Here is a 288,358-nt window from a genome sequence, read left to right on the forward strand (position 1 = left end):
CACTGCTACAAGGTGACGATCCAGCGAGGATCTTAATTTTATTTTGTAATTTGTTTTATTAAATTTATATCCTGCCCTTCCGCCCAAAGGAGCCCAGGGCAACATACTTAAGTATATGAAAGGAGATAATTGCAATTTTTCTTATATATGCTGTATGCTGAGTTTAACAGTGACAGTTTCCATATTGTAAGACCCCAGAAAGAATAGGCAACCATCGTCCAAATGTGGCCACCAAGAATAGGTTGAGAAGCAACAGTTTGAAACAATGGGGAGAGGAACATAAGAATGAAGTTTTGAGTATTCCCCAACCTGGTAGACTCCAACTCCCATCATCATAAGAACATAAGAACATAAGAAGAGCCTGCTGGATCAGGCCAGTGGCCCATCTAGTCCAGCATCCTGTTCTCACAGTGGCCAACCAGGTGCCTGGGGGAAGCCCGCAAGCAGGACCCGAGTGCAAGAACACTCTCCCCTCCTGAGGCTTCCGGCAACTGGTTTTCAGAAGCATGCTGCCTCTGACTAGGGTGGCAGAGCACAGCCATCACAGCTAGTAGCCATTGATAGCCCTGTCTTCCATGAATTTGTCTAATCTTCTTTTAAAGCCATCCAAGCTGGTGGCCATTACTGCATCTTGTGGGAGCAAATTCCATAGTTTAACTATGCGCTGAGTAAAGAAGTACTTCCTTTTGTCTGTCCTGAATCTTCCAACATTCAGCTGCTTTGAATGTCCACGAATTCTAGTATTATGAGAGAGGGAGAAGAACTTTTCTCTATCCACTTTCTCAATGCCATGCATAATTTTATACACTTCTATCATGTCTCCTCTGACCCGCCTTTTCTCTAAACTAAAAAGCCCCAAATGCTGCAACCTTTCCTCGTAAGGGAGTCGCTCCATCCCCTTGATCATTCTGGTTGCCCTCTTCTGAACCTTTTCCAACTCTAGAATATCCTTTTTGAGATGAGGCGACCAGAACTGTACACAGTATTCTAAATGCGGCCGCACCATAGATTTATACAATGGCATTATGATATCAGCTGTTTTCTTTTCAATACCTTTCCTAATTATCGCTAGCATGGAATTTGCCTTTTTCACAGCTGCCGCACACTGGGTCGACATTTTCATCGTGCTGTCCACTACAACCCCGAGGTCTCTCTCCTGGTCGGTCACCGCCAGTTCAGACCCCATGAGCGTATATGTGAAATTCAGATTTTTTGCTCCAATATGCATAATTTTACACTTGTTTATATTGAATTGCATTTGCCATTTTTCTGCCCATTCACTCAGTTTGGAGAGGTCTTTTTGGAGCTCTTCGCAATCCCTTTTTGTTTTAACAACCCTGAACAATTTAGTGTCATCAGCAACCTTGGCCACTTCACTGCTCACTCCTAATTCTAGGTCATTAATGAACAAGTTGAAAAGTACAGGTCCCAATACCGATCCTTGAGGGACTCCACTTTCTACAGCCCTCCATTGGGAGAACTGTCTGTTTATTCCTACTCTCTGCTTTCTGCTTCTTAACCAATTCCTTATCCACAAGAGGACCTCTCCTCTTATTCCATGACTGCTAAGCTTCCTCAGAAGCCTTTGGTGAGGTACCTTGTCAAACGCTTTTTGAAAGTCTAAGTACACTATGTCCACTGGATCACCTCTATCTATATGCTTGTTGACACTCTCAAAGAATTCTAATAGGTTACTGAGACAGCACTTTCCCTTGCAGAAGCCATGCTGGCTCTGCTTCAGCAAGGCTTGTTCTTCTATGTGCTTAGTTAATCTAGCTTTAATAATACTTTCTACCCGTTTTCCAGGGACAGAAGTTAAGCTAACTGGCCTGTAATTTCCGGGATCCCCTCTGGATCCCTTTTTGAAGATTGGCGTTACATTTGCCACTTTCCAGTCCTCAGGCACGGAGGAGGACCCAAGGGACAAGTTACATATTTTAGTTAGCAGATCAGCAATTTCACCTTTGAGTTCTTTGAGAACTCTCGGGTGGATGCCATCCGGGCCCGGTGATTTGTCAGTTTTTATATTGTCCATTAAGCTTAGAACTTCCTCTCTCGTTACCACTATTTGTCTCAGTTCCTCAGAATCCCTTCCTGCAAATGTTAGTTCAGGTTCAGGGATCTGCCCTATATCTTCCACTGTGAAGACAGATGCAAAGAATTCATTTAGCTTCTCTGCAATCTCCTTATCGTTCTTTAGTACACCTTTGACTCCCTTGTCATCCAAGGGTCCAATCGTCTCCCTAGATGGTCTCCTGCTTTGAATGTATTTATAGATTTTGTTGTTGTTGGTTTTTATGTTCTTAGCAATGTGCTCCTCAAATTCTTTTTTAGCATCCCTTATTGTCTTCTTGCATTTCTTTTGCCAGAGTTTGTGTTCTTTTTTATTTTCTTCATTCGGACAAGACTTCCATTTTTTGAAGGAAGACTTTTTGCCTCTAAGAGCTTCCTTGACTTTGCTCGTTAACCATGCTGGCATCTTCTTGGCCCTGGCGGTACCTTTTCTGATCTGCGGTATGCACTCCAGTTGAGCTTCTAATATAGTGTTTTTAAACAACTTCCAAGCATTTTCGAGTGATGTGACCCTTTGGACTTTGTTTTTCAGCTTTCTTTTTACCAATCCCCTCATTTTTGTGAAGTTTCCTCTTTTGAAGTCAAATGTGACCGTGTTGGATTTTCTTGGCAATTGGCCAGTTACATGTATGTTTAATTTAATAGCACTGTGGTCACTGCTCCCAATCGGTTCAACAACACTTACATCTCGCACCAGGTCCCGGTCCCCACTGAGGATTAAGTCCAGGGTTGCCATCCCTCTGGTCGGTTCCATGACCAACTGGTCTAGGGAATAGTCATTTAGAATATCTAGAAACTTTGCTTCTTTGTCATGACTGGAACACATATGCAGCCAGTCTATGTCCGGGTAGTTGAAGTCACCCATTACTACCACATTTCCTAGTTTGGATGCTTCCTCAATTTCATATCTCATCTCAAGGTCTCCCTGAGCATTTTGATCAGGGGGACGATAGATCGTTCCCAGTATTAAGTCCCTCCTGGGGCATGGTATCACCACCCACAACGATTCTGTGGAGGAGTCCGCCTCTTTTGGGGTTTCGAGCTTGCTGGATTCAATGCCTTCTTTCACGTATAGAGCGACTCCGCCACCAATACGTCCTTCCCTGTCCCTGAATATTGGTCATGCTGGCTGGGGCTGATGGGAGTTGGATGTCCAACAACATCTGGAGGGCGCTACATTAGGGATGGGATCCATTGGCCAGTGCCGGTTCAAAAGCACTCTGTCAACCTAACAGGCTGGCATCAACACGAGTCTGTTCTTTATCTGCTAGCTGCTGCTTTTAATGATCCATTATTATTTTTGCTTAGAAAAAATATCAATATCGATATTTTAAAGGAAGTTTTGAAAGGAAGATCAATATTTTTAAAGGAAATATCAATAAATTATCATTCTCACAATCGATGTTTAAAGAGGCTGATTTTTTTTAAAAAGTGCATTTTCACAAATAGCTGTGGAAATTTGCAACATTAAAATCAGATCCTCAACAATTGAGAATAAGCAAACTAATGGAAAATTCGGTACCAAATCCAAACTGCGTAGAATTCTAGCGCATCCCTACATTAGAGACACTCCTACCCAGGTCTTTGCATGTCTTCCCTATTTGTGCAAAATAAATTTGGAACTGCCTCATATTCCCTAACAGAAGAGGGGTTATGTTAGGGGTTAGCTCTCAGCATTTTATTTTCAGCTGGATCTGATCGGACTCTAGAGCAGGCCTTGGCTTAAGCCTCAAGGGAGGTGAGAAGCCAGTTTGGGGTGCGTGGAATTCCCCCTCTTTCTCCCCCCTCTTTAGAATGTGATCTTTAAATCAATTGGTTACACGGAACTGAATAATTGGTTGTGGGGTTTATTTATATATACCGCTTAATCACTAGCATTTCTAAGCAATGTACATAAAAATAAACCATACCAAAAATAAAACAATTAAACATCATCATAAAACCAAGCATAAACTTGAACACTATCTTAAAATACCTATAGAAATAAGGAAGTCTTTGATATGCGCTTGAAGTTCAGCATGGAGAGTTGCCTGTTCATTCTCTTTTTTTCAGCTTCCAAACTCTTGTTTTAGCCAGATGCAAATTTATGCAGGTGTAATTGAAACTAATTTCTTTTAAAGACAAAAGAAATCCTGCCTGTCGGCTGGGGAATCTCAGGCTCAGGGGCAGAATGCAGCCCTCCAGACTGTTCTGTCTGGCCCTTGGGGCTCTCCTTAGGCTCCACCCCCTCCACAGGCCACACCTCTGTCTGGCCCTGCTACACTCCTTTCCCAAGTGCTTTTGCCTGGCTGGAATATGTCCTTGAAGTGAGACAGTGAGACGTGATTGCCTGGTTGGAATATGGAGGGGCATGTGTGTGTGTTTGTAGAAACCGCTGACTTTTGTATGGCTGGAATGTAATCTACTGCACAGAGCTATGGGTCACATCCATTGCTCCGCCCACTTTTGCTTCTGGTCCCTCCCACCAGTCGCATGCAGCCCCCAGAAGATTGCCCACAAGGGAATGCAACCCTCCGGCTGGAAAAGTCTCGCCATCCCTACTGACGTATTTTTTCTGCCGAGTCCCAATGTGTTCAGTGGGGCTTATTCCCAGGTAGGGTTGGAGGAGAAATTCAATTCAGTTCACATTTAAAGCCAAATCTACTAAATTTGCACTTTTCAGAACAACATGAGAAGCACAACACAGCCATCCTTTGAAACTTGCACTTATCCAAATTTTGCAATGCAGCTCTCCAGCCAACCAACCTTTCTGAGGGGAAAGTGTGCATAAAATCAATTGTGTAAGTGACAATAACGTACAAAACTGCATTACATTAGGAGAAATTACTTACAAAATTGTGCACATTAGTCAAAACCGATTCTGGCCCACTTGCATTGGCTGCCTGTATGTTTCCGAGCTCCATTCAAGGTGCTGGTTTTGACCTATAAAGCCTTACACGGCTTGGGACCACAATACCTGATGGAATGCCTCTCCCGATACCAACCCACCCGTACACTCCGTTCAAGATCAAAGGCCCTCCTCCAGGTTCCTACTCCAAGGGAAGCTCTCAGGGTGGCAACAAGGGAGAGGGCTTTCTCAGTGATGGCCCCCAAATTATGGAATGATCTCCTTGATGAGGTGTGCCTGGAGCCAACACTGTTATCTTTTCGGCGCCAGGTCAAGACATTCCTCTTCTCCCAGGCATTTTAGCATGTGTTTTAAATTGTTTTTATATTGTTTTAAATTTTTAAAATTGTGTTTTAAATTGTATATTTGTTTTAATGTTTCTGATTGCTGTAAACCGCCCAGAGAGCTTCAGCTATGGGGTGGTATAAAAGTACAATAAATAAATAAATAAATAAATAAAACTACACATAAAAATGGGTTTGGAATAAAGTGTTAAAGAATTTTCATGAGGATTTTAAAAAATTACAGAATCTGAGAGAATTAAAATGAACAGATCCTTTCCGTCCTTATTCCTAGGCAAGTCTGCAAAGGACTGCAGACAGATTTGGAGCGAACACATCTTGTAGCTTGGCCCTTAGTCAATTAAACTTCATCTTTGGCAGCTGCGGATATGGCAAGACTCCCAAATAGTGTGGACTGTTGTTAGGCCCTTGCTCCTAATGGGTTTCAAAGATCAAGAGCACTTGTAGAGATTGCTCACAACCTAACTGCTTCTCCTGAGGGTGTCATCATCCAACAACGTCGAGAGCCTTCCCGAATACAGAGTGTTCCTGAATGCACAAAACACCAGTAAAGAGTGATGTTCCATGCATTTAGTCAGTGCCTCCATTCCCAATGCTCTTGTTCCAAGCATTGGCATTTCAGACTACGTTACATTTCTTGAACGATTGGGTCACAGCAGATGCAACTACTGGAAACTGTGTCCGTGGTTGTTTCTCTTGTGAAACGAAGTCTCATCCCAGTCATTGTTTTTAAACTGTACTGATGCTTAACGCCCCAGCTGTGTGCACAACTGCACCTTAAGAACGTAGGAAGAGCCTGGCTGCTAAATCAAGCCAGTGGTCCATCTAGTCCAGCATCCTGTTTTCATAGCGGTCAACCAGATGCCCATGGGAAGCCTGAAACAGAACCTCTGTGGGGAATATTAAGATCCATGAATTTCAATGGGATGTCTCCTAGCAGGATGAAATCCTGGGTAGCCTTTATAGGAGAATCTCATGTAAAATCTGGGGGACTGTTCTGAGTAAACATAAGAACAACCCTACTGAGTCAGACCAAAGACCAGCCTAGTCTAGCCCGTTTCCCCCTAAAATACACATTTTTGTAATTATTATTTAGTTCCGAGAATTGCATCACAAAATTGTGAGAAGTGTGAATTTCAAAAGACAGCTGTGTTTCTCTGAGATGGAATTGATTGAGATGAAAGATGCACAGTAACACTTTTAATGCTTTAGTGGCTCTGACTTGGAGGAGGGGGTTGAAGCACTGTCCCGCAAATTACATTTTTGGTTTCATTGTTTATAGTTTGTACAAACAGCTATAGCAGGGAGTGAGACAACATATGGCTTACACTGGGCACAGTTATGGTAGTTAAAGCACTGATCTTCTCTCTCCTGAATGGTCCGTAGCAGCCACCAGACGTGGCCCGTGGCTGATTTAAGGATTGATCACAGCAAAAGAAGGTACCAACAAATAGTTCCTCTGGCAAGCTGTCAGAACCCTGTTTAGACTGTAACGTAAACCACGATGTGCAGGGTATTGCAAAGAGATGAATCACAGAGCTGCTGGAAGATGAGAAAGAACCGAAAACACTTACTTTTTCATCAACAATTTTTTTAAAAAACCCTCTGAGGGTTTTTTTTTTTAAAATATTCTTTTCAGTCATTCACTTGACATTCAGGAAATTGCTGCACCTTCTAGGGTATTAATCACAAACAGATTGGTTCTAGAGATTCATGGCAGGAACACTGAGCAAAACCACCAGGAATCTTGAATTCTGAGACAGGTTTGCAAGGGAAAGGGCAGATTAAACTCTTCTCTCAGACTCAGAGGTCACATCCACACCATACACTTAAAGCACACTTAGACTGGTTTAAGTGTCATGGCTTCCCGCAAAGAATCCTGGGAACTGTAGTTTGTTCAAGGTGCTGACCTCACTGAACTACAATTCCCAGCATCCTCAACAAACTACTCAGGATTCTCCATGACTGCTGAAGTGGTATGGTATAACAGTGCTTCAAATGTATGGCGTGGGTGTGACCAGAGAAGTGGACTGGCACAAGTCCTCTTCTCCAAGGGGATCCAACTTTCTTAACGCCATGAACCATGATGAATGGACGCTTCTCTCAGCCCTCCAATCTAGCAGTGATGGAGATATGACTGCTTTCACTTCCCCAGAAGTCTACAGGGCCACTCAGTTGCCACATAAAGATGTGCAGAGAGAATAATCTGCATGTCACCAGCCTGTTCCTCCACTTTTCAATGGATGTATTTAAAGCTTGTCAATATCACCCTCCAGCTGTCTACAGTCAGAGCCTCTCAATGGTCAGGAGGAGGTGATTATTGCAGGATTGGGAGACAGGCCCTTTTCGATCGGGGTGGTGCTTATGTGAATGAGGGGTGGAGCTTTCCAGAATAATGTGCTATTGGCCTTTGTTATTGTCCTTCTGGGGAAAATGTGGGGGGGAGAGAACTTGCTCTCTACAGCTGATTGTGCCGTAAGCACAGCATCATTTGAAAAAAAAAACACCGAATGGTAATTTCCTTTGAAAAGCCCCTTGCTACAAAGAAAGTTTGGGCTTATAAAGGCCATATCAAGAGCCGTGCAAGATAAGACCAAGCTGGATCCATTTAGTCTAGCATCCAATCTCTAACAGATAAGAAGAACGTAAGAACATCAGAACAGTCCTGCTGATCAGACCAAAGGCTCATCTGGTCTAGCATCCTGTTCTCGCAAGCAACAGACGAGGGCAACAACATGCTCCCCAGCAAGTGGCATTCAGGAGCAGCAGACAGACCCTTTCGAAGGTTACTAGTCAATGGCCCCCATGGATCCAACTGACACGCATCGCTCATTTGTGGTTTCAATCCAAACAGCAAATTCCTCACCGGCCTTCCCTTTTTGGCAGAGCCAAATGGTTTGCCTCTTATTCTTTGACAGCAAGCCCACTTCAGTAAATGATTAAGAAAAGAATGGATCTTTTTTTGGTTAAGTCCTCTTTTCCCCGGTCAAACAGCCCTATTCATCTAACTGCCGCTGTCTCTGCTGGTCTCCATCAGGCAAATAGACTGCGAAAAACTAACCCCCAGCGGCAGAGCTCTGGGGAAAAAGCAGCAGAGGATTTCTCAGAGGAGGAGACTGCCGCTTCATCAGTTAGCCAAAGAGTGCCATGTAGTTTGGGCACAGGCCGCAGCAGAATAAGACTGCGACAACGCAAGCCATTGCTCAGAGGCAGAATGCCAGCTTTGCACGCATAAACCCCAGATTCAATCCCAAACATCTCCAGGGTTATGCAATAACCATCTGAAATCCCAGAGAGCCACTGCCAGGAAGTGCAGAGACAATACTGAGCAATATGGACCAGCAACCTGACTTAGTACAAGGCAGCTCCCTATGTCATTTAATTCAGCCCTTTATTCGGAACCATGAGGACTAGAATCTCCACTTTAGTTTTAGGAGAAGGCCACAGCTCCATGGTGGAGCACACGCTTGGCATGCAAACGGTCAAGAGAGGCTGGGAAAGACCCTGCACTGAAATCCTGGAGACTAGAATGGCAACAGTGCTGAATGTGATGAATACGGGTCACAACAGAAATTGCTGCCTTCTTACATCCCTAGGTACAGGGCAGGTTTCGGGAGAAAACAGCCTCATTTTGGGGGGAAACACTGGGACCCATGCTGGGTCTAATTAGGCCAAAGGGCTCCAACTTGCCTTATGGATGGGGCCTGTGCACCCCTGCTCGATGACCATGGGTAAGGACTGCAGCTGCATTAGACACTGCGGCAGGCAAAAGGGGCTCAGCTTTCCCTGGCATCCAAGAGCTGCAGAATTACAGATGCAGCCGGTAGTTCTGCCCGCGGCTCTGGCCCATCGCTCAGGGGCAGCGCATCTGCCTTGCATGCAGGAGGTCCCCGGTTCAATCCACAGCATATCCAGATAGGGTTGGGAGAGACTCCTGCCTGAAACCCTGGAAAGCCGCTGCCAGTCAGTGTAGACAATACTGAGCTAGATGGACTAATGATCTGACTCAGTTTATATGTTCCAGACATGCACGTGTTTCCAACTTGAAGGACGATAGCCGAGTGGTGGAGCATCTGCCTTGCATGCAGGAGGTCCTAGGTTCAACCCCAACGGCATCTCTAGGTAGGGTTGGGAGAGTTCCCTACCTGAAACACCAGAGAGCCGCTGCCAGTCAGTGTAGACAGAACTGAGCTCTTAGTATAAGGCAGCCTCCTATTTTCTTATATTGCTAGATAGTGTTTTTTTTAAAAAGGAATTCATTCTCTTAAATCCCACACCCCCTGCCATTTCCGTCCTCCTTTTTGCTAGCAATTCCTGTCCTCTACTGCTGACATCCCAGTTGCTGTTTTACAGGGATTAGCCAAGCATTCAAAGCATTTTTACAGGGAAGTAATAAATTTGCAAACATTCTCTTAAAATACACACACCCTCCGACATCTTCGAGCCACTTTCCAAAATTGATAACACCAGATTCACTTGGGGTCAATTCAAGGAGGTTCTTGCAGGAAACCTTCTCGACGGGTTTTATTTATTTTGAGACGGTGTATGCAGCACTCGTAAAGGCACAACAACAAGAATGGTTTGCATAAATTCAATTTTTAAAAAAAAACAGCAAAAAACAAAAACCAGATTAAAACAAGATTAAAATGCAAAGAACAGGATGGACACAATAGCCCTAAGCCAACCACATAGCCCTAAGTCTTGCTCCTTGCTGTCTTTTCGTCGGCAGGTGAAGACTTTTTTAGTCCAACGGGCTTTTGGAACAGAAGGTGCTTAGGACAGGGCCTTAAGAGGTATGCTGTATTGTTCAGAGTTTTAATTGCACTATTTTTAAATTGTTTTTACGTATCTTGAGTGTATGTTAATGTTTTAATGTTGCAAATAGTTTAAAGGTAAAGGTGTCCCCGCACTTGTAGTGCGAGTCGTTTCCGACTCTTAGGGTGACGTCTTGCAACGTTTACAAGGCAGACCGTATATATGGGGTGGGATTGCCAGTTCCATCCCCGGCCTTTCTTTACCCCCCAGCATATGCCGGGTACTCATTTTACCGACCACGGATGGATGGAAGGCTGAGTGGACCTCGACCCCTTTTACCGGAGATTCGACTTCCTCCTTCCGTTGGCATCGAACTCCGGCCGTGAGCAGAGCTTCGGCTGCGTTACCAGACCCACGGAGGGTCAGAGTACACCCCTATTCCTGTCACAGAATTCCCAGAGTTCCGTGTGAAGAGAGATTGACTGACCAACCACTCTGGGAATTATAGTTCTGTGATGGGAATAAGGGTAAAGGTAAAGGTGTCCCCGCACTTGTAGTGCGAGTCCTTTCCGACTCTTAGGGTGACGTCTTGTGACGTTTACTAGGCAGACTTTATATATGGGATGGGTTTGCCAGTTCCATCCCCGGCCTTTCTTTACCCCCCAGCATATGCCGGGTACTCATTTTACCGACCACGGATGGATGGATGGAAGGCTGAGTGGACCTCGACCCCTTTTACCAGAGATTCAACTTCCTCCTTCCGTTGGCATCGAACTCCGGCCGTGAGCAGAGCTTCGGCTGCGTTACCAGACCCACGGAGGGTCAGAGTACACCCCTATTCCTGTCACAGAATTCCCAGAGTTCCGTGTGAAGAGAGATTGACTGACCAACCACTCTGGGAATTATAGTTCTGTGATGGGAATAAGGGTAAAGGTAAAGGTGTCCCTGCACTTGTAGTGCGAGTCGTTTCTGACTCTTAGGGTGACGTCTTGCAACGTTTACTAGGCAGACCGTATATATGGGGTGGGATTGCCAGTTCCTTTCTTTACCCCCCAGCATATGCCGGGTACTCATTTTACCGACCACGGATGGATGGAAGGCTGAGTGGACCTCGACCCCTTTTACCGGAGATTCGACTTCCTCCTTCCGTTGGAATCGAACTCCGGCCGTGAGCAGAGCTTCGACTGCTTTACTGCCGCCTACCACTCTGTGCCACGGAGGTTCGAAATAGTTTAATTTTAGCTGAATGCAGATTTTTGTATGTTTTTATTACATGTATCGACTTTTATCTGTAAGCCGCCTTGAGTTCCAATTTTGGAAAAAGGGCAGGGTAAAAATATAGACAATAACAATAAATAAGCCATTCCCCAACCTGAGGCCCTGCAGCTGTTTCGGACTACTACTCCCATCAGCTCCTTACCATCCTAGCCATGCTGGTTGGGGCTGATGGGAATTGTTGTCCAAAACAGCCGGAGGGCATCAAGTTAAGAGAGACTGACCTGAGCAAATAAAATGAAATCAAAGTTGTTTTCCTTCGGAAAATAAAATTTCAAAGTCAAGGTGCCACGATGGAGAAGGCCTCATCATAAGGATGACGGGAGAAATTCAATTCAGTTCACATTTAAAGGCAAATTTACCTGATTCACGCTTTCTGAAACAAGTGGCAAACTGAATCCTTCAAAAGCCACACTTCTTTAAATTTTGAAATGCGATTCTCCAGCCAAGTAATGTGTACAAAACTCCATATACTAGTGTATGCCTCTTATATATGGGGAAATTATTTGGGGGAAAGGTGTCATTAGACAAGATTGCAGATAAAAATGTGTATGCTGGGAGAAATTCACACTAAAACGCTGATGAATTTGCAAGAGCCCTTTTTTATTTTCAATGCAAACTGATGTAGAAATGTGGAGAACTGAAGTTTAGATTGAAAAAATGAGAAACTGAGAGGGACCGGAATGGACACGTTCACCCATCCCTAAGTCACAAGTCACATATACCCTTGCCTTGCTCAAACAACAAGGAGGACTACAGAAAGGCCTTGCAGGCAGATCTTAACCGGTGATGCTTCCTACATGGCAGACCCATCTGTTCCCCATTCTGCTGTCCTCAATGGCACCCCAAATTCGTCGCCTCAGGGGCCTGCCTCACCTTACCTCTTGGCAGAAAGAGTGCAGTTAGCGAAGAATCAGAACTGCTCAATTATCTTCCATTGCAGCTGAAAAATGGCTGCATAAATAACAAGAGCAAGTCAAATATTTTAACAACCCTTCACTAGATTAATGTACCATTGCCTTGAAATGACAACTTGGGTTTAAAATAATAGAGTGTGTTGGGGAAAAAATGCAGTTTACTTCGGCCAAGTCAAATACCATCTGGCTCAACAACTCCTAAATATTTGAAGCCACACCCCAGACTGTAAAAAAAAAAGGAGGGGTAAGGATAGCAAAAGCTTGTTTTCTGCCACAATATATAGCTTCTGATTAATTCTGATTCACAGAGGAACCTTGGATTCCTCTCCTCTCTCATGAAACGCAATCCCACAAACTATTTCATCCAACAGATTACAGATGGGCTCTAAAGAGCTTCTGGCTGTCAGAGTCAGGCCTAAGGGCTTCCACATGCCCAGTGGGATTTTGGACTTACAACACCTTGTCCAGTAGCACCCCCAGACCAAATTCAAAGTTGTTGTTCAGCTACTGAAAGGTAGGGATGAGAGACAGAGAAAGAGAGGAAAGAATCTCACAAGGGATGGACAAGCCCTTTTGGACACATCCTTGGCCAGGATGCAGTGGAATATTGGCTGAGGTATTTCTGATAAACAGACAACATATCACAAATGGCCATCACTGTTGCCACCATATATACCTAGGAAGCTGCCAGCTCACAACACTGGTCTACCTGCCCCAGTCACCAACCCTGGTGCCTTCCAGATGTTGTGAGCCACAGTCCTCTTTGGCCCCAGCCGGCACCACCATTTTGGACTACAGTTCCCATCACCCCCAGCCAGCATGGCCATATTGCAAGGGGCTTGAACCAGGACCTGCATGGGCTTATGCTGGGATTTAGACTGGCAGGGGGAGGCAGCCATGGATTGCTCGCTCCCGTAAACCACAGAGTTCTCTTCAGGTGCAAAATGGAATTGATGGTCAAATAAAGGCTCCTGTGACTGGCAGACAGCATGCAGCCTCTGGATTGGATGGGCCTGGTGTAAATGCAAGGAGACAGGCCTTCTGGCTTCACCTGGACAAGAGAGTGGAGTATTCGGATGATGGCATTCCAGCCTCCAGCTCAAATATCAGACAGTTCCAGTCCCCTCACCTCAAAAAGGATGTTGTCGAGCTGGAAAAGGTTCCGAAAAGGGGAGCCAAAATAATGGAGGGATTGGAGACTCTCCCCTATGAGGAAAGGTTACAATATTTGAGGCTTTTTAATTTAGAAAAAAGGTGAGTAATGGAAGCTATTATGGAGATGTACAGTATAAAATTATGCATGGCGTAAAGAAAGTGGACAGATAGTTATTTTCCCTCCCTCTCCTATAGTACTTGAAGCCAGGAACATCCAGCAAAGCTGAATATTGTATTTATGTATGTATCATCCCACCCTTTCTCTCAGAAGGAGCCCAGAGAAGCAAACAAAACCATTTTAAAAATCTTAAAAACAGAAGACTTTAAAACATATTAAAACAAAACAACTTTAAAAACATATTAAAAAGCAATTCCAGCACAGACGCAGACCAGGATAATGGTTCTACATAAAAGGCTTGTTGAAATATATTATTATAATTATTATTAATAATAAGTAATAATAAAAACTAAGACTTTTTAATCACTTGTTATCCAAAGGTCTCAAAGCGACTTACAACACTGTTAAAAACAAAAGTTAATATACCATACCGTAAAAACAGAACTATAGAACAACCACACAGCCACAAAAAGGTTTGGCAGCACACTAATACAAACAACATCATCCCAATTTATCAAGAACCGAGGAAAAAAAGACAAGTCTTTAACTGGCAATGAACAGATGTCAATGCTGGCGCCAGGTGGACCTCACTGGGGAGAGCATTCCACAGAAGAATGAGGGAAGAATCAGGACAGACAACTGAAAGTATCTCCTCACACAGCACACACAGCTAAACTATGGCATTTGCTTCCACAAGTTGTAGCGATGAGCGATAACTGGGATGGCTTTAAAAGGGGAATTAGACAAATTCACAGAGGATAAGGCTATCAACTGCTACTGACCACGATGGTATGTTCTCATTGTCAGACACAGTATGCCTCTAAATGCCTGTTGCTGGGAATCACACTTGGAGAAGAGATATTGCATTCAGGCCCTCCCTGTGGGCTTCCTATGGGCATCTGGTTGGCCTTTGTGAGATAAAAATGCTGAACTAGATGGCCACTGGCCACCTGGTTCTTTTAATGACTTGGAAAATACGGTCCCGGGCCTAAATCGGGCAACCGTCACCTCTGGCCGCAACACCCAGATGCAAACTCTCTTTTGCACCTATTTTTTCCAAGGTCACCATTTAGCCCCCGACAACACCCTCCTCCTGAAGAGTCCTTATCTAGCTCCTCCTGCACAGCCATGCTTGTTAACTTTGCACACCAAAATATTTATCAGCTCGCTACAGTCAAAGCACAAGGCGGCGGCGGCATCATCAACAAGCGAGCAATCCTCCAAAGAGAACCTGGCACCTTGCCTGCATCGTTGCTTTTAATTACAATTCTCTTTCTGGGAAGGAAAGCGTGCCAACACGTTTAAAGGCGTCCCAAGCTCATGACGGGACTAGCAGCCAGGAACTCCCGGCAGAAGTCTTGGGAGAATGCAAATGCAGCAACAGAAGCAGTGTTGTTCCGCTGAAGAAACAACAGAACAGACTGAGCCCTTGTCATATTGGGAAGGGCTGTAGCTCAGTGGTAGAGAATCAGTTTTGCACGCACGAGGTCCCAGGTTCAATCCCCGGCATCTCCAGGTAGGGCAGGGACAGACTTCTATCTGAAACTCTGGAGAGCTGCTGCCAGTCAGCGTAGACAATACTGAGCTAGATGGATCAACGGTCTGACTCGGTTCAGTTTCCTGTGTTCCCAATGCAGCAATACAATAAATGGCACTCTGAAAGACAACCTCGGAACCAGCTGCCATCGGCTGTGTTATCAGTTTCACCCGCTTGTCCAACTGAACCCAAGGAGTCACTGGAAGGGGCTGGTATCCTGGCCCTGCAGCTGTTGCGGGGTCATCAGGGTTTTGGGAAAGAGTTTTTTCATTCATTCCTACAAAACGTTATGCCCTGCTTTTTGAGGAAGTTCCCCTCAAAAGCGGCTTACGATCTCCAGTGAAAACCAGCTCCACCCAACAATAATATATAAAAATACAGCAGGATGTATCCAATAGCAGCCCTACTCAGAGAAGACCCGTTGGGATGTACTGAACTACCTCCTACTCACAGAAGACCCCTTGAAATTATGAATCTAAGTTAGTCAAGTCTATTAACTTCAGCGGGTCTGCTCTGAGAGGAATGGCATGGAATGCCACCCATTAAAACTGATGAATGTGATTAACTTGGGTTCCTTCATTTCAATGACCGGTAGGCAATGTTAGCCCAACTCGAAGGAGACCCTCTGAAATTGATGGACATGACTAACTTGGATCCATTAATTTCAGGGGATCTATTCTGATTAAGAGTTAGCTGGATACTACCCAGTATAACTAAAAGATAAGCCAGCATAAAAAATGGAGTCCAGAAACAGAATATAAAACATAATAAAGATAATTCAAGCAGTACTCATTCAACAGTGGGGGAGAAAACATTGGTCTGTTGACCTCTTGGCACAGGATGGGATCCGCTGGCCAGTGCTGGTTCAAAAGCACTCCATCGACCTAACAGGTCAGTATAAATTCAACTTTGTTCTTTGTCTGCTAGTCGCTGCTTTTACCAACCCATTTTCCCCTTCACAAAAAACATTGATTTTGATCATTTTGCTGGTTCACATCCCCTCACAAGGTACCATTGCTATAAGCATCTGAAAGCGGTCTTTTACACTATGTCCAGAGGGTTGGCTATATCAGTCCTCTGCAGTAAGAACAACAGTCTTGTGGAACCTTAAAGACTAATTCTTACCTAAAAAACTAACCATTTTCAGGAAACTAGGAAGCTGCCTTATACTGAGTTAGACCAATTGGTCCATCTTGTTCAGTATCGTCTACGCTAGCGGTTCCCAAACTTTTTAATTATTATTTATTAATTAAATTTATTTCCCGCCATTCAAAAGGAGCCCAGAGGGGCAAACAACAGACGATAAAACAATAAAAACATCCTAACACCACCTTTAAAAACATCTTTAAAACAATTCTGATGCAAACTGGGATAAAGGTATTGACTTACAAGGCTTCTTGAAAGAGGAAAGAACTTGTTTCCCACAGACCACCTGACACTTGCTGAGGTCTTAATGATCCTTCTGCCTCTTGCAGCAATTGTAATGCACCATGCTAGACACTAGAATTCAAATTCCAATACAATAAAATACAATACAAGGGGGGGAAAGAAGCCATAAAAATACAATGAGAAATAAATATGAATATTTCATGCGACCGATGCCGTTTCTCATCTTCATCCCAAATCCGCAGAGGACGTGGCCCACCTGAATGAAGCTCATGGACCACTGGTGGCCCGTGGGCCACAGTTTGGGAACCCCTGGTCTACGCTGACTGGCTCTCCAGGGTTCTAGGCAGTTCTCTCCCAACCCTACCTGGGGATGCCAGGGATTGAATATGGAACCTCCTGCATGCAAGGCAGAGGCTCTGCCACAGAGCTACGGCCCTTCCCCAAATTATTATGGTATAAGCATCTGTGGACTCAAGCCCACTCTGTCAGACACATGGAGCGAAACCTTACTTGGCAGGATCATAAAGGAGAAAAAAATGTGCGCCCATTTAGCATATATTTAAGAGCTAATAATCACTGACAGCAATTGTTGCATCTCATTGTCATTCAACACTCACCTAACCATTCCCCCTCCCTTTAGATACTGCCAACCAAGGCTTCACTTCATGCATCCGAAAGTGACCTCAAGTCCACAAAACTTACGCCATAATAAAGCTATCAGCATCCCACTAACGTTTACTCAGGGAAGTACCCAGTTAAAGTTTTACCCAGTGAAATTTATGGATCTAAATTAGTCATGTCCACTAATTTCAATGGGTCTACTGGATTAATGGATTAACTCTGGAGACAATCCTTAGTTTTTAAGGTTCCACACGGCTCTTTGTTGTATATAAGGGATGGGGAATCTCCAAACTGTTTGGGGCAAACCACGCCCACCTTTGCCACATCTGACATATGAAGCAATCACAGAGGCCCCAACTGCAGTATACATGCCACTTTAAACAGTCACAGTTTCCCCCAAAGAATCATAGAAGCTGTAGTTTGTGAAGGGTGCTGAGAGTTGTTAGGAGACCCCTGGTCCCTTCACAGAGCTACAATTTCCAGAGTTCCCTGGGAAGAGAGATTAATTGTTAAACCACTCTGGGAATTATAGTGTGCAGATACTATCGCATCAAGAGGTCCATTCCACACAATACAGGAATTGGGCCTTTAGTGTTGTGGCATCTACCCTTTGGAATTCCCTCCCGTTAAATATTAGAGAGGTGCCATCTCTGTTGTCTGTTTGGTGCCTACAGAAGCCCTTCCTCTTTCGACAAGGCATTTAAGTAGAGATATTTCCTGATCTACTGGCATTGTTTTAATTGTTTTATCATTGCTGCCTTGGGCTCCTTTGGGAAGAAGGGCAAGATATAAATTCAAACAATAGTGACAACCACTTCTATTACTAGGCAAGCCAGCAAACCTTTAGGTTTACCTTTTGTGTTTACAAACCCAGCCATCGGGATAAGATACTTTGCTTTAGCCAACAGCTCTGCTGCTAGTCTTGTTAACTTGGTTGGCCGTTGTGCCCATTTTACACATGCCCTCATCATGCCCTTTCTCAGCCCACATCATGTAACCAATGGCACAGGCTCTTTGTGCATGCAAGCTCACTTCCACCATGCACAAGTTCACGTCCCACGTGATGAAAAACGCTGGATGTTTTTGCTGGTCACAAAGAGCTGCAAAACCCTCCCCGTGGCAGAGGAACCTGGAAGGGTTGATGACATTTGCCTTGGTACAGCACAGAACAGCGATCTGGCCTCTCAAGACTTCCCTGGGGCATTTTGACACAAAAATCCAAATGGCCCCCACAACCTAATGAACATGAGGCATAAATCTGTGGGGGAACCACACAACTATGGAAGATAAGGCAACCCATGGCCACCAGTCTATCACTGAGCTACCACCCTTCTCCACTTTATACGGAGTCAGACTACGGGTCCATCTAGCTTAGCAATGTCTACACTGACTGGCAGCAACTCCCCAGAATTGCAGACAGGATTCTTTCCCAGCCCTACATGGGAGAAGAAGATCCCTAACATCTCCAGCGAAAGGGGTTTGGGTAGCTAGGCCTGTTTTCTGCTTCTGACTAAGCACATAAAAAGAACCCTGGACCGTCCGCATGCAAGCAGATGCTCTTCCACCAAGCTATAGCTAAGTTGCTGCGCACCACAGGAGGAAAAAGCGCTCTTGTGCTCAGCTTGTGGGCTTCCCATGGGCAGCTGGTTGGCCACTGTGAGAAGAGGATGGTGGACTATATGGGACCAGCAGGGCTCTTTCTATGTGCTTACAGAGAAGCTGAGAAAAGGCCTAACCACCCAAACCCCTTTCACTGGAGATGTTAGGGATCTTCTGTGTTTAAAACAGGAACAGGGAACCTGTGGCCCTCCAGATGTTGTTGGCCTGATCCAGCAGGCTCTTCTCACACACTTATGGTCCATGAGAGCCATCAGGAAAATTGAGCCTCCCAGGAATACATGAGCCACATCACTAAGAAACAATGGACGAGTAAGGCCAGCCTGCCTGAGCCCTCATACACAAACTGAGACCCGCTCAACAAGAAGCACATGTTTTTAAAGGCTCATCTGCTCCCCTCTCTGGTGAAATGCTTCACCCCACAACCGCTCCCCAGGAGGCTCAGACCGGCACTAAAAATGCATTCCTGGGATTTACAATGTACAAAACTTGTTGATCCACAGGTGGTCAGTCACACGTTCTGTCATATGAGCGCATACACACACAGAGGACTCACTCACTCTTCGGCAGGATGTAGACAGGGCTAAACATAAGAGAAAGGCAAACATGCTCAATAGGGTTTGTAAGTGGTTTCCACCACGCAGCCCCCGCCAGCTCCCGTCTTGAAGAAATCGGCCAGCCAGATCCAGCCGCACAGAAGAATACTGCAAGGGTAATAAGGATTTTTAGGGGCATTATGGTAGTGTAAAATAAGCACATCTGCCCCCAAAAGTCCCTCATTTTCCCTGCGTTGAAGAGCGATGGCAGGGGTGGGGGTGGGGAAGGCTGGATAATTGTGGGTGAATATATTAGGAACATTTTATACACATTTATATTTCACCTTTCCTACAAAGAGCTAAAGGTGGCATACACAGTTCCTCTCCTTTTCTCCTCACAACAACCCTGTGAGGTAGGTTAGGCTGAGAGACAGCGACTGGCCCAAAGTCATCCAGTGAGCGTCGTGGCTGAGTAGGGATTTGAACCCTGGTCTCCCAGGTCCTAGTCCAACACCCTAACCCATACACCACAAGCCACAAGGATCTTGACTGTCCATTCCAGCAGAAAATCAAGTTGCAGTTTTCTTATGAGCATACAAATTCCTTAATTTATAAATGCCAGTGCATTCCTTGGGAGATTTACAATGCAGACATGTACATATTCTTAGATGCTCAACTTTTCTGCAGGATCCATAATAAATTACTGGGCAATAGCCAGAAATTAAGGGCAAGATCAAATGTTAGTTGTACGCAGAATAGACACACTGAAATGAACAGACATGACTAACTTAGGTCCATTCATTTCAATGATCTACTCTGACACCGAATACAACTGTAAGCCACACAGTGGAAAGGTCAGGTAGCCCAAAACAATTCAGGATTACTACTCAAGGCTTATACCACAACATACAACCGTTGTCCCCTTTCTCAGGGTGTTGAGCAAGAGACCACTGACATACTGCTCAGCAATAAATGTAGGCTTGCACCAAACCAGTGCTGGCTCCAGGTTTTTTTGTGGGGGAGGGCTTGGGCACACCACCCTCACTGGGCCCCCTTTCTCACTTGCTACCAGACAGAATAATGAGCAAGCAGGCAACAGCAATTATTTGTCCACCTTTCTCACCACTGCTAGTATAGAACAGTAGAACTGGAAGGGGCCTAGAAGGCCAGTGAGTCCTTATCCCTTCCGCTTATCCCCTCTGGGCTGGAGTGAGAGGCAGGTAAACTAGCAAGTTGCAATTGTGAAGAGAAGCAGGTTCATTGTCACGGGGGGCCCCTCTAAGGGTGCAAGGCCTTGGCAGATGCCCGATCATGCCGACCTATGATGCTGGCCCTGCACTGAGTAATGTAGATGTTTCTATGCATTGTGCCTAATGTACAGTGTTTTGCAAAGCAATTTCTCTTACAATGCATTTTTGTACGTTATTCTATTTATGCACAGTTTCCCCTAGTAGATGTACCTTTTTGTACGCATTCCTTGGCTGGAGAACTGCCCTGCAAAATTCAAAGAAGTGTGCATTTCAAAGGATGGCTGTGCTTCAGTTTCCATATTGTTTCAGGAAGGGCAAATTAGGTGGGTTTGCCTTTAAATGCAAACTGAATCGAATTTCTCCCACATCCCTAGATAAGACCAAAAGATATGTAAATAAACTTGTAGTGTGCTTCAATGAACAAACACATGTGCTTCGAGCATATTTACATATATCTCTGGGCCTCATTGCTGGTGGTGTATGCACGATGCTTTGCCACATTCACACACAACATTGTTAGATGTATGCTTACAAAACCTGATGTAGGAAAAAGCTCCCAACAGAATCAGATTTCAGCCCCCAACTTCACACAGGATGACTCTGACTCTCCCAAAACATGAAATCCATATCAGGGCCTTTTTTAGGCCAACCAAACTATCACAAACCAGCAGGCAAGCTATTAAATACCTCCAAAACTCTTTATCAGGCTAGATCAGCCTTTCCCAACCAGTGTGCCTCTAGATGTTGTTGGACCACAACTCCCATCAGCCTCAGCCAGCATTGCCAATGTTCATGAAAAATGGGAGTTGTGGTCCAACAACATCTGGAGGCACACTGGTTGGGAAAGGCTGGGCTAGATGGTAAACGAAGTGAAGAGTGCTGCCGAACTTGAAAGCCTGCACACTCTTTTAGTTGGCCTAAGAAAGGTATGGCCCCAATACAATTTTTGGATTTTTTTTCTTATGGGCAGACACATCATCACTTTTGGGATTAAATTTGAGGAGAGAGCTATGCCTGCTTTTCCCTGACCCTGTTCATATATCTCTTGCTATTCACTAATTTGCTTCCATTCTGAACATCAGACCAAAAAAAACCAATCACCCAGGGGGCAATTTATTCCCACATTTTGTGTTGGACTAGGACCTGGGAGACCAGGGTTCAAATCCCCATTCAGCCATGAAGCACACTGGGTGACCCTGGGCCAGTCGCTGTCTCTCAGCCCAACCTACCTCACAGGGTTGTTGTGGGGATTAAATTAGGAGGGAGAGAACCATGTACGTCACTTTCAGCTCCTTGGAGGAAAAGTGGGATATAAAGGCAATAATAAAATAAATAAATAGAATACACCTTTAGAGCACTTCCAATGAGCAGCTAACAAAACGGCTTGAGCCACATTCACACCAGAAATTTATTCCACTATTATCCCACTTTAAGCAGTCATGGCTCCCCCCAAAGAATCCTGGGAACTGTCGTTTGTGGAGGGTGCCGAGAGTTGTTTGGAGAGCCCTGTTCTCTTCATAGTGCTGCAATTCTCAGAGTTCCCTGGAAAGAGGGGCTGACCATTAAACCGCTCCAAGGTCACCCAGTGAGCTTCATGACTGTGGAGATTTTAACCCCTGCCCAAATCCAACACACTCTAATCAATACACTACATTGCCTCACAGATAAGACCGCCAACCTAATGTTCTTTCTTCTGGTCTACCCATTCCTCTTCCCAAACTGTTTGGAGAGCTCCCTCTCAGTGCACTCTTGGACTGCAACACAGGACTCGCACACCAAGGGCTTATACCCTATCGTCAGGAACATCCCCCCCCCCTGCACAAAAAGAGAGAAAACTCCAGATTTCCTCTACTTTTTCTGCCTGAAAGTTGTGTTACCCAAGCGTTGCTACAACAAGTGTTGCTGTTTTTTAAATTTTCCCATTGTCCTTTATTGAGAAGCCAATCTGCATGTGTACTGCAAATTATTTTTAACTGTTTTTTAAATGTTTGGACAGCTTTCGTATATGAAATTGTTTTAATATGGAGCTGTTTTTAAATTGCTTTGACACTTTTCTTGTTTTATGGTTGTAAGTTTTTCATTTAGTTTATAAGCTTGTATTTGCATTGTTGTAAGAAATCAAGTAAATAAATAAATAAGAGTACTCAGGGCCAGTTTGTAGATTACACTAGAACTGCTCAAAAGTTACATTCAACAAGTATAGTCAGCGCACCCTGTGTACCCAAAGAGCTGAGCTGCACACTTGAACAGTTAGTTATTCAGGGGGAATCCTCAAGGCATGTACAGTATTCAGCACTGGTCAGGCCTCATCTGCATCCAGTTCTGGACACCACACTTTAAGAAGGATGCAGACAAACTGGAACAGGTTCAGAGGAAGGCAACGAGGATGATCAGGGGACTGGAAACAAAGCCCTATGAGGAGAGACTGAAAGAACTCGGCATATTTGGCTTTGAGAAGAGAAGACTGAGGGGAGATATGATAACGCTCTTTAAGTACTTGAAAGGTTGCCACACAGAGGAGGGCCGGGATCTCTTCTCGATCATCCCAGAGTGCAGGACACGGAATAATGGGCTCAAGTTGCAGGAAGCCAGATTTCAGCTGAACATCAGGAAAAACTTCCTAACTGTTAGAGCCATACAAAAATGGAACCAATTACCTAGAGAGGTAGTGGGCTCTCCGACACTGGAGGCCTTCAAGAGGCAGCTGGACAGGCACCTATCAGGTATGCTTTAATTTGGATTCCTGCATTGAGCAAGGGGATTGGCCTCAATGGCCTTATAGGCCTCTTCCTACTCTACAATTCTATGATTCTTTATGTATGTGTAAGCGCCGAGCTGTATAAATCAACAAGTTTAACAATTTGTACAGTTTTTAACAGTTTGTACCACTGTTCAGTGTAACATGAACAAGCTTATAGGAGAAGGGGAAAGTAGAATGCTCATGGATTGCTGCAATAAACAAGTTGGGAACTCACGGATATCGCTCTGGGAGAGATCAATGGATGCTCAAGGGCCCCCGAGTTCACATGTCACAATAGAACCCGGGGGGGGGGATTAGTGTGGATCATTGCCACTGCCTTTTCCCTTTTTTAACATTTTGTATTACAGGTATATGCAACAGTGTCTGCTTACACTCCACACATTTAAAAGCACACTCTTTCCCTCAGAGAATCCCAGAAACTGTAGTTTACCTCTCATGGAGCTACAATCCCTGGCACCCTTTACAAGTTACGGTTCCCAGGATTCTCTGGGGGAAATCATGTGCTTGAAATGTATGTATTGCGTAAGCCACAGTCTAGTCAGCATAAAACTACAGTTCACCTTACAAGATTTCTGAAATAAGTAAAAAGATAACACCAGATTAATACATGCCGCCTCAGCTTAATGGCTGATTTTCAATCATCAGGGAGCCCCTTTCTACACAGGTGTGGCTTCCAAAGACACCCTGTATACCTGTTACAGAAGCCTTGGATCAGGGTGACTAGCCTGCGGCCACTCAGACGTTGCTGAACTGCAACTCCCAGGCTTTTTGCTTTTAACGCTTTCTTTAAAAAATGATTTTTAATATGTTTTTAAGAATGCATTGTTGTAATATATTTTAAAGTCTGTTTTTATGATCTTTTAGAGTGTTTTTAGTGCTTCTGTTTGCTGCCCTGGGCTCCTACTGGGAGGAAGGGCGAGATATAAATCTAATAATAAATAAATAAATCATCCCTGACCACTAACCAAGCTTGCTGGGGCTGATGGGAGCTGGAGGCCAACAATATCTGGAGGGCCACAGGTGCCCCCTCCTTGACCTACCTGGACCCTGAGATAATCCTCAGCCAAAATTGGGGAAAAAGGACTCCTGGCTTCATGGACAGCGCAGATTCCGGGAACACTCGCAGACTCAGTACTAGGCCTTTAAGGAGAACATCAAAAAAGGGGTCAAAGATCAAGATGCTGGAAAATAGGAACTTTTATTATAGATAAAACCCAATGCGTTTCAGCCTGTTATATGCAGGCCTTCATCAGGGGATAATAGCTTATAAGATTATAAGACCAGCAAATCGCTTTCTGTACTGTGCCAGTATCAAATGTCTCCTATTTTCCAGCATCTTGGTCTTTGACCCCTTTTTTGATTTCTCTTTTGGATGCTAGCCACCCTCTGCTTATTCTTTAAGGAGAACAGCAAACTCATCCAGCACCAACTGCACAGCATCACCCAGCTCAACAGGATTTCCAACCCACAACTCTACCGTCTCACCTAGATATGGTTCAGCTTGTTCGCCCACATACATCTCAACACTGTCTCCAAAACACCACCTCTTCTTAAATTTGGCACCCAAAACGAACCCCCGTTTGCAGGCACTGGTGATCAGCTGGGCGCCAGCCCCTGAGCCTTTGCCTGGACAGTTTTATTTCAAAGGAAAAAGCTTCAGGTGGGTGGCCCCGTCCACCTGCCAGAATGGACTGCGGGGGTCGGGAGAGGTTAGGATTCGATCCGGCCAGATCCAGTTTGGCCCACCTGGATTAGAAAATGGAAACAACAGGGCAAAAGAGTGGAAGGCAGCTTTGGTGAAACCCTGACAAGCTTCTGATCTCTGAGTGCCCCCAGGACACAGTTTGCAAAGCACTGCCTTAAAGCCAGGCACAAAAACTGTTGGCATTCAGTTATTTCATTCAACACGCGGACCTCGGCTGCTGCTCAACCAGCCACAACATTATTCACCAATCCCTTCTCTCAAAACAGCAAGATCTACAGGTCATTTAACAGGTCGTTATGAAAGAGAGGAACATGAGCTATCAGTGGAAATAGGCACTATCTTACCATAGGCAGAGTCATAAATAGACTCAGGAAGAGGCGGGGGGGTGAGTTCCCAAAGGCCAACGCTCTGCCCAAGGGGTCACAGGCTCCTCCTTTGCCCATTCCCAAGCCAAGCACTCAAGGAATTCTTGCTTGCCAGAATGGGACACAATCCAACCACCCAGAACAATGACAGGATTTTATACTATTCCCTGGCAGAGCGTTGAAAAATTCTCGGGGGGGGGGGGAGGCAGTGAGGCCTGATAACCAGCAGGCAGAAAAGCAGGCTAACATGCAAATGGATCGTCGAAGGATGGGGGCATTAATACTGACTGTTTCAAGTCTAAAAGAAAAAAAAGGATCTGCAAAATATAATCCTGAACTGTACATGTCTGCTTATTCTCCATAATTTATCTCAGAAGCCTTAACCTCATCTCTGTACGCCCACAGAAAGTTTATCCAGCGTGCTTCGGTTGCTGAAGAGACTTCTCCAGTTCATTTTGAACAGATTCAGCAAAGTCAGCATTTCACCATCACGGGCTTCCTTAGCAAACTGTGAAATATTTTATTTAGGAGAATCAAAATGTGAAAAATGTGCAGTTATTGGAGGCAGCCGTGGGGAACATCTATACAAGCTTCCAAAAATGTTTTGCAATTAGAACACGCAGCCCTTTCAATGGCATCTACCTCCTAGACAACACCACTAAGGCCACCTTTGCCAGACTGGAACCTTCCAGGTGCAAATTCTGAACAGCACCAGGTTGGCGAAGACTGAACTAATGGATAGGCATACTGGGGAGGGGGGGAGAAGGGGAATTGCAAAGCTGATGTCTGTAATGAATGAAATTTTATATCATTAATGAGAAATACCCTAGAAGCATTTTGATGTGCTTTTCCTTGTAATCCTGTGGTGACTTGTTATTCTCAGATCTGTTTTTCTGCCCAAGAGGGTTGCTGGAATTCTCTGGGAATTCACTGAGTATTTTCCCAACAGTTCTTCATGTACAAACACAGTGACATTTCTCAGATCGTACAGCCAATTTAAAAACAAAAAATAAGGTCTTGTTCACACCCAAGTACAAGTAGAAACTAAAGGAGCTTTCAGGCTGTCGCTATTTTCCAGGTGGAATTGAAGCACGTGCCACCGGCAAATTCAGGCTGCACAACTGAATTTTTGGAGCTCTTAGTCTTGCACAAGTCAAACAGCTCCCCCTCCCCAAAACCCCCAACGCTGGCCTTTTTTGCTGTTCAGAACGTGCCTAGAAAACACAGCGAAAGTGTGGGGTAATTGTTTGATACATCACCTAACCGCCCCACAAACAAACCAGGATGATCATTCAATAAACAAGTTGTCTGGAACTGACCCAAGCCCAATTTGCAATGCCAGTTAAGATGCAGGTACTTGGTGAAGATGCATTGTTATTTTTGTAGCAAGTCCTTCAAAACTCAGTTTACTCTCCACTAGAAAAAAGAAGTTTCCTTTGCAGACAAACGTGATCTCCAGAAGAAGGACTTTGCGGGCCAGTTGGATAAAAGATAAGCTCATCTTGCCCCCAAAACCCCGACTCTGGAATCACAGCCTCCAAAAGTTCAAACCCCTCTAGATATTAATTTCTCCCTAGATTTCCCCCTAGACCAGGGGTTCCCAAATTGCGGTCCATGGAGCTTCGTTCAGGTGGCCTGCAGGATGCCTGTGAAGGACACTTACAATTTGAATTTTACAGAGTCCTTTGGAATTCAAAATTGTAATACAATAAAAATACAATATATAAAGAAGAAGCAATAAAAATGCCATTAAAAACCATACCGCATCTAGCACTGTGCTTCACCACTGCCCCAAGGAGGGAAAAGTTTGGGAACCACTGCCCTAGAGGATTCGCCAACCCTCCTGACAAGCTAAGATGAGATGGCAAAGTTCATATACTGTACAAACACACCAGATCCTCACTCCCCAAGCAGAGAAAGGGAAATGCAACACGATCTTACACAGGGTCTGCTGACTTTAATTCAGAATCAGATAGCAAAGTCTTTGAAGCAACAGATTTACACTTGTGATCATGGGCGGGGCTAAGCAGGTGGGAACAGGATGCCACAGAGCACGGTGAGAGCCACAATCGGATGGGAACTTTGGCCACACATTATTACCCCACAGAGTCTGTAGTATCACTAGACCACAATACGTGGCAGGGCTTGGCTTCACAGCTGTGGTTACAGAATATCCCTGGAAACGCCTCTGAATTCAATAGTCTTTTAAAAAACAATAATAAAACAACCACAACAAGAGGAAATGAAAAATATCTTAACTGTGTATTGAGAATCCACAAAACTATATTGAAAAATACATTTTTTCTGCGCCTAGATACAAAGAAAAAGGATATAGTACCAAAAAAAAAAAAAAAGAATTATTCACCTTTACCAAATCCACAAATTGTGGAAAACCTTGGAACCCTTGATATTGCTATCTGCCTCATTAGCGGAGGAAAGAAAACTCCACCATTCTGTGACAAATGAGTCCTTTTGTTTTCTGTCATTTGCAATGTTTATCTTTTGCTCAGGTTTTTCTATTAATGCTAACTGCCAAATTTTATTGGACCACAAGAGGATGGAGATGCCCTTCAAGTCCTTCCAAACCTGAGCAGTAAGAGACCAGGCTGGATTTGATTGTCTTTGAATTGACAAGAACCAGATCACATGGGAGATCAGTCTCCTCACTGTGTGGGCACCACACACTTTCAAACCAGTGGTGGCTGGTAACCCCTTTAGCTGGGGAAGGGGGGTAGGCAGGGCAGCTAATGGGAGGTAGAGCCCACGGAAGGGGGTGTCACTGGAGGCAGAGTCCACTTATTCTGGTTTTCCTGCCCTCCTCCTCCCTTGTAAAGATACAGTGGATGCTTCAGCAATTCTCAGGCAAAAGTAACCAGAAAGTTGGACACCCAGGAATTTCACAATTCTAGGAGCCGGCCTAGATATATCTATAATTTTTTCAGCTTCCACCAAGCAAGAAAAGATTCCAGGGACTTTCTGAATGTTAAGAAACTCTGAATATGACTTTGGGGGAGGGGTAGACATGGGACAGCTGGGCTACAGCTTTGGATTTTGGGATGCAGAAAAAATGATGGTAGAACTCTACCCCATCTTGCCTCAGTGACTAGCCTCCCGTTTCCAACAGGCCAACCCAATCTCTGCGGTTTTCCTTTCCATTACCTTAACCTACAGCAACATCACTCCAACTGTCTCCAAGAACACAGATTTATAAGTGCTTCACTGGATCAGACCAAGGAGTGATCTAACCAGCAGTGTCCCCCAAGCATCCAACACTCAGGGCTATACTGCCTCTAACCATGGAAGTTCCATAGAATTACTTTTCATTTACTGCTTTGCAGTGGCTAACGTCACCTTAGCCACCCCATTTTTGTACAAAGATTATTATTATATTAATATCATGCCTTTTCCCCAGAAATACACAAGGCAGCATACATACAAACACCGTAACACAAAAACATACCACCACCCTCCCAAAACAACAAAAAGAAAACTAAAAACCAATGGATTAAACCCAGCAGTTAAAAATGACAGCAGGAACCATGGTAAAAGTCAAGGAACTCAAAACACCACGGGCCGGAATGCAATGCTGGTCATATAAGCAGATTCTCAGATGCAGAAAGGATAGATATGCCCGAAAGTTGCAGCTATGAGGACAGGTGATGTGCTCCCCCCAAGAGCACCAGACAGGGGGGGGGGGTGAATTGAAGTGAGCAGGTTTGTTTTGCATTTATTGTTATTATTTGTATTTATAGCCCACCCTTCGACAAACGGTCTCAGGGCAAGGTTACAAATGCCGATTTAAGCTGAGCGCCCTCTTTAATTTTTAATTCAGGTTTGCCTGACTTGGGTTGTCTATCTCACAAGGGGATCTCAACGACTGGAAAGTCTCTGGCCATTCCCCACCACCACCAGTCTCCCTCTCAAACGGCTGCTTCACCGTCGCCAGAGACCCTCCTCCCCCTAGCCTACTTACACGGGGGGGGGAGAAGATTTCAGTGATGCCCCCCCCCAAGCCTGCAAGAGTGAGGGAAAAGCCATGAAGGGTGGACATATTGGCAGAGGCTCCCAAAATTATGCACCCTGTGGGGAAAGCAGACAAAAGGAAACTGCTGGGCAGGAGGAACTTCAGGACAGACAAGAGAGCGTTCTTACTTGCACAGTACATTATTATTGGTGTTCTTTCTGTTTATTATTGTTTATTATTGTTGTTGTTGTTTACTCAGGGCAGACAAGAGAGTTCTTGCATAGTGCATTATTATTGATGTTATTTCAGTTTACTATTATTATTACCATCATCATTATTAGAGTGGAACTCATTACCACAACATGCCATGGCTTTAAACTAGGAGAACAATTCATGCAGGAGAAGGAGGTGGAGAAGTCTATCAATGGCTGCTACTTCTTATGGATAAGGCGAACCTCTGTGTTCAGGGGCAATCTACCTGCAAATCCCCAGAAGGCGGGCCTATTAAACTTCGAGGCCCACTTGCGGACTTCCCACCAGGGCGTCTGTTTAGCTAGAAGGCGCCTGGCCTAGACAGACCCTGGGCCTGACCAAGCCAGCAGGGCTACTTTCGAGATGTCCTCGGGAAGCCCAAAGGGAACGGCCTGAGCACGTGCGGACCGGGCTGGGCGAGCAGAGACTGGGTGTGTACGTGTGCGTGCGTGCGTATTGCAAAGCACAGGGACGAGGGGGGGTGCGTGCGTGTTGCAAAGCAGACACGTGGAGACAGGCAAGCCGTTGCATTGGTAGGGGGTGGGGGGCACACTAAAGCCCGGGAGCTTCCACGTGGGTCATGGGGGGGGACTTGCTTTCTGCATCACTGTCGTTAAAAAAAATTCCCCCTCCCCGCAGAAGGAGCCACCTGCTTCTGGAGTTCAGCAAACAGGGCTGAGCGAAGATCGTTGCTCCAGACAGAGGGTGGTCGTGGCTGCGGAAGACAGAAAGCCGACCCCCGCCTCCAGCCAAGCAAGCAGGCGCCAGTGGCTGCGGCGCGGTCCCAGGGGAGCCCAGGTGCTCAGCTCTGCTCGCCCATCTGGCGGCTTCGCCTCCCTCCCCAGTCCGTCTGACAAGAGCCCACCTGGGGACAGAGACAGAGAGAAAGAGGTGTCGCGGCGACACTCCCCCCCCCCCGGCTTGGAAAAGGGGGCGGGGAGCTCCAAGGGGGTCTCTTTCTCCCCCCCTTGCCACCCCTCCCAGTCTGATTGCATAACTGCACCAGACAGGCGGGGGGGCGCGAGCAGGCAGGCGGACTGGGCCCCCTTCCCAATACACCTGCCGGATCGGACTCGAGGAGCGCGCGCGCGCACCGCCCTGGACGGGGCCCCCATTGGAGAGGAGGAAGGACATCCCCGAAGGGACTCCCGCGGCGGGACTTACCACGCGGCGTGGCCACTCGGGGTGGTGTCAGAAGAGACTCCGGCGGCGGCAAGCGGGGAAGGAATCCTTCCCGCGACCGAGGCAGGGGAGGGGAGCAGAGGGGAGCGGCGAGGCGGCCGGGCGCCTCCTGGCGTCGCCGCCGCCCCTCCCTCGCTCGCTCCTCGGCGAAAGCTTGACTCAGGCGGCTGACAGCGGCGGGGAGCTCTGCTTCCACGCCACCAGCTTGAGAGCCCGGGGAGAGAGAGAGGGGAAGAGATCCCCTCTCTCCCCACTGTCTGATGGAGGGGGCGAGGGTCGACCCGAGATGCCTACCCCGCGGGGTCGCGACTCTTGCGGCCGCTCCGTCGGCGGACCAGGCGGAGGCGTGTGGCCCAGGCAAGGAGAACTGGGGCGGGAGGCAGCTGGCCGCCACCCCCTTTTGGAAAGTACCTCCAAGATTAAAGCCTGCGATTGTGTGTGTTTGCCGGGGGGGCATTCTTTTAAATTGGGAAGCGGCCCCCTCCCCCGCGACCGGCCCCAACTGGCTTCCAAGCGCACCCGCCTCACCCCTGCAGAAGCGCCTTTTATTCGTCTCTCCCCCCCTTTTATTTTTTTTATTTTGGCCAGGCTGCTTTTTGCAGCAGTTGGACTGTTCGTGAACACCCCATGACCTTGCGCTCCTCCGAGCTGGGGTCGTTCCCCACATCAGGCAGACACATAACGAGGGCTGTGGCTCCAATACAATTTGAGGGGAGAAATCATTCTCTGTCTCAACCCCCTCAACTCATTTATTTGCAATATTTCTCTCTGCCACAAAAGAAAAGGGGGGAATTACCTAGGCCTGCAGAGAGCAAAATGTTAGGAACAATATATCACCCTGTAGATGTTTTGGACTGCCCCCCCCAGCCAACTAACTGGAGCACCAGCTTGGCGAAGGCTGCAGTTGTTTTTTTTTTTTAAAGTAACACAGCACCATGGCTCTGCAGAGTACTTGACCAAGCCCAAGAAGCCAGGTCCCTGCTCCTAGGAGCTTGCAATCTGAAAATTCAACACAGGGAAGCCAGTGGAAAAGGAGGGGAATGTAGAAATTGTGGAAGAGTTAACAAGCTCTTCCAGGCTTGGCAGTGGCTTAGGGAATAATTTTCACCAGCACTGATGGATAGATATGGCTCTTGGTCACTGCAGTGAATAACCAAGAAGCAAGCAGATTTTTTTTTTTAAGTACCACGCCCATCCATCCCCAGCTATCTGTGTGCTGAGCTAGAGGGGAAGACAAATGGTAAACATTTTGTACCAACAGCAGCTGGATTGTGCAGCCACAGGCACACACCCCTATTGTTTGCCGAATTTATTCGGCCTATGCTAGCAGACAAAAATGACTGGGTTCCTCCACCTCCTGTCCTCTGCACATGTTACTTACAAGCTTTCTGAGGCACTTTGAGCTGCTGCTGCTGCTGCTCTCAGGAGTCACCTGAACATATTTGTGCCTATCTTAAGGACTAGATGCTTAACTTTCAAAAAAGAAAATATTTATTTATTGAATTTGTTAGCTGTGTTTCTACACACATATGCGCACTCAAAGCGACTTACTGTTAATAAAAAAATAAAATTAAGATCAAGTAAAAGGTTAAAATAGATTAAAAGTTACATGCACAGAAAGCTGTATTTTGCATCTAGTTTTTGCACTTGTGTGGTGTGACTGCACTGCAGAATCACTGGTTATGAACACCATCTTGCCTACCGGCCTAATATATATTTACACTTGCCTGAGTATATATTCTACCTTAACTAAAATGCTTCATTTATAAAGGGGTGCTGCAGCCTCACAACACCTTGCTCAGAAGCTACATAGCACATCGCTGACATTCCTTCCCTATTATTATTGCTATTACTATTATTATTTATTCAATTTTCACACTTCAGTATTTTAGTATATTAGTATTTTGTAGTTTAGTACGTTTAATTTGTTTCTTTGTGGTTTATTGCATACTGATGTTTATTTATTGTTGTGAACCGCCCAGAGAGCTTCGGCTATGGGGCGGTATAGAAATTTAATAAATAAATAAAAATAAATAAATTTATTAGTTGTAATATGCCAAAGCATTTAGGTAATATGCCTTTAAGCATTAAAAGTCTAGAAATTTCAGGACTAGGTGCAATTTCACAGAAGGGAAGGAAGGAGAACATTGCTCACTGTACATGTTCAGAGGTATTCGTCTCTTCTTAAAATGTCACAACATGACCCTAAGAAAGCAAACACCAGGTCTGACCTCCACGGAGCCCTTTGCAGAAATTAAGCATTGCCTCCACAGCCATTAAATTCTGTAATGCCACAGTTGCTTCTGTGTATTGAAATGATACAGGTCATTGGCTGAGCAGCTGTATAGTCACGGAACGTGTCTCAACATTCCAACTGCTCAGGAGTAAGTAATGAGAGCCCAGGAAGGTCAGAGAATGTGTGCTGTTGTGGGGTGGGAAGTACATAGGACCCTGCCCTTTAACAAATCAGACCATTGGCCCATCTAGCTCTGTACTGTTCACACTGATTGGCAGCAGCTCTCCAGGAGAATCCAGGAGCTGAACCTGGGGCCTTCTGCATGCAAAGCATGCGCTCTGCCGCTGAGCTGCGGCCTTTCCCCTCAAGTTAGGAAAGCCGAACTTGATAAACAACAAAAACGAATAGGAGACATTAAATAAACCTTTCCATTTCTTGGGGTGTGGAGGGATCACAGTGTTGTGCTGAATATTCCCTGGTCTGCATATTAAGCCATTGCCTACAAACCACCAACTGTCTGGAAAACTCCCATAATTCCCCCCTCATACAGAAAGAGCTTGGATTTGTGACCCAGCATGTTTTAACATTTCACAAAAGCTAGCATTTAATAACATTTTACCCCTAAATAGCCTCTCAGCTGGAAAGCCCCAAAATACACTTGTTTTTTTACAACCCTTCACATTCCGCAAAATACATGCACGCACACACACAATTCTCTTTTGAGCCAACAATCACCTTCCCACTGGCATCCAGGCCATTTGAAAGAGCAGTCTCCCAGTTTAATCAGCAAAAGTTGCCTGCTTGGACCTGGTCACACTCTGAACAATCCCTGGGAATCCAAAAGCAGAGTGAAATTTGTTGCCCACCTTAGTTTGTCTGCAATTTTTGCTGTCACTCAAGTTTAATTTCCTGCACAGAATGTGCCTGGGATCCTTAAAATAAATAGGCAAACAAAATAGGATGGATTTGCTGCCCTCTCCTGGTCACACTTGCTGTATGATTGGCAAGCAAGAGGTCTGTTGCAAAAAGAGGGGTGCTGCCTGACATTCAACAGGTGCAGTTTATGCAGTAAAGCTGTGAAGAAAGATTCACCTGTTGACTGTCTGCCTGTTGTGCAGGTGCATTCAGGCACAAGAGGCTGATCAGAAGAATAGGGAGCACCCCCCTTCACTGAAAGAGAAGTAAGCAAATCATTCTCACATCTTATTAATTAAGGAATTGGGGGAGAGGAGGGGAAGGGGGGGGAGGACTGGGCACATTTGCACCACAGACTGAAACCAGTATGGACATTTGTACCTTGCCTTTCCAGAACTGTATTCAAGGCAGCATTCAGTCGCTGCTTCCCACAGCACCTCTCTCGCGCTCTGAACATTCCGTTTCCTTTCCTACAACCTGGAAGCACGTTAAGTCTGGTGCTGCAAGATCGCCCTCTAGTGCCTCTAAAAACCTCCTGGTTGTAGTTGGCAAATCTTGCAGATGAGTATGCACTGCAACCAGGCTTTTCAGAGGACTAGAACCTTGCCTTTTAAATTTAAAGAAAGCTGAGATGGCCAGGAATGTAAGAAGGATCTTGATCAGCCAGATAAAGAATCTAAGTGGGGGTCCTGGGGTTGAACTCAACTTAGTTCCACTCAAAGTAGACCCATTTAAATTAAGAAAAGTTAACCGCGCCTATTAACTTCAATGGGTCTACTCTTGAGTAGCAGTAGCAATTAATACTACCCTCTCCCTGCAGTGGTTACAATATGCACAAGTGGTGTAGTGGTACGGGATCTCAGGGGGGCCTAGACCCTTTACGTTTTTGGGAGCCAGGTCCCAGCAGGGTCCCTATGTCTCCAGTGTCCTATGAGCCAATCAGTATATGGGGGAGTGTGTTGGCCACTAAGAAGAGTCTTCTAACAAGGTTCCTTGTCCTTTCCTGCTGATTGGAGCGAATCAGACTGAAAGGCGGTGAGTCAGCTACTGAGAAGACTCTTCTCAGTAACTAACACACACCTCTTTCATGCTGATTGGCTCCTAGGGACATCTGTTGTTGTGGGAGAAGTTGCATGTGGGAAGAACTGGGGAGTGTGGAGATGACAAGGGGAGAGAGCGAGCAAGGGATGTGGCTATGAGGGGATGTGGCATGAAGGGACCTTGCACTTCTGAATCTGTCACTACACTACTGATATGCAGACTTTTGTTTTTAAAAAGCTAGATTTTGACCCCTGCTTACTCCAAGGGCAAATTAAATGCACTTTTACAGGTGTGGGATTTCCAGAAGCCACGACAGGGATTTTGAAATTATTATTAAAGTATTATACCATGGAGTTTACAATCTGCACACTTCATCAAATATTCAGTGGGGCTCACTCCCCAAGTAATTGTGCGTGGGTTCGTGGCCTTATCAGAGGCACAGAAAACGACATGCAGGAGGAGTTTGCTGTTTGCATTTTATCCTCAAAACGTCTTCCCAACTGGACTGCAGTGGAGAAGCCAATTCCCAAGAGGGAGCAGGACCAGACTGAAAACAAACATAGCAACAAGTAAGGTTGCCAACTTTTTTTGGCACAGCCCTGTGCCTGTGCCTTGCAGAGCAGCCTGCCATGCAGCAATCCAAGGCGTGAAGCCTTTCCTCCCATCCTCGCTTTGAGCCTGGGGAAAGCTGCAGCCACAGAACTGCCATGTGGTAGGTTGCTATTCAAAGGCACAGGAGCAGGGCTAAAAAAAGAAGTTGGCACGCCTAGCTGCAAGGCTCCAGAGCTTGGAAAAGTTACTTTTTTTGAACTACAACTCCCATCAGCCCAATGCATTGGCCATGCTCCCCTTCCCCACCGGCTGGCGAGTGAAGGGGGCGGGAGGAGAGGATATTGCGCTGTCGAGGCAGGGCTAACTTTTGCGCTATAAAATCCGACTCAGTCTCCTGTCTTTTGAAAGGCCCTTATAAAATGCGTCACCAGGAATCTTATCTGCGGGTCTTTGCATGGAACGACGATGAGGCTGGGGGAGGGATCCACCACACGCCTGGGGAAGACTCTTTCCGTGTTTGCTTGAACGTGGGAATCATATAGAGGCACTTTTTCAGCCTGTTCGAACTTTCGCTTTCAGGTACCAAATTGCCCTAAAAATGAGCCTCTTCCCATCTGTCTCTCCCGCGCGCGCCCACCAGGGCGAGGAAAGAACTCCTCAAATTTGCGAGGCACGGACGGGGTTCGAACCCGTGATCTTCGGTTTACGAGACCGACGCCTTACCACTTGGCCACCGCGCCTGCGTTGAAAGCGTCGCCTTACTCCCATCTAGGTTGGCGCCGCTCCCGAAACTCCGGCGCGCGCGCTCTCCCTGACGCGCGCGCTCTCCCTGACGCCCGCGCGAGCTGGTCTTCGACCAAGCGAGTTCCCTAGAAAAGGCAACGCCAGACAGGCTTCGGAATGCCCCACTGCGCAGGCGCCACTGCCAGCAGGCAATCTGGCTGGCCGGCTTCCTTAGATGTCAGTACGCATGCGCCTGAGTGTTTGCTTGCGGTGACGGCTCGTATAAAGCAAACGGAGGGTATTTACCCCATCCAGCAGCTCTTCACTGACCATATTTAGGGGCGGGGGCGGGGGCGGGGGCAGGCAGGCAGGCAGGCAGGCATCCATCCATCCATCCATCCATCCATCCAGGCATCCATCCATCCATCCATCCCGTTGCAGCTGTGTCTAAGCCCCCAATCACGAGCTACTCTTAGCATGCATGAGATTGAAATTAAAAAGAAAATAATGTTTTTAAAACGAACAATAATCACTTACTTCTTGACTTATTTTAGGGTACGTTGTAGCCATATTTCCTTAGAGCATGAGTGGCTAACCTGTGGCCCCCCAGATGTTGCTGGACTAAAACTCCCATCATGCCTGGCCCTTGGACCTAGGCTGCCACACAATACCTTTAATGTATGTTCAAAGCACATTCCCCCCCCCCAAAAAAAAGAATCCTGGGACCTGTAGTTTAACCCCTCACAGCTACAATTCCCAACACTCTCAACACTTTCTATTGTTTTAAATTTTTTAATTGTGTTTTTAAATTGTTTTTTTTTTAAAGATGTATTTTAAATTGTATTTGTTTTTAGTTACTGTAAACCGCCCACAGAGCTTCGGCTATGGGGCGGTATACAAGTATAATAAAATAAATAAATAAATAAACAAACTACAGTTCCCAGGATTCAGGGGGGATGTGCTCTGAATGTGTTTTAAAGGTACAATGTGTATGCAGCATTTGTATAGAGTTGATGGGAGTTGGAGTCCAACAATATCTGGGGAGCATGACTGTCTTTTAAAAAAAATATTATTATTATGTCGCCCTTCCTTCCAGGAGCCAGGGTGGCAAACCAATTATAAAACTCTAACAACACTTTAAAAATAAAACATGGTAAAAAAAACTTCTTTAAAAAAATTCCAGCACAGATGCAGACTGGGGTGAGGTATCTACTTAAAAGCCTTGCCTGATAAACTGATAGACAGATTGATAGACAAATGGTCAACTAATAGCAAATTACTTTGAATGAGTTTAAATCTCCAGGGCCAAATGAACTGCATCCTAGAGCAATGATAGAATTGGCTGAAGAACCCTCAGAACCACTGTTTATTATCTTTGCAAAATCATGGAGGATGGGTGAAGTGCCAGATGACTGGAGGAGGGCTAATGTTGTCCCTATCTTCAAAAAGGGCAAAAAGGAGGAACCTGGGAACTACAGACCAGTCAGCCTGACTGATCCCTGGGCAAATTCTGGAGCAGATTATGAAGCAGTCAGTCTGTAAACACCTTGGGAAACAATGCAATGATTTCTAGAAGAAGCCAGCATATATTTGTCAAGAACAAATACTGCCTGACTAATCTTATCTCATTGTTTGATCAGGTAACCTCCTGGTATACTGTAGGAATGTTGTGGACATAACATTCCTTGACTTCAGCAAAGCTTTTGACAAAGTGCCCCATGATATTCTGATTAGCAAACTACCTAAATGTGGGCTGGATGGACAATTATCAGATGGATCCACAGTTGGCTGTGCTTATCAGTGCTTATCAGTGGTTCCTTTTCAAGGTGGGGGGAGGTAACAAGTGGGGTACTGCAGGACTCGGTCCTGGGCCCAGTGCTCTTCAACATGTTTATTAATGACTTGGATGAGGAGGTGCAGGGAATGCTCATCAAATTTGCAGAAGACACAAAACTGAGAGGTATAGCTAATACTCTGGAAGACAGAAACAAAGTTCAAAGGGATCTTGATAGGCTGGAGCACTGGGTTGAAAACAACAAAATGAAATTTAACAGGGATAAGTGATAAGTTCTACACCTAGGAAAAAGAAGCCAAATGCACAGTTTTAAGATGGGGGATACTTGGCTCAGCAATACTACATGCCAGAAGGATCTTGGAATTGTTGTTGATCAAAAGCTGAATATGAGCCAACAGTGCAATGTGGCTGCAAAAAAGGCAAATGCTATATTAGGCTGCATTAACAGAAGTATAGTTTCCAAGTCACTTGAAATACTAGTTCCCCTCTATTCGGCACTGGTTAGTCCTCAAGTTGAGTACTGCATCCATTTCTGGATACTGCAATTTAAGGATGCAGACAAAGTGGAAGAGGTTCAGAGGAGGGCAACAAAGATGATCAGGAGACTGGAAACAAAGCCCTGTGAGGAGAGACTGAAAGAACTGGGCATGTTTAGCCTGGAGAAGAGAAGGCTGAGGAGGGCCCGGATTTCTTCTCGATCGTTTCAGAGTGCAGGACACGGAATAACGGGCTCAAGTTAGAGGAAGACAGATTTAGGCTGAACATCAGGAAAAACATGAGCAAGGGGTTGGACTGGATGGCCTTATAGGCCCCTTCCAACTCTGCCGTTCTATGATTCTGTGATTCTATGGTAGGGCAGTGCCCCATTCACCCAAACAGAGCATCCTCCTCTCAATGGTGGGTAAGGATGGGCAAATCTGTCAATTTCAGTTTCTCTTTCACATTTTTCCAGTCTTAAGTTTAGTTCTTCACATTTCCTGATTAGTTTGCAATTTTTTAAAAAAGGCCTCATGAAAATTCACCAGCATTTTAGTGCGAATTTCTCCTAATACATATTTTTGCATGCAATTTTTCCTAATATGCACATCTTTGCAAAGCATTTCCTTAATATTTATATTTTCCCTAATATAATGAATTCTTCTATGCTGTTTTCACTGATATTTGCATTTTTATGCACACTTTCCCCTAGAATACGCAATCACTTGGATGGAGAACTGCATTGCAAAATTCAGAGAAGTGCAAGTTTCAAAGGATGGGTGTGTTTCAGTTGGCCAAAGTGCAAATTAGGGAGGTTCGCCTTGAAAATGCAAACAGAATCATATTTCTCCCCTATCCCTGATGATGGGATGGCAAGAGTTTCCCTGTGCCCTTGATGGCACGTACTGTTCAGTGCTGAACTAACTGCTGAAAAACCACACGGGATGGCTAAAGTGGACTTTGCTTTCAGGCTAATATCTTTTAATAGTTTGTCCCCCATCCCCAATCTTAAGTTTAACTACTGAAGAAATCCCCCTTCTCTCTTTAAGTTTGCTGGATTGTCGCAGAAGGCTTTTTTGCACCCCTTTTCCCTCCTTCCCCAACCGAAAGAAGCAGAGCTACTTGGTGCAGCGTTGCTCGCTCCTGAGCTGGCCTCGTGCCTTGGGCTTGCTTTCAAACCACACAACCTGAGGGACCGGGTTCCCGTTCATTTCCAAGATCCGCTTTGAAAGGGCCCAGCCAACGGTTTTGACGGCTGCCCCATTTTCTTCCAGGGGCATGCAGATATAGCAGAAGGGCCGGCAAGGCTTTGACTGAGGGCCCTTCTCCGTCCCATCGGCCTTTGCCCCTTTCTCATCAATGGAAACTGGGGGAATCTTACGACGCTGAAGTTGTTTCCTAGTTCCCAGTTCCCAGTTCCTTATTTGTGTGAAATTTCAGTCACTAACAAAGAAGAAAAGTTGACAGCTACAGCAACGTCAAGCCAAATTTAACATGCCCCTGAACCCCAAAATAAATAATGGGGTACCTTGTATGATATATTGCTGTAATCAGGGGACTCTCCCTGTCAAGACTGACAATAAATTTATACAATCAAAATCATCAGGATTCTGATATTATCATAAATACATAATGATGTCATAAAATCATGAAAAATAAGTAACTGGGGGTACACACCCCAAAATCTGCTCTGGGCCAGGACAAATCATATATCCCAGGAAAGGGGAGGGTGTCCCCTACAAGATGCCACTGCGTCCTGCCTGGCCCAGAGCTTCTGCTGGGTGCAGGGCACATGGGAGGGCATCTATGCAAAATTGAACTGGACAAAAAACACACAGAAAAAAATAAGTAACTGGGGATACACGCCCCCAAATCTGCTCTGGGCCAGGACAAATCATATACCCCAGAAAAGGGGAGGGTGTCCCCTACAAGATGCCACTGCATCCCGCCCGGCCCAGAGCTTCTGCTGGGCGCAGGGTACTCACGAGGGCATCTATGCGAAATCGAACTGGACAAAAACACACAGAAAAAAATAAGTAACTGGGGGTACATGCCCCAAATCTGCTCTGGGCCAGGACAAATCATATACCCCAGGAAAGGGGAGGGTGTCCCCTACGAGATGCCACTGCGTCCCGCCTGGCCCAGAGCTTCTGCTGGGTGCAGGGAACATGGGAGGGCATCTATCCAAAACCAAAGCAGACAAAAACATACAGGAAAAATAAGTAACTGGGGGTACATGCCCCAAATCTGCTCTGGGCCAGGACAAATCATATACCCCAGGAAAGGGGAGGGTGTCCCCTACGAGATGCCACTGCGTCCCGCCCGGCCCAGAGCTTCTGCTGGGCACCAGGCACTCACAAGGGCATCTATGCAAAATCAAACTGGACAAAAACACGCAGAAAAAAATAAGTAACTGGGGGTACACGCCCCCAAATCTGCTCTGGGCCAGGACAAATCATATACCCCAGGAAAGGGGAGGGAGTTCCCTATGAGATGCCACTGTGTCCCACCTGGCCCAGAGCTTCTGCTGGACACAGGGCACATGGGAGGGCATCTATCCAAAACCAAAGCAGACAAAAACATACAGGAAAAAATAAGTAACTGGGGGTACATGCCCCAAAAACCGCTCTGGGCCAGGACAAATCATATACCCCAGGAAAAAAGATGGTGTACTCTATGACATGCATGTCTTTCCCAGCTAAAATAATGAAGAGTAAATATGGCAAAACTGGTACAGAACGGGGCGGCGCGCCTGATTAAAGGCAGCTGCTGGCGAGATCGTATCACTCCAGTGCTAAAAGAGCTGCACTGGTTACCAGTTGCTTACCAGGCCCAATTCAAGGTGTTAGTTTTGACCTTTAAAACCCTATACGGTTTCGGCCCAGTCTATCTAAAGGAGCACCTCCAGCAACATCAGCTATGCCGCCTAACAAGATCAGCCTCAAAAGACCTTCTCTCCATCCCATCAGTCAAAACAGCCAAACTGGTGAGAATGAGAGAGAGGGCTTTTTCAATTGTGGCCCCCACCCTGTGGAACTCCCTCCCAAATGATCTCCGCCATGCCCCTTCTATGATGAGTTTCCGCTGGGCCTTGAAGACCTGGCTCTTCAGGCAGGCTTTTGGGGTGGGCTAGATTTTATTATCATTGTTTTCAGATTTTCAATGTCTAGGTATTATATGCCTATGTTGTACATCACCCAGAGTGGCTGGACAGCCAGCCAGATGGGTGACTAATAAATTCTATAAATAAATAAATAAATAAATAATTTGTGGTGACCACTACAAAATCTTCTGTGGGCTATGAATTATTATTTATTTATTTAATTTAATTTATATACCGTCCATCATACCGAGAATGATGTTTTTGTTTCAAACAATACCTGTAATATCCTCTGATCTACCTTTTAAACAATGGCAAAAAGATATCTCTAAATTTGTATGGCAAGGAAAAAAACCAAGAGTTAAATTTAAACTACTACAAGATGCCAAAGAAAGAGGAGGACTGGGATTACCAAATCTGAGACTTTATTTTGCTGCCTGCTGTCTAGTCTGGATAAAGGAATGGATCTTATTGAGGAATAAAAGACTATTGGATTTGGAGGGCCATAATTTGAAGTGGGGATGGCATGGATATCTATGGTATGACAAAGTAAAAGTAAATGTAGACTTTAACAATCATTTTATAAGACGTCCTCTGTTGAAAATATGGAATAGATATAAACCAAGGCTTTATTCGAAAATACCATTATGTGTCTCAAGTCAAGAAGCGTTCTATAGAAGAGAAATGGCTGGAAAAGAGAAATGGTTAACTTATCAAGAACTATTAGAAAATGTACATGGAGAATATATAATGAAAGAGAGAGAACAACTGACAAAGGAAGGACATAGTTTTCAATGGTTTGCCTATTTACAATTGTTAGAAAGATATAAAATGGACAAGAAAATGTATGGGTTTGAAATAAGTAAATCTGATTTTGAAATAGGTTTGTGTACAAATGATGAAAATATAATTGCGAAAATGTATAAACTCTTACTGAAAATGGATATGGAGGAAGAACAAGTAAAAGAGTTTATGGTAAAGTGGGCAAAAAATTTTGGTTATAACATACAAATGGATCAATGGGAAAATATGTGGAAAAAAGGCTTGAAATTTACACTATGCTATAATCTTAAAGAAAATTTTTATAAAATGATGTACCGTTGGTACATGACTCCAGAAAAGTTGTCAAAAATGTATAGTAATGTTTCTAATGTTTGTTGGAAATGTAAACAACAAGAAGGATCATTTTATCATATGTGGTGGCTGTGTAAAAAGGCAAAATCATTTTGGGCACAGATAGGTAGGAAGATGCAAAAAATTCTAAAGATAAATATTCAGTCAAAACCAGAATTTTTTTTATTGGGTTTTATGGATAAACAAATAGAAAAGAAATATGGAAGAATAATATTATATATGATTACGGCAGCAAGATTATTATATGCACAAAAGTGGAAAATGGAATCAACACCAACAATGGAAGAATGGCTATTGAAATTAATGGACTTAGTAGAAATGGATAAATTGACATGTCTACTTAGAGAAAAATCGACAGATACATTTCTTAAGGAATGGAAGCCTCTCTTAGACTTTTTGTTGAAAGAACAAAATAAAATGATGATACTGGGATTTGACGATTAACTAAGACAGCTTATGGAGAAAAGGGATTCTGTATGTATATATTAAGGGACAGGTTTGATGTATATTATATACTTATAGCTGATCTGCGACAAATCGGAAGTCAACTATTTTATTTTTATTTTTTGTTGTATGTTTTTTTGACTTTGTTTTGTTTGTTTTTTTGAAAAATTTGAATAAAAATTATTAAAAAAAAAACAAATAAGGAACTGGGAACTAGGAACCAACTTCAGCATCGTCTTTTTGGCGGTGGGGAGAATATATTACATTTCGTTGCAGATCCCACGTGTCCAGTTTTCCTCTCTACCGTGTACTCCTGGGAAGCCTCTTCCAGAGGAATCACCTTGTGGCCTGTGTGCTCCTTGGATCTGTCACACACCACACAGATGGGGGCTTCATCGTCCTTGCAGAAGAGTTTCAGGGGCTCCTGGTGCTTCTCGCAGACTCTTCCTTCTACCCGTTTCTCCTCTTGGAGGCTGAGTTTCTTGACTATCTCTGCAACATTTGCCAGCCGCCGATTTGGGATGATGTTCCTGTGCGGAACCCTTTCCCTGCACTGAGGGCAGGAAGCCTCTGCCCCAGATTTCTCCCAGCACTGGCTCAGGCAGGCTCGGCAGAAGCTGTGCCCGCATTCCGGGATGATCACTGGATCCCGAAAATACTCCAGGCAGATTGGACAAGTGGCTTGCTTGCAGAGATCCTGGTTGGGGGCCCTGAGATCAGCCATAGCTGCCTCACCAGGAAGAGAAAATGAGTTTCGTTTTCTCTGTTTTCCGTCAGCAAACGGGCGTTTCAAAGGAAATTCAAACGAGGTGAGTCGGGATCTCTGGTGCCATGGAGATGTTGTGAGAAGTGTATATATTGTGTTGCTTTTTCAGAATATTCTAGGGATAAATAAAATATGTGATTTTATTGTTAAGAATAAGTGGTTAATAAATTGATAGATTTTTTGTAATAGATATGCTATAGAGGCTGAAGTTTAACTTAGATGAAGAAAAGGGACTTTTCTTAGAATAGGACATCTGTCTGAAGTTCAAATAAAAAGCAGCCAGAACAGACAGATTGCAGTCAAAGTTCCACTTTAAAATAGTAAGGGGATTTATGCTTAAATGATTAAAAGGTGTTTTTATGCTCAGATAATGAAGTAAGATGGCTATCTGGACAATCTGTGGTCAAAGTCTGTTTTAATATAGAAAGGGGGTTTTTGCTTGGCGGAGTCATAGGGAAATTTTACTTTGCTTGACATAATGAGAGTGTTCTGAGAATGTTCTGCTTAATTAATGTGCAAGGGAGGGGAGTAAAATACCATATATGGAAAATAATAAATAAGAGTATGGGGTAGCCTAAACTTGAGGAATGGGAGATGTAAACAGGGGAGGAGTTTCATGTGACATGATTAGGCGTCTCGGATAGGTTGTAAACCCTGTAGTACTCTGTTCAATGAGGAGGCAGGGGAGGGAACCATAGCGTCGGGCTAGGGGATAAAAGTTTGTACCGATGTCATGTTGGGTGTGTCCGCCTTCTGGTAGACACCCGCTCTTGCAAGAACGAAATAAAGCTTTGAAACTGCTTCACAATTGTCTCTGTCGTGGGTCTTCCACAGGGGACCATTTTGGGGTCTCATAGGGGGTTTTTCACTTAAGGAAAACCACGTTTCTTACAATGTGGAGCTGGCTGGAACAAAGAGCTTCTTCGATTTGGAAAAAATATTTTTTTAAAAAAGAAAATAATGGGCATAATTCCTGCCTGCAGTTTTAAAGAACTATTTTCTTCTCAGAGCTGGCGATAAGTCATATGTCAGCCCCAGACTCTCTTTTACAACTTTGAAAGCCAATGAATGAATCTGAACCTCGTAAGCCCCTCCCACCCAAATATTCCTTTCACGCGCCTCCGGTAAGTTGAGAGTAAAAACCGCAAAGCCCAACCCTCCACTGGCCGTTATTTTTCAAGGGCGGGTGTCGTTTTGCCAAAGTCCCATCCATTAAGAAGACTTCAGTGTGCAAAAAGATAAAAGGTGCAATTAATTACATGACATCTGATAAATTTGTGAACTGCCACACGCGCCCAGTCTCAACCCAGCCCCAGCCACCAATTTCATCTTCCATCTCCCCTCGTTGACGTAACCATTCACATTACAAATGAATAAATGATTTGCAATTTTGATGCTGGTACGATTTTCTTGCATGCACTTTTAACCTTTGTTGATGAGGAGAACTAAATTCTTTTCATGTTCTTCCCCGCAGGCTTCCTGTCAGGAAACAAGAATAAAATGAATGGTAACAGGAATGCTTTTTCACCACAGAAACCAGGAAACCAGTACAGATTAATTTAGGGAATGCTTGGAAATGAATTGGGTGGAGACATGCTCATCTCCTAAATTCAAGATCTGAATTTATATTATTATGTGCCAGAGCTTGGAAGATTACCTTTAAAAAGTAATAAATTACAGTTACAATTACTTGGCCCAAAAAAGTAGTAATTACTGTTACAATTACAATTGCTCTGAAAGTAACTGATTACTTTACTTTTTCTCAAAAGTAATCACTACAGTTACATTTCAGTTACTTTTAAAAAAAAAACTCCTACAAAGTGCTGGCCTTGACTGCTGCACATCTAAGTAGCCTAAAACAATATTAAAAATAAACACACACACACACACACACAGGGGATAGTAGAATAAAAAAAATTATCCATAAGATTAACAGAATGGCATAACAGAATCTTACATCCCCCCACCCCGACCTCACATTTCAGGGTAGTTGGGTTGATCCAGTGGGCTGTTACCCCAAAGAGGGAGAGAGCAGAGACAAAGGTGTCTCCTCTCACTCAGACAGTCGAAGAAGAGAAGGGTGGAAGGAGGAAGGACAGATAAGCTTCCCTAAGCATATCAGTCTGCAAGGGAAAGAAGTCAGGCAGAGCATCACAGGTAAAGGAAGGAAAGCCTAGCGAGGAGTTTTATCTAAGAATTATGACTTCAAGAGCTGGTTGTTGGGAGAGCAAGAAAAGTTATCTCTTGGAAGCAAGCTTTGTTGTTGTTATTATGTGCCTTCAAGTCAATTATGACTTATGGCAACCCTATGAATCAGTGACCTCCAAGAGCATCTGTCATGAACCACCCTGTTCAGATCTTGTAAGTTCAGGTCTGTGGCTTCCTTTATGGAATCAATCCATCTCTTGTTTGGCCTTCCTCTTTTTCTACTCCCTTCTGTTTTCCCCAGCATTATTGTCTTTTTTAGTGAAACATGTCTTCTCATGATGTGTCCAAAGTATGATAACCTCAGTTTCACCATTTTAGCTTCTAGTGACAGTTCTGGTTTAATTTATTCAAACACCCAATTAATTGTCTTTTTTTGCAGTCTGTGGTATGCAAAATGTGTGTGTTGTACCAATCTTTCAGTAACAGTTCCACAAAGAATTTTCTGAAGCTTGCTTGCTTTCTTTTGACAGATGCTCATTCACTTGAAGTGAATTTTTTTAGTCAATAGATTCCTACAAGTCTGAACAGAAGTGAGAAATCAATACATCTTATTGTCAAATTAACATTGTCACAAGGTCTTCAGCTGCAGTTTCCCATAATAAAACCTCCATATGAGGAGGGCGTGGAATGAGTTTCTCCTATAAAATACTAATTTTATTTAGCAGAGAATAGACTTAAGCTCAAAGTTCTCTTGCTGAATAGCATCTTAGATCCAGGCAGCAGTGTGGGGGTTTGTCTCTAGCTTCGCAAAAATGCTAGTCATCGTAGTTGAAGGGAAAGAGGTGCAGGTAAGGGTAGAAACAAAGCAGAACTAATCTTAATGATTTTAAGACAGCAGGTGCTAATGACTTACACCTCAGGGTGCTGAAGGCACAGGCAGTGAAAATATCTAAACTGTTAGCAACTATATTTGAACATCTGTGGAAGACAGTATAAATCTCCGATGACTGTGAAAGAATGAACAATATATTTTTTCAAGAACAAGATTTGGTGATTTACAAATCAATGCATATAACTCATTTGGAAAGTAGTTTGAAAAACTGTTTTAAGAAACCTAATCATTAATATCTTATAGAGGGAAAACAGACAATCACTAGAAACTCAGGGAGGTTCGAAATAGTTACAACTTGCTTTGGAAACATTGACACATCATGTACACACTGATCTTTCCCTATATTCTTTCCTTATGACTTACATATTTAAACATGTATTTCTGACCAGTCTCAGGGCATGGTCTGAGATCACATGATGCAACAACCTGAACTGAAAGTAAGCCTGGGGTCTGGTCACTGCCTGAATGGGAATCGTTTGTGAGATCACTGAAAATATTTTTAAAACTATTACAGGATAAGCTTGCTGTATATTTTAAAGACCTCTGGAACTGTTATCTAAAGTGGCACCCTTGCTTTTCCCATTTTGGTCCAGCCAAAACTCTCTGGAGATGGAGCCAGGAGCTATGCCCATGAACAAAATTCTAGTTTGGGACTGAAACAACCTATTGGGGATATTGAAGATGACTTTGTTGAGTGGGTGGGAGTTTGTTGATAGCTTGAGTCTTCAGACAGAGATTCTGGATTCACGTGGTGGTAATGAAATGCCTTGTGCTACCATTTTACTACAGTAAATGTGTTATTACTAGTTAACGTACATTTGCCATTTATGAAGGAGTCGGAGTTGGACAGTAGAAAAATAGAGGAGTCGGAGTCGAAAGGTCTGGCATACCGACTCCACAGCCCTGGACCGCAGCACTTATTCTTTGGAACTCCCTCCAACTAGACAGACACTGTCTTTATTGTCTTTTAGTGCTTATTGAAGACCTTCCTCTTCCAAATAGCTTTTTAAGTGGAGATTTTTGTCCCAGTCTTTATATGTTTGACCTAGAAAATATATTTGAACAGATTTTCATTGTTGGGTGTTTTTATTGTTAAATTGATTTGGAAAGGAATTCTTAAATGAAATAAACACATAAATACAATTTTGCCACGTGGCAAGCAGTTCTACATGAATGGGTGGATGCCACGCTGGCTGCATAGTGGTCATCTGATGGCTCCATTACCTGCTCAGGTGGATTGGGCCCCATCATGTTAATTAGTGGGAAGACTAAGCTGCATTATATGAAGGCAGGGATGGGGAACCTGTGGCCCTCCAGATGTTGTTGGATTAAACTCCCATCACCCCTGACCATTGGCCATGTGGGCTGGGGCTGATGGGGCTTGATGCCCACAACATCTGGAAGGCCATAGGTTCACCACTCCTGTATTAAGAAGACTGAGCTTGTTCACATTTCAGAGGTTGCGAGCAGCTGCAGATATTTTTTGCACTTACCTTGGGTGATGAATGAGATTAATTGCTCTTTGATGTACGTGCCTCTCTCCATACAGCACCCATGGTGGACCTCTACAACACACCCAAGGGAGAATCCTTTCAGCAGGCAGAAGTCTCTACGAATCAGCCTCCCAGTTCAGTGAGTGACCAAAACACACAATCTCTGATTTTCCCCTGGACATGTGATTCTCTTGGGGAGACTTTTAAAAGCCCAAACCCAGGTTCCAAGCAGTAACCTCCCACTATTTGTGGCTACTGGTACTGGGAGCAGCACCTGCCATGGCTTTAGGGGAGAAAGCTTTGTGATGTCATTGTGATGTCAGGGAACCCTCTTTGCAAAGGAACTTTCCACAGAGACCCATCACAAGAGAAGGCAGGGAGCATTGCTCTTTCATGCTTTATCGTCAAAGTCTGATGGGACCAAAGAAAGATTCTGCCCCTCAAGCACTGCCCCCACAGCCAGTCACTAAATCTGGATCCCTCCCCAAATATGGGCCCTTTCAAGGGATCTTTGCCCATGTCCTTGTCCCACAGGGACAGCAACATGCACACAGCCGCACTCTCCATGCCTTTCTCTCCCTTTCCAAGGGACCCTTTGGAAGACAGCAGTGGGTGAGGCAGGTGGGAAGTGCCCCAGAAGACAGTGAAGGCAGCCAGGCAGTAGAAAAGCAGTTGAAGGTTAATCTGCCATCACCACCTGCTGCTGTCCCTGGTGAAGAAGTGAGAGACTTTAAGCTGAACCTCTATAACTCCTCATGAAGATCAAATCTTGCCCTGGGCTCCTACTGGGAGGAAGGGCAGGATATAAATTAAAAAAATAAAATAAATTAATAAAATAATAAATGTTGAGATCATACTAGTCAGGAACTAATTAATGCCTAATCCTCTAGTGGGGAGAGGCAGGCAGTGAGAGTGGAAGATGGTAAATAGGGCTCAAAGCTATAATTCCATTAGGAACTGTGATATTAGTCCGGTTTAGCTTGGATCAAGGAGTCAGCAAGCGTTGCCGCTGAACTTTCTGAATGACAGGGCTGTCATAGTTCAGTCTACAGGAGAGCTCATCAGGGCAACTGGCCCTTACTCAGCACTCCAGGCTTTTGCTCCATCTCCAAGTGACTGTGTGTCAGGCCCAGGATGTGACTCAGGAACCAGACCAGCGGTGGTAGTTAATTCGTGTTTTATTAGGGTAATGTCCAAACAAAGACTGCGTTTTCTCATGAAGCAATACAGGGATACAGGTCCTGCGGCATTGGGAGAAAGTTGACAGAGCAAGGGACTTCTTCCCGCCTGTTCTTTAAGAAGGGGCCAAACGGGCGCGCAATCTTTCACTCCTCCTTAACTGCCCCTCAGGTACTGCCCGCCTTCCCCCCCTTCTCTCCTGTCTTTTCAGCTGTCTGCGTGTGCGCGGTGAGGGGGGAAGCATCACCCCCTCCTCTTCTGAAGTTTCCGATTCCAGGATGGGGGATAGGGGAGGGGCTGATGGTAAACTGCCTCCCCGCTTTTCGGCTGTGAGCAGCCCTCCCTCTTCCCCCTCTTGCTCTGAGCCTGAAAGAGGGGGAGGCGTGAGAATGTCCAGGGAGGGCTCAGGCTCCCCGTTGCTAAGCGACCTTATCACTGGCAGTTCCTCTGTTTCGTCTTCGCTCCAAAGGGGGGAAGTTCCTCCCCCTTCCCTCTGCCATCCATCCGAATACTCTTCTCCCAACTCTCCAGGATCCAGCTCCCCGGGATTGGGACCCCAGCTCTGTCTTCCAACACTGTGGCAATATCATGTACCTTCAAATACTTATTGCCATGCTTATTTTTAATCGTTCTCTTAAACTTATAATTAAAAAGGAAAATACTAACAGTCCTAGGAGGAAGCACAGCATAGCACTTTGTGGGATAGATCAAAAGGGCAGTATTGGTCATTCCAGAGTGCATTCTAAGATAGCTCAAGACAAGTATAATCCAGTGCATTGTTATATACCAAATGGGGACGCAGCATGAATCATGGCATTCTGGGATAGCCGATTACCACCTCTTTCTCTTATCGTCTTCCCACTCCATCCCTGTGGCAGGTGGAGTCCGGTAGGGTCCGCAGCGCCTCTGTTGCTTCCACCAGTTTCCAGTTAAGCAGCCGCAACCCGAAGGATGTTCTGCGCCACCGCATATTCCACTTATCTGAACAACTGCGGGTAGAGAAAGCCAATCGGGATGACAATACCTCATGCTATGTGGAGCTGGTGAGCAAGGCTGACCGAGAGAAAGCACCCTCCATCCGCCAGGCCTTTGAACGTATCAACCAGCGCTCCTCAGCCAATATTGCCCAACTAGAACAGCGCCTACAGGATTCCTTAACCCAGCTGAGGAAGTTAGAACAAAGAGTTCTGACAAGTCAGGAAAGCAGCAGCAGCAATGCCACCACTCCCCAGCAGCAGCTCGCCACTGACAGAAACAGCATATCCCATCAGGTTTTCTTCAGCATACCCAGGATCCGCACTACAGAAACTTGCACTGTTGAGGAAATTAACCTCCCTTCCATTTCAGAGAGCAAGGAAAACGGGGCTTTTCTGGAGGCTGTCCCAAAGCAAATCCTTGAGGAGGAGAGCAGTCAGAGAGTGCAGGAGGTGAAGTCCCAGCTGCTTGAGCTTCGAGAAGATCACAAGGCCTTGGAGGATCAGTGGCACAAGTGATGCATGGAAGGCTAACAAACAGCAGATGATGGAACTGCTGCAGGAGGAAAAGAGGTGGGCACCTGCATTCTTGAGAACAGTTGGCTCCTGTATCCCATCTCCTGACACCCCATCCCCAGGTTTGATGCTTCTTGGTATCCTGTCTCCTTCTCCCCTATGCCCTGTCTCCCAGGTTCAGAGCCTGTGGCCCAGGATCTTCAGTGCTGTGCCCTCAGTGCCAGAATCCAGTGTTCTGTTACTGGATACAGGGACTCTTTGTTGAACTGTGTGCCACATTCCCTCCTCCATCTGCGTTCATACAAGGAGCAGGCCTTGTTGTTCACCTGTTGAGGTCCACACCCCCGCAGGGGGCTACACTCTGGCCCTCACTCTCTGGAGCACCTGCTCCTGCTTGCTATTGCTGCTTGTGCATCTTGCCCCCTCCAAGCATGCTTTCAGTGACAAAAGCAAGGAGGTGGAGCATCTTCCTCTGGATGGTTGCACAGATTGGACACAGAGGGAGAGGGCAAGCGTGTGGGCCCTAGAGTTTTGTCAATGGGCTCCCCAAAACCTGGAGCCAGCACTGATTCACACAGAGAGGCAGAGGCAGAGACACAGAATCAAGTCCATTTCCCCCACAGCGCTAATCCTATACCTATACCTTGGTAGAGGATATAGCTAGCTACCCTGTTCCTTCTGATTTCCTCCATGTTTTTCATGCTACATTTACCATATATGGGAACCAAGCAGAGCTTGGAAAAGTTACTTTTTTGAACTACAACTCCCATCAGCCCAATCCAGTGGCCATGCTGGCTGGGGCTGATGGGAGTTGTAGTTCAAAAAAGTAACGTTTCCAAGCTCTGGAACCAAGATACTGCTTTTCTTGTCAGGAGAAAAAGGAACAGCTATCATGTTCTTAGCAATGAGAGAATTCTGAAAGTCAGAGAAGACAGACTCAGCCTCCATAGAAGAGCACACAGAATGACACATTTTAGAGCAATGGGCACTCTGAAAGCTCATTCACTGCAGTAAATGCAAACATACCTATTTTCTTCTAGGGTCAAGCTGGGGTGGGGGGCAGTTGGCAAGGTTGAAGCAGAAACACACTACTAATAGGTTGGTAACTGTGATGTCATTGGTAGCCCTTCTACCTTCACCAGTCCTCACAGCAGATTTGCATTTTTTTTAAATCAAGAAGGCAATGAATAAAAAGATAACTGTTCATGCAAACACTTTTAAAATAAAAAAGACTGCCCATCTGACTCATGGGATGAAGGGCAAGACTGATAGCTGAGCTACCATTTGGTCTGCTAGTATGCACATCTGACATTTCACTTATAAAGCCAGAAGGAAGCAAGGTTTGCAATGCTACAGAAGCATTTGTTTTGAGCTCTGTTTTTCTAATAACCCACCCCCACCCCATTCTCAGACAATTCCACTTCAGCAGTGAGCACAAACTGGCTGGTAACTGTTCAACGAATACATACCATAACAGTTAATTCAACACAGACAGGATCACATCTCCTCCAGTATCAATCCTTGGGGCTAAACTGGCCTGGTCACATGCCCTCCTAGGACCTGATCCTCATGAACACCCACAAGTATTATTTCTCACTATTCTTAGATCCCTCGGGGGGGGATTTGATTCAGTTCACATTTAAAGCCAAATTTATCAAATTTGCACTTTCCAAAACAATGAGAACCAAAACACAGCCATCCTTCCAAATTTCCACTTATCTGAATTTTGCGACGCAGCTCTCCAATTAAGCAACGTGTGCGCAAAATGAATATATTGGTGAAAATGACATGCAAAAATGCATATTAGGATAAATTGCTTGCAAAAATGTGTACATTAGTCAAAACAAAAATGTATTTATAAGGAGAAATTTGCACTAAAATGCTGAAGAATTTTCAAGACTTAAAGAAAACACAAATTTAAGATGAGAAAAGTGAGACTCTGAGAGAACTTAGATTAACAGATGATTCCACTCCTCGTTCAGTGCCCTGTTGTTTCCCTCGTGCTGTTTGGTGCCCTTCATGCTGTTAGGCACCCGTGGCCCTCTCTCTTCTCCTTCCTCAGGACGAACCTGCTTATCTATGTCTTGTCATTGGAAGTGCCAAATGAGGAAGCAGAGCCAGCTCAGCCATAACCCATTTACCAGCAGTGCTTGAATTTCAGTCTGTAATAAGATCAGCCAGTTGGCTTTGGGGACGGGAGGGGGAGGGAGAAGAAAAGGGGAAATGTGGGACACAGGATCAGACTGTAGAACCTCACTCAGCCCGACTTGACTGTGCCACTCTTCTTCAGGTATTTTATTTTATTTATTTATTTATTATATTTCTATATTTTCATCTGGAAGTGCAGGTAAATGACGTGATACAGATAAATCTCAACGAGATCACCAACCTCAAACATGACCTGGCCTGCACTAAGAAGATGGTCTACCAGTCTTACGAGATATCCCGGGACATCTGGGTAAGGGAACCCCCATATCTAGAAGCCCAAGATGCATGGTGTCATTACGAAGGGCAGGGGGTAGGGCAATGGAGTAGGCTTTATGTTACTGGCCATGACAGAATGTGTGGTTGTTGAGCCCATGAGGAATATGGCAAATATCAGTGCATTTCTGGGGGAATGTCATCTTATGGTGATTGTAGGATGTCAGAAAGCTTCAGAGGATTCAAGTTAATATTAATTAGTGTATATACCTTAGAATGCTCTGTTAGAGGGAGGGGCACTGCTATGAAGCTTTTTGTAGAGTGATACCCAAGGGATGTTAGATTGATTCAAGCTATAGCAATTGACCAGTGGATGGTTCCATGATTCGTATGCTGAAAAGCTCATTATTGACATGTATTTCTCTTGCACGGGTTGAAATGCCATTAGCAGATGAATTGTGGGGCCTGTAATAAAATGATTCAGTGTGGTATGCTCCTGTTCAGGATATTCCATTCCATTTCCCCTTCCAGCAGTTTTATATTTTCTACCCCAAAAAAACTCTTGAGTAAACATTTCATGGCTGCTGAGCATGCTTAGTTCCACTGGGCAATTTTGCAGGTTCCCCCACCCTTTGTTTTCACCAAACCTTTTTGTGTACTACTTCTGCAGACCTTGAGGTTCCCCTGAGCCTGTTGATACCTCTCCTTTGTGTGTGGATTATGCAGCTTGGTCTATATAAGGACTGGCTGATACTGACTTTGTACTTTCTCCTTGTCTCTTTGCCAGGAGGTACTGGACTCCTACCAGACCCGGCTGGCCAAACCGGAAATGCAGCAGCAGACCCAGCAACAGGAGGCAATGGAGCTGCCCCAGGCCAGTGTATATAAACTCTATGGGCAGCTCATCATCATCATCATCATCATCATTTTATTTTTATGCCGCCTTTCCACGTAAAATTGTGCTCAAGGCGGCTTACAACAAGGTGAACAAAAATACATGTTCCTGCTGCTGACCGTTGCCACTATTCTCTTGGTGTGTGTCTCCACTGTTTCAGCTTGTGCCCTTCCTCTACTGCGCACTCGCTGGCGTGCCCTAACCACTCTGTTTGTGATCATCTTCATAAGTGCTGCCTGGAACTACTTGCCTGTCATTACCCAACTGGAATGGAGAACATGGCTTCCCCCAGCTTGGTAGCCAGAGAACAAAATAGCACACAGATCTCCAAACCTCTGTCGGGAGAAAGACAGAGGGAATGTAACTCTGTTGGTTCTCCTTGATCTCTCAGCAGCTTTTGATACCATCGACCATGGTATCCTTCTGCGGCGACTTGCGGATTTGGGAGTTGGAGGCACTGCTTGGCAGTGGCTGTGCTCCTACCTCGAGAATCATCTCCAGAAGTTGGTGCTTGGGGAGCATTACTTGAATCCCTGGGTACTCCAATATGGGGTCCCGCAGCGTTCGGTTCTGTCCCCCATGCTTTTTAATATCTATATGAAGCCGCTGGGTGATGTCATAAGGAGATTTGGAGTGCGTTTCCAGCAATATGCTGATGATACGCAGCTCTACTTCTCCTTTTCATCTTCTTCAGGTGAGGCTGTTGATGTACTAAACCACTGCCTGGCCGCGATAATGGACTGGATGAGAGCTAATAAACTGAGACTCAATCCTGACAAGACTGAGATGCTGTTGGTGGGGGAGCTCTCTGCCCAGATAGTTGATGTCCGACCTGCCCTAGATGGGGTTACACTCCCCCTAAAGGAGCAGGTCCGTAGTTTGGGGGTCTTATTAGATCCGCTCCTGTCACTGGAGGCTCAGGTAGCCTCGGTGGCACGGAATGCGTTCTACCAGCTTCGGCTGGTAGCCCAACTACGACCCTATCTGGACAGGGAGAACCTCGCCACAGTTATCCATGCTCTGGTAACCTCTAGATTGGACTACTGTAATGCACTCTACGTTGGGTTACCTTTGAAGACAGTTCGGAAACTTCAGCTGGTGCAGAATGCTGCGGCCAGAGTTCTTACTTGGACTAAAAAATCTGACCATATAACACCTGTCCTGGCCCAACTGCACTGGCTACCAATATGTTTCCAGGCCAGATTCAAAGTGTTGGTTCTTACCTATAAAGCCCTTAATGGCATCGTACCGCAATACCTGGTGGAACGCCTCTCCCGCTATGTACCTACCCGTTCGCTACGCTCGACGTCGAAGGCCCTTCTCCGGGTTCCAACTCATAGGGAGGCCCGGAGAGCAATAACTAGATCTAGGGCCTTCTCAGTGGTGGCCCCCGAACTATGGAATGCCCTCCCTGACGAGATACGCCTGGCGCCTTCTTTGTTATCTTTTCGGCACCAGGTAAAGACCTACCTCTTTGCCCAGGCATTTTAATTTTAATTTTAATCTTAATTTAATCTTAATTGTAATCTTATTTTGATTTTTGTTTTCACCTTGCTTTTAAAATGTTTTTATTCTTGTATTGTGCCCACACTTACCTGTATTTTAGTGTGGTTTTATTCTGTTGTACACCGCCCTGAGAGCTCGTCGCTATAGGGCGGTCTAAAAGTACAATAAATAAATAAATAAAATAAATAAATCCATCCTAGTGCTTTCCAACACTCCCTACTGCTGATGCTTATTTACTTATTTATTTGTTTATTTATTCATTAAAAAACTAAGAGCCTATCCCTCTGTGCTTTCCCATTTGCCGGGTTCTCCCAATGGCTATGCCAAGCTACACATGTTAGTTAATTGAAAAGCCATTAGCCATGTGACAAGCCTCACTCTGGATACCAACACCCAAGATGGATAGAAAACCTACAAGGTGTTTGGGGCACGGGTGGGTGTCAGTGTCCATGCTAAGCTAGGAGATTCATCATAGGAGAGGGGGAGAGAGAGGGCACACAAAGGTTGTGTTAACTGAGTTAGATATGAAAGAAAAGAAATGGAACTTGACAGACCTGAGGTAGAAAATCCATTTTGTACCCTATTACACCCTAAATAACAAAAGGCACTCTCTATGGCAGTGTTTTTCATTTACAGCTCCTGTTCATGTCAATATGATTTGTACTGTAGAGCTTCCCACTGGATTGTGCCCCGTGGGTTAGATATGATTCTCTCCCATTCTTCCACTCCTAATAATTCCAAAAACCCTCCTGCCTGAGGTAAGCACTTCACCGTGCCTCATGTCTGTCAGTATGCATTTGCAAGCAATGAAAACTACACCTCTCTCTCCACCCAGTCTACAGTCATTACTCTGGCAACTAATGCACCCCCCAATGCATGGGGATGCACAGCAAACACTGATGAGCAAACAGCATTGTTTTGCTGTATGGTTTGTAGGATAAAAACTTTTATACAGAAGTTAAAAATTTATTCTCTAGCTCACTCTTGCTGCTGCAATTTTTTAAAAAAATTTCCTATTGCATTTCTAGCTGGATGTTCCTGGGACGCAATAGGTTTTAGTATCAAACACTATGTACAGAATGATTCCAGTGGAGCCATGCTGGGGAGAAGCACTAAGCCACTGTGATGTTCAAGGTGGCTCATGTAGATTCTCAGTGGTTCAGCCTCACAGCAGAATTACATCTGCTCCTAGACAGAGCTAGAATACATCCAATCTTGTTGAGGCACACCTTGGAGGACAAACTTTATTCACTTGCCTCCCCCTCCCCATGGACTAATCCTCCTAGGTACCAGTGAAAATGCTGTATGAGGGGCAAAGCATCAGAATAGACCCTGCATGGACAAAATGTTGGCTAACTTAGGACACATCTGTCAGTCCATCCCTCCACAGGAATGGGTGTGCTGGACTCTAGGGCAGTTTCAGTGCTGGAAGGGCCTTGAATAAATTTATTTTATTTATTTAATTAAGCTTATATACCGCCCGACTAGCAACAGCTCTCTGGGCGGTGAACATTAAAAATACAATAAAAATAACACAAAACTGTACACAAAACTGTACAGTCTAAAATCAAAATATAATAATTTACAATTAACAGGAATTAAAATGCCTCAGAGAAGAGAAAGGTTTTAACCTGGCGCCGAAAAGATGATAGTGTCGGCGCCAGGCTTTACTTGCTTTACAAAAGCTATATGCTCCCAAAAGGGAACCCCCTTTGTTCTGCCCCCTCCTGGAAGACAGGGTGACAAGCGGGAGACTAGTTAAGGATCACAGCTGAGGGGAAGGAGTGCCCAAGCAACTGCTGATGTCCCAGGAAAGGTACAGGAAGATAAGATATTTGAGCATGGAATTCTGCATCCTTCACTTCCATCCAAAAACAATTCTTAGAGAAAAGCAGAAACATTTCCCAAACCATAGGAGAAATAGCAGGGGCACAGTTCAAAGGAGAGGATCTGCAGAGATGACAGGTCAGTATTTCATATGCTCAAAGAGAATCCATACAGCACAGAAGGAAGAGGAGGCTCTCTCAGTCACTGAGGCTCTCCTGGGAGGCAGAGTCCTGTCTTGGTGTCCATCCAGGCAGGGCGCTCTTATGATGGTGATACAGAAGAGTTAGAGACAGAGGAGACCTCAGTACGGGAGGTGGAGGAGACTTCAGAGCCATCATCTACCTTCTTGCCAAAGAGTTGCAATATGCAGTTACGGAACTGCCAGGGACAAAAGAAGAGAGAGGGTGGGAAGTTAATCAGAACTGGTGGCTAGTTCTGCAGTCCTCCAGCATGTGCTTATACAACATAATACACAAGGCCATTCATCCCCCATGTGGTCTTCTGTCCATAAATCCCAACCCTTACAACTCTCTGGTTTTCAGTACTCAATATCTTTTGGCTAGCCTCTAATTGTCCATTTTGGAATATAGAAAATTACCTGTCTGTTCATGAAGACATAGATAATAGGATTGTACATGGTGGCGCTCTTTGCAAAATAGGCAGGTAGGGCAGCTGCAAGGGGGTGGAAGACATATCCTGGGTTGGCAGCAGCAAAACAGGCAAAGAATGTGTATGGTCCCCAGCAGAAGCAATAGGCAAGGATCATGACCACCACCATCCTTGACACTTCCCTCTCAGCTTTCTGTGTAGATTCTGACTCTTTCTGCTGGGCAGCAATCTGTGCAAGAGGGAGGTGGAGTTAAAGATGGTGTGTAGATTATTCCCACACATAGAACAGGGGAGAGAAGGCCTCAGCCTGCCTTGATTGTGGAATTCTGGCAACAAACCTGGGCTAGGTAAAACAAGGGGGGAGAGACCTCATGGGAGGCTATATCCATGCATGTTTAAATCAGGGTATCTTCTCACAAGCAAAGTAATGCAAGCTGAGGAAAAGGGAAGAAATCTGGGCATCCCCACTAGATCTGGCTAGTAGGGGGACACCAAGAAACTAAACAGGGTCAGGTGTGGTGGAGCCTGCTACACAAATTAAAACCCCACTGTATTTGTGGGATCTTGCTAGGCATGCAGCTACAGAGTGAATGCCCTACTTTGAGCTGCATTGTTACCAAGGGGTTTCCATTGTGGAAGAAGAGGCATCCAGGGTGCCAGTGGTAAAACGAGGGCATGACAGAGAATTAACAATTGTTAGTGGGATCCCACATAGTAATTCCAGAGGTATGATAGTTTCACTTTGGGAGAGATGCAGTTTCAGAAAGAAAGCGGACAGAATAGAGGGTGAAGATTTCTGTGTGAAATTATTTACTGAGCCTGAGGGAGAGTGAAGACATGCAGATTCAAACTAGGAGGTGGAATCATAGTGTAGTGTGGATGCTCACTGCATGGATAGCCAGCCACACTTGAAGGTAGCAGAGAATGATGACACTCAGTGGGATGAAGCAGCAGGTGATCATGAGCACAATCATGTAAGACTGAACACCAGGGTCATCACTGCCACTGAATACATCTGGACCACACGATGTCTTCAGACCATGCGGCCAGTACCTAGAGGATGGGGAGGGGAGAGAGGAAGATCATTTTCACACACAAGACTTAAATCACATTTGAACCTCTTCCATCACTATTTTTATTAACAACTGTCCTTTGTCAGGACAGTTCAAAAGAAAAAAGCAGAGCAGTAGCATTTGTGATATGAATGAACTTTCTGACCGATGTAGGTTTGACATTCACATGACAAAGTGATTGACACAAAACTGTTTTAAGCTTCATCCTTAAATGCTCAGTGTCTGAGGAAGAGCTTGAACTAAACACCCTGAGTTGATTTCTTACTCAACCTTCACAGCCCCATTAAAATAATCCTCTCCCCAGATGCCAAAACTACATCTAATGTTTTATGGATTGTAAAAGAGACAGTTTTTCTCACACAGTAAGGAGATCCATGACTTAAACCAGCCTTTCCCAACTAGTGGGCCACCAGATGTTGTTGGACCACAACTCCCATCTTTCCTGACCATTGGCAATGCTGGCTGAGGCTGATGGGAGTTGTGGTCCAACAACATCTGGTGGCCCACTAGTTGGGAAAGACTGACCTAAACTATTCTTCCCTTGTGATCACTGCCCAGCTTGAACAACAGTTCTGTGTTGCTTTGGCATAGCTTGTGAAGCTTGTCCTGCTAATACAGAACAGTTGAAAGAAACAGAATAGGGCCTAACTTCCCCCTCCCTATCATCAGCCCTTCCTTGCATGTCCATACACTTACATTACTCTCTTCTCTCCATTGCTGCTTCCTGTCCAAATCCCTCCTCACACTCACCTACTCCAGCCAAAGATGGGTGGTGCTGTCCAGGAACAAGACCACACCCAGGAGAAGACAATACCAACCATGGCCAATTTGGCATCAAACTTGACATTTCCAAAAGGCTTGCAGACAACAACCCAGCGCTCCCAGGAGATAATGGCCAAAGACCAGAGAGCTGTGATGCCTGTTGGGGGGGGAGGAGCAGAGGGAGCAGCTGTCACAAGGAGGGGAGCATGGATCCAAGAGAGACATCTAGATTGGGACTTTGGGACCTTCCCAATTAATCTCCCATTACCTGGCTTTTTCAGCCACTAAAATGGGAGTGTAAAATAGCAGTTGAGGATGTTGCAGACCAAACTGTTCTACTGAGACCCTTGCTAGACACTATAGCTAGTGAGTTCTAGAATGCATAAAAGTCAGATGAGGGAGACAGCCAGGGATGAGGGGGCTGACACTCCTTCCTCCCTATAAATTCCTGACAAGGAGAAACATGGTTGAAGGAAGGTGGTGATCTTGGAAGACAACAAGACTGTGGAATGCAATTACATGGGGGTAAATGTATAATCAAATCTAGGCGGAATGACATGGGGAAGGGAATGGAGGGAACATGGGTGAAGCAGAAAATATGGTACATAAGTAATTCAGCAGCCTCTTACCACAAGCAGACACTGTATATCCTTCCACCACACACATGGGATGGCCAAGGATGAAATAGCCAAAGATCTGGTTGATGACGCTGATGGTGCTGGCATTAACTGTCTCACCCAGATCAGCTACTGCCAAGTTCACCAGAATCCAGTTGAGTGGATGCCGTAGCTTCTTAAATTTGGCAGTGGCCACCAATACCAAACCATTGGTGAAGACTGAGGCAATGACCACAAAGATCATCCAGAGAGATGTGATGTTGTAGACCCATCGTGGTGCAATGTGATAGTTTGGACCTTCAAAAGGGCCTGACAAAGGAGGAAAAAGGTTAGGCGTTAGAGGGATCCCAGCCAGCTTCATGAGTGAATCCATCAGGAACCTACTCTACCAAAGCAAGAAAAGGCATCGTCCTATATTTCTTAATGACCCTTCCCTTCCACTTCAGTTCATCCACCAGGAAAACGGATGACTTTGCATCTCTCTCTGTTTTGCACACTAAGACCCACACTTGCACCATCTGAGGACCTTTCCCCGCCAATTCCCAAAGATCTTTCCAGAACCTTTTCCAGAAACCTCTGGAAAACCTCATTTCTCTCACACCTGCTCCCTAGACCTTTGTGATCAGAGTCGTAACCAACTGGAGTACTCATCCCTCTTGCTGCTTCCCCTGCTCTAGCAAGGTTCAACCTCACCCCAGTGAACCCCCATGTCCAATCCCCAACATTAGCTTGCTACCCTGATTTCTGATACCACAGCTGGGCTCACCACGAGTATTGTTGCTGTTGGTGTAAATAAACACACTGTCTCTAGTGGTTTCATCATCGTCATTGAGCCGGCGGGCAGCAAATGCAGCCACATCCCAGGCTTCTGTCATGGCCTTTGCTGCCTTTTTTCCCACCTTCCACCTGCCCTTGTTGTTTGCTGCCCTGTCCGACTACCTCACTTTGGCTTTTGCTTTCCCCCTAGATGCTTTCTTTTTGGCCCTCTTTCCCTTGCTACCACTCAGTCTCTCCCAACTGCCTGATTGTGCCAGCGTCCAAGGCTATACTCATTTATATACCCATCCCCCCAGGTGGATTAAGCCCCCGGCTTGGAGAACAAGATCCCCAAAGCCCCTAAACATTTTATCCCCTAATTGGGCTGTGATTTGGACCCTTCCCTATCTCATTTTCCTCCTTCCCCCTCCCCGTTTGCCATGGCATGAAAGACTCATGCGTATCCGGCGTCACCATGGGTGTATTTGCTGGACACTTCAGGTGAGGGATGAGCATGGAAGGGTGATTAGAGAGTCAAAAGAGCTCAGCCAATCCCTCTCAGAATGGTCCCTCCTTGCAATTTCCTAATGGCCCATTTTTTTAACTAGGCCAAATAATGTTTTGGCCCAATTTTCCTACAGCCAGAGATGGCTGTCTGTCATGAAGCCAGAGTTCCAGCCCACCATGGACTCACAGATCATTGTGCCACAAAACAATACACCTCAGAACAGCCTGTCCTGTGCCAAGGCCAAAAAACAACCCCTCCAAGCCTTCTTATATAGAATAACAAGCACATTTTTCGATGGACTTGATATGTTGACTTCATTCACATTGCCCTCCACCCTGTACCCATTCACATGATGCCCAAATAGTCATCATGCAACTGAATAAGCACACCCCTAGCAATTTAATGCTTGGCATAGGGCAAAACACACCATGGGCCAATAACTGTTGTGGGGTCCCAGGGCCAGCTTAAGGATTTCTGGGCTTCTGTGCCAGCAAGGTATAGAGGAGGGCAGGAGAACAAACTAAGAGTCCTCTGCCATCAAGCAAGCACAAGCCGCATGCCAAAATGTTTGTTTTTAAATGTCACCTTCCATCTCACAACTTTATCATTCTCTGTACTAGTATTGCTATTGAGTGACACACAGCTGATTGGAACTAAAGAGGAAATAAATACCTTTGTTCATCTTCCTCAGATCCTTCAGGGAACAACTTCAGAACTGAGTTCCAGGGTGCAACTGCAGAATGAGCAGAAAGGTCCCAAAACACAGCAGAGCTGGATTACCACAGTTTTAAATCAGTGACATAATATGCATTACTATCTAAACAAGGCCCCCCCTGTAAAACCATTTGAAGGTACATACAGTATAGCATCTGAAGAGCCCCCTCCCTGTAAGACCACTGAGTCCAGAGTCAAACGTACCTAACTGTACCACTGCTCAGGGCTCCTCAGTGGGGGCCCTGCCTACTTCTGGCCCTCAGCATCTCCCCATCTTGATATCCTCTGGTGCCAACAATGTATGGTGAACACCATTCTGCCTACTCACAGATGCAACCTAATCATATATGTGGTGCTACACTTTGAATATGTTGTACCCTGGTCCCTGGTCACATCAGAGTTCACATACCCTATAACAGGGGTTCTCAAACTGTGGTCCATGGACCACCAGTAGCCCGCGAGCTTCATTCAGGTGGTCCATGGCATGTCTGTGAAGACCGCTTTCAGTGTGAATTCTGTGGAATTCAAATTGTAATACAATAAAATACAATATATAAGAAATAAAAGAGGCAATCAAAATATAAGTAAAAATCATGCAACATCTAGTACAGCCCATTACATTTGCTACAACAGGCAGGAAAAAACATGAAGTGGTACACCAAGACTCTTGGAAATTTTAAAGTGGTCGGGGGGGGAGTTTGGAAACAATTACCCTGTAATATAGGGCCTACTTCCTGACTACCTGGTTTTGCACATGAAATAAGCCCAGTGTTCATTCTTCAGTGACACCCTCCTAACAATCAGATTGGTCAATACAAAGCCAACACCCACCATGGCCAGTGACAGGGTACTATTGGTAATCTGTTTTAGTCATACATTTTGCTTGCTTGTTTATTAGATGTATATGCCATCCTTTGGCTAGCAAGCTCTTGCAGTGGCTTACAAAGTCAAAAGACAACTCCCAAAAGGATGCAGATACAAATACTTACTAGAGATCCAGTGTGTGTAGTGCTTAGAGTGCTGGACTGGGACCTGGGAGACGAGGGTTCAGATTCCCACTTAGGCATGAAGCTCACTGGATATGACCTTCTGCCAGTCACTGCCTCTAAGTCTAACCTACCTCACAGGGTTATTATGAGAGTAAAATGGGAAGGGAGAGAAGCCCATTTTTGAGCTCCTTGAGGGAAAGGCAGGATAAATGTAGTAGTAATTTTAGTTTAGTTGCTCCACAGACCATAAACACCATATGCAGTATAGACTTAAGACACGCACAGCAGAGGGAAAAACACACAATACATATGTATATAAATGAAATAAATAAATAGAGCAGAGCAACAAGCCAGCAAAAAGGAATTAAAGTCACCAGATTAAGACTAATGTTGAGAATGATATGCTGGGAGGCCTGGACAAATAAAAACGCCTTTGCTTAACAATAGAAAGACACCAGATTTGCTGTTGGACGGGCATCCCTGGAAGGGTGTTCCACGTTTGGGGTTCACACCTGAGAAGGCCCTCTTTCCTGTCACTGCCTAACTTCAGAGGGGGGAGGGAGAGACTCAAAGAAGTGCCTCCGATCATAAACATAACAACCAGGTAGCCTTAGTGGTTTTTCAAGATACTCAGGTCTCAAACTATTTAGGTCTCTCTTAAAAAAAAAAAAGATCAGCACCAGCACTGGGAAAATCCAGTAAAATGCAGATTCTTGCCAAATTCTGGCCATAACCCAACAAATTCTACCATGGGTCCATCCACATCTATGAATAGCGCTGCACTTATAATTGTCCCCTATCACTTCCTTGTTCTCCTGTGGCCCTAACTTTTGCCACTTTTACAGTGGCTGCCATTTCATAGCACTTTGTATGCATGGGTACATCATATACATACCACGTTTAACTGGGCAGTATGTAAAACTACATGACAGCACCCTTTGCACAGTGAAGGGGAAGGGGCATGGGGGCTCTAGAGAAGCGACATAAGGCAGCAGATGTGTGTGTGGGATCTGAATTCCCAAATCTCTTTTGTAAACAGGCTAAAACTGGGAAGCTCGGAGGATGGCAACAAGGGAGAGGGCCTTCTCAGTGGTGGCCCCCAAATTATGGAATTATCTGTTTGTTGAGGTGCGCCTGGCGCCAACACTGTTATCTTTTCGGTGCCAGGTCAAGACTTTCCTCTTCTCTCAGGCATTTTAGCATGTGTTTAAATTTTTTTTAAATTTTATAATTGTGTTTTAAATCGTTTTTATAAGATGTGTTTTTAAATTTGTATGTTTGTTTTAATGTTTTTAGTTACTGTAAACCGCCCAGAGAGCTTCAGCTATGGGGCAATACATAAGTACAATAAATAAATAAATAAATAAATAAAACAGCACCTCACAGCACTGCACAGATTATTTCACGGTACATAAAATGCCATTGGGGCACTATGTGCTACAGCCTGAAAAATCATGGCTACAACACACACCCCCCATCAGATGGCTACATGGCCTTTAATAAGTGCCCCTTGAACCAACTGAATCCAGTTCTCTTGAAAGCATAGTAACCACAAGGCTCCAGTGTGATCTCCAGGGCACTACAATATCTGCTAAAACAAGGGCTCTCAAGCTTCCTACCCCCATGACCCACTTAAGTCACCCAAAAACTACTGAGGCCCACAAGTCACAGAATGGTGGTGCAGGGACAAAGCCAGCTGCAAAATGGTGGCAGGTGGAGGCAGAGTTTGGCATAATCAGCTGGCAATTACTGAGATAACTTTCTATGGATATCCAATCCATCTTCGGAAATTGCTAAATCCTTTCCTACAGCATTTTCCTTGTGGCAAGGAGTTCCATAGCTCAGCTTTCCTCAAGTTAAGTGCAGGAACTTTCTCTGGAGGCATTGTGACTCATCCTCCCCATTTTGGGCAGAATTTGCTGTTCCAGAGGCTCTAAGTGGAAAAGGCTTTTTCTTGTATATTTTCCCTTTCTATCCCCACATGCCTCTCAATGTATCTTTACCCATCTCCTGAAATGTCTTCTTCCATTCTCTTTTCACACTCAACTTGTACCTTATCCCCTTCCCCTCCCAAACTGCCAGTTTCTTTCATCCCGCTTCCTTGCTCCTTTTACATGCATATCTAACTATAACAGCTTTCCCCTCTTATCACCTTTCTTTTTATTTCCAGTCTGCTTTGCTTGTTTTAATATATTAACCTTTTTTTTCTCACTTTCTAATTTCCTTCAAGAGAGCCAGTGTGGTGTAGTGGTTAAGGTGTTGGACTGCGACCTGGGAGACCAGGGTTCAAATCCCCACATAGCCATGAAACTCACTGGGTGACCCTGGGCCAGTCACTGCTTCTCAGCCTCATGAAAACCCTATTCATAGGGTCGCCATAAGTCGGAATCGACTTGAAGGCAGTACATTTAACATTTTTAATTTCCTTCAACACTTCGTCCTGCACTTGCCCTTCAGAGAAGGGAGACAGACCGACGGGCCATCCTTCCTTCTCTTCCCGGCTACCTTTATTTCAGCATGCTGGTGCTAGCATTGGGCTTGATACACACCACACATTTAAAGCACACGGGGATCCTGGGGACAGTAGTTTTCCCCCTACAGAGCTACAATCCCCAGCACCCTTAACAAACTACAAGTCCCAGGATTCTTTGGGGGAAGTTGTGAGCTTTTAATGTATGGTGTGTACAACAGCCTTGTTCGAACCAAAAGGCTAAGGACTAGCTATGACTAGTGGAGGCTGGCCCATTAGGGCAAATGGGACACTGCCCCACCAACTTGAGTTTGCCCCCAACCAGCCCCCACCTGCCTGCCTTCTTACTTACAACCCATCCAGGAGGTGACGACACTGCCTGTCAGCTTCCTCTTCCTCAGTCTCACTTTCATCCTTGTAGAACTCAACAGGGAGGAAGATGGAGAGGAGAAAACTAGAATTAGCTGGTTCTGCTTGTCGTTGGCTCTGGCTCCACCTACTGTTGGTTTCCCTGCCTTCCTCCCTCCCAGTCCCAATGGGCACCAAGCACCACTGCCTAGGGCAGAGCAGGGCAAGCAGGGTAGGAGGCACCAGGAAGCCTGTGGCACTGAGGCCCACCTTCAAGTGGTCCAAGGTACTGAGAAACGCTACCCTACAACATACACTGCAACTCTCCATGTTTTCCAGCTGAGGACCTGAGCCATTTCTCCTGGTCATCATTTTTTAAAAAATCCTGAAAGTGGTCTGAGAGAAGCATTGCTCATGGTGAGCTCATGTGGTTCTTTTGTTGCAGCACCAATCGTGGTAAATACAGATCTCTGCAAAATCTGTAATCCAGGAATAAAAGTGAGAAGAGTGTATACATCATGAGCAGCAGTCCTTCTTTCAAATTCTCCTCAACTTAACAAAAAATCAAACTATTGCCTTAGGTTTGAAACCGGTTCAAGTTCCAAGGCTTTCCTCAAACAACCTGGGAATTGCAGATTTGCAGCTTACTGTGGAGACTCAGCTCCTGGACACTCACAGAGGCATTTTGTCCAGGGTCACCTTAAACCTGGTAACACCACAGCTAATATGCTATGTACACATTCTTCGAGAATTAGAATCGTAGAATAGTAGAATTGGAAGGGGCCTATAAGGCAACACCCCTGCTCAGTGATACCTGTGTGGCAAATAATAAATAATAATAATAAATTTAATTTTTGAGTCGCCTATCTGGCCGAAACCACTCTAGGCGACGTACAACATTAAATTCAACAATACATAATAATACAATACATAATAAAATACAGCGCAGTCAACAATAACCATTTTAAAAAGCGGCAGTACAGGGCCATCAATAGACAATTTTAAAACAATATAAAAAAAAATTAGCCCACCCCGGGGACCCCAAAGACCTGTCCAAAGAGCCATGTTTTTAAGGCTCGGTGAAATGTATCTAGGGAAGGGGCATGGCGAAGATCGAACGGGAGGGAGTTCCAGCGAGTGGGGGCCGCCACTGAGAATGCCCTCTCTCTAGTCCCCACCAACCTAGCTGTTTTCGTTGGTGGGACGGAGAGAAGGCCCTGTGTGGCTGATCTGGTCGGGCGGCTTAGTTGGTGGTACTGGAGGTGCTCCTTCAGGTAAACTGGGCCGAGACCGTATAGGGATTTAAAGGTTAAGACCAACACCTTGAATTGGGCCCGGAAAACAACTGGAAGCCAATGTAGATGAAATAACACCGGCGTGATGTGATCATGGCGGCAGCTGTTTGTAAGCAGGCGTGCCGCCGCATTCTGCACCAGTTGTAGTTTCCGGACCGTTTTCAAGGGTAACCCCACGTAGAGCGCATTGCAGTAGTCTAAACGAGAGGTAACCAGGGCATGTACCACCAGTGGGAGCTGATGAATAGGAAGGTAGGGTTTCAACCTCCGTATGAGGTGTAGTTGATACCAAGCTGCCCGGCTCACTGCCAAAATCTGAGCCTCCATGGACAGCTTGGAATCAAGAACAACCCCGAGGCTGCGGACCTGATCCTTCAGGGGCAATTTTACCCCATTAAGATTCAGGTCAGCAACACCCAACCTTCCCCTGTCACCCACAAGTAGCACCTTGGTCTTATCAGGATTGAGCTTCAGCCTGTTTCTTCCCATCCACCCACTCACGGATTCCAGGCACTTGGAGAGGTCTCTACAGCCAACTCCGGTGAAGATTTAAAGGAGAGATAGAGCTGCGTGTCATCAGCATATTGGTGACATCGCAGCCCAAAACCCCTGATGATAGCTCCCAGCGGTTTTACATAGATGTTAAATAGCATGGGAGAGAGGATAGAACCCTGTGGTACTCCACAAGTGAGGGGCCAAGGGTCTGAAACCTCATCTCCCAATGCTACCTGTTGATGCCTGTCAGAGAGAAAGGAACGGAACCACTGTAAAACAGTGCCTCCGATTCCTAATCCCTCCAGGCGATCTAACAGGATACCGTGGTCGACGGTATCAAAAGCCGCTGAGAGATCCAGGAGGACAAGAAAGGTGGATTCTCCCCTGTCTAGTGCCCTCCTCATATCATCTACCAGAGCGACCAAGGCTGTTTCAGTACCATGCCCAGTCCTGAAACCCGATTGGTATGGATCTAAATAATCCGTTTCATCCAAGTGTGCTGACAACTGGTTAGCCACCACTCGCTCAATGATCTTGCCCAAAAATGGCAAATTCGAAATGGGGCGAAACATCCACTCCCAAAAGGAAAGGTCATCCGGCTTGAAGGAATTCAAAGGTTTGTAGAAGTACAAAATATATTTAGGAGGCTGGGCCTGGCAACCAAGAGGACTTCTGTATCTTTAAAAGTTGTGCAGGGGGAAGGGAGAATTCCACCTTGTGGTTTTTTCCATTATAGTGTTGCAAGAACACCTGCACTTGGCTGACTTTCTCCTCTCCTAAAGATACAGGATCGGTGTCAGGCCCTGAATCTGGCAACCCTATCTATTGTAGGTAGAGTTTGATGGGAACTGGGAGATTTCCATTGTATCCTTACACAGAGCTTATTTTCTTTTTAGTCTGTGATAATAAACAGATTAACATGTACTGGACTCTTGAGTGGAATATCCTGTCTGTGGCTACCATATTTAAGACCCTCCAAAGGTGCCCCTCCCATGATTCAAGACATAACTGTTTCAGGATGTGAATCTGGAGCACCATTAAGAGCAGCAGAATAAGATACATAGTTTTCCTGTCACAGCCCCATTTAAATTAATGGGAGCTATGCAAGAGTAGCCTACAGAATTAATTTCAGTTAGATTGTGCCCCACGCTGGTGTGTGTACCATTTTGATTCTCTGCCTCAGGCATTAAAATGTCTTGGTCTGTCCTGACCCTCACTATAACCATGTGATCCCACTGGCTCTCCTTCTCTCCTCTTCTTGCCTGTAGGCTCATGCCTGCCCTAATTCCTCCCCCCCCCGCAAACTGCAGTGAGCCTCACTCACTCCAAGATGCTCAGCTGATGGGAGGTGACACCCACTCCCTTGGCCCCCACTAATCCAGGGGATTTTTTAGTCACTCCAGGGGAGTCCGATTAAGGGAAACTGGAAACTTTAATCTCCTAGCCACGGGAAAAGGGGCAGAGCCCTGGGAGGCTGAGGTGGAAACAGTCACTCAGCAAAGGTCCAGGAATCAGCACCAGGGGCACACCGTAGGGACCTGATCCCAACAGGTACCTTGGGTTGCTAAGCGGGTGTCAGGGTCAGTGGTGTTTAAGGAGAGGACCATTTAAGCTTGCATGTTTGTGTGATGCTTTTGGGTGTTCAGTTATATTTGCAAAACATATACTTATGTGCAGTGCATAGGACAAATTCCAGTCATTTGAGCAACTGTGCACACTGGGGTAGAAGGAACTTGGTTACTTGCTAGTATGTAATATGGCCCATGTGATGAAAGTGTTTTTCTTGCATATGCATTGGGTTTTTTGGGGGGAGGGTAAGATTCATAGCAAAATTTAAAGGCCTGCTCTAAGATATTTATTCATTCTATTTCTGTGCTGCCTTTTGGCCAAAAGGCCCTCAAGGCAGTGCACAAAAAAAACCACAACCACAAAATACAAAATACACATAAAAAAAGAATACAGTGCACAGGAATTTAAACCACAAAATATTAACATTGTTAAAAAAAAAAGGTTCTTTACAGGCCTAAAGATAATCTGTCCCAAAATGTAGTACTGCCACTTCAAGAATTTTAGTTCTCAAACACTGAGCAGCTGTTGCAAAGGATTCACTCCCCAACATCATCAGATTCTTCCCCAAAATCATCATCCATAGACTTGAAGTAGAACTTGTAGCTGGACCAGTTGAGGAGCGCCTTGAAGTCGCCCAGCATCACCCGCTCAGCCGGGATGGGCAGCTTCACCAGGTACAGTGTCTCCTGGTCATCCAGATGGTAGATGATCTTGGTCTCCGCCACCGCCATGGCCACCGCCGTTCCCCATGGAGGACTCCTCAGGCAAAAGGCTCTAGGCACCACCGGGTGAGCCCGGGGTTTGTACAGAAGCGGCCCGCCCCGCCAGCAGAGGCTGCGGGAACAAGGCAGGCAAGCTGCCTGCCTGCCTGCCTGCTTGTCTGCCTGTCTTGCTTTCTTTGCTAGCTCGGTCCGGCGGACTCCGGCCCCAATTGGTTATAGTGCAACATTAATTGTACAGACTTGTGAAGCAATGTCTCCTGGGGAGAGATAGTTAATTAGCAGGGGTGGTACAGCCCAAGATAACTTTAGGGAAGGGCATGACAGTTTTTAGAGCCCTAGCCTATACCAGAGAGGTACAGTGACATCCCCAGTGGTGAACAACAGGGATCTAGTTTTGGTTTTCAAACTTAAGAGAGCTCTTTCCACATCAACTAGTCTACCAAGGAACGCCTGCACATTACAGAAGATGACATATTTACCAGACCTGTTGGACCACACCGTAGCCCTTGTGAAATGAGAGTGCAACCTAGAACACACCTAACATTTCTTCTGTGACTGTACATTGCAGTGGTGGGCAAGCTGTCTTTCAGAGAAACTAGTCAACCATTACTGACTTACTTGGAACCCCTAGTAGGGAACCATAACGTGCTCCCCAAGTTCAGTGTGAAATATCACATAGCCATTTCCAAAACTGGAATATCGCCAAATAAATGTACTGCCATGCATGCTCAATAAGAGGTTCCAGAGGTATAGCTAACTTGAAAGAGTAGCACTGATTGCATGATCCTAGAGGCTTTCATAAAGTCAGGGAGAAATGCTGACATGTAAGCCAAATGTGGAGTTTTATACTCTTTGTGTGAAATCCTGGTCATAGGGAGCAAGAGTGAACATTCAGGACAGAGGGGAGGGAATGACAGAGCCCTAACTGACTCCAAGGAGATCCAGTGGAACATATCAGTAGTATATGTCTTTCACTCTTTCTTCTTGCCCAGACCAGCTTGATTTTAGCTGCTTCCCATCCATGCTAACCTGCTTGTTCATTAAGACGTAGATGATGGGGTGATAAACAGAGGAAGCCTTGGAGAAGACAGAAGGGATGGAGGCCAGATGAACATCAAAAGGTTCCCCACGGTGCATTACTACCCACAATGCAAAGGAAGCATATGGCAGCCAGCACACCAGGAAGCCCATTACCATCACCACTACCATCTTGGTCACCTCTCGCTCAACCTTCTGTGTTGTGGCTGACTGCTCCTGCTGCTTGGCAACCTGATGGGGTGGGGAGAAGATTGACCATGAGTGAGCATCACTGAAGCCCAGATTGCAGAGTGCAGATAGTACTGGGGCTGCCATATTGATGTGACTCACATAAACCTTAGTGGAGAAAGAAAATGGAAAACAACAGCATAGGGACCGATGTATGAATTAGGTCTACAATGAACAAATGAGCTGCATAAATGGGAGACGAGTTCAGTTTCTGCTGTTAAACAATCTGCTGCAATAAAACACTGGCTTTGCTTACAGCTCCTTCACTATGACCTCTGTCTCAAATGATAGAGCCTAATACCCGTGAAGCATATTTCTGAATGCAACATCCTAGAAGGAGTCGCTGAATTGGAAGGGGGGGGGGATATCTGGTCCCAATGAGGTTGTTCCTACATAGAGGGTCACCAACAGATGGCATTCACCCTTTCCTTGAAAATGTCCAAAATCAGAAATTCCATAGTTGATACAGAACATGATCCACTGGAAAGTTCTCCTTTACAAGCCCCACTGGAATGAATGGGTCTCCTCCCATTTTATTGTTCCCACAGTAAAAGTAAGTTCATCTTCTTCCCACTCCTTCCAGTTCCTTCGTGTTTTTTTATTGCACTTTCTGCAGTAGCCTGCAGAGGGTGAAACAACTCAATAGATGGTAGGATCTGCTTGCACAGATTTGTACACATTGAGATGCCCTCATATGTGTGCAATGCATGAAGGTATGCATATGTAATCTCAGCACACTGGCATAGCTGCCATTGTAGCCATGTCTGCTTCCTATGCTTGTAAAGTATTGCTGATTTGCACTCTTACTATTTGCACAGAACATAATCATTATTCAATGTATTCCCAACCCCATTATTGCATAGCACCACATATACACACACCTATTTATTGCTGGCCTTGGAATGGTACTCTCTTATGTCATAGGACAGTAAATGTGTGGATGCGTTTCACATGTCAGTTCCCTCCCCCAACCCCTGCAATGACAGCTGGTATAGCACAGTGGGGAGGAGAGCCTGGCTGGGAGTCCCGAGTCTGTGAGTTCAAATCCCTGCTTTTGTCTCCTGGGTGTCAAGGGCCAGCTAAAGATCACCCCACAGTGAGTGGCTCAGGGGTTACGTGCCCTGCCACCTGTGGGCAAGCTGCATAGTCCCAAAGAGCCCAGTTGCCCCCCAGCTGGCAGTTGCGGACAAGGAAGGGGCCGGCTGTGCAGCTGTGGCAATGGTAAACCCCCTCTGAATACTGCTTACCATGAAAACCCTATTCATAGGGTAGCCATAAGTCAGGATCGACTTGAAGGCAGCCCATTTCCATTTTTAACCCCTGCTATAACATCTGAGGAAGCCTATGATGGCGAGTGCCTCTAGACTGCCAGTATTTTGTGGAAGAGGTTTAGGTTTGTGCATTTAAAGTGGATTAAAGTGCTCTATTGCCCTAGTACAACAAATCCGCCCATTTTTTATTTATTTTTTTAAACTGCACTTCTTGTCATATGGCAAGAGATGAAGAAGTGCATTGAAAAGGGTCGGATGAACAAATAATCAATGGGAAGATATGTAACAGCCTGCAAGCAAATCAGAATGAATGTGGGATAAATGCTCATTGTCATATAACTGCCTGTAAACAAATTGGAATTAATGCTCAATAAAGACTGGACATAGGGCTCGTCCAGGTGACCTGTTAATTGGGAGTTCATCCTGATTTGCTTGCACAAAGCTTACATGGTGGTTAGACTATAACCTTATCCAGACTGGTATTTTTTGCCAGCGTTTTCTACAACATTCATTAGTGGTGGATTTACACTTGGCTGCTTGTACATCATTCTGCTTTATTAGTAGTTCTGTGATGCTTCCTCAATATTACCACATAATTGCCATTTGGAGAGGCACTCTTTCATTTCTCCTCCCCCAAATAGTTTGTGACATAAAAAGTTATAGGGTTTTAGCAGGAACCTAAGGGAGATGTATGTCCTCTCCAAAACTTTTGCAGGTGCAAACATTATTGAAAGTGGGATTGTGTACAGCTGCCCTAATACCATCAGGAACGCAAAACATAATGAATATGCAATAAAAGAGAAGGGGCTCTATGTCCACTCTTTATTGAGCATTAATCCTTTCCTGCCTAACAGTCCTGATGAACCTCATTCTCTTCCCCCCACCCCAGAGGTAATAGCATCTGGGGAACATTTTCATCAGGACTGCAGAAGGGGGTAATGGTTTACATTGCCTTCTTGCATGCTGTCCTTTGATTCTTTTTGAGCTCCCTAGCAAGAGCTATTTAGAAATAAAAACAAGATACAACCATTCATACATTTAAAATCACATCTAGTTTTAATAATAATAGTTTGGCCCTTGCACATGCAGTACCTAAATAATTTGCATTAACCAAAGTCTGTGTAGCATGGAGGTTGAGAGAATGTTGCCTCAGGAAACAACAGGCATGGGTACAAATCCAATTCCAGCAAGGGCTGCTAGCCCACTACAGCTTCCCCCTATGGGAAAGCCTCAAAAACACATGCTTTTCATATAGAAGGTTTTCTCTTAAATCCTTGGCTTCTCCCATAAAAAGGATGTCTGATAGTAGGGTTTGGAAAGAGCTAATGCTGGTTGGAACAAAGAGTCTTTTATAAGATGGACTGATGCACTTTAAGGCAACTTCATATATTCATATCATATCCATCCTACTAGCTTAGACACACCTCTTCAATTTGCACATTTACACATCTGCCAATTTTCACTATGGTGCCAGTGCTGTCTGCCACCTTTTCTTGCTGCTGTGTCTCATAAACCAAGGACGGGAGCAGAAGGGAGAAAAGAGGTAGTACTTGTGATGTTCCTGTATTAATGTATATATGGTAAGTGCTGTTTGTATAGAAGATATGTGGTAAGTGGAATGAAAGAGGAGGGGGGGAGTAAATGAGCAGTAGAATGCTGGATGATTGGCTGAGTGTTTGGATGGCTGAGAGTATAAATGGAAGGATGACAGTTGAATCTGGGTGGACGTGAATGGGTTGTTTTGGTGGAGTTTGGAGATGGGTGTGAGTTGGTGTATGTCAGGAGAGTGTGGAGAAAGAGGGAGGTGGAGTTCGGATTAGTAATAAGTCAAATATCACAGTAATAGATGAAACCATAAGCTTGTAGATCATTATCAAAGTTATCTTGTTATTAATGTTATTTAATAAATACTATTTTGGTTTACCGAAGGCCTGATCCTTGGCTGGGGTTTCACAGACCAGAAGGGAGGGTAAGGTAATAACCAAGGCTGAAGGGAAACAGTAACAAATGGTGGCAGCGGTGAAGAGGAGAACATAAGCATCCAGAGCAACCCCAAGTTATGAGTTATCTGCATTGATACAAGGGGGTTGGGAACAGCATAGGCACGCAGTCACGAATGTAACCGGATAGAGAGACTCAGGCAAGGTCTCTGGGAACATTGGTTGTAGAACGTGACTGGTGGTGCTGCGTAGCAGGGGGATCTAGTGAGATCTGTGCTAGAGCGGAGAGAGAAACCATAAAAAAGGACAGTCCGGACTGGTGGAGTCCCTGGTGGTGCCTAGTGAAAGACAGTAGCCACGAGCAGGTAGGAACCTGACAGGGAGAGCCAGGGAAGGGCGTCACAGTACTCACTGGCCGCAGAGTTAGAAGAAGACGACCATAAGAAAAGACTATGACAGACAGGGGTGCTCCAAAGCAGAAGGAGAAGAGGAACAGCACATAGGACTCATTGTTCCACTTGTTGTTTGTTGTATACCAGTCAGGACCACATGAACATTGCAGCCCCTCAGGAATATACCTAAGAAAGTTAAACACTTTTCAACAGTATGTTTCCACTGCAAATACTAAAAGCAAAGGGCAACATTCATCTTATCCTACATACATCAGGCATGGCCAAGAAAGGGTGAGGTGCCTTGGATAGAAGTGGGGGGAAATGCACAGAGCTCAATGATGCCAAATCCATATATGATATCAATTACATTTTCTTATTAGCTGAATCCTAACTGCTCCCTTTCTCATTATCCCAGCTTAGTATTCCCCTCCCCAACATAACCTTGCTCTCCAGCAGGTACCTGCTCCAGCCAAAGAGGGGTGGTACTGAAGCCACCAAGCCAAAGACCCATGTGATGATGCAACCGATGATGGCATGGGTGCCTCTGAAGGTGAAGTTTCCCAGAGGTTTGCAGATGACCAGGTATCGTTCAAAGGCCACAACCACCAGGGACCATAGGCTCACCAAACCTGGTTGGGAGTAAGAGGGAGAGGATAGGATTGGCTGATGGGTCCCATATGTACATGGGAATGCAGATGCAGAAGAAAACCATATACCCTTGCATGCTTTCTCCAAAGCTCAATCTCTCCTGTTGTCTCTTATTCACACTGTGCAATTTTCCTTAATCAAGCTCCCTTCTTGCCTGTTGACTATGTCACTTAATGATACTTGGTGTTTTCAGATATCCCCACATGCTCAACCCCCCAGTCTTGCTCCCCTGCATTTTTTTTCTCCTCATCCACCCATCTACCCATCCTCCTCAGTCTAGCCAGTGCTACTGAATTCTTTTTTGTTTTTGTTTTTGGCTTACCCCCCAATGTGGCAGCAAAGCCTTGTATTTTACAGTCAACAGTGCCCAAGGAGAAGTACATCTGGGAGAAGCTGTAGAATGCTGTGGTAGAGCCAACACAGACCACCATCAAGTTTGACACTGCAAAGTGGTGGCTGTTCAGCTTCAGATGCTCTTAGATTATACTAATTATCTAGGCCTATGCCAATCTGGGTTCAGATCTGGTAATGGAACCATATCACCCTTGGATGGATAACCATTATTGGGAGAGGAACGGGGAAGTGCAACACTGTTGATTCTCCTAGATCTCTCTGCAGCTTTTGATACCATTGACCATGATATCCTTCTGAAGCAGCACTGTGGGTTGGGGCACTGTACAATGGAGGTTCCACTCCTACTTTTAAGGCCATCTCCAGAGAATAGCATTGGGTGGCTGTATCTCAGTCCCATGGCAGTTATGCTGCAGAGTGCCACAGAGTTTCATTTTATCTCCCATGCTATTTAACATCTTATTAGGAGGTCTGTTCCACACAACATAGGAAATGGATCTTTAGTGTGTCAGGACCTACCCTGTGGAATTCCCTCACCTTAAATATTAGACATGCACCACCTGTGTTATCTTTTCGGCACCTATTGAAGACCTTCCTCTTTCAACAAGCCTTTTAAGTTGAGACCTTATCCCAGTCTGCGTCTGTGTTGGAATTGCTTTTTCATATGTATATAACCTTTTTTAAAAAAAGATGTCTTGAAAGCTTTTAAAAATGTTTTTAAAGATGTTTTGTTTTAATGTATTTTAAAGTCTGTTATGATGTTTTAAAGTGTTTTTAGTGCTTTTGTTTGCTGCCCTGGGCTTCTGCTGGGAGGAAGGGTGGGATATAAAAATAAATAAATAAAACAAGCATATGAAGCAACTGGGAGCAGTCATCAGAAGATTTGGAGTAAAGTGTCACCTGATGATACACAGCTCTGTTTCTCTGTTTCACCTGAGTCAGGCAAGGTTGCGCAGATTGTTGACCAGTGTCTTGGCAGACTGAATGAGGGCCAATAAACTGAGACTGAATCTTGGTAAGATGTGCACTGTGGATAGGGTGTTTCTGTCTCTGGGAACAGCACAGATTACCTGTTCTGGACAGGGTTACACTCTTCCTGAAGGGTCAGGTGAGTGGTCTGGGGGTACTCCTAGATTCAGCAATGCTGACAGAGGCACAAGTGACCTCCACAGGAAGGAGTGCTTTTTACAAGCTTTGTCTGGTATGTCAGTTATGGCTATTCCTAGACAGGGATAGTTTGGTCACCTGATTCCTGCACTGGTAACCTCACATGTGGATTATTTCATAATGTGCTCTGTGTGGGGCTGCCTTTGAACATGGATCAGAAGCTTCAGCTAGTGCAGAATACAACAGCCAGGCTATTAACCAGGACAGCCTGCCAAGAATATATTACACCAGTTCTGATAGAGCCAAACTGGCTGCTGGTTTGTTACCAAAATAACTTCAAGGTGCTTGTTCTTACTTGCAAAGCCATGCACAGCTTAGGATCTAGATACTTGAAGGATTGCTTGCTCCCATATATACCTGTTTGTTATGTTTGGTTGGGGTCACCCTCTTATCTATACCAAATATTTGTTATGCAGCAGCATATGAGAAGGCATTCTCAGTGCTGCCTCTCCAATGATGAAATGCCCTCCTCTCTCAGATTGGACTGGCGCTAACAATGATGGTTCAGCACCAGTTTAAAATGTATTTATTCATCCAGGCCTTTGGTTGGTTTGCTTCATTTGTTTATGGTAGAGATGGGCATGCCTGCCCTGCTGGATCTGTATGGCTTTTGTTTATGTTTTAATAGTTAATATAGTTTTGATTCTGTATTTTTTATATGAATATATATTGCATCCGTTATTTTAATGAAGAGCAGGCTAAAAAATCTCTTGATTAATTAATTAACAGTGTGATGTGGCTGCAAAAAAGGCAAATGCTATATTAGGCTGCATTAACAGAAGTATAGTTTCCAAATTGCATGAAGTACTAGTTCCCCTCTATTCAGCACTGGTTAGGCCTCATCTTGAGTGCTGAGTCCACTTCTGGTCTCCGCACTTCAAGAAGGATGCAGACAAACTGGAACAGGTTCAGAGGAGGGCAACAAGGATGATCAGGGGACTGGAAACAAAGCCCTATGAGGAGAGACTGAAAGAACTGGGCATGTTTAGCCTGGAGAAGACTGAGGAGAGATATGATAGCACTCTTCAAGTACATGAAAGGTTGTCACATAGAGGGCCGGGATCTCTTCTCAATCATCCCAGAGTGCAGGGCATGGAATAATAGGCTCAAGTTTCAGGAAGCCAGATTTCAACTGGACATCAGGAAAAACTTCCTAACTGTTAGAGCCATATGACAATGGAACCAATTACCTAGAGAGGTAGTGGGCTCTCCAACACTGGAGGCATTCAAGAGGCAGCTGGACAGCCATCTGTAGGGAATGCTTTGATTTGGATTCCTGCATTGAGCAGGGGGTTGGACTTGATGGCCTTATAGGACCCTTCCAACTCTACTATTCTATGATTCTATTATTTGTTGCATTGATATTCTGCCTTTCTCTAAGAAGCTCAAGATGGTGTACATTTATTGAAAGATACTATCCTCAGTATTGCACCTCATGGGTTAATTACACGACATGTATGTTTATTTCATTTATTTATTGTACAAATTTATAAACCACTTCACAGCCTGAAGCCACTGAAATGGTGTACAACAAATATGTGTATTAGAGCATGGGCGGACAGACTTCAGGTCTGCAAGATGTGCTTTTTTTTTTTTTTTTGGCTTCAATCCTCAGGCCCACTGGCTGGAGCAGGTATAAAAAATGCATAAAGCATTGCATAAAATAAAATAAAATAGAACAATGCATTACAATAAAAGGAATTCTCTTCCTTTGGATCTCCGACATGCCTCCTCCCTGTTGGGTTTTCGCCGAGCCTTAAAGACCTGGCTATTTAGGCAGGCCTACAGAATCCTCAGGGTGGATGAGTTTTTGTAATGAGTTTTTGTAATGTATTAATTGATGTTTTAGACTACCTTGTGCCTTTTTTGATTGTATACTGTATTTTATTATGTTTGTTGTAAGTCGCCTAGAGTGTCCGTTAATTCGGACAGATAGGCGACTAACAAATAAAATTTATTATTTATTTATTATATAATAACATATTAAACAAACCGACTAAAACAGCAAAATTACCCTAATCTGTCAAATACCTGGGAGGAGTTTTCAGCTAATGGTGAAAGGATATTAATCATAGTTCCAGGCGGACCTCACTGGGGGAAAAAATTCCACAAGTGGGGAGCCACAACTGAAAAGCCCCTCTCCCTTGTTGCAACCCTCTGAACCACCATTGGATGAAGATGGAAATATCTGTGTAATCTGTGTCCCTCTGTTTGTGAAGAAAGATCTCTGAGATGCAGCAGAATGGAGCCTTTTCAGTGGTGATACCTACGTTTTTAAGTCATTCATTCACCGAATTTGTATACCACTTAATTGTAAATAAAACCTTTAAGAGGTTATGGAACAACCTTCCCAGGTAAGCTCACTAAGCTGCTTCATTGTCTGCCTTCGCTTTGTTTCCCCAGACTTTTAATGTATTTTAAATTGCTGTTGCTGTTTTACTTATTTTATGTAATTCAAATATTTGTATTTCTCTATTCATTCATTTTATTTGTATTTGTGTTTTTATCATGATTGGCTTTTATCCTGACAATTCTCTTTGCAATTTCTCTTTGGAATAGCAGCGTATAAAAGCTGCAAATACATAAGTGTGAAACAGAGTTCCAAATGTCTATTGCTGTAGCATGAAGGACAATTTGTTGTTGTTATGTGCCTTCAAGTCGATTATGACGTGTGGCGACCCTATGAATCAGCGACCTCCAAGAGCATCTGTCATGAACCACCCTGTTCAGATCTTGTAAGTTCAGGTCTGTGGCTTCCTTCATGGAATCAATCCATCTCTTGTATGGCCTTCCTCTTTTTCTACTCCCTTCTGTTTTCCCCAGCATTATTGTCTTTTCTAGGGAATCATGTCTTCTCATGATGTGTCCAAAGTATGATAACCTCAGTTTCATCATTTTAGCTTCTAGTGATAGTTCTGGTTTAATTTGTTCTGAAACTCAATTATTTGTCTTTTTCGCAGTCCATGGTAAGCGCAAAGCTCTCCTCCAACACTACATTTCAAATGAGTTGATTTTTCTCTTATCCGCCTTTTTCACTGTCCAACTTTCACATCCATACATAGTGATCGGGAATACCATGGTCTGAATGATCCTGACTTTAGTGTTCAGTGATACATCTTTGCATTTGAGGACCTTTTCTAGTTCTCTCATAGCTGCCCTACCCAGTTCTAGCCTTCTTCTGATTTCTTGACTATTGTCTCCATTTTGGTTAATGACTGTGCTAGGTATTGATAATCCTTTATAAGTTCAATGTCTTCATTGTCAACTTTAAAGCTACATAAATCTTCTGTCATTACTTTAGTCTTTTTGATGTTCAGCTATAGTCCTGCTTTCATGCTTTCCTCTTTAACTTTCATCGGCATTCGTTTCAAATCATTACTGCTTTCTGCTAGTAGTATGGTATCGTCTGCATATCTTAAATTATTGATATTTCTCCCTCCAATTTTCACACCTCCTTCATCTTGGTCCAATCCCGCTTTCCGTATGATATGTTCTGCGTATAGATTAAACAAATAGGGTGATAAAATACACCCCTGTCTCACACCCTTTCCGATGGGGAGCCAGTCAGTTTCTCCATATTCTGTGAAGGGACAATATGCAAGGTCAAATTAAAAGAAGAAGAAGAAGATTGAAGTAGAGCCTATAATGGAATAGGATATGGAAATTGGCTGGTGCAGTCAGACTCTTGGATTGCTCTAACAACGGATTTTATTTCTCTCTCTCTTTACTGTACTAGGGGAGTGTAATGATAGGCTATAATTAGACTTGGGTTTTGTTGTTGGGGTAAGAGTTATGTTAAGGTGTGCTGACGGGTGTGCACGCATTTTTTGTAACAGACTGACAAACATGGTCCCTTGTTTTAGGTGTTTCATTAGCTACAGAATATAATACATACTCTTTATGTCTGAGCATACCTCACGTTCCATGTCTTTTCTGAACTGTCAATGTTTTTCTGGTCATCCTTACAATGCTGCTTGCTGTGGTGAACAATGATCAATGTTGTGTTCTGTAAGTTTCTGAAAGAAGACTCTATCCAGTTCCAGTACAATATTTTCCCATTCCTGAAGTGATTTTCGCAATTGTTGGTCGCCTCCAAACAGCTAGCTAAAATGAACCAGTCACTTCATTTGTTCAAAGCTAGTGTTGCAAGCTGGACAAAACCGTGAGATTCAGTTTACAAATTATGTTGTGCAGATCATCCTTATCTACTTGTCGGAAATTATATTCTGATATTCCGTACTAATAAAATGCCTGTCATTATGATGAGTGGTGTTTATATGTACTGGGGAGCTTATATACTGCAAGGACCCTCTACTCTCCCAAGGCATTTTGCACACAGAAACACACTGCATTCTCTCCTATGATATGAGGTGAGAGGTTTAACCCGCCCTTGCCAATGAGAATCAAACCTGCTTGTATTTTCATAGCTCTGTCACTTTGTCTGAATACTGCCATGCTGTTTCTTCATTTTGCTAAAAGTGTAATGGACTGGGGAACTGGTATAGAGGCATGTCATCCCAGGAGGGGCAGCAAAGTTCCTTCTTTTTGCCTACCTTACAGGACTGTTTATCCTACCTCTACCCCAGCCTGACCCTATCTCTGGAGAAAAAAGTGGTAGGAAGTACAGATGAGTACTGGGAAGGTAAGCGACAAAATAAATTAGCTGCTAAATCAGAATACCTTCTGCCTTGGATTAGTTCCAGGTTGGAACTGGGGTCAGCCCACCACAGAGAATGCAGTGGAGACCCTTTCATCCATCTCCATCAGTACCAATCCATGTAGACATCTCTCATATCAACCTACCCTCTCCCCCACCCTTCCATTATTCCATGGCTTATTTAATGTCCCACTGGCTCTATGCCAGAGGGATCAGGTATTAGGCTTAGCATCTTTCACAATATGATCCATCCCATCCCAACCTTTCCACACTTGGTGAAGAACAGGAAGGGTGCCAGTAGCAAAAAGTAGAGCAAGAGGATCTCAGGATTAAGGTCAGAGAATTGCCCAATCTCACTCTTAAACATACCCCAAGAAAGAAAATTGATGTAGGGATTAAAAATGTGCCAAGGGTGAAAAGACATTATAGGAAAAGCTATAATAAGGGATATCTGGTCAGGGGTAGTGAGGCAGGTTGTTGGACTAAGGCTGTGAACAGGAAAAGAAGTACATTGGACAGGTTTAAAGAAAACAATGACTGTGAGGAAACTAACAGGGCATTGCAAAGCCTAAAAACCTGTATAAGCGTTTAGGCCTCAAAACATTTGTTTTTAATCAGACAGAACGCAGAGAGACAACTGTTGTCTTGCATTGCATTACTGTCCTTTGTTCACCCACTTTTCCTGGGGAATTCACATGATGTCACTGTTAAATTGTTACATTCCAGTGATTTCTGTTTTACCCTCCTGTGTTTTTTTCAGACTTGATTTGTGTGTATTTTTGTTGTTGCTAAAAGCAATATTTCCTTTAAATATGAAAGTTCCTATTGCCAGATTCTGACTATTTTATTGCTTTATTGCTCAGTGTGCCTAGGGCAGCCTTTCCCAACCAGTGTGCCTCCAGATGTTGTTGGACCATGTGAGGCGTCCTTCCCTGGCTCTCCCTGTCAGGTTCCTACCTGCTCGTGGTTACTGCCTGTCTCTAGGCACCACCAGGGACTCCACCAGTCCGGACCGCTCTCTCTTATGATTTCTCTCCCCGCTCTAGCACAGATCTCAACAGATCCCCCTGCTAGGCAACCACCAGTAACGTCCCAATACTAGTATTCCCAGAGACTCTGAATACTGGTATTGTTATTCTCTTCACCGCTGCCACCATTTGTTACAGTTCCCCTTCAGCCTTGGTCATTACCTTACCCTCCCTTCTGGTCTGTGAAACCCCAGCCAAGGATCAGGCCTTTGGTAAACCAAATTAAGTATTTATTACAGATAACAAAGCTAACAAGATTAACAAGATTTCTTCTTAAGGCACAAGCATATGGTTTTACTCAATACTAATCCGAACTCCACCTCCCTCCTGGTAAACAACTCTCTAAACCCCACCAAGCAATCCACTCTTTCTCTTCTCCCCCCAGATTCCACAATTCACCACCTCACATTCACCCAGATTTACCTGTCATCCTTTCATTTATACTGTCAGCCATTTTAAACATTCAGCCAATCATCAAGCATTCTATTGCCCATTCACTCCCCCTCCTCTTTCACTACTTACCATGTATACTCTAAACAACCAGCACTTACCATATATACACTAATATATAGGAACATCACAGACCACAATTCCCATCTTTCCTGACCGTTGGCAATGCTGGCTGAGGCTGATGGGAGTTGTGGTCCAACAACATCTGGAGGCACACTGGTTGGGAAAGGCTGCCCTAGGGAATCAGTGAATATCCCTTAGTTTGCTTTTGCTCCCTGGAAAGGTGTGTGGTGGAGGCTGGTGGCTCCACGTCAGTGGGGCAGTGGAATCAGTGCTGGGTTTTCAAGGTGTTGTCCAAGGTGCTGAAACACAATACATTTCAGCACCATAGACAGCTCCTGAAAACCCCCAGGGTCAATTCCACTGCCCCACCAGCCTCTACTGAGGACATGTGTATTAAATTATTGGTTTCCTTCCATTTCCCCCCATTATAGCAAAGTTGTGTGATTTTGCTCTAATGGAAAGAAAAGGGATGGGGGGAGGAAAGAGACCAGCATTTTAATGAACACAGACCTCTGCACCCATGGAACAAAAACTAAGGAGCAATTAAAGGGTAATTATTAATGTCCAAGTTGCACTGAGCAGTAAAGCAATACCGCAAACAGGAAGCTTTCATTTAACATTAGAAAGGACCATTGCTGAATGAAACTTGCTTGTAAGTAGACATTATAGAAGGATCTTGGCCAAGGGAAGGGTATTGCTTGATAATATTATGCTATATTAAAATGCTTGTGTGGAACCCCCATTTTAATTCTGCTTCCAGCTGATTGTGACTTATATTGAAGTGACAATTAACAGCCTGGATTTCTTTGGCTGTGTATGTCTATCCAGTGACATATCTGTGGTATTTGAAAATGTTGCATAACTTGTAAACAATTAGCCCAATAAAAGGTAGTTTACCTATTTCCTATGGGAGATGCATATCCTATTTTGGATATGGTTGCACTTCCCTGGAAGCAGCAGGTTAAAAACTTGAAGGTATTCCTTGATGCTTCCCCTCCCAGGATGCTCAAGTGGGAGCAGTAGCCAGGTATGCCTTTTGTCAACTCCATCTGGTAAGCCAGCTATAACCTTATGTGGGGAAACCAGACCCAGTCATTCATGTGTTAGTCACCTCTAGGATGGACTAGTCTATTGGAAACTATATGATGCTACCCATGGAAATAGCTCAGAAATTTCAGCTGGTCCAGAATTTGGCTCCCAGAGCAGGGCCAGCACCAGGCATAACTGGCCCCTTGGGCCCCTTAGGGAAGCCTCAGCTGCCATCTTGGTTAATGGCAGGCATGCATATGTAGTGTGGCTGGCATTCACCACAATGGGAGAGGTAGGTGGGGTGTGCAGGTGGGCGTCATTGGCCTGCGGTTGTAAGGTGTGTGCCTGGGAGCTCCCTCTCTGCGATCCGCAGCAGGATCAGGAGCTCATGCTGCCGCACATCGTGGAAGTGGAGCACTACCCACCCACACTAAAGAGGGCCTTTCAGGGGGCCCTTGGCCTGGCCTGACCTGGCTGCCCTCTGGCGCCAGCCCTGTCCCAGAGTTTTGACAAGGACCAGAAAGTAAAAGCATATCTGATCCTTTACTAGTTACCAATCTATTTCCAGGTTCCACTTATGGGACTAAATTGAATTAAATGGCCTGGGACCAGGTTACCTGAATCACATTCTGCCATATAAGAAGAGCTTGTTGGATCAGGCCAGCGGCCTATCTAGTCCAGCATCCTGTTCTTGCAGTGGCCAACCAGATACCCGTGGGAAGGCCACAAGCAGGATCTGAGTGTAACAGCCCTATTCCCTCCTGTGGTTTCCAGCAACTGGTATTCAGAAGCATACTGTTTCTGATCTTGGAGGCAGAGCATAGCCTTCATGGCTAGTAGCCATTGATAGCCCTGTCCTCCATGGATTTGTCTAATCCTCTTTTAAAGCCATCCAAGTTGGTGGCCATCACAGACTCCTGTGTGAGTGAATTCCATAGTTTAATTAAGGGCTGTGCAAAGAAGTACTTATTTTTTTGTTTGTCCTGAATCTTCCCACATTCAGCTTCATTGGATACCCACAAGCTCTTGTTATGTGTGTGAGAGAAAAACCTTTCTCTATCAATTTTATCCATGTCATGCATAATTTTATACATTTCTGTCATGTCACCTCTTACTCAGCTTTTCTCTGAACAAAAAAGGCCCAAATGCAGCAACCTTTATTTATAGGGGAGCTGCTCTATCTCCTCGGTCATTCTGGTTGCCCTTTTCTGAACCTTTTCCAACTCTACAATATCTTTTTTGAAGTGAGACCACCAGAACTGTACATAGTATTCCAAATGCAGTCGCACCATAGATTTGTATAATGGCATGGTGATATCAGCAGTTTTATTTTCACTTCCTTTGTTAATGATCTTATGAACTTGCCCAAGAGCTCGATTACTCTACAGAGGCCTTCATCTGTTTCCTCTGCCATCTGAGGTGTGGCAAGTGGGCCTTCTTGTTTGTAGTGCCCAGACTGTGAAACTGTTTGCCTGGCTTCTTCACTGCCTGCATTTTCAGCAGGCCACAAGGACAGTTTTATTCCAGTATGCTTATTACAAATTTTGGCCCATGTTATGATTTTATTGCTATTAGTATTTTATTGCTATTAGTATTTTATTGGTTGCATGTTATTGTGTTTCTGTTGCCTTTACTACATTGAGAGCTGCCTTGAGTTCACTTGATGGAGAAACCAGAGTATACGTTTTTGCAACAAACAAATATTACTTTTATGTTAAAATTCATGGCTATACATCTTAGGACTGAAAGATAGTTGAAATTTAGGGTCAGGGGTGCTAGGCTAGAAGGGGCTGGGGTGCAAGGTTGATGGGGCATAGGCTGTGTTGGAAGGAGCAAGCTAGGATTAAAAACAGGATGACCACCTTTTCTTCCTATGAGGGATGCTGTGCTTTTAACAACGAGCAATAGGCATACATTCAACAGGTGAAAAAATTAGCATGAGTGCATCTCCATGTTGTTAAAAGTACCAGAGCCCTGCTAGGAAATAAAGGAGACAGCTCTTATTAAAAACTTTGGGTTTGCAGAAAGCTCTGCAGTAGCTGATGGACTCTAACCTGTTTGACTTGGAAGAGAGTAAAGGAGAGGCTGAGACCAAAGGAGGAGTGGGTTATCCTTTTCAATCCCAGAGTGGCAAAGAACATGGGAAGAAAATAAATTTGGGGGATTAGCACACAGCAGCTGTCCTGAGTCCAGTTAAAGCCTAGCTCATCCCTGCTTCACACTGCCAGGAAGGGGGGCCGAGATGGGCAAGGAGCAAGCTACCACTACACACATTTACAAAATAAAAAGGGCATTCAGTAGCTGAAGTTGTTTTCCAACATTACTCTTGAAAGACAAAAGTTATCAGGATATATTCTATTTCACACATTGAAATTAAACCAACTTTTTGCAATAAAAATAAAACATATTTTAAGTATAATTGCTTACTTTGCATTTTTTGCCATTTCCAATAACAAGGTTTACAAAATAAAGTTTTACTCCCGTAAGAGAGAAGACAAAAGAACTATAATAGATGTGTAGGTACTGAGACTGGGCAGGAGAGGCTCAATCACCTGTCTACTTTGCCTGATATGCACTCTTGGGATTTCCCTTTTATTAATTTATGTATTCATATTATATTTACATCCCACTTCCTGGCAATGAAAGGTCCTCGAAGTGGCTGTAGACACATTTTTCACTGTGTACAGATCTTAAAGCATATCAAAAGACCTATAAACTTGCTCCATGTCTATGCTCCAACAACAAATGCAGAAGAAGAGGAATTGGAAAGATTTTATGCAGAAGTACAGAACAAAATGGATCACACACGAAAACAAGATGTGCTCATAATCATGGAGAACTGGAATGCAAAAGTAAGGAACAGAGAAGAACTAGGAATTGTGGGGAAATAGGGCTTAGGACCCCCTTTAGGATGCACACCTTAATGTGGTGAGGGGGTTTGAGAGTGTTGAAGAAGCTGAGAGCAATACCATCAGGAGTCTAGTCCAAGAGGCTAGACTCCTAGTAGGGGCACCCATGGTGGAATGGTCAAAGCTGAGACACCAGACTAAGATGCATCCAAACTCAGAGGAAGGCAACGGTAAACCACCTCTTTGGCAACAGCATCCTGAGGGATAGCTGTACTTTGTTTATTATAAGAAAAGTCCTTAAGGTGCCACCAGATTCCTTGTTATTTTCAACTTCGAAATGTTGGAGGCTATGCATTCATTTTCTCTATATTCTCCATCTATATCTGTAGCACAGCTATTTTCTCAAGATCTGTGAGCAAAGCCACGCTATCTCTGCAGCACAACACACAAACATGACAAAGTCTCATAGACTTACCTGTGTTGAATTTGTTATTAGTCATGTTGACATTGCTGGTACTGGGTTTATCATGCTTAGGCCTGAGTGGCTGTTCAACTGTTTCTGTTCTTTACCAATATTGTTATGTGATATAATTCGCTTACAGATGCTTGGAACATATCAGGTATGTATGATTGTGTAACACTGTAGGATATAAGGAGGTTTCATGTGAAGGGGTGGAGTTTAACATGGCAAAGTTGGAATAGAAAAGACCCTTGGCAAGATCGTGTGGCTATTTTACTAGAAGACAGGTACAATTTTTTTTATTTGGGGGGGAGATTTAATATGACTGTGCTACCATTTCAATGTGATAGTTGGGCACTTTTCTCTGACTGCAGCAGGAACAGCAGAAAGATTAAACCACATTAGGGACCAGGGATGAAAGAAGGTGGCCTCAACGTGGGAATAGGGTGGGCAATTAAGGGTGGGCTTGACATAGTATAACCATGCAAAAAGCCTTTATGTTATAGGTTACACACAATCTGGCTGGCCAGGCGGTCCTCATGGGCAGGGCACATTGTGTAGCGGCCGTAGAAACATGACTTTGGTGTAACTGGATGGTTAAGGACCATGTAATAAGAATTGTATTGGCATAAATTATCAGTATTTTGAATGCTAGCAGCCAGCATGCCCACAGAGAAGGGGGAAGGACTCCTGAGACACTTTGAGAAAAAAGAAAGAGAAAAAAACCCGTTAGATACGTTATATCTCAAAACCCTCTTGGCTGCAACTCTGCACCGCCCTCTTCGTCAGCAAATGATGAACCAACAGGCCTATCATTAGGCATACAACATTCACGATCCAATCAGAAACAGCGCGGGCATCTGTCCCCCATCCACTTTTTATCGTTGTAACTGACAGCACTTCCCGCCAATTCTAACGGTCGCCGGGAGCAGAGCAGCCTCGCCCGTGTAGAAGAGCACCGGCCAATAGTTCTATGGAGGTGTCCTGAGTGATGGGGATCAGTATCCAATTGCAGCGAAGAGGGCGGGGCCTCGCTCTCCGGGTTTCCTCTCCGGCTTGGTTTCCCCCCCTCTCCCCCCGCGGGTTCTTCGCTGCAAAGAAAATGGCGGCGGTGCCGAGCGGAGATGAGGAGAGATTGTGAGTGACCTGAGGAAGAGGGGGTGGGGAAGAGCTGGGCTGGACCATCAAATCCCTTGCGTGGGGGTCCTGGACCGGACCATCACCAGCGGCGCGGAGGCCATTGGGGCTGCGCGGCAGGGTTGCAGCTGTTGGTTTCTTTCCGCTCGTGGGTTCTCCTCCCCTTTTCTCCTGCGCGCCCAGGGCCCATGAGTGCGTCACAGAGATCCCCTCTGCCCAGCAATAGGAGGGGCCGACCCTCATCCGAAGAGGAGAGGAGGAGGAGTGGGTGAGGAAGGCATGGGGCGTGCCCCCTGAGAGAAAAGGACGGGGGGGTGCCTTAAGGTCAGAGGTGACCTGTGCCAGCTCGCTGGTGCTCCCTTGCTGATGTCAGTTCTCATCCATTATACTAAAGCGCTGTTTATGGCTGTCTTGCTTCTCTAAGTGTTTATTCCTGTCCCTTCATGGAGCTGCTCATGCCGACCTCCTCAGGTTGCCCTTTTCCAGGATTGTTTTCAGGTGATGGGGACACTTGGCAATCTGCTTTAGGCCCTCCTCATCTTCATCCCCTACTTAGTGCAATCTCCTTGCAGAGAGAGCAACAAAGTGGGCAGCGGTGTTTGATTTTGCATGATTCTGTGGGCTGCATGGTTTGGTGATTTGGGCCTTGTGGCGCTGGCCAGAGAGAGCTCACAAGCTGCTGCCTCTGTTCATTTGCTCACCATCTCTTTCTGGGTGGTGCAACATGGAAGATTGGGCTCAATCCCTACTACCATGGTACCCACTTGGAATGTGTCTTACTTGACTCATTTGTGCTTTCCCTCTGGGCAAAGCAGTGGAAAGGATTGGGGTTATCTCCTTACTACATCATCCAGAAAGAGAGGGAGGATAAGGAAGTAGAGTAGGTGGCTACTTCCTTGCTTGCTTTGGGTTGGCTCTGCAGGGCCTAGTCCTCTGTGCCACACTGCCAAAAGAGCGAGGGTTAGTATTTGGGTAGAGCCTTCTAGATGGCAAGTGACTAACTGGAATCAAGAGTGACCTTTCTTTACAGTGATCACTTGCCTGAGTCCTCTGGCCACATTGCCTAGAAACAATAGATGTATGAGCAAGAGGAGGCAATGGCTGCTTCCCTACCTTCTGACTCAGGGTGGGGCAGAAGCGGCTGAGCTTTGTCTTCACTGCCCTGAGGGAGAGCATAGGCAAGCAAGAGGAAGCGACAGTTGCTTCTTGCAGGAGCAGCTGTTGTCTCCAGATGATTGCCATCACTGCTTTAGCTCACCTGCATGCTGTTGTTCATGCTGTTGCTCTAACTCAGGTCGGGAAACTTGTGGCCCTTCAAATCTACCTTGCTCGGGGTGGACCAGACAGCATGCCCAGTTACCAGGGATGATGTGAGTTGTAGTCCAGCAACATGGGGGGGGGGAAGTTTCCCTGTCCTTGGTCTATCTGCTTGTTCATTCCCCCCCCTCTCTGACAGGTGTGAAGGATTGGGTCCAGTGTGTCTACCTAGAGTGAATGAGCAAGCAGAAGCTGTGGTGGTTCTTCCAGGAGCAACCACCATCTCTGCTTGTTTTCCTTCTTTCTCTCTGGGTGGGAGAATAGGGAGGACTGGAGTGGCTGGGCTGAGCTGCACCATCCCAAGGAAGAGGTCTCATCATAGCTATGATCTGTTTGAATGCTGGGGTCTTGTCCTATCTCCTACACCACTGAGAGCATGAGCATGTTCATGTCTGGTCTTGAGGCAGCAGCTCACGCTCTCTGACTTGGCAATGCCACAATGCCCAACCTCTCCAGTATACTGCTCAAACGGGGAGTGTGGCAAGGAGTGTGTGAGGAGTTCCTGCCCTCTCTGGTTTTTGTACACCCTTGGCAGCCCTGCTGGCTCCAATTCTTCCTGCTGTGTAGCCCAGACAGAGACGGCAAGTGGGGTGGAGCAACGTCTTGCTCACCTAAGCTTTTTCACTGAGCAGCCCAGCAGACCCATTTCGCACATTCTAGGGTGAATGGGGAGGAAGTAGCTGAGGCAGTGGCAGCCGCTTAGGGTCAAACCAAATGTGCATCTGTTTCTTAAACTTGCACTTGCCAGTTCAGCTTTAAAATGGGATGAGGGAGTTAACTTTTAATATTAAAAGAATTTGGGTGATGAGAGTGAACTCTTTCCCTTCTTTTCTTCTCCTTGCCCCACATTGCAAGGCTTCTCCCCCCCCAGCTCAGCTCAGCTCCGAATCTCAAGTAAGTTGACCTAGGTCAGCCTTTCCCAACCAGTGTGCCTCCAGATGTTGTTGGACCACAACTCCCATCAGCCTCAGCCAGCATTGCCAATGGTCAGGAAAGATGGGAATTGTGGTCCAACAACATCTGGAGGCACACTGGTTTTGAAAGGCTGACCTAGAGAAAAAGTTAAATCAGTGAAGCCCAGGGAGGTAGAGCGGGGGAGTGGTGTGAGTTTTCCCATTTCCTCTGCACTCCTTTTAGTATTAAAAATGAACTTCCCCACACTTGCTTTATAGCCAAACTAGCAAACACATTGGTTAACACGGATTTGGTAAACAAATGTGCATCTGATTTGGTTCTTGGTAGCCCATGATTGTGACCTGACCTGTGCCACTTGTCCTCTGCGTCTGAGTGGGAGGGAGGAAAGAAGGTGTTACTCCATTTATGCTAATGTTCTCATTTCATTTGGGCTCAGGTATTGCCAATTTTCTAATGGCATGATACCATTCTTACCAGTTCTTTGATGTAGTCTTCACATGCCAACTCCCTTGTGTGATCATAACATTTTTTATAGAAAGAATAGCCTTATGTAGATTGAAGGGATATGGAGAGGGATAAAGACTGGTCTTCAGCCGTTTTTTCCACTTTCTCTACTTCTGCTGTTGGAGTAGGGAAAAATATCACTAACAATTTTATTCCAAATAGCTTCTAAAATGAGTTGTGTTGTTCACAGAAGTTCTTTGATGCTATTATCTGATTCCGATATGTATTGGCTTTGCATGTATATCTTATGCCTACTTATTTTGGCCACAAAACTGAAATATGTTTCAAAATTATAGGTGACAGCACCTATTAGTCAAATGTCAAAAAGGCGATTTATATGCGGCTGTTCCAGCCCTATCCATAATCACTACCTGCTCTTTGCAAACCAGGTTCCCAGTGCTATTGCGCTTTTGTTTGACAGTTCCTTGCTTCTCCAGTTATGTTCCTGCCTATCTCAAGCAAAGTCGGGGTGTTTATGTCAGCCGCTGGAGTGGTTCAGTCATACTGTTTGTTACCTTCAGTCTATGGTTATAGGTGGCATTTCCATCTCTATTCATGGAACAGTGCATGTATACTGAATATAGGTTTGCTATGACTTTATCCTGCTTCCTTATGGTAAAAGTGCTGCCCCACCTTACCTTGCATAAGTCTCCCCATGGTGCTGCAAATGTATGCGCTGAAGTCTTAGTTTTATTGCATGGTTAAGGTTTTGGCATGAAACCATAGTATGGTGTTTGTATAATTCATCAGTTTTTTAAGGAGCTCAGTGTTTCTAGCCCCCAGTGTTGCAGAGAGAAACTTGAAAAGGTAAAAACTTTGGGCACTTTTCACAACTGAGGCAGAGATCATGTGTTTGAGGTATTTTGAGGATAGTTCTTTTTGTAAAATGGTAATTTCAATTTAGTGTGAAACCTTATCTATCCAGGTATTGAATCATAATGCTATGTTTTGCATCTGTTTCTTAACTTGTCTGAATGGACCCAGTTTTACACAAGTATGCTAGTGTTTGCGAGGAAATATTTCTGTGCTCTCATATGGCTGTAGCTACTCCCAAACTAAAATACTAATGCTCCAGGGGACATGATGGATTAGGATTGTGAAACTGTTCTGTTGTGAACATTAATACAGTGAAAGCTCAATATAATACGGGGAGGATCAAAGGATGCACCCGTGTTATAGCGGTTCCGTGTTACAATGAAAACCGCTTTAATGTATACGGTATTTTACTTGGGTGACATTGTCAAACCTATGGTATATCTGAATCTGCAATACAGCGAGATGTGTTATAATGAGCTTCCACTGTAATATGCATGGTTGCAGTGTTGTAGGGAAGGTGCATGAAGTATAAAAAAATTGTGACTAATTTTCTGTTAAGCATGTCTCTGGTGGAAATTAGAGGGGCATGGGGATGGACTCTTCATCCTTCACCGCTCTCTTTCTCTCCCGCCCCTCAAGAATTCCAATCCCAGTCTTTTACCTTCATCAGATGCCTACCCAGCCCCTTTTCCTTTTTTACTTGTTTGCTGTTATGTTATAGTGCCACCATGTTCAATTAAGTGTTGTCCGAAACTGTCTGTTTATTAAACAACACTTGCAATATTAGTGTTCTTTATCTGTGATTCATTGAGAAATTTCTAGTCCTTTCTTCATTAGAATAATTATGGAACGGGGTAGAATATAATAACATAATGACATAAAACCAAATTTATATAAAACCAATGTAAAACCTTAAAATAATAGCAATAAGCAGGTCCCGTATGGGCAAGTGTACCCATCTCCACTAATGAACAGTACCCAAAGGCCTGAGCGAATACGTGTGTTTTAACCGGTGCTGAAAACCCACAAGGACAGTTGAACTGGAGAGGGTGTTCTATAATAGGGGTGCTGTTATCAAGAACGTCCTTTCATGTGTTGCCATGTAGCAGATGTTCGGCATATGTAGCATAGTTAAGAGGGTGCCCCCCCTTAATTTCACACTGTTCTGATGCTACTCTTCTCCTTTTGACACATGGTACTAACAGGTTCTTGAAGCAGGTGGTCCTTCACTTGCATCTGATTTCTCTTTGCTGCCAGAAGTCTTATCATTTGATGGGTGGAACAGGCTTGCTCTGCCTGTTGCAGCCAGCAGCATGTATGTGAATTCTTCACACCTAGTTGCCTGTGCTACCTATACACCGTAAAGGGAGAATTCCCTGCAGGGCCCACCTGGTAAGCCCAGAATCTGTTAGAAGAGGTAGTGTGTTTTCCTCTTGCCTAATTACACCAGATCTGCCCAGAGGTCATGTCTTATTTATTTATTTATTATTTAATTTCTATTCCTCCTTTCCTCCCAGCAGGAGGCCAATATGCACACCAAAGGTGTATAGAGAGGAATGAAGAATTATCTTCAACCATTTTTCCACCTTGTGCACTTGGTGTAGGGAAAAATAGCAGGAGGATTGGTCCCAAGTGATGTCCAGTCTTCACTGGTGTCTTGTGCCAGTGTTTATTCTTTAGGTAGTACAGTAGGGCCCCACTCATACGACGGGTTACATTCCAGACCCCTGCCTAAAAGCAAAACCCGTTGAAAAGTGGAACTTCTTCAATAAAATGGTGCCCAACGCCCAAAAAACACCGTAAAAGTGGAACAAGCGCTGTATGAGCCTCAGATATGAGCTTGCTAGGTAGCCTTAAGCAAACGTCCATACTCTTATCCCCACTCCCTGACTTGTAATGTTGAATAATACCAGCCTACCATATAATATTGTTGAATGGGTTCCTTAGATAATGTGTTTGAAAAACGTTGAATGTTCAAAAAGAAGCACTACATAAATGCTTATTAATAATAGCAGATTCTGATGAGAGAATACTGAGCATCTTCTCTCAAGTCTTTCAGAAGTAATGGCTCAGGTGAAATATTACACCTTTGTAGATCTATGAAAATGATGGCTCAAAGCAGACAAACTGTTAATCATGGTTAGTACTAACCACAGTTGGCTACCTTAAAACTAGGATCAGTATGCCTATGTTGGAGAGAAAGCATAGAAACTCAGGACTTACATTTGCATTCTTTGCTTTCATAAATCTCTGAAGTTAAAAATTAATGCTATATTTTCACTTTTTCATAATTCTTCAGAAGTGGGTACCCTTGTAATTGGCCACTTGCCTCCCGAGAGTGTAACTGTTCTGTTAGCTTACTGTTTAAGCAGCACTATGACAACTGTGGGTGGACTGGATTTTTTTTTCTTATTCTAAAGATTTAAACGTGTATGGATACATTTCTCTTTCAACGGTAATTCAAGAAACATGATTTGCAGTTTGCTGTTGAGAATCGAGCAGCATAATATTAGATGCTTCCAAATATCTGGAGGGTCAGAGGTTTCCCCTCCTTGAGTTTAAACATTGAAAGATATCCACAAGTAGGAACAATTATGTGGCTGGGAAAAATTAAGGTACACACGGCCTAGGCCATCTAGGGCTTGAAGGCAGTAACTGGCATCCAGAAGCAAATAAAAAAAGCCAGTGCAAATCAGCAAGAACAGATGCAAAACAGGTTGCTTCCCACACTAGTCCTTTCCTCTGAATTTGATAACATCCGTTCATTAGGTTATCATGGAAAATCAAAATTATGAAACAAATTATTATTTCAGTTTTTTAATTTGTATGCAAAAGAGAAATATAACAACAAAATAAATAAGATTCACAAACATAATTAAAGGAAATCCAATAATTGTAGTTCTTAGCAGGGCTGTGGAGTCGGAGTCGGTAGAAATGTACTGACTCCGACTTCAAAATAAAATTAACATTTTAATATTAATATTAATTTATTAATATTAATACATTAATATACATTTGCCATTTATGAAGGAGTCATAGTCAGAGTCAAACAGTAGAAAAATTAATATACATTTGCCATTTATGAAGGAGTCGGAGTCGGACAGTAGAAAAATAGAGGAGTCGGAGTCAAAGGTTTGACATACCAACTCCACAGCCCTGGTTCTTAGGTTAGTTACAACGTAATACAATTTTACTACGATTAAATAGTGAAACAATTTTCTTTTCTTTTTAAAAAACCAAAACCTTTTTTACTGACTTTGAATGGAACTGCAGCACCAGTTTGTCCAGTCTGGACTGGTCCAAATTATTATTGATGCACCTGCTGGGAGGTGAGTTCTATGAGTTAGCTGGTGATGTCTCATCTTTCCACACCACTTGTCTTGCATTTCTGTCCTTCTACATAGTCTCTTCAGTCATAGCCAGAACGTTGCCTTTTAAAAATAATCTTGTTTCTTCTTTTATCTTTATTCAGGAAAAAAGTGCAATTCTGATAATAAAAACCAACAATAAAATAAGTGAACAATCAAATGATGGAATTGCTCTGACTAAAAAAGAGGAAATGAGTAATTAAAACAGGGATGGGGAACCTTTGGCTCTCCAGATGTTGGTGAACTACAACTCCCATCAGCCTCAGCAACTATGGCCAGTGGCCAGGGATGATGGGAGTTGAGGTTCAGAAACATCTGGAGGGCCAAAGCCTCTCTATATTTTAATTAAAGGGTCAGCGTCCAGCAGGCAACAGTAAAAGACTGACTAAAGGACGTATTTCCAACTGGTCACCTTGACTGAGTTAGAAATGATTGGAACTTCTAAGTAAAAATACTTATGATTTTAACCAAATGATAAAGTATTGAAGTATTTTCATGGTGCTGCATGACACCACAGTTCTTATTCTGTTTGCAGAAGAACAGTGGCTGAGCAGTGTTTTGGGGCCCCAGTGTGGAAGGGACCATGCTGTCTGTAGCTTGTTCTCATTAAAAGATAGGGTCCAAAATTATGTACAAACTGAAGTCTCTGAACTGCCTTAAAGGACAGCTCCATGTAGAGTACCTTGTGGTAGTCCAACTGGGAGGCTACTAATGCATGTAATTCCAGATACTGAATAAAAGAATGGGAATAACTGGGTGCTGGATGTCTCTGGCATTCTGCCCAAGGCACAGGCATGCCTAGTTCAGCTGGGATTTCACATTAGTGAGTTTTCAGGGATCTGTTCTAAACATGCTCATTATGTTTGTTTGCCTACTGCTTCATCTGCTTGTTTAGGCTACTATGTTCTTAATGCCTTCTGGAGAAGAAAAAGCTCCAAAGCTTAGCAGCATCAATAAAAATGCCCAAGTAGCAGGGATGGCAAGGTATGTGTTTTCTTTGGGCAATGAGATTACATTTTGCTGTTGCAGCTTGAAGTGTCCTGTAGTCCAACCATTCGTTAACAGCATAACTTGTAAGAGTGGCTGGTTGGCATACACGTTCTGTGGTTATTCTTGCTGGCAGCTTCAGTTGCAAAACACTTGCCCCTCTTCTTTTTATCTGGCTTTTCCTCTCCCTGCTCCACAATTTCCCATTGCCTTTGGACTTTGAATACATTTGAAAGGAGAGGTCTATTGCAGCCATGAGTCCTTGCAGGACAGTTCAAATTTGATGTGCAGAGAAGGCTATTTAAATGTTACAGCTTGTCCCTGAGAGCTTCAAATGAAAGAAAGTGGTGGTTCTGAATTCTGATTTAGTGCATTCCTATTGGGCTGTTTTGACACCCACCTGTGTGTGTGTGTGGCTTATGTTCCTGGTGCTCATGTCCATAACTGTTAGTCCAATCAGGGCATGCTAACTTTTAGAAGTTTACTTTTTTGAAACCTGGACTTCAATAGATTGCAACTGAGAGGTTGGTTTTGACTTTAGCCTAGTGGTGGGGAAATTCCCATGTGTCTGAAATGTTGATTAGCATCTAAAAACATTGATTTTGGTGTCTAGTGAGAGTTGGTGCAGTGTGGAAACTAATGGACAAACACAATGTGAAGTGGCAGATCTTATTGTTTAAACATAGAATTGCCCCAATCAAGTAGAAAAAGAGGGATGAGAGATGTTACTTTAAAAGCGAAAGGTGCAGACAGGTGAAGGCTACCCACAGATACACTCCCACTCTCCTTGCAACCCCCCTTCCAAAGTGTTTGGGAGAAAAGGGAGGCTGTTAGGAGAGAAGCTGTAAGGTAAGGGCTCTCCACCTACACTCTCCTTTTAAAACTGGATATTTCCCCTCTCTTTGTATGTGATGGGGGCAGTTCTATGTTTAAACGCAAGGGACTAATACCATTCCTTCTAGTTTGGCCTATAGAATGTGAGATGGGAGGTGCACACAACAGCCACACATTTATTAAGTGGCCTTAGGGAAACCACTACTCTTTCAGACTTGGCCTATCATCTGCAATATAGGAATGATATTTGCTTGTGTAATAATGCAGGCCATTTGTAAGAATTGTTCAAATGACTAACATGGTAAGTACACAAGTGAATTCTTGTCAATCAACCTATATCAGCCTTGTAAAAAACCCACAAAAGTTACTAGCCTGCCCTTTTTTTTAAACTAACCTGATTGGGGATGGCAGGGCGGAATGGAGAGCTCTGTCCCTTCTGCAGTCTGCTGATTTCTATGCTGGGTGAGGAGGAGAGGGGAGATCCTCTTGACAGTTGTCTTGTTTTCTTTGTTGGGCGTGGAGGGAGGGCAGAGCACTCTGTCCCTCTTCTACCAGCCCACTCACTTGCCTGCATGGATTTCTATGCACTTGACTGCATGCAGTCCTTTGTTGCCTGTGGCTACTGGGCGAGTGCTTACAGACAAGAATGACCTATACAGTGGCAAGCATACATAGCTCTCTGTCATCTTCTCCTGAACTGCTTAGGTGTCCTAGGCAAGATAAGATGCTTGGAGGGGAAAGTACTTCACCTACCTGTGCTTGCTAAGAGGTTCAAGAGAAAAAGATAGAGATATGTATGCTGTGCTCACATGCAGTAATGGTGAGTATGTGGTGGAGATGTGATTATGGACAGTGGTAAGGGGCCAGGGAAAGAAATGGAGGTGGGGTGGGGGGGAAGAGAAGGTCCAAGGAAAAGTGAGGTAGGGCGAAGCCAGCTGGGAACAGTGAAGGGAGGCCATTTATCAGTTGTTGAAGCTGTATTCATACATCATCTCCCAATTTGGAGAACATCTTACTAGTTTGAAACATTTGTTCAGCTCTTCTGTAAGCTTTACTGTGTTAGCTAAAGGCAGTTTCTCAAGGCCTACTAAGAACTTGGGCTTGTAACCAAAGTAGCGCTAAGTCATCTGTTCCATTAGCGCAAGGACTTATGCTTGCGCAACAGAACTTCACTCCTCACCCCCTAAATCTCTTCTGGGGGTTTCCCAAACCATCTGGAGCAGATTTGGGGAGAATATGGGGTGCATGCAGGGGGAGGAAAGGGGGAGCTTCTGTTCTATAAGCATAAATTGTTTTGCTAATGGAACAACTGCATTGGATACCACCTTCAGATCCAAAGGTTGCTGCACCTAGATTTGTTTTTTGTTTTTTTTTTTAAACCAAAGATCATGCAGAGGCCTATTTTTCTGCATATATATGTATTGGGAAACCTCAGTTGTTACTGACTTGTTACTAGCAAAACAGATGTGTGATGGTTTCCTAGATCAGCATCCCTGAATGTGGGTGGGGGCAAGTGCGTTTAACTGGGCCTAAATGGCAATTCATTTTATAAGGGCAGCATTTGTCTGAAGTGGGTGATGTCTTAGGCTTCTGGTGTCATGTTTCACATGGCTTGCTTAAGGTGAAAACTGAACAGTGCCACACTGGGTATTATCGGTTGGCTCAGAAGCTGGTTAACAAATGGTTGCTGCCATTGTGTTTATATTTTAGGAGAGCTATGCTTTGGGCCACTGGAATAGGAATGGATGTTTTGTTGTTGGTGAGGAATACAGCACTGTGAGGGGTTGGAAGAGAGAGAAGGGCTGCATAAAAGCAAGCTGAAAAGCTGGCTGTGCAAGGGTGCTCGATAAAGCAGGCTTTCAGTTGGCTTTGACAGTGGTGCGTGGATTGCATTTTTGCCATCTGACTAGATCCTTAACAATTTCTCTTCTGTACTACGCACCAAGCTTCCGGCCTTGGTGTCTGTTCATTTGAAAGGATCATACTGTGCTGTAGTGTAGTTTGCAGCTTCCTAGTGCTATGCCATCTTTATCGCTGTGCTTCCCTGCCTCCCTGCCTATACACGCAGCATCACAAAAGAGGGTGTAACTGACTTGTTTATTAATAAATTAGAAAATGGTGCATTTTGAGGACCAATTGAAATGTTTTCTGAGTGAATTTCTAGGAAATGAACAAGGAGCCAAGCTTCAAAAAAAAATATTAATGGGAGCTGTTATATCCCTGCTGGGGGCCTGAGGGCCACACTTGACATGAGAGAGGTGGCCATGTTTGTTCATTTGGCTGTCCTGTTAACACAGGTTTATTCTTAGCAGGAAAAGAGGCATGAACGGAAAACTCTTCCCCTGCCCACACATGTATCATTTCAGGTGTTTTTCTCCCCAGTCTTCAGTGTGGTGTGTTAGTATTAGGAAGAGTTCCTTTCTCCTCTCCCCACACCTTTCTTTGATGTTGAAAGCGGATCCCTTGCTTCTGCTTTGTCTGTGAATGGGACAGACAAGTGAATGAAAAAATGTGGCTGCCCCTGTTGTGTCTAGTTTGATGGGTCTCCTTGAAAAATAGTTTAAGGTGTCAGTAGTATAATGTTTTAAGGGCTGCTTTTCATGATAGTTCTAAAATATATGGGGGTGCCCTCAATTGTTCCCCATTCTTTAATGACAAGAGGAATAAATCTTTTGGAGAGATCATATTAAAACTGACCGCTTGAATGACTTGTCTGACAGCTGTTCATCTTCTAAAATAGATTTACATTACCGTTTGAGCTTTGAGGGTGCCTATTTGAAAATAATAATGTACAAGTTGGCCCTGTGCGGTAGCTAGTTATGGTTGAAGTTGTTCTGCAAGTGATTAAATGGTTTAATCTTCTCTTTGTGAGGATTTGAATAGGTGTTTTGCCGTTTCAACAAGCTGTGTCATGGGTTAAAACTGAAAGTAAGAACGTGATGATTCAAAGTCATCTTTTTCTTCTTGCTCCAAGACACATCTGGTCAGCTGGTCTTGCGTTTCTTCTTCCCTTGAGTAAAGTGAACTTAACTGTTTGATTTTTTTTGGTAGGTCTTAGTCAAACTATATCTATATGCTAATGCAGATATATAATAACATCTTCTCTTTATATGTTGAAGAAAATAATGTGATGCAGACAGAAGTTGCAAATGTTTTATTTGGTGCTTGAACCTGTCACAAAAATAATTTGGAGTTAGCAACACTAGTCCATGTCCTGCAGTCCTGATGCTGCTGATTTCATGGAGGTAGATGCCGATCAAAAGGGTCTTGCCATCAGAAGGTGAACACTGAGAGTCTTGGAAAGAAGGGGTTTGGTTTGCAAAAAAGGCAATTAAGTTATATTGTGCTGGTGTGGAGGAAGTTGGAAATTAAACTCTGCAAACTCATACATTTCAGCAAACCTCCTGTCCATTTGTACAGCTGAAGCTGCTGCATGCAAAACTGAAAGGATGTGGATAAAACACCTATAACCAAAATATGAAAAGCAGCTGTTGTTATTTTGAGGATGCTGTGTCAGAAATGTAGCCTTCCTTCAGCTTTTATGAAAGCTGCAGGTTGTTTTCTCGCTTCAGTTAACAAGTTGCTGTTGAACCCCTTTTTTTATGCCAGTGCAACATACTATATTCTGAGTTTAGTCAATTAAATAGTGTTGTGCTGGCCCATGATTTCTGTCATAAATCTGCCTTTTCATGAGTACCCACATTATAGCCTGAATTATGGGAGTGATTTGCAGAAGGACTCCGATGCCCGCTATAGAACCAAATAGCATAAAAAGAACCTTTCCTCAGTGGAACAAAATGGTACATCACATTAAACTCATATCGACACTAGAAACAGAATCTGCAAAGCACTTTCATCACCCATTAGAAGTATTTGGGGCTTTGATCATATAGATTTTTTGGAGTGGGGTGGGGGTAGAAAGTTTATATTCAACTTCTGTAGTTGCAGTTGTGTTGTGAAGATTGAGGTTCCACAACTTTTCACTGGAAGTGTTCTTTTTTAAAAAAAAAAACAGTAATTCAGCCCACTTTAAAAAAAAAGTGTGCAATCCTATACTCAAGTTTTGTTGACAGAGGGGTTATAGGATTTTGCAGAGACTGTCCTGTGGATGTGGAACTTGAGACCCTGCCAGCCTGAAAGGTATGGGTGGGATGTAGGCAGCACAGAGGAGGAGCATACCTACACCATATCCTACACTTCATCAGACCATGCCTGTGCCTCCTACTAAAGACACAGCTTTATTCCAGCCCATTGAGTTCAACAGACAACAGAGCATAAGGTATGGTGTAACTCAACACTAGTCACAGCATACCGCCTCTAGTACATAAACCCAACATGGAGCTGTATCTCTCTGGCCTCATGTCACGCACAGTTAGTGCTCACAAGAGGGAACTTTGTTGATGGGAAATGGAGAAGAAGGGCTCTTTAGACATAAAGGGAGGACTTTCCATATACAGTACATCCTATCTCCAGAACATGCATGGGAACTTGAGCATATTCTTTGAGGCAGTGAGTGACAATGAATCCTGCTCGGGATATTACATGTCAGAGCCAGGCTCTCAGATGACATGGGGGGGGGGTTAGTCACATGAGTTGTTGGGGGAGAGGTCAAAAGAGCTGCTGGCTCCTGCAGGGGTCAGGTTGTTAATCTGTGTGGCTCTTCTGGTAGGCTCAGTGCTACCTGGTAATAGTCTCCTCCCTACTTTTCCCAGTGTGGGGTCATACTCTGGCTTTGAAACTGGAACCTCCTGCTTGTAAAATGAGAGCGATTCCATCTGGCTAGGGCTCCTCCAGGCTCTGTGCTCCTGTTATCTGGGTCTTGTGGCTGGGGGTAAACAATGCCCAATTATGTGTGAATTTCCAGTTTGCTGTCGTGGCTGAGTGATTAGGGAGCTGTTCTGTGGAGCTTGCAGTGTGGGTTTGAAGCCAGGAGTGGATGCACACAAAAGTTGTCATGGAGCATTCCCCCCAATGGAGGTTTGCACTACTACCTCCTGCTTCCCAACTATTGCTGTTGCCTGCCCTGTCAAACTCCCACATCCTGTAGACGTGTTAAGAGTTTTTTTCTTTAACTTCTAAAATTGAGTTGTGATGATTTTTTGTATGGTCTTCCAAGCCATCTCTGTGTCACTTTCCTATTCTTTATTGCTTACCCCATACTTTATTTTTGACATGTCTATGAATTAAATTTGAGATTGCCACAAGTAATGGTTAAACTGAAGCTTCAGATTTGAGAAAATCATTGTTTAAGATCTCTTTAGAACAAAACTATTAAAAAAGCACAAATTTTGAAGTTGTGCTAATCTTGCCAACCTCTTCCCTTCTTAAAAAACAATTTTGATGTGAAATAGTGCAAAGCATTGAACTGCATTACCCTTTTTTCCTGTAAGATTGAATTTTTTTGTAGAATATGTAAGGAATACAGGCACCAAATTTCACAAGTGGTTTTAAGTTGTTGTTTTTTTAAAGTAAAATGATGTGGCTCCCAGTTATTTTCCCCTTACTGTTGTGGTGGAAGGCCCCTCTAGTATGATGCCATTTCATTTCCTGTCTCACCTGCATCAGTAGCAGAGATCTGCCAGTCACTGAAGCTTGCTTTGCAGTACTATTGATATGATGATACAGCTTCTAAATCAGGGCTGTTGATGGTCAGAAGCATTTTCTTTGGCCAGAGCTGGTTTTACTTGGAGCAGTGTTGCAGCATTTTAGTGTGGTGGGGTGAAGAAAAGTATTGCTATGACACCTTAGGGGCTTACTTGTTCTGTAAAATGGAAATGGACTGCCTTCAAGTCGATTCTGACTTACGGCGACTCTGTGAATAGGGTTTTCATGGTGAGCAGTATTCAGAGGGGGTTTACCATTGCCTTCCTCTGAGGCTGAGAGACAGTGACTGGCCCAAGGTCACCCAGTGAGCTTCATGGCTATGTGGGGATTCGAACCCTGGTCTCCCAGGTCATAGTCCAACACCTTAACCACTACACCACAGTGGCTCTCAACTTGTTTTGTAGCCGTATTTAAAAAAGGTGTGTATGTGGTATTAGTGTATTCTGGGTGGAGGAATGGACGATGTCTGAACTATCAGGAAGGAGTTCTTAATTGGCTTATTGCAAGGGCTATGCTTGTTTTAAAAAAAAGTAGGCTGAATTTTGAAACCTTTAAATTGTGTAAATAAAGGTCAGTATACATTTGCTTAGTTTGCATAATTCTGCTTTTGTTGTTCATGTGAAGTGGCACTGAAGCCTCGCCTCCTGACCTCTGGAAACCCTACTGAGCCCCTTCTGGCTTCGCAGATTTCAGCAGGTATTGTCTTTTCAGTTTTCATGCATATCTTCACAGCCATATGTGTAAGAACTTAGTTTTTAAAATAAGAGTACAACAAAAAGCTAAGCTTTTCAGAATGCTGGGTTCTGCAGTCAATATTAAATTCTGTAGCTTTTTCTATACAGAATACTTATATTCTTATATTTTATTTATTTATTTATTTATTTATTTATTTATTTATTATATTCTTATATACTTATATACAGAATATACTTATATACAGAATACTTACTATACTTATACAGAATATATACAAGCAATGTTCAAACACTGTTTTTTACAACTTGTCCCCTGGAGCAACCTCCATGCTCAGTTATGTGGCTTAGCATGAACATGTTAGTTTCTGGAAAGGAGATTGCAGTTGCTCTGCTCCTTCCCAGTTATTTAGCTGCTGCACTATGCTGAGCTTTGCGAGTTGCTCAAACCTGGGCTCATGGTTTAGTTCTCTCCAACTTAACCATCAGCTTTAACTGAAGTTTGTCCTATAGCTTACAGCTTGTGGTTTCTCTGGGAGAACTAAAGCACAAGCCTAGGTTCAGATAACATGTTAAGTCAAACCATGGTTTAGTTCAGCATTGTGCAGCTGCAAAATGACTGGGGAGGGGTGAAGCTGCTACAGTCTGCTGGAGCCTGCACGCTTGTGCTTTCATGCAAAACACGATTTGGCTTAATGTGATTTTTGAACCAGGCCACTGTGTTACTTTGGCTCAGTTCACATGTCACGGTAAACCATAGTTAATGATTGTCAACATGCAGATGGCTCCCACTTTATTCCTCCCCTAGTGCATGTGTGGGACAAGCCAACAAACATTGACTTCTTATCGTGGTTTGTTTCTTTCACTCACATGAGGGTAGGAAGGAAGCAGGAGCCACCTGCAATTGCCATCCATTCATTGTTACTAATGAACTTACAAAACAGAAACTTTTCTATGGAAAAGTAAAGCACTGGAAATTTTTCCACCCCACATCCCTGATGTCTAGTGCTTACCAAATAAATAAAAAATAAAATATGTTATGTTGAGCCATATATATATGGCGTAGACTACACCAACTGCCTTTCCTCTGTTTTGGAAGACTTCATCGACTCCTCACTCACCAAGCTTGAAACTGATTTTCCTTTGCAATCCTTAGCATTAAATAATAATAATTGTGTATCAATTTCTGCCGGAAAGCCAGGTCCGCTAGATTCCCAACTCAACAAAACACCTTTGGGTGATCCATTTCCCGTGCCAAACTTAACCTGGCTTGAAAGACGATTTTTACATCCGGAAGAATTGGGCTCTCCAGATAAAATCCGAAAGACCAAAACAGAGTCTTTGTGGAATCCAGCGCCCACAGCCAAAGTAACATCGAATGTGAGTGTCCTAACCCCCCTAGTGAACATTATCACCCCATTCCCTTGACAACAGCAAAAGATTCTAACTAACCTAAAAGATCCTGTCCCTATCCCCAAAACCCACAAAATTCAGAGTTTTCAGGCCTTGGGTACCCCTCTGGCAATTCTATCGTGGAACATCGCTGGCTGGAAGAACAAGATGGCAGATCCGGCCTTCATACAGTTCCTACAAACCTTTGACATTATCTTTATTCAGGAAACGTGGCTCATATCTGATGAGCCTTTTGGTCTCAGGGGCTATAAATCTTGGCAAAAACTCACCACTGAATCTGCACCCAAAGGTCGAGGAAGTGGCGGCCTGGCAATATTGCTTGCCAAGCACCTCACTGATCAAGTGAGTGAGCTTAAAATAGAGGCCCCGGCTTGCTCCCTTGCCTTGGGTTTGAAGCTTCCTGGTGTTCCGCCTATTATTTGCATTAATACCTATATCCCCCCCGTCCAACTCTTCTCAGCCAGTTTCTCCCTGGAGGGCGCTGGAATCCTTCCTGGAAACACTCCAACTCAGGTATCCAACCTATGAGTTTCTCCTTGGTGGTGATTTTAACGCAAGGCTGGGCTCAAGTTTTCCCAAGGGACACGTAAATCTTAATGAATCACTGGAGGGTTTTCCTCTCCTATATAGATCAGCAAAGGACCACATAGTTAATAAATATGGAGTAGCCCTTAGCCAGCTATTACAAAAATTTCAGCTGATTTGCCTTAATGGTTCCCCATTAGATCTCTCCAAAGGCAATTTCACATACCTTGCGAGGTTGGGGGCCAGCTTAGTGGACTATTTTTTGGGTTCTCATACTTTGATAAACAGGGTTAAGCAACTGGAAGTGCTACCAAGACCAGAAAGCAATCACCTGCCCCTAAAATTATCTCTTATGGTCCCAAAAAATTGTACCTCGCTTCCTATAAAGTTTTCCCGTCCTGAGCTTTTGGTTGGCCTTAAACTCTGTAAATGGTCACAAGACATAGGGACAAGGGCCCACAGCATCCTCCAATTAAGCCCCCTCCCCTTGTTACGTCAGACGGCAATATCAGATCCCCAGAACAACATTAACATATATGAAGATATCATAACTGAACTCAGACCACAGATAATAGCCCTAACGATACTTCCAGCCTCCTTACACCCCAGAACCTGGTTCGACAAAGAATGCAGGTCTTTCAAAGAAACACCTCATCAAGTTAATCAAATTATTCCGTGCCAATAATAATCCTGTTATTTTCCATCAATTACTAACACTCAAAAATAAAAAACAAGCTTTTTACCAGGCAAATTGGTTGGCCCTAGCAAAAGCGGCCCGTGATAAAAACGAGCCGGAATTCTGGAGACTTTTGCAGGGAAATTTTGACCCAACGCCTCACACATTTTTCTCCAATTACCCAAGAGATTTGGGTTGCTTATTTCAGTTCAATCTTTGGCAGTCCACTCCCTTCAAGCCCTGTGGAGATAACAAAAGAGCTGGCTGGCCTTCCGTCTTGACCACCAATTACTTCTGAGGAAGTCAGAGAGCTTATCTCCTCCCTGAAAGCAGGGAAAGCCCCCGGGGAGGATATGATACCTCCAGATTTCTTAATTCAAGATTCATCTTGGTGGGCTCCTTTACTCGCTGTCCTGTTTACTTACATAAACACCACAGGCAGAATTCCACAAGGCTGGCGAACTAGCATTGTGGTTCCTATTTTTAAAAAAGGAGATCCCACCATACCTTCAAACTACTGCCCCATATCCTTACTCGACATTTCATCGAAGCTGTATAGTCGTCTGCTCCTAAACAAGCTTAAAGATTGGGACCAGTTCAGCCATATAATATGTGAAGAACAGGCAGGCTTTAGACCAAATAAAAGTACAATCGATCAGGTTTTCACACTATACCACCTTATGAAGAAAACACGATCTAAAGCAAACCCTTCTTTATATCTAGCCTTCGTTGACTTTAGCGCGGCCTTTGACTCAGTGGACAGGGGGCTCCTATGGAAAAAACTGGCCAATTCAAATATAGATAAAAGATTGTACTGGCTGATTAGGGCTCTCTACCAATCCAACGTAGCCCAGGTACGCCAAAATATCACGGGTTCCTTGTCAACAAAAATTCCAGTCCTAAGGGGGTTAAACAAGGCTGTCTACTGGCTCCTTTTCTTTTCACTTTTTTCATAAATGATCTTGTAGATACACTTACTTCACCTGCCTTTCCCCCCCCCCCATTGGTGACAAAAAGATCAATGTCCTCCTGTATGCTGACGACGTGGTACTCTGCTCCCAAACAAAAATTGGGCTCAGACGTATGATTTGCAAATTGAAAGAGTATTGTGATGCCCAAAATCTTACTATCAACCAGTTTAAATCAAAAGTTATGATCTGTGGGAAATTTATGAAAGTTAAAAATAGATGGCCTTTAAATGGGGTCACTCTTGAACAAGTTCCCACCTTTAAATATCTGGGTGTACACTTATCCAATAGATTATCCTGGACTTTACAAATCAAGGCAGCGGCTCTAGTTGGGTCCCGAGCTCTAGGTTCAGCTAAAAAGTTCTTTTTCACACGGGGGGGCAACTTATTCCCCCGCTGATTAAAATATTTAAAGCAAAAATACTCCCCAAAATCCTATATGGAGTTGAACTTTGGGGAAACATGGCCAGAACTAAACTTGAATCTATTCAGAACATTTTTTGAGACAATTGTTGGGCCTCCCTCAGGGGACCACAGCAGCCCATGTCAGAGCAGAATTGGGTCTGCCTTCAATACAAGCACGCATAGATCTAGCATTACTAAGATTCTGGCTTTGTCTTAATGACATGGACGGTGCCTCTTTGGCCAAGCAGTGTTGGCAAGAACAAATGCAGTCTGTCGGAGCTGCCACAGAGTGGCTGTCCATTTTTTCCAAATACGACCTCTCCCCTGCTAAGCTAGTGGAGCTAAGTAACACCGCTCTTCGTAACTGCATTTTTAACCATGATGCAGCTCAGGATCGAGCATCCATTGAGTTGGCCTCCTTTTCCAGATGGTATCCTACCATCAAACTCAACCACTACATGTCAAATTATTTAGTAGCCATAGATAGACCCCTCATTAGAAGAGCCTTTACGGCTCTCCGCTTTCAAACCATGCCTACGGCCTATCTTGAGGGACGGTTTTGGGGTATTCCAGTAATCCAGCACCAATGTATATATGGCTGCAAGGACATTGAAGGGATCGTTCATTACTTACTTTACTGTCCGCTCTTCGACGACCCTAGACAGAAATTTCTTTCTCCCATTTTAAATCTCTTAAGACCTTGTTCTGACAGAGAAATATTTGCGCTTTTATCTGATGATTCCAACTTTGTGACCATTGCGGCCGCTAATTTTGCAGTTGCAGCTCTCAAACTGAGAGGGTCCTTTGCCGAAAAGACAAATGCCCAGCCAAGCTCTATATGAATTGTTATGTCATGTTTTGTAAATTTTATATATGTATATACCTTGTATTTTATTCTTGTTTGTATTTTGCACATGGCCTATGGCTAATTCTGCAATAAAGTATCTACCTCATATATATATTATATGGCATGGATACCATGACAATTGGAAGTCTTTTATCTGCTGCAGCCTTCATCTGCCGTCACAGCCGTTGTAACGTACACATTGTTATCCTCCGCCTGTTCTGCCATTGAAGACTTTCTTGGATCGTTCTTTGTCTGGTTCCTCTCCCTTGACCTTACCACCATGGGTGACCCTGCTGGAAGTACATGACTCCCGACGGCATTGCTCACAGGGTTCATTGGAACACCACTCACCACTGCAAGGTGACTATCCAGCCTTTTTCTGTCAAGATTGTGTGTTGATCGTTGTACACCGATCTCCCCACATAAAACAAATTCACACACAGGTGTCTTCCAACCAAACCAAACCAAAAGTCCCATGGTGATCGGCGAATAGCAACAGGGGCAGGACTGTGAAATCCGGAAGCCCCTAGTCGTGGACCGGCACATGGGCGGTGGATACAGACTCAGTCGTCCTGGCTCAAGGACCGAGGCAGTTGAGTAGTTCGGCAGCTGTATCCGACTGAGCAGTCCTATTCAGGATCCACTCTGCTTACTCCGTATGGGGAGGGGGCTAGAAAAGGTGCCCTAAACATAGTCTGCCTCTTCTCTCTCCCTGACTGGATCACCGCGTCCAGTGGGGTCACCACTTAGCGGTCGCAAAAGACAAATGAACTTTGGAACGTGGAATATACGGACATTGCTGGACAATACAGATAGTGAATGTCCTGAACGCAGGACTGCCATCATTGTGAGGGAGTTGAGACGTTTTAATATTGACATAGCAGCACTCCAAGAAACTCGAAGAGCAGGAGACGGACAATTGAAGCAAGAAAAAGGAGGTTACACCTTCTTCTGGAAAGGACTGCCTGAACAAGAACAAAGAATACATGGAGTAGGCTTTGTTATTAAAAATGATCTTTTTTTTTTTTTAATAATTTTTATTCAAATTTTTCAAAAGACAAACAAAACAAAGTCAAACAACAAAAACATAACAATACAACAAAAGAAAAAAAAGTAAAATAGTTGACTTCCGATTTGTCGCAGATCAGCTATAAGTATATAATATATATCAAACCTGTCCCTTAATATATACATACAGGATCACTTTTCTTCATAGGCTATCTTAGTTAATCGTCAAATCCCAATATCATCATTTTATTTTGATCTTTCAACAAAAAATCTAAGAGAGGCTTCCGTTCCTTAAGAAATGTATCTGTCGATTTTTCTCTAAGTAAACGTCAATTTATCCATCTCTACTAAGTCCATTAATTTCAATAGCCATTCTTCCGTTGTTGGTGTTGATTCCATTTTCCACTTTTGTGCATATAATAATCTTGCTGCCGTAATCATATATAATATTATTCTTCCATATTTCTTTTCTATTTGTTTATCCATAAAACCCAGTAAAAAAAATTCTGGTTTTGACTGAATATTTATCTTTAGAATTTTTTGCATCATCCTACCTATCTGTGCCCAAAATGATTTTGCCTTTTTACACAGCCACCACATATGATAAAATGATCCTTCTTGTTGTTTACATTTCCAACAAACATTAGAAACATTACTATACATTTTTGACAACTTTTCTGGAGTCATGTACCAACGATACATCATTTTATAGAAATTTTCTTTAAGATTATAGCATAATGTAAATCTCAAGCCTTTTTTCCACATATTTTCCCATTGATCCATTTGTATGTTATAACCAAAATTTTTTGCCCACTTTACCATACACTCTTTTACTTGTTCTTCTTCTCTATCCATTTTCAGTAAGAGTTTATACATTTTCGCCATTGTATTTTCATCATTTGTACACAAACCTATTTCAAAATCAGATTTACTTATTTCAAACCCATACATTTTCTTGTCCATTTTATATCTTTCTAACAATTGTAAATAGGCAAACCATTGAGAACTATATCCTTCCTTTATCAGTTGGTCTCTCTCTTTCATTATATATTCTCCATGTACATTTTCTAATAGTTCTTGATAAGTTAACCATTTCTCTTTTCCAGCCATTAAAAATGATCTTGTGAAGCTCTTGTCAGAAGTTCCTACTGGCATTAATGAACGACTCTCAACTCTCCGATTAAAACTCGCCAAAAACCAGCAGGCAACTATTCTAAGTGCTTATGCACCAACATTAGATGGTGATGAAGACATCAAGGAAAATTTTTATACCCAGCTGGACACCATCTTATCAGAGATACCTAAGGAGGATCCTCCTGGGCGATTTCAATGCAAGAGTTGGGTGTGATTTTGATTTATGGCCAGAAACCATTGGGAAAGAAGGAGTTGGCAATAGCAAGAATTCTACTTCTGACTAAATGTGCAGAGCATAATCTTGTTATCACAAACACACTGTTTTGCCAGAAAGATAAATTTTAAAACATCATGGAAACACCCTCGGTCGAAGCACTGGCATCTCCTGGATTACGTAATTGTCCGTGCTAGAGATCATCATGATGTACTCCCCACCAGGGCCATGACGAGTGCCGATGACTGCTGGACAGATCACAGATTAATTCGATCCACTATGGCCATTAATATTATTCTTCAACGTAGGCTCCAAGGAAGAAAACCAAGGCGTAAAATAAACATCCACGCCGTTCAAGATCCTATTAAGCGAGCTTGCTTTCAAACAACTCTCAAGAAACATCTACCTACAGAACTCCCTGAAAACGTTGAGGAACACTGGATTAAACTGAAGACTTCCATTATTACAGCATGTGAACAAACGATTGGATACCAAACTAAGAAACATCAGGACTGGTTTGATGAGAATGATAGTGAGATTGAACATATCATTGACAAGAAAAGGAAAGCCTTCCAGATATGGCAAGAAGACATTAACTGTGCTGCTAAGAAAAAAATCTATGCCAGTGCAAAGGCTGAGGTCCAAAGAAGAACTAGAGAACTTAAGAACTCCTGGTGGATAAAGAAAGCTCAAGAAATCCAGCATTTTGCAGATGCTCATGATGCACGGCACTTTTTTAATGCCACAAAGGCCATCTATGGACCAACAAATTATGGTACAAATCCCTTACGTTCAGTGGATGGTACCAAACTTCTAAAGGACAAAGAGTCTATCGTACTGCGTTGGAAAGAGCATTACCATGACCTCCTTAATTGCAACTCTATTGTGGCTGATGAGGTCTTCTCGCAAATCCCACAACAACAAATTAGAGATGAGTTTGCAGTATTCCCTAATTCGGATGAAGTCAGTAAAGCCATCAGTCAAATTAAGAACAACAAAGCTAATGGACCTGATGGGATTCCTGCTGAAGTCTTTAAAGAAGGTGGGCCTGAACTTACACAACAACTTCATAAACTCATTGAAAAAATCTGGATGAGGGAGGAGATCCCGGAAGATTTTAGGGATGCCATAATTATCACTCTTCTCAAGAAGGGTGATAGAACAGATTGTGGGAACTACCAAGGTATCCCTCTTCTTGCCACCGCAGGTAAAATCCTTGCAAGGATCCTTGCAAATCGCCTCCTACCTATCTCAGAAGACATCCTCCCTGAATCCCAAAATGGTTTCCACCCTTCCAGGGGGACAGTGGACATGATCTTCACTGCACAACAGCTTCAAGAAAAAGGCCTTTGATAAGGCCTTTGATACTGTAAATCGAACTGCTCTCTGGACCATCCTTCTGAAAATTGGATGCCCTGATAAATTTGTGAATATTTTGCGACTCCTCCATGACGACACGAGGGCAACAATTTTGGATAACAATGGCTCTCACAGTGATCCATTCAAAGTGGGACCAGGCGTCAAACAGGGATGTGTCATTGCTCTGACATTATTTGCTGTTTTCATCACCATGATTCTACACCTTGTTGAGGGGAAACTTCCCACTGGCGTGGAAATCACATATCAAACAGATGGAAAGGTTTTTAATCTCAGTAGGCTGAAAGCAAAAAGTAAGGTAGTTACAACCTCTGTCATAGAACTTCAATATGCTGGTGATAATGTAGTCTCCACACATTCAGAGGAAGATCTTCAAACTATCCTATATGTCTTTGCAGAAGCACATGAAAAGCTTGGCCTCACGTTTAACATCAAAAAACCCAAAGTGCTTCATCAGCAAGTGCGAACCAATCCCTCTGTAGCACTATTAATCCAGCTTAATGGTGCAACACTGGAGAATGTCAATCACCTTTCTTATCTTGGCAGCCATCTCTCTGTAAAAGCTGACATTGATGCTGAAATTCAGCATCGTCTGAGTTCTGCGAGTGCCGCATTCTCCCGAATGAAGCGTAGAGTGTTTGAGGATCGGGATATTCGCAGGGAGACCAAAATGCTTATTTACTAAGCCATTGTACTACCGACCTTACTGTACGCCTGTGAAACATGGACCATCTATAAACGCCACTCCCAACTTCTTGAAAGATTCCACCAACGCTGCCTCTGGAAAATTCTGCAACTTACTTGGGAAGATAGGCGGACTAATGTTAGCATATTGGAAGAAGCAAAGACCACCAGTGTTGAAACAATGATCCTCCAACATCAACTTCGCTGGACCAGCCATGTTGTTCGAATGCCTGATCACCGTCTTCCAAAGCAGCTACTTTACTCCCAACTTAAGGATGGAAAACGGAATTTTGGTGGACAGCAGAAGAGGTTTAAAGATGTTCTCAAAGCTAATCTAAAAAAATGTAACATAAGCACCGAGAACTGGGAAACCTTGGCCCATGAGCATCCCAACTGGAGGTCGGCCATTATCAAAGGTTCTATGGACTTTGAAGAAGCACGAGTACAGGGCAAACGGGACAAACGAGCTAAGCAGAAGGCACGTCAAGCAAATCCTCATCGTGACCATCTTCCATCTGAAAACCTATGTCCTCACTGTGGGAGGCTGTGTGGATCCAGAATTGGCCTCCACAGTCACTTACGGACCCACTGTTAAACACCTTATCTTGGAAGACAATCTTACTCGGCCACGAGTGATTGCCAATGAATTAATGAATGAATTCATGAATGAATGAATATATTCTACAAAATACATTACGTTTTGAAAGTGAAGATGTCATGATGGGGCAGGTCCTATACATAGCAAGTGCACAAAAGTATTTTCTTCACGATTAAATGCACGTTATATTTCTGCATGTTAGAACATTCCTACAATGTAACTTAATATCAGCTTACTTGCAAACCAGATTAAAATGTGTCCTTAATAAAATAGTATTTGCTTTGCACTTGACTCACTGTTATAGCAATATTAGGAAACTGTTTGGTAGTTGAAAGATAGTTGGTTTTAGCAGCTTTGAAAGTGTCATTTCTGAGGTTGCTTTGAAATGTATTTTAAATTGCTTTAAATTCTGTGTTTTAAATGGAGATGTTGTATGGCTGCCCTGGGTTCCTTAAGGAGGAAGGGAAAGATTTAATAATAATAATAATAATAATAATAATAATAATAATAATGAATTATGTGTAAGTGTTCCCAAGGCCTGTACCCAGAGGGACTGAGGGATGCAGTGTTGGCGTTGTAAGTTAGACTCTAAAATTTACCTTTTTAGTAATACTGAGAAGCATTTGGCTTGTATTTTTGTGTGTAATTTTTCTAATTTTTTATTATATTTTTCAAACAAATATTGTCTCCCAAAACAGTTGACGTAATTTTTAAAAAAGGGTGGTGAGAGACAGGCTCTGCCCTTCAGCTTACAGACTGAAAAGATGCATAGGGGAAGGGGAGTGGAGGGGAAAGGTAGAGTCGAGTTCATTTTGACAGTGCCAGAACAAAGCAGTGAGCTGTAAATTGGCATATACATCCTGTAGGGGGTCAGGCTGGTCTTCCTTTGCTGGGGGTCTTATATGGTCTTTGCTGGAATCCTTTGCAGTGGTTGGCCAGAACACTAAAGGAAGGAGCACATTTACTACTTACTGAGCAATTATGTGGAATGTTGCCTGTGTGTATTTCTTTTCTATATTTCTGTATGTAAAATGACCAGAGTTTCATTCTTTTTTGCTTAAAATGAGAGCTGCAAGCCACAGGGAAAAATCTCTTAGGTTCAATTCCATGTAGGTCCCACTCCCTTTGGCTACTTTCTCAGTGCGCGAGTGGGTTTTGCCACTTTCAAGTTAGATTGGTCCCCAGAATAAGCCTTCCTTAAACTTTTTAAGGTAACATTTGTATGTGGAGTTCGTTTAAGTTTGCATCAGTGCAGAAGAGCTATTATTTATTAAATATACACATTGTATATTTTTCTAGAAAAGGAAGCATGACGCTATGAGTTCTGTTAAATGTAGTACTTTTGTGTTGAGGAGAAAGCAAAATTCATTAGACTGAACCAAGTTGGGGTAACATTAGGGAAGTGAAGCTCATAATAAGGCATAGCCTCAAAATCCATAATAGTCAGCCTAGTGTTGTCATCCCTGATTTCCCATACTTCAACTACTTGCAGAACTGCTCGCTGTGTTCTGAATTTAATCATAACAATCAGGAGTTTTTCAGTTTATGTCTAGTCATGACAGATGGTAATATTTAGCTGTTGACATCCATATTGGTTTCTAAAGGAGACATGTATTAACCTTTAACCACATTAAGGTTTTAGTCATGTGAACGAGTTGCAAGAGTTCCCCTGCTGCAGAGCTTGGAAAAGTTACTTTTTTTGAACTACAATTCCCATCAGCCCCAGCCAGCATGGCCACTAGATTGGGCTGATGGGAGTTGTAGTTCAAAAAAGTAACTTTTCCAAGCTCTGCACCTGCTGCTTAAAAGTGTATTTGGGAAAGTGGTCCCCACTTTGCAGTCATCCTCTGTCTGAGAGAAGCATCTAGGTCTATTGGTGATTCACAGATTGACCTCCAGACAGGTCATACTGTCTTTTGTTTATGCCATGCAAGTATAGAACAGCCTAGTAGCCCTCCAGATTTTTTTGGACTCCAACTCCCATCAGGAATCATTAGAGTTGTAAAAAAAAAAAAGTCTGGAGGTTCAGGATAGCTGGTATAGAATGTATATATTGGTCTTACACAGCAGTTACTTATAGTCAGTGATTCTGCACACTGACTCGCCTGTGGTCCTAGGTATAGAGATCTTTCTTCATGTGAACAGCAACAGAGGCTTTGGAACATCCCTGTTCATTTGCTCTGGGTGCAGGCACACACTTCTGAAGTTGCCACCACCCCTCCCTATCCTATTTCCCATTATCTTTGTCAGAATTCTTTCTTGTCGACAAATGTAAATGATAATACCCCCTCTTATATACCCAGTAGGCCACTGTGTTCTGTAAGAAAGAACTTCCTGCAGATACCATCTCACCTGGAGGTCTATTCTGTACAAGATAGGAAGCAGCAGTGGCGTCACTAGGGTTGGTGTCACCCAGTGCAGTAACTCATGGTGTCACCCCCATGGACCTCCTCCCATACCAGACCATACAGAATCCTTAGTAATGTTTTTTGTACTAATGTTACTCGTAAATCGTAATTCCCGTATATCACTGAATGTAATGGCAATAGTAGTGACATAAACAACTAGCAAAATTAAAATTACACCTTTAAATTACAATATCATACGCACAGCCCAAATTCTTGCTCTTATCACTAATGGGAGTTAATTATCTTGCATATGCCCATAGTAAATTTTCAGATACTTTCAGACCCTCAGCAATTTTCAAGTGGTCTATGTAGAAGAAAAGTATGGGAACCCCTGGAATAAGACATCTGCTTATGTCCCTGTGCTGCTGTCTCCCCTCATTCAGGTGCCTGGGATGCATGCGTGTGGACATACCTCCTTACAGTTATGGAAAGTGATTCTTAATAATAAGTCTCCAGAAACAAAGTTACATAGGTATTTATCAGTTGTTTAGTAGAAAATTCAGAAGTGCAGAGTCCCTTCATGATAGTTGCAGCCACATACACCCTTTTTTACTCCTGGATTAAGAATGAGATCTTTGTTAATGCATTCTCTCACAACAACAAACATCTCTAGGAGCCAATCAGCATGTAAGTGGAGAGCGTTAGCAACTGAGAAGAGTCTTCTCAGTGGCTGACTCACCTCCTTTCACTCTGATTGGCTCCAATCAGCAGGAAAGGCAAGGAAGCATATTAGAAGACTCTTCTCAGTGACTAACACACTCCCTTTTCATGCTGACTGTAGGATGCTTGGAGACATAGGGACCCTACTCCCAAAAAAGCAGAGGGACTAAGACCTCCTGGGCGACTACACTCCTGGTGCTTATGGACATGACCGTAATATATTTTGTGACGTGCAAGTTCGATATTATTTATTAAGTGTGTTTAGGATTACACTGATGGCATTCCCAAATATGTACTTTCACACAGACTTTGGTTTTCCATAACACAATGTTTGTCCAAGCCTCCACACTTGGGGGGGGGCACTACTTGCACACCCCTTCCATAAGCACATCAAAGTTTGAAGACAGTTCGGAAGCTTAAGCTGGTTCAACGTGCAGCAGTGAGAATGTTGACGGGAGCAGGCCTTCGAGCCCATACAACGCCTTTGTTACAACAACTCCACTGGCTGCTGCTTCGCTTCCGGTCTCAATTCAAAGTGCTGGTATTAACCTTTAAAGCCCTACACGGCTTGGGCCCTGTCTATTTATCTGACCGGTTATCTCATTATGAACCTTCCCGTTCGTTGAGGTCCTCGGAAGAAATACTTCTTACGATCCCTCCAGTTTCACAAGTTCACTTGTCAGGAACTAGAAATAGGGCGTTCTCGGTTATAGCTCCTAGTCTCTGGAATGCTTTACCGAGTGAGACTCGGTTGGCTCCTTCACTTGCGGCATTTCGCCGCCAGGTGAAGACATTCCTTTTTCGGGTTGCGTTTAACTATAAGTAGAATAGGAATTTTAATAAATTATGGTAGGGAGTATATAATTATTGTGTCTTTTTAACTGTAATTGATTTATGTACATTTGGCATTTTACTGTTTTATTCTTTTTTATGTATTGGTTTTAGGTTGTTCACCGCTCTGAGTTTCTGGGTAAAAAATAGAGCGGGCTAGAAATATTTTAAATAAATAAATAAAGTTGGATACACACCTGAACCAAGACCCAGACAAAAGGGCACTCAAAACAAAAAGGTAATTACAGTGGCTGAGTAGATCTTGTACAGTGGTTATACTGATTGGGCAGCCACTGTCCTTCATATTTTACAAAATACTTTTTCCCATACAGAGATTAAATTTCTGTGTATGAAAAAGTAATATATGAAGTGGTCTCAACAGTGAGAAAAGTAAACAAATGCATGGTGATCCAAAAGTTTTTCATTCTCACGTTATGAAGCTAGCTGCCAGATGATGTATCACCTTCCCTACGCGTGCAGCGTAGACTGAAAAAACAGCACCCAAGCCACCATTCAATACGTGCACGTGTTCTTTCTAACATGAATCTACAGGTCTCAAAAAGTAATGTGTGATAAAGTCCTGAAACACCTTATAACATGCCTCAAACATGGTCTCTTGTTCTACCAGCATGCCTTCACACCATCACTTTGCCAAAACATAAGGATAGGTAAATTGCTTTTAGGGAGGTTCACAATTATGATTTCCTATTTATTTAATCTAAAAATATTTAAAATACATAAAAACAGCCAGGGGAAGATATTGGAGAAATATAAAATAAATACAAATTAAAAAGGGGGGGAGGTGAAGAGACCTTAAATGTGCTACTCACCATCTCTCAGCCTATCCTCCCCTCAGGATGAAAACAATGGAGAACCATGACCACCCCAAGGAAGAAGGGCACACTTAAAATGTAGAGGAAAAAATCATCTACAACCATAGTGTAAAATCAAATACTTATTGGGACACAGTATGAAGAAATATTTATATAAACATGACTCTCAAATATGTTTATGAATTACACAATCTGTAAATATATTTATAGTGCAATCCGATGTTTGTTTACCCAGAAGCAAGTCCCAGTGTATTCAATGGGGCTTACTCAAACTGGGAAGTGTGCAGAGAACTACAGCCTCAAGTGATAAGGAACTTGTTCTTTCAACTTGTTCTTTTAAGTTGAGACCTTATCCCAGTCTGAGTCTGTGTTGGAATTGCTTTTTAATATGTTTTTAAGCCTTTTCTTTTTTTTTAAAAAATGTTTTTTTAAAGCTTTTAAAAAATATTTTCAAAGATGTTTTAATATATTTTAAAGTCTGTTTTTATGATGTTTTAAAGTGCTTTTAGTGCTTTTAGTGCTTTTGTTTGCCGCCCTGGGTTCCTACTGGGAGGAAGTGCGGGATATAAATCAAATAATAAATAAATAAACTTCATTCACCCAACCCAAAATTCAGAATCATGCCTCTTTAGGCTGTTTTCCAACTGTTTATTCTTGCTTTATGGTTATTGGATTTTAAATGGCTTTATTTCTTGTTGTGAGCTGCCTTGGTTTCCAACCCTACCTCACAGGGTTGTTGGAAAGACTACACACACACACTCTGCAGATGTATAAATATGTACAGCCCATATAATAGTTTATTGTCAAACCAGTAGGTCATTGCAGAAAGATCAGTATTAGTTTTTAAAAAATCAGTATTCGTTTCCTACAGAATAAAAATTGTAATACCTAAGTAAGCCCTGCCTACTTGCTTTAAAATAGGACTAGAGAGGGGGGACAGAAAGAGGGGGGGGACAGAAAGAGAACACAAGCACAATTTTTTACATTCACTCCAAAGTCCCATTGATTTTCAGCACATTCATAACCATGTCTACTCAAAAGTAAATCCTATTGAATTCAATGGGATTTACTCTGGAGATATGGGATTAGCAATGCTTTTACCCCCACAAAAGCAAGTATTGGGAAGGTTTTCAAAACACTGCCCAGGATCTGACTCCTACATACAAGAGGGGGAAAAACTGAAATGTATATACTTACCCAATTTATGAGATTTTCAGATAAACGGGGGGGGGGCACCATTTTCTGGCCTTGCAATGAGGTTTACTAGACACTGCCACAGGTCAAACAAACACTTCACTGATTGGCTGCAATCCTGAATGGGTGGGGTTAAAGCTACGAAGTGCTATACAGTAGTTTAAAAAAAGATTTAACGGGGGCGGCTGATGTTTTTATGTATATCTTGAGAACTGGACCACCTAGAAACTTAATTTTTTTAAAATTAAAGCTGAGAATCACCCCCCTCTGATGGTGTCACCTGGTGTGGTCTGCACCCCCCTCACCCTCCTAGTGACGCCACTAGGTTTTAAGTGCATATTTTTATCCCAGTCTTTATCTGCATTGGACTAGAAACAGAATTTATATATGTTTTATTGTTTATTGCTTGGGGGTGTTTTATGGAAAGCAATTTATAAATGGAATGAAAGAAATGTAATTAATTAATGTAAACCAATTTGCCAACAGAAGAAAGCTTTGTGCATGAACTGAGTGGAAAGTTAGAGATAGCTATTTGAAACCCCATCTAGTCAGTGTTAATTAGTGCAATATGGCCTAGATGCTCCTTTGTTATAAAATCTTTCTTCTCTTTGCTTGCCTTATGTACCTCAGGTGTTTACTCATGTTGTAAAGGCAAGGGACAGACAAACAGGGGTGAGAAGCTAAGGGGAAGAATTCTGACGCTATACACAAATGCCAGCTTCCTGCAGATTTGGAGGCAGCATTTCAGAGCTGTCATTGCCTGTGTTGCACACATCCATTTTTGGTGTCTTGCCATGGTCTCTGATCAAACTGGCTCTTCAGGTTTTTGTAGCGTTTCAGATTTGTGCTCTGGAAAATCCAAAGCTAGCCCCCAGGAGCAAATGAGTATTGTAGCAATAGATCTCTGTGTTTCGTTGTGTTTGTGATGGGCACCTCCATCAGTACTGTGCATGATGGAATGGTTTTGGTGCTGTTGTTTTTGTTTCAATTTATTCATATATGGAAGTGTTTTATATATAGTGCACATACATTTTCATGTAACTTTTGTTGTTGTTGTTTTTTTAAAAAATACAGCACTACCTCTGCTTCTCAGCAGTAGCCCATCATTGAGGAATGCTTTTTTAAAATGTTCCTTTAGGAATAAAATTGACTATAATAGAGGCTGCTTGCAATCATGTCTAGTTCGTATTGTCACTCCAGTGACTTGTATAGGAGTTGGCTGCAGCTGGGAATTGAGGGGGGGAAACAGTCTTCTTGTTTCTCCCTCCCTGCAAATGCAGGCTTTCCCAGCCTTTGCTATTGCGTACTGTTGTCAAACTAATCAATTCTGAGAGTTTGCTTTTGAGGGTTGTAATTTTCAGTCAGTGGCTGCATGAGTGTATGTGGTCACCAGGAGTGTAGTTGTCCAGGGTCTCAGGGAATCTTAGACCCTTTAGTTTTTTGGAAGCAGGGTCCCAGCAGGTTCCCTATGTCTCCAGCATCCTGTGAGCCAATCAGCATGAAAGGAGAATGTGTTAGCCACTGAGAAGAGTCTTCTAACTTACTTGTCCTTTCCTGCTGATTGTGTCCAGTTCTCAGTAGCTAACACACTCCCCTTTCATGCTTCTTGGCTCCTAGGGATGTCTGTTGTTGTGGGAGAAGGCATTAACAAGGCTTTCTCAACCCAGCAGCAAAAAAGGGGGTGGCTGTAACACAAAGAGACCCTGCACTTCTGAACTTGCTACTACACTACTGGTGGTCACATACATTTAAAGCAGTTATCATACCACTTTAAACAGTCATGGCTTTCCCCAAAGAGTACTGGGAACTGTAGTTTGTTAAGGTGCCAAGAGACCCCTCTCACAGAGCTACATTTCCAAGCACCGTTTAAAGTGGTACAAGAGTCTTCTACGTATGGTGTGGATATGACCTTTAAAAAACCCCGGTGTGTTAATACTTTGGATTCTGCACTAGACAAGGGGTTGGACTAGATGACCTTCAAGCTCACTTCTAATTCTATGAAACGCACCAACATGATTTCACCCAGAACTGAGGGATGCGTCACTGCAGATTTTTGGATAGATTTCAAGCTGTTAGAGCAGAACAGGGGGTGGAAGGGTCTGCCTAACCCTTCCGTTCATTTGGCTTTCCAGCTCTTGTTTTTTGTTATCTTTGAGGTTTCGATGAAGCTGAGGCCCCACGTGCATGAATTCCTGGAAGCACTTGCCAAAATCTATGAGGTCAGTGCTTGCAACCTAACAGACCCTGTAGAGCGGGTGACAGGGCAACCTTTGACCCTCCAGATGTTGGTGAACGACATACCTAGCCATCGGCCATGCTTGCTGGGGCTGATGGGAGTTGTCGTTCAGCAACATCTGGAGGGCCACAGGTTCCCCACCCCTGCTGGAGGTAGTTGGCCGCAAATCTAAATTCTGCTGAATTCAACGCCCTGGCCCTATGAGCAGATTGTCGCTTACTGTGTGTCAGTGGCGCATGGAGAAGGCATCTGGTGGGCCACTGTGAGAACAGGATGCTGGACTAGACTGGCCATTGACTTGATCCAGCTGCCAGGTTCTTTTTATGATGTTATGTAGCAGAATCCTGCCGGTGTAAAGCTTTTTTCTTTTTTCAAGAACAGTTTGTAGGATACAACAATACTTAAACTATAAGTTGAAGGCATCGAACAGTTGCACACTTTCCTGATGCTCGTCATTCCAAAACATAGGCCGTTTCTCCCTCACTCCCATGAATCTCTTTTGCTGATTAACTGCCATTGCCTTAAAAAACAAAAGTGAATGTTCCCATTGTCACTATATTTTCTCAATCTGTTCAAATCAGAGGTGGTGCTTTACTCTCCCCCCCCCCCAGTGTTTCGTTACAATTGTTTTGGCAATGGTTCATAAATTAATCGCTACCAACAGATCACTTTCTGTAAATGCTCTTTAAATATCCAAGAACTGTCTTGGGCTCCTGAGGGATAGCGTAGCCTCGCATAGAATCATAGAGTTGGAAGGGGCCTTGTAGGCCATCGAGTCCAACCCACTGCTCACAGCAGGAAATCCACAGCTAGAGCATCTCCCGCAGATAGCTGTCCAGCCTCTGCTTGAAGACATCCAGCGAAGGGGATCCCACCACCTCCCTAGGCAGTCGGTTCCATTGCCGAACCGCCCTTACTGTCAAGAAGTTCTTTCTAATGTCCAATCTGAATCTACGCTCCTGCAACTTAAAACCATTAGACCTAGTCCTACCCTCTGGGGCAGCAGAGAACAAATCTGTACCCTCCTCTATGTGATAGCCCTTCAGGTACTTAAAGAGTGCAATCATGTCATCCCTCAGCCTTCTCTTCACCAGACTGAACATGCCAAGTTCCTTCAACCTTTCCTCATAAGACTTGTTCTCCATACCGGCTATCATCCTCGTCGCCCTCTTCTGGACCCGCTCTAACTTGTCTATATCTTTCTGAAAATGAGGCGCCCAGAACTGAACGCAGTATTCCAGATGAGGCCTGACCAATGCAGAATATAGTGGGACTATTACTTCCCTCGACCTGGAAACTATAGCTCTGTTTATGCAGCCCAAAACCGCGTTTGCCTTTTTTGCCGCAGCATCACACTGCTGGGTCATGTTCAACTTGCAATCCACTACAATTCCAAGGTCCTTCTCACACGCACTACTGCTAAGCCGGGTATTTCCCATCCTGTACCCGTGTATTTTGTTTTTGTGGCCTAAATGCAGAATTTTGCATTTGTCTTTATTGAATGTCATTTTATTAATTTCAGCCCAATTTCCTAGTCTATCCAGGTCCCTTTGGATTTTATTCCTGTCTTCCATTGTGTTAGCTATCCCTCCCAGTTTCGTATCATCCGCAAACTTCATAAGGCTTCCCTCCACCCCATCATCTAAGTCATTGATAAAAATGTTGAAGAGTATCGGCCCCAGGACAGAACCCTGTGGCACTCCACTCGAGACCTCCTTCCAGTCCGAAGCAGAGCCACCGACGACCACTCTTTGAGTACGGTTTTCCAACCAGTTGTGAATCCACCTGACAGTATTTCCATGTAGTCCGCATTTGACTAGTTTGCTAATCAAAAGGTCGTGGGGGACTTTGTCAAACGCTTTGCTGAAATCTAGATAGATGACATCTACAGCATTTCCACCATCTACTAAGCTAGTGACCCGATCAAAAAAAGAGATGAGATTAGTTTGACAGGATTTTTTCTTGACAAACCCATGCTGGCTCCTTCTAATCACAGCATTGTCATCTAGATAGTTGCCAATGGACTCTTTTATTATCCGTTCTAATATCTTTCCCGGTATTGAAGTCAGACTGACTGGCCTGTAATTCCCCGGATCTTCTTTTTTACCCTTTTTAAAGAGTGGGATGACGTTTGCCCGTCTCCAGTCCTCCGGCACTTCTTCTGTTCTCCAGGATTTCTCAAAGATGATGGCAAGAGGTTCCGAGAGTACATCCGCTAGTTCCTTCAATACTCTGGGATGCAGTTCATCAGGCCCTGGAGATTTGAACTCATTTAGGTTAACTAGGTATTTCCTGACTATCTCCTTATCAATCTCAAACTGCAGTCCCGACCCCTTACTGAGATTGCTACCGATGCAAGGTTGCACACTGTTCCCTTTTTGGGAGAAAACGGAGGCAAAATAGGTGTTGAGCAGTTCTGCCTTTTCCTCGTTATCTGTCAACATTTTGCCATCCTCATTGAGCAGCAGTCTCACTGTTTCCTTTGTCTTTCTCTTGCTTTGAACATATCTGAAAAACCCTTTTTTGTTGTTCTTCGCTTCCCTCGCCAGCCTCAGCTCATTCTGGGTTTTAGCTTTCCTTACGCTATTCCTGCAAGCCCGAGCCGCTCGTCGGTACTCTTCCTAGGTGATGCGTCCTTCCTTCCATTCTTTATACATGCTCTTTTTTATTTTTACCTCCTCCACCAGTCTTCCGTGTAGCCACATTGGTTTTTCCGATGTCTTCCGTTTTTCTTTCTCTTTGGAATTGTTTGCGATTGCGCTTTATGTAATACGTTCTTCATGAACTCCCATGCTTTTTGGGCTCCTTTTTTCTTTAGTCTATCTAGCCACGGGATCCTACCCATCATTTCCCTGAGCTTGCTAAAATGGGCTTTCTGCAAGAGCATTACAAACTGTGTTCCCCAAGCTCTGCGTGAGGACACTCCTCAAATATATGATTTTTTTTTTCTGAAGACATGGAGAGCACCTGCTTTGCATGCAGACGGTCCCAAGTTCAGTCCCTGTGATCTCTAGTTAAAGAAGGATCAAGTAGCAAATGATGGGAAAGGCCTGCTGTCTGAGACCCTGGAGTGGTAGGGAAAGGGTTATCCGCCAACTCCTCCTCCCCATGTTGCTTCTCCACTCGAAACAAACCACTCTGAAGCTGTTTCTTGAAGAAATAAAGAAATGAGGGCATTGACAGTCTCTTCCACCCGTTTATGTGTAGCATGCCATTTAGGCACTCTGGCAGAGATGGGGAACCTTTGGCCCTCCGACGTTGCTGTACTACAACTCCCATCAGCCCCAGCAAGCGTGGCCAATGGCCAGGGATGATAGGGGCTGTAGTTAAGCAACATCCAGAGGGCCAAATGTTCCCCATCCCTGCCGTTGGGTATTCCAAGACCTGACAGGAAACCAAGACCCGTGTCTTTTTGTTCCAGGTCTTTGTGTTCACCACTGCCAAGCAAGAGTATGCTGATAAAATTCTGGAGGGCCTTGGACCACAGAGGAACCTGATCAGGTGATGGTGGCCTTGTGGCTGTGGTGGCTTTGCTGCCCTCCCCCAAGCAGCCCATTCAAGGCAAACAGGTCATATAAAACCAGTTCTGTTCCAATTACATTGGCTGCCTGTACGCTTCCCAGCCCAATTCAAAGTGCTGGTTTTGACCTATGCAGCTGTTTACAGCCCAAGGTCTCAATATCTTCTGAGATGCCTCTCCCAATAGGAACCTACCTGGACCCTGAGATCTTCTGTTGAGGCCCTTCTCCAGGTCCCCCCTCTGAGGGACGCTCGGAGCGTGGTGACAAGGGAGAGGGCCTTTTCAGTTGTGGCTCCCCATCAGGGGAACACACTCCCCACCCAGAGAGGTCTGCCTGTTGCCTTCATTTGACATCCTTTCGGCACCAGGTAAAGACTTAGATTTCCCCCCCAGGCATTTGATAGGCTAAGATGATGGTTGTTTTTATTTGTGTGCTGCCAAAGCTTTCTGCGGCTGTATGTGGGTGGTGGTGGTTCTTTATTGTTTGGCTTTATGGTATGATATATTTACTTTTGTGTTTAGTAGCGCTGTAGGTCGCTTGGAGACCTTTGGGTAATAAGCAACTAATAAACACAAACATAATAATAATCCACCTGCCCCTGTCACTGCTGTTTGGCTCTCTCCTGCCCCCGCTCCCTGCTCAATAAACAGGCTGTCTGGAGAAGCCCTGGCTCTTGTGCTGAATGTTGCAATCTTGCAGAAGAAAGATACATTGCCTAAATCTCTTAATTTCCATCACTTTGCAGGCACCAGTTGTATCAAGAGGACTGCCTCTGTTGCAATGGCTCCTACAGAAGGGATCTCTCCGTGTTAGAGAGAGACCTGGACCGAACTGTGGCTGTTGCAAATGACCGGCAAGCATTCCCTTACCAGGTATGGATTTAGCCAGGGGAGGCTGGCCCATTAGGGCAAATGGGGGCTGTATTTATTCTCAGCCAGAGCGCACTGAGTTGCCTTCTTAGTTGACCAGGGAGTTGCCCTGCCTGCCAGCTTCCTCCACCCCAGTCTGAGTGTTGCTTCTTATAGAACTCACCAGGCAGGAGGAGGGGGGGGACAAAACTAGAATGTGTTGGATCTGCCTGTCAATTGCTCTGGCTCCAGCTACTGTTGGGCTCCCTGCCTTCTGCCCTACCAGTCCCAATGGATACAAGTTACCACTCTATTTAGCTATTGAAAGCTTCTTCTTTTAAAAAACCAACTTTAGAGCGACTTACAAAAGTAAGACCCGGGGTCACTAATGCAGTGCCCATGGGCACAAAGGTGCCCTTGAGGTCTTCTCTTGGTGTCCACAAAAACTCTGAGCCCCCTGCCTCCACCCACTATCCCCTTGATCACGAGGTGGTGAGAGAGGTTACCTTTTTCACTCTTTAAAACAACATAGGGCTGAAAGAGGAAGTTGGAAGAGTGACACTCTTTCCCATTTCCTCTTTCAGCTCTATGCACTTTTCAAGGCTAGGATTAATTCTACCGAAAGTGGCTAGAGGGCGTGGCGACCACAGCACTTGCTCAAAAATCCAAATGTGTCCACGGTCCTAAAATGGTTGGCAACCCCTGGAAAGACACTCTCTGCCCCTCAGGCTTACAATCTAAAAGACAGGAGACTCAAGAAAAAGGGACAGGGAAGGAGGAACAACGCAACTCTCTTTCTATTTGGTTTTTATTTTATTTTTGATATTTAAACAGCGAATATTGAACAACCAACACAGGCACCGGTTCTAAAAGTTCTTGAAACAACCAGCTGGGATTGATGCAGATCAGGTGGCTTGATGGAATGGCTGCTGCTAGGTGATAGTGAAGGAGGGGGAGAGTGAGAGGCCGATGGAAGAGCCCTGCTTCCTCTGTTGCAGCCTGAAGGGAATGGCTGCTGCTCGGTGACAGTTGAGGGAGGGCCATAGGGCAGCTGGAATCTCAGTAGAGATTGTGGACCTGCTCTGCCGTCTCTTCCTTTTCCTGTTCTCTTTAATCCTTGGTGTGGGAACATAGAAAGCCGCCTTATATCAGGTCAGACCATTGACCCATCTAGCTCAGGAATGTCTACTCCAGCCTTCGCCAAACTGGTGCCTTCAAGGTGTTTGGGACTATAGTTCCCATCAGCCCCACCAGTGAGCCCTGCATGGGTTGCAGATCTAACAGTTCAGCGTGTTGCAGGTGAAACCTGAACTGCCCAGAGAAAATGCTGCAGTTTCAAAGTCTCTTATCTAGATTGAGCCCCAAATGTTCTGTGGCAGCCTCTTCCGCCAACTCCCCCGCCCCGAAAGAACCCTGCTTATCTGGGGCTCTGCCCTACATCAGGGGTGAGGAAGTTGTGGCCCTCCAGATGTTGTCGGGCTCCTGCTCCCATCATTGCTGATCGTTGGCCATGCTGGCTGGTGCTGATGGGGGCCCAACAACATCTGGAGGGCCAAAGGTTCCCCTTCCAAGGAAGCTGTCTTGTGTTTCTGTTTTGCCAAGATATCCAACGTGATACTGATCCCAAGATGGACGGGAGATCCTCAGGACAAAGAGTTGCTGGGCCTGATCCCTGTGCTGGAGAAGCTTAGCTAAATGGTAAGTTAAGATGGCGAGCCTCTTTGCATCTAACCAACATATTAAACCTGGTGTGAGGCAGCATCTGGAGGGCCCAAGGTTCTCCCACATCTGTATTAAATGGAGGAACAACCAGAGTGAATAGATACATATGCATATGGATGAGGTTGTGCAGGGAGAATTCCAGATATTTCCCCTCCTCTCTCTTTTTTCTCCATATCAAGGTGCTAGCCCTCATTGCCATCAAAAGAAAAGGACCTTTTCTATTCTGCTACCCCATCTTTGGGGTACCCTCGGCAGTGAGATATGTATGGCCCCCCCTTTTGGCTTGTAGAAGAGCCCTAAGAACATTGCGTATTGCAGTTTGTTTGGGGGCAATTTTTATGGCACTGGTTTGGTTCGTATATCACACTAAACCATGGCTTAGTACAAATATGCAAGCCTGGGGATTCCCCGAGAGAAGACTGTGGCCGCTTTGCTTCTCCCTCTGCAGCTGCACCGGGCTGAGCTAAACCTTTGTTTGGCTTAGCATGTTACGCAAACCCAGGCTGGTGGTTTAGCTCTCTGACAAACCATGAGTCATAAACTATAGGACAAATCTACAATTCATGGTTCGTCTGGGTAGTATTAAATCATGAGTCCACATTCAGATGACATGCTAAGCTAAACCATGGCTTAGCTCAGTGTAGCACAGCAGCAGAATGACGGGAGAGGTGCAAAGTGGCCACCATCTCTTTTCCCGGAGGCCATAGTTTGCCTTAGCGTAACATGCAAGCCAAGTCGCTGTGTTTTAATAGTGCTTCCATTGACTGCTGTTGTTTTAATGTGATTGTTAGTTATTTTGTTGTTTTAATAGCTTGTTATTTTATTGTTTCGACTGCTTTCTAAGCTGCCTTGGGAGGGTAAGCACCCTAAAATGAGGGACTTTAAAAAAATTGATTAAAAAATAAATTTATTGGATTATAGCCAATTAAGTTTTACTGTGAGCAGACGTACTGAAATTAACAGACCTAAGTAAGTCCATCCAGTTCAGTAGATATGCTCTAAGCATGTCTAACGCTGGATACAACCCACTAACTTTTTTTTAAAAAAGTCTGATATTTTCACATTTTTAAAAAGGAAATCCTTAAATGCAGAAGGTAGGTTTGTAAGATTCCCCACTCATTAAACTTGAGGGGTGACCTATGTGCACCGGGTTGTTTTGTTTTTGTAGGGCGATCTCTTTGCCGAAATCGAGATGAAATGTCATGGTGAGATGATGGAAGAGAAAGTCTAGTCTTGCCCATTACAACAGTCCAGTTCGCAAAGTTTTTGTTTGGTGTTCCCAAGAACCAAATCTAGTACAGAGATATATCTGGCCTAAGGTCCTGGTGAATTTTAATTCAGTTGTATTGTCTTGAAAGTGGTGAAGACCACACAGTTCTTAATTAGGTCTTTGCAATCCATTCAAGCAGGCCTGGCACCAGCACACGGCCAGGTTGGGCCCTGGTCAAGGTCCCCTGTTGCCCAGAAAGGCCCCTCCTTAGAGTGGGAGGCTGGAACCCGCTGCACAATCCACAGCAGTGTCTCAGGTTTGGAGGGAGATTCTTCGTACTTGCTAAATCAGGGATGAGGAATTTGTGGCCCTTTAGTTGTTACTGGACTACAAATCTCATCAACCCTGATGATTGTCCGTGCAGGCTGGGGCTGATAGGAGCTGTAGCCTTCCGGATGTTGTTGGGACTCCAGGTGCCCCATCTCTGTCCTAAATCTTACCTTTTGGGTTTTTTGGATTTTTTGCCATCTTCAAGCAAAATGTGTGAATCTTTCTTTTTCTTGACTTGTCAGATGGTATCATATACTGTGAATGCATCTTGTAAAATATTGCGCCAGCAGAATACCGCCCCCCCAATTGCTAAGGACCGCACCTCCCATCATTCCAGATCGTTGGCCAGGCTAGCTAGAGCTGATGGGAGTGGTAGTCCTTAACGTCTGGAGGGCACCTTAATGGATACCCTTGCAACACAAGCTAAAAGTTTGTGTGTCTGTGTATGCTGCTTTTCAGTTGTAAGAGCAACGTCTAAATCCAAGAATAAAATGTGTTTTCTCTCCTGTTTGCTGTTCTGTTCCGTTCTTTTTCATACCCGTTTTTTCCGGTGCAGGCAAAGAACCTTCAGTAGAACTTCAGACCAGTGGAAGTGACAAATATGGGACTCGGGGGGGGGGGAGAGATCCATTTTTTCCTTGTTTGAAGGGGGAGAAGCCAGATTTGCACAGAATTGATTGACACAAATACTGGGCAGTTACAAGGCTGCCTCCTTTCCTCTTGCTCTCAGAAGATTTCAAAACCAAACAAAGAGGAAAACCTTAAGTAATAAAAAACAAGGTGTTGAACAATATTTTGGCCGGATAATAATATAGACATAAGGGGTGTGTGAGATGTGTCTGAAATGAATTAGATGGCTGACGGGGGGAAGTGAGTGGAGGTGACAGTCTACTTTTTAACCTGAAGCCAGGTATGTGACAAGACCTCAGTGTTCATGTACATTTTTTGAGGAAGGGAAAATGGCCGCCTGCTAGGAAGACACTATCTTGCCAGCTCCTCATACTACTTTTCTAGTGTTGTGTAACTTTTTGCTCCAGCCGTGATATCTCGCATTTGGCTTGTAATTTTCCCTATTCCTTATCCTTCCTTATCAACATAAACACCAGCTGCTGTATTGTGGCACCGTCTGGCTGACCTTGCGAGTGCATAGGATTGTTCCCTGCTTTTCTCCTGTCTCATGCCCAGTCGGGGGTTTTTGGACTGAGGAGTCTGTCATATGAAACAATATCTGTAAATGAGACATGGTGATTCATTCTGTACGGTGAGCAAAAATATTTAATCCGCTGAAGCCATTGGTGTCTCTTAAATCTCCTAAGAAGTTAGGAGGTGGGCTGTAACATCAGTAGCCTATGTACAACTTGATAAGAGTGTGGGAACACTTAGTAATTAAAGTGAAGGACTTTTGCGGGCTAAGAGTCAATTTTGGAAGCCAATGGATAATGTTTTATTGCTGACTGACAAATGCCTTGAAGACGTTGGGCAAAGAAATTTACATTAAAAAAGAGACTCACGTAAAGTGATTTCCATTTGAAGGAGTGAACTGCTATGTAATTTAGGAGTACTAATGGTACTAACAAGAAATGCTCGGAAAGCCTTGGGAGCTGCCTTCACCCTTGAATGTATGCCACAGGAAGGAGGTTTGAGCAAGAGGAATCAAAGCCAAGAGTCACCTCATAGGACTGAAACCTCAGTAGAAGATCAAGGGAGTCAAACAAAAATTACTCACTTTTTTTCACCAGTAACTGATAAGGAGCCTAATGAGGATCTTGTTCAAGACCCTCACCTCCCCCTTGACTGGTCCCTCACCCTCAAGAATAATATGCACGATGTACCAGGGGTGTATTCTACTTTAAATCTCGCGGTGGAGCTAGCACTAGCTGAGAATTCAGATGCAAGACCTTTAACTCATTCATTAGGCTCTCTCCATGACAACTCACCTCAGTCACAATCTACTGAGTTGGCAAACTCTATAATCATGGAAGCCTCTTTAAAAAAGGAACAGGGTAATGAGTCAGTACCTGATGTACAACTACTAGACTCCCCAAAGACAGGGCTGCCAATAATGAGATGGCTGTTCCTGCTGGCAATGGATTTGGAGCGTGTCAAATCCTTTTTAACTGAATGTAACCAATTATTAACACTACTAGTTGAAATACATCAAAAGGCCGCTCCGACTCTTCATCCTGGGGGCTCAACAACATCAACCCGATCGAACTCACTAACAACAACCACTTCCACTAAGCTGGTGACTGGAGTTCGGAAACGCAGGAAGGTAAAAAGGGGGCTTACTAACGTGAAAAAGAGTCAAAACCTGAAAAATCAAAAGCCAGCGTGAAATAAGAAAATGAATTTTAGGAATCTATTTAAGTTAGTAGGAAACCCTCCTACACAGAAAACTGAGAAGGACATAAAAATGCAGTTGAAGAGCTCCATGGGGAAAACTAACACAAACCAGATTGAGGACTCTTAATACACAAAGGGCTGTTATAACTACTCTGCCTCTACAGTTAGCATCCCCCACGCAAGAGCAGGTCTTGTATAGACCTTGCTAAGATCCGTGGCTCAATGTATTGTTGAATGAGAACTTAAGGCAGGAGAAGTTGGAAAGCCCTAAGGGCAATAAATGGGACCTAGTATTGAATCGCTATAAGCTGGTTTTAGCAAACTTCCCCAAACCAAGAGGCCAACTACTCCAAAGTGATCGTAAAGTACATCTGTTAAAAATCCTGAAGAGAACTCTTTCAATCCAGTTTACCATAAATGACATTGACCAGGTGGAGTATTTATACTATAATGGGATAAGAGCCCGTGCTGTTATATCCTTTAATGCCTGCAATATTGTGAGCCAAATTTATAATTGCAAGGATGCTTTTGCCAAAATGGGAATAATAATCCTAAGATTTTTTGAAAACAAGGCCCCCCCACTGGCTTTACACACTCGACGTCCTTTTCATCCTGACTGTGTGTTAGAAGAGGGGGAAAGAAGCCAGGGAATCTTAATCGATCTTGACCCGATTGACTCAAGCATCGGCAATGACACTAGAAAGCTAGCTAGTAACAACGGCTGGATGGACATTGGGACGCAAGAACGTCCCCAACCCCCTGACTCAAACAATGAACCGTTTGAAAAGGAAGAGAATTTGCTGATAGTCTTTCGCCATTTTATCGCCTCGTGGACAAGGGGATATACTAAGCAGACTTGACCAACTTAAGTCCCACCTTCTAGATATCCATTTAAAGAAGTTTCAACATGGCACTGATCCGGTGATGTATGAACAAGAACGTATGACCCCGAGAGTCTCTGGGGGGAGACGGGTGACTGATCACCAGAGAACAGATTTGGAGGCCTGTGGGGCTTTTGTCGGAGTGTCCTCCACCTCATTCTTTAAGAAAGAGGGGTCTTCCGCTGTCGAGTCGGAAGTCTCGCTTCCTGTTCTTCAGTCTGTGACGGAACATAAGGCTCCACCTGGAGATGAGGCCACTAGTTCCTTTAAGACAACTTCCAAAGGCTCTACATATGTTGATAATAGGAACCTCCCAAATTCTAACTACTGGCTCAAGATGAGATACCTTAAAGAGCAGGAGTTAGGATCACAGGAAAGGTCCTCTGCAAGTAGTGATATGACAACCTCGTCTATTCAGATCATTGCTGAGACGAATACGCAACCCTGGAAAAACTTGCCAACTCCAGTCATAAGTCACCGTGCAACAGTTATAAATCTTCAAGAGAAAAGCCCACACCTCCCAACCCTCACTCAATCGCACACTAAACTAAATGGCTGTATATGCGATGCTCGAGATGCCGATGAAATTTCTTTAGCCTGACAATCAATTATCTTATCTTGGAATATCATGGGTTGGGCAAATAAGCAGTACGACCTGGATTTTGTCACTTACCTTCAAAAATTCAGGATTATATGTTTACAAGAAACCTGGGCTGTTGAAGCAAATTTACCGTCTCTTCAGGGCTTTCGTGCCTTTTCTAGTCCTGCGGCAAAACTTAACAAAAAAGGCCGTGGTAGTGGTGGCCTTACTATTTTCATTTCGGTGGATTTGCCTGTTGATATTCAGGTGCTGAATAACAACTCTTCACAGTATATCCAGATTTTAAGGATTATGGGTAAAAGCCTCAGCCCGTTTATTTGTATTAATGTGTATTTTCCACCTACCTTAGCTAAGAACTTAGGTATTAACAGTATTTGGGATCGACAGTCAGGAATCTTGTCACAGTTAGATTTTCAATTCCCCAACTGTAGATTGCTGCTGTGTGGTGACTTCAACGCCAGAATGGGGACAGTATGGTCAATGGGTGAGACCATCATACTCCACAGGCCTAGTCCTCAAACTCCACTGACTGAGAGGGTTGTTCAGGACAAAAAGTGTAATAAACGGGAGGAGAATGGCAGAACTTCTGCTACTGCATCATCTAGAATGTTTGCATGGCACTGACATAGATGAGTCACATGGCTCTTTTACGTATCTGACTAATCGGCGTGCCAGCATAATAGATTTGTTTCCGGGCTAAATTCAAAGTGCTGGTTTTGACCTATAAAGCCTTACACGGCATGGGACCGCAATACCTGGTGGAGCGCCTCTCCCAATATGAAACTACCCGTACACTGCGCTCAACATCTAAGGCTCTCCTCCGAGTACCATCCCATCAAGAAGCTCGGAGGATGGTGACTAGAAATAGGGCCTTTTCAGTTGTGGCTCCCGAACTGTGGAATGGTCTCCCTGATGAGGTGCGCCTGGCGCCGACGCTGCTATCTTTTTGGCGCCAGGTGAAAACCTTTTTATACTCCCAGGCATTTTAAAGTGTATTTTTATAGTATTTTATTACTATGTTGTATTCAGGATGTTGTTTGGTTCTTGTATTGTTTGTATGTTTTTGTTTTTTGAGTTATGGTATTTATTGTATTTATATATTGTCCTTGCTTTTACCTTTTATGTACACTGCCCAGAGAGCCTTCGGGCTTCGGACGGTATATAAATAAAATAAAATAAATAAATAAATAAAATTATATGTTAGTATCTAAGGCCCTGTTTCCGGACTTACTTAGGTTTGTAGTGGATAACAGAGTGGAAAGTGACCACTTCCCACTCTTGTTATACGTGAGAGCTTTGATACCTTCTTCCCCCCCAACCTCTACTAAATCTGGAGGGGTTCCAAGATGCGGAACAGAGAATTCGCTGGTCCATTGACCTGCACTCCTCTGTTTCATAACTACTTGTTAGCAACACTCTTCATTCCCTACGGCAAGACATTATGAATTCCGAAACGAATGCCATTCAGGTTTACCAGACTATTGTGCAACATTTAAGACCAATATTGGTCCAGAAAAAACTAATGCTGTCTTTTAGACAACCAGGAAACAGATGGTTTGATCAGGAGTGTAGGACAGCCAGGAGAGTGCTGATGAACTATTCACGTTCGGCCATTAGAGACACTGTAACTTACTCGCATGATTACCTAGTCCATTTGAGGTCTTCATATAAGTTACTTTTGAAACAAAAAAAAAGAATTATACGCTAGACTCCAATGGCAACAGCTAGATCTAGCCGTAGTGGAGAGGAATGAGAGCCAATTTTGGAACCTTGTCTCTAAGGGCATGGGTACTCCCAGACCTTTATTGGACAAATACCTTCAATTGCCTGGCATTCCCATTTCAGTAAGCTATACATGACCTCCCCCGCTAATAACCCTCCTCCCATTGAGAAAACAAGCATGCCTCAATGGTCACCCGTAACTGCATTACAAATTAAATCCCTCATATCAGCCCTTAGATCAGGCAAAGCTCCAGGAGAAGATATGCTGCCTCCAGAAATTTATAAAACCTTTCCTGACTGGTGGGGCCCCTATTTTGGCAAAGTTGTTTAATCAAATCAATAGCTCGGGCATCTTCCCTGAGGGTTGGAAGCAGAGTATAGTCTTCCCTATTTATAAAAAGGGTGATAAGCAGGATCCAAATAATTATCGCCCCAGTAGCCTCCTGGATATTGGCTCTAAGCTCTATAGTAAATATCTTCTGTTAAAAGTAGAGGACTGGGAATCCTCTAACCAGGTTATTCACCCCGAATAGGCTGGATTTAGGAAAGGAATAGGCACTATTGATCACTGCCTGACCCTCCTTTTTTTAGCCAAACAGTGTATGGCAGGTCCCACCAAGCGTTTATATGCTGCCTTTGTCGACCTGGCAGCTGCATTTGACTCCATCGACAGGAACTTAATGTGGACTAAGTTGGCAAATACCAACATTGACAAACGTCTATTGTTCCTGATTAGAGACTGCACACAAATACCTCGGCACGAGTAAGAGTGGGGATATCTGGTTCCCTAACTGATTCCATTGTTATAAATAAAGGGGTAAAGCAGGGGTGCCTTTTGGCCCCAATACTCTTTAATCTCTATATAAATGACACAGTCCCTTATCTATCTGGGCCGGACTTTTTTCCACCTTCAATTGGAACTAGGAAAATATCCATTTTACTATACGCGGATGACATGATACTATTATATATCACTCGCAATGGTCTAAGGAGGCTACTGTTGAAACTTAGCAATTACTGTGCTAAAGAAAAGTTGACGATCAATTACGAGAAAACAAAGGTGATGGTTTTTGGCAAAAGGCACACTAATTTCACATGGAGAATTGAAGGACATCAAATTGAACAATGCCGTGAATTTAAATACCTGGGAGTATACTTCTCCGAAAATCTTTCATGGAAAAAGCATGTGGATATGACTATAGCTTCTGCATTAAAAACAATTGGAGCCATACTAAAATTTTATTGCACGGTAGGTGGCAATTTTATTGCCCCTGCCTTAAAAAATTTTCAGACTAAGATTCTTCCGCAGATCTTATATGGTGCGGCAGTCTGGGGGTGGGAAGAAAACCAGTTAAAAAGGCTCGAGTCTCTTCAAAATAGTTTCATGAAAAGGTTACTGTTTTTACCTCATGGTACCCTAGCTGCCCTGCTTCGAGCAGAGACTGGTCTGCCCTCAGTTGGAGCTCGTGTTCACTACGCTTTGATTAATTATTGGAACATCTCCAAAGTAGCTCCAGCCAAGTCACTACTCAAATTGTGCCTTGAGCAAGAACCAAAAGTTTAATACTGGGTCTCAAGAGTCGATAGTCTTTATCATCTATATCACATCCAGAGACAGGTACCGTTTACTGTAAACACCAGATTAAAGTTTAGAGATTAAATTTATCTGCAGTGCCATTTTAGACAGGCAGGTCATTAATGTTTCTAAATTCTCCAAATGGCATAAGCTCTATAAAGGTGACCATCATAGAGCTGCATACCTGACCCAGCCTTTACATCTAAAACTTAGGCAAGCATTTACAGCGCTTCGTTTCCAAACTATGCCGAACGCTGTGCTGGATGGTCGTTACACACAGACCCCTTGGTCCCAGCGTCTTTGCATATGTGGTGTCTCGGGGGTTGAAGATCTGCCTCATTATCTACTGTTCTGCCCTTTATACTCCTGTCCCCGAGCTAAATACTTGAATTGTTTGTTGGCCCGTTTGTGCCCGGACCAGATTCTCCAAACCATCTCTTATCTTATGTCTGATTTAGACATTTTCGTAACATATAGGGTTGCCCTTTTTGCACTCGCAGCCCGAAAGCTACATGCGAAATACATCTCCGATCATGCAATAAACTGTCAGGGGGATGCCCTATGGTAACAGTCTGTACGTGTTAACAGGGTTTTAATCATTTAATAGTGGGCCTCTGCTGGGAAGCACAATAGTCTGTTGTGACTTTCAGGTTTTAGTTGGTATGTATCCAACGAATGAATTTTAATTTAATTTTAACTGTAACTTGTGTACTGAAATGCTGCATGTGTTATCTGTTGTGCGATGGCCTATGGCTAACCAATAAAGTTATACATACATACATACATTTTTTGACATGCATCTGCACACACAATCCCTTGTGTGCTTGCATAAACTCATGCTTAGTTGGTGTATTCATGGAGGCTCTTCATCTGCGTGCATGGACTCTTTTGTTCCTATAAACCGGGTGTGGGGAACTTTTGGCCTGCCAGCTGTTGCTGAAATACAACTCCCATCAGCCCCAGCAAACATGGCCAATGGCCAGGGATGATGAGAGTTGAAGTTCAGCAACAGCTAGAGGGCCAAAGGTTTCCCACCTACACCCACAGCTTTAAAATGGCATTGCGCATGAACAAAAAGGCCACAGCCTATTTGCTGTAACAATGCATGGCTTCTCCCACTGTGGCATCTGGCCATGCGCCCCTGGTATGTGCCCCCCAAAAGGGGTAGTGTAGTGGCAAATTCGGAAGTGCAGGGTCCCTTTACGATAGTCACAGCTGTGCCCCCTTCTAAGGTTATAGAAAAAACGGGCCAGGCGTCAATACTGCTTTCTGCTTCTCTATCGCTGTCACCATTTGACTGTCCTTTCTGACTGTCAAGTGATACTGCTTGAATTACTGAATCCAGTGTCTCTACACGTTGATCTCCTGCTGCTACCAAGCTGTGTGATGATGTAGATGGGATGCTCTCATCAGGATTCGCTGCCTCTTCTTCTGCAGTTACAGAATTCTCACTCAACTTGGCTGTTTGAAGTAGGCACTCCTTTCACTCTGCTAGGCCCCAGTCAGCAGGGAATGACAAGGAAGCATGCTAGAAGACTCTTTTCAGTGGCTTTATAAGATTGTTGTTTTACCACTATTACTGCCCAAATTATATGTGTCTAACAATTTAGAAATCTAAAACTGTAATCCTAGGTTCAATCTGAAGAAATTCCCACTGAACAATGTGCAATCGACTTCCAAATAAATGTGTAAAGGATTGCACTCCACATTCCTAAACACGCTTAGCAGTATAATCCTATGGCCTATGCTGGTCAGCTCAGAAAAAGGTTCTATTGAGTTTAGTGGACTTACTTGCAGGTAACTGTGCTTGGGATTTCATCCTTAAGACTGAATATGAGACTTCTGAAAAAAGATGCATAGGATTTAACTGTTAAAGATGAATCCCAAATCCATCTACTCGGAAGTAAAACCCACTGAATTACATAAGTTCATTTTTCTCATGTGCATGCTGAGGACTGCAGAAACTTCCAACTGAAATTAGTGCCATTACAACTTTAAAAAGATCAGACCATTAGTATAGAAATAAAACACATGATAAAGATCCTTATGTGGTCTGATCCTATACAGGTTTACTCTGAAGTAAGTCCCACTGAGTTCAGTGGGTTTTACTCCCAGGTAAGTGTGTACAGGATTGCAGCATTTACAGTCCAATCATATGCATATATACTTGGAAGTAAATTACACTATTCTGTGGGACTTATTCCCAAGAATATGGGCTAAGGATTGCAGTACTAGAATTTTTCCTCTTGTTTCTCTCTTTTTACAACTAGTATTAAATGTTTGTTTCTTTTAATGTAAAACTCCATGGCTTCAATACATTTCCTTGGGGTTGCCAGCTGTTGACTGGCATTGCTCCAGTACTTTTTACTGCAGGTGTGGGGAACCTTTGGCCCTCCAAATGTTGCTGATTTATCACGCTCATCTTCCCTAGCCATTGGCTGTGCTTGCTGAGGCTGATGGGAGTTGTAGTTCAGCCACATCTAGAGGGTTCAAGGTTCCCCACATGTGTTCTACAGCTATGATGCAGAAATGAAGCAAGTGGAATTTTTCCTGGCATTTCAACTAGCATTGTGAAAGAGATGCCTGCTGGATTTTTGCATGGCAAGTTGTTGTTACAAGCCCAGGAACAAGATGGCAACAGTCTGGGCCCTTACTGGGGTGAAGTTGCCCTAAGAGAGTTGCACAGAGCTTTGTGTCAGAGCTCAAGAGAATTCCTCCGTAGCCAGCGCCGGTGACAAGCTTCTTTGTTTCTCATTTCCCTCCCTTCTAAAGGACAACTGGTTCCGTTCTTTGTTATAGTTCTCTGGAAATGATTATGCAATCGTAAGTAAAGTTTTACTTGCTTGATTTCCATAACCTTGCTATACTGTCAGAGTCATCCTAGCTCCTTTTCTGGCAAGTAGTTTTGCTGGAATGGAAGAGCTGTTGGGCCGGTGCCCCAACCCCAACTCCAAAGCCCCATATCCTGCTCTAAAACCCTTCTCCCTCCACATCCTTCTTTCAATTCTGGTGTGCAATTGGGGAGGTGGTCAGGGGGGAACAGACTACCCTTTACAGGGCTGGACTGGGTGCAGTTTCTGCTCCTTACTCAATTATTAAGCATACCTACATGGCTACGTCTGAATAATACAGAAGAATCATGAAGTACACATTTAGCCACCATGCTTAAAATGTATGTCCATGTGTGGATGTATTTAATATTCACATGTTCAGGTTGTGCTTGAGACAGGGATTCCTTTCTGGTTCCCTCTCATCCCCCCCCCTTTTCCTCCCTTGCAAAAAAGTGCTGTTTCATGTTTTAAAAGAGAAGGAAATAAATACATGAGAAGAAATCAGTACTGACACACCCACCCTGTACAGGGAAGAGGAACTCCTTTTTTAAGGAGAATTTCATCAGTAATGCCACCGCAGCACTGTGTACAAGAAGCAGGTAGAAGCCGAAGCAACAAGCAGGAAGCGTCTAATTACTGTTGCAGGGGTCATTTGCTGAATAGGGCCACAGTGTTTCTCAAATGTTATAGTAGGATCTTGGCCATAGAAATAGTGAAACCATGGTTTAATTCCGCTTCCAGCTGGTTGTGAAAAAGTAATGCCTCAGCAGAGCTTCGCCTTCTCTAAGAACTTTGTGAGCAAATTCATATTGGAGTCACAAGAATTATAACACTGCATTAGTGAGATTAACATTTGTTCCATTTTAAAATCATATACATTTTCAAGATCCTCAGGACCCACACTGTTTCCTAAAAGCAGGAACCGGGCAAGAGGCTGGCCCAGGTTATATACAGAGTGCAGGATTCTTTGGTGCTGTGAAACCATCTACACCTGAATGAAAGCAGTGCTGTCACGACTCATTTCTAGGCCTTGGGCAGGCCCTAAATTCTGTGTTGCAACCAGCAGCAAAGTAGGTAAGAATGGTTGTGGACTTAGAAGGCACTACTGCTGCAGTTCCAAAGTCAACAGTTCCAAAGTCAAACTGCTGGCAATGCTCGGTGGCTGGATGCGCTTAGGCTACGGGCACAGAGTCCATGGAGCAGCTGCAGTGGTGGCACTCTGCCTGGCCCATTGCCCTCAGAACAGGCTGGTTTCTGACTTGGCATCTACCATTTTGAAAACAGGCTTGAGTTTTCACGCCCCAAAGAAAATGTTATATATTTTGACTATCGATACACTACATAATCTTTGAATGTACCCTCGTCCTGGTTGTGCGCACTCTAGTTACATTGCTGAAACAAAGCACACGATAAAGAGACGAAGGGAAGCAACCTTGTGTTTACCTGTGATTTGCAAATGAGTCATTCTTTATTGCCAGAATTCTGTCTGATTTTGTGTTCCCAAATTAACTGACTGCAGTTTTTTGGAGAATCTTGCATGGCAACTTAGCTGTGCAACAAGCAGGACCATGCACAGCTTCTGGAGGCTGAGCCAGTATCCTCCATTCCCCCACATTTTGATTTAACATATATGCTTGCCGGTTGATAGAACGTTCCTCAGGATGTTTGTTGCCTGGACAAATCAGGCCACCAGAAACAAACACTTTGTTATCCCCAAGAGAGCACACCGCATGTGAAAGATGCAAGCTGTCCTTATATGGCAAGAGAGGCATAAGGTTTGTGGATTTGTTCATTTTGCTTTTCTGTAGATTTATTTCCAGACTCTCTTTGTCACTCTGTATGCTCAAGATGGTCTCCCTTGGAAAGGACAGCAAGGGCTTTTGAATGAACTGGATGGGGAATGTGAGGCATTGCACATTCCCAGTTTTAGTGTCAAAGCAATCCAGCGCACCTACTCGGCAGAAGTGCCTATTCACCAGGCATCGCCCTGTCACAATATAAATAGTCTGGTCTCCCTTGGTGATCAACGCAGTTGCATCCATAGGAACAGTCATTTTCCCAGCAAGGATCCACTGTTCTTTCTCTTCATCGTACTTGTAGATATTTGACGTGTACGTTCTTGGGGCTGTGCTTCCTCCTACGGAGTACACTGCCCCCCCACAAGTCACCATGGTGTGGAAGGCCAAACCTATCGGCAGATCTGGAAGTCTGGTCCAAGAGTTAGTATCCGTATCATACTTCCAGGCTGTCTTCAAGCAAGAGGACTGCTCTGCTCTTCCTCCAGAAACATAGATGCATTTCCTTAAGGATGTTGCACTCGCAGTAGCTGCTTTGCATGGCATCTCTGTGAGCTTTAGCCAGATGTTCTCTCCAACGATATAAGCAAAAACTCCGCTGTGGATCTTACCCTGCTCTTTTCGTCCCCCTAAAACCACCACGGAGTCCATTAATGCCCCTTTCCTTTGGTGAACCATCAGGCTTTGAGGATTTCCCTGTTTACGGTCACTCAAAGTACTCTCTATGCGAGATAGGGGGCCGGCGTGGTCTGAAAAGAGTACCACTTCACGGCAAGCAGCTAACAGCATCTTGGTGGAGACGGCAGACAAATGTATGTAGGTAAAATACTTTTTAAAAAACTTCTCCCTTTCAGACTTTTTATATTTCACCCACTGGAGGAGAGCCGAAAGGGTCTGGTCCTCATTTTCCACGTGAAGGTTCTCATCTTTAAGGAGCCTGCTGAAGATGTGATCAGGGCAAAGGACAAGGTCTGTTATGCCAGGGCCTGCCCAGTAACTGAAGTTGCCTCGTAGTCCATCATAGGCAGCATTTTCCACGTCTTTCATATCATAACTGGTGGCCAGGAGCATGTAGTAGAGACAGTTCTTCTTCCTAAGGGTCACAAGGAGGAAGTCAGAGCAGTGGCTTTTTAAAGTCTGGGAACTGAAATAATTGGCTCCCTTCAGCAGCTCCTCCACATTCTTCTCAGAAATCACAATCTCCCCAGTATAGAGGTAGTCGAGCAATTCCTCCACCACGGCCGAGCTCAGGGACTTGGGATCAATGGTAATAAAGAGTCTTTTGTCAGCTTTCATGTAATTGCTGGATATTAGAGTCCTAATATGGGGAGATAAGGCTGCTAAGACATTCAGGTGTGCGTAGAAAATATTCTGGTCCACGCTGACAGCCACATCGCAAAACTCCTGCTTCTTTCTCTGTTCGTTGAGGGCCTGCATCAGAAAATTGTTGTGGTTCTCTTCTATAAACTGCATCCTGATATTTGGAGCCAAGCTTGTCTGCAACTGAGGGAGCTGCTATAAGCATAAAGGACTCTGCCCTGTTGTTGAAGACCCTACTCTGGGTACAGAGGAGTGATGTCATCAAATATAGCTGTTAGGTCACAATTATCTGTGACATGGGTTGGGAAGAGTATTTTCAAATGTATGTGTGTTTGAATTCTTGCTAAGATTCTGCCTTCCCTGCAAATTAGTCAGACAGAGACTTTAAGCTTTAAAATAAGAAAGAACTACTTTATTCTGGAAGTACATGTTTGATAGAAAAGAGTCCTACATCTGGCTAACTGGCTAAGTTGGAGGAGCTCTGCACTGGTCCCAATGCAGCCCTCATGCTTGTTGAGAGGGAGAGACAAAAAATATGTCTTTTCCCAGAGAGAGAGAGAGAGAGGAAACCTAGGAAGGCGGGAAGGAACTAGGATCCTCTCAGGGAACTCGGGAAGTGTAGCTTTGTGAGGGGGATGGGGGGGTTCTCTTAACAACTCTTAGCACCCTTATCAAACTACGCTTCCCAGAATTCTTTGGAGGAAGCCATGACTGTTTAAAGTGGTATGGTACTGCTTTAAATGCATAGTGCAGATGGGGCCACTGGCTATGTGCATAGCTGCTATTAACAACATAACTTACAAGTAGGGTTGCCAACCCTCCAGGTTTGGACCAGCGTCTTCAGGGGCCAATCCTGAAGGTTTGATAAGCCTCTGCTGCTGTCTCACCCTGGCAAGTGTTAATCAGGCACATCATGTACAATATGCTCCTGCCCAGCCATCACTCCTCAGCTGACCCTTTAAGAAAAGGCCAAAACTGCAAGGGGTTTCTGATTGTCCCAGGTGTGGGGCAGCACAGTGGAGAAGCAAGCCCCCTTGAAGCTGGACATGATGGAGTCAAGAAGCCTGAGCAGGAAGGTGGAGGAGATACAAGCAGGGGCTTAAGTCAGTAAAGAGAGGGAAAAACTACGGAAACCAGTCCTGGGTAAATGTTGCAAAATGAAGCCAGGAGACGTGGGGAGGTGATGAGACAGTCCAAGAAGGGCTAGAGAGAGTAACTTTGGGGGTTCATTCATTCCCCCAATAAAACTGTTTTCCTAGTCCTTCAAAGGGGAATCCTGGTGAGCTAATGCACCTCATGCTAAGGTTGAGAAGAGACCCACAGACTGGAGAGACAGATGCCTGGAGGGCCATGCTCAACCCCTGGCTGCCCACCTGTGGCGGCCTCGGTTGATGCTTGGTCCTCATTCAGTAGGGTCCTTCAGATGTTCCTTTGTAAACCAACTCCAAATCTGTATTTCTTAGCCAAAGGCCATCACCACTCCATCATTCAGTAGATATGTTTTGTTATGTCGGTCTGTTGTTTTGGAATGATTTAGAATTTTATTGTTATTGATGTAGTGATTTGTATTTTTGTTCTGTTGTTAGCCGCTTTCAGCATATTGATATGGAAAAGTGGCAAATAATTTTAAACAATCTGCTCACGTAATCCACGACAATATACTGGGCTAGGGCTGGATCTGTCCATTTTGGTTCTTTCCATTTCTCATTTTTCCAGCCTTAAATTCCGTTCTCTACATTCCTACTGAAACTTGGGATATTTTTTTTAAATACCCATGAACATTCTTCAGCATTTTAGTGTCAATTTCTTCTAAGAAACCATTTTTATATGCAATTTTGACTTTTACATATTGTTGCAAGTGTTGGGATAAAAAAAATTAAATTGATCATGATATAAAATAATGTCGGTTTATTTCCTGGTGACCTGACCTTTCATTATTCCAGTGGCTCAGTGAATAAAAGCCGGTTTAAGCTGGAAACTTTCCTCCCTCCCCGTTTCCTGTATCATGCCCAAACCTAATGCCTCGCATATAGTTGCAAAGTGTATCTTGAAAGAAATGTTAAAGTTTCCCTAGTGCCCCATAAAACCTTGACATGTAAGTCTTATGTAAGTCTTTGAAATGCAAGCCTGGCATATTAAGGCTGTCACCATTCAAGGGGCGCCTGGTTGCAACTGGTGCCCCATCCCATTTCTATCTTTTGTTTCTAGCTGCATAGTGCTTATCTCAAGGACGTGTAAAATATGCAGACCCAAGTCTGAAGGAAATTGTGATGTCCCTGCTAATGTTCCTCCCCTGCACCCCTTCACCTCCTTTTCTACATATCTTTAGGTTACTATGACAATGTTTTCTTTGAAGTGTATGACGCTGCTCCCCAATACTGTAACCTCTGGGGTAAAGCTATATATATTCTCTGTTCTCTCAATAAATGGGGTTCCCATTCTGCACAGCCTCTGGCTTGTAAGTATCGGGTTCCCCTTTGCAAAGGATTATTGTCTGATTACTTGGTCTCTGGTAGTGGGTTAATTGCACTCAACTCCGCACCCCTCCTTGGTGAATGTGAGCTGGGGTAGACAGTGACGGCTCGCGTGTTGGGTTTGGACCTAACAATTTGGGGGCTCGTCCGGGATCCCTTGTGCGGACCCCTGTATTGCCATTGCACCCCTTTATTTTGACAACAGGTGCCGCGAGAGAGTTTTCTTGGTTGTCAAGGAAAGCGGGTTGATTGGCAGTGCAGGGATAAAGCACAGTTGAGGAAACCTCTACCAGATGCCATGGGTTAAAAGGGAGCGTACCGGTAAAGGATGGCCCCTTGGGAATGTGCAAGCTCTGGAAAAAGAGGAGTTGCCATTATTGAAAGGAATGAAAAACGGATGATTGAGCTCTGTGCGGTAGTGAGGCCGTGGGTAACTGCAGTGTTGGCACCGGGTGAACGGTGGCCAAAGGGTGGCTCCTTTAAACCTGTTCCTTTAAGAAGAGTAGGGGAACGGATAGAGGTAAACCAGCCAGATTAATTGAATGTCTGGCTCCAATGGAAGATGGGAGTACAGAGAGTAAGGGGTTTTACAATGCTGAAAGTCAGATCTTCGACCAGTGAGGCTCCCCCTCCAAGTTATTTTTCTGAGGATGACTCAGATAGAAGAATGATTTTAAGTCGTTCTATTATGCCTTCCGCGCCGGCGCCGCCTTCCAGCCCCGAAGGCGGGGCTTCTCGGCCGGCGCGGAAACAAGTCTCTTCCATTTCAAGTATTGAGCCGGAAGAGAAGGATCCAGGAGAGGGGCCCTCAGGGGGGAACGGTCACGCGCTTGCGAAAAAGAGAAAAAGAGAAACGGTTATTGACTAAGGAAACGCCATTGATTGTGCGAGACCAGCTGTACCTGGACGCCCAGGGACAGGTCTTGCACACAGAGGTAGTAGAGCAAAGGACTTGGTCTTTTGTCCATCAGGCACAACCGCCTGTACGATATTATTTTGTTAATTACAGACCGGGTTGGTGAGGAGAAGCTGTGACTGTGATTCTAGAGGTAGTGGATTCAACTGGGGATAAGGAGAAAGAAAAGGAACGGAGTCAGCCGTCAGGCTCCTAGGCGTGTAAGGCTTGTGTTTTCCCGGGAAGTAAGAACGTAAGAACGGTATTAGGAATGATTTGCATAAATGAAATGTGTATGAGTTGGGTACCCAAGTGTGAGGTTGTATGTGTGTAGCTTTTTTTTTTAGTTTATGTATGAAAGTTCTTCTGTGGGTTTGTTTTCAAGGGAACTTTCCTTCCATTACTGTCGTTTTTAAATCATGTTGATTTTACTTTTTCCCACCTGTTCTCTTAGTAGTTCTTAGTAATTCTTTTTTTAAAGAGTATAGGATTTGAACTAAGCAATTCTTTTAGAATGTCAGGGTTTCTTTTTTTTGTTCCTGTACTGGGTTAACCCCTTTTTCCCTTCCTCCTTATTTGACATGAATCTAGGTTATTAAGTTTTTGTTTGTCTGTCTTGTTTGCTAAATGTTCATACATTTAAATCTTGGGGTTGGGGTCTCACTTTGGAACAACCCTAAAGGGAAGAAGGTGATCTATTGAGAGATCCTATGTCCTTGGCAGTACAGCTGAGGCAGATGGCTTTGTTATGCTGATTCATGCTGAGAATTTTTCCTTTATTTTATATCCTACACCTTACCCGTTTGGGTGTATGGTCTTAGGATTCAATTTGCTGCTACGAATTACTTGTGTGTATCTTCCTTCCTGATTTAATGTTTTATATTCTTATCTCAGTCCTTGCCAGTTGACCACAACTACTGTGCAACAGAGGAACGTTTTCACCTAACATTTTATTTCTTTGGGTACTCCCTTCTTTTTCAAGTTTCTTAAAGTTGTTTTCTCCAGTCTGTTTACACAGTGGGATGATGGTTTTATTCTGCAGCAGTTTGGAAGAAAAAAAATGTTTGCCTTGTGTTGATTTAGTTCTGGTTTAATTTGTTCTTTGCTTCAGTTATGCACAAAGTACAAACTAAAAGGGAGACAGCATTCTCTTCCACTGTTTAAAAGGAAATTGCGTACGCCAGATTCCCCTCCGTTTTTGTATAATAACGTTTTAATTGATGTTTATGTTTTAAGTCTAACGTGATCCTTATGGTTTACTATTTTTATATAAAGATGGATTGACTGTGTTTTCCTAAATTTGTGTTGTCTGTTCCAATTGATTCCAGCCAGGCCATATCCTAAGGAGAAGAGGAAGGGCCTTATTACTTATTGTGTTGTCTGTTATGTGATTGTAACTTATTAAAAATAATGTCTTATTTCAGCCCTTGCCATTTGACATTAATCCCCTTCTTCCCACAGGCTGCTTACTGTGGCTACTTTCATGAGCAAAGCTCTGTACATGGCCAGAGGCTGGGGAAACTCAGAAGTTAGAAAGTGTTGTACTGTTGTGTGTTTTGTCTGTCTGTTGCAACAACAATATTTTGGTTTTTACCCACTTTTGATCAGAAGTCTCATTACTGACCATGGAAGTTTTATTTATATATAAATTGAATTGCTCCAGGACCAGGACACAGATAAACAGCATAGGGGCCTGTTTCATTCTACCCAACCACATAACTATTTTCAGGCCTATTTTGGCCATCAACCTGAAATGGATACCTTGTGCAAGTCCGCAATCTTTTCATACAGTCACTCGGGGGGAGGGGGGAATGAAGATTCTTTTCATTATTCCAGTTCCTTTGCCTAGCATTGGCAAAGACACACAAGTTCAGTTATAGCTTCCACTGAACATGAACAGGATGAACTTTGTTCAAGCCATCCCACAGTACGCTTCAAGACCAAGATACTTGTTCTATTTCCATTGTAACATTGAATGTAATTATTTATGCATTGTCCTTTAAGGATGTGTTGTTGTTGTTGTTTTCCTTTCATGATTTATATGTTATGGCCATTTTGTTCTTTAGATGTTTTGCTTTCCAAATCCCTCTGAGTAATTTTGTAATAGGGGTTTACTGAATTTGGCTATTTCAGATGTGAGGTTCATCAGTGTAGAGTTTTGGCCCATTTGTTTACTTTCTCGCTGTGAAGATGATAGTTTGAAATCACATCAAGATTGCCTTTCTCTCAAAATGTTTACTGTATTTTATTGCTCTTTCATGCTAAGCATTGAATCCAGTTCAATTATTGTATATTATGGATATGGGTGCATGTGCCTTAGAACATGTTGTGATTATGTTGTTCTTGATAAGTACTATATACAAACTAAGCTAACATACATCAATAGATGCCTTTGTGGTATTAAGGAATAGTAGGATGTGATTTTTCATTTAAAGTCTCTGTATGGACCATCCAGAGAATATTAGTTAATCCAGATTTGTTTCAACACCTCAAACCCATTGTATTAGAGTATGGCCTAGCTGATCTCCAGAAGTTACTTTCTCATCCTATGTACAGAAACAATAGAAGCAGTTAAACAAATGGGAGAGCAAGCCACACTACAGATAAGCACTCACAGATATAGGCACATGGATGATTTTGAATTCCCTGTTTGGCCTGGGGTGAGGACGCCAAGGGAGACTGTAACCCTTATAAAGCACCCCATTGTGGTGATTTTGATATTTCAAATAATTCTGGTCTTCGTCTTAATGGCCCTTGTAATATGGATCCGATCCCAAATGGCACAGATACACCAGAGGGAAGTAAGCATTAGAGCCAAGGGCAAGACTAAGAAGTCTAAGGGGTGAAAAGACATCTGCATACGGATGCTTTCCAACGGGGGGAGATTGTTACGAGGCAGGGCCATGGAGCCTGAAGGCAGGGCCATGGAGCCTGGAGGCAGGGCCATGGAGCCTGGAGGCAGGGACATGGAGCCTGCTAAACTACAATTCCCACCCCACACCCCCACCTAATGGTATGGCTGGTTATGCTTTCCCACAAGGTTTTGTGCGAAGAGTAATAAGGGCAGAAATTAAGATAAAAAAACTAAAGCTACAGCATAAATGTCATCTTATTCCTTGGCGGATATACCCCCACTCACAGGGAATCCCATTGTTCGTTAAAAATAGCATTAGTATTTTTAGAAGCACATATGCAGGAATATATATACATACGTAGGGGGTCTTCTTATACTGGGCTTAACGGGTCGCCAAATGCCACTGGCCCTTGGTGGCTTTGTGAACCTTGGTCTAGCTGGCATGAGATATTGTTTTATGTGATTATAGTGATAGTTTTTTTTTGCTGGATGTTGTTACTTGCAATGTATTCCTAATGTTATTTAGTTAATGCCTATATGCGTAAATAGGTCTCTGAGCTTAGTTTTTAAGGGACCAAAACTAACACTGATGGAAATAGCGTTAAGACCCTTGTGGGAACCAAACCAGGGTGTGCAGCTTGCTGAGTGAGTATGGTTTCACTCAGCGCTGAGAGGAGGGACTGTTGGGATAAAAAAAATTAAATTGATCATGATATAAAATAATGTCGGTTTATTTCCTGGTGACCTGACCTTTCATTATTCCAGTGGCTCAGTGAATAAAAGCCGGTTTAAGCTGGAAACTTTCCTCCCTCCCCGTTTCCTGTATCATGCCCAAACCTAATGCCTCGCATATAGTTGCAAAGTGTATCTTGAAAGAAATGTTAAAGTTTCCCTAGTGCCCCATAAAACCTTGACATGTAAGTCTTATGTAAGTCTTTGAAATGCAAGCCTGGCATATTAAGGCTGTCACCATTCAAGGGGCGCCTGGTTGCAACTGGTGCCCCATCCCATTTCTATCTTTTGTTTCTAGCTGCATAGTGCTTATCTCAGGGACGTGTAAAATATGCAGACCCAAGTCTGAAGGAAATTGTGATGTCCCTGCTAATGTTTCTCCCCTGCACCCCTTCACCTCCTTTTCTACATATCTTTAGGTTACTATGACAATTAATGTTTTCTTTGAAGTGTATGACGCTGCTCCCCAATACTGTAACCTCTGGGGTAAAGCTATATATATTCTCTGTTCTCTCAATAAATGGGGTTCCCATTCTGCACAGCCTCTGGCTTGTAAGTATCGGGTTCCCCTTTGCAAAGGATTATTGTCTGATTACTTGGTCTCTGGTAGTGGGTTAATTGCACTCAACTCTGCACCCCTCCTGGGTGAATGCGAGCTGGGGTAGACAGTGACGGCTTGCGTGTTGGGTTTGGACCTAACACAAGCAAATTCTCCTAATATAGTACATCTTTGTGTTACTTTGACTAATATATTCATGTTTATGCACACATTCTACTAATATATGTGAATTTTTGTAAACATTGGTTGATGGGAGAACTGCATTACAAAATTTAGATAAGTGCAAATTTTGAAGAATGGCTGTGATTTTGTTGTCCTGTTCTTTCTTGCAGTGAGAATTGGATGAATTCAGCTTTAAAAGTGAACCGAATCAAATTTCTCCCCCAAGCAGGGACAGCTCCTTGAAAGCTCAGACTAAAAGCCAGAGTGGATTCCACTGCCCTAGTGACATGGAGCTACCAGCCACCACTGGGCCTAGGCAAGCCATCTTTGCCTACTAGACGCAGCCTTTCCCAACTAGTGGGCCACCAGATATTGTTGGACCACAATTCCCATCTTTCCTGACCATTGGCAGTGCTGGCTGGGGCTGATGGGAGTTGTGGTCCAACAACACCTGGTGGCCCACTAGTTGGGAAAGGCTGTTGAGCATCCATCTCTCTATGAGCAGCATCTGGGTCCACATGGGGGCACTAGGCAATCTGTTTAATAGCTGTAAACCAGTGACTGTGTCCAGGCCACCCAAATAAACTTCGCAGCTGAGAGGGACTTTCAACGGACTTTTCCCTGTCCTGACCGGACAACAGCTGGCAAGAACACATCACAGACCTTACGTTTACCTCAAGTCTGGGGTTGCATTGTAGGGTTTGCCCAGATGACCTTTATTTCTAATGGATGAGCCTGATCTCAGATCACAGCTCAGTAAGGCACACCAGCAATCATTTATTTCTTCTGAAAGCACACTCTCTGGGTTATAGCCGGCATTAGTCCTACTCAGAGTAAACCCATCAACATTAATGGGCATGCCTAACTGGACTGCATTAATTGTATAGAAGAGGTGTCAGGAACCTTTGGTCCACCAGCTGTTGTTGAACAGAGCATATTTTGTTTTATTTATAAAGTTATTTACAAAACTGCCAGGTCATATTAATAATAAAATATGGGAATATGTAAAATACTGCGGTGCTGTACATCACATTGAACTGTCTGATTTTAAACAAAGGCAAGCTGAAAGAAAAACACAAGGCCAGACTAAAGTGAAGCATTCCAGTTACATTTTTTGATGGAAAAAATGGTTATAAAACCAGATTTTTAATTGACAGTGGTTGTACTGCACATTTAATAAATGATAAAAAATTGTTTTAAGAATGTTAAAGCTCATACACAGAATATAATGACTGCGTCTGGAGACACCTTCTATTCTCAAGGAATAGGCATGGTGCAGCTACTTTGGAAAACGCCAGAGGGCACCACAAAGCTTGAACTGAACGATTGCCTATTTGTTCTAGCATTCAAAGATAACTTAATAAGTGCCACTAAAATAATGAGCTTTTTCTAAGTGGCATAGTATACCAAGTTTTAGATCCTAGAGAAGTATGTCGTACTGCAAAATTGAAAAACGGACTTTTGCATTTGGAATACATTGAAACTATGCATGCAAGTACAGCCAGAGAAACCTGTCATTCTGGATGTTTATATGTTTGGCATTGAAGAATGGGACATGACAGCTTAGCCAGAATCAGTGCTCTAGAGAAGAAAAAATTGGCTAGAGGCATTACAATTGGAGAGTGTAAATCCACAGAAAAATGTGAATGCTGTATAAAGACAAAAAGTGTGAAATCAAAATTTCCTAAGAAAAGTGAAAGGAAAACTACGAAAGATACAACCCTCTGAACCAGGTTCATTTACAGGAATGCATTAGGCAAAGTGAGACAGTCACTTCAACCAGCAGATGCTGGGAAAGGGGGCAGCTGTGACAGCCTCCTGGCTGTCCCTCAAGCCACACTCACCCTCTGTAGGAGGACAGACCTGGATATGCTACACAGCCTGCCTTGGCTCCTCAGTGCAATAGAAGACTTCCTATCACTAGTATTGAAGTAACATTCAACAGCCAGTCCATCAACTTCTGTACATTTGACCAAGTGTCAATAAGAGGACATTACTGACTGATGGCCACAGAGAAGAAATAATTATCTGGCACTGTTGCACCCGCAATGTTGTACAGAAGAACCTTTCTGGAGGCTTCAGAGTTTCTTGCAATGCAATGCATATCTGGATATTAGGAAACCCACAAAAGCAGACTAATGATTGCAGAACACTCAAGGATAAAATCATGACTCCATTACAACTTGGATGCTGCCATTGGCTTAAGTTGGTGTCTAGAGTAGTGTCTGCCCCAACACTGATGGAATGATTTCTAGTTAAGGACTGCTCCTCTTTACCAACTGTTTTCTCAGGAGAGGTGAGACTCTTCTTCGATTACAGGCTAAGGCAGAAAGCCAAGTTTCTAGCCCACGTTTTAATGTTCTGTTTAATATTTTATTGGATTTCTATTGCATTTTGATATTTACTTTTTGCTTGCGGTTTTTGACTGTTATTTGTGTGAACCACTTAAGAGACTGTCATGTTAAACAGTATATATATCTCCTGTTCTGTATTTGCCTAATGTCATCACACAGCAGTTTGCTTGGCTGCCGACAGGTGGTGCTGTGACCTATAGTGTGACAACAGATCTTGGAAAGCTGCTGGGCCAGCGGAGGAGGGAGGGAGACAGAGGCAGGCAGGTGTAAAGGAAGGGGTTGGGTAGTGAGGGGGGTTAGTGGGGATAGGTGGGGACCTGTACTGAGCACGTCACCCCTGAGCCACTCACTGTGGGGTAATCTTTAGCTGGCCCTTGACCCCCAGGAGACACGAGCGGGGATTTGAACTCACAGACTCTGGACTCCCAGCTAGGCTCTCCTCCCCACTGTGCTATACCAGCTGTGGATGGAGGATAGTGGGCAACACTGAGCTACAGAGAGCAGTGGTCTGACTCATAGGTTCCTATGAATTTCCTTTCCCCTAATGTATCTTCTGCTTAAAAACATCAGTTATTGATCACTAGTTAATGTTTCTACCGTGTGGCACACTTTTGTGCTTCCATATTCCCATTGTAGTCCTGTTTCTCACTCATACACACGTTTTTGTGTGTGTGGGCGGGGGAGCAGTTCTCTTCCTTTCTAATATTTGTGGAACTTACATTGTTCCACCTCACCCTTTTCATAACGATGAAAAACGTGTTTGGCATTTGCTGCAGGCTGTCGAAACAACATAAACAGGACTGTGGATGATGATAGATATTCATATAAAGTATAAAGAGAAAAAATAAATGTTCTTTCCAGGTAAATCCAAAATTAAAATCTGACACATCCTTAAATATTACTGAACAACATTGAATTTGATCAGATATTAAATACTTATACAACTTATATCACTGAATACTGAACATAGGTGGCTGTGGATTCTTAAAGGGACAGCAGCCTCTTTTCCTCTTAGAGGATGATTACTCTCCCTGCACCAAGGGTTGCTAATCTGTGGTTTTCCCAGTGCTGCTGAACTACAACTCTCATCCACCCTAGCCATTATGGCCAATAACTGGATGATGGGAGTTGTATTTCAGTAGTATCTGAAGAGCCACAAATTATCACCCCTGCTCTCTAAGCACTACCTTGCTTGAAGCCAACATAGCAACAGTCTCACTCTGAAACAGGCTTCAGCATGTCTGCATGTCACTTTGATGTTTCATAGGCATCTAGTTGGCCACTGTGACAACAGGATGCTCTACCAGATGGGACATTGGCCTGTTCCAGCAGGCTGTTCTTATCTTGGGAGAGCACTTCCCACATAACATCTATGTGTCCTGGAAGTGCTCACTTAAACACTACCGCATGCTAAAAATCTTATTAAACAGAAATGTGGAATCTATCTCCGAACAGGATACTTGTATTGCTAAGATGCTCGTGAAACCTCGGTATCCTCAGTGGTGAATGTTTATATCTGAATTTTCCCTCTATTGTATTTTAAGACAGGTCCAGCCAACTCACAATCCGCAGGATGCATATGGAACCCATCTAGATTTTTGTAGCCCCCTCTGTCCTTCTCTAAGAACATAAAAAGAGCCCTGCCCATCTAGTCCAGCGTCCTGACCATTCTCACAGTGGCCAACCAGATACCCATGGGAAATCTGCAAGCAGAGCCTGAGCTCAACAGCCCTTACTCCACCTGTATTTCCCAGCAACCAGTATTCAAAAGCATACTGCCTCCAAGAGTGGAGGAATAACATAGCCTTTGTGACTAGTAGCCCTTTCTTTATCATGCTGAGTGTGCAAAGTGCCACTTTTTACCTAGCAGACCCTCCTCCCATAAGGAGAGATCAGCAACTTTCCTTGGGCCACATAAGAAGTGGAGCATCATAAGCTGTTTTGTTTGACAACCAACCCTGCCATTCAGAAGTAAGAAATTTAAAAAGTGGATTCGCCTCCAGGGCAACTTCTTTCCCAACGGAAGGTGCACATAGTAGTTAATATCAGAGGTCCTGCTTCTTGCTTTTAACATGGCAGGAGCCCACTCCTCTAACTGGAGAGCTTCAGCTATGGGGTGGTATACAAGTACAATAATTTTAATTTTAATTTTAATTTAATTGTAATTTGTAATTTTTATTTTATTTTTATTTTAGTTTGTTTTAAATATGTTTTTTATTGTGTGGCGCAATCCACACCTGCTCGTATTTTAAATATGTGGTTTTATCTTGTTGTACACCGCCCTGAGAGCTGTTGCTATAGGGCGGTTTAGAAATGTAATTAATAAATAATAAATAAATTCATAAAATAAGTAAATAAATAATCAAGAAAAAAGAGGTCAGCCCAGTTTACTAGATGAGTGGTTGGGCTTTATGTTATCGTCTACTCTTGCTGGACATGTAGAACTAACTGCTTTTTTTCTTGGTAGGTTTTGTAATATCGTTGGGAGGAGTCACCTTGCTTTGTGTGCTCGGCGGGTTGGGTATGCTATCACTGGCAGTGTCTGGAGTGCTGAGTGTTTGTTACTTGTCTCTTACAACTCTGCTCAGCTACTGGCCCACTCCAGAGTAAGTGCTAACAGCTCTGTCACAATAAACTGTGTTCCTGATACATTGTAATAGCAACTATAATTTTATTAGGGCAGGGACATTTATTTTAAGAAATCATTCAAGCAGAAGTTTGAAGGGTGCCTAAGGTACTTTCTGGAGTACTTGAGTTAAACTCATTATGCACATGGGAAGTGTAAGTGAGCGCTGCTCTGGCCCCATTTTACCATTTTCAATGTAGCACTGGTATGCTGCATGCTCTGCCCATATATACTGTTACCAGATCTGCTTGAATCCATACCTTGCACGCAGAGCTTGGAAAAGTTACTTTTTTGAACTACAACTCCCATCAGCCCCAGCCAGTATGGCCACTAGATTGGGCTGATGGGAGTTGTAGTTCAAAAAAGTAACTTTTCCAAGCTCTGCTTGCACGCATGTTCCTTCAAGTGTCACTTGGGGATCTTTCCTGGAGAGTATTGGGATCTGCAGACATTGATGCAATGGGCACAATTACTTTAGAGATGCCAATATTGCTTAGCATATTTGTGAAAATCAGCAGCTATTGTAGTGTATGTAAATACTGCAGGTTTTAGAGCCTTTACCAGTGTCTGATGTGTGGGTGGGGGGCTTGGGTAGTGATCCTTGGTATAGCGGAAGAGATACTACATGCGTATCCAAGACATTTTTACCATATGAACGGGGGGAAAGGGTGCCATAATTATGGTTATATCCATGTAACACTTAGTTTAGGCTTCTGTTCTTCCACATAATTGTGAATGTGTAGTCAGGAGGAACAGGTCAGAATAATTGTATGGAGATCATAACTTCCTGTGCGAGCCTAGCCCAAAATTAGAGGTAATGGTCAGAGGGCATTGGTGCTAGTTCTTATATGAGGCTATATGCCTTGATTTATCTTTTTTTTTTTACGGGCCGCAATCTTCAGTCAACACTGCAGCTACCTAAGAAGCACTTTGTAAAAGATTACATTATAGTGCCATCTCCAGCCTGTTTTTGTTACTGTTGTAGAATCTCACCATTTATGATCTCATTTGCCCTTGCAGCACAGAACTGCTTTAATTGCATAGTAAAAACTACATCTGTAAGACACCAGCCGTGATACTCTGTGCAGTTGCCATGTCAAGATTTTGTTCTGAGCCATTGGTTGGACCACACTTTAGCACCAGAGCTCCTGAGCTGAATTATGTACTATGGTCTCAAATGCACCCCAGCGTTCCTTATTAAACTGTTTTTATTGGCTGTTTTGCATTGGCCTATAAGGGCATACTTCCTTCTCTCGTGGTCATCATTGCAGAGCACCTCTCTTGACAAGAGTTTTGCTGCTTATGAAGCCTAAGGCAATTATTCAGAGTGCACAGCAAAACCTTTGCAGGCTTGGAATTGCTTTTAAAAATAATGCTCCTAAAACGGCATTGTCATCCCTCCCTCAAAGTCAGAATAGGTTGCATGGTCTCCTTTTGAAAAGCTTTGGGAAGATCGGTGGATGAGGGCACCTAAATGCTTCTACCTAATGGAGAATCTTCTGGGCTTTCTGAATAATAGGCATGCTAACCTATGAGACTTGGATTTGTGTGAGCCATGAAAGTGGAAATCTAAAATACTTTGTTCTCTCTTTTTCACAGCTGCCTGTCAAAGAAAGAAATTGCTAACGGAAGCAGTTTTATGCCAAGCGACCAGGATAGTGGTGCTAATAAGACTGAATAAATTGGACTGGTGCTTTTGAATTCTTCCTTGAGTAGCACTTTAAAAAAATGCAGAATTTTGAAGGGATTGTTACCTTCTCAAAATGTTTACCTGTCAGAATGGTCAAGTTGTGGTTTATTATTTCCAGAAGCTGGAGGCTGTTTCTTTTTCTTCTGGCTGTCATTATAATGGCTGAACCATCATTAAGTATGCTGTCATGTGTTGAGTAACTCAGACGCAGTCGCTATAGGGCAGGGTCCCATTGTCTTCCTCCAGGTTTATCTCCCGTTTAGATTAGTGGATGTTTTGCATAAGAGAGAGTGAGAGCTTTTGTGTCCACTGGTCTTATAACTTGTTAAACTCAGAGCTTTATATTATCTGCCTGGCAGGAGATAAAACGTAATACTGCTGGTAGTACTTTTTTGTGTGAGTGAGAGTGAGAGAGAGAGAGAGACTACATTCAAGCCTTATAAAAAAAGTCTTACAACACCCATTGTAATGGAGAATGGAGCTTGCACTCTGTCAAAGACATAGGTGGAAAATCCAAGTTAAAGGGAGTGGATCTCTTTATGATTGTGGTGGGTTTTTTTTAATAGGTCAAGCATTTTTGTTGCATTTTAAGTTATTCAGAAATGATGTCTTTCTGGTTTTGTCTTATGTTTTCCAGAGCTCTGGGGGCTTTGCAGAATATTTGTTGGTCAAGAGTTGTGCCTTATTTCATGTGTGTGTTTTAAAAGAAATTTATTTCAGGCCAGGTGTTTTCATGCCCTTTCAAACCTTTTCGTTATAATAGTTACATTTTTTCCTTGCTTAACTGATAATGCCATTGTCAGGTATACTTTGCCACTAAATGGCTACTTGTTTGTCCAAGTTGTCCCTGTTGTCTTTTGTTTCTTTGGGTCAGTTTGCACAAAAAATGAGAGAGAGTGTGAAAGAAGACTCATAATAACCATTTACTCTTTTAAGACCTACACTTGATCTTTGTGTCGGGTCCAGTGGAAGCTTATCCATTACGGTGGATGAAACACTGCCCTGCCAGCCCCCACCTGCCTGCCCTCTTACTTACAAGATGTCCTGAGGATAGCACAGCCTATCGACTTCCTCCTCCTTAGTCTCAGTTTTGCCTCTTGTAAGGACAGCAGGGAAGATAATTAGGACAAAATTAGAATTAATTGGCTCTGCTTGTCATTGGCTCAGGCGCCATCTACTGTTTATCTCCCTGCATTCCACCCTCCCAGTTTCAGTGGGCACCAGCCACCATTGGTCCAAACCCAGACCTCTTCCACCCTGATGACCACAGCTTATTTGGTGGGTCTATGAAAGCCCACATCACCAAGGCTGCAATTACAGTTTGCTACAACAATCACCTGGTCCATAGTGCAGCAGAAGCCACAACACCACGTTTTTAGACAGTGGGAGTTGTTTTCCAGCTGCACAGGATCTGGGTGTCTTGTGAGACAGAGGTGGGGACAATTAGAGTTTTGAAACCTGCTGACAGGCAGCCAGACTTGGAGTGAGTTAAATGAACCTTCCTTAGGAAAAAACCTCCATAATCTAGGTGCCACTACTGAGAAGGCACTGTCTCGTTTAGCCACCAACCATTGCCTCAGACTGAGGGGATGCAAAACAGGGCATCCATGAACTCATCTATACTTGAGTGCATGGGTGAGATCATATCTGAGAAGGCTGTCCTTAAGGTATCAGATGACTTGTGCACTATATTGTGTGCTAGGGACTGAGGAGGCTGTCCCTAAGGAATCGGATGACTTGTGTGCCAGTGCAGTTTGCTATTAGGGCAGACGTGTGTGGGGACATTCAGCGCAGTTGTGTGGATCAGTCCTCCATTAAAGATGATGATCTGTGGATGCCAACCCACAAAGTTCTGCAACTCTTCCATAGACTTTACGCACAGATCCTACTGAAGTCTTATCGAAACAGATGGGAGTCTTCACAACAGGTATGGTGGATGGCTCCCTGGAGTTGGAGCCCTGAACCGTTCAGAATTTGAGCATAATGTCTAAGGCCCTTCTGTTTCCTTTGTATTAATCTAAACGCGTTTGCTGAAGGATACTGCAGTCCAGAGTATGGCACTAATTGGGTGCTCTGGCTGCCTACCCCTGTTAAAAAGGCAAACCAGAACCCTTGATAGGGAACAGCAGATACATAAAATATGGGATGCTTTCCCCCAAAACTGCTTCATTAGGCACCAGTTACGCTGGAACTGCATCTGTGTCTAAAAGAGACATAGGGAGGGCCATGACAGCAGCAAGAGCTTGGCCTTTAGCCTTCATATGCAGAAGGTCCCCAATTTTGCATTTAAAAGAAGCTCAGTTGGGCTGAGAAATGCCTCTTACTGGAACTTAGAAAAATAGTCAATACACCTGTACCAGATGGGTCATTAGGGCCAATAGGGCACTGCCCCACCAACCTCAGTCTAGATTTCTCCAAGACCACCTGCCTGCCTTCCTACACATAGGAGGTCGGCCATTATCAAAGGTGCTATGGACTTTGAAGAAGCACAAGTACAGGGCAAAAGGGACAAACGAGCCAAGCGGAAGGCACGTCAAGCAAATCCTCATTGCAACCATCTTCCATCTGGAAACCTATGTCCTCACTGTGGGAGGCTGTGTGGATCCAGAATTGGCCTCCACAGTCACTTACGGACCCACCGTTAAAGACCTTTTCTTGGAAGACAATCTTACTCAGCCACGAGTGATCCCCAATGACTAGAATGACCCTTGTAGAACTCAGAAGGGACGAGGATGGGGACAAAAGTAGAATTAATTGGCTCTGCTTGTGGTTGGCTCTGACTCCACCTACCGTTGGGCTCCCTATCTTCCACCCTACCAGTCCCAATCAGCACCAGCAACCACTGGGCCAGTGGTCTGATTTGGCACACAACAGCTTTGTGCATTTGTATCTGCTCCAAATTATCCCTGGACTGAACAAAAATTGCATTGGACAACAAGTCCCTTTTCTGTGGTTGATTGCCACTACCAAGTGTCCTACCATGAAATTGCCTTTGAATGTAGAAAGCAGATAGACTCTCTGCTCTGGATATATTATCCATTGCTATTGCTAGTTCCATGTAAAAAAACACAATCCTGCCATCCGCAGGGGTGGGTGGATAATCCCTAGGTTCGAAGGCGAACCCAAAGTGGTTAGCACAGCGGTGACTGGTGCCCTTTGGGACTGGTAGGGTGGGAGGCCAACAGCAGGAGGATCTAAAGCAGCCAACGGCAGAGCCAACCAGTGCCTCGTTTTTTCTCCATCTCAGTTCTACAAGGGCAATCCAGAGACTAAGGCAAGAGAAGCTGACATACAGTGCCACTCCCTGGGTTGGTATAAGTGAGAATGCCAGGAAGAAAAACTGACACTCTCCGAGTTGGGAGGCAACTGACCTGGGGGATCGTGAAAGAGGCGGACAACGCTCTTCTCCGGGGTGTTGAAGAAGGCGGCAGCCATGGAGTTGTATTCGCCATCAGGACAGAAGAGCTGGAGCAAGGAGAGGGGGAAGAGAAGAAGCCATGTAACTCACTGCAGGAGCAAAAAAGCCAGCACAGGTGCAAAACAAGAAAAAAGAAAAGGGGGGAGCCACACCCACAATCAGCTGTTCCATTATAAAGCTGCCTTAAATGCACTGGGCACAGAGCAGGGGCTCCCAAACTGTGGTACATAGACCACCAGCGGTCCCCAAGCTTCATTCAGGTGATCCATGGCATATCTGTGGATTTGAGGTCGAAGATAGCACATCCATCCCCTTAAATATTCATTACTGATTTTTAACTGTGTTTGGATGGCTTGTTTCTTCTTTTGCATTTTATTATACTAGAATTTGAATTCTATGCAGTTCAAATCGTAATACAATAACAAACAATATGTAAGAAAGGAAAAGCCGTAAAAATACATTGTAAAAATGCCATACAGCATCTAGCACAGAGCATCACAATTGCTGTAACAGGCAGAAAAACCATTAAGTGGTCTGCAAAGACTCTCAGCAATTTTCAAGCTGTCCGTTGGGGGTGGGGGGGAGCTTGGGAAGCACTGATGCAGAGGCACACCTGGGGGGGGACGGCTCAGAAAGCTGGCTTGAGAAGGGCTTGCAAATAAGCCCCAAGATGTTATCAAATCGCAGATGTTTATACCAGCCTGCTGTCCTCTCCTTACTGTGCTACTCACTTATGAACTGAAGAGTCATCCCTCCTTCCCAAAACATACAGACACTTTGCAAAACCTTAGCTGCATGTTCTCAGAGAGGTAAACTGTTGTTTGCTAAAGCTCCATGCAAACTTGGGAATTTGCCAATACCATCAGCCACACACCTCTGCCAGCCAGGTATGTCCACTATCTCACTAAGCTCAATGGTGGCTGGTGGCCACTGAGACTGGGAGGGGGCAAGACAAAGAGGACAACAGCAGGCGGAGCCAACTGATCCATTTCAATCGGGCTTCAGGCCTGGACATGGGACTGAAACAGCCTTGGTCGCCTTGGTAGATGATATGAGGAGGGCGTGGGATAGGGGCGAATGCACCTTCCTTGTCCTCCTTGATCTCTCAGCGGCTTTCAATACCGTTGACCACGTTATCCTCCTGGACCGCCTGAAGAGGTTAGGCATAGGGGGCACTGTATGGCAGTGGTTCCATTCCTTCCTCTCTGGTAGGTACCAAAGAGTGGCATTGGATATTTGAGGCATCGAGCTGGAGTCATAGGCTGGCTTTTGAGCAGAGTTTCAAGTCAGCAATGTGGAAACAGGCAGGGCCAGGAACGAAAGGAGCCCAACTCGAAGCCAAGGCGCCACTTTAGGCAGGCGAAAGGAAATCGGCCAACCTTTGAATGCTGCTTTCTCTTTAGGTACAGCAGAGCTGGAGAATGGCGATTGTGTCGAATCCTAACCAGTAGGCCACCAGGGACGAGGAGCTGGAGCATGGAGAAGAGGTCACTCTCCTGCACTGACCCACCTGCAGCTGCTAGAGGTGTGCGTTTATCATGTAGATGAGCTTCTCTGCCTGCGAAACTGTTGGATTAGTTTTAAGTTTAATAAAGATTAATTGTAAGTTGTAAGGTCTGAGAAGGAAATGGAGGACAGCCAGAGGGACGGAGTGTGCCAATCCACCGCAAGGTTGGGGTGTTTGTGCAGAACTGGGAGGAAGGGAGGCCCGTGGGATAAGAAAGGTGGGGCACTGAGACCAAAGAACCCAGCAAGTGGAAGCCATACAAAGGGGTGTTGTACCCCACTTGTGATCAGGGCAGGATCCTTCTACACACATTTCTGCATATTTTTCAATCTTCTTTTTCAGACAAAAGCCAATTGAACTATTATGTATGTGCATTTGTATATAACTTTTACATACACCCATCTTGACCCACACACACAAAACTAGGTGACACCTGGGCCCATACTATTCACAACATTTGTAAATGGAGTCATATGAAGCAGCTGTATATATCAACAGGATGAATTTACACATTTGGGGAGTGCAGCAGTGCACAGGAGTGTAGGCGCTTTCACTGACTCTCATTGGGAAGGGCCATAGCCCAGCAGTGGAGCATCTGCCCTGAGTGCAGAAGGTCTCGGGGTCAATCTCCAGGTAGGGCTGGGAAAGACTCTTCTGTGAAACCCTCCAGAGCAGCCGCCAGTCATTGTAGACAATACGGAGCTAGATGGATCAATGGGTATAAGATAGGCGGTGGTCAGAGGATGTTCTGCGTCCGCTATCAGAGGCACAATGCCTTTAGATACCAGTTGCTGGGAACTGCAGGTGGAGAGAGTGCTGCTGTGCTTCCCAGAGGCATCTGACTGGCTAATGATGCTGGACTAGATGGGCCACTGGCCTGATGCAGCAGTTCTTAAAACAATCTTCCGTTTGTCCCAGCTAACTAATGTACACCTCATAGCACAACTGTGTTACAGAGGGACAAGCTACACAGCAATAGACGTAGCTCCCAAAATAAAAGCGTTTCAAGGTCTAAGAGGGGCCTAGTGACCCAAGTCTTGGGGTGAGGCTCTCTTATCTGAGCTAGAACTCACAGCAAGAACAGCTCTTTCCTCGCTTGTAAATTTTGGGTTAAGATATAGTATAAACCCATTGTAGCATGTAAGCGGTATATTAAAACCACCACCCGGTGATACAAATAGGACACTGGCTACTTTAAAATTCCTATTTTTTACTGGAAGTAGTTGCTCTAAAACCCCTAAGCATTCCAAACAGTCTTCAGCACAGTGTGGAAAAGACCCCTAAGCCATACTCAAAATAACTAATGGACGTATGTACAGTTGTTGAGACAAGCTGTTTTTTGTTTTCAATAAAGGAGCAACTCCTTGCACTAAATGGCAAGCAGCTTATGAAACGTAAATGTTTTGCCGGGCAAGGAGGAAGTCCAAAAGCTTGGCTGGACCTGCAGAACTAGCAGCACAGTTCTCTGAATCATAGGCTTTAGTATATTTAATATATTAGGTGAGCCATTCCAAATCGAAACACCGAAATGAGAAATAACGCTAAAAGACACTTCTCCATAGACCTTATTTTACATATGGTAAAAAATGATACAAGCACCCCCTTTTCAGACACAACCAAGTTGAAGATCATTTTCTAACACTTGTTTCAATTTTGCCACCAACATTGTTCATGAAATCAACAGTTTAGGAACTGCTAAAAAAAAAGGGAGCGCTCTCTATCAAAATGATTGCCCAAAGACTTCATCTGCGTGATCTTGGAACGTCAGAGTGGCATCTACAGAGAGATTATTGGCGGCGACCCTAGGCAATGTTCTGAACTCTGAAGAGTAGAGTTGAAGGAGCCTGGCATCAATCCAATCATGCCTTCATTTTGAGGAGTTTTGCCTTTGAAAAAGTCATCTTCCTCTTCACCTTTGCACTGTACGAAGAAAACAAAATGTAAGCGATTTTCAATTAATTTGTTTTTCAACCCCACTCTCTAGCCTCAGGATTTTGCACCAGGCATAAAATGACAGGATTGGACGTACTCCCAGGCAAGTAGAGGCACTGCATCACAAAGTGTAATGAGAAGGACACTGCTCACCTCATTAGTGGCGCCTGTAGCCTCGATGAGGTCCTCAGCACACGCCTCTTCCCAAAATTGATAGAATGGGCTAATTACGTTCTTTGATCTGTAACAGACATTGCAATATGATAGGAGGAGGAGGAGGGCAGGAAAAAAGAGATACCTGTGTTTATTCGTGTAAGCTACACACGAAGTCATTCCAGTGTTTCCTGGATTTTCCTACAGTGGAGGATCTCTTTGAATAGGTTGGTTGCCCCCACTCATTCTGTTAAGAATGCTGGGCTAGGACCTGGGCCGCCGAGATTGAAATCCTCACTTAGCCATAAAGCTCAGTGGGAAACCTTGGGCCAGTCGCTGTCTCTCAGCCTTATCTCAGAGGGTTGCTGTGAGGATAAAATGGGAGGCGGGGGGAGAATGATGTATACCACCTCAAACTCCTTGGAGCATTAATAGTTCTAATACTAATAATGCAATGCAAAAGTAAGACTTGTAGCTGCCATCCTACAATATGCGGGAGAAAGCCTTCCCCAGTTCCAATCCCACCCAGCTCCAAGTTCATGTGGTAGCTACACACGTGGTCATTCCAGTGTTTTCTAGAATTACCTCCTTGGGCTTAAAGGAGCTTCATGGTAGAAAACGCACAGATGTTGATACCAAAAAAGGAAATAAAAATGTACACCAATAGCAAACTCAGTTCTTTTGAGTAGCCATAAGAGCATCACCTCATGAGCTAAAGGAGATCAGCATGTTCCGGGGGGGGGCCTTTGCAGAAGTAAATAAAATAAAATTAGAACAAGCATGGAAGGGGAGATGAAAACCCCACAGAACAGCCCAGTGAGGACAGTGGCAACGGAATGCTGGATGGATAATTGTAACAGGCTCTCCACCCTCACAAAAGGGATCAGTCACAGCAAATCCAAACTTTAGGAAACTGTAAGGACAGGTTAAACTGAACCCTAGTTCCAGACCCTCCCTTCCTGGTTTCAAAGATCAGACACAAGGCATAACCCACAGAATACCTGGGCTCCTGCTGGGAGGAAGGGCGGAATAGAAATAAGTCAATACATACATACATAAGGATACGTTGGGCCACTGAGGTACTGAGACAGCCCCACAGTTGCCAGAGTGGCCATGAAGTTCCGAGACTCTCAAGGCAGCCCCACATAGTGGGGTGGGTGGTGCAACAGCCCCTTTATCTTTTCTGACCCAACACCACAAGGTGCAGTACCTCAGATCTCTTCCTTCCGTGGGGAACCCTCCTGGCAATCCTTACGGACCACCACCACAACTCCTCCCTCCCCCCCTCCAACTTATGCTGGTGCTGCACCGACTATCCAGGGGGACAGAGCTGCACTAGATGGGCAATTCACAGCCCCTCCGCCCGGGTCCCGGAGCAAGGCATGCATTGCTGGGTGGGGAGTGCTGAAGAAGCTCTTTCAATAGTAAAGCAGAAGGCTGACGAATTTCTGGATGGCCTCGCTCCCTCCAAAGCCCCAGAAACACTCATTCTGGAGCATCGGAGGAGGGGGATGTAAGCCCCCGGGTATGTTTTCCTGGCAGCAGTCACCCCTCCAGCCTCATCCCACACACACAGCCAGCTCTGGAAAGAAAGAGTTCCCTGGGAAGAGGGACTGATCATGAGACAACTCTGGGCACTGTAGCTGTGCGAGGGGAACAGGGGTCTCCTAACAACGCTCAGAAGCCTTCACAAACTACAGTTCCCAGGATACTTGGAGGAAAGCCATGGCTGTTTAAAGGGGCATCCTAGCGCTTCAATGTATAGCGCAGATGGGGCCATTGTCTATTTAGTGCTGCTGGAGATGAACACATTTTGAACTGTTTTTATGTCAGGATTTATGTGGCCTCCTGCTGCAGATCTGCTCGTCTTCCAGTTGCTATGTTGTCTTTTTGAAAAAATGTAAACCACTTTGAACGCGACACATACCAAAAAGCAAGTGGGCAAGCAAAAAGGCGGCACCATCGCAGAACCACCATTACAGCCCGATGACAGCTCTGGCACAATGGACCGTGTGACCAAGGAAGCTTTTACTCAAAGCAGACCCACAGAAATTACTGTGGCCAAGTTCATCATTGATGGTTGGTTCCACTGGCATACCACCCTAAGAGCTAGGAAGTTTTTCCTGATGTTAACCGAAATCTGGCTTCCTGCAACTTGAGCCCATCATTCCATGTCCTGCACTCTGGGACGATCGAGAAGGGATTCTGGCCCTCCTCTGTGTGGCAACCTTTCCTCAAAGACTGGAAAAGCTGTCACACAGAGGAGGACCAGGATCTCTTCTCGGTCATATCAGAGTATGTATTATGCAAGCAGAGTTTGCTTTTCTCAGCCATCACAAGAGTTAAGGTTTTTTCTGTTTTGACAATTACAGCTCTCTCTTCCAGTGCCTTTGCCTCGCCGGTCACTGACCTTGTCTGCTGGTTACAGCTTCCCTTTGGCCATTAACATGGCATTGATTTTGGCTGCTACTGCAGCAGCTGCATCCAGAGCTCCCAGAGGGGCTGCTGAGCCCTCAGACCCTGACATCCCAGATACACTGTCTCCGCTGCCCTGGACGGGGTGGCCCGCCGCAGGAGTGGTTGCAGGAAGAAGGAAGAGAGCCGGAGATGGTCCAGGCTGGTCCCATTTGCTGCGACGCCTGGGGAAAAAAATGTTTTCAGAAACCTTCAGATTCCTTCGGAGTGGCTGCATGCTTGTCAACCTCCTCGCTCAACAACCCTAGGAGGCGGGTCACTTATTTTCCCCATAATGCAGACAGAGGACTAAAGTTAAATGAGAGTGGCTGGCCTAGATCATCTTCTGAGTTCATGAACAAACCGACTCCAAAACAAGATTTGTAGCATAATCTCTCAGCACACAGGTCAGGCACGTCATCAAAGCAACAAGTGAGGAAAGCTCGAATTCCACTCATTATGTCTGTGAAATGTGCCACTTAACACCATTCAGTGAGGGGTTTTTTTCCTCCCTCATACAGATAAATCCAGAAATCCCATAGCCCAGTGGTAAGCATGCCCTTTATATGCAGAAATGAAATCCCCGCCATCTCCTTTTAAAATCCCAACATTTCTTGCCAGTCAGAGCAGACAATACTGTGCTGGATCAAAAATACTTTCATTTTATTGTTAGTTATTATTGTGAGCAGCCTTGATCTCTGCCTTGGTACCAGGCAGTGATCAATGTTCCAAACATGGCTATGCCTCTGAAACAACAAGGTGGTAGAAAGTGGCCTCACGGGCATGCACAGAGTGCATTCCACTCACATCTAAGAAAACCAGCTTTGCATTTGACAACTTGCCTAACAGCCATAAGCGACCGGGAATTCCACACAGACAAGCAAGGAAGAAACAGTCATTCCATCTGTTTTCCCAGCCTGCTTTGTTCCTATGCTAAGCGCAAAGGAAGGGGAAACCATTCCTCTGCAACCAGCGTGGAAACACAGGAGGCTGAGGAAGGAGCGAGGCATCCTTCACAGAAGGGGTCTTTTAGGGTTGGTTTGCGTTTGCATGTTGGCTGCCCCTCTGAAACCGGCATGGAAACATAAGCCACTACTAACCTCTCAGCAGGGTAGTAAAAATGAAAAGGACAGCAATAACTTTTGCAGGGTTATTTACAAGGAACAAACAAACACAACGGGCTTAAAGAACAAGCTTTGCAAGTAGGGAACCTGTGGCCCTGCAGATGTCAGTGGACTCCCCACTCCCATTTGCCCAAGCTAGCATGACCAACTATCGGTGAGGATATGAGCTGTAGTGCACAGCTCATATGGCCACCCGTCTTAAAATCCCTCCCACAGCTACTCCAAGGCTGGAGGAGATAAAAACCTTACCCTCAGGTAAGATCACTTTCCCATCCAACCACGAAGCCTCCTTCCACCACCACCTAGTCCAAGGGTGGGTGAGGTACAACTTCCGCCATCCCTGATCATTGGCCACGGCTGGCTGCTGGGGCTGCTGGGAGTTGTAGTCCAGCAACATCCAAAGGATCCCTAGTAGGGCCTGTCCCCATAAGAGCTCCGTTGCTAGGCCTCTCTTTTCCCGTTCCCCGCTTCTTCCCCCACAAGTCTCCCTTCCCCGCCGCGCCTCTCTTGCTCTCGCCCGCTGGGGCCCCACCCTCAGTCCTATCCCGCCGCCACCGTCATGGCCTCCTCACCCTCCCGAGGCCCCATGTTCTCGCTGCTCCGCGTTCCCCGCTGACATGGCTCAGATGACCCGATCCAGGACGCCACCTCCTTCTTCTTGTCATGGCCCCGTCAGAGGACTCATCAGATGAGGATGACTCGGGAGTTACAGCAGCGGACCCAGAAGGAGAAACAGAGGAAACTCCTGAGAACCCAGCTCCTTCTCCCCCTCAGCTGCAGAGCACCCCAGACACAGCTGAAGCCCTTCAGCCAGACGCAGCCAGTGAACAGGATACTCTCCACTCACCTGCAGAACGTAGACAGCAGAAGGTCAGGCAGAAGAGGGGCAGGCCTGTCCACTTAAGGCCAAAACGCTGAGGACTCACACCTGCTCCTTAAAAGACAAACCTTGGCTTCAGCTTGTTGCTGACTACAATGTCAGGTGTGACCACTGTGTGTCTTCCTATCCCCTGAACCTTGACTTGGACTGATCTCTCAGCAAACTAGACCCGGACCTTCACTGACGTCTCTTCTGGATTTCTGGCTTGGCACATAAACTTTGAATGGCCTCTGCCCTTATCTTGCTTCCTCCTTGCTGGTCGCCTGGGCATGCTTCGGGGGGGTTACGTCAAGTAAACAGTCCAAATTTAAAGGATCTGCATTGTGGACCAGATGCAGATTTTCTTGCCGTGTAACCAGGCCTTAAGTTTGCTGGATTGTTGCAGAAGGCTTTTCTGCACCCCTTTCCCCTCCTTTCCCAACCGAAAGAAGCAGAGCTAGTTGGCCCAGGCTGCTTGCTCCTGAGCTGGCCTCGGGCCCTGGGCTTGCTTTAAAACTGCACAACCTGAGGGACCCGGTTCCCGTGCATTTCCAAGATCCGCTTTGGATAGGCCCAGCAGACGGTTTTGATGGCTGCCCCATTTTTGTCCAGGGGCATGCAGACAAAGCAGAAGGGAGGGCGAGGTTTTGACTGAGGGCCCACACGGTGGCCGTGATGCACTGACTTCTTTTTTTCCCTTCCTTCCGCCTCCTTGTCAAAGCCCACGTGGAGCTGCAGCTCCGCCCCCTGTGACGGATGCAATTTGGCTTCCAATTTTTTCTTCAGGTGCAGATTCGGTTTCTCTTTTGTCAGGTCCAGCTCAGGTAAGAGGCTTGCCCTTATGATGGAGGGCTCTTTCTGCCACGCCCTGGCCTTCTCTGCCCCATCGGCCTCTGCCCCTTTCTCGCTTTCCGTTTCTTTTCCAGCAAAGGAAGGAGGCGGAATCTTGCGGGGCCGCTTGCCCTTCAACACTTCTTGAAAGTCCTTTGATGCCACAGTTCCAGATCTTCCAACAGACTCTGCTCCTTTCTCATCAATGGAAACTAGGAGAACCTCGCTGGAGGATCCTCTCTCAGCCTTCATCTCCATTTCACTTTCCCTCTGCATTTCAGTGGACGGCGATGTGATGACAATAGTAGGACACTCAGGAGACCCCTGCAGTGGGGACTGTAGGAGGGTTTCCTTGTGTTCCAAGGGAACATCACGAGCGAAAGTCTTATCTACAAAGATTTCTTTGACAAACACTTCCGGTGATTTTTCGGCATCAGGCAAGGAGAGAGGAAGCAAAGTGGGTGGCTTTGGGGACTTGGGGATTGTAACCATCTGTCCCAAGTCAGGAGATTTTTCCTCCTTGGGATGCTCCTTCAAAATTACAATGGGGATGCAAGGCTTCTGGGGCACCCCTTTTGTGACGTCTCTTTTGGGTTCAGGCCCACGTGGTGGTGAAGAACCAACGGTCAACTTTGCCACAGAAACGGCACCGAAGGTTGCATTCAATTCAGGCTGCTGACCGGTTGCAGAAGAGGATTTGGGAAAACTTTTTTCCAAGGCGCTACAAAGTCCCCGCGTGTGGTTCATATTCATATCAGTGTATGGAAGAGACATTTGGTCCAACTGGGTCAAACCTGTGGGTTTCTTTTTCCATGGTCCTTGATTGGTGAGCATCCGTTTGGGAGGAGAAGTTGATCTGGTCTTTCGGGATGCTGGCACAGGATCCATAATGATCTCAACGGATTTCTTCACCGAGACGCTGTGGTCTTTTTTGTAAGTCCAGCTCTGGAGAATATTTATTTGTACAAATTCAGGATTCTGCCTGGTTGCAGAAGAGGATTTGGGAAAACTTTTTTTGAACGCCCCGCAGAATTCATTGGCCAGGGGTTGAAACCACCTTCTTGAGCTAGCAACGAGGGTGGGGATCCCATACTTGCCCTGAACCATTTTCTTTTTGACATGAAATTCAAGGAAGCCTCTGATTTCCCCATCCATTTCTTTCAGGACAAAAGGGACCGACTTGGAGTCATCCAGAGAAGAAACGGCACCGAAGACCGCATTCAATTCAGGCTGCTGACCGGTTGCAGAAGAGGATTTGGGAAAACTTTTTCCCAAGGTGTTACAAAGTCCCCGCGTGCGGTTCATATTCATATCAGTGCATGGAAGAGACATTTGGTCCAACCGGGTCAAACCTGTGGGTTTCTTTTTCCATGGTCCTTGAAACCACCTTATTGAGCTTGCAACGAGGGTGGGGATCCCATACTTGCCCTGAACCATTTTCTTTTTGACATGAAATTCAAGGAAGCCTCTCATTTTTGAGCTCTGGAGAATATCTATTTCTGCAAATGAAGAAAGAGGCTGGGCTTTCCCTCGCTGCGGGAAGCAAGGGGCTCTTTTGACCTTTGGATGCCTTTCAGGAAGCAACGGGACATCTGAAGGTTCGTGCTTCACTTTAGTCAAGTACGACTTATCCGATTCGGAACAAGAATCAGAGCTTTTGCTCTCTGACAGATTTGAGGAATCTGATACTGTCCACGAAGTCTCTCTAGTAGCGACTGGGAGGTAAGCAGAAAACTGTTTCCCACAACTACAACGAGATTCTATGACAAGAGAAATGGCCAAGAATATGCCAGCATGGTTAACGAGCAAAGTCAAGGAAGCTCTTAGAGGCAAAAAGTCTTCCTTCAAAAAATGGAAGTCTTGTCCAAATGAAGAAAATAAAAAAGAACACAAACTCTGGCAAAAGAAATGCAAGAAGACAATAAGGGATGCTAAAAAAGAATTTGAGGAGCACATTGCTAAGAACATAAAAACCAACAACAAAAAATTCTATAAATACATTCAAAGCAGGAGACCATCTAGGGAGACGATTGGACCCTTGAATGATAAGGGAGTCAAAGGTGTACTAAAGGAGATTGCAGAGAAGCTAAATGAATTCTTTGCATCTGTCTTCACAGTGGAAGATATAGGGCAGATCCCTGAACCTGAACTAACATTTGCAGGAAGGGATTCTGAGGAACTGAGACAAATAGTGGTAATGAGAGAGGAAGTTCTAAGCTTAATGGACAATATAAAAACTGACAAATCACCGGGCCCGGATGGCATCCACCCGAGAGTTCTCAAAGAACTCAAAGGTGAAATTGCTGATCTGCTAACTAAAATATGTAACTTGTCCCTCGGGTCCTCCTCCGTGCCTGAGGACTGGAAAGTGGCAAATGTAACGCCAATCTTCAAAAAGGGATCCAGAGGGGATCCCGGAAATTACAGGCCAGTTAGCTTAACTTCTGTCCCTGGAAAACTGGTAGAAAGTATTATTAAAGCTAGATTAACTAAGCACATAGAAGAACAAGCCTTGCTGAAGCAGAGCCAGCATGGCTTCTGCAAGGGAAAGTGCTGTCTCAGTAACCTATTAGAATTCTTTGAGAGTGTCAACAAGCATATAGATAGAGGTGATCCAGTGGACATAGTGTACTTAGACTTTCAAAAAGCATTTGACAAGGTACCTCACCAAAGGCTTCTGAGGAAGCTTAGCAGTCATGGAATAAGAGGAGAGGTCCTCTTGTGGATAAGGAATTGGTTAAGAAGCAGAAAGCAGAGAGTAGGAATAAATGGACAGTTCTCCCAATGGAGGGCTGTAGAAAGTGGAGTCCCTCAAGGATCGGTATTGGGACCTGTACTTTTCAACTTGTTCATTAATGACCTAGAATTAGGAGTGAGCAGTGAAGTGGCCAAGTTTGCTGATGACACTAAATTGTTCAGGGTTGTTAAAACAAAAAGGGATTGCGAAGAGCTCCAAAAAGACCTCTCCAAACTGAGTGAATGGGCAGAAAAATGGCAAATGCAATTCAATATAAACAAGTGTAAAATTATGCATATTGGAGCAAAAAATCTGAATTTCACATATACGCTCATGGGGTCTGAACTGGCGGTGACCGACCAGGAGAGAGACCTCGGGGTTGTAGTGGACAGCATGATGAAAATGTCGACCCAGTGTGCGGCAGCTGTGAAAAAGGCAAATTCCATGCTAGCGATAATTAGGAAAGGTATTGAAAATAAAACAGCCGATATCATAATGCCGTTGTATAAATCTATGGTGCGGCCGCATTTGGAATACTGTGTACAGTTCTGGTCGCCTCATCTCAAAAAGGATATTCTAGAGTTGGAAAAGTTTCAGAAGAGGGCAACCAGAATGATCAAGGGGATGGAGCGACTCCCTTACGAGGAAAGGTTGCAGCATTTGGGGCTTTTTAGTTTAGAGAAAAGGCGGGTCAGAGGAGACATGATAGAAGTGTATAAAATTAGGCACGGCATTGAGAAAGTGGATAGAGAAAAGTTCTTCTCCCTCTCTCATAATACTAGAACTCGTGGACATTCAAAGGAGCTGAATGTTGGAAGATTCAGGACAGACAAAAGGAAGTACTTCTTTACTCAGCGCATAGTTAAACTATGGAATTTGCTCCCACAAGATGCAGTAATGGCCACCAGCTTGGACGGCTTTAAAAGAAGATTAGACAAATTCATGGAGGACAGGGCTGTCAATGGCTACTAGCCATGATGGCTGTGCTCTGCCACCCTAGTCAGAGGCAGCATGCTTCTGAAAACCAGTTGCTGGAAGCCTCAGGAGGGGAGAGTGTTCCTGCACTCGGGTCCTGCTTGCGGGCTTCCCCCAGGCACCTGGTTGGCCACTGTGAGAACAGGATGCTGGACTAGATGGGCCACTGGCCTGATCCAGCAGGCTCTTCTTATGTTCTTATGTTCTTATGTTTTGATTACTAATGTTTAACCAGTTAATTAACTCAGGGGCGGGGAAACTTTTTCAGCCTCAGGGCCACATTCCCTCCTTGGCAACATTCCAGGGGCCACATGCCAGTGGTGGGCAGGGCCAGATGCAAAAGTGGGCAGAGAAATGAATGTAAATTTCTCCTTTGTAGAGCAGGCTGGTTTCTACACACTCACACACCCCTCTCTGTCCTCCATTCAGACAAGCTAGCGGCATTACCAGCGTTCAAGGAGACATTTCAGGCAGGTAAAAACACTCAGGTTTTGAAGCAGGGCTAGTGAGGTCTGGGGGAGAGTTCTGAGGGCCAGACAAAAAGGCCTGTAGAGCCGCGTTTGGCCCTGGGCCTAAGGTTCCCCACCCCCACATTAACTAAATTAAAAGAATTTGGGTGGTATTCAGTGCTGGTCCACTCAGACTAGACCTACTGAAGTTAACCAACATCAGTAAGTTAGGTCCATTAATTTCAGTGGGTCTACTCTGAGCTGAATATCACTCTTTGAAATTAACAATTGCCTGAGCACTCAGACATCTATCTATATTTATCTATCGATGTCTGTCTGTCTGTCTGTCTGTCTGCCTGTCTGTCTGTCTGCCTGTCTGCCTGTCTATCTATCTATGCAGTTACTAGCCATTTTGGAATTGTATAGAAGAATATAAATTGACCTCCACAGAGATGTAACTTTCAATGCCATTATCACAGCACTTAGGAAACAGCTTAGAAGGGAAATCAAGTTGGAAGAAAACATACCATTTCTTTGTAGCGTCTGTTTGTCTGTTTGTCTTTGCATTTCAGACCTGACTTCATACTATATAAAAACAGAAAAAAAGATGAGCAAAGTGAAAAATGTATTATTGGTTTTCTAGGGTTTTTATCCTCTTTATAGGCCTCCAACTTAGTGCCCTCTAAATCTTTTGGACAATTATTGGACAACATCCAGAGGCCCAATGCCCCCCCACCTGCCATAGGATAGGCACATGCCATTCCCAGTTACTCAACACTCAGTTCTAAGTAGCACCATCTTTTTTTACCAGGCTCTGGCGCACTCACTTGAAAAGCAACCAGGCACGACAATTTCCAGATTACAAGCAATAATAATAGAAACAGTACAGCCATCCCTGCAATCTGACATTCCAATGGGGACTTGGATAGCCAACAGAAGCCCGGCTGCAAGTGGAAAGTGTTCAGAAACTGAAGCAGCTTGTTCCCCTCATGGCAGGAGCCGTCTCGGTCTTCCCCGACAACTATCCTGCTGCTGTGGAGGGAGGGATCTCCATGTTGCTTTGTTTCCAGCACCAGGGAACTGAGCACCAAAGCTACATATGCACAAATCATATTAGGTGCCAAGGATGCATTGCAAGGGAAGTTACATCCACTCCGTCACACCAGTAAAGCCTTTGCGATGAGCAGGCTGCCAGTCCCTACACAATGTTGGCCACATCTCAGTTATGTCACAATAACATCACTGCAGGAGTTGGTTGCTAAGAGACTTCTGGCTCAAAGCTGAATGCAGCTTCCCAAGAATTGGATAGGTCTGCAGAGCCAAGTCTGTGTGTTCCCCTTCCTAGCCAATGACAGAGTGGCCAAGGATTCCTTTGCCAGCACAGATAATTGTAGGGCTGGAATCCCAGATCTTTTGCTTCCCCACGAAGCCTTTCAGATGCTTCTAGATGGTGGCTGTATGGAACTTCCAGGTTCAGGGGCAGTTTACCACTGAACACCAGCTGATGGGGAGCAAGCAATCGAGGATGAGCACATGATGATCATCTTTGGGGTGATGTCTCCCATAATTGGTTTGCTGAAAATATATTAACTTGTTGCCTTTTGCTGTGAAAGGAGTAGGGATCTTATTTATTCTCCTCTCTCCAGCAGAGGCTAGCCTTGTCAGGGTGAATGGGTCACCGCCCCACCAACCTCAGTCTACCCTCAGGCCCCCTCCACCTGCCTGTCTTCTTTCTCACATCTGATCCAGGGGATGGCCTGCCCTTGCCTGTCCGCCTTTTCCTCCTCACTCACAGTGCTGCCTTTGTAGAACTCGGCCGAGAGGAAGAGGATGGAGACAGAACTAGACTGAGTTGGCTCCGCCTATCATTGGCTCTGGCTCCTGTTGGCCTTTCTGCCTCACCAATCCCAATGAGCACCAGCCGCCACTGGCAGCAAAAAGCTGTTGCCTTCCTGTTCTGCTCGTGGGCTTCCTCCAGACATCTGGTTGGCCACTGTGGGGAGTAGAATGCTGGCCTAGGTCGAGGGTGGGGAACATTTTCCATCCAAGGGCTGCATTCCCTCAACAGCAGCCTTCTGGGAACCACATGGCAGTAGTGGGCAGGGCCAGTGGCAAAAAGTGGGTGGGGCAACTGATGTGTCTCTTATCTGGCAAACAGGCTATGCAGGAGCCAGAGGTTTCAACGGATGCATCTCTCCATCCCGGCACACAAGAGTCATTGCCACAGACACCTTCTGGCCGGGCAAAAGCCTACAGGAGGGTGTGGAGCAGGGCCGATGAAGGGTGTGGCTTGAGAAGAGACCCACAGACTGGAGAGACAGATGCCTGGAGGGCCATGCTCAACCCCTGATGTACACTGCCTCAATTGTAGTCCCGGTTAACTCTCCTTTACTTTGCAAAGAGGATATTTGGCCTCCGGTCACGTTATCACAGGTTAGGACGCTCATTTCTTCATTAAAAAATGGTAAAGCCCCGGGAGAAGACATGCTTCCCCCTAAATTGTTCTATAACTTTCCTGATTGGTGGATCCCCATTCTGGCCAAACTGTTCACAAAGATAAACAGTACGGGTATCATGCCGGAGGGTTGGAAACAAAGTATAATTCCCATTCACAAAAAAGGATTGAAAAACTATCCAAATAACTACCGACCCATTAGTTTGCTAGATATAGGAGCTAAATTACACAGCAAACTACTTTTATTCAAATTGGAAGAGTGGGAACTGGACAATTCAATTATTCACCCAGAACAAGCAGGATTCCGACGAGGTCAGAGTACTATAGATCATTGCGCCACCTTATTATATCTCGCAAGGCAATCGATATCGGGCCCTACAAAACATCTTTATGCCGCCTTTGTCGACCTGGCGGCCGCTTTTGATTTGATAGATAGACATCGTTTGTGGGCCAAGTTGGCCCAAACAAACATTGATAAGCAAACAAAGGTGTTAAACAAGGTTGTCTATTAGCTCCCACCTTGTTTAATTTATACTTGAATGATATTGTTTTGGAATTAGAGGGCCCAAAAAGATTTTCCCCCTCAGCGGTCCGTAGGAAGATATCCCTCCTATTGTATGCTGACGATATGATCCTTTTATCTTTGACCCCAATAGGAATGAGGTTACTGGCGAAACTTGACCTCTATTGCAAAAATGAAGGCCTCCAAATTAATTATAAGAAAACAAAGATTATGGTCTTTGGTAACAGATATCGCCACCGTACATGGACCATTGGGAACCATTCAATAGACCAATGCCGCTCATTCAAATATCTGGGAATTCATTTCCAACACACCCTGGCTTGGAAAAGCCATCTGACTGCTGTAAAATTAGCAGCCACTAGATCCGCTGGGGCTATTCTCAAATTTTATAGAACAGCAGGGGGTCATCTGGTGCCTCCTGCCTTGAAAATATTTCAAAGTAAAGTTATTTCTCAGATAACATACAGGGCGGCTATTTGGGGTTGGTTGGTGCCCTCATTTTCTGCGCTAGAGGCCATTCAAAATAATTTTCTCAGTCGCCTCTTGTGCGTGCCTCCTGGAACGCCGGCTGCATTTTTGAGAGCTGAAACTGGTTTCCTCTCAATTTCTGCCCGGATTCATGAAACATTGTTGCTATATTGGGCAGCATTACCTAACTCAACTTCTAAGGTTCTAGTAAAGACATGTTTTGATTCTGCTGTAGCAGACAGATACTGGTCGTCAAAATTTAGGGCGGTATATGCCCATTATCACATTCCAATCCAATCAATTTCCACTCTTCATAGGTATAATTTTCGGGCTCAGATAGAGAGACACAGTGTTTGGTGGGATAGATTGGCAATTTCCAATTCTAAGTTTTCCAGATGGTATGGACTAGTTAAAACAAACCATCTAAGGGCTAATTATTTGTCTTGTTTGTTATCTGTACAGTTAAGATACGCTTTTACAGCCTTAAGATTCCAAACCATGCCTAGTGCCATTCTACATGGCCGATATCATCAGATCCAGTATGAACAGCGCTTTTGCATCTGCCAACAGGGGAAGGTGGAAGACTTTATCCATTACTTATTTGATTGTCCGATTTACAACCATCCTAGATCTAAGTTTCTTGATGGTCTGATAAATCGTCAAAGTTATAATTTGGAAGATCATTTGGTTCCCCTTCTTTTGGCAGATAATAACTTTCAAACCACCTATTCTGTGGCACAATATGCCCTCGCGGCTCAAAAATTGAGGGCTAACTTTCTGAAAGATATAGGATTACAGGAATAATAGTGGTTTCTTTTGGATTAATAGTGGTACTTCATGTTAGTCCCCGGAACTTATATGGGGATAGGTGGTGTGGCAAGCAAAACAAGCATGGGTGCAGTCCCTAGTTAATTAATTAAATAAGGATATGATGATGGGGTAGCTTTGAAGACAGGCAGGAAACCTCTGGCGAAAGAGGCAAAGCAGAGACAGTGTCCTGTATTTCTTTATCTTTCCATCTAGGACATTTTTATCCAAGGAACGGTCACCCATTTTGTCTCACAACAACCTGTGTGGGAGACTGAAGTGGTGCAAAACTCAAAGCGCTAAACTACAGAGGCTCCCCACCTACCTCTTTGCCCCTCCTTACAACTAGCAGAAGCTCAACACTGCCAGTCGGAGGCAACCCACAAGGCCATAGGTCAATAGCAGAGCACACACACTTTGCTTGCGAAAGGTCCCGGATTCATTCCCCAGCAGCTACCAGTCAGGGTGGGAAAGGCGCCTGCCTAAAGCCCTGGAGAGCTACTGCCAGTCAGTGTGTAGGTGATACTGAGCTAGATGAACCTGTGTTCTGACTTGGTAACTGGCAGCTTCTTAACCCTGTTTAATTTGTCTGATTCACACACGTGACAGCAGCCGGGTTTCCCTGGCACAAAAATGTAACTAAGAAATAGTGCCTGCTTTTTACCCCTTTCTTCCCAATCCCTTTTCCGTTTGTGTCATGTCTTTAAGATTGTTCATCTGAGGGCATGGAGTTTCTTATCGCCAACATTTGTAAGTTACTCTTGGGAGTCTTTTCTGGCAAATGTGGTCCTCCAGGCCTCTATATCTGGCTCTCAGAACTCTTCCCAGGCCACACCCCTCAGTGGCCCTGCTTTACCCTCCTTGAGTGCCTATGACTGGCTGGAATGAGTCCTCGAATTCTGATGATGCCTCTTCCTTGCCTAGATGGAGGATGGAAATGGACATCCTTCAAGTCCATCCCGACTTATGGCGACCCTATGAATAGGGTGTTCATGGTTAGCAGTATTCAGAGGGGGGTTCCCATTGCCTCCCTCTGAGGCTAGTCCTCCCCAGCTGGCTAGGGCCTGCTCAGCTTGCCACAGCTGCACAAGCCAGCCCCGTCCTTGTCCACAACTGCCAGCTGGGGGCAACTGGGCTCCTTGGGACTATGCAGCTTGCCCACGGCTGCACAGGTGGCAGGGCACGTCACCCCTGAGCCACTCCCTGTGGGGTGATCTTTAGCTGGCCCTTGACACCCAGGAGACACGAGCGGGGATTTGAACTCAGACTCTGGACTCCCAGCCAGGCTCTCCTCCCCACTGTGCTATACCAGCTGCTATAAGTCCATCCATTTTGGTGGGTCTACCCAGAGTAGAATTCAGTTGGATGCATCCCTTTCGGTTCTCCAGGACACAAAGAGCAATGGGGACACATAGGCCAAAGAGTGGGGAGTAGAGGGGGGCTGGGGCAATGGTGATCTGAGTGTGAACTACACAGACAACAGTGACTCCATCATATGGCCATCGGTACCCTGGGAAGCCTCTGTCTTCAGCCACTGGCAATCCACATTGCCTGACCTGTACTGAGCACGTCACCCCTGAGCCACTCACTGTGGGGTAATCTTTAGCTGGCCCTTGACCCCCAGGAGACACGAGCGGGGATTTGAACTCACAGACTCTGGACGCCCAGCTAGGCTCTCCTCCCCACTGTGCTATACCAGCTGTGGATGGAGGATAGAGAAGGTATGTGTAACAATTGCTCGGCTGTACACAAGATAAAATGGACATATGTTCCTCTACCCATATTTGCCTCTCGCCCTGCCCACCACTGGCATGTGGCTCTTGTGAGGCTGCCCAGAAGAGAATGTGGCCCTCAAAGGTTCCCTGCCCAATTTATATAAAAAATTAATAAAACTGGGTTGCCTTTCCATAGAACGTCGCTTTTGTTTTAAAAGCAGAGTGGAGCAGGTACTTGGTTGTAACTATAGCTTGTTGTACCTTTTTCCCAACCTCGGCTCCCGCATCCCACATACACAAAACCCTGTAATTCCATCCCATAATCCAATAGACATTTATGAAAGACCCTTTCCAGAACAAGGCTTCCTCCAGTGGACCCACACCCCCAAGAACCTCTTCAATAATGGAGGCATTGCAACAATGGAAAGCCCAAGAGTGCGCAGGGGGTTGGACTTGATGGCCTTATAGGCCCCTTCCATCTCTACTATTCTATGATAAGGAAGTAGACACAACACAGGAGAGAGGGAAAAGTATAAATAGTGTTTTGTTTTTTAAAATTTCAGCACACACACAAAAAGAGAACTCTTCCCCCAAATGCAGGTGCTCAATGTGAGAGAAAACAGCAAAAGGAGCCAGGTGTTTGGCAGCCATGGGAAATCCCAAAACCAAGGGCCCAGGACACAAGGATGAGCCACAAAATGCAGCCTGCTGGTTGCAGACACTCATGCTAAGACTATAAGGTTAGGGAGGCCCATGTGCCCTTTGCTTAAGCCTCTCTGGATTTCTTTCCTTCCACCCACCGAGGGTCTGGGGCAAGACAGTGCCCAGATGTCAGTGCCCAGAGACAGAAGGAGGGAGGCCCCGATCCTAGGGGTGGAACCGGCTGCTTCAGCTTGGCTCATCTGCTTGCTCCAGCTTCTTCTTGTCCAAACATCCTGACCCAGCTCACCTGCTAATCTTGCCAGGAGGGTGTTCCTTCAGGCTGCTTGGGGACTTGCAAGGGAAAAGGGCCTTCCTCCTAGCAAAGGAAAACAGGAAAGGGCAGGCTGCCGTTTGTAAGGGGCACGACTTCATAGGGGTTCTTTGAACCTTCGGGAAGTCCTCTGCCTGGGAGTGGCAGGTGAAGGAGGGCAGGAAAGGAAGAGGGTCTTAGCCAGAACGAGGAGCTTTCCACCAGCAGCAGCCATGGCGATGCCCTCCAGATGCCGCTGAACTCCAACTCCCATCAGCCCTGACAGTCGCCATGCTTGCTTGCTGGGGCTGCTGGGAGTTGGAGTCCACCAGCATCTGGAAGACGCCACCTTGCCTAACCCTGGTTTACACAAACCCAGCAGCCCAAGCTCTTCACGGCTGGGAATCCAGAGGGAAAGAGCGCCGTTAACGTTTCCTCCAAGCTCAGTGCAGACTTGGTCTCCACCAGACGAACCAGAAGAACTGCAACGGGGGCTGGTCGCTGTCAAGCGCTGAAACAGCCGGAAGGTTTTACTGCTGGAGCGATGGGCTCTTGCTGCAGCAGTGGCAAAAGCCACAAAACTGCTCTATGCAATTCTACCTCGCACCAGGTACTGTAAAACTCAGAGGTGACTAACAGGAGACCCTCTCCAGGTGTTGCCTGCTTACAACCCCTATCAGCCCTGACTGCCTGTGCTGAATGAGGCTGATGGGAGTTGGAGTCCAACAACAACCTGCAGGGCTACAACGTTTCCCCAGCCCTGATTTAAATGCACGGATTAAAGACAACACAACATTGACCCATGCAAAAGGGGAGTCCCACTTGTTCCCAGGAGACGCCAGCTAGGATTTCCTGCCCAGCACTGCTCGAGGCAGCTTCTACACACCAGGGACCAGGTACATTTCAGGATTGACAAGGAGTGTGTGCGTCTTGGAAGGCACGGTCGGTGAGAACGGAGCCGGAAGGAAGCCTAGTCAGAAACTGACCCACGTAGAAACCCCTGCCCAGGACTGTAACAGAGACAGGGGCTACCAGGTAGCTGCTTCTCTCAAATCACGGGAACGTCTCTTCCAAAGCTCTCTAGAACCCCAAAGCAGTCCTACAGGGCCTACTGCATCTCTGTGGTCTCGCGTTGAGAACCTGAAACGCAGGGTGTTGAGAGGAGCACAGTCCTGAAGGGAGAGGAGACGAGGAGACCAGGGACACAGCTATGCACGGGACGCCACGGGTTGGGCATTTTGAGGTTCAGCTTCCCCTCCACGGCCTCCCGAGGGCAACAGCACTGGGAGGCTGGTGAGATCCTGATGCACAGCAAGGTCCGCAGCACCCGGGGGCGAAGTCACGTCTGCGCCAGGGGTAGCTCCTCCAAGCCTTCCTTCCCCAGCCGATATCGGACCAGATCCTTCCGGGTGACCAGCCCAACCACCTACAGGGAGAGAGGGAAGTACACACACAAATCAGAAGAGGCACAACAAGCGCTGTAAGCCAGACGTGGGGATCTTGCAGTCCAGCAACATCTGGAGGGCCACAACTCCCATCAGCCCCAGCAAGCATGGCCAATGTCCAGGGATGATGGGAGTTGTAGTCCAGCAACATACGGAGGGCCAAAAGTCCCCCACACCTTTTCTAAGCAGCGGCGTGCCTTGCCCAAGGTAGCCAATGTGATGGTGCCCTCCTCCAGCTGTTGCTGGACTCCAACTCCCATCAGCCCTGACAATTGGCTGTGCTTGCTGGGGCTGATGGGAATTAGAGTCTAACAGCATGAAATATTTAATTGAATTGTTATTGCTTCTTTTGTTTCTTCTTTTGCACTTACAGCTTGAATTCTGTGGAATGCAATAAAATACAAGGTATAGGAAATAAAAACTATAGAAATCATCCAGCATCTAGCACAGCGTATTACAATTGCTGCAACAGGCAGAAAAATCATCAAGCGGTTTGCCATTTTTCAAGTGGTCCGTGGGGGGGGGAAGCTTGGGAGTCGCGGCCTTGTGTAATTGCGTTATGGCTGTCTGGAGGGGCGCTCTTGCGCTACAGCGCAACCAAGGCCGGGCTAAAGACATATACGGGAACATTTGTGCTAGGGAAAATGACAGGATCTCAGCAGAGAGCTACGCGTCATGCTCTGACTGGAAATGAAGCAGTATGTCCACCTGGCAACTTCTGCAGGCACAAACTGTATGGCATGGTAGATTTGTTTTATATTGCATATTTTTAAAGTGTAAGTCGCCTTAGATAAGAGATAGAGACAGAGAGATGGAAGGACAGACAGACAGACCAGTTGTTCTTTTCAGTTTGCCTTCTGGCCTGATTTTTTGCACACTGTAGCAAAAAAAAATGAAGCTTAAAAGGGGGAAAAAGTGCTTGTTGGGGCTTTTAAGTTTATGGATAAAAAAAGATGATTGAGAATGGTGTTGGAGAAAAGGAGACATGGTATAGAGTGTTTTGCAAAATTGTACGAGGTGTGCAATTAGGGATTTTTTTCTCCCTCTCTCATAATGGAAGAACTTGGGACAGCTGAATGAATTTGAATTTAAGGGCATGGAACAAACACACACAAAAGACCGTCTGCATGCTGCGCAGTTATGGGATTCCGTGCCGCAAGGTGTCGTGGTGGCCAGCGGCTCAGGCAGTTTTTTAAAAGGCTCAGGAAAATTCATTGGGGGGAGGGGAGAGAAGAGGAGGAAGTCTGTCAATTGCTAAATCTAAATGGATCCTCCACATGCCAAGGCAGCATACCTTTGGTCACAAGACAACAAGGGCGAGCAATGGGAAAGGGCTCCTGCATTCACACCCTGCTTGGCTACTGCTGGGAACAGGATGCTGGACTAGATGTACCTGTGGCCTGATCCAGGCAGGGCAGTGCTTATACTCTTATTGCAAGCTCCAACTAGCAGGATTATCTTACAGTATGTGGGAAAACAGGAAGTTACCTTATACCAGGTCAGATCTATCTGGTCTATCCAGCCCAGCTGTCCGGGGTCTCCAGCAGAGAGGGTCTTTCCCAGCTCTACCTGGAGATGCCGGGGATTGAACCTGGGACCTTCTGAATGCAAAGCGCGAGCTCTGCCACTGAGCTTCAGTCTCTCAACTTCACCATCTCACAGTGCGGAAGGAACCCAACAGGAGGATCCTCCTGGCTTTCACTCACCTGGTTATGATTGTCCACCACCACCAGGTGGCGCAAGCCCAGGGCCCGGAACAGCTTGTACACTCTCGTCAGCGTAGCCTCCTGCAGCCCGAAAGACAAGCCGTGTCAGACGGAGAAAGACAAGACATTCCCCACCCCAAGACAAAACAAAAGCTGCAGGGTGCCACTACAGAGCAAGGAAGCGCCCCTTCCCTTTCTGGATTTGCTTTCCAAGGAGGCAGCTCTGACCTCCCCACCTCCATGGCGTTCTTATTATTCCATTAACACCCCACCTGTCCTCCAAGGAGCTCAAGGTGGTGTTCATGGTTCTCCTCCCTCTCCTTTTTTTATTTCAACTTGTTTTTGTCCAATACAACCAAATACAAATCATTTGAAAATAAAAAAGCATCAATATTTGCTCGTAAAATCTTCTCCATCTTTACAAGATGACTCAGATAACAAAACAAACATAAATTGCACGGATAAACAAATTTAAATAAATCTATCTATGCTTATATATATATATTCCCTTCCTCCCCGTTGGAGTGACTTCCTCCCTCTCCATTTTTATCCTCACAACAACCCTGTGAGGTAGGGTAGGTTGAGAGACGGTGACTGGCCCAAGGTCAGCCAGCGAGCTTTGTGGCTGAGTGGGGATTTTAACTCGGGTCTCCCAGGTCCTAGACCAGCACTCTAACCACTACACCACTCTGACTGCTACCTGCGGCACGGTGTAAGGTGAAGCGTTCATGAATTCAGTCAGGTCCATCATGCACTCACGCTCATCTTGGGACACATGGATAGACTGGATGGGGGGGAAGCAGGGATAGGCATCCCGGAAGTCCTTCAGCTTCAACCGCCGCTGCACCAGGGACAGATTTGCCCGCTCCACAAAGACCTGCAGGAAAACAGGCGTCATGAAAGGAAAGGGGACAAGTGGAAAGGATCCCCACTAGTACCTGATCCACTCCACCTCCTCCCCCCCCAAGTCAGACCACTGGCCTACCTAGCTCAGTATTGTCTACAATGACCAGCAGTGGCTGTCTGGGGGTTTTTAGGCAGGAATTCTTCCCCAGCCATAACCGGAGGATGCCAGGGACTGAACCTCTGTGTGCAAAGCAGCTGATGTACCACTGAGCCACGGCCCTTCCCCTAAAGACCTTACCTTGTGCTTCAGGAGAACGATCAGCTGGGAGCGCAGGATCAGTCCTCGCAGTCCAGCCATCTGGAAAAAGAGAGGCTTGTGCTGGGATCATGGACACGGCAGAATTTATTCCCCCCTCCCACCACACTCGAGGACCGGCTGCCCCCCACAACTGCTCACCCCAAACAGGATGGAGAGAGAGGAGGGTTCACAGGTGGCTATCAAGGGCTGGAGCCCCACAGTGGAGGGGGGACTCAGGTGTGGAGCTCTCTCTCCTCCTCTCCCACCTGATCAAGGCACCAGGTCAAAAGACAGACTGCTGTTGCTCTGAAGGATCCTTGTTTTCAAACTGGCTTGTTACCGTATTATGCTTTTCCTGGCTTAAAATTACAAATTTGTTATGGTAAGCCACCTTATGGGCAAACAGTTTAAAAACAGAATATAGAAGTGTTTTTCTCAAGTTTACAAGCGAGATTTTAAAAAACACAGGAAGCTGCCTTATCAGACTGCTGGTCCATATAGCTTAGATATTGTCGACACTGACTGGCAGCGACTCTCCAGGGCTTCAGAAAGGAGTCTTCCCCGGATCTACCTTGAGAAGCCAGGGATTGAACCTGTGACCTTCCACATGTAAAGCAGGTGTTCTCCCACCGATTTATGGCCCTTCCTCATTTTCACTCTTGAGAAATTGGGGTCCAAGCACCAAGGCACCCCAGTCAGTTTTGCCCCACCTGATAGTTGCCTGGGATGCTCTCCACGACGGGGAACCCGTTGTGGTTGGAGGATGCGTCACTGAGGGTGTCTACAATGGTGCCCACTTTCTCAATCCTTCGGAGGCAGGTCACTGGGGTGCTCATCACTTCTCTGGTGAGAGGGAAAACAACACAGACAGAGAGACTAGGTTAAAGCTCATAGATGGTAGGGGCAGCTTCATCACGGGCTTTAAAGGGTACCTATCCAGCACCCACCCACTCCCACTCCTCCATTCCCTCCTTCTCCTCTGACTGGTATTGGATCCTTCCCTCCCCAGCCCTGGGAGAAAGCAAGAGATCTCTTTAATACAAAGCGAACACACAGCCTTGTCAGTTTCATCCTAGCAAAGCAAAGACACAGGCTGGTCAGTTTCACCATAAAGCAAAAGCACAGGATTGGACATTTATCCACAGCAAAGCAGAGTGAGTCAGTTTCACTTTTTTAAAAAAGCCTTCTTGAAAAGGAACTGGGTTCCTGGAGAATTTGTTCACTGAGGTATTACTGTAATACATTTTCTCTTGCTCTAACACAGTAAATAAGTTTATGCACTCTTGCCAAGACCCAAATCCTAAAAAGAAAAAACATTCTGATAGAGGGGGATTTCCCCCCCAATAAGTTGAAATCGATATTTTAACTGCTATTAGCAAGATAGTAACCCTGTCTACATTCACATTTTCAATACAACCCTCTAAATAATTGAGAAGTGCATTTTATGGGTTCTTTGGAATTTCATACCCGGTTATTTGTCTGATGTTCTAAAAGTTTGATTTCATGGCCTTTCCAAACAACATGCAGATGATCTGCATGGGGCTCACCACATCTCCAATAGTTGCCTGTGATAGATTATGGGTTGTATCCAGTCCTTATATTCAGGGTAGACCGAATGAAAATAATAGATCTAATTTAGCCATGTCCATTTGTTTCAATAAATCTACTCTGAGTAGGACTAACATTGGATAAAACCCTATGTGATATACATAATTTTTTTTTTTAATGTTGGCAGAATAGACATTTTTGCAAATAAGGAAAATAAATTTTGAGGTCGGACACAGCATGCATTTCAAATTGTCAAGTGAGGAGTGCAAAATCCTGCTCGCTTTCCTCCACTAGCAGGCAACCTTTATCTGTCATGATCTTTCATGCAAAGATTTCTTAAAAAGAGCTTCCATGATCGATAAACAGATTCCCAAGCCCAAGCCGATACTGACAGTCCCCTCTTCTTTGCATACTCCAAGGCAAGAGTAGCCACCGTGGTACCCTCCAGATGCTGTTGGGACTCCAGCTCCCATCAGCCCCAGCAAGGACAGCCAACGGTCATGGATGATGAAGGCTGGAGTCCAGCAACACCTGGAAGGCACCACATTGGCTGCGTGCAGTGGTGCAAGTCACTGACAGCTTCTGGGTCCTACTGTCTGAACAAAATCCTCATGGAAACAGATTCCAGGAGTGCTGCTCTTCCCAATATCCACCTTCTTTCTCCCCCGCAATACCTGCAGGCCCCACAGCCTGCTCTAGCCCACCAGGCACAGCCTGGTTCCGTCAGCTTACCTGGCAGTGAACGAGTGTGAGGTGACAGGGGCTTCCCAGTTCAGGAAGGGGACACTCTGCAGCTGGATGTGCATGTCGTACAGGCCCTGGAACAGCAGGAAGAGGACACGGAGAAAGGAACTTTTGAGAGTAATTAAGAGAAGAGAAAGGAGTAACCAAAAAAACCAGTGTCATTCCAGGGTTGGGCCTACTTGCTCTTTACCCAGAAGTGATGAAATGTTGCATAAAAAATATGAATTGCTTTTCTATCGGCTGTGGCACGTTAAGAAATAGCCGAACATTGGCGATATCGCTCCCCATTCACAATACAGGGCTGGCGACTGAAGGTATGGGAGTTCACTTTAGCAGAGAAGCTGACAGAAGCTGCTGAAAGAGTGGAAGGAGGTGCAAAATCGCAAGAAACATTTGATGAGTACTTGGCGTCCTCTCATTGTATTCACTTCAGAGCAAGATGGCTTGGTAAAACCTTCTGAAACACAACTCTTGCTGGCGTGATTCACTTCTGAAATGTTTGGGGTCTGCAGTTCATTGAGTGTTTCTTTGCTCTTGAGAAATATTTTGTAATTTCATCTTGCTTAAAATACTTACGCATAAGTAACCCTTCACATATATCAGCAGACCAAGCTGATAAGTAGCACATTTTTCTTAATAGTTTTAGTTTTTTTTTTTAAAAAAAGTTTTGAACATTTGTGATTTAATTCTGAAAACTCAACAAAAACTTAAAATTCCAAACAAAGAAGTCTGTTTAGAGATTCTGTGTAGTATATTCTGTGCTGTTTAAAGCTGACATTAATCTCAGTAACTCTCCAATTTTTTCAAACCCCCCATCATTATTAGGAAACATTTTTCTTTTTTGTCTTGGTGTGATTTCCCCCCCTTAATTTATATACTGTATGCATAAATGCTTTGATTGTATAAGCCATATATGTTAGTACACTGTAGTAGGTATCTATATTTCTTTGAAGAATTTGATTTGTACACTTAAGAAACTGAATAAAAAGAATGTTAGTTGTAAGTGTAATGCAGTAAGAACGGCTAATTGTAATTATTACATGTCCTCGTTGCACTAGGCCAGGGGAAGACAAAGTGGTACCCTCCAGATGTGGCTGGACATCAGCCCCAGCTAGCATGGCCAGTGGTCAGGGATGATGGGAGTAGTAGTCCAGCAACATCTGGAGGGACACAGATTTCCCCATCTCTGCACTATGGCAGAACCCAGCATTTTTAAAACCTTGGGTTTTCATTTCAAAATTAAAACAAGTTTAACTGGTTTCTAGACCTAAAGGGCTTTGAATACCACATGCCCAACAAACACTAACAATCTTAGAAGCTTCAAGCAGGATATTCTGGTGGACAGGACGGCTTTTACCCCATGCAGATTTCTGGAAATGGTTGTCTTCCCTTATCAAATAGGGTAGATTCAGGATTCAGTTTTTCCTGGTGCAGAATATATTTGTTAGATGTACATCTTGCCTTTCCACAGACTACAAAACCAACCACTGCACCAAAAAGAATCCAGGCTGTGCCATCCAGAATGTAACTTGGAATATATAAAGGAGCCACTTGCACAACCTCTAGGCCAGACCTTTCCTCCGAGTCACAAGAACAGCCCTGCTGGATCAAGCCAGGCCAGGAGCATCTATAGCCCAGCAACCTGCTTCCCACAGCAGCCAATCCGATGCTTCCAGGAAGGCCACCAGCAGGGCATGAAGGCAATTGCTCTCTCACATTGTTGCTTCCCTACAGACGCTATTCGGTGTTCTACTGCCCCTGTACATGGAGGTTCCAGGTAGCCACCATGCCTAACAGCCATAGACTTCTCTTCAGCAGCCCCACCAAGCGCTTCTTACCTCAACAAAATAATCCCCCACGATCTTTGCCGTCATCAGCACCAGCATGATCGGGAACCCATATGTGACATTGCCTGTCGCCTCCATCATGATAACCGTCAGGCTGAGTGTCATCCTTACAATCCCTCCTGGAAAAACAAGGCTGTGTTCATATATTTCTGTCTCTCTCTCCAGCTTTTTGAACCCTTCTTAGCTACTCCTGTAGTAAATATCACCCGTTGCTCTTTTGCACACACACCCCAAAATGTAACTAATATTTTAACTACGGCTATAGCTTTGGCCACTAAGACCAGGCTCCAAAATATGCTTGGCAGGGGCGGGGATCTTTTTTTCAGTCTGAGGGCCGCTTTTTCTTCTAGGCAGTCTTCCAAGGTCCACATGCCAGTGGTGGGCAGGACTGGGGCAACAGTGGGCACAGCATCAAATGAAACTTTTACCTTTGTACAGTAAGATAGTTTCTATATACCAGCCTTTTTGGTATGGCGACCCACATGACCAAATTTACTTGGTATGGTAACCCATCGATTTATTGTCTAATCTAGTGATCTAGTTTAGCTGACTGTTCTTGAAAGTGCTGCCACTTCAGGGGACTTTTTTTGTATGCCCCTTAAAAGAGATTTTTAAACATTAAGCTGTTCAGAAATCCTTTCAAATAGATACGTTTTAAATCAATAAATAAAGCCCAACCTCTCCTTCCTTTCCAGGTGTCTCCCTCCTTTCCCCAGTCAGCTTTGGAATTCTCCTCCCTTGGAGATTTGCCAAAGCCAGAGCCTGCACATCTTCAAGGAACAGTGCAAGGAGTTTTCATTCAAGCTGGTTTCGGTATCTGAGGGAGATAGGGAAGGATGAGGGCAGCACCATGAACACTTCCATTGCAAGTCCTGATCCCTCAGGGATGGGGCAAGCTACCAGCCCAACTATCTATTTATGTATGTATGTATTTATTAATTAAATTGATATCCTGCCCCTTCCCCCAGAAGGGGTGCAGAGTGGCAAACAATAACACTAACAGCACTTTAAAACATCTTACAAACAAAAGCGTTTAAAACATATGAAAACAAAACACCTTTAAAAACATCTTAAAACAAAACATCATTTAAGAAAACAGCTTTAAAAACATCTTCAAAAATAATTCCAACGCAGGTGCAGACTGGGATAAGGTCTCTAATTAAAAGGATTGTTGAAAGAGGAAGGTTTTCAGTAAAAAGATAACAGAGATGGGGCCTGTCTAATATTTAAGGGGAGGGAATTCCACACCGTAGGTGCCACAACATTAAAGGTCAGCTTCCTATGTTGCGTGGAACGGACCTCCTGATAGGATGGTATTGGCAGGAGTCCCTCACCTGCAGAGCGCAGTAATCAACTGGGTCTGTAAGGGATAACAAGGTCTTTTAGGTGTCCTGGTCCCAAGCTGTATAGGGTTTTGCACACTAAAACCAGAACCTTGAACTTGGCCCGGTAGCTAATGGGCAGCCAGTGCAATTCTTTCAGCTGCGGGGGGACATGCTGGTGATACCCTGCCAGAGTGAGCAGTCGTGCCGCTGCATTTTGCACCAGCTGCAGCTTCCGGACCCAGCTAGGGCTCCCTCTGCATTATAAGCAGCATCATACCACTTTAAACCGTCATCAGTGTTTAAAGTGGTATATAATAGGGCTTTAAATGTATGGTGCAGATGGGGCCTTGGTAAATGAATGCATCCAGACAAACCGAACCCACAACTCCCCTCGAGAGCAGCGGCCTTCTCCCCGCTTCCCAATAAGCTCCCCGCACCCTCCAAAGAATAGATCGCTCACCCAGCTGTGCTGCGGCTCCCATCAAAGCATACTTCCCTGGGTCAGGCCAGATCTGAAAGTCCAACATAGTAAGAGAGGAACGGTCAAAACTGCAAGACAGCAGAGCTTAAAAAAAAAAAGAGGCTGAAGGGTCTTCATTGCAGGCCCCCTCCCTCCCCTTGGAGAAAGGGCCAAGTAGCAGATCAGACTATGCCATCCTCCGTATTAGCGGGGGAGGGGAGGGACCTCCACGCCACAGGACTGTTTAGCCTCACCAGGCTTCTCCATTTGGCCCGTAAGGCTATTTTGGCCAAGCCACGCCCACCTGCCCCAAGACTGACATGATGGGAGTTGTAGTTCAGAAGAGGGACACTCCTGGTCTGGCACTGGCTCTCCAGAGTTTCAGATCAGGAGTCTTCCCTGGAGATGCCGGAACTGAACCCTGGATATTTTGCATGCAAAGCAAATGCTCTAACCCACTGAGCTACAGCCCTTCCCCATGACCCTGGTGTAAGAAGTCTCCACTTCCGTCTCTTAGCAGAGATCAAACACTTTGCCCTCTGCCCCCCCCGTTCACCTCCTCCCCACAACAAATGGGGCCCTGCTCTTGGCAAAGGTTCTGCAGATCACAAGGCGGGGAAGAGGATCAGGGCCACGGGGACGCACTTACATAGCCGCTGCCCACGTAGGAGATTGAAATGCCAAACAGCCGTCCCCAGGCGGCCCCAATTAGCAGGGAGGGGATGAAGATGCCTGCAGACACCGTTAGCCCGTAAGTCCAGCAAGCCAAGAAGAAATACATCAAGGTGAACATTCCCAAGGTCATAGGGTCATAGGTGCCTGGAGAGGGGAACAAAGAGCATCACTCCCCACATTCTTGAATCAGGAGCAAGCTTCACCTGACACCCTCCCTTGCGTGCTCTCACCTTTTTTCTATTATTATTATTATTATTATTATTATTATTATTATTATTATTATTAACACTTATCCCATCTTTTCTCCAAGGAACTCAAGGTGGCATACATGGTTCTCCCCCTCCTCATTTAATCCCCACAGCAACCGTGTGAGTTAGGTTAGGCTGAGAGGGAATGACTGGCCCAAGGTCCACTCAGTGAGCTTCATGGCTCAGTGGGGATTCGAACCCTGGTCTCCCAGGTCCTGATCTGACACTCTAACCACTACACCATGCTGGCTCTTCTAGGCAACACAAATTTTAGCCCCTCAAACAAACAGCTCTCAAGAGTAGTCTTTGTTTTTCTTCTTCCAGAAAATGGGTTAAGCATTTTTGTTTTTGCATCCTGCTATTTGAGGAAGCAAGGTACAGGAAGCTGTACAGGACTCTTTTAAATCAAGAACAGAACCGCCCAGAGAGCTTCGGCTATGGGGCTGTGTATATATATAGAAAGAAAGGAAGAAGGGAGGGAGGGAGGGAGGAAGGAAGGAACCAAGGTGAGCAGTCATTGTGAAGAGCTGGTCATGCAAAAGCTTGGAGACTGAGAATGTACATGTATCTGTGGACCACTTGAAGAACAGTGGCTGTATTTTTCGACATAACTGTATGTTTGGGTAAATCCAAATGTCCAAATTGTTCTAAACTTGCTTCTATTTGTAACTAATACAGCAGAGTGTGTTTAGCACACATCTGTCATTAAGATTTAGGGTTTTTCCCTATTATACTGGCTGAAGAATTCTATGTAACTTAAACAGCTTGCCCAATCCTTCCCTAACCAAAGTCGTGTTTCTCTTTGCACACATCAATCACCCTTTAGTCTAGCAGCCTGACAAATCAGACAAAAAATTATCATACAAAGTGGGATCCAATATACTGGAGACCTCTTATGCCAAGATGTATCTCTAAACTTCATTATATATGTATTCATTATATACAGCCTTTAGCAAATAAATTTGTCTAACATAAAGCGTGATGTTGAAGATTTAGAGCCTATCTATCACCAATAGGATTGCTGGATACAATGTGAGAGAGGGATCCCTGTGCTTTTAACTGCTCTGAACCGGGAAAAGGTTTTGGCAGGTGTCTGTTGGCTCACCTCCCACCCTAAGTGAAAAAGTGCACTCCTCAAAATTACCAATTTTCCGTAACAGAGCACAGTTAGACCCCCATCCAAAACAGCTTGAACTGGTAAACAAAAATACTAAAAACATCTTTAAAAATAAATCTTTAAAACATCTTCTTAAAAAAACCTATAAACAATTCCAACACAGATGCAGACTGGGATAAGGTCTCTACTTAAAAGGCTTGTGGAAAGAGGATCGACTGGGTGTATAAGGGGGGTAAGATGATCTTTCAGGTAGTGGTCCCAAGTTAGTCATATCCATTCATTTCAAGGGGTCTACTCTGAGTAGGATCAGCATAGGATACAACCCAATTCAATCAGGAGAGCTTCCAGAAAGGCCTGCCTTTGCTAGCTATGCCTTGGCTCCAGACGTGGTGAGTGGGCAAGAGAAGGGATCCATGGCTAGCAAGGACTACCAACCAGACAATGGCCAAAGTCCTTTGCAAATCTTACCCCTTTCCAGGAACTTTAAAATACGTAGAAGAGATAGGAAGGTGCCTTAGACTGAGTCAAACCCACTGGCTCATGTGGCTCAGTACTGTCTACACTGGCTGGCAGCAGCTCCTCAGGGATTCAGACAGGGGTCTCTCCTGGTCCTACCTGGAGATGTCAGGGGGTGATTCACATGGCCTAAGCACCAGGTCACGGTTGAGACAGATATTTATTTGCATCAGCCACCAGCCATTGCAATTTGTGTCTAAAGAGCCGAAAGGAACAAAGGGTGCGATTTGGACAGGGTGAGCCTCTGGCTGCTCCACACCCCCCCCCCATTGGTATTGGAGCCTACAGCTTGGCTAGAGAAACAGAGGGAGGGGCCAATAACAGAAAGGGCATGGTTTGGATTGGCTGAGCCTCTGAGTGTCAAGGCCCAAGATTTACTGCCTCTCTTCCTCCATAAACTTAAAAAAAGGGCAAGGCAGTATGTTGTAGCCAGTGTTGATCCTACTCAAAGTAGACCCATTAAAATTAAAGGGCATGGCTAACTTAGGTCAGTTCATTTCAGTGGATCTACTCTGAGTAAAACGTAGTTGGAGACAACCCAATTTTTTTACTTTGCTTGCAAGGCAGTTTGGTGAACTGTTATGCGCACTGCTTGACAAGACCTCAGACGCCCACCTGCGGTCTTAATTTGCTCTGAGTTATCTAACAAAGCCCTATGAGGGGAGACTGAAAGAACTGGGCATGAGAAGAGGAGAAGACTGAGGGAAGATATGATGGCACTCTTCAAGTACTTGAAAGGCTTTCACACAGAGGAGGGCCAGGATCTCTTCTCGATAGTCCCAGAGTGCAGGACATGGAATAATGGGCTCACGTTACAGGAAGCCAGATTTCAGCTGAACATTAGGAAAAGCTTCCTAACTGTTAGAGCCATCCGACAATGGAACCAATGACTTAAGGAGGTGATGGGCTCTCCAATACTGGAGGCATTCGAGAGGCAGCTGGACAGCGAAGGTGCCAGACACACCTCTGTGGGGAGGGAATTCCACAACTTAGGGGTTGCCACAGAGAAGCTCCCCCCAAACTTCTCAGGATGGTGGAACTGCCAGGAGGACTCCATCAACTGATCTCCACACCCAACAGCATCTGTAGGAAAGGAGGAGGTCAGATATTTGGGGTCTAAGGCTGCAACCCAATACATATCTACTCAGAAGTAAGCTCCACTGGGTTCAATGGGACTTACTCCCAGGTAAGTGTGTACTGGATTGCAACGTAAGTCGGTTACGGCTTTAAACACAAGTACGATCACCTTCAATGGGGCCCAGAAGTAAACTTGCATACATATATAATTTTTACATATCTAAGACACGTGCAAATTTGTGTCTTGGGCCTCTGCCCAGAGTCCTTTAAGTACTCACTAAAGCCCCGCCCCCCATCTGGACTCTAATCCGCTGCCCCTGTAGTTGATTTCCTTCTCCCATACACAAATAATACCCTCCCCCCCCCCGATAAAATTTACTATGGCTGCTCTGAGCCAGGAAATAGCATTGGTGCCTTCCCTAATTAAAACATTGTGTTGCAATGAACTGGGAAAAGAATCCAAGGCTGGGCTCTGGGGTGCTGTGAAAAGAGAATCTGATGCCTCGATTCAGTTTGTTTGCTGTGGGAACATCAGGTAAAGCCTTTAGAGAGGAGAGAGGCCAAGGACAGTTTGAAACACACACATACGTTTTAGATCTCAGGAACACACATTTAGGTTCAATGTTTGGAGGTGGGGGCGGCTGGGAGAGAAGGAAGAAGAAAAGACTCGCTAACTGTGAGAACAGATTAAGCAGCGGAACTAACTGCGTCTCCTACAGAGATGGAGAGATCTCTTTGGATGCTCCCAAGAAAAGAAAAAGGCTATTCAAGCCAAGGAAGTTTCCTGTACAAGGCCAGAGAGAATCTGGGCACTCTGGGGCTTAATATTAATATTATTATTATTAGTAGTAGTATGGTTTATTACCTGCCTGGTGTTCTAAGACAGGGGTAAATGTTTCAGCTGGAGGTCCACTTTTCCTCCTGGGCAACCTTCCAGGGGCCACATGTCAGCAGTGGGTGTGGCCAGAGACAAAAGTGGACTGAGTGCGAATGTTACCGTTGTACCGTCGGCTGCTTTCTACACACACTCCTCTCTATCCTCCATCCAGGCAAGCAAGAGGCATTTTCAGGGTTCAAGGACACAGTTCAGCCAGTCAAACACATTTGGGGTACAAAACAGGGCCAGTGAGAAAGGGGGGAGATCTGTGGAGAGTTCTGAGGGCCAGACAGGGCGGCCTGGAGGGCTGCATCGGCCCGGGCATGGGACTCCCTACCCCTGCCCTAAGGACCCAAGGCGGGTGACAACACAAAGAATACAATTTAAAACCAACCACAAATGACAATAATGGCCCTTGGGCTCTCAAAGGGCAAGGTAAAGAGGGGCACCTGCAGCATGCAACCAATGTCGTGGTTGGCCTTTTTTGGCCGACAGGCAGCATTCTCTTTTATTATTTATTTATTTTATTATCTTGATTTATACCCCGCCCTTTTTCCAGTGGAACTCAGGGCGGCTTACGACAACGTAAATGCATATGATTAAAACATTCAGAATTCTACATTAAAATACGATGAAACCATTAGCAAGATTAAAACATTTAACATCCACTTCAAATCAGTAAAACAAATTAAAACAGTGCAATTAAGCAATAGGCAATGCAGCAACCTCTAAACGAACTGTCCTAACCACCTTTTATTCTAAAAGCCTGTCGGAATAAAAAAGCCTTTGCCTGTCTTTGACCAGCCCTCTGGGAACCACATGCCAGTGGTGGGTGTAGCCAAAAGTGGATGTGACCATCCATGCTCTTGCATGCATCAGCACACACACATGCGCGCACGAACACAGAGCACCCCTCCATATCAGCTGAAGGGGTATTGTCACGTGTCCCCCCCCCGCTCCAATGAGTAACCTTAGGAGTGGGGAAGGGGGCAAATTGTGTTTTAAACAGGGCACTTGGCTGCATGCAGATGTTTAAGCCTCTCTGCACAGCCCAGCATTTTGACTGCTACATATATTATTTATTTCATTTTATTGTCACATTTAAATCCCACCATTCCTCCAAGGAGCTCAAAGTGGTATAGAAACATAGCTATTTTCCTCCCAAATTTATCCTCACAACACCAGTGTGGTATGATAGGCTGAGAGACAAGGACCGGTCTAGAAAGGTAAAGGTTTGGGAAAAATCTGGAATAATAAAAAAGGTTATTTTGTGTGTGTTTTTCATTTAAAAAAAAAAAACAGGGGGGAAATGTTTCCCCCAAAATTTTCTGGGTTTTTTCTGGGCCTTCACATCTCTAGACTGGTCCAAGGTCACCCACTGAGCTTCATGTCCAACTGGGGATTTGAACCCTGGTCTCCCAGGTCCCAGTCCGACACTCTTGCTGTTGCCAAAAGCAGTGGAATTATGACTGGTGAGGCAGAAACATTTGCTTGGGGGGGGCAGGATAAGGCTACCATGGTAGGACTTATCCAGCCCTGCTTGAGAATGCCAGGAAGAAAAACTGACACTCTCCGAGTTGGGAGGCAACTGACCTGGGGGATTGTGAAAGAGGCGGACAACGCTCTTCTCCGGGGTGTTGAAGAAGGTGGCAGCCATGGAGTTGTATTCGCCATCAGGACAGAAGAGCTGGAGCAAGGGGAGGGGGAAGAGAAGAAGCCATGTAACTCACTGCAGGAGCAAAAAAGCCAGCACAGGTGCAAAACAAGAAAAAAGAAAAGGGGGGGAGCCACACCCACAATCAGCTGTTCCATTATAAAGCTGCCTTAAATGCACTGAGCATAGAGCAGGGGCTCCCAAACTGTGGTCCATAGACCACCAGCGGTCCCCAAGCTTCATTCAGGTGATCCATGGCATATCTGTGGATTTGAGGTCGAAGATAGCACATCCATCCCCTTAAATATTCATTATTGATTTTTAACTGTGTTTGGATGGCTTGTTTCTTCTTTTGCATTTTATTGTACTAGAATTTGAATTCTATGCAGTTCAAATCGTAATACAATAACAAACAATATGTAAGAAAGGAAAAGCCGTAAAAATACATTGTAAAAATGCCATACAGCATCTAGCACAGAGCATCACAATTGCTGTAACAGGCAGAAAAATCATTAAGTGGTCCGCAAAGACTCTCAGCAATTTTCAAGCTGTCCGTTGGGGGTGGGGGGGAGCTTGGGAAGCACTGATGCAGAGGCACACCTGGGGGGGGGACGGCTCAGAAAGCTGGCTTGAGAAGGGCTTGCAAATAAGCCCCAAGATGTTATCAAATCGCAGATGTTTATACCAACCTGCTGTCCTCTCCTTACTGTGCTACTCACTTATGAACTGAAGAGTCATCCCTCCTTGCCAAAACATACAGACACTTTGCAAAACCTTAGCTGCATGTTCTCAGAGAGGTAAACTGTTGTTTGCTAAAGCTCCATGCAAACTTGGGAATTTGCCAATACCATCAGCTACACACCTCTGCCAGCCAGGTATGTCCACTATCTCACTAAGCTCAATGGTGGCTGGTGGCCACTGAGACTGGGAGGGGGCAAGACAAAGAGGACAACAGCAGGCGGAGCCAAGTAAGGCCACATTCACACTATGCAGTTATTCCACTTTTAAACAGTCATGGCTTCCCCCAAAGAATCCTGAGAGGTGTTGTATGTGAAGGGTACTGAGAGTTGTTAGGAGACCCCCTAATCCCCACACAATTCCCTGATTGGCTTAGCAATCAATCCTTTTTTCCCAGAGAACTCTGGGAATTGTAACCCTGTGATGAGGAATAGGGTTCTCCTAACAACTCTCAGCACCCTTCACAAAACTACAATTCCCAGGTTTCTTTGGGGGGAAGCCATGACCGTTTAAAGTGGAATAAATGTACAGTGAGAATGTGGCCGAAATCTAGTTTGGTCCCCATCCCCCTCTCCCTGCTGCGTTCTGTAAGGGCAACACTGAGATGATGGAGGAGGATGCTGAGAGGCAGGACCATCCCCTGGGTTCGTGTAAGAGGACAGGGCCCCATTTGCCCTAAAGGACCAGCTTCCACTTCCTTCCTGTCTCAAACCCCCACTGCCTAGGGGTCCATTTGGAAGGCAGTTTGTCAGCACAGCCTCCTCTGCAGTCATTTCCCACCTGGAGTGAGTAGGCCATGCTTTTGCCTTGGAGGGGCTGGCAGTCTGCAGAGGAGTAGATCATCACAAACGCAACGGCCGCAGTCACGGCCCCCACCAGCATGGCCTCGATCACCTGCAGGCACGGCCGGTGGATATACCTGGAGAGTCAAAACACACATGGGGCAAAGTCAGGGGACTGGACGGCAGAACCGGACAAAGACATTTTTTCACCCAAGGCAAAGGACAAGATGGCAGCCCCTTCGAATTCCAAGTACAGAAGCCAACTGGAAGAGTACTCGAAATCTAACTAGTTTCTCCCAAGCTTGGTATGGTTTCTAGCTGCGCTTGCCTCTGTGGCTCAGCAAACAGCTAGGGTTGGGTGGCCAAACAAACCATGGTTAAGCAAGGTGGCTGGGTTTGGACATAACGCCAAACCATAGTTAAAACAACTAGCTCCTGCTGGGAGGAAGGGCAGGATATAAATCAAACAAACAAACAAACAATAAAGCAAGCCATGGTTCATAAGCCAACAGACCATGGCTTCACATCATGGCTCGTTGCCAAAAAACAAACCATGGTCATTCCTCTGGGCTGGGTTTGGACATTCAAACAAAGCGCACTTTGTTTAAACAAGTCATGCCTTAGCATTATGTGTGAACCAGGCCACCCTGCACGTGAAGATTAGAACACTAATTCTAATCCAAGTATTTGAAGAACAACCAGAGGTTGGAAGTGGGAGGGGGGGGGAAGAGTGAGAGAGAAGATAGCCATCAGCTTAACATGGCCTGAAAAGGGAAAGAGAGAAATTCATGGAGGATAAAGCTGCCAATGACTACTAGTCATGTCGGCTATCTACTAACTCCAGGATCAGAGGGAGAACACTTTTGAATGCAGGTGTAAATGTTATGGTCCTAATGTCCCGCTTGTAGGCTGCCCATACACATCTGGTCAGAGTTTCATTGGCCAGTGTTGGACACAAGATGCTCGACTAGATGGGCCTTTGGTCTGATCGAGCTGGCTCTTTTTATGTTCTTAACACTCTTTCACATGCACATCCAATTTCGCACAAAGGATGTGAGCTAGTCAGCCAGGAAGTCCACCTTGCAATGGGGCATTTGTTGATGTGTGAAGGCCCATCCATTCTCCAGCCATCCTTTTAATTCTGCATTCACGATGATGTGTGCTCATTATGCTATCAGGGTGGTCATGCACTATTCCACTTTATTTTATTTTATTTTATTTATTTATTAAATTTATATACCGCCCGACTAGCGATAGCTCTCTGGGCGGTGAACATAAAATAGTATAAAAATACAATGAATAACAAAATAATATTAAAATACAATCAACAATACAATAAACATTTTTAAAATTAGATCAATGTAACTTAAAATGCTTCAGAGAATAGGAAGGTTTTGACCTGGCGCCGGAAGGAAAGCAGAGTCGGCGCCAGGCGTACTTCCTCAGGGAGACTGTTCCATAGTTCGGGGGCCACCACTGAGAAGGCCCTAGATCTTGTCATCACCCTCCGGGCCTCCCTGTGAGTTGGAACCCGGAGGAGGGCCTTCGTAGCGGAACGTAGTGCACGGGCCGGTTCATATCGGAAGAGGCGTTCCGCAAGGTATCGTGGTCCCGCACCGTATAAGGCTTTATAGGTTAATACCAACACTTTGAATCTAGCCCGGAAACATATTGGCAACCAGTGCAAGCTGGCCAGAACAGGTGTTATATGCTCGGACCGCTTGGTCCTTGTCAGCAATCTGGCCGCCGCATTTTGCACTAGTTGTAGCTTCCGAACTGTCTTCAAAGGTAGCCCTACGTAAAGCGCATTACAGTAATCCAAACGTGAGGTTACCAGAGCATGTACCACTGATGTAAGGTCCTCTTTACTCAAATAGGGACGTAGCTGGGCTACCAACCGAAGTTGGTAAAACGCATTCCTAACCACCGAGGCTACTTGAGCCTCAAGTGAGAGGGAAGAGTCTAAAAAGACTCCCAGACTACGAACCCGGTCCTTTAGGGGGAGTGTAACCCCGTCCAGGACAGGGTATATATCCACCATCCGATCAGAGAACCCGTCCACCAACAGCATCTCAGTCTTGTCTGGATTGAGCTTCAGTTTGTTAACTCTCATCCAGTCCATTGTCGTGTCCAGGCAACGGTTCAGCAAATCGACAGCCTCACCTGAAGAAGATGAAAAGGAGAAGTAGAGCTGCGTGTCATCAGCATACTGATGACAACGCACTCCAAAACTCCTGATGACCTCTCCCAACGGCTTCATGTAGAAGCCTTTCAATACCATTTACGCCTGCAAAGGTTTCGGGGTGGACATACCACTTCATGCCAAGTCACAGCATACCCTGTAACTTCCTACTGAAATCCCGTAACTTTTCATACCACAAATGTTCTGGGTGGGGTTTTTTTTTGTCCTGCTTTTGTTCTGCCACAGTCCCTCTGGTCAGCAATAATGTTGTAGCAATAAGGATGCATCACAGAACAATGCACCTCTTTACCCTGGCCTTTGACACCTGAGATGTATAATCTTAGGACCCACCCTATTTTTTGTGATGTGATTTTAGGTTGTTTTTAACTGTATTTAATTATGTATTTTAAAACAGTTGTAACTGGCCCGGGACCTTTGGGTGAAGGGCAGGCAATAAATTTAAACAACAATAATAAATATAGTAACTAATGAAGCAGAATAAATCCCCCACTAATGGACGACTATTGTGTCAAGAATGTATGAAGATCCCTGCTGGATCAGGCCAGTGGCCCATCTAGTCCAGCATCCTGTTCTCACAGTGGCCAACCAGATACCCATGGGAAGCTCACCAGCAGGGCCTGAGTGCAACAGCACTCTCCCCTCCTGTGGTTTTCAGCAACTGGTAGTCCGACGCATACGGCCTCCAAGTATGGAGGCAGAACATCCCCATCGTGGCTAATAGCCACTGGTCGTCTTATCCCTCTGAATTTGTTTTATCCTCTTTTAAAGCCATCCAAATGCAAAGATGTATCACCAAAGTCAGGATCATTCAGACCATGGTATTCCCGATCTCTAGGTATGGATGTGAAAGTCGGACAGTGAAAAAAGCGGATAAGAGAAAAATCCACTCCTTTGAAATGTGGTGTTGGAGGAGAGCTTTGCTCATACCATGGACTGTGAAAAAGGCAAATAATTGGGTGTTAGAACAAATTAAACCAGAATTATCACTAGAAGCAAAAATGATGAAACTGAGGTTATCATACTTTGGACATGTCATGAGAAGACATGATTCACTAGAAAAGACAACAATGCTGGGAAAAACAGAAGGGAGTAGAAAAAGAGGAGCGCCAAACAAGAGATGGGTTGATTCCATGAAGGAAGCCACAGACCTGAACTTACAAGATCTGAACAGGGTGGTTCATGACAGATGCTACTGGGGGTTGCTGATTCATAGGGTCGCCATAAGTCGTAATCAACTTGAAGGCACATAACAACAACAAAGCTATCCAAGTTGCTGGCCATCACTGCCTCTTGTAGAAACAAATGCCCACACATGTGCACACCACAGTCTCTGAAATGTAAGTCTTCAAAACCGCTTAGAGGATTTTTTTTTTTTTACAATCAAGCGGTATATACATTAAATAAATAAATAAAGAGTCCCTCCCCATCAATGTCAGTTATTTTCTTTAGCCCAAAGACACCATTTCTCGAGACATGTGAGGTGGGCGGCTGCAGAGCTGAGCGTCTTTTCTTTTGTAAAAGCATCTCTCCCCCACCCACCCCCGCACACAGAAGTGAAACCATCTGGGCAAAGAAGCAGAGGCTTCACAATGGCAGAGGCAGGCCAGACTTTATGCAACGAAGAACACAAATTAAAGCGATATTGCAGGTTTCCGGCTCAAGCAAAAATCCAGGCAGGATTGCACAAAAGCCTCTGAAATGCTGGGTCAGCCAAATTCTGGGTGTGTCGGCTTGGAAAAGTGTTTCTGGGTGGAGTTACGCTCCAAAGGCAGAGTCCAGTGCTGTCAAATGTTGAAAAAAGAGTCTTTTGACCACTTTTCCCAACTGGCCTTGGCACCTCCTGATATAAACATTAAACACTGCTTGATGGAAGAAGAGGCATCTGTTTTGGGGTACACAGCTCTTTGCTTGAGCCATCTGGGGCTGTTTACTCCATCCCTTGGACCGGTCTCAGATTTGCTGGTTACTTGCTCTTGGTTATTGTGTTCTGAAGTTCTGAGGATGCTCACTTGTAAATGAGCTGGAGTAAGGTGTGATGCAGGGACTGGCAGTGAGGCCTTTGCCCAGGCACCCACATGGAGAGTTAAAATCCAATCAGCTGCAGAACCAGTTGTGGATTGGTTGGCCTGGGGGCCTTGAGACAGAGCACAAAGGGCAGACTTAGCACTGGTGCTGCTCCAGAACACTCACAAAGTTTGGTTCTGCAGCTGGTACATTCCTTGTCCAATCCCCCACAGGCTCAGGGCAGCTTAACAAGAGAAGTCCTGCTGGACAAGATGGACCTTGTTCTCACAGTAGACAGCCAGACTGCCTATTTATTTATTTATTACATTTATACCCCGCCTTTCTTTCCATGATAGAAACCCAAGGCGGCTGACATACGGTTCCCAGGCAGTCTCCCATCCAGGCACTGACCAGACCTGACCCTGCTTAGCTTCAGCAGGGAGCTGGCCTCGTGTGCCTTCAGACCATGGCCTGGGACCTATGGGAAGCTTGCAAGCCAGACCTGAGCGCAACAGAGCTCTCCACATTTGTGGTGCCCAGCACCTGGTATCTGGAGGCATACAGTGCAGACTGAACATAGTCATCAGGGCACGCGGCCATCCTCTATGAATTTGTCTAAACCTCTGTTAAAGCCATCCAAGCTGCTATCCATCACCACATCTTGGGAGAGCAAATTCCACAGTTTAACTATGCGCTGGGTAGAGAAACACTTTCTTTTGTCTCCCCTGAAGTTTCCAACATTGGATGGCTCCAAGTTCTAGCACGATGAGAGAGGGAGATTTTTACTTTCTCCATATAATCTCTCTCTCACCTTTAACTCTATACATCCAATTCCTGGAAATCACAAGTGCTGCTGCACTCAGGTCCTGCTTTTGGGCTTCCCACACAGGGAATCTGGTTGGCCACTGTGAGAACAGGATGCTGGACCAGCTGGGCCACTGGTCTGATCCAGCAGGCTCTCCGTAGGTTCTTATGTATGGAGGAGCCAGTATATCTTTTATTAGTTTTAAAACAAAGAGCTCCACATTTCCATTCCAACCCAGCACCCAACAGGTTCTCTCCCTCAGGGTTTTACCTGATTCGGAACATCGTCAACCAGTAGTTCAAGGCGTTGAATATCGCTCCAAGAATCCCACCTGCAGCCAGGAGGAAGGAAAACATCTGTCAAAAGGTCTCCCCAGAGTCAACACAAGGCACCAGCTGCTCAGAGCCAGTTCAGCCACACAGTCGACAAAAGTTGCCTCAAGGGTGCAATCTGGAAGGCTGAGGGCTTACACTGGGCATGAGTGAGGGGGGGGGAAGGATTCCCCTCCCCCACATAAATCAGGCTGGAGGCAACTAGCACTGGGGGATGCAAAACTGTAGAACAGTCTCCTTGGGACAGGAGATTTCTGGTCTGGGGCCTCAGCTGTCGGCTATTAGATCAGGAAAAACCCACCGAAAAATATGATCTTGGCCCCTACTGCCCCCCCCCTTCCTCTGGGGCTTAGGATAAATCAGGAAATCCCTTAATTCTGCCAAGGAAACTCATTATTGTGCATTCAGGCTGAGATTTTAAAGGAATTTTTTTGCCAGATGCTGGAATCTGTGCAGAAATACAGACAACAGGCGTCAGTGGAGTCAACAGAGCAGAGAGCAGCTCTGCCCTGGGGAAAAAAAGATAGCCAGTGTGGTGTAATGGTTAGAGTATTGGATTACGACCTGGGAGACAAGGGTTCAAATCCCTGCTCAGGCATGAAGCTCACTGAGTGACCTTGGGCCAGTCACTGCCTCTCAACCTAACCTACCTCGCAGGGTTTTTGTGAGGATTAAATGAGGAGAGGGAGAACTGCGTATGCCACCTTGAGCTCCTTGGAGAAAAGGAGGGAGATATATGCAACAAATAAATCAATGAATAATAAGAGGTACATGCCCAGTGCTGCTCTTTCGGCTAATAAAAGCAGCACACATACAGTTCCACCACCATTTCTAGCCATTAACAATGAGCCATTTGGCCACCACATGCCAGGTGTGCGTTGCTGGTGGAGCTCCTCCCCTAACCTTGGAGCGGAAGGGATCAATGCATGAACAGGGACATCACGTAATTTTGGTGCTGTAAAGGGCCCTTACCCACCACTCCCATGAATATGAAGATTGGAATTTCTTGGAAGGTGTATCCCATGTTCTGCAGAGAAAGAAAAGCAGGGATGAGTTCTAGAGACTGACAGCAGAAACACTGCTCAAGGACGTGACCTCTTTCTACAGCACCAACACAGACAGGCCACATTTACACCATACATTTATATTCCTCTATTATTCCACTTTAAACAGACATGGCTTCCCCCAAAGAACCCTGGGAAGTGTAGTTTGTGAAGGGTGCTCAGAGTGGTTAGGGGGCTCCTATTCCCGACAGAACGCCAGTGGCCAGAGTGGTTTAACGGTCAGTCCCACTTCCCAGAGAATTCTGGAAATTGTAGCTCTATAAGGGAAATAGGGGTCTCCTAACAATTCTCAGCACGCTTCACAAACTACCCTTCCCAGGATTCTTTAGGGGAAGCCATGACTGTTTAACGTGGAACAAATGTATGGTGCAAATGTGGCCTTAGGCAGGCACAGATAGGAACTTAGAAAGCTGCCTTATAGTCCATTTAGCTCAGTACTGCTTACAATGACTAGCAATGGCTCTCCAAGCTTTCTGGCAGGGGACATTCCTAGTCCGACCTGGAGATGCCAGGGACTGAACCTGGGACCTTCTGCATGCAAGGCAGATGCTCTTCCACTGAGCTACAGCATTGTCCCTTGTGTATCACATAATCCACGTTATGCCTTAATCCTGAAGGGGGTCACCACATCAGCCTCAAAAGCAATCCCTCAGCTACTTCCACACTAGTGTTTTATAACATTGCCAAGGCCCTGCTTTTCCATGATTAGCTAGAAGCGGAATTAAAACGGTGGTTTCCTGCAGCATTTAACATAGTTTAAAAATGCCCAACCCAGCCATGATCAGCCTATAAATGTTTACCTAGGAGTTAGCCCCATTCAGCAGAGGTTACTTCGTAATGTTAATTAAAAGCTTCCTGCTTGCAGGATGAACAGATACTGCTGTAATTGTTTTTTTACATATAATTGGTTGCATCCAACTAAGTCTTATTTAGAGCAGACCCACCGAAGGCCTTGTAGGCTCTTTTCAACTCTACTATTCTATGAAACGAGCGGACCTAGGTTGGGCATGTCCATTAATTCCAATGGGTCTACTTGGAGTAGGATGAACACTGGATACAAGCCCTGTCTAAAAAAACACTGGAAGGCAACAGGCTGGCAGGGATGCTGTCTGGATTCCCTATTAACATTTTTAAAAAATGATTAAAGGATGGACTAGGAATGGATCAGTCGATTTTGGGTCTCCCCATCTCTTATTTTTCCAATCTTAGATTCAGTTCTCCACATTTCTGTAGCAATTTGTGGTTTTTTTATGTCCTCATGTCCTTCGGCATTTTAGTCCGAATTTCTGCTAATACACACATTTTCGCATGCAGTTTTGACTAATGTACACATTTTTGCAACTAATTTTCCCCACTACAATGCATTTTTGTACGTTATTTTCACAAATATATTCATTTTCATGCACCTTTCTCCATAACACATGCATTGGTTTGAGAACTACAATGCAATATTTGGATAAGTGCGGATTTCTAAGGATGGCTGTGTTTGTGTCCTCATTTTGTTTCGGAGAGAGTGCGAATTTGATCGATTCAGCTTGAAACGTGAACGGAATCACATTTCTCCCCCATCCCTAGGATGGCGTAACCTGCTTTGTGCGGAAGCAGCAGCCAAGCTTAGAAAGGTCCCGTCTTTACCTCGGAATCAAATCTGCCAAAGTTGATCAGGCCTGGGCTGGAGAGGTCCCCCCGGTTGCCTTTGTAAAAGCTCAGAATGGAGTTCAGGGTGAAGGTGGATATCATGGAGGCAAAGAACTGCAGGAAGAGAGAAGCGGTGAGGAGGCGGCACAGCGCCGGGCCACCAAGGACTTGCATTTCACTCCCCATCCCCACTTCCGGAGGGCACCCAGGCCTGCCCCCAGAGGGCCACACTCACAATCCTCCAGGTCAAGAACTGGTTCCAAAAGGAAGCCCCTTCCTCCAAGCTGAAGAGGACGCCACCTAAGGAAACAGGGAGACCACGTGAGCCTTTGATCATCGCCCAGATGCAAGAGCGATGCGGCTCACGGCAAGCAGGAACGTGAAAAGCTGCTTTATCTTTGAGCCAGGCTACTGGTCCATCTAGCACAGTGTTATCTACGCCAGCGATTCCCAAGCTTTTCTTCCCCCCCCACGGAACAAAACTGCTGATCAACTTGGTGGACCAATTAATTAATTAATTAATTTTCTGCTGCCTGTAGCAACTGCAGTGCGCTGTGCTTAATTGTAACGTCATTGCTTCTTGTTCTTCTTATGTTCCATAGAATTCAAATTGTAATACAATAAAAGATGCAATATGGACATTTAATGCGGACATGCTGTGGACCAAATCAATGGAACTCACGGACCACTGCTGGTCCACAGACCACAGCTTGGGAACCAGTGGTCTACATGGACAGTCAGCAGCTCTCTAGGGTTTCAGGCAGCCAGCCTCTCCCAGTCCTCCTTGGAGATGCTGGGAACGGAACCTGGGACCTTCTGCATGCCAAGCAGATGTCCTACTGCTGAACTCTAACCCTTACCCTCATGACCTTGAACTTAGCTGTCCACTATGGTTTTGCTTGGCTATGCTGTGTAATGGCAGCCGGTAGCCACTGCAGGGATCTCAAGGATTGGGGAGTTCAGGTCAAGGCCACTGGCTTCTTCCAAGGCAGCACTTGCCCCCTTCCCCAGGTTTCCCTAAAATGACCCGCCAAGCAGAAGCCGCTCAAGATCCGTGAACATGTCCAGGAGAGACCCTTCCTAAGGCTCGACCAATTCAAGTGCAACATCTTTTTTATGAAAGAAGCTACCTTATAACAAGCCAGGCCATTGGCCCATCCAGATGAAGGGTGGGAAAGCTCAGGCTCAGGAGTTACATGTGGACCGCCAGGCCTATCTATCCGGCCCCTGGGACTTCCCCTAGGCCACACCTTCTCAAACTATATCTCCCCCCCACAGGCCACACCCCCTCCCTGGCCCTTCTCCATACCCTTCCCAAAGACTTTGCTTGGCTGGATTGAGCCACTGAACCACAACAATGCTTCTTGCTTGCCTGGGTGGAAAAGTGTGTGTGTAGGAACCCCTAACTTTTGTGTTGTGTTCCAACCTTCTAAGGGCCGTAGCTCAGTGGCCGAGCATCTGCCCTGCATGCAGAAGGTCTCAAGTTCAATCCCCAGCATCTCCATGTAGAGCTGGGAAGGTCTCCTGCCTGAAGCCTTGGAGAGCTGCTGCCAGTCAGTGTAGAAAGTACTGAGCTAGATGGACCACTGGTCTAACTCAGTATAAGGCCGCTTCCTACGTTCCTGACCTAAGTGTCACAGATGCTTCTCCGCCCCCCCCATCACTGGCATGTGGGACGTCCCCTACATCAAAAGGTTGCCCTGGAGAGAATGTAGGCCATGAACTCTCAGATCCAGACAAAAACAAAACAGGAAGGAAGCCCAGAAACCAGAAGAGAAAGCTAAAAAAGGAGAAGCTTGTTGTCAGAAGCGCCAGCTGAGAAAATTCTGCCTTATGGGAACAAGAGAGGCAGCAATATTTGTGTGCAAGCTACTTCAGCTGTTCTGAAAAAATGGACAGGTTTAAGATTGCTCCAAAATGCACTGAGCTGTAGTAAGTCTTGTGAGTGCCAGTTCCTCCTTTTTTGTATCCTCGTTGGCCCATCTAGCCCAGGCGTGGGGAACCTTTCTGGCTCCAGGGGCCAATCTGATTGACAGGTGGTTCCCTCCTCCCTATCCAAATCTCTTGTGTGGGGCGTTCCCAAGCTTGGGAGCCACAGCGCAAGGGTTGATGCCAGCCCTCTGCTTTGCAAGTCTCTTTGCCCTTTACGACGGCTGCAAGGAGCAGCACGGGGCAGCTTCAAGCAGCAGCAGTGGGAGGGAGAAGCAGTTTCCATTGAGCAAGACACACTCCTAACTGAATGGAGAAATGAAGACACACACACAAGGTTAGGGGTGTGCCTTGCTCCTGCAAAGGGACAACCAGGAGCCACTTTAAGCTCCCGATTGTTCCTTTGAAGGCCTGCCTTACTCACATCACACCTGACATCATATATGATGTCGGGTGGGCATGGCTTCCCGCAAAAGGCCTAGTGGGCCAAGTTTGGCCCACGGGCTGAAGGTTCCCACCCCTGATATAGCCCAATATTTGCCGCTTCAACTAGCCGTGGCTCTCCAAGATCTTCTCCCAGCCTTGGTACCCGCTGATCTATCTTTTTTAAAAAATCTGAAGATGCTTTGAATCGGGGATTTTCTGCAAGCACAACAAGTGCTCTGCCACTGAATTGCATTTATAATTATTATTATATTTACAACTACTGTTATTATTTGTCGCCTAATGCAAAACATCTCCAGACAACTCACATACAAAATTTTAAAAATAATCAGGTTTTAACAATAAAGCAACAACCCTCCCCACCCCCAAATGTAAACTAAGAAAAAAGAGCAATGAGCATGAGCATCATATTCTCTCAAATGCCTGGGAGAAGCCAAGTCTTAGCCAGACGCTGAAAGGACATCAGCGTCAACACCAGATGGGCCTCGCTGGCGAGAGCATTCCATAAATTGGGGGGGCGGAGGAGAAGACAACTGAAAAGGCCCTCTCCCTTGCCGCCACCCTCTGAACCTCTCATAAGAACATAGGAAGCCGCCTTATACAGAGTTGCTGGTCCATCTAGCACAGTATTGTCTACACTGACTGGTAGCGGCTCTCTAGGGTTTCAGACAGGGAGACTCCCCCATGCTGGGATGCTGGGGATTGAACCTGGGACCTTCTGCATGCAAGGCAGATGCTCTGCCAGTGAGCTATGGTCCTCTCCTACGAGTGGGTATACGGGGAAGGGCTTTGGATGATAAGCACATTCAGAACTGGGTATGTTCAAATCGGGAGAGGCATTCTGTTCGTCATTGGGGACTTGAGCTGTATAAGGCTTCGGAGGTTAAAACCAGCACTTTGATTTGGACCACCCCACCGTGCATAGGCTTTGGTGGAATCATCCCAGAAGTGGGCAGGCATTAGTCAAGAAGCGACTGGAGCCCACTAAAGTATTCCCAGGGTATGTTCCGAATGAAGGCACATGAGGCCTTCGTGTGAAGCAAGTCTGAAGTCAGGTAAGCGCTTGGATGGGTGGCCATTTGTGAACCACATATATGCCACCTTGGATTTCATCACGGAAGAAAGGTAGGATATGGAATGTTAAGAAATTAAGTAAATAAGTAAAGCTCTCCATTGTCACCTAGCACAGGGAGAACAAGCTTTAATAAGAAAGCTGGATTAGCAATTATTTTTACTTGCAGGTCACTTTGAGGAGGGTGGAGGTCAAAGCCCCTCCTCCCAAAGCAGACAGCTTAGCAAACCCCACATTTCCTCCCAGAATACATCAAACAGCTGGAGAAGGGAGCACCCCATCTCAGTGGTGCAAACCTCCCACCCCACCTCTTCTGTTTCCTTGTTCTCTTCCTGAACACTTTGGAGACTGGACTACTGCAATATGTTATATGTGGAGCTGCCCTTGAAGACAATTCGGAAACGGCTACTGACGCAGAATTCAGTGGCAAGTGTATTGACTGGGACCGCAGAGTCTGAGCACGTGACACTTGTTCTGGCCCAACTGCACTGGCTGCCAGTTCATTTCCAGACCCAATTCAAGGTGCCAGTTTAAACCTATAAAGCCTTATACAGCTCAGGACCCCAATACCTTATAGAATGCCTTTCCGGTGCCCCAAAGTCAGCATCAGAGGCCCTTTTCTGCATGATCCCTTCAGCAGCTGCCCACAGGGTAGCACAAGGGGACAGGCCTTGTCAGCAGCGGCCCCCAAGCCTATGGAATGCTTGACATCTTTGGGCACCAGGTGAAGACGTTTCTCTTCTGCATTCTCTCTCTCTCTCTTTTGAGGGCTGTCTGTGGTGCTTAGACCTACTTTAGGGGATGGAAGCATTGTTTCATGGCTTGATGACTTGGTGTTGTGCTTTGCTCTTTTATCTTTTTTGGCCTTTCCTATATTGTATTGTGTATTTTACTAGTATTTGTAAGTCACTTTGAGACACTTGCATAAAGCAGCTAAGAAGCACTATTATTATTACTATCATCATCATCAATAACAACAACAATCATTATCATTACTATCATAGCCAATAATAAAGTAATTGTTGCTGTCGTTATTGCTATTATTATTTTGCAGCAAACAGTTCTGTCAGGAGAGTTTAAGGTCCGGGGGTGCACAACAAAGGCACTTTACCAACAGGGGCCCCAAAGGCAGCTGAGACACCGGCAGCCGCTCCGGCAGAAACGAAATCCCGCTTCTCAGTGTCTCTCCGGAAGTATTCAAAGATCTGAAAGCAAGCAAAGCCCAGAATGGATTAGGATTTAGGATGAGAGTCTACACTCTAACACCAGGTGCGGGGAGCCTTTGGCCCTCCAGATATTGCTGAACTGCAACTCCCATCAGCCCAAGGCAACATGGCCAAAAGCCAGGGATGATGGGAGTTGTAGTTCGGCAACATCTGGAGGGCCAAAGGCTCTCCACGCCTGCTCTACACCCTGCAATCCCAAGGAATTCAAGCTTTCCCTCAAATGAATAAGATCACCCCTGAGCCTCTACTGCACACCGTACAGGATGCTGCTTTGGCCAAGACAGCCAGAACCACTACTGACATTGGTGAGGGAGGAGGGCAACTGCATCAAGCCCCCTCCTGGTAGGGTTCCATCTGCCATCAAATCAGCTGTTGAAAGAACTATGCATATTGTGGGAACAGCCCTGTCTTCTTGGCCCACGCCTTGTCACCTGCTCTGCTCGCAGATCTGAAGGGAGGCCTGCATTTTTGGAGGGGTTGTTCTCTTAGACGAGACTTTGCGTAGACAGAACTATGCAACCGTCATAAGAACTGTAATGAGAGGAACTAGTGCCTGAGCTTGCTTTACCCATCCTCCCTCCTCACCCCTTTTTCCTTGCATGCTGTATATGTTTTTTAGATTGCATGCCTGAGGGCAGAGTCTATTTTATTACTCAGATTTTGTAACTGGGGAGGGAGGAGCCCTGATGGCTAAAATGTATATAAATACTTTTAAAGTAAATGCAAAAAAAGTTTAAGCCACAGCCAGTTGTAGGATCCTAGCTCTGGGGGAAAAAGCGAGTACACCCACCACTTGAATGAGTTGAGCATGGCCCAGTTTACCACCAAGAAGCTAACCTTGAAGTCTCTCTTTAAAGAAGTTGATCGTCCTTGAGAAATACCAGCTGCAATGACGGCCCCAGAGTGAATCATTGGCCCTTCCTGAAATCAAGAGAAGCAGACTTTAGGAAGGAAGGCGGTAGCTGGCTTGCAAGTGGGTAGTCTTGATTGCTCCTTCATGTGGTGCAGTGATGAGAGATGGAAAACCCAACTTTCAGAAGCCGCACTAGAGAAGCCCAAAATGCACAGCCCTTGCCTCTACCCCCAAACCATAAAGCAGAGGTGGAGACCTCAAGCTAGGGGCTGAATATGGCCCTCCAGGCTTCTCCAACCGGCCCTTGGGGCTCTTGTTATGCCACGCCCTCTCCCCAGGCCACACCCTCACTGGCTCCACACTCATCTTGAGAGCTTTTGTCTGGCTGGGATGTGGCCTGAAATTGTGATAAACCTGCTCCTGATTTTCCCTTCTCTTTATTTCTTAGGTTATATATGCATTATGTGTTACAGCTGTACCTGAGGTAAGCAGGTTATAGCTTATGTTACGAGGCTTTGTATTTTATGGTTTCTTTCTTATTATAATTGTTTTAATTTTTCTGTATTGTACAGATATTAGGTTAGGGATCGACACGTGCTGTTTGTTACGTTCTATGTTGTAAACCACCCTGTGGTCTCTTGACAAAGGGTGGTATATAAATTTTAAAAATAAATAAATAAAGGCTTCCCGCTTGCCTTGATGGAGGACGGTGAGATGTAGGTGGGTATCAAAACTTCTGGCATTTGTATGGCTAGGATCTACCATACTGTACAAAGGTTGAAATCACATCTATTGATTTGCCCACTTTTGCTTCTGGCTACACCCACCACCGGCATCTGGCCCCTGGAAGGTTCCTAATGAGAGAATATGGCCCTCAGGCTAAAAAATGTTCCTCATCTCTGACACAAAGGCTTAGGAGAGGTCATATCACATGCTCCCTTATCCTCAGTGTACAGATTTGCCAGTTCATGTTTGCTTCCTCAAAACTAAAACAAGGTGAGCTGGGATTCCAACCTACACCCAGAACTTGACTGGCGCACACTAACTGCGTAACAGAGGGGCAGGGAAAACAGGGTCCGGCCAGTCTGCCGGATCCTGAGCTTCCCCCACCCCTCGCGGGCCACTTTGGCCCACCCACCTACCCCAGACAACACCCATCTGTCAATCACCTGATGTCTCCATGAAGGCAGGTGGCATAAGTTCAAAGGATAAGATCAGGAGTGCATTCCCAATTCTTTCCTTCCCTCGCAGGCGTGGCTAAGATTCAGACCAAACCTGCGAAGGAAAAAATATTCCCTTGCAGGTGCAGCTTGAAATTGAACCATGTCTGCAACGGGAGATCCTTGCCACAAGCAGAGTTGTGCTGGGTGCCAAATGCAAAGCACTCTTGCAGCAGGGATGGGCTCCGCTCAGGTAAGTTGGCCCACAGGCTGGAGGTTCCTTATGCCTAGTGCAAGACCCCAATAACACTGATTCTGGCCCATCTGCGCTACACATCGAAAGCACCATCATACCACTTAAACCAAATGGTTTCACAATCAGTCTCTCTAAACCATGGAACGGTAAATCTGTGAGGGGAACAGGGGGTCTCCTCACAACTCTCAGCACTCTTCACAAACTACAGTTCCCAGGATTCTTAAAGTGGCGTAACAGTGCTTTAAATGTACAGCGGGGATGTGGCCTCTGACCACGGCAAAAAGGGCCTCCCTGAGGTGCAGCTTCTTTCCTTTCCACTGTCAAAGCTGCTAAACGTAATTTGTTTCAAAAAGTGAACTTCAGTATGAGTATGGGGTGGCAGCTGGCTATAAGTCAATGCAAAAGCAAACAGGGAAGAGATGTTGGAAGGCACTTGGGAAATGGTTGCCAGGCAGAAACCTTCCCAGAATGCAATGCAAAATAACCAGAGGGCAGTATTGTTACATAGGAAAGATGGAAGCTGCTGCTTTTGGGGATGGGGGCATGGCGTGGTTCCTTTCCCCCCCTCTCCTTGTTACCTTTCCGACCGTCAGGCCTTGAACCGCAGAGAAAATGACACCACAGACTTTAACCACCAGCGTCTGCAAGGAAAGGAGATTTAAAAAACACACATTCCAAGTTCCCAGTCTGAGCTGAAGTCGGGACTCATTTGCTCATTTCCCTCAGCCACAGCTGAGGTGATGCAAGACAGGATTCCATTTCTAATCTTCAATTCTAATCTTCAAGGGCGTCAAGAGAAACATTTACGCACCGAACACACACAAAGGCACTGATTCCAAAGGAAGTGAACTAATCTACTCCTTAGCGCCATCTGTACCACACATGTAAAGCAGTATCGTAGCACTTTAAACAGTTGTGGCTTCTCCCTAAGAACCCTGGGAACTGTAGTTTGTCAGGGGTGTCGAGAGGAGTTAGGAGACCCCTATTCCCCTCACAGAGCTATAGTTCTCAGAGTACCCTGGAAAGAGGGGTTGACTGTTAAATCAGTCTGAAAACTGTAGCTCTGTGAGGGGAATAAGGGTCTCCCAATAATGCTCAGCACCTTTTACATACTACAGTTCCCAGGATTCTTGGGGGGAAGCCATGACTGTTTAAAGTCCTACGGTACTCCTTTAATTGTATAGTGGAGATGGGCCCTAAGGCAGCTTCCCCTGTTCCTATGAACTGGTAGTTAAATTTTACTTCAGCACTAGTAATGGGTCAGCATCCTCTACCAGACCTGGGGGGAGCAGGCTAGCTTTAGGGTGTGAGGCATGCCATGTAGGCTATACCGCTGTGCTCTCCAACAAGGGCCGTAACTCTACAGCAGAGGATCTGCTTTGCGTGTAGAAGGTCCCAGGTTCAATCCCCGGCATCTCCAGGTACAGCTGGGAATGTCCCGTGTGCAACCCTAGAGAAGGGCTACAAGAGACCACTGCCGCAGTTGGCCTAATAGTAGGACTGGCCCAGGGCCTTTCTCCAGGTGCCCTCACCACCAGAGCCTTCTTGGGAGTGGCACCCCATTTACAGAATGCTTTCTTTCACCACAAATGTTCTAGCTAAGGGACAACTTTTCCCAATAAAAGCCACAGGCAGAACAGGGGAGGAGAAGGAATCTCTGAAAACTCCTGTGTACAACCTGCCCGCCCTCCCTCTCTTACCTTCAACCGGACCACATGCGGGATCTTGACTCCATTTAGGTAACACTTGATCTGAGGTATTCCGCTGCCAGCTGCCACAGGCTACCAAAAAAAAAAAAAAGTTTGCTTGGATATGTTTCTGCCATTCAGACAGTTCAGTGACTGGGAATCCACTTCTCGCTATCCTCCAAAAACAAAAAAGTACAGGAGCCAGTGCGGTGTGGTAGTTAGAGAGCTGAGCTAGGACCTGAGAGACCTGGGTTCGAATCCCCACTCAGTTTATGAAGCTCACTGAGGCTTGCCTTTGAGCCAGAGCTTAGAAAAGTTACTTTTTTGAACTACAAGTCCCATCAGCCCCAGCCAGCATGGCCACTGGGTAGCCAGCACTTTATAGTTCAAAAAAGTAACTTTTCCAAGCTCTGGAGTAGACATGTCTAGAACTGTCCTGTGAATTGCTCTCATTGAAATCAATGAGGCCTCAAAGTATTTGAATTCCCCCCCAACCCTCCAGAGCAGATTTGGGGATAGTGCTTGGGGAAGGAGAGGGGGTGGAGAATCCCGTTGCACTAGCACCAATGCCACTTTTTAGTTGAATACTGTCCACAGTATGGTGTGGTGGTTAGTGTGTTGGACTAGGACTTGGGTTCAAATCCGCACTCCGCTATAAAGCTCACTGGGTGGTCAGCCAGTCACGTTCTCTCGGCCTACCCCACAGGGTTGTTGCAAGACTGAGATGGGGAGTGTTGAGCTCCTTGGAGGAAAGCCAATAGATAAATGTAATATCAATAGGAAACATTGCCACTCGCAAAACCAGGCCCGATCCCCATACGTTACAAAATGGTGGTGCGGGAGTGAGACCCAGACAGACGTCTTACCTCAACAAAAGCAACGATGATGGACCCAACCATCACAATACTCGCATTCAGGGTGGCCCAGAGCAGCAGAGAGAAGGATAAACCACCTGTCTCTGTGAATTTGTCAATATCTGGGAAAAGGAGGTTAAAAGGGAAAAAACAGTATCTGGGTATAGATTTTGGTTTTTTTGGAGATGGAGTGTCAGACCATAGGGGGGAATTACGTCTATCACCTACATCAGCCTTTGCCAACCTCGTGCCCTCCACATGTTACGAATGCCAACTCCCATCAGCCCCATGCCAGCTGGGGTTGATGGGCATTGTAGTCCAGAGTGTCTGGAGGACACCAGCTGGGCAAAGGCTGATGTACATTTTCTTCCTCTTCCTCCATTCTTCCCCTTGTGTCCTCTTCTAGACTGTTAAGCCCCTGAGGGCAAGGGCCTGTCATATGTACACAGGAAAAGCCTTTATACTGAGTCAGATCATTATCTAGCTCACTCCTGTCTACTCTGACTGGCAGCAGCTCTCCAAGGTTTTTCCCCAGTCCCACTGCAGACGCCGGGGATCAAACCTGAGGCCTTCTGCATGCAAAAACAGGCGCTCTACCGGTGAGTTATGGTCCTTCCCCTAAACTTAAAGTTTCAGTCCTTGTGGTTCTAAATAAAGGGATGCATTAAATAAGAGCATAGGGAGTTGTCCTGTATTGAACCAGATCGTCAGTCCATCTACACCAATTGGCAGTGGCTCTCCAGAGTTTCAGACAGGGAATCTTTCCAAGCCCTAACTGGAGATGCCAGCGATTGAACCTGGGATCTTCTGCATGCAGAGAAGCTCTATCACTGAGTTACCACCTGGTGATGCCGTCGTTTTATTTTCCGTTTCGTGCATGTGGCTACACATCGGGAAAAGGGGGTGGAATGAAAAACAAAGGGGAGAAGGGGGGAACCTGAACCCCCCCAAAACCAGAAAACAAAACTATCCCCCCTTCTCCAAATCTTCAGGAAGACTACAGTTCCCAGGATTCTTTGTGGGCCGCCATGATTGTTTAAAGTGGTACAAAGAGTGCTTTAAATGTACCATGCAGATGAGGCCTTGCAGACGTTCCATTGCACTTAAAGGAAATTACCTGTGGGGGGGGGAACATGTCTGCCCCCATTTGAAAATTGGTCCTGTCCCCATGTAGAACTGGGAGAGACCAGATTTCCTGTCTATCCCTAGTTGGAGGGCAGTTCTATGTATGCCACACAAGCTGCCCTGCTAAGCTAGTCAGGTGCTACTGTCAGGTGTGGTAGAGGACCCTGTTCTGCCAGTGGTGTTGAAAACAAGGCTCAACAGCCACTCTGTTTGGCTTCTGCGCATGGAATGGGCAGGGATCCCTCTCGCCCTTCGCCCCAGGCCACAAAATGTCAGGGACAAGCCCTGCACCCAAAGGATACTGCCCTTCACCACTTTGTACTTCAGCCCAGCAAAGAACTCCACCACAATGTCAATGAAGCAAGCGACAAGGCCGGTGAGGATCCCAATCATGGCACAGATGACCCAGCGCTGAATCTCTACTGTCCGGAATGCCTGCGTGTGAAGACGTAGCCGTTACAGAGGGTTCCTCTTTTAAGTATACGCGATAGGTCGCTTCTGATTCATTTCATTCAATTCAGGAGCGGCCCAATGAAAATTCTCTTAGGCAACAGATTATTTATTGTTTTTCTTTGCTTGTAGGCATTTGACAGATGTTGATGTTGTTGGATAATATGTTCTGCTGCTGAAGTTCTCTCTCTCTCTCTTTTACTGGGTCTATTTCTAGGGATTTGCGTGTGGTTTTTATTGCAAAGTATGGCTCTTTTTCTGATTTTATGTTGTACTTTCTTTTTAAGATTCCGTCTGTTGCTTAGAGACTCTTTACGTAGCAAATGTTTAATAAATTTAATGTTTGTCATATGCAGAGTAGATCCATTGACGTTAATGCACATGACTAATTTAGGTACATTATTTTGAAGGGGCCCACTCTGAAACAGAACTTTGCTGGATGCAGCCTTGCATTGTTGTTTTCAATCCGAAGCATCCAACAGATTGAGGATAACACAATATAAAACCTTTACAAAGAGAGAGAGGCAAATCTGTCAGTTTTAGGTTCTCTCCGTTGCTCATTTTTCCAATCTTCAATTCAGTTCTTTACATTTCCACATCAGTTTGCCATTTTTTTTTAAAAAAAAAGTCCTCTTCAAAATCATCACCATTTTAGTGCAAACATATACATCTTAGTATGCATACATACTACACAATAACAATAGATGAGGTTCCATCGTATTTTTAACCTGAGGTCCTATGGATCAAAAGGGGGTATTATAAACATATAAAAGACACCCACAAAAAATAATGTGGGGGGGAGGGACACACAACTGGATCTGACATCTTGCAGGAGTGGGAGGAGCCCTGCAGGGATCCCTCAACCCTGGAGGCAGTAAAGATGGACTGACCGTATGGTTGTTTCTCTTCTCTTCTTCCAAGAACAGCTGGTTCTCACAGTTGTCATAGTCCAAACTCTGCAAAAAGAAGGGAAGTCAGAAATGGAAAACAGGACGTCGGGGGATACCCCCTGCTAGGGTAAGGCTCTCTTTGCCTAACTAGAAGCAGGCATTTTCCAGGATTGCACCATTCCACCAATGTCCTCATGCGGCCTTGCAATCAAGCAGCATCCTCCTGATCACCACAGGCGCCAAGGAAGGTAATGGAGGCAAGTCAGCGGAATGGCAGAGGGACAGGGTGTTCCATCCCTCCCTAGTAGGCTGCCAGAGGATGGAGGCCCCTTCCCCCTTGTCCAGCATAGAAAAACAGTCAGCTGGTAGAGGATTTTATTATTTTGATCAGTTGGTTGGTGTTTTAAATGGGCTATTATTTATTTATAAAGATTTATATACTGCTTAATCAATTAAAAAAAACTCCTAAGCGGTTCACATAAAGCGCTATAAAATATTCATATAAGATCAACGTTTAAAACCAGTTACCATCCCACCGGTGCCCTTGTGTAGCCTTGTAGTCAAGTACTACTCGCCTGATCACCACAGGCGACAAGGAGTTCTGTGCAGGCGAGTCAGCAGACTGGTCAAGGAGAGATGAGCTTATCTATTGTGTTGTCAGATTATACTCTATTAGCGATTGTATTTTATGTTTTGGTAACCTGCCCTGGGACCTTTGGAGATCAATAACTATGCTATATCAGGGACAGGAAACCAGTGGCCTTCCAGATGTTCACAGAATCATAGAATCATGTTCTTGGACTACACCTCCCATCAACCCTGACCACTGGCTGTACTGGCTCAGGCTGATGGGAGTTGGAGTCAACCAGCATCTGGAGGACCACAGGTTCCCCATTGCTCATTTAGAATGTTCATCAAAAGGCAGGGGACCTGTGGCCATTCAGATATTCCTGGACAACCACTCCCATCATCCCAAGCTATAAGCCATGCCAGCTGGGGCTGATTATTATTATTATTATTTATTAGATTTATCAGTCACTTGTTACCAGATGGTATCCAAGCAACTTACAGCACTGTTAAAAACAAAGTAAATATACCATACAATAAAAACAAATATTAAACAATAACAACCACCCCAATGCAGCCACAGAAAGCTTTGGCAGCATACTAACAACAACATCATTTCAGTATATCAAATGCCTGGGGAAAAAGATAAGTCTTTACCAGGCACCAAAAAGATGTCAGTGATGGCACCAGGCAGACCTCACTGGGGAGAGCGTTCCAGAGACGGGAAGCCGTAACTGAAGAGGCCCTCTCCATGGTCAGAGCCTCCCTCAGAGGGGGCACCTGGAGAAGGGCCTCAGAAGAAGATGTGGGTAGGTTCATATCGGCAGAGGCGTTCCAGAAGATATCGGAGTCCTGAGCCGCAAAGAGCTTTATAGGTCAAAACCAGAGCTTTGAATTGGGCTCGGAAGCATACAGGAGCTGATGAGCTGGAGGGCAACTTGTTGCAAAATAAACCGGGGGGACTGAGCATTCCGTCCCTCCTCTGCCAGCAAAATGTTTTGCAGACTCAGCAACCTTGTCTGGGTTTATTACTTTGCAGGCTGCCTCCGCAGACCACGATCTGCTTTCACTTCCACCATCACAACCCACACACAAGCTCCTTGCCAGTAAGAAAGTTAAGCTGGACACCCACCTCGTACTTCAGAGAGAGGAGCTTCTCACTGTGAGGAATCTCGTTGGGGAGCGCCCGAGGCACATCCATTTCCTGCAAGGCACAATTGTGACGGGTTATTAACGCTGCCTATCAAACCAGGTTTCAGGCCTCGGTGGGCAGCCTTCCCCAACCTGGCGCCCTCCAGACACTCTGGGGCTGAGAAGGTGTAGTCTGGAGGGCACCAGGTTGGGAGAGACTACTTTATCAGCCGATTGGAGCAGCAGGACAGGTAGGCCCAGGGCCCAATGTGGCCCTCCAAGCCTCTCTGTAAAATCCTCAGGACACTACTCAGGCCACACAATTCATTGATCCTGCTTTGTGCCCTGAATGGTTTTGCCTGGCTGGAACAAATCCTTGGACTGGGAACAGAGGAAGCTGAGGAACAGTGAGTCAGACCATTGGTCCACCTAACTCAGTACTGCCCACACGGACTGGCAGCAGCTCTCTGGGGTTTCAGGCAGGGAGTCTCTCTCAGCCCTACCTGGAGATGCCATCAGGGATCGAACTTTGCAAAGCAGATGCTCGACCCCTGAGCTACGCCCCTTCCCTGTAATTCTGGAAATGCCTCTTGCTTGCCCAGATGGAGGACTGGGTGTGAGTCTGCGTAGAAAGTAGCCTACTATACAGAGGTAATATTTACATTTGTTGCCCCACCCACCACTGGAATGCGGCCCTCGGAACATTACCCAGAAGGGAATGCGGCCCTTGGGCTGCAAAGAAGTTCTCCATCCCTCAGCTAGAGGGTGGCCAAAATGTTCCCCCTCTCCCCGAGTTGCCACACACCCTAATGGTGCTATTTAAGAAGAGCCTCTTGCCCCCCATTCTGCAGTGCTCACTTACTGGTTCCTGGTCATCGTCCAGATCCATGTTGCTCATGCGTCCCAATCACAAGGAAGACGAGGAGGGCGTGAGCTGAAGGGGCAAGAAACAGGCATGCCAGTAAGCCAGTCAGAGGGGTAAGGTACCAAGCCTCATCCCTGGGCAGGAGAGGAGAGAAAAAGGCCTCTCCAGAAACATTCCCACTTCCGGGAAGCAAAACAAGCAGAGATACAGAAGGAGGAACTGGTGGGGGTGGAGATGGGGGGGTTACAGTAGCCCAGGTATGAGGAACCTCGGCACAGTCATAAACCAAAATGGAGACAACAGTCAAGAAACCAGAAGAAGGCTAGGACTGGGGAGGGCAGCTGTGAGAGAACTAGAAAAGGTCCTCAGATGCAAAGATGTATCACTGAACACTAAAGTCAGGATCCTTCAGACCATGGCATTTCCGATCTCTGTGTATGGATGTGAAAGTTGGACAGTGAAAAAAGTGGATAAGAGAAAAATCAACTCATTTGAAATGTGGCGTTGGAGAAGAGCTTTGTGCATACCATGGACTGCAAAAAAGATAAATAATTGGGTGTTAGAACAAATTAAACCACAACTATCACTAGAAGCTAAAATGATGAAACTGAGGTTATCTTACTTTGGACACATCATGAGAAGACATGATTCACTAGAAAAGCCAATAATGCTGGGAAAAACAGAAGGGAGTTGAAAAAGAGGAAGGCCAAACAAGAGATGGATTGACTCCATAAAGGAAGCCACAGACCTGAACTTACAAGATGTGAACAGGGAGGTTCATGACAGATGCTCTTGGAGGTCACTGATTCATAGGGTCGCCATAAGTCGTAATCGACTTGAAGGCACATAACAACAACAACAAGGTGTGAGGAACCTTTGGCCCTCCAGATATTGCTGAACTACTTCTCCCATCATCCCTTGTCCACACTTGACAGGGGTTGATGGGAGTTGCAGTTCAGCAACATCTAGAGGGCCAAAGGTTCCCCACACCTGCATTTGCCCATCCACTAGTTTTACAAGGACAGCTAAGCACAGCACCATGCAGACAATGTCGGTCCCCAACCAGGGATGGAAGGATCTGTCCATTTCGGCTCTCTCCGTTTCTCCTTTTTCTAATCTTAAATTTGGTTCCCCATGTTTTTGCAGCAATCTGCGATTTATTTATTTTGGGGGGGGAATCCTCATGAAAATTCTGCAGCATTTTAGCACTCGTTTCTCTTCATAAAGACGTTTCCGTAGGCAGTTTTGAGCAATGTACACATTTTTTTGCAAGGTTATTTTCACCAATATACTCATTTTGTGCATACTTTCCCCTTAATATATGCATTTTTATAAACACTGGTTGGCTGGAGAAATGCATAGCAAAATTCAGGTAAGTGTGAATTTTGAAGGACGGCTGTGTTCCGGGTCTCATGTTGTTTTGGTAAGTACGAATTTCATAAATTCGGCTTTAAATGCGACCTGAATCAAATTTCTGCCCCACCTCCCATCATCCCTGACCATTGGCCATGATGGCTGGGGGCTGATGGGAGTTGTAGTCCAACATCTGGGCAGCACCCTCTTGGCTGCCCTTGTACTACGACTTTTGGCAGAGGTGATGTGAATCCCGGCACGCTCTGCTCTCTCCTCCCCACGTTCCCACAGTTACGGCTTTGTGCTAGAAAAGAGGACAAGCAACACCAATGAAGAGAGGCCGAATTAGAGCCCCGGAAAAGCTCCTGAACCAAGAGGGAAGGATCACTTCCTCATTCATTCATAATGAATGACAAAGCTGCCTCTTCAGGGCACCTCCGTTCACAAGATGCTGGAGCACTTCCTTTTGGTCACTCTCCACCCATAATTAAGCTGCTCAGTTGTTAATGTTTGCCTGCAAGGCCTGTCTTTGGATATTGCCACCTTAAAAGGTTAGATGGGTGCCAACCCAAGGAAGGGCCTTTTCTGTGGTGACACCACATCTGTGGAATGAACTCGCCACAGGGAGGCTTATCTGATGTGAAATGTTATGCCCCAAGGTGCTCGGTAAATGCCCCTTTTAAAAATAATTACCTAGCTTTTTTACTGTTGAGATTGGTTTTATTCTGCAGATCTTTTTTCAGATCTTTGGGAATGGATCCAATGTTAGTCTGACTAAGTGTAAAATTTAATAAGATATGACCAATTTATGTCCATTAATTTCAGTGGATATATATATTGGGATATATATATATAAATGTTTGAGGAACTTAATAATTGTAAGGGTGACTTAGCCTGTGCCTGCTTTTGAGACGGGCTCCTGCCTCAAAAGAAGCTTATTCAGATATATCAGTCAGTTTTTTCTTTTTTTTTGACTGATTAAACTTCTCCCGGGTAGGGAGAAACGAAGAGATTAACCTCAAAGCCTATTTTTGTTGGGACGACCAGATCTCATTAATTTATGGGACGAGGTCCAGCCGACGAAGGTGGGACGGATTTTCAACAGCAAGCTCTATCTGTTAAAGCGAACGTTCATCTTATCTTCTAAGAGAGAACGCATTAACAGGCAAGCACCCTTCTTTCTATATTTTTCTTTTACTTGACTTAAATTGTTGCTGTTTAAAAGAGATTTGCCAGATTGATCGGTTTTTGACATCTCACTGGGGAGCCGTAACTTCTCTCTGCTACGCACTAATTAATAGCTTATCTCTGTTTTTGTTGCAAAAAGCTGTCCTGGATTTGCATTCTAAAGATACACACAGAAGAGGGATTTCTATTCCAGATTTTTATTTTGAAAAATATTATACTGTTTTGAGACTACTCTCTTTTTGGTCTATTTTATTTTGACGAATCTGTTTCTTGACGATTGCCATTAATTGTTTCGATCCTGGGAACTGCATTTTGTTTACTTAACTATTGGAGAGATAAGGCTGTCTGCTCTGTTTATACTGTGATGTCACCAAGTCTGGAGTATTAACCCAATTGTTGCTGAAATAAGAAGTGGTTTTCCTATATTTTTCTTTTAAAATGGCAATTAAGAAAGTGGCTGAGAATCTGGAAATAACTATGTTTCAGAAAATAATGGATGAGATTGAGATAACGAAAATTGAATTGAGTAAAATGAAGCAGGAGATTAAAGATATAAGGGTCCCTGTGAGAGAGGTGACCCTGGAAGGGGTCCCTGTGAGAGAGGAGACCCCGGAGATTGGAACAGGGGTCCCTGTGAGAGAGGAGACCCTGGAGACTGGAATAGGGGTCCCTGTGAGAGAGGAGATCCCGGAGATTGGAACAAACGTGGAACAGGAACAAGATTTGGAGTCTATGGACTTTAGAAATAAAATCTATTGTTTGGAACTCAATGTTATCTCGGAAGAAATTAATGAAGATTCTAGAGATAAAGTTATCAATGGCATGGATTATCTTTTGGACTGGAATGATGTGATGGAGCCCAATATAGAGAAAATCTATGGAATTAACTGCAGCCATGTGACAATGGAAAAACTTTTAAGAGATGACCCAGTGTATTTTGAAAAAAAGAACAGAGATATGATTTTACAGCAGTATTTCAGCAACCTATTCAGAATGGATGGCAAGAAAATATTTGGGATAGAGGTAATTCCCATCAGACTCTTACTATATGACTATGGCTTTGACAGCAAGATTATTATGGAATACTGATAATGGAAGATTGGATATTGAAATTACTGGACTTAACAAGACTACTGAAGATGGAAGATGGAAAATGGAACTAATAGAGATAATAGAACAATGGCTACTGAAATTACTGAACCTAACAGATTCTGATGTGATGGATTAATTGAAATGTTTATTTTGACTATGGTTATGACAATAAGATTATCATAATTAGTAATGAGATGGATTAATCGATATGCTTATCTGGAAAAAAAAATTGATAGATATATTTCTTAAAGAATTGAAATCTCTCTTTGACTTTTTGTGGAAAGAATAAAGTAATGTTTATGAGATTTGATGATTAAGTAAGATAACTACTGGAGGAAAGTGATTTTATAATATGACTTAAGAGACAGGATTGCTATATATTATAGACTTATAACTGATTTGATCTTTGACAAATGGGAAGTCAATATTTTACTCTTTATTTTTTATTTTTGTTTTTTTTTTTTTTTCTTTTTTTCTTTTTGTTTAACTATTTTTGATTTTGTTTTTTGTCTTTGAATGTTTTATGATTTTGTCTTGTATGTTTTATGAAAATTTGAATAAAAAATTATTGAAAAAAAAAAAAAAAATTGTAATTCAGAGAATTCCTCTGTTTACGCAACAAAAGCAAGTCCACATAACTATCTATGCCAGCCTTCACCAATTCAGTGCCAACCAGATGCTTCGGACTACAGCTTCCATCAGTCCCATGCTGGCTAGGGCTGATGGGAGTTGTAGTCCAAAGCATCTGGAGGGCACCAAATTGGCGAAGGCTGGATCTACCCGTACACAGGTTGCATAACGGCAAGAGGTGGCATCAGCAAGTCACAGCTTGCTAGACTGAAAGGACATAGTTGGAATAAGGTGCGCCGAAACTGCCATTTCCTGCCACTCAATTCACTACTAGGTAAAAATGAATTTGGAAAAAATAAAAATCCATTGTCAGTTGATAACTACTGGGAAGAGGCACTCCCCACAACAGCAGATCCCCTTGAAAACAACAGCTTTAAGGGGCCACAACCCATCACACTTCCCAGGATCTGTTTATTTACACACACACAGCATTTCACATTTCTGAGGTCACATCCACACCATACATTTAATGTACATTTAAAGAACATGCCTTCTGCCAAACAATCCTGGGAACTGTAGCTGATTAAGCGTGCTGGGAATTGTAGCTTGGAGAGGGGTAACCTACAGTTACCAGGATCCTTTGGCGGAAGCAATGGGCTTCAAATGGGCTGTGTGGATGTGACATGAGTCAAACTTGCAGCCCAAAAAGGATGAACTTGGTTCCCAGTTCCTTTCATAGCTACATAAGCAGCCAGAATGAAACTCGAGCAACAGCAAAGCTTTGGCCAAAGAGAACAATGGCACATCTGGAAGGAGACAGTCTCCTGGTCTTGGAAGTGTACAATTTGGGGGGAGCCCAAAAGTTCAGTTTTGGGTACAGAGACATGTGTTCATCAGTTCCATATTTAAGCCACCCAATATCCAGGCCTGAGAGCAATTCATCTCAAACTCTAATTTATTAAGTGGGCTGGCAGGGTGCCGAACAAGCAAAAAGAAATGCAAACTGGTAACACCAAGGAGGTCTAAAGCAGCATTCTTCAACCAGACTTCTTATTATAAATTTCTTGATCTGTTTTGATGCTGGACTTTTGGTTTTCAAATGTGATCACCTGAGGCTTCAGAGGAGGGTTGTAGCTCTGGCTAGCTCACTTGGGGGAACAGGCAATTCTTGAAAGATGTCCTGTCATATCAAACAGTTTGCCTGTTGAGGGGGGCCATTTTCATTTCATTCATTCATTCATTCATACACTCATTCATTCATTCAAAAATATTTATATGCTGCTTTTCCTGGAAAGCCTGTCCAAAGTGGTTTACAACAATGAAAAAACTACAAGTATAAAAATTGTTGCTTCAAAAATGAAAATATCACTGAATAAAACAGATTCAGAACTCCGAGAACACAGAAATACATTTATTATAAATTTCCTCTGTCAGTGTAAGGCATACAGAGCCTGACTGTTGGGATGTGACATTCCAGAACATAATGGGACACTTTGACTCCAGTGTGGGTTGGGGGATGCGTTATGCCCAGAAAAAAATCACAGTGCACAGGTTTCAAATATTCTACCACACTGCTGCTGGCTTGACCTCATGACACTCTGAAAGAGCAGGGTCAACTGCTTTGAATTCAGAGCAAGAATGGAAATGATAAAAAAGATTGTTGAGTGTAAATGCTCCATGTTTTTACTATCAACATTTTGGGGAAGCTGCAAGCAGCTCCTTCAGAACTGCATGAGTTGAGATATATGATGGTTATTAGAACTCGCGAGAGAGAACTCCCTAGCTGAGAGGTTGCAAGGGGAAATTGCCTTCTCCCCTTTTGCATGAAGTTTACATAGTGAGCTTGCTTCACTATGCAAGCCCCACAGTTCAGTTGATTGTCAGATTTGGTGCCTTCCAGTTTTTGATATTGTCATGTTTTTTTAAAAAAATCTTTAGCTCTAATGAATCCAAAGGAAACTCTGATGATATGACACTGCCATGCCACCCAGCAGCTGAGAAACCAGAAGGCAAAGCAAAATCTTCACATCTATTTATTTATTTATTGCATTGCATTGCATGCCTTGGTTACATCCCGCTTAGACTACTGTAACGCGCTCTACGTGGGGCTGCCTTTGAAGACTGTTCGGAAACTTAAATTGGTACAAAGAGCTGCAGCCAGAGTGCTAACCGGGGCTGGTTACAGGGACCATACAACCCCCCTGTTACAACAGCTCCACTGGCTGCCAATTTGTTTCCGGTCACAATTCAAAGTGCTGGTTTTGACCTACAAAGCCCTATACGGCTCAGGTCCAGGTTATTTGACAGATCGTATCTCCCTACTTGAATCTGTCCGGGATTTGAGATCTTCAGGTGGGGCCCTTCTTGTGCTCCCCACACCTTCGCAAGTACATATGACGCGGACATGAGACAGGGCCTTTTCGGTGGCCGCCCCTAGGTTATGGAATTCCCTTCTGAGTGAGGTGCGATTAGCTCTCTCCTTGCCGTCTTTCCGGCGACAAGTAAAGACTGTTTTATTTCAACGGGCATTTGGGATAGAGAACAACCAGGATTAAGTGTCATAGGATTGGTGACTATATTATATGATTTTATTATTTTAAATATTTTAATATTTTATTATTCTAAATTGAGTTTTTCAATGTATGTTTTATGGTTTTAATTTTTCTCATAGTTTAATTCTTTTTTAATAATATGCTCTGTATGTTTTAATGGTGTTGTTTTGAGTTGTAAGCCGCTCTGAGTCCCACTGGAAACAGGGCGGGGTCGAAATAAAGTTTATTATTATTATAATTATTTATATACCGCCCCATAGCTGAAGCTCTCTGGGTGGTTTATAACAATTAAGAACATTAAAAACAAGTATACAAATTTAAAACCATACCAAATTAAAACCCACATCTACTGAGTTTTAAGGCAGATGCAGCTAAGACAGGTACCAACAATGTCAACTTTTCCTCTCTTATAAAAACATCTTTCTTTTCACAGTGGCCAGCCAGATGCGCATGGGAAGCCTGCAAGCAGGACTTGAGTGCAAGAGCACTCTCCCCTCCTGCAGTTTCCAGCAACTGGTATTTGGAAATACGTGGAGGCAGAGCATAGCCATTGCGGCTAGCAGCCACTGAAAGCCTTATCTCCAATGTATTTGTTTTTTCCTCTTTTAAAGCCACCCAAGTTGGTGGCCATCACTGCCTCTTGTGGGAGCAAATTCCATATTTTAACTATGCACTGCATGAAGAAGAACTTTCTTTTGCTTGGCTCAGTAGTGTAGTGGCAAATTCAGAAGTGTAGGGTCCCTTCATGTTAGTCACAGCCATTGCTCCCCCCTTTTTTGCTGTGGGATTGAGAATGAGATCCTTGTTAATGCCTTCTCCCACAACAGCAGCCATCCCTCGGAGTTAATCAGCATAAAAGAGGAGAGGGTTGCTACTGACAAGAGTCTTCTCAGTAGCTGACTTACCTCCTTTCACTCTAATTGGCTCCAATCAGCAGGAAAGAACAAAGAAGCATGTTAGAAGATTCTTCTCAACGGCTACTACACTCCCCTTTTATGCTGATTGTCTAGTAGGATGCTGGAGACATACGGCCCTGCTCCCCAAAAGGATAGGGGTCTAAGACCCCTTGACACCCTGGACGACTACACCTCTGTTCTGAATCTTCCAACATTCAGCTTAATTGAATGTCCACAAGTTCTAGTGTTATGACTGTCCACTTTCTCCAGCAACGCATAATTTTATATACTTCCATCACATCACTTCTCATTCATCTCTTCTCTAAACTAAAAAGCCCCAAATGCTGCAACCTTTCCTCACAGGGCAGTCGCTCCATCCCCTTGATCCTTTTCAAGAGACACTGCCTTGGCATTAACACTTTTAAGTGGCCCCAACTCAGTGGCAGAACACCTCTTTCGCATATAGATGGCAAGCCTTGGCACCTCCAGTTTAAAAGGGCCAAGTGTTGGGGGGGGGAACCCTCCCTCAGACCCTGGGAAGCCACTGCCGCTCAGGAGCAGACCAGGTGCAAGCCATGATGCAAAATCCAGCAATCAGCTAATCATCAGCACTGTGCCCAGGGCTTTGCCAGCGCCACCTATCAGCTGATTGCTGCTGCCTGCAAGTCCCCTTTGGCCCAGCTATGTTCACGTGCCCCACAAGTGATGTCATATCAGGTGGAGGGCCGGTGGGTGTTGCTTGGCCAAAATGGCCTTGCGGGCCAAATGAGGAGCACTGATGGGCCTAATTAGGTCCACAGGTCAGAGGTTCTCTGCCCTGGCATAAACTGGAGGCACTGAGCCACTAGACTGGGTCTGCCCTCAGCCACCCCCATTCCCACCTGCCTGCCTTCCAGCTTCCAGCCAATCCAGGGGGTTGCTCTGGTTGTCTGCTTCCTTCTCCTCACTCTCAGGGTTGCCCTTGTACAACTCAGCAGTGAGAAAGACGGAGGCAAACCTAGACTGAGTTGGCGCTACCTGTCATTGGCTCCGGCTCCACCTCTCGTTGGGCTCCCTGCCTTCCGCCCCACCAGTCTCAATGGGTAACAACCAGCACTGAAACCGACGAGAGGCTCAGATGCATGGATGCCAGCTCAGGTGCCACAGGCTGCACCCATGCGTTGCCAGCATAGGAGAAGCAAGCCGTACCAATGGAAGCAGCAGATTCACAAGCAGGATCCACCTTCTCCTGCACAAACTTATAATCACCCTCAGAGGCGCTTCTCCAAGCTCCCCTCACTTTCTGGATTGAGGTGGATCTGGATTTAGCTACATCTGCTTTGCTTTGGAACGGGACTGACTCCAATGGATTGATTATTTATTATTTGCCCAGGCCTTTTACTGTAACGATGCAAAGGCCTTTCCTGTATAATCACCTGCTGAGCTCTAACTGGGGTAATCTAAATACAATACATACCAGGTCGGCCTGGCAGACCTTCACCCACACAGAAAACTATTTTGCCAGCTGTCTGTACCCAACATGTAATGAAATCCTCCCCCCCTTACCTCTAGGCAGGATGAGACAGAACAAACAAGCTACAAAAGGGTACTTGTTGGCATGGGCTATGAACATAAGAAAGAGCCTTGCTGGATCAGGCCAAAGGCCCATCTAGGCCACCTTCCGGTTCTTACAGTGGCCCACTACGGGAAGCCTTGAAAGCAGAACCTGAACACAACAGCACTCTCCACGCTAGAGATAGATCCCTTGCTGGTGCCTCCAATGAGATTCCATGCTCATTCATTTGCATCCTTGGCCATCAGGGCTCATCCATGCACGGCTGGTCTCCGGTCCTCCTCCATTCTGTCCCTAGCCTGCCCCACTAGTTATCCCATTACCACCTGCACTGGGGTGTGCATGCAAGCACACATGTGTATCACCCCACCACCAGCCAGGCAACCAGTCAGAGTAATGAAGGTGCACATCCCACCCACCAGGAACAAGTGGCTAGTCCTTAATGAGAAAGGGACATTACCTAGTTCAATCCTGCCTAGCATCTTCTCACCGAGTAGCCCTGCGGCAAATAATCCCAGAAAAGTGGCCTCCCCTTTCCCTGATAGGCACAGAGAAAGCACTTAGCACATGCTCAGGGCACTCTTTATGTCACATATTTCATATCTGAGCCAGGAGGTTGGGAGATGCATCCAGGGTCTAAACGCAGGTGCCAATGAAGCCCTAAGAGCAGCTGACATGTACAGCCTCTTTGTCATTCTGGAGGAAGCAGGAAGACAGACAGACAGACCCTTCAGCAAAGCCGGGTCAGCCAGAGGTCTCTTTAGCCAAGCATTCTGGCTCCAGTACCATCGGCCAGTCAGACCCACACACACACAGGCAGTTTAGACACAGCCTGTGAGGGGGGTGACTTTTCTCCAGCTTTACCGTCGGAGAGAAGAGACTCTGGGGGTCAAAACCCCTGAAATAACTCTCCCACTCCATCTTCATTGGGGAAGGCACTTTGGACATACTCAGGCGCACTGCCCCCCCCCCCGCTTCACGTTTTCCAGGGTTAAAGCCCTGGCGCTAGCGGAACCCCGATCCTAGCAGCAGTAGACTTCCCCTGCCCATGGAGGCTCCACTCAGGGCTCACCTGACGGGGCACGGCAGCGGCGGCTCCGCCCGTGCCGTTAAGCAGCGGCGTGGTCTCCCCTTGGCCGTCCGGCTCTCCCTCCCGACCCGACCAGGACACCATCTTCGCCACATTCGCCATAGCCAAACCGGCCCGCCGAGACAGGAGGGCGGGGATGCCCAGCAAAGCAGCACAAGGCAGCGGTCATGTGACCTGTCTTTGCAAGCTGGTGGGGGCACGTGACGCACCATCCCTCCTTTCCGCAGCTTCATGGGAGTTGTAGTCCTGGCTGCCTCCTGGCTCATGGTTTTCCCCCGTGCTCTCGCTCCTGGGCACATTATTATTGTTGTTGTTTTCTTGCCGTTACTATTATTATCATCACTGTGTCACTTCATTTTTATTTTCACTTTTTGTGTTTATGATTTTAATAATTTTGGATTTAGGTTTTAAAATTTCGTTTAATTATTTTTCAGAGTTGTTTTAGGAACACAGGAAGCTGCCTTATACTGAGTCAGACTATTTGCCCATCTTGCTCAGTATTGTCTACACTGACTGGCAGCAGCTCTCCAGGGTTCCCTGCAAGGACCTCTCCCAGCCCTACCTGGAGATGCCACTGGGGATTGAACTTGGGACCTTCTGCATGAAAAGCAGATGCTCTGCCCCTGAGCTGTGGCCCTTCCCGTTTACATCAAACGCAGCCCCTTTTTACTCCAAAATCTGGAATTGTTGCGATCGGATGCATTTTTCATTCAAGCCAGCTTCACACCAACTTCAAAATGGTTTGGTCAATAACCCCGTGGCCCCTCCAAGGTGTGTCCAATGTGGGCTGTCCCAAAAGGTCTGGCATCATCAGCAGTGGGGCTGGGTGTATTCCAATCAAACAGCAAAGATGTGTGAAGCCAGGTGCAGATTTGTTTCAAGCCACAACCAGACAAAACGGTCTCGCTGCTTTTTAAGGAACTAGCATCCAGTGCACGTAGGCAAGTCTTTTATCCTGGTCCTAATAAGAACATAAGAACATAAGAAGAGCCTGCTGGATCAGGCCAGTGGCCCATCTAGTCCAGCATCCTGTTCTCACAGTGGCCAACCAGGTGCCTGGGGGAAGCCCGCAAGCAGGACCCGAGTGCAAGAACACTCTCCCCTCCTGAGGCTTCTGGCAACTGGTTTTCAGAAGCATGCTGCCTCTGACTAGGGTGGCAGAGCACAGCCATCACGGCTAGTAGCCATTGATAGCCCTGTCCTCCATGAATTTGTCTAATCTTCTTTTAAAGCCATCCAAGCTGGTGGCCGTTACTGCATCTTGTGGGAGCAAATTCCATAGTTTAACGATGCGCTGAGTAAAGAAGTACTTCTTTTTGTCTGTCCTGAATCTTCCAACATTCAGCTTCTTTGAATGTCCACGAGTTCTAGTATTATGAGAGAGGGAGAAGAACTTTTCTCTATCCACTTTCTCAATGCCATGCATAATTTTATACACTTCTATCATGTCTCCTCTGACCCGCCTTTTCTCTAAACTAAAAAGCCGCAAATGCTGCAACCTTTCCTCGTAAGGGAGTCGCTCCATCCCCTTGATCATTCTGGTTGTCCTCTTCTGAACCTTATCCAACTCTATAATATCCTTTTTGAGATGAGGCGACCAGAACTGTACACAGTATTCCAAATGCGGCCGCACCATAGATTTATACAACGGCATTATGATATCGGCTGTTTTATTTTCAATACCTTTCCTAATTATCGCTAGCATGGAATTTGCCTTTTTCACAGCTGCCGCACACTGGGTTGACATTTTCATCGTGCTGTCCACTACAACCCCGAGGTCTCTCTCCTGGTCGGTCACCGCCAGTTCAGACCCCATGAGCGTATATGTGAAATTAAGATTTTTTGCTCCAATATGCATAATTTTACACTTGTTTATATTGAATTTCATTTGCCATTTTTCCGCCCATTCACTCAGTTTGGAGAGGTCTTTTTGGAGCTCTTCGCAATCCCTTTTTGTTTTAACAACCCTGAACAATTTAGTGTCATCAGCAAACTTGGCCACTTCACTGCTCACTCCTAATTCTAGGTCATTAATGAACAAGTTGAAAAGTACAGGTCCCAATACCGATCCTTGAGGGACTCCACTTTCTACAGCCCTCCATTGGGAGAACTGTCCGTTGATTCCTACTCTCTGCTTTCTGCTTCTTAACCAATTCCTTATCCACAAGAGGACCTCTCCTCTTATTCCATGACTGCTAAGCTTCCTCAGAAGCCTTTGGTGAGGTACCTTGTCAAACGCTTTTTGAAAGTCTAAGTACACTATGTCCACTGGATCACCTCTATCTATATGCTTGTTGACACTCTCAAAGAATTCTAATAGGTTACTGAGACAGGACTTTCCCTTGCAGAAGCCATGCTGGCTCTGCTTCAGCAAGGCTTGTTCTTCTATGTGCTTAGTTAATCTAGCTTTAATAATACTTTCTACCAGTTTTCCAGGGACAGAAGTTAAGCTAACTGGCCTGTAATTTCCGGGATCCCCTCTGGATCCCTTTTTGAAGATTGGCGTTACATTTGCCACTTTCCAGTCCTCAGGCACGGAGGAGGACCCGAGGGACAAGTTACATATTTTAGTTAGCAGATCAGCAATTTCACCTTTGAGTTCTTTGAGAACTCTCGGGTGGATGCCATCCGGGCCCGGTGATTTGTCAGTTTTTATATTGTCCATTAAGCTTAGAACTTCCTCTCTCGTTACCACTATTTGTCTCAGTTCCTCAGAATCCCTTCCTGCAAATGTTAGTTCAGGTTCAGGGATCTGCCCTATATCTTCCACTGTGAAGACAGATGCAAAGAATTCATTTAGCTTCTCTGCAATCTCCTTATTGTTCTTTAGTACACCTTTGACTCCCTTATCATCCAAGGGTCCAATCGTCTCCCTAGATGGTCTCCTGCTTTGAATGTATTTATAGAATTTTTTGTTGTTGGTTTTTATGTTCTTAGCAATGTGCTCCTCAAATTCTTTTTTAGCATCCCTTATTGTCTTCTTGCATTTCTTTTGCCAGAGTTTGTGTTCTTTTTTATTTTCTTCATTCGGACAAGACTTCCATTTTCTGAAGGAAGACTTTTTGCCTCTAAGAGCTTCCTTGACTTTGCTCGTTAACCATGCTGGCATCTTCTTGGCCCTGGTGGTACCTTTTCTGATCTGCGGTATGCACTCCAGTTGAGCTTCTAATATAGTGTTTTTAAACAACTTCCAAGCATTTTTGAGTGATGTGGCCCTCTGGACTTTGTTTTTCAGCTTTCTTTTTACCAATCCCTTCATTTTTGTGAAGTTTCCTCTTTTGAAGTCAAATGTGACCGTGTTGGATTTTCTTGGCAATTGGCCGTTTACATGTATGTTTAATTTAATAGCACTGTGGTCACTGCTCCCAATCGATTCAACAACACTTACATCTCGCACCAGGTCCCTGTCCCCACTGAGGATTAAGTCCAGGGTTGCTGTCCCTCTGGTCGGTTCCATGACCAACTGGTCTAGGGAATAGTCATTTAGAATATCTAGAAACTTTGCTTCTTTGTCATGACTGGAACACATATGAGGCCAGTCTATGTCCGGGTAGTTGAAGTCACCCATTACTACCACATTTCCTAGTTTGGATGCTTCCTCAATTTCATATCTCATCTCAAGTTCTCCCTGAGCATTTTGATCAGGGGGACGATAGATCGTTCCCAGTATTAAGTCCCTCCTGGGGCATAGTATCACTACCCACAATGATTCTGTGGAGGAGTCCGCCTCTTTTGGGGTTTCGAGCTTGCTGGATTCAATGCCTTCTTTCACGTATAGAGCGACTCCGCCACCAGTACGTCCTTCCCTGTCCTTCCGATATAGTTTATATCCAGGGATAACCGTATCCCACTGGTTTTCTCCATTCCACCAGGTCTCCGTTATGCTCACTATATCAATGCTCTCCTCTAAGACCAAGCACTCCAGTTCTCCCATCTTGGTTCGGAGGCTCCTAGCATTAGCGTACAGGCACTTGTAAGCAGTGTCTCTCTTCAAGTGTCTTTGGCACTTGTGGTTTGGCCTGTGGTAATTTTGCTCTTCTGAATTTATATCCTGTGCCCCTGCTCTCACAATGCCTACTTCTAGGCCTGCCCCTTTTAAAATTTCATCATTTCTTTGGTTTTTATCCCAGGGGGAAGGTTTATTCCAAACCGGACCTTTCTCAGCTCCTGTTGGGTTTCCCCCCTCAGTCAGTTTAAAAGCTGCTCTGCTACCTTTTTAATTTTAAGTGCCAGCAGTCTGGTTCCATTCTGGTTCAAGTGGAGCCCGTCCCTTTTGTACAGGCCCGGCTTGTCCCAAAATGTTCCCCAGTGCCTAACAAATCCAAACCCTTCCACCCGACACCATCGTCTCATCCACGCATTGAGACTGCGAAGCTGGGCCTGTCTGGCTGGTCCTGCACATGGAACCGGTAGCATTTCAGAGAAAGCCACCTTGGAGGTCCTGGCTTTCAGCATCCTACCTAGCAACCTAAATTTTGCTTTCAGGACCTCACGGCTGCATTTCCCCATGTCGTTGGTGCCAACGTGCACCACGACCACTGACTCCTTCCCAGCACTGTCTACCAAACTATCTAAACGACGGGCGATATCCGCAACCTTCGCACCAGGCAGGCAAAACACCTTGCGGTCTACGCGCCCATCACACACCCCACTGTCTATGTTCCTAATGATCGAATCACCCACTACAAGGATCCCTCCACCCCCTGGAGATATATCCTCGGCACGAGAGGACAGCTGCTCATCCCCCAAGGAATGGGTCCCTTCTAAGGGATCATTTCCCTCTTCCTCAGCTGGATGCTCTCCTTCCCCGAGACCATCTTTCGCTATGATAGCAGGAGAGCTATCATCGTTGGAGTGGGACACAGCTATAAAATCCCGGAAGGCCTCCTCCACACACCTCTCTGCCTCTCTCAGCTTTTCCAGGTCCGCCACCTTGGCCTCAAGGAAATGAAGTCATTCCCGGAGAGCCAGGAACTCATTGCACCAAGAGCACAACCATGACTTCTGTCTAACAGGCAGATAGTCGTACATGCTGCAGGCGGTGCAAAACACTGGAAAGCCCCCACACCCCTGCTAGCTTCTTACCTGCATAGTTTTGTTTAAGGTTTATTATGTCAATGGGTTGGAGACTGCGGTTTAGTTGAGGTCAGGGAACAGACGGGCAGAGTAGGGGCCCTGGCCTCCTCGCCCTGCTGCCGAACTCGCTCTGCTGCTTAACTCGCCTTGATGCTTTGTCAGCTGGGGCTCCCTCTAGCTCGTGGAGCAGGCTCCCTTGCTAGGGTGCTCTGACTTTATATGTGTGGCTGGTTCCTCCCAGCTACTGCTGCCAGCCAATGATGTGTTACTTGTGTTGGTGTGTGTGTGTTGTTGTGTGAAACAGCATACATTACGTTGGAGTTAAGTTGAGCAAGAAACTTCTTCAGAGCATGTTAAGAGTCTTTATTGAAAGACATTAAGGCCAGAGGCTTAAGAGTAAATACATGTAGAGATTCTTCAGTCACCCCCCTTCTGGTACATCACTCTCCATAGATAAATCACAAAAGACAGCCTCTCAGCTCAGAGGCATAATTCAGAAGACGACAACACACAGACTCTGTTAGAACTTTCCCAGTCGCTATCAGATGGCTACCATAGCAACGGCCCTGGCAGTCCATTCCCAGACAGGGCAAAGACATAACACCCCCTTAACCACAGTTACGTCTTCAAACTTGCAGGCTTCATGGAAAACAACTAGAGACAGTAATGCCTACTGGTCACCAGCCCAACAGTTTCCCCTTTTTCCATTAAGACTGCAAAATACACATGAAATACATCTCCATAATACAAAATCATACAATCATACATTTCTACAATACCTCTTGCAATACATTTCAGTACATTGCATCATACATTTGCAGTTCAGTACAGTTCAAAATTACATCTCAGTACATTTAGCTAAAACTTTATTCAATCAAACTTTGGTTCAACACATGTTAAATAAAGTGTCTCAGGATCCATGTCTACAACTTTATTCATTCCAGGACTTGTTATTAATCCCACAGTAAATCTGTCAGGCGGTTTGCCTAAATTCGCTCTCGTGGAGCGTCTTAAAGGAACCAGAGCTCCGGCTCTCTCTGCCCCCCCCATTTGTGCTTGTGCTTGGCACCGCGTGCCCAGGTTCATCCATTTCCTCTGCTTTTCGTTTCTTTGATCTGCGTTTTCCACAAATGAGCTCATGCAAAGCATCTCTGAGAGGAATTTGTGTACCTTCCACTTTAATGTCAACATCTGGCTTAAATTTCTGTGATTGTGTTTGTGTGTCATTTGTTCCTGTAAGACGAACTGTCTCCCTTTGATCCCAAGGCTTTTCTGAGACTTTAATGCTTCTACTCAGAATTAACTGCTGTGTTTCTGGACACCAAACTCTGTAATATGCATTCTGAAATCCCAAAACAAAACCTTGCTGTGCTCTGGGCGCAAGCTTGCCCCTCCTTTTTCCCTGTGGAATGTGGATCCAGCACCTTGCCCCGAATTTTTGAATGTGTTGTATTCTAGGCTTTCTGCCAGTAAGTTTGTCATAAGGAGACATTCCAATAGCACTGTGTAACACCCTGTTGTGAATGTAATTCGCATAAAGAATTGCTTCTGCCCAGAAAGAATTCCCTAAACTGCAACCCAGCAGCATGGCTCTTATTGCTTCCCCAAGCACCCTATTTTTTCTCTCAGCAGTTCCATTGGAAAATGGGCTGTGTGGAGCAGTGAAATTCTGGTTTATTCGCTTACTCTCCAGAAAGGCACTCAATGCTTTACTCGTGAATTCCCCACCTTGGTCCCAGCGTATTGCCCCCACCGTGACCAAGTGTTGAGTTTCGATTCTCTTAATGAACAGTTTCAGCTTCTGCTCAGCTTCACTTTTATGCTTTAACAGAAAAACATGACAAAATCTTGAAAAATCATCTACCAGTACCATGTAGAATTTTGCACCTCCTCGTGAAGCATTTATTGGCCCTGCTAAATCAACATGAACTAGCTGGTAGGGAGCTGTTGTGGTTCTCTCAGCTTCCCGGTTTATTGGTGCAATAGTCATTTTAGCTTGATTGCAAGAATCACAATCCATTATCTGTCCACAGTCTCTTAAACGCATGTCTTCACTGTGCAAAGGGGTTTTCTTTATCGTGTCAAGGTTTGCATGCCCCAGCCTTTGATGCCATTCATGGATGCAGCCCTGATGTACCTGTGCCTCAGCATTTAACACAGCACACCCTGCTTGACTGCTCTTTATTACAAACTGTGAATCATTAAGGCTTCCCTGCATGCACACTTCATCTCCCCTCATTATAAAACATTGGTCTTTGTGGAACAAAATTGAATAATTACAACTCACCAGTTTTCTAACTGATAAAATATTATGAGCCAATTCTGGAACAAACAAACAGTCTGTCATTATTCCAAGCTTGTCAAATTTCACCAGACCACGAGCTTTTACGGATTTCCGTAATCCATCAGCAAGTAAAACAAAGTCTTTCACTTCTTCTGAAACGTAAAACAAACGTCTGTCATTGATTAATATATGGCTTGCTCCGCTGTCAAGCAACCAGTTAATTTGGTCCAAGTCTTTAGACTTCTGTTTACAAACAAAGTTCACACTGCCTTGCTTCAAGCCTCCGTCCCTGGAGTTTCGCTTGACTGCACAATCTTTACGGAGATGCCCACGAGCCCCACAAGATTTCAGCCGCTGCTGCTCCCGCTTGTTTTCCTGTCTGCTTTCGACAGTCTGCTCCGGTTCGGCACATTTCTCCTCCTTGCTTCTGACAGCTTCCATCGGCTGGGCTCTCTGCGCCTCCTGCCTCCGCTGCCATTCCTGGGACAAATCCTGCAACGCGTCCCACATCTGTTTAGCCGACGGCTCATCTCTCTCACACATCAGTTGAGAATCTGATAGAGCAAAGATTATAAACGCTTGCGCCCTCTGGTCTCGACGCTTCCAGGCCGCGGTCGGTACCGCCGGGGGTGGTTCATCTATAACGTCCCATAAATCCTCTTTTATCAGCAAAGCCCGCATTCTCGGCTTCCAGCTGCCATAATTCTTTTCATTAAGCCGTTCCATCGGCAAGCCTCCCCAGACAGGTTTACAGCCATGTTGCTCACCTCCATCTGGTTCAATCAATCAAGCTGCCCTCTCTGGAACTCCGTCTGCCGTTCAGACCAGCAACTTACTCCCGTGTAATGCGCTGTGGAGCGCAACCATCCTCCGCTACCACTGTTGGTGTGTGTGCGTTGTTGTGTGAAACAGCATACATTACGTTGGAGTTAAGTTGAGCAAGAAACTTCTTCAGAGCATGTTAAGAGTCTTTATTGAAAGACATTAAGGCCAGAGGCTTAAGAGTAAATACATGTAGAGATTCTTCAGTCACCCCCCTTCTGGTACATCTCTCTCCATAGATAAATCACAAAAGACAGCCTCTCAGCTCAGAGGCATAATTCAGAAGACGACAACACACAGACTCTGTTAGAACTTTCCCAGTCGCTATCAGATGGCTACCATAGCAACGGCCCTGGCAGTCCATTCCCAGACAGAGCAAAGACATAACACCCCCTTAACCACAGTTACGTCTTCAAACTTGCAGGCTTCATGGAAAACAACTAGAGACAGTAATGCCTACTGGTCACCAGCCCAACAACTTGAGGCTGATGGTTATCAGCTGGGGCTTAACTTTAGTATTCTCTCAGGCTTCCTTCCTTTGAAGGCAGGAAGGCAGGCTTCCTTCCTGAGCGAGGGGCAGGGCTGTTTAAGCTTTTGGCTGCTTTTAATCTAAGCAAGGGGCTGCGCCTTCCAGGCAAGTCTTTTGTGTTTGTTGTTTTCCCACCTAGAACAGCCTGACCTTTCTTTAACCTAGGGAAACAGAGCTTGTGGTTGTGTTTCAGGAAGGCTGAAGCTGCCCTTTTTAGCAAGGACTGAGCTGACTCTCTCCCTGTATGTATCGGTGGAGTTTCCTTTTCCCCCTTCTCTCCGACTGGAATTTAGCCTTGTTTACAGTGTCCCCTGAAGCTTTCCTGCTAGGGTGGTGTTCAAAACTAGCTTTCTATAGGCTTCCTTCTCCTAGGATCTGTCTCCTAAGATATAGGTTCTTTCAGGATTTGGCTCCTAGCTCAGGGTGACCTTGGGCTGCCCTTATTAGTTATTGCTCTGAGCTGTTTTACTTCAATTAAATAATGGAATAAATGGGAGCTACTTACCCTCTTTTCGCTCTGCTGCTTAACTCGCCTTGACACTTTGTCAGCTGGGGCCTTGACGCTTCATCAGCTGGGGCTCCCTCTAGCTTGTGGAGCAGGTTAGGAATAATTTTCCCTAGACCCCAAGAGTTGTCAAGAGTTGTCAAGAAACCTACGTTATTATTAGAACCAGTGTTGCAATGAATTCTGGAACCTAGAGGGGGTGGGAAGGACACACAACTTTAAGTTTCGTTTTTCTTCTCATGAGAAGAAAAACCCAAAGGCGCCTCTCAGACTATAACATCTCTGTAAAAATGAGATAAAATGTATCCCTTCTAGATGTTATTATTTCTCTCTGTCTTAAAATCACTATACACATCCTGTAACAATGTAGCTAATTCAGCACAAAACAAGACATTTTCTCAAAATATCTTATTACAATTGTATCCACAAGATTTACGTCATACTGCTGAGTGAGCAAAGGTCACAGATGCATTAGTAACATTTTATCTCTTTTTGTGTCAATCTGCACCTTTTCCTCGCCTTTTCATAGCTCTTATCTCAAAACAAGTTTTCTTTAGACTGACAAGTGTATGAATTCTTTATCAAAACTCTCGCTTTTTAGAATCAAAAGAAATGCAACAATGATGAACAAAATGCACTTACTTATCTCTGTAATAATGTATTCCCATCTGATGATTTTTAATAATATTGTATCGTGTTTACTTATGAAAAACTATATAAAGGATGCTTTAAGTAATAAACAACGCTCTCTGCCCTGACAGACTCCTGTCTGCAGTTCAGAGATCCCTCTTGATCAAGCAGTATTTTGTGTGTTGCTTTATGTTTGGTATCTGGCTGGACCACTAACAGGTAAATTAAATTACTAAGCTTGCGTGCCTAATCAGGGCTGAGGTGTGCGCTAGCTCACCCTTCCTGGGAGGGGGTTTCAATTTGAACCCAACACATGCACAGTAGGCAACAGTCCTGCCACAAAAAAGCCAGAGATCTCTACATGTACATATCTCTATCCAGGCAAGCAAAAGGAACAAAACTGGAGGGGGATGTGGTGTGGAGTGGGACCAGTGAGGGATGTGGCCTGTGGAGGGTGTGTGTTTCCTTGGAGAGTCCTATGGGCCATATGGAGAGGCCTGGGGGGCTGTAAATGCTTCCCCAGCTAACCAAGGTCCACTGGAAGAGGGCCTAAACACTCCACTCACAGACAGAAATGGGAAGCTGGGATGCCTCTTCTTTCATAAAATATTCAGGAGATTCTGCTGCACCAGGGTGGAAGCAGAACGATGGCCACCTCTCAGCTATCTGGTCACCGACTAGATTCAGAAGCACTCCTTGCCTCTTTGGTCTACAGGAAGCAAAACTGGACAGATTGCATTTTTGCGGAGTGCAAAAAGAAAATTGCAACCTGTTGCTATATGAGACTTCACTCAATGCCTTATGCTTATCTAGAAGCATTAAAAGAAGGAACATAGGGAGCTGCCTTCTACTGAATCAGACCATTGTTCCATGTAGCTCAGTGTTGTCTACACTGACTGGCAGCAGCTCTCCAGGGCATCTTTCCCAGGCCTACCTGGAGATGGCGGGGATCAAACCTGGGACCTTCTGCATGCAAAGCAGATGCTCTGCCACTGAGTGATGGTCCTTCTCCAAGAAGAAAAGCTGTGTTTAGGCCACAGAAATGTCTGCTTCCCCAAACTATGTCAGCTCTGCACTGAGACAGCAGTGCCAATGCGGGCTGGAAATTCCTGGGTAGTTATCAGGGCGGGAAAGTCCTTAGTTGGCAGTCTGGTCGTAAATCTGCCAGACTAACGAGGATGAAGCATGATAAGGGCAAGGCCCTTCCTAAGCTTATGTGCCAAGCCAGAAATCCAGAAGCGAGGTCAGTAGAGGTCCGGGTTCAATTGCCAAGGGGTCAGTCCACGATAAGATTCAGGGAAACTAGAAACACACGAAGCCACGCCTGACATTGTACTCAGCAACAAGCTGAAGCCAAGGTTTGACTTTTAAGGAGCGGGTTTGTCAGCAAGTGTGAGTCCTCAGCGTTTTGGCCTTAAGTGGACAGGCCTGCCCCTCTTCTGCCTGACCTTCTGTTGTCTATGTTCTGCAGGTGAGTGAGGAGTATCCTGTTCACTGGCTGCGTCTGGCTGAAGGGCTTCAGCTGTGTCTGGGGTGCTCTGCAGCTGAGGGGGAGAAGGAGCTGGGTTCTCAGGAGTTTCCTCCATTTCTCTTTCTGGGTCTGCTGCTTCTGGGTCTGCTGCTGTTACTCCTGAGTCATCCTCATCGGAGGAGTCCTCAGACGGGGCCATGACACTGTTAAGCAAGAATTTCTGAGCTCTGGACTATAAATTTTGTAAGATTTTGTTTTAAATCTCTCGTGGCTGTATAATACACAATAGTTGTGCTTGAGTTCTGTACAGTCTATGGCTAATCTTGAAAGAATTTCCCCTTATATAGGCCAACACTGACTTTGCTGGTCTGGAACACCATAGATTTCTTCATTTAACCTCATCAATCTATTCACCCGTATTTGCCTCCCAGACTGCTTTCAATCCTGTGAGAGGTCCTGTCACAATTTCTGTTGGGATCTCATAAATACTTGAGAGCGGTCCTTTACTTTTAGTGCCATCATTAACAATAAGAGCCTCACACCTTGCGGCCTATAACTGAATGCCTAAGTCCATAATAAGATGTTGAATTGACATAAATGGAGCCATCCCACATTTTTGCTTCCAACATAGCTCACAGTGGATTTTGTATTACTGGGGAATAATGTTACAGAAATCACACGATCTATAATACCCTGCATTTTCCCATGTAGTTCTCTGAAGTGTCATATCAAGTATTCTAGGATGTTTAGCTAATGGAATCAAAGGAGAACATACTGGTCATAACCCTTTCAGCTATTTATGCCAAACTTGAAACATGGAAAGCCTAAACAGTTTATGTATATTTTTGAGAAAAGACATTGATGTAGCTTCACATGGTAAAGACCGCAAAGGGTTCTTTATTCAGCATTTGATCTTTGATTAAAATAATCAAGTATTGTTTCGCTTTCAGGATTATATTACATAACTGATGAAGTTATTTCAACATTTTTATTAACATCTTTGATGAGGAGGTACAGAGCATGCGTATCAAATTTGCAGATGATACAAAATTGGGGGGCACAGCTAATATCATGGAAGACAGAAACAAAATTCAAAGGGACCTTGATAGGCTGGAGCATTGGGCTGAAAACAACAGAATGAAATTCAACAGGGAGAAATGCAAAGTTCTACACCTAGGAAAAAGAAACCAAATGCACAGTTATAAGATGGGGAATACTTGGCTCAGCGATACAACATGTGAGAAGGATCTTGGAATTGTCCTTGATCACAAGCTGAATATGAGCCAACAGTGTGATGTGCATTAAAAGAAGTATAGCTTCCAAATTGTGTGAAGTATTAGTTCCCCTCTATTCCGCACTGGTTAGGCCTCATCTTGAGTACTGCATCCAGTTCTGGTCTCCGCACTTCAAGAAGGATGCAGACAAACTGGAACAGGTTCAGATGAAGGCAACAAGGATGATCAGTGGACTGGAAACAAAGCCCTATGAGGAGAGACTGAAAGAACTGGGCATGTTTAACCTGGAGAAGAGAAGACTGAGGGGAGATATGACAGCACTCTTCAAGTACATGAAAGGTTGCCACACAGAGGAGGGCCAGGATGTCTTCTTGATCGTCCCAGAGTGCAGGACAAGGAATAATGGGCTCAAGTTGCAGGAAGCCAGATTTCGACTGAACATCAGGAAACATTTCCTAACTGTTAAAGCCATATGACAATGGAACCAATTACCTAGAGAGGTAGTGGGCTCTCCGACACTAGAGGCATTCAAGAGGCAGCTGGACAACCATTTCTCAGGAATGCTTTGATTTGGATTCCTGCATTGAGCAGGGGGTTGGACTTGATGGCCTTATAGGCCCCTTCCAACTCTTCTATTCTATGATTCTAAATTGCAATGCATCATTGTAAATGCTAATATTTAGGAGTCCCCAAACCTCTCCATTTGGCTCTCTATACAAAATTTCCATAGCTAATTTTGATTTCCTATTTTGAAAAGCAAATTTAATTTAACAAATCTTACCCTTTTTAAACCATCTACACAAATGCATGAACGTGTGTAAATGTTATGCACATCCTCTCTCTTTTATTTTTGGTGATGAATTAGGGTGTTCAAGTTGGCAGCGCACAGAGGGTGAGCACTCTGTGGCACAACTCGAAGCCTCCCTTGGGTGTCCTTAGCCCTATGAAGGCTGCTGTTGCTGATGCGCTGATGAAACAGCCTTCCTGTCTTTTTCTCCCCATAAAAAGCTGATTGCATCTGTGGCAGCCACCAGGATGCCCACAGAATGTGGAAAGCTGGGGGAGAAGTCAAGTTATTTCTAGACAGTCTGTGCTTTGGTCTTGGATGACCATATATATATATATATAAAGTAAACACAGCAACAACAGACTTGAAGAAAGTGGCACCAACTGCTTTTGTGTAGAGCCAGTGTGGTATAATTGTTATAGTGTTGGACTAGGACCTGGGAGAAAAGAGTTCACATCCCCCTCTCAGCCATGGGCCAGTCACTATATCTCTGCCTAACCTACCTCGCAGGGTTGTAATGAGGATAAAATGGAGAAGGGGAGAACTTTGCTTTGAGTTCCTTGGAGGAAAGGTGGGATAGAAGTGCAATAATACAGAAATTTTGTTGTTGTTATGTGCCTTCAAGTCAAGCACGACTTATGGCGACCCTATGAATCAGCGACCTCCAAGAGCATCTGTTGTGAACCACCCTGTTCAGATCTTGTATGTTCAGGTCTGTGGCTCCCTTTATAGCTGGAATAAAAGCTGAGCCTTCAAGAGATCTGAGTCCTGTTTCGCTGAATAGATTGCTCCCATCAAACTATATTTGAAGGTGAACACTGACAATTGCCCAAGAGTCTGACTCCTTGTTGATTCTGCTGTAACAGACTAACACAGTCTGGAAACTGAAAATCACATTTGTCTTTGATTATAGAGCCATCATCCAACACTGTCACTGGAGGTTCAGGTGGCTTCAGTGTCTAGGAGTGTCTTTTGATTTGCCAGCTTTGGTCCCTTTTGGACAGAGACGACTTGGCCACAGTGCCCCATGCTCTGGTAACTTCCAGAATGGATTATTGCAATGCACTCTATGTGGGGCTGCCCTTGAAGATGACTTGGAAATTTCAACTGGTCCAAAAAGCAGCAGCCAGTTTTCTGTCTGGGGTTCCTTTTAGAATTCATATAACCCCTGTTTTAAAACAGCTGCAGTGGCTGCCAGTTCATTTCTGGGCCCAGGTCAATGTGCATATTTTAGTTTTTAAAGCCCTACAAGAGTTAGGTCTCAAATATCTGAGAGATCACCTCCTTCCCTACAAATCCTGTCAGGTGTTGAGATCAGCAGAGGGGACCCTTTTGGTAGTTCTGCCACCCTTGGAAGCTCATGGGGTGGTGGCCCGGAAGAGGGAATTATCTGTGCCAGCCCCTAAGTTGTGGAACTCAGAGCTTGGAAAAGTTACTTTTTTGAACTACAACTCCCATCAGCCCAATCCAGTGACCATGCTGGCTGGGGCTGATGGGAGTTGTAGTTCAAAAAAGTAACTTTTCCAAACTCTGCACTAAGGTGCATCTGGCAACTTCAGAGTACCACTTTCAGTGAATGCTGAAGACGCACCTCTTTACCCTGGCCTTCGACACCTGAGATGCATATGTTTAGGGATCACCCTACTTTCTGTGATGTTGTGTAGAATGTTTTTAATTTTGCATTTTAAAATGGATGTAACCTGCCCTCTGGGTGAAGGGTGGGTAATAAATTTAATAATCATAATAAATCTTTCTTTTGACATCACACAAGTTCTACTCTGCAGTCACAAGATGGCAGCAGTGCCTTGAGAACGACAACATGCACCATCCATTTTTTTCCCAGAAGACCTTTAAGCGTTATCGAAAGGGTCGAAATCAATAGAAGCAAATGGGAACTGCCACACAACGTTGCAGCATACTGGTAGGGAACTCAGGTTATGGAGATGACAACCAGTCCCACACCTGAACATTTCATAGCTGCAGTTTTTTGTTGCTACAGTTTTTTTTGTTTTGTTTATTACAACTTTATTTGGGGGGAAAAATCGATATAACTAACCAGTGCAATAGAGAGTGTAAAAATATGAAATACATCCCTGAAAGCATTATCTTACCTTTGCAAGAATGTATATAAACATTCAGATCATCATAAAATTAGCTAAGTTTAAAATGGTTAATAAATAATTAGTTCAAATGTTCTGAAATGTTCATCACAACCTGGTCTTAGCTCAGGGAAGAGGGGAACAACTTTGTTATGTTCTTTGTAGTCTATTCTTTCTCTTGAAACAGCTAATTCTTTCTTCACATATTGAGTTACAAGGTTGCTGTTGTTTTGTTATGGCTACTTGGATTTTTACCTGACAAAGGAGCCCAGCATGTCTGCACAGAGCATCTGCTATGTATGCAGAAGGTCTCAGTGTCAATCCCCACAGCTCCAAGTAGGCCTGGGAATCTATCCTGCTTAAAAACCAAGCGAGGTGCTGCCAGTCAGTGTAGACAATAGATGGATCAATGGTCTGACCGGGTATAAGGCAGCTTCCTTGGGAAGGCTTTTGTGAAGCAGCAGCCTGCAGGACTGAAATCTCTCCTTGGTCGGGGGCGGCAGCTGAGGAGACACTCCTCCCCCCCCGTGGCTATATGTTGAATGAGTTTTTAAGATCCTAAGTAAACATTAGCCCCGCTCTCAAATTGCTTCGGGGATAGACCTGTTGTAGAGCAGGTGGTCCCTGAGTTGGGTCAGGGGGGACTGTGCACAGCCCTAACTATAAGCTTTCCTCTCCCCCCCAAAAAACTCTGAATCCTCAACATTCTGTACATCCTGAATGCTCACGTCAGGCCATTAAAAAAATACATTCGGTTTGCAGACTTAAAAAGCAAGTGAATGGACAGCAGGGTGAGGGGCGTTCAGGGAGAGTGCTCTGATGCAATCACTGGCCTCAGCAGAGGCTAGGCAACCTTGGACAGCTTCATGCAGGGCTCCAATGAATACTGCACGAGAGCCAAGCTCAGATGTTGTTTCAGCAGCAGTCATTCTCAGGCTGAGCCTTATATATACTCTCTCAGTAGCCAGTTCTTCGCTGAGAGGTATCTCTTCATTTAGAGGCTCCATCCTTCTGCAGCAGATGACTGAGTGGGGGAGAATCCGGTTGCATTGAGGCTCTGAGATGGAGTCCTTTGAGTCAGAGGAGGGGAAGGTGACATCCTTGTACTGGTTCCACAGGCTGTTCTTGCCAAAGTGCTTCCAGTAGATTATGTTCCTCTGGGGGACAATTCCTCCTCTTGTGGTGAATCCCCAGGCTCATCACCCAAAAAGGGTGAGTCTGACCTTGGGAGTGTATCAGACAGAGTCCCATGGAAGGCATTTTAGCCACGGCTCCCCCAAAACCTCCACTCTGTAAATTCCCCTTTCCTCTCAGTCATTCAGAGGAACCCCTGAGAGGCATGACCCCTGGAACTTGGTTCCACTCACGAAAGTGAGGAGGGTGCCACAATATGTTCAATGTAATAGGAACTGTATTATTTGTTTTCTCTAAATGCCTTTCTCTTCCCTGACCTTTTTGGGACAAGTATGGGTTAAGATGTCTGGTGTGTGTAATAAATCTTTATATGGACAAAGGGTATATGACTGTGCCTGGAGGGAATTCTTTTGAAACCGGGAGTAAAAGTAATCGAGGGCCTTTCCCCCCGGCATTATATCCTTAGCTTGATCCTTTATTTATTGCTTCCTGTTGCACCATACTTTTTTTTAAAAAAGCTACCCCTGTTACTGTGATATCCGCATTGGTAACCTTGAGATTCAGAGCCGCTTTGCTTTTCAGTAAGTTCTATTTACACAGTGCATTCTCGGGTTATTTCATTGCTGCTTAGGCAGATGGCAACAGTGTCAGCTTGGATTTGAACGCTGGCTTTGGAAGAGCAGACCATTCATATTCATGCAGCTTTATTCTCGGGAACAAGCACAGGAACAGGAGATGAGGTGCATGAGTAATAGGGTTCAGCCAGTCTATCTTGAGTACGGATGGCGTGGGGAGGGAGGGGAGGAATTAATTCGCACTTGCTGGACGAATACGCAAACCACACGCAGCTATCCTTCTAGCTTTGTACTTCTCTTACTCTTGTGATGCAGTTCTCCAACCAAAAATGTATATTTAATAGGGCTGTGCACCGGATTTGACCAAGTCCCAAGCCAAATTGGGCTCATTCAGACATTTGGGGGGGGCTTGGCCAAGTTAGGGTGACATCCACACATCGCTTGGGGTCAGATTGGATGGTCCAGAGCAACCTGGGGCTGTCAGAGGGCAGGACATCAGGCAGGAAGAAGTGGCAGGCATCATGCCGGAGGGCCCAGTGCTGTGGTTCTCCTTCCTGCCTGAGCGCCGCCCAACAGGATTGCTGCTTCTCTCATCCGCTGATGAGCAGTGATCCTGTGGGGTGCGGGTGCTAGTTTGCAAGCAAAGCAACACCGCTCAGGATGGACGACTCCGCTGGACAGCTGTAACCTTGCAGGGTGCTCACTCACAAGTGGCTTTCCTGAAATAAATCCATTAATGAAACAGCACCCCGCAGAATTGATCCCTGTTCTTGGTCAGGGGTGGGGAGGAGATGCAGTACCTCCTTCCCCAGCCCCCTCCTGGCTGCATGTTTAATTAGGCTTTGCTTTAACCCTAATTAAACATTGGCCCTGCCCTCTAACTTATTCAGGAATGGCTATAAGGCCCTTAGGTCGACCCAGGATGAGTTGGTCTGATGCTTCCCCCAATTGGAGCCATGGGGAAGATTGGGTCATGTGTGCACAGTCCCAGCATTTAAAAAGCATACATTAGGGATATCTGCACATGAAAATGTGTGTATTTAGGGAAAGGAATCTACAAATGCATTACCCTAAGGGGAAATGGCTTGCAAAAATGCAGGTATAAAGCAAAATTGTGTACAAAGTTTTTTTTTTAAGAACTGATGTGGAAATGGAGTGAACTAAACTTAAGAATGGAAATGGAAACTGAGATGCACCAAAATTGATAGATGCTTACATCTCTAGACTGATGGCTGCTTTCAGTGGGGGTGGGGGGAGCGCATAGCATTCACTATCATTCAGTTTCCCAGAATGCCATGCTGTGGCATGGACATGGCTGTCCGTTGGTTTCCAAGTCACTTTCCCAGAATGCTGTGCTTCGGAAAGGATGTGGCTGCCACTTAGCTTCCCAGCATGCCAAGCTTTGAAAAGAACATGACTGCCAACTTGAGTATTTCCCAGCATGCCTTCATTGCTGAATTGTGGGCAGAACCGGGGCCACTGGGGCATCTGATTGATTCTGCCTCCACTCTCAAACAAAGATCAGATGGAGCTGATTTTGCCAACAGCTGCTTTTGATCAGCTCCCCAACACTGCATCATTCTGGTGCTCTGAGAAAGAACTGGAGTTGGCAGCTCAGGAAAAAAAAGAGAGTGTGCAGCTGAGCGTGCAAACAAATGAAACCAAGCTCATTTGCAAGGCTGCAAGCATTAATTGGTTTAATTGGGAGATTAAGCAAGCCACGCTCTTGCTGTTTCATTGGCAGAGTCAACTGCAAACCAAGAGCTGAGCTGAGAAGTCTGTTCGAAGAGGGGTTGGCAGCGAGGTAGCCAACACATCACCCTCCGGATATTGTGAGACTCAACACCCCTCCAGTAGAGGCTAGTCCATGAGGGAGAATAGGGCACTGCCCCACCAACCCCAGACGATCAGCTAGCCCCAACCTGCCTGCTTTCTTACTTACAAAACTAGAATGAGTTGGCTTTGCCTGTGATTGACTCTGGCTAAGCCTATCATTGACTCTGGAAGCACTTGTTATTGGGCTCTCTGCCTTCTGCCCCACCAGTCCCAATGGTCCTTGACCACTGGCCAGGCTGGCTAGGACTGATGGCAGCCATGACATCTGGGGGGCATTACATTGACTACTCCTGGGCTAGAGTGAGGGTGCTGGCATTGATCAGGGCAGGCAGGGGGGATCAAGGAGGGATACAGAGGAGGAATGGGCAATCTGGCATGGAGAGACACCAGGATGAGGACCAGAGAGCCACACCGTCATGGCCTGGCATTAAGCAAGAGCCGGGCTTTGGAGATGGAGGAGAAGCCACTTGAGTCTGTGCAGGGCCAGCCTACCATTAGAGTAACACAGCAGCATCAGGTGACAGAAGATGAGGATGGAGAACAGCAGCAAGGCATTGGAGGATAGAGCTGCATGTGCTTTGTCTTGCATCACGTACTCTAGCCTTCAGGTGTGGTGGAGAACATTATCCCATTTTCCGTGTTGAAGTAAGGTTCGATTGCCAGTCCAGTTGGCATCTGTGCCAAGGTTGCTGTTTTGTTCTTCGCCTCGAGGAGCAAAATGTCTTGGGCTGGTCCTGAATTCATGGCCATCAGCACACAAGCAGAAAAAAACAACCGGGTTCCCGATTGTGAACCCAAGGTGGACGGTTATGAGCCTCTGAAACTTGAGCCAGGTTTCTCACAGATGCTACCCCCCCCCAAATTCAATTCACCAGAGGAGTCAAGAGGCTTATGACCATAGGAAGAAGTCTTATACTGATTCAGACCATTGGCCCATCTAGCTGGGGATTGTCTACTGTATATTGTCTGGTAGCAACTCTCCAGTATCCAGAGCAGGGTTGCTTTTAACCCTATCTGGGACCTTCTGCGTGCAAAGCAGATGCTCTACCATTGAGCTACAGCCCTTCTCCATAGCACCTTCCACTCCCTGTGCAATGCCTGCCCAACAACACAGGAGACGTGCCACTGAGAGGCATTAAAGTGCTCACTTCCAGTCCAGGTAGCTGTCCTATTGAGAAGCCACAATCTTTCAATGTGTGGACGTGTGAACCCTAGGAAGGTCAATCTAGACAGAGGAAGTGATGTGGCAGGGATGAGGAGCAGGTGGATCTCCAGATCTTATTGAACTCCAACTTCCAATAGTTCTAGCCAGCAGGGATGATGTCCAGGAACTATATGAAGGCCACAATTTCCAAAACCCTGATATAAGACCACCATCTGTTTCCATTTCTCATTGAAGCAACTGAACTTGGAGCTGTCCAAGGTGCTGAGAATCTGGCTGCCTTGTTCTACGAGCCGTTTCCCACTGAGGACAGGACAAACAAGGCCAGGGCATAGCTGCTGCCTAGGGCTCTGCGTTTGACATTCAGGAGGGGAAATCTAAGGGATGGTGCCTCTTAGGTTGGCATTGAGCAAGGAGGGCGGAGCTTTCAGGCCTCAGCAAATGGCAGGCTCCTGAATATTGGGTTAGGAACATAGGAAGCAGCCTTATACCGTGTCAGACCATTGGCCCACCTAGCTCAGTATTGTCTACACTGACTGGCAGCAGCTGTCCAGGGTTTCAGACTGGGGGCCTTTTCTAGCCTTACCCGGAGATGTTGTGAATTGAACCTGTGGCCTCCTGCATGAGAGACAGATCAAGGTCAAAGAACATGAACTGGATTTCCCTTCTGGCTCAGCATGGAGCCTGCAGGACATGACGAAGGAGGGAGCTAATAGAAAAAGTTCTCAAGCACAGCGAGAAGAGCCTGTTCCCCCTTTTCTCTGTCCAGCCTGAGATTTTCGTCCTCTCTCTGGAGACCCCAAGAAGGAGGGGGAAAACACTCTGAAATTTCAGAAGGAATCCTGAGACTGGCCAACCCTGCTTCCTCCACCCCCCCCCCCAAAAAGGCTCAGACCTGGTTTGGAGGCTGAGCCTGGCCAAGAGTGAACTGCAGCTCAGTGGCAGACCATCTACTTTGTACGAAGAAGATTCCACATTCAGTCCCTGGCATCTCTGGGTAGGACTGGTAGAGTCCCCACCTGGAACTCTGGAGAGTCACTGCTGATCAGTGCAGACAATTCTGACCTAGATGAACCAATGCTCTGACTCAGGGTAAGTCAGTTCCCTAGACTCCTGTCTTCATTATGATTATAATTATCATAATCACCACCACCATCATCTAATTTCACATATACGCTGATGGGTTCTGACCTGCAGTGACTAACCAGGGAAAAGATACTCGGGTTGCAATGGACAGCTCAATGGAAACATCAACTCAGTGTATTGCAAGTGTGAGAAAAGCCAATTCCACACTAGGGGTTATTAGGAAAGGGACTGAAAAATAAAACTGCCCGTATTGTGAAGCCCTGTGCCTTTGGGCTCAGCTTCTCAGCTTGACATAGGGAAAAGATGCTGGACTAGATGGACCCTTTGTTTGATCCAGCAGGGCTCTTCTGAAGCATGATAGGACCAGGGAGTCTCCAATGCTGTCTCTTTTTTCCATGACTTGGGATGGGGGATATTTTAAGGGGTTTATGCCCCAAAGTGGTAGTTCTGATCCAGTTCAGTTTTGCCTGCATTGAACCACATCATGAAATGGGCACCTGCTTATGTTCAAGCCACTCCTCATGCACGGCTGTTTTTTTAAAAAAATAAAAAGCCCAACTAATTATATGCAGAATTATATGGGGGGGGGGGGAAAGCACATGCATATATTATATATATTTTTGCAGCATAATTTTACAGGCATTAATATATAAGTATTGATATACATCTAAATGCACTGTTGCATGTATCTGGTGGTTATTTTAGGAAACCTGGAGTGTATATGTGCATGATAGTATGTTTAATTATTACAAAAGTGCATATAATAATGCATGCATATATGCAGGAATTGTTCAGGTATTTTTCAGCAGACTTGACCAAAAAAACCCTCTTGCTTTTCATCAAAATCAAAGACTGAGATGGAAATGAAGGGGGAAATCTATGTAGATAAGTTTGATTTTCAGAGAAGTCTATCCTTATTCATGATGCATTCTCAAGTAGCCCTGCATAATGGAACTGGCCTACAGACCAGCGGTCTTCCAGCAGACACTAACATCCACAACCTCACCAATTAAAAGTGGCTCCTTGCAATTCATTTACAAATCAAAGCTTGCAGCTTATCAGAAAAGCTTTGCCCAGTGTGCTATTGATGAATCATCTTCCTTTCATTACACATTCATTTTTCAGTTAGACTCCCCCTCCCTCAATAAATCATCTACAGAATCTAAGAGGCCCTGCTGCAAAGTATCCTGCAGGCATAAAGCCTCTACCTCTTGATCAGCTGTGTTTCGGCAAATCCCTTTTCTTTTGCATAGATGGCACTCTATGATTTGGGGAAAAAAGGGAACCTCTCTGGGTTTTGCTGCAGAGTTTCAGTCTCCGCTGCAAAGCACTGAGTGTGGTCTGAGCTTTTTTTTTTTTTTTTTAAACATGGATATTGCAGGAATAGGAAGTTGGGAGATGGAGGTAGGGAGGAGGACAGAAAATAGTTGCCGCTTCCAAAAATGCACAAGCTAATTGAACACAGTGGTAATTCTTCCTTTATTTAGAGCAACTAATAATATTGTTGCGTGCGCGCACAAGTGTACACCAAAACTGGCAGAACTAATCAGCCAATGTATTACTATTTTTCCTTGAGACAGATTTGTACTGAAATAGTCAAAGGAAGTCTGAGCAGGCAAGTGGACCTGTCAAGGCTGTCAGTCTAAAGCAGGGACAGACAGTAGGTAGACGGCGATCTACTAATAGATCTCTGGGTGCTTGAATTAGATCAGCAAGGAGTATTGATTCCCAGTCATTTAACAATGGGTATAACAAAGTGACTCCCCACCCACCAAATCATGCGACTGAAATGAAGAAAGTGGCCAGCTTGTCGGTGGTAGTGCTAACCAAGATTTCTTTTTTAATGTTTGTAAGGAATGTGAGTTCTTTTCAGTTTGGGGACTCAAAGCAAATCCTCGGGCTCAGAATTCTTTAATTCTGGATGTATGTCTTTTTGCATGAAGCTCTGGTTGGTTGGTGGATCTCAGTCTTCAAGTAAAACAAAACAAACTAGATCTTGCAAGCCTGAATTCTGTTCACCTTTGGTCTTAAGTTAGAATTAACAATAAGCAGAGAAAAGGGGTATGGACATTATGAGAGCAGATCCACTTCTGCTCTTGCAAAGAGCCACTGTTGCCATATCATGCATTCGGAATCTTCCAACAGAGCCTCAATGCTTGTTTATTTGCTTGTTTATTTAGTCCTGCCCTCCACAGATCCCAAGGTGGAGTATGTCATAAAACAGTACAAAACAATGTAATGAAATTTTGGATTATGGATAAACCTCAGCCGAAATACCAATGCAATGATAACAATGCAGAAGAAAACCGCTGCAGCCAATGGAAAGATACCCTCAGCTCCCTGCAAAGGCCTGGCAAACAGATGTCTTTTTAGACAGCTCCAAAATGCAAATAATGATGGCACTTGTCTTATCGCAAGGAGGAGGGATTTGCTGAGGCACCACAGCCGAGAAGACCTTCCTCCATGTCATGGGCTTTCCCTTGTGGTGCAGAACCCTAAGTTGTTCCTCAGAGCAGCAGCAGGGAAAGGGATCTATGGGGATCCAAACTAGACAAACTGAAAGGGAAGGAATCTCTGTCCTCACCATTCTGCTTCTGTTGCAATTAGGGTTCTGTGACTGCAGGAGGGGGAAGCACACTGCAAATCCCACCTGGGTGGGGCAACTACTGCCGTAGAGCTAGTGACAATGAGCTCCTTCTTCCCCCCCACTACTTCACATCAGATTGTCTCAGAAATAAGCCAAACTGTGCCCCCCAACAAAGTCAGGAAATGGCTCTCTTCCATTCTGAGCCAATGCAAATTTTCCCTGAACTACATCCCACAAAATCTCTTCAATCGCAACCTTCCTCCCATCCTGCCAAGCCTCCTTCCATTGCACCCCCAATTCCCTAGCCCCCTCTTCCCTTGAAATAGCACTAATTGGGGTTGACCATGGTAACATCAGTATTCCATCCTCTGTGAGAGGGAAGGTGGGAGGCCTTACCCTCCCCTCTCCAGCAGACACCTGGCCCCAGGATGCTCCAGAGCAGCCTTTCCCAACCAGCGTGCCTCCAGATGTTGGTGGACCACAATTCCCATCTTTCCTGACCATTGGCAATGCTAGCTAAGGCTGATGGGAGTTGTGGTCCAACAACATCTGGAGGCACACTGGTTGGGAAAGGCTGCTCCAGAGGCTCTGGTGGCTTTGGGGAAACTACATTTAGGTGAGCCAGAAATTCTTCTCTGGCTTGGATTTGAGTCCATGCCAAAGAAAAATTCAAGATCCTCATATTGCTCTACTTTAAGACAGCAGTGCAAGTATCCACCCCAGTATCCAGCAATGATCTGAACACAGAGTCAGAAGCTGCAAGGGCACCAGATATGGAGTTAGTCGGGGCTCAGAGCTGACTCCTGAAGATAGGGAAACGATTGCATCTGAGACTATTGGACAGGATCCCCAGAGGAAACTCCCAGACCACCAGAACCTATTTAGCCAGAGCCCAGACCCTCACAGGCACCTTCCCCTGAGCCTGAAGAACCCAATGCCTACCCCCCACATCACCAACCTGGTAGCGCAGGAAGTACACCAGTAGGGAGGCTATGGAACAGAGGAGGAGTGCCCATCTTCAGGCCAGAGGGTTGGCCCTTTAGGGCTCTGAAGTTCTCTCAAGGGGGTGGAGCCTGGAGGACGTAGGCTGGAGACAGAAGCATTAAAAGCCTCAGTCTGCCCCAAACTTTGCTGGAGCAAGTTGTTCATTTGGAGCTGTGTGTAGTCTAGGAGCCTTTAACCTGGCCTCACCTCTTCCTCTGTGGCATCCAGCATTAGACCAGAACATGACATCAAGCTGCTGAAGTGCATATCCAGTCATGAGTATGGTGTGATTCTCTAACTAGAAGTGAGAAAAACCTGCCCTGTCTCAAGCCACCCACCACATTCTCCCAGGTATGATTTTTTTTTGGGGGGGGGAGGGCTGGAACTCAGCTACCTTAGAAGCAACTCTCATGTTGTTCTCCCCCAAAGGCACCCAAATGAGCGCTCTACTGAGCAAGCCTGAACCTGTGTTCTTCTATAGAGGTCCTTGATTCTCATATGTGTGCAAGTGTGGTGTCAGGATGAGATCTGTCGGCCGGTGCTGGTTCAAAAGCATTTTGTTGACCTAACCGGCCTGTATTGATTCAAGTTTGTTCTTTGTCTGCTAGTCGCTGCTTTTACTGATCTGTATTTTTCTCTTTTAAAAAAAATGATGTTAGTATTATTCTTAATAATGATAATTTAGAGATGGAACTTTGTTTTTTTTTAAAATCAGGTTTTGAAGACAGCTGTGGAAAATTGCTACATAAAAATCTGATATGCAAAGATAGAGAATACGCAAATTGATGGAAAACTTGGTACTGAATCTGAATCAGGAGGAATTCTAGCACATCCCTAGTGTGGTGTAGTGGTTAGAATGTTGGACCCTGGGAGACCAAGGTTCAAATTCCAAGTCAGACATGAAGCTCCCTGGGTAGACTTGGGCGAATCTCTCTCTTACAGGGCTGTTACGGAGATAAAATGAGGAGAAGTAAAACCATGTATAATGAGAATAGTAAAGAGCCACAATATACAAAAAGGTTCCAAATTGAACTCAGTAATGATAATACAAAGATACAAAGTGCAATGAAGTCCAAAAGAGAAAAAAATAAGTCTATAAAGTACTCGTGAATAATGGCACGTTAGTAGATACAAATCCGTTTCAACTAGAAGTCTTCCTCAGATCTTGTTATAGATGTGCTATCCTTGGCAGGAGTGATAATAAGTTCTTTTAAGAGGGTAGAATCCCTCTTACGATTGACATGTACGGCTGTTTCCATACGACAATTTGTTTTGCAACTGTTAAATCCCTCTAACAATCAATGTCCAAGGCTGCTTACAACAGATGGTTTCTGGCTGTAAATACAACTTCCTACATGACTGCAACATTCTTACAATAAAGTTGTAACCACTAATATCAATAACATCAACCTTTTCTATTGTTTTTGTTGTTGTTGTACTTCTGTTTGGACCCTCATACATTGTAGGTTTATTCTTGTACAACCATGCATGCCACCATGAGCTCCTTGGAGGAAAGTGGATGTGAATGTAATATATAAATAAATGTAAGGAAATCTCATACTGATGTTTATGTGGACCCTTTTTTTATCCAACCCTGGAGCCCGGAGGCTTTTGGAGAACAAAGCGATACAAAGTGCAGAGCAGTGTCAGATGAAATGTGCTAGTGTTACACCTGGTTAAGAGCACAATCCGATCAACACACATTCTCGAAAGCCTGGTTGAATAAAAAGGTCCTCCTATTACAAGATCTGAACAGGGTGGCTTGTAACGGATGCTATTGGAGGCCGCTGATTCGTAAGGTCATCGTGAGTCATAATCGGCACACAACAACAACAAAATGGTGCAGAAAGGATATTGGATTCAAAGCCAGGTGAGTCTCCTTGCAGAGATACAACACCACAACTGAGGAAGACCCATCTCTGAAGGCTGTGTGTGTGTAAAAGAAAAGCCACTGAGAAAGATCTTAATATCTGGGCAGGTTTATATGGGGGAGAAGGTGGCCCTTGAGGTACACTGGCCCCAAACCACTTAGGGCTTTTACATTGCTGGCAAACCAGAACTCGGACAGGAGAGCCAGGACAACCTGAGGGTTCAGATCAGGAGTGATCGTTTTTCAAGCAGAGGGCTTCATAACCTTGCGAGAAACCTTCCAATAGCAGCATAGCAGGGGTGGCTGGTACCAGAGGCAAAAAGTGGGCAGAGCAGTGGATGTGACAGCAGCCTTATCAAAATCAGAGGCTTGTACAGTACCCTTCTCTCTTATTTATTTATTTATTTTATTATAAGGGGAACATGGGGTGCTTCCTAATATTGAACCAGGCCAGCGATCCATTTACTCAGTATTATCTACATTGACTGGCAGCAGCTTTTCAGGGTTTCAGGTTGGGAAGTCTTTCCAGAGATGGCGGGGATTGAACCTGGGACCTTCTGCATGCAAAGCAGATGCTCTTCCACTGAGCTACGGCCCTTCCTCTCTTCATTCCCTGACCAGGTGAGCAATGCGAACAGAGTGACACGAATAAAGCAGATGGAGTCCAGAGAGAAAATAAATGCTGTAGTACTTCACTGAGGGAACCTGAGCAAGACCAGGGTACAACTTGAGGAGAATCAGAGAGAGCTTTTTTGGTCTTATGTACACGGTTCAGGCCTTGTTCATAGCAGGAAGATATTTAACAACTAAGCACACAGGGGAAAACTTCCTCAGAACTACACAGCCAATAAGAGCACGAGTTAAGTCAGTGAGGATCATGCCATTCTGGCTAGTTGCTAGGCAACAACTCCTCCACCACCATCCATCTTGGTTGGCAAACTGTCAACAAAATAACCATAGTAACCTTAGGTTATTACCTGAATGATCCTGGCTGTTGTACTTCCAGCAAGCAAGAGGCATGACCACAGTTCAGGGGCACATTCCAGCCAGGCAAAAGCATTCAATGAGGGCAAAGAGCAGGACTGTCGAGAGGAAGAGAGGCCTGGAGGGTTGCATCTGGCCTCAAGATGCCTTAGGGCATCTGAAGGAATCTTATTGCTTCCATGTCAACCACCTGACAACTACTGAATGAGAAGGTGTGGTGTTGTCCCCAGACAAGTTGTAGTGGTGGTGTCTAAGTGCAACAGAGAGATGCCACCAGAGTGTGGAAAAGTTACTTTTTTGAACTACAACTCCCATCAGCCCCAGCCAGCATGGCCACTGGATTGGGCTGATGAGAGTTGTAGTTCAAAAAGTAACTTTTCCAAGCTCTGGATGCCACCAGCTCCTCATTCTGCAAAAGAAGCTTTGACTCAAAACTTCCATGCATTGTGTTGAAAATAGTGAGCAAGATGGACCTTTGTTTGTTTTTAAAAATATATATATATCCCTATCTCATGAAGCTTTATGGTACTGTGTCACCCAGTTCGTCTATGTAGCTCAGTATTGTCCACAATGATTGGCAGCATCTCTCCAGGGTTTCAGACAGGGGGTATTCCTAGCCCTACCTGGAGATCCTGGGGATTGAACTTGAGACCTTCTGCATGCAAAGCAGATGCTCTACCACTGAGCTATGGCTCTTCCCAAAAATGAAATCTAGGAAGCTGACTCATACTAAGTCAGACCATGGATCCATCTACCTCAGTAATGACTGCACGGATTGGTAGGAGTTCTCTCCCAGCCCTACCTGGAGATGCTGGGGACTGAACCTAGGACCTTTTGCATGCAAAGCAGGTGCTCAGCATTTGTGCTGTGGCCCTTCCCATGTCTTGGCTCATGAGACATCAGAAAGCCAACAGCAATGAGGCCAAATGCTCTTCAACTGTCAATGAGATCCACAGTTGAGGTGCTGCTACAGCTCTGTGCAGTCGACCTTTCCAAACTTGCTGAATGACCCAAAGCAGATTTCTTCCCTCCTTATTTTGCTGCATGTGGAGAACTTTCCAAATGATCTGGTGAGTATATGTGTGCTGTTGTTTAGTTTTTTGCTTAAATTTATATCTCACCTTTCCTCCCAAAGGAGCCCAGGATGGGAAAACTGTAAGCATTTAAACAACTAGAACATCTAAAAACTACAGTAGGCAAAGCAATTCCAATCTAGATGCAGACTGGGGGAGACCTCCTCCTAGAAGGCTTGCTGAATGAGGAAGGCCTTCATTAGGCACAGAAAAGACAACAGAGATGGTACCTGTCTAATATTTAATAGGAGGGGATCTCAAGGGATAGGAATTTGAGCCACAACACTAAAGGCCCAATTCCTATATTATTCAGAACTGATCTCCTGATAAGATGCTATCTGCAGGAGGCCCTCACCTGCAGAGCATAGTGATCAGTTTGGGTGTATATGGGACAGGGATGGAGGAGAAATTCAATTCAGTTTGCATTTAAAGCCGAATTTATCCAATTTGCACTTTCTGAAACAACATGAGAACTGAAACACAGCAAAATGTGTTGCCTGTCTCTATCCGACAATCGGATGCTGATGAACTGAATCCTTGTTTGTTGCCCAGGCCTCTCTCTTACCTCCTGCCCCGGGATGTGTGTGTTATTTCCTCCCCCTTTCCTTCTTCAGGTGGGTGCACATCTGACATCTGCATAGGTGTCTGGAGAGTGTATCCGGAGGTTAGCTTCTTTTTAAAAGGCTCCTTCCAAGAACTCCACAATCCAGACTGCCAGTTTCCATCAAATCTCAGGTCCCTGACATGAAAGCCTCCAGGGACAATCACCTCCCTGTATCCCCCCAACTGCTTTCCCCCCGACAAGGACTTTTTCTGCATGACCGTTGTTTGCAAATACGAAGGCGTGCCTCCCACCCCTTCCCATGTTCTGTCATCGCACCAGCCTTGCCTTGCATCTCCCTTCAAGACATTTCAAAGCCTCCGTTCGAGGGCTTCTGGAAACCATTTCTGCAAAGAGGGGAATATCTCAGCACTGATATCCTAAGGCAGAGACAGGGAACCTTCTAGGCCCTTGTCGCACGCCAGTGGGTGGGGCCAGGGGCAAAAGGGGGCGGAGCAGGAAAGTGAATCTGACCCTTTGTGCACCAGGCTAGTTTCTATACACATTCCCACACTACTTTCTAGTCTCCATCTGGGCAGGTGAGAAGCATCATCAGAGTGCAAGGATACATTCCAGTCAGACAAAAAATAATGCTCAAGAAAGGAGGGCTTCAGGATTGGCAAGGGGTGTGGCCTACGGCCATACTACCCTGAGCACGCCCGATCTCGTCTGATCTCGGAAGCTTAGCAGGGTCAGGCCTGGTTAGTATTTGGATGGAAGACCGCCTGTGAATACCGGGTGCTGTAGGCTTAGAGGAAGGAAATGGTACACCACCTCTGAATACCTCTTACCATGAAAACCCTATGAATATACCCCCCAAAAGATGCATAAGGTCATCATAAGTCATAATTGACTTGAAGGCATATCACAACGACAAAAGGGTGGGGCCTGGGGAGAAACCCAAGAGCCAGAAAAAGAGGCCTGGAGGGCCACAGTTAGTCCCTGGGCCTAAGGTTCCCCGCCCCTGTCCCAAGAACATCAGAAAAAATGTTCTGATGTTCTCAGGGTCACACCTACTCCAGAATCCTATTCTTACAGTGGCCAACCAGATGAGGATGGTCAGCCTGCAAGGTTTCTTAGACTCATGGAATAGTAGAGTTGGAAGGGGCCTACAAGGCCATCCAGTCCAACCCCCTGCTCAACGCAGGAATCCAAATCAAAGCATGCCCGACAGATGGCTGTCCAGCTGCCTCTTGAATGCCTCCAGTGTTGGAGAGCCCACTTCCTCTCTAGGTAATTGGTTCCATTGTTATATGGCTCTAACAGTTAGGAAGTTTTTTCTGATGTCCAGTCAAAATCTGGCTTCCTGCACTTGAGCCCATTATTCCATGTCCTGCACTCTGGGATGATCGAGAAGAGATCCCGGCCCTCCTCTATGTGACAACCTTTCATGTACTTGAAGAGTGCTATCATATCTCCCCTCAGTCTTCTCTTCCGATTCTTTTAGATGCCTTTAATGAAGAGTTATTACTTGGAACATATTCAGCTGGAGTAGCCATCATGGTGCCCTCCAGATGTTGTTGGACTACAACTCCCATCAGCCTCAGCCAGCATGGACGATGGTCAGGAATGAGGGGAGTTGTAGTCCAGTAGCTCCTGTGTTAGACATAAGAACAGCTCTCCTTATTCCTAGTTGTTCCAGTTTAGAGCTATATTACTCACATCTTCCTGAAGCCAGTCTGACATTGACTTTACTACACCCCACCGGTTGTCTTTGCATTCCTTTTGAAAAAGAGACCCACTCTCGGTTTCATAAGAACATCCTCAACTTTAAGAGTGTTCAACTTTTTGTGTGTGTGTCAAAAAGACCTTCTCCAATTTTCTTGTGAAATGAGGAGGCAAAGCTGTAACGCTGCTTGTAGCTTGACACAAAAATGGAAGGGGAAAAAAAAGAGGTGAGCTGGATGACTTGGCTCCTGTGGGGATGGATGGAGCTGTGATTATATAACTGCTAGGAACAGGCTCCTCTTTCTGCAAGAGACTCAGCAGCCTGACCTGCCTACGCTGGTGACTCATCGGCTGCCATTCACTTGAGGATGGATGGGGAGTTAAACCCATGTGCTTTCCTTTTATAGCCTCTCAAATTATAGCATGCACATTTCCTTTTGTCTTCCGCGGGCAAGGGAAGCCCTGCTTGTAAACACAACCGTGGGATTCATTGGGAAAACCTTGCTTCTCTATTAAAGTGAACTAAGCTAAGCTAGTCATTCCCAGCAACCTCAGTGGGTCTGCTCTGAGTAGAACTAGCACCAGATTCAGCCCAGTGGTTCTAAGTTAGACATGCCCATTCATTTCTGTGGGTCTGCTCTGACTAATGGTGGACACAACCCTAAAAAGCCAGGCTCGGACCCAGTGTTCTCCTCCAACTTTTAGTTGGTTGCCCCAAAGGTTGTCTGGTGTCCCCTCTTTATCTATGCCTCCTCTCCCCTATCTCAAATTTTAGACTGTAAGCCCCTCTGTGTAGGATGTGCCCTTTCATACTTTGTAGAGTACCACGTCCAATGATTGCAACAGGGTTGTTCCTGCCTTTCGCTGAACTACCTACAGGCTCCAGCTTGGAGGCAGAAACATAAGAGTCTGCTTTAAACTGAGCCAAACCACTGGTCCATCTTGGCTAGTGTTGTCCACACTGACTGGCAGTGGTTCTCCAGTGTTTCAGACAGGATACTCTTCCAGTCCTATCTGGAGATCCCAGGGATTGATCCAGGGACCTTCTGCATGCAAGGTAGATGTTCTACCACCGAGCTATGGCCCTTCTTGATTCACAGGTGTTGCAAATAACGGTATTGGGGAAATGCCTACAAAGAGGAACCTTAGAATTATGCTCTCTAAAAGAAAGCCTCTTGTTAAAGTTGCCCATTTACCTAAGTCTGGTTGGAAAGAATGGTTTAATGCATCAGGTGCATTATGAAACATAGTTTGGACCGCCTTCAAGTCGATTCTGACTTATGGCGACCCTATGAATAGGGTTTTTATGGTAAGCGGTATTCAGAGGGGGTTTAGCATTGCCTTCCTCTGAGGCTGAGAGGCAGTGACTGGCCCAAGGTCACCCAGTGAGCTTCATGGCCGTGTGGGGATTCGAACCCTGGTCTCCCAGGTCGTAGTTCAACACCTTAACCACTACACCATACTGGCTCTCATGAAACATATACCAAGACATAAACATGTTCTCAGATTTTGAGGGATTAGAGTAGTAAATATGTTTATAGATTAAAAGATAAGGTCAAAGGAAGGTGAGTGGTGTGATAAGTGTGAACTGATATGCTAAGGAAATCCCTAGATCATTATTAGAAGAGATTTTGGGTTAAAAATCCCTATAAAAAGGTCCCATGTTAGTTTATAAAGGAAATCATCATCATCTGCACAAACTTTAGACTTGAGTAAGAACTCGCCTACTAACTGGCTTGATCAACAAGTCTAGTATTTTTTTTTCTGCTGGGTTGGGATATTTTACTTAATATTTTCAAAGGTGTTAGATCGTTCGAATAGGGATGTGCATGTTTGAAGTGAAATGGAACAAAATATACTGTATGCTTGAAAAAGTCATTCTGTGCCTGCCCTCTTCGGGTTGACTAGTTTAGGATTCCAGATGTCATCAGGGCCTTAAAATAACCTTTTCGGGTACAGACAGCATTGCTGTTGTTGTTGTTGATGAATTAGTTACTTTTTTTCAGAGAGGTGAACTCGAAGCAACTTACAAAAACAAACATTAAAAACAAGTGTAAAGACAAGAATAAAAACAACCTAAAATGCATCGATAATATATATAAAAGAGCAGATCCAACTCAACATCACCCCACAAAAAGATAAGCGGAAAATTAAGGACCAAAGGCCTAGCTGAATCAGAATGTTTAAAGACAGGTAGTGGTGGCACCAGGCCTGCCTCCCTGATGAGCTCATTCTATTAACGGGGACCCACCACTGAGAAGGCCTGTTTTCATGTTGCCACCCTACACACCTCCCTTGGAAGGGATACAAGGAGAAGAGCCTTAGATGGTTATGACAAGTTCAGTTTATGGGGTTCATTTGCCTTATGGGCTAACAGAGGAAGGGATTCAGGGGGCCCTGGAAGGAAAGAGTAAATGTAAAATGACAGTTCCAGTCTGTCCAGTTTAATATGTTCCCATTAGGTGCAAGCAGAGTCAAGAAGAATGGATGGCAGCAGGGGAGGTCCTGCTTGCAACATCAAAACTGATGCACTCTGCTTTCTAAAGCCCCCCTGAGTACAGATGGGGGAGAAATTCAGTTCATTTCATATTTAAATCTCCTCACTTTCTGAAACAATTCCTGAATGGACACACAGCCATCTTTCAACGTGTGTACTTCTCCGAGTTTTGTGGTGCAGTTCTCCAGCCGAGTAACGTGTACGAAAATGCATATACTAGGGCAAAAACGCATCACTTCGTGAAAATAAAATACAACCCCCACAAAAAATGTTAAAATGCATCCCAAAGCATATATATTGGGAGACATCTGTGCTAAAATGCTGATGAAGTTTCATGAGGACATTGAAACAAGATGTGGAGAACTGAACCCGAGATGAAAAAAAAAATGAGAAAAGGAGCGAAGCCAAAATCAACAACATGAGACGAGCCCGGCTGGATCAGGGCAGTGGCCCATCTAGCCCAGCATCCTGCTCTCACAGGGGACAACCAGGTGCCTAAGGGAAGGCCACAAGCATTGACCAATTTGCCCATCCCTACACCTGAATATTGAACTTCAACCTGCGGCACCACCTGCAACAACAACACCGAAGTTGGGACAGCTGTGTGGATGCTCATGTTTGTTGTACAGTCTCAGTTTCTTCCTCCTCCACTAGGGTTACCAACCGTACTCTTTCAAGAGTACATGTACTCTTTTTGAGATGGTGCAACAGCATACTCTTACTTTTCACTGACCGAAGCCAAATGCACTCTTTTTGAAATGACAAAATGATGGTAACCCTATCACCCCCTGTTGGGGGAAAGTTCACGGTAAAGCAGTGTCTGAAGGATAACTCCAAGGCTCCTCTTTTGGTCAGCTCTGGTGGTGAGGTGGGCATCTAAGAACCACCGGTATGTAAGAGCATCAACAGTGATGCTGAGAGAGGGAATCCCAGATGGCATCAAAAGGAGGCATAAGGGATCTTTTTCCAGCCCAAGAACCACCTTCCTGCGTGGGCAACCTTATGGGGGATGCATGACAGTTGTCAGTGAGGCCAGAGACCAGCCAGGGAAACGTCAGAGAGGTTCCCACAGGCACACGCCATACCTCTCCATCCAAGTAAGGAAAAGGCATGATCAGAGTTGAAGGACACGTTCCAGCTAGGCAAATTTCAGGGAGGGTGCAGAGCAGGTCCAGTGAGGGGTGTGGCCTGAGAAGAGAGTACGAGTCCTGGGGAGAGCAGGGTTGGCCTGGGGAGGGTGATGAGGGGCAGATAAAGATGCCCGGAGAGCCATAGTTTGCCCCTGGGTCTGAGCTCACCTATCCTTGCTCAAAGGCCACCTAGTGAGTACAGAGCTGAACCGACACATTTAGATCTTCTCAGATCTCGAACAACGTGCTGCACTTGCTTGTGGGTCCAGACAGCATTAACAGTGAATATATTCTGATCCCCTCCCCCCACAAGCAATGTTTGAGCTCAATGTACTGGAGGCATCTTTTCCCCTTTTAAATGGGCATGTGGGGCCTTCATATGAAAATCTGAGATAATTATTATTTTCAGATCATTTATCTCAGGAGGCCAGAGCTCCTCGGGCAAAGCTCAACTGTCTTCAGCAATTATTCATATGACGAGTCAGCTTTTATCCCTGATTACTGAGAGACCTTTATATGTATATGTGTGTGTGTATATATATATATATATATACCTTACTGTTTTGGTCACCCTCTTATCAGAGGTGCATCTTATTTTTTTTCCAACCAGAGTGAACACAGTTTTGTTTTAATTTTTACCAACAGCTATAGCTGTTTGGGAAGCAGAAGCGACATGCCACTGGTAGTTTGCTCATGCATAATTGGCCGTGAAATCTCAGTGCATCTTTGTCTGATGGATAAACAGAAGTGGTGGACCTCCTGCTAATGACATGAAGAGAACCATCTTTGTCCAGTCTGGAGATTCACTGGCATCTAATAATAGTCCCATCAGCTATATAATGAAGAGCCTCCACCTGGAGTGGAGAACCTCAGGAGTCAAATGTGCCCCTGCAGGCCTCTCCAACTGGCCCTCAGGGCTCTTCCCAGGCTATATCTCCCTGTCAGCCACAGCTCCTTACCATGCCTGCTTTGCACACTCCTTGCATGTTTTTGCCTGGCTGGCATGTGTCCTCTGATAATGCCTCTTGCTTGCCTGGCTGGAGGACAGAGGAGTCTGTGCGAGTGTGTGTAGTAAATTTTCCCTTTGCTACTCCACCTACTTTTGCCTCTCGCCCCGCTCACCACTGGCATATGGCCCCCAGAAAGTTGCCCAGAAGGGAATGTGGCCCTCAGTCTGAAAAAGGCTCCTCATCCTCCTTCTACACTTGTATTAAGAACTGAGCAGATTCTGTTCTTGGGATGACAGACTTGTCCAGCATTTGTCGGCATGCAAGCATTCCACCTTGCTGCCTCATATGGCTGCCTTAACTACCTTCTGGGTGGAACTACTTGCAAGCCTGCTGCTTGAGATGACACTTTGAGGTCACCAAAAACCTTCATAACTGGTCTTGTCAATTCCCTGCCCCCTACAAGGGAAAATATACCAGCTTTCTCCGGTTTGCTCTCCCCTGTCTCTCCTGGTCTGGACAAGACAATGTATTTCAACTGACTAGTCTCCATATATGGAGTGGATTGTGTGGGCACAACTCCTCCTTTCCCCTTCCAAGTGCTGCTGCATCCTCAATGTCCCACATGTGCACAGGGGGCAGAACAGTTCAAAGCCAACACTGACATATTTTTAGCAATGGGCAAAGAGATTTCTCCCAGGTATTGGAGTGTTTTCCTTGCGGCGGCACTGGTGTGTATGTATGAGTGTACGTATCAACACACACAGTGTGGAGACAAGGGATGGAAAGATCTGTCAATTTCAATACTCTCAGTTTCTCAGTTTTCCCCAATCTTAAATTCAGTTCTCCACATTTCTGCAGCAATTTGTGATTTTTCTTTTTTTTAAAAAAACCCTTATGAAAATTCTCCAGTGCTTTAATGCAAATTTCTCATAATAAACACATTTTTGTCGGCAGCTTTGATGAATGCAACATCTGGGGATGCAAAATTTGAGAAAGGCTGCCCTAGGCCATGTCAAAAGAGAACAAAATAAAATACATTTGAAAGTCCACATAAAGGTATAACTAGAATGTCAATGGCTAATTGTTTTTGCTATAGCAGCTCAAAATTATATATACAATATAATGCAGAAGGTCTGAGGTTTGAACCTCAACATCTCCAGTGGAAAGGAGATCAGTTAGCCACTGCTAGTCAACTAGATTGGGGCTAGCTGGACCTATGGTCTGACTCGGGAGAAAGCAGTCAGTTCACAGTCAGGCTCAGGGCCCATAGCTCAGTGGTAGAGTCCATGCTTTGCATACAGAAGGTCTCAAGTTGTGTCTGAAGCATCATGGTTCAAAAGACTGGGGTGGGAGCTCTCTGAGACCCCACAGAGTTGCTCTCCGCCAGGATTTGATAGACAACATCTGGCAAGAGGGACCAATTGTCTAAGTTACTCCAAGGCAGCTTCTTATGTTCACCACATTCTCTCCATTTCTACATTAGTTTATGATTTTTTTAAAAAAGCAAAGTCCTCATGAAAATTCGTCAGCATTTCTGTGTGAAGTTCTTCGGCTATACACATTTTTAAAATTTTGCCTAATGCACTCATTTGTACAAAGCAATTTCCTAAGTACAATGTGTTTTGCTCGGTTACCTTCACTAATATGTGCATTTATATGCACAATTTAAATACCTGTATAATGCATTTTTGTACACAGTACTTGGGTAGAGAACCGCATTGCAAAAATTTGGATAAGTGCGAATGTCAACAGATAGCTGTTTTTTGGTTTGCATATTGCTTCAGAAAATGAAATTCGGCATCAAGTTTCTCCCAGATTTAGAGTCCCAAGTTTGTTTTGTTCTGCACCTTTTTCATCTCCAGCCAAAGCAGTGGTTCTTAACCTTTTTGGGGTCATAGATCCTCAGACAATCTGATGAAAGCTATGGACCCCCATAAATGAATACAATTTGTTTTATTGCATTGGAAATCGGTTTTATTTTTGTCCCTGGTTCATGGATCCCCCTGAAGCCCATCCATGAAGCCCAGGTTAAGAACTCCTGAGCTGAAGGAACCTCCAGTAGCAAGAAAGGAACCCCCCCTTTGCCAGGGGTCCTGAAGAGCAGCTGACAATCAAAGGAAATGGCACAGTGGCCAAGAGACCAATGGTCAGACTTGGTGAATAAAGGAGGGGTTTGTTTCTCTCTGTGTGTGTTTACAGAGCTTGGAAAAGTTACTTTTTTGAACTACAACTCCCATCAGCCCAATCCAGTGGCCATGCTGGCTGGGGCTGATGGGAATTGTAGTTCAAAAAAAGTAACTTTTCCAAGCTCTGGCATGTGTAATGCAGTACAGCCCAACTTTGCAGCACTTGATCAGCATCCACAAGATCGTTCCTTTCTTTTTTGGATCAGCTACAAGCCTCATATGAAGTGACTCAAAAGCAATCTTTGTATTTATTTAGCCAGCTGGCAAGAAATGAGTTTATTCCTGCTTTCCCATACGCTGAGACACATGAGATAGCCTGATTTTCTCTTGGGCTATAGCGGTTCCTTCTCTTTTTATGGCTCCATCCATTGTAAAACAAATAGCGTTGCTTTTCTCCTCCTGCAACTGTGTTCATTCTTGGTTGCAGAGGTGGCGTTTAACTGAAGAGGAGTGTAGAAAGAGCAGCTTTGCAACTCAGGAAGTGGGCACAAAGTGAGAATTGATCCAGGTGACCCCATCTGTAAGTCCTTCTTCCAATCTTCTCTTTGCACAGTAAAAAGCTGTATGCCTCTTCCTGCCCATTGAAACTTACGATTTCTCAGTTATTCAAACTTAAGAGGCTTTTGTCGATTAATAATAATAATAATAATAAATTTAATTTATGTGTCGCCTATCTGGCCAATGGCCACTCTAGGCGACGTACATGTAGACAATTAAAATACAATACAATAAAATACAATAAACAATATAAACAATGCAGCAGCGAGAACAATACTAATACAGGGTACGAGGCATTTCAATCACAGCAGTTAACCCTCCCCGGAAATCCCAAAGGCCTGTTGAAAGAGCCAGGTCTTTAAGGCTTTACGGAATACATTTAGGGAAGAGGCGTGCCGGAGATCTTGTGGGAGGGAGTTCCAGAAGGTGGGGGCCGCCACTGAGAATGCCCTCTCTCTAGATTAAGCAGTCTATAAATCTTGTTTAATAAATAAAATAAAGTTCCCCAGGACAAAATTGTGCACTGAAATAAGTATGCTCCTTCTTGAATATGAGACCATAAAAACAGCACTTGAGATGAAGGGATGGGCATTGGCTGAAGGCTGAAAAAGTCACGCCTTACCTACAAAGGAAGATCGCATTATTGGGCCAACCTGTTAAGAACATAACAACATCAGAGGGGCCTGCTGGATCAGGCCACTGGCTCATCTAATCCAGCATCCTTTTCTCGCAGTGGCCAACCAGATGCTCATGAGAAGAGCTGACTCAAGTCTGTTTTGGTAAACAGACAAACAAACATTGACCTGATGTCACTTATAAGGTCAGGGACAGGGCAGGTAGATGAAGTTTCGAAAAAAAATAACTTATCAGGCCAAATTAGGAACCCTGCTGGGCATAATTAGACACATGGGCTGGAAGTTCCCTAGTCTTGCCCTAGACCATGAATTATTGAGTTCTGGAGTCATAGCCAAGGAAACCCAGTTCTGGGTCTCTGGTCAGTCTCGTGCTCTACATTGCAGTGACCTTAAGACTGGGGTAGCCAAGAAGATTCCCTAAAGGTGGACTTCAACTCCTATTAGCCAGAGCCAGAATGGGCAGTGATCACGGATGATAGGAATTGTAGCCCACAATGAGGGAAGCTCGGAGGATGGCAACAGGGGAGAGGGCCTTCTCAGTGGTGGCCCCCAAATTATGGAATGATGTCCCTGATGAGGTGTGCCTGGCACCAACACTGTTATCTTTTCGGCGCCAGGTCAAGACTTTCCTCTTCTCCCAGGCATTTTAGCATGTGTTTTAAGTTTGTTTTTTAAAAAATGTGTTTTTAAATTTGTACATTTGTATATTTGTTTTTAATTGTTGTAAACCGCCCAGAGAGCTTCGGCTATGGGACAGTATACAAATGTAACAACAACAACAACATCTGGAGGATGCCACATTGACTACTACCCCTCCCTTACACAGCAGCTCCTGAGGTTTGGAGACCTCCTTTCATTTCAGGGAAGGGAAGAAGGGTGTGTCAACAGAGTGCAAGTCATCCATGGTGCCAGGCTGATAAGTTGCTCAGTGGGTTTAGCATTGTGGAACAGGCTGAATGTCCCCAACTCAGTAGAATTATTTTAAATAAATAAATAACTCTTGAACTGAATGTCTTGAAAAGGGTTATAAAGGCATTTTCTGGAGTTGACTTCAAACCGACGGGGGATTGGTGCAAACCAGTTTTGGTCAAAGTGTTTGTCAGGCTGTTAAAATGGACAGCTCAACTCTTAAATAACAGAGACATGGCAAAGAGGGAAGAAGAGCTATTAACCTCCCTGCGTTGCTCTGGGTATCTGCAGAGCTTGGAAAAGTTACTTTTTTGAACTACAACTCCCATCAGCCCCAGCCAGCGCCATGCTGTCTGGGGCTGATGGGAGTTGTAGTTCAAAAAAATAACTTTTCCAAGCTCTGGGTATCTGTAATAGACTATGGAATAGAGATCTTTTTTTAAATATAAATATATATAATCCTGGTTTCAAGGGGAAGATGGACCATGAGTTTTGTAGGAGTTTTTTTGTTTGTTTTGGAAGTGGGGCAAGAACAACTCCGGTTTGGGTTCTTTTGTTTGCATTCCAGAAGGAAGATAGAGTTCAGGTCCTCCAGCTGGCTAGGCTTGCCTACTTTCACCTGTGCTCTTCTCTGCCTAACTTCCTTCCATTGTAAACTGATATGCTCAGGGAAGCTGACCTGCCCCTCCTTCCTTTGTCATCTTCTTCGACTGTCCAAGGAGAGAGGAGACATCTCTGTCTTTGTTCTCTCTCCTGAGCTATGAGGGCAATACCCACATCTGGGTACTGCACCGCCAACTTGGTTGGTTAGGAAAGGCATACCTAGTTCTAACTATCTACTCTGTATTTCTATAAATACAATAGCTTTTCTTATTTTACTCTTAAGTCTCAGTGATCTAAACGCAGGGTAAAAGGCTGCTACTTAGGTAAATACACATACTGGCACACCCGCAGCTCAGACCGCTGAGGATATCTCTATATATAGATAGATTGATTGATTTTCATATCACAGTTGTGACTTTTTTCTGACTAAAAGTAAGGTTTTCAGGTAAAACATTCAACTGCTTTAAGAGATCACTTAAGTGCCACCTGCTTAAACCCCTCCCCCCCATCATATTGGGTAATAACTGCCTTGTGCCTGCTATTTATTTATTTAATTTATTACATTTATGTCCTGCATTTCTTTCACTGTGGAAACCGAGGCGGGATATACATGTGGCTTCCCAGAGGTCTCCCATCCAGGCACTGAGCAGGGCCAGACCTGCTTAGCTTCAGCAGAGCGGTGGCCTCATGTGCTTTCAGACCATAGCCTGGGGCCAGTGTAGATATATAACTACACAAAGTTCATATCAGTGATGGGGACCATCAGGCTCAGGAGCCAAATGCAGGTCCCAAGCTTCCCTGTCCGGCCCTTGAGACTCTCCCCAGCTGATTCCCCCTCTCCAGCCCAGCTTTGCACCCCCAACCCTTGAGGGCTGTTGCCTGGCTTGACCGTGTCCCTGAACTCCATCATGCCTTTTTGCTTTCCTGGATGGAAGATAAAGAGGGGCTATGCAGGAACTAGCCTAATATATATATATATATATATTTTACAAGAATTTTTATTCAAATTTCCATAAAACAAACAAAACAAAATCATAAAACATTCAAAGACAAAAAACAAAACAAAAATGATTAAACAAAAAAATAAAATGTTGACTTCCCATTTGTCGCAGTTCAGTTATAGGTCTACAATATATAACAATCCTGTCTCTTAAATTATATTATAAAATCACTTTCCTCCAGTAGTTATCTTAATTAATCATCAAATCTCATAGCCATTACTTTATTCTTTCCACAAAAAGTCAAAGAGAGGTTTCAATTCTTTAAGAAATATATCTATCAATTTTTCTCCAAATAAACATGTCGATTAATCCATCTCGTTAATAATAATAATAATCTTATTGTCATAACCATAGTCCAAATAAACATATCGATTAATCCATCTCATCAAATCTGTTAAGTCCAATAATTTCAATAGCCATTATTCCATTATCCATATTAATTCCATCTTCCATCTTCAATAGTCCTGTTAAGTCCAGTAATTTCAGTGTCCAATCTTCCATTATCAGTATTCCATAATAATCTTGCTGTCATAGCCATAGTCATATAATAAGAGTCTGATGGGAATTTCCTCTATCCCAAATATTTTCTTGCCATCAATTCTGAATAAGTTGCTGAAATATTGTTGTAAAGTCATATCTCTGTTCTTCTTTTTTACAAAATGCACTGGCTCATCTCTTGAGAGTTTTTCCATTGTCACATGGCTGCAGTTAATTCCATAGATTTTCTCTATATCAAGCTCCATCACGTCATTCCAGTCCAGAAAATTATCCAAGCCATTGATAACTTTATCTCTAATATCTTCATTAATTTCTTCAGAGATAACTTTAAGTTCCAAACAGTAGATTTTATTTCTAATATCCATAAACTCCAGATCTTTTTCCAATTCCACATTTGTTCCAATCTCCAGGGCTTGTATCTTCCCTTTATTTTTTCTTTTCTCATCTCTGATCTCATTCTCCTCTCTCACAGGATCCCCTATTTCTTTAAGCTCCTGCGTCATTTTGCTCAGTTCAATTTTCAGCTCCTTACTGCCCTGTCGCAGGGTTTGTTTCTTTATCTCAATCTCATCCATTATTTTCTGAAACATAATTACTTCCAGATTCTCAGCCACTTTCTTGATTGCCATTTTTAAAACCACGAAAACAAAACAAAACAAAAATAAAGAAGAACCACTTCTTATTTCAGCAACAATTGGGTTAATATTCCAGGCTTGATGACATCACAGTATAAACAGAGCAGCCTGCCTTATCTCTCTATGTTCAAGAATACAAAACAAATTTAGTTCCCAGCATCAAAACAGTTAGTGGCGTCGTGAAGAAGCAGATTCGTCAAAATAAAATAGACCAAAAAGAGAATAGTCCCACACAATATAATGTTCCAAAGTTCATATTTTTTATTTTTTTCTCCTCGGAATAGAAATCCCTCTTCTGTTTATATCTTTAGAATGCACTTCCAGGACAGCTTTTTGCAATAGAAACAGAGATAAGCTGTTAATTTTGTGAAAAACAGAGAAGAGTTATAGCTCACCCAGAAGTTCTTTAAAGCTGATTCATTTGACAAATCTCTTTTTGCTGCAACAATTTAAACCAAGTAAAAAAAAGAAAGAAGGGTGCTTGCCTGTTAGTCCGTTTTCTCTTTGAAGAAAAGATAAACGTATCGCATTAATCAGATAGAGCTTGTTCGGAAGTCCGTCTGGCATTGCTGGCTGGACCTTTTCTCATAAATTAATGAAATCCAGTCCTCCCAACAAAAACAGGCTTTTGAGGTTGATCTCTATGTTTCTCCCTGCCCGGGAGAAATTTCATCAGTCAAAAAAAAAAAATGTTCTGACTGATTTATATCTGAATAAGCTTCTTGTGAGGTGGGAGCCCGTCTCAAAAGCAGGCACAAGCGAAGTCACCCTTCCCGGAAGTGAGAAACTAGCCTAATATATAAAGGTAAAATTGACATTTGTTGTTTTGCCCACTTTTGCTGCTGGCCCCACCCATCACTGGCATGTGGCCCCCGGAAGGTTGCTCAAAAGGGAATGTGGCCCTTGGTCTGTAAAAGGTTCCCCACCCTTCATTTGGATAGCCCCACATGGGTGTGGAAATCGATATATTTGCTCATTTTCAGTCTGAATTCCTAATTTTGTCACACTCAGATTTTCAGCGTGGAATTTGAAGGGGAAATCTCACCCCAAATGTAGTGACTGGGTGAAGCTCCTTCTCAGTGAGGCAAAAATGGAGTCTGCTTTAAAAAAAAAAGGCCCTTGCTCATCAGGAACAAGGACGGGCAAATCTGTCACTTCTGATTTCTTTCAGTTTCTTATTTTTTCCAATTGTTTGTTCGGCTTTCCACTTTTTCACATCAGGTTGTAATTTTATTTTTTTAATTAAAAAAAGTCCCTCATGAAAGTTCATCAGTGTCATAGTGTGAAAATATATACATTTTTGCAAAGCAATTTTCCTTAATGTGATGCATTTTTGTATGTCATTTTCACAAATGTGTGCATTGACAGGCACACTTAAACCTAGCACTTGCATTCTTGTACGCATTACGTGGCCGGGGAACTGCATTTCAAAATGCACACGTGAATTTCCAAGGGTAGCTGTGCTTCTGGTTGCATTTTGTTTCAGAGTGTGGATTATGTAGGTTCATCTTTAAATGTGAACTGAACGCCATTTGTCCCCCATCCTTAATCAGAAACGTCAAGGGAGCGGGGGTGTCTGACTGAAGCAGCAGCAGACCGCAACTGGACCCATGGTTTAGTTGGAGAGAGGCCACCTGTGGTTTGTAAACAGCACTTTACAAATGGCTGAACACCTCTGTTTTTGTTTTTTCGGAGAGGCAAAAACACAGTTTGACAGCTCGATTTTGATACGTGTCGCCCCTTGTGTCCAGCTGCTGTTTGAAATCACTGTGCGCTAAAGATACGGGAAATCTGAATTATTCATGGCATCCAAAGTGTCAACGCAGCCTTCAAGTTGCTGCTAGCTAGTGCCCACCTGTTCCTTTTAAATACGGGCTGGGGGGAATCTTGAAGCATCTGCTGAATGTATACAGTTTCTTCCACCTTCCGGGCCACAGTGGTCTTCTCCAGTCTGGTGTCCTCTAGATGTTGTTAGACTACAAATCCCATCATCCCTGATCATTGATCATCCTGGCTGGGGCTTACAGAAGTTGGAGGCCAATAACATCTGGAGGGCATGAGGCTGGGGAAGGCTGATCTAGCTTAATATTGTGTCCTTTGGCTGGCAGCGGCTCTCTACAGTTTCAGACAGGAGTCTTCCCCAGCCTTATCTGGAGGTCCCAGGAACTGCTCTTGGGATCTTCTGCAAACCATGTAGGTGCATTGCCACTGAGTTGCAGCTGGGGATGGAAGGATCTGTCAGTTTCAGTTCTCTCCGTTTCTCTTTTTTTCAATCATAAATTCAGTTCTCCACACTTCTGCAGCAATTTGCCAGTTTTCTGAAGAAAATCCTCGTGAAAATTCTCCAGCATTTTAGTGTGAATTTCCCCTAATAAACATTTTTGTAGGCAGTTTTGACTCATGTACACACCGTTGCAAGCCATTTCTCGTCACGCAATGCATGTTCATCTGTCACTTTCACTCATATATTCCTTTTTTTATGCACACCTTGCCCTAACATGTGCATCGTAGTAAACATTGTTTCATTGACGAACTGCATTTGCACACTTCGAATAAGTGCAAATTTTGAAGGATGGCTGTGTTTTGGTTCTCATATTATTTTGGAAAGTGCAAATTTCAAATGCAAAATGAATCGAATTTCTCACCCTAGTTGCAGCCCTTCTCCATAATAATCATTCTTATTGTTGGACTTCAACTTCCTTCATCCTTGGCCGTTGGCTAAGCTGGCTGGGGTTGAAGGGAGTTGTAGTCCGACAACATCTGGGGACCCAAGGTTGAAGAACAGTGTCCTAAATGATACCTCATTGTGTTGAATATAGGCGAGTGCTGAATGGCAGGGGCTGCTAAACTGTGGCCCTCTGGAAGATGCTGGGCTACAAATCATATTGTCCTTGCCATGCCGGCTGGGGCTGATGGGAGTCAGAGTCTAACAATGCTTTAACTTGGGTTTCTGCATTGACCAGGGGGTTGGTCTTGATGGCTTTATACAACTCTGTGATTCTGTGAACAACATCTAGAGGGCCACAGGTTCCCCAGCTCTAGTTTAAGACCTTCCTTGGAAGCCCTGCTTTGCCCCCCAATGTTTGAAATGCAAGACAGAGGTGTCTGTCTCAGGAGGACAGAACCCTTTTTGAGTGTCTACATTGGCTGCAGTTGTGGCATTGAAGAAATGAAAAGGATGGACTTTGGTGGGAGAGTGGTTACGGGTTTCCTTTCTGTTTCCCCTTGCATCATTCCTTTTAAAGCAGCCTTCCCCAGCCTAGTGCCCTTTAGATCTTGTTGGGCTCTATCACCCCTGACCACAGGCCATGCTGGCTGAGGCTGTTGAAAGTCCACCATCATCTGGAGGGCACCATGTTGGGGAAAGCTGATTTAGCCTGTGGGATGCTCATGTCTGGAAAGCCAAGCAGGTTGACATCTTCACTGAGTTGTCCCCTACGACTCCAAGGCCTCATTCCTGCTCAGTCTCTGCCAGTTCAGACCCCATGAGGGTATATTGGAAATTAAGGTTTTATTGCCCCACTATGCTTAACTTTACTCTTGTTTACATTGCCATTTTACTGCTCATTCACTCAGTTTGGAGAGGTCCTTTTGGAGCTCTTCACAATCCCTTTTTTGTCTTTAACAAGCCTGAACAATTTAGTATCATTAGGATATGCTGGGGGGTAAAGAAAGGCCGGGGATGGAACTGGCAATCCCACCCCATATATACAGTCTGCCTAGTAAACGTCGCAAGACGTCACCCTAAGAGTCGGAAATGTGCAGGGACACCTTTACCTTTACCTTTAGCAAACTTAGCCACCTTACTGCTCACCTCTAACTCTGGATCATTTATAAACAAGTTAAAAAGCGCAGGTCCCAACATCAATCCTTGGGGAATTCCACTTTCTACATGCCTCCACTGGGAGAATTGTCTGTTTATTCCAACTGTTACTTAATAACCAGTTCCTCATCCACAAAAGGACATCACCTCTTATTCCATGACTGCAAAGCTTACTGTGGAATCTTTGGTGAGGTGCTTTGTCAAATGCTTTTTTGAAAGTCTAGCCAGGGGTGTGGTTGTCTAGGGTCCCAGAGGGTCTTAGACCCCTTACTTTTTGGGGAGCAGGGTCCCAGCAGGGTCCTAAGTCTTCAGTATCCTTTCCTGCTGACTGGAGCCAAACAAAGTAAAATGAGGTGAGTCAGCCACTGAGAAGGCTCTTCTCAGTAGCTAACACACTCCCCTTAGTATGGCACCCAAGAAGGGAAACTCAGCAAAGGAAGTTCCTTGCCTTGCAGTATTTTTGTACATTTGCCCATGTATGTGCACAGCAAATAATAGATCTAGCTGAAAGGCAACACATGGAGATCTGCATTGATCATTGCAATGCATCATCAAGGGAAAGTACTCCAAACTAAGTAAGAGACTGAAAGCTCATTTTATTCTATAATCTTAGAAGGTTGTATTCTCCTAGAAGGAGGCATGGCTGTTAGGTAGTGCAGTGTGACTATCATGAAGGGATCCTGCACTTCTGAATTTGTCACTACACTACTGAGTCCAAATACACTATGTCCACTGGATCAACTCCATCCATATCCTTGTAGCACTCTCAAAGGACCTAATAGGTTAGTGAGACAGGGCATACCCTCTGTATGCTTGGTTATTTTATCTTTAAACAATACTTTCCACCAGTTTTCCCAGGACAGATGTTAAGCTAACCAGCCTGTAATTTCCAGAATGCTCCCTTGATCCCTTTTTAAAAATTGGCATTACATTATCCATTTTCCACTCCTCAACTATAGAGCTGGATCCAAGGGACAAGTTACACATTATTGTTAGAAGATCAGCCATTTCACATTTGAGTTCTCTAAGAACTCTCGGGTGGATGCCATTCAGACCCAGTGATTTGTCAGTTTTTATTTGTCTGTTAATCCTAGAACATCTCCCATTGCCACTGTTTGCTTCAGTTCGTCAGACTCCCATCTTGCAAAACTTAGTTCAGGCACAGGAATATGCCCTATATCTTCCGTTGTGAAGACGGATGCAAATAATTCATTCAGCTTCTCTGCAATCTTCGTATTCTGCTTTAGCACATCTTTGACTCCCTTGTCATCCAAGGATCCATCTGTCTCCCTAGATGACCTCCTGCTATTACTGTATTTAATTGTGTTTGTTATTGATCTTTATGTTTTATCAATGTGTTCCTCAAATTTGTTGCCCATTTGCTACCGGGCCAAGTTCAAGGTTCTAGTTCTGGTGTACAAAGCCCTATACAGCTTGGGACCAGGATACCTGAAATACTGCCTTACTCCTTATATACCCAGTCGATCACTGCGCTCTACAGGTGAGGGCCTCCTGCAGATACCATCTTATCAGGAGGTCCGTTCTGCACAGCATAGGTGCCATCTCTGCTATCTTTTTGGTGCCTTTTGAAGACTTTCCTCTTTCAACAAGCCTTTTAAGTCCAGACCTATCCCAGTCTGCGTCTGTGTTAGAACTGCGTGTTGATATGTGTTTTTTTAAATGATATGTTCTTAACCCTTTTTTAAAAAGATGTTTTTAAAACTTTTTTAAAAAAATGTTTTTAACATTGTTTAATGTATTTTAAGGTCTGTTTTTATGATGTCTTAAAGTGTTTTTTAGCATTTCCGTTTGCCGCCCTGGGCTCCTGCTGGGAGGAAGGGCGGGATATAAATCAAATAATAAACAAATAAATAAACAAATAAATTCTTTTTTAGCGTCCCTTATTGTCTGCTTGCGTAAGCCATGTTTCAGTTGGTGATACCATAATTGTTAAAAAGAATGGTAAATCCAGCATGCCTGTGTTTGCTGGCATTGGATGTGGCTAATACCCTCCCTCTCTCTTTCTAGAACCAGCTGTTGGAGCATGCTCAGTAGTTATCCTTCAGAGCAGGCTGGCTTCTTTGAGAAGATTCTAGCAGTCCAGCTTAGTTCAAGTAGAGGAAGCTGCTCCAGAGGGTGTGAGGTGGCCAGCAAACTCTACTTTATTGACAGGCCTGCTTTAATTAGGGGTCAAAGATTATTTGTGGGTTACACTTGCATTTCTTATGCTAAAGTTTGTGTTCCTTTTTGCTTTCCTCATTTGGATAAGATTTCCATTTTTTGCAGAAACCCTTCTTGGCTCTAATAGCATGTTTGACTTTGACCGTTAACTTGAGGGTGGAATCATGTTGGGACTCTGGACAGCCATGCTGCCCCTTCCTCCTCTATTCTGCAGCCTGAAGTAGTTCGCTGCAAGGACCACCATTAAAGAGGCCAGGAGGCTCCTGGTTAGAGTCCTGGCTAGTTCTGGCAGCAACTGATAGTTCTTTAGGGCAAGAGGCTGGGCTTGGCCAACTGTAAGTTCGAGTCTCTGCCTTTCAACATCTGCTTGCCTTATTTAAAAAAGTCCCACTCCCAACCACCCATCAGCGGATGGGTGGTATGAACACAGCCTGCTCAAGGTTTCATTGGAAACCACTTCTGCCTGCCTGCACTGGCCCTTAAAAACATCTCATTTCAGAGTTCTAAAGGAGTCGTGGGAAGCTGCTTCCAAAGGGCTTCCAAACAACCCAGCGCTGTGCTTTGATGTCTGACAGATGTGTGGCAGCTGTGAAAAAGGCAAATTCCACACTAGGGATCATTAAGAAAGGAACTAAAAATACAACTGCCAATGTCATAATGCCGTTATAGAAATCTATGGTGCAACCATATTTGGAAGACGGTGTACAGTTCTGGTCTCCTCACCTCAAAAAGATGCCTTGCTCCAGCAAAGGAGCAATTCGGAGCTTACTTTAAGTTCCTGATTGTTCCTTTAAAGCACCACCCTTTCCTGCCCCACACCTGATGTCATGTATGAAGTAGGTAAAGTTTAGTCCATGGGCTGGATGTTCCCCACCGTTCCTGTAGAACAAATGAAAATACATGTTCTCCGTCATCTGTGACAACTCTTCAGATACCTGCAGATGGCTATCATCTTGCCTATCATCTTGTGTCTTCTCCCAGCTAAGCATGCTCAACTCCTTCAGCCTTTCCTCTCTAGCTGCCTCAACATCTCTCTTGACCGTCTTCAAATGTGCTCTACTTTGTCAACTATCCTCCTTAAACTGCAGTGCCCAGAACAAATGTTGAAATTTGTTTTCTGCAGTTCCCACTTAGATTTCCCGGGGAGCTTTCTGAGTGCTTTGGAGCTCCATTATTTTCCATCTATTCTTGGCATAGAGAAACATCATATTGTTTTCATCTGAAAAACAAACTCTCCAAACATCTATTATTCAGAAGAATCTTGGTATTCAAATTATATAAGATAAAAAAAGGAACAACGAGGACTTGCAGCTTGTACCAATCAGAATGAGTGAGGGCTGTATGTGTACGTAATTCTTTATGCTGGGGTTGGTTTCCTTCATATACGCAGTGCCTAATTAGGAAAGCTTAATGGAGCTCAACTGCATTTTTGCTGCAAGACCTTTTGACTTCCTGCATAGGTTTTCATGTGAAGCGCCACCAAATAAAGGTCTTTGACTTGCTGGAAATGCATCTTTTATGTTAAACACAGAGCTAAAACTGGAATTGTTGTGTTCCCCCCAGAATTAGCCATAGAATAGATTGTGAAAAGCCAAAGTTTAGATACTGGCATGGACATCTAGATACACCAGTAGCTGAGCTCTTTCTTCATGAGTGAATTGAAATGTGACCATAGGGAATCTGGTTTTTGGGAACCATTTTGGATATCCAGTTTAAATGCTCAGGTTGCCTACATTGGATCAAAGTGGTGGAACTGAGAGGGGGGGAAACCTAGGGTTGTATCCAGTGCTAGTCCTACTCAGAGTAGACCCATTGAAACTAATGGTCATGATTAGCTCATGTCCATTAATTTTAATGGGTCTGCTCTTGAGTAGAATTTAGTTTTATGCTACCACTATATTTACTACTTCTGGCTTTTCAAAGACATGGACTCTGGGCAACTAGGAGACCTGCTCTTGACGGTGACAGATTGCTATGGGGTAGAAATTCAGTTCAGTTTGCATTTAAAGCTGAATCTATCACATTTGCACTTTCCAAAACAATATGAGAACTAAAACACAGCCATCTTTTGAAATTTGCACTTATCTGAATTTTCTGATGCAGTTCTTCAACCAGTGTTTACAAAAATGCATATATTCGGGGACAGTGTTCACAAAAATGAATAAATTCATGAAAATAACATGCAAAATGTAATGTGGGCCAGTAAATTGATACTGAATCCTAAAAAGACAGAGGTGTTCTGTGTCCAGAGTTCTCATATCTGGTGGGAGGGAAGCCTGTTCTGGATGGGGTTTCACTCCCCTGGAAGGATCAGTTCTGTAGCTTGTGTGTGTCCCTGGGTCCAACATTGTCACTGGAGGCTCAGGTGGCTTCAGTGGCTAGGAGTGCCTTCTGAATTCTGGCTTGTTTGGTAGCTTCAGCTCTTTTTAGATAGGGATGACTTGGCCACAGTACTCCATGCTGTGGTAACTTCTAGATTGGATGATTGCAATACACTCTACTTGGAAACGTCGACTGGTCCAAAATGCAGCAGCCACATTACACAAATTGGTTGCAAGTTCATTTCCAGGCTCAGTTCAAGGTGCTCACGTTATTGTTTAAAGCCCCTAAATGACTTAGGTCCCAAATATCTGAAAGTCCAGCTCTGTCCCTACAGCCCCTCTTGCATGTTGAGATCAGCAGAGGGGGCCCTTTTGGTAGGTACACCACCCTCAGAAGCTTGGAGGGGGTGACCCGAGAGAGACGATTCGTAGTAGTGCCCCTAATCTGTGGAACTTCTTCCCCACAGAGGTATGCCAGGCAACTTCACCATATAGTTTATGGTAAATACTGAAGACACACCTATTCACCCTGCCCTTTGATACCTGAGATGTATATTTTTAGGACCCACCCTATTTTTTGTGTGTGTGATGTTGTGATTTTAGGTTGTTTCTAACTGCTCTTAATTATGTATTTTAAAATGGGTGTGACCTGCCTTGGGACCTTTGGGCGGGTAATACATTGGAACAGTAATTGCTATAATTATATTAGGAGACATTGCTAGTAAAATGTAGACATTAGTCAAAACTGCATGCAAACGTGGGTTTAGTAGGAGAAATTTCCACTAAAATGCTCAAGAATTTTCATGAGGACTTGTTTCTAAAAAAATCACAAAATTGCTGCAGAAATGGGAAGAGCTGAATTTAAGATTAGAAGCATGAGAAACAGAGAGAACTGAAATTGTCTGATCCTTCCATCCCTAGTTACAGACTGTTTTCATCCTGTCTTCAGCTGCGAAGGAACTGGCTAAGGACATTTAGCAGCCGAAGATAAAGAGCAAGATGGTGCTTCCCTTCTGCCCCCTACTCCATTCCAGATACAGAATCCAACCTGGCCAGCAGTTGACTCTGACTTCAACAATGGAGATAGAATAGCACTCTCTAATTGTACCTGAGGACAACAGGCTAAGTTAGGGGGCTCCTTGGAGTGCAGTCAGGCCAGCAGCACCAGTGGCTTTATTGTCTAGGAGGAAAGGCTGTAGCTCCATGATAGAATATCTGCTTTGCATGCAAAAGGTCCAAAGTTCAATCCCTGGCACCTTCAACTAGGTCTGGGAGAGACTCCTGTCCGAAACCCTGGAGAGCTGCTGCCAGTCAGTGTAGACAATACTGAGCTACAGGGACCAATGGTCTGAATGAGTATGAGACACTTTCCTATGTTCCTAAGTTTCTTTTTGCTCTGTGATCACTTTTTTATGTCTACATTGTTTCTTTTGGAATATTGAATGTATTCTTCATTTAATAGCTTTTTTATTTTTGTCCTATTTCAATTCATCAATGTGTTCTGTAAATTGCTTTGCCCTTCCCCACAATATTTTGTCTTTTGATAATAAGAGTATATCCCTGGCAAGGTGCTTTGGGTACAGATCTCTGTGGAAAGAGGGCATATAAATAAGGCAGAACCAATTCTCAGAGGGGAATGTCACCACCTTCCTGCATTTGCTGCCTGAGGTGGCTGTTTTACCCTACCTAATGGTAGGGCTGGCTCCAAAAGGAATGGAGTTTGATACCTCCACAATCCCTCCTTTCGTACACCTCAGGGTGGACCTGCAAAATCCAGTGAAGCCAATGGCCATGTGGGGTTGCGTGGAAATCCTCTGGGAAATGTCATTAGCCTTCAAAAAATGCTTCTATCTAATTTCCTTGGGTGTTGGAAATTTGATGACATATCTGTTTCAAACATTGTTGGAAGTATGACAGCACTCTCTCCATTATACTTTGTTCTGGGGCCTTTTCCCCGATTTTCCTGGGGTCGATTAAGAATGTGACAGTGCCATTGTCTTTGCATCGATCAGGTTACTTCTCCATTGTGGCAGAATTAATCCAGAGACAGTGACACCTCCAAGCGGTTTCCTAATCTCATCTGTGAGAGCATCTGTATCAATTTTCTTATAGTGTCACAGCTGATTATTCCAAGATACGACAGGAGGCAATGTGTGCCCACTGGGCCCGGAGCAGAGCACTTGTGCTTCCTGAACCATTACCTACCAAAAGGGTGTATTTTGCATTCAGTTGATGTTTCTATTGCACAATTTAGACTGTCTGTAAGTTCTGTAGCTGGAGGCTTCCTGCCCTTTGTAGACACCAGGGAAACTATTGTTAATGACTAATGTTCTAATGACAGCAGTTATCTGAGGTCTATACCTATTGCTTTACATCCCATTTTAAAACTTGCATGGACTTTACATCACCTCTCTGTTTCTCCGGTTCCAAGAATATCACTGATGTTGCATTTTTCTTAAGGTGTTCTTTACTGTTATTTGATTTTTTAATTGCCAATGGATCTGCATCTTGAGAGTTTTTGTGTAGCTTGGTTTAGAACAGGAGTGGGAAACCTTATTCAGCCCAAGGGCCACATTACTTCATGGGCAACCTTCTGGGGGCCACATGCCAGTGGTGGGGAAAAGCCAGAGTGGGTAGGACAGCAGATGTGAATCTTACCATTTGTACAGTAGGCTACACTCCAGCCATGCAAAAGCCAGAGGTTTCTAAATGCACATCTTTCAATGCACTTGAGGCTGTTAAATGCACACCTCTCAAGGCACTTCGGGAAGGTGTGGGGCAGGGTTGGAGAGGTGTGTGGCTTATGGGAAAGGGGTGTGGCCTAGGAAGGAGGCGTGGCCTAGGGAGAGTGCTGAGGGCCAGATAGGGAGAGATTTGGTCACTAGGTCTGAAGTTTCCTATCTCTAAAACAGAGGGACATCCCCATATACACAAATGGAGATAGCTGAGGAATTGAGTCTTTGCAGATTCTGATTTGAATGGAGCCGTTCCACACTTCCCGGACAATTGTGTGGATCAGAACTTAGGCTGCAATCCTAACTTCCCTTACCTAAGTGCAATTAAATGAAGGACATAAGAACCACCTGCTGGATCAAACCAAAGGCACATCTGGCTCAGCTTCCCATTCTCATAGTGGCCAACCGGATGCCTACGGAAAGCCTGCAAGAAGGGCCTGAGTGCAACAGCACTCTCCCCACTTGCAATCCCCAGCAACTGAGGTTCTGTTCAATAGGACTTTCTTCAGAGTCGCCATGGGTAGGATTCTTCTGTTAATTCTCCACTAGATTCCACATTTCCTCAAAGTTTCAACACAATTTCCAGCTGCTAAAAAAAATACATAAGTGTACCAAAATGTGTATTTCAAGAGAAATGCATACTCTTATGATTACAACTATGTGTTCAACTATGCATTTAAATATGTTTCAATGAAGTTTTTAAATAAATAAAATCAACCAAGCAGATAAATGAATAAATAGGATGGAATGGATTTATAGAACACATGCCAACAGGATTCAAACCAGAAAGGACCTGATCCGACCATCTCTAACACATGGTTAGTTATTACTTTCTTTGTATTTACCTCACCCTTCCTACAACAAGCTCAGGGCAGTGTAAGTCATCTTCACCCCACCCAATGGTATCCTCACAACGACCTTGCAAGTAAGGTTAGGCCAAGAGATGGTGATTGGCCCAAGGTCACCCATAAGCTGTTTATCTGTATTTGAACCCAAGTCTCCCTCATTTTAGTCCAAGTTATTTTCAGTTATACCCTGACTTTCAGTAAAAAAAACACAAAGCAAGGTGGCAGATTAAAATGATCAGTTTCAAAAAGGGAAACAGAAAGATCATGCAAAATAAATGCGTAAAAACATTCTGACAATAAAACAATTCATCAGCAGTGACAAAGTAGCAAGAAATATAAGGGCCATAGCTTAGTGGTAAAGGACCTGCTTTGCATGTAGAACGTGCTAGGTTCAATCCCTGTCATCTCCACATAGGGCTGGGGGAGTCCCCTCTCTTAAATCCTGGAGAGCTGCTGCCAGTCAGTGTAAACTGCATTGAACTAGGTGGACCAGTGGTCTGACTCATAGGAAGTTGCCTTCCTATGTTCCAACCAGCAGCAAATATTATCACTAACAGCTTGGGAGATTAAAACTGTGATAGTCTTCTACACCTGGTATCTGAATGCTTATGAAGTAGGTTCAGTCAATGGTTAGCCCAAAGCAGAGCTTTGTCTCTTGAAGGCACCTTAAGAATGGAAGACATTCTCCTGGGAGACCTGCCAAGCCACAACCTTGTTAGAGTGTAGGTGGCAGATAAAAACTCACTCTTATCTCAGTATAATTTGAGTCAGTTTGGATCACTGAAGCACACATATTTTCTGAATTGAAACTGAAGGCACCGTGTCCTTCAAGTATCCACAAAGCTCCTCTGGTTTAACCATTTGGTTTGGTATCCATTGCACCATCTCAGTCATAGGAACACAGGAAGCTGCCTATACTGAGTAAGACCACTGGTCCATCTAGCTCAGGCTTTGAGACAGAGCTTCCTCCCAGCCCTACCCAGAGATGCTAGAGATTGAATCTGGGACCTTCTGCATACAAAGCAGAAGCTCTTCCACTGAACTACAGCCCTACAGTATTTGTTCTACTGCCTTTACTCTCAGGATGTCATTAAGACTTATACTTCCAAGTTCAGAATAGTAAACCTTGGGAGGCTTTCCTCAAATATGCAGGAAGGACTACAACCATGATGTTTTTCTCTAGCTCAGATTTTAATCTTAGCTGGAGAAGAATTCCTCTCCCATATAATGCAGCAGGCTGCTAGTAGGCCCTGGGACATGTGGTTTCCCCCTGATATTTCAGCAATGGTTCTGAGGAGCAGGAGAAGTCTCCATGACCAGCATGTAGTGTGGAAGCTAGAGGTGCTAACCCAACAAGGGTCCAAAGAAGACTGAAATAGTTGCATCCTCATTGCTAGCACCTGATCCTTTGCTGTGTCATTGTTTGCAGCTGGATCTTCTACCTCCTCTGTAGTAGATCCTTCCTTCTGAGGAGACCCCTAGCTATATAGAGCCTTCTGACAGCCAAATGGGCACACCTACACAAACTCTGGGCTCCCTACTAGTCCTGCTGCAGCCTTTGCTCTTAAGGCCTGTGTGGCAAGGGGAGGGGAATTAGAAGTCAAGATGGGGCTTGGGATGTGAACAGAGGGGTTATGGGGGGCATCTCAGGTGAAACATCCTTGAGATGATAGTCTTCTAGTTGCCTTGGGATTACGGTAGATTCTTCTGGTTCTCAGTTGCACTGGGGTTCTCTGCGATGTCCCACAGCTCATCCTCAGAAGAGGATCTTCTTGGAGTGTGGATCAGGCAGGATCCTGACAAGAATGGGAAGAGCAAACCTGGACTGGTTTAGCAATAAGTCAAGTGTGGTGTAGGGGGTTAGAGTGATGGAGTAGGACCTGGGAGACCAGGGTTCAAATCCCCACTTAGCCATGAAGCTGGCTGGGTGACCCTGGGCCAGTCATACTCTCTCACCCTAATGTTGTTGTGAGGATAAAATGGAGAGGGGGAGAATCATGTACATCACCTTGAGCTCCTTGGAGGAAAGGTGGGATATAAATGTGATAAACGAATTAAAATTGTTATAGTCTTCTACACCTGGTAAATGTACACCATGCTTATGAAGCAGGTTCAGTCAGTGGTTAACTTGTTCTATGGAGTAGTTCAGCTTATGTCCAAGCCAGGGACTTTGAGCTCAGTCACTACTATACATCCTTACTGGTTCTTGCCCCAGTGTTACTGAGATCTATTGACAGGAAGAAAATTGGCTGTGGCAATGTCAACCAACACAAAACAGACCTTTCCCAGCTTACTCCAAAGGGATGACAACAATCCCTTTTCCTCTTCTTCTCACTCTCTCTTTCTCTCCTTGTGGCTGTGAGCTACTGACATT

General features: G+C 44.8%; 7 protein-coding genes, 1 long non-coding RNA gene, 2 other non-coding genes and 2 pseudogenes across 10 annotated transcripts; 4 read left to right on the forward strand and 8 right to left on the reverse strand.

The window, feature by feature from the left end:
- Window positions 1–30,111: 30,111 nt before the first annotated feature.
- LOC133371980 (uncharacterized) lies at window positions 30,112–31,118 on the reverse strand. The gene is made up of 2 exons (XM_061600086.1): window positions 30,644–31,118; window positions 30,112–30,344 (listed from the first exon to the last, which is right to left on the reverse strand). Exons 1-2 carry the CDS (start codon window positions 31,116–31,118, stop codon window positions 30,142–30,144), a joined length of 678 nt encoding a protein of 225 aa, XP_061456070.1. The 3' UTR covers window positions 30,112–30,141.
- Window positions 31,119–36,073: 4,955 nt separating this feature from the next.
- On the reverse strand, window positions 36,074–36,145 carry TRNAT-CGU (transfer RNA threonine (anticodon CGU)). The gene has a single exon. It is a non-coding gene; the product is annotated as a tRNA-Thr (tRNA).
- A 3,373-nt stretch (window positions 36,146–39,518) lies between these two features.
- LOC133372077 (zinc finger protein RFP-like) lies at window positions 39,519–43,802 on the reverse strand. The gene is made up of 2 exons (XM_061600311.1): window positions 43,383–43,802; window positions 39,519–39,752 (listed from the first exon to the last, which is right to left on the reverse strand). The coding sequence occupies exons 1-2, from the start codon at window positions 43,800–43,802 to the stop codon at window positions 39,519–39,521; spliced, it is 654 nt and encodes a 217-aa protein (XP_061456295.1).
- Window positions 43,803–48,438: 4,636 nt separating this feature from the next.
- Window positions 48,439–54,662, forward strand: LOC133372078 (testis-specific protein TEX28-like; annotated as a pseudogene).
- A 3,294-nt stretch (window positions 54,663–57,956) lies between these two features.
- LOC133372128 (red-sensitive opsin) lies at window positions 57,957–61,646 on the reverse strand. Its single transcript, XM_061600452.1, has 6 exons — window positions 61,523–61,646; window positions 60,769–61,065; window positions 60,128–60,296; window positions 59,192–59,357; window positions 58,294–58,533; window positions 57,957–58,073 (listed from the first exon to the last, which is right to left on the reverse strand). Exons 1-6 carry the CDS (start codon window positions 61,629–61,631, stop codon window positions 57,957–57,959), a joined length of 1,098 nt encoding a protein of 365 aa, XP_061456436.1. The 5' UTR covers window positions 61,632–61,646.
- Window positions 61,647–69,368: 7,722 nt separating this feature from the next.
- LOC133372079 (blue-sensitive opsin-like) lies at window positions 69,369–88,233 on the reverse strand. The gene is made up of 7 exons (XM_061600312.1): window positions 88,209–88,233; window positions 76,462–76,581; window positions 75,952–76,120; window positions 75,512–75,677; window positions 71,617–71,891; window positions 70,449–70,734; window positions 69,369–69,509 (listed from the first exon to the last, which is right to left on the reverse strand). The coding sequence occupies exons 1-7, from the start codon at window positions 88,231–88,233 to the stop codon at window positions 69,369–69,371; spliced, it is 1,182 nt and encodes a 393-aa protein (XP_061456296.1).
- A 102-nt stretch (window positions 88,234–88,335) lies between these two features.
- Window positions 88,336–158,265, forward strand: LOC133372080 (CTD small phosphatase-like protein 2-B). The gene is made up of 8 exons (XM_061600313.1): window positions 88,336–88,353; window positions 89,557–89,598; window positions 122,299–122,361; window positions 125,800–125,879; window positions 126,645–126,771; window positions 128,350–128,445; window positions 155,577–155,715; window positions 157,335–158,265. Exons 1-6 carry the CDS (start codon window positions 88,336–88,338, stop codon window positions 128,440–128,442), a joined length of 423 nt encoding a protein of 140 aa, XP_061456297.1. The 3' UTR covers window positions 128,443–128,445; window positions 155,577–155,715; window positions 157,335–158,265.
- Window positions 141,469–143,341, reverse strand: LOC133371757 (calicin-like; annotated as a pseudogene).
- A 5,568-nt stretch (window positions 158,266–163,833) lies between the features above and the next one.
- On the reverse strand, window positions 163,834–168,942 carry LOC133371759 (uncharacterized). Its single transcript, XR_009759376.1, has 4 exons — window positions 168,586–168,942; window positions 166,846–167,074; window positions 164,436–164,523; window positions 163,834–164,270 (listed from the first exon to the last, which is right to left on the reverse strand). It is a non-coding gene; the product is annotated as an uncharacterized LOC133371759 (long non-coding RNA).
- LOC133371758 (uncharacterized) lies at window positions 163,919–188,275 on the forward strand. Its single transcript, XM_061599510.1, has 2 exons — window positions 163,919–164,290; window positions 174,676–188,275. Exon 2 carries the CDS (start codon window positions 176,948–176,950, stop codon window positions 178,112–178,114), a length of 1,167 nt encoding a protein of 388 aa, XP_061455494.1. The 5' UTR covers window positions 163,919–164,290; window positions 174,676–176,947; the 3' UTR covers window positions 178,115–188,275.
- Window positions 180,368–231,699, reverse strand: LOC133371756 (H(+)/Cl(-) exchange transporter 7-like). Its single transcript, XM_061599509.1, has 26 exons — window positions 231,519–231,699; window positions 221,241–221,312; window positions 220,380–220,451; window positions 218,681–218,746; window positions 217,643–217,775; window positions 216,228–216,337; window positions 215,374–215,454; window positions 214,252–214,314; window positions 212,242–212,325; window positions 211,290–211,383; window positions 206,969–207,033; window positions 206,731–206,847; window positions 205,004–205,058; window positions 204,682–204,744; window positions 203,970–204,030; window positions 198,686–198,824; window positions 197,107–197,200; window positions 191,653–191,822; window positions 191,004–191,055; window positions 189,210–189,337; window positions 187,360–187,445; window positions 185,790–185,922; window positions 185,080–185,139; window positions 184,636–184,812; window positions 183,936–184,016; window positions 180,368–182,210 (listed from the first exon to the last, which is right to left on the reverse strand). The coding sequence occupies exons 2-26, from the start codon at window positions 221,274–221,276 to the stop codon at window positions 182,124–182,126; spliced, it is 2,307 nt and encodes a 768-aa protein (XP_061455493.1). The 5' UTR covers window positions 221,277–221,312; window positions 231,519–231,699; the 3' UTR covers window positions 180,368–182,123.
- Window positions 231,700–261,497: 29,798 nt separating this feature from the next.
- LOC133372144 (5S ribosomal RNA) lies at window positions 261,498–261,616 on the forward strand. The gene has a single exon (XR_009759455.1). It is a non-coding gene; the product is annotated as a 5S ribosomal RNA (ribosomal RNA).
- The last annotated feature ends 26,742 nt before the right edge of the window (window positions 261,617–288,358 follow it).

This window comes from Rhineura floridana, chromosome 17, assembly GCF_030035675.1.
Source record: "Rhineura floridana isolate rRhiFlo1 chromosome 17, rRhiFlo1.hap2, whole genome shotgun sequence".
Lineage (NCBI taxonomy): Eukaryota > Metazoa > Chordata > Lepidosauria > Squamata > Rhineuridae > Rhineura > Rhineura floridana.

What these genes read in the sequence shown, in the direction of transcription:
- LOC133371758 (XM_061599510.1), top strand. Translation starts at nt 176,948, where the DNA reads ATGATCCTTTTATCTTTGACCCCAATAGGAATGAGGTTACTGGCGAAA.
- LOC133372077 (XM_061600311.1), bottom strand. Translation starts at nt 43,802, where the DNA reads ATGGCTGATCTCAGGGCCCCCAACCAGGATCTCTGCAAGCAAGCCACT. An exon ending in AGGCTTCCCAGGAGTACACG is followed by an intron (nt 39,753 to 43,382) that starts GTAGAGAGGAAA and finishes TCCATTGATGAG; the next exon opens with AAAGGGGCAAAGGCCGATGG.
- LOC133371980 (XM_061600086.1), bottom strand. Translation starts at nt 31,118, where the DNA reads ATGCCCCCCCGGCAAACACACACAATCGCAGGCTTTAATCTTGGAGGT. An exon ending in CCGAGTGGCCACGCCGCGTG is followed by an intron (nt 30,345 to 30,643) that starts GTAAGTCCCGCC and finishes CTCTGTCCCCAG; the next exon opens with GTGGGCTCTTGTCAGACGGA.
- LOC133372080 (XM_061600313.1), top strand. An exon ending in CACTTGCCAAAATCTATGAG is followed by an intron (nt 122,362 to 125,799) that starts GTCAGTGCTTGC and finishes TTTTTGTTCCAG; the next exon opens with GTCTTTGTGTTCACCACTGC. An exon ending in CCACAGAGGAACCTGATCAG is followed by an intron (nt 125,880 to 126,644) that starts GTGATGGTGGCC and finishes ATCACTTTGCAG; the next exon opens with GCACCAGTTGTATCAAGAGG.
- LOC133372079 (XM_061600312.1), bottom strand. Translation starts at nt 88,233, where the DNA reads ATGACTAATAACAAATTCAACACAG. An exon ending in CTTTGCTGCCACATTGGGGG is followed by an intron (nt 76,121 to 76,461) that starts GTAAGCCAAAAA and finishes ACTCCCAACCAG; the next exon opens with GTTTGGTGAGCCTATGGTCC. An exon ending in TTCTTCTAACTCTGCGGCCA is followed by an intron (nt 71,892 to 75,511) that starts GTGAGTACTGTG and finishes CCACCCCATCAG; the next exon opens with GTTGCCAAGCAGCAGGAGCA.
- LOC133372128 (XM_061600452.1), bottom strand. Translation starts at nt 61,631, where the DNA reads ATGACAGAAGCCTGGGATGTGGCTGCATTTGCTGCCCGCCGGCTCAAT. An exon ending in ATATACAGTGTCTGCTTGTG is followed by an intron (nt 60,297 to 60,768) that starts GTAAGAGGCTGC and finishes CCCCCCCAACAG; the next exon opens with GCATCACAGCTCTCTGGTCT. An exon ending in TGTGGCTGGCTATCCATGCA is followed by an intron (nt 58,534 to 59,191) that starts GTGAGCATCCAC and finishes CCTCTTGCACAG; the next exon opens with ATTGCTGCCCAGCAGAAAGA.
- LOC133371756 (XM_061599509.1), bottom strand. Translation starts at nt 221,276, where the DNA reads ATGAGCAACATGGATCTGGACGATGACCAGGAACCA. An exon ending in AGTTCTTGACCTGGAGGATT is followed by an intron (nt 206,848 to 206,968) that starts GTGAGTGTGGCC and finishes CTCTTCCTGCAG; the next exon opens with TTCTTTGCCTCCATGATATC. An exon ending in CCTCTTTCACAATCCCCCAG is followed by an intron (nt 191,823 to 197,106) that starts GTCAGTTGCCTC and finishes TCCCCTCTCCAG; the next exon opens with GCACCTATGACCCTATGACC.